Source organism: Amblyomma maculatum, chromosome 4, assembly GCF_055883805.1.
Source record: "Amblyomma maculatum isolate TAMU_Amacu chromosome 4, ASM5588380v1, whole genome shotgun sequence".
NCBI classification, from domain to species: Eukaryota; Metazoa; Arthropoda; class Arachnida; order Ixodida; family Ixodidae; genus Amblyomma; species Amblyomma maculatum.
The window spans coordinates 104,135,704-104,345,272 of record NC_139347.1 but is presented as its reverse complement, the minus strand read 5'-3'; the positions used below and the strand labels follow the sequence as shown (position 1 = coordinate 104,345,272).

The following is a 209,569-nucleotide window of genomic DNA, read 5'->3' as shown; positions in this document are numbered from 1 at the left end:
AGAGGGCAACCACGCATTGAAACGTTGCTAGAATGTTTGCGTACAACTGAACTTCGTCGCAAATGGTCGAGTCTGTGTGTAACCTCGAGTCTTTTATAAACCCTTCAAAAACCCTTCATTAAGCTAGAGGCTCTCACTTCGAGATAACCAAAGGAGCTGACACGCAGCAGCGTTCCCATGTACGTGCGCCATACGTGTACGCAAAATTCTTGTTAATGCATGATAGGTAATTGCAATTTTATATCTGCGTTACCTATCATGAAATTCACTGTCCACAAAATCACCCTCACATAGGAATCATATATGCACGCAGGTTTCTGCTGCATATTTTGCTTGCTGACTCAGGTGAGGAAGGACATGTTAACAACACATGATAAATACAGAGCTATACGCTCAGTTACCTGTCATACTTCTAGATTACCGCCTTCGTCGCGAAACGGTGGAGTGACAATTCTGTCTGATACTGCGCGCGCTTACAACATGTACCACGATGCCGCCAGCTACTGTTTTCGTTTGCTGCGTGGTGATAACGCTCAACTTTAATCAGCAAACAAGTGTAGGGAAAACAAGGGACTTCGTTATGACATGCGGAGGTTCGGTTTGTGGGGTTTAACGTCCCAAAGCGACTCAGCCTATGAGAGACACCGTAGTGGAGGATTCCGGAAATTTCGACCACCTGGGGTTCTTTAACGTACGTGCACTGACATCGCACAGCATACGGGCGCCTTACTTTTTGCCTCTATCGAAAAGCGGCCGCCGAGGCCGGGATTCGATCCCGCGTGCTTGGGAACAGTAGTCAAGCGCCGTAACCACTGCGCCACCCCGGCGAGATGACATGCATAAGAAGGGAGCCAACAGCAATTGGCATAATGGCATCGATGTGTTAATTAATCGTTGAGACAAATTTCTAGAAAGTAGAAGAAGCAATCCCATGCCTTTGGTGGTAGTCGAACCCACGGCCTCTGAATTTCGCGTTCGGTGCTCTACCACGTAGCTAACTGGAAGGCTGTTTAATATTCCCCTTTCGTGGGTATTTACGTTGCGTTTGACTTATCCATGAGAGTGTTCGCCAGCAACCTTCTCCCTAGCTACAGTGCTCTAGAATATAGAATTCTAGAGCACTGTACCCTAGCGGCAGACATAGAGAACGTCATGCGCGAAACCGCGAGTGCCGACCTCAAAGAACGTGATCGAACGTGGACAGTAGGAGCTGCATAATAACCCTCTTATGCCACCTATGACGCCGAGACCGTCAGATTCGAACAAAAATCTCATAAAATGAATCTTGGCTTCACATCCGTCCAGCAGCCATGTGCATACGCGTTCCAATCTCTTGTAAAGGGGGTATCTCGTTGCGGCCTTCATGTCTGTGGCATCATGTATACCTTCGAAAAAGAAATGGAATACCACCATATTATCCATGTTATGGTCAGACGCAAGAAATGATTTCGACCGGATTAAGGCATTTTTATTTTACAAAACGGGCCCTAGATCAGTATGCGTGCGCAGAATATAAAGAGCATGTTAGGTTGAAACAAAGCCGAAGGGGGTAACAATCATTCGTGACCGCAATTAAGTATATTTATACTGCACAGAAGGCTTCAGAGAAAGTACTCGGCTGCAGGTAACGTATCTGAAAAATATATGTAAGGATCTGCAACTGAAAAGCACGAGAAAACGTTAATTTCATGCATAACAATACATGCCTACGAACAGAGCACTTAAATTACCTTCTCAATTTCACGAGAGAAGATTGAAGCTTATTTCTGACTAGAAGATGAATGATACTTTTTCGGCCTTCTGATTGAAGACAAGTGGCGCATAGTGTGATGATCGCAGACGAAGATCCCAGATAGGATCGAGCTTCTCTACAAAAAGGGAAAAAGAAGAAAACTTTTGTCTAGGCACGTTTAAATGCGACCCTTTCAGTGAACAAATAGAGCACATACGGCAGCAAAATTTAGAAAACCTTGCTGTCTTGGTGACGTTGCGCATTTTGCATACCCAATTTAAGAGCGAATTTCAATATCCAGTTAAGCAAGCGAAAACGACACATTTTATTGCATAACAATTGCTGTTGATACAACACGCACGAGGAATATTATGCGACAGATAAAGCGAGAACAGCTCTCGTTTTACTTTCAGGTAATAGAGGACGCAAATGTTCTGTGCACGAGGAGACAGACCAGATTTATGTGGTCATTCAAAGTCTGGCGGCTGGAGTCCCAACCAATAGTACAATATGGACGGTCATCATGCAGGAACGTTTATGAGTGCCAATTAAAGTTGTCGTTTAACAATCTGTTTGAATGAAATGGAACAGCAAACGAACAATCATTTGGAGTCGAGTCACTGACCTGAAATAAAGACTTATATAATGAAATATTGAGAGTTTGCTGTCCTATATAAAATGCACCACAGCACTGAGATTCGTCGCGCAAGTAACTATTTTAAATTTAAGAGAAATTAGGCGCACCACATGATCTCGATGACTGTGCAGATACAATGAAACCAACAAATCTTGAATTTCTGCAAATAAACTTCTTCAATTGCTTTCTTAATCGTGTAGTGCGAATCTGTATGCAGAAAATATACTGTGTGCTGCTTCTGAGGTGCCCTTCTCATGCGCCCTACTTTTGGATGCATTAAAATACGTGCACATATCAATCCGTATAGTCACTTAGAACACGTATAATTAAACTCAATGGAGGAACAAGATTCGGCGCGAAAAGGCCCAGATAAAAACAAATGTGACGAAAATGAAGCCTTCGCGTGAAACAACCCCTGGGTTCACCTGCTACACTTCTCTTGCTCTTTCAAGCAAAGAGATTTCTTTTCTGAGTGACTTTTTGTGTAGCAGGTTGAACCCAGGGATTGCTTCACGCGAAGGCTTCGTTTTCGTCATATTTGTTTTTATCTAGGCATCGGAGTAAAGGCTTATTCTGAGTTGTGAGTCAGCGCTTGTCCCGTGGCTTCCTTATATCTTGTCCTGTGCCTTCCTGTTCGCGCTGTTTTGTATTAACATCGGAAGAGGAGACAACTTTATTAAGGAGAAATAGATGTGTTCTTTGTTCGTGGGAGGATGCTTCTCCTCAAGCCGCCCAGGGGTGGTCGTCGCTCGATGGCGCTCGACGACCTCCTTGGGCCGCAGTTCGAGTTTACTGCATATTTGCTTTTTGAAAATGGCGCTTAACCGTCTGCTACTGCAGCGGGTGCAGCGTTTCCTTTAGCAAAAAAAGAGATGCAAATAATAAAAACTTCAATACTACCATTGCAGTTTTAAATATTCAAAATGTTAATAATGAACGATAAAACCACATTATTGTTTCAGCAAATGGGAAACTGTCGTTCCGTTAACCGATTGCGGAAACGACGCCATTTTTAAAAGGGTCACCTTTTGCGCCACTCTTGTTTACGCGAGCACTCTGCAAGACGCACACACCGCTGCGGCTGCGATTGCTCGCCGCATTTGTGAACCATGGCAGCGAGGCGTCTACGCACGGTGGCCTGGATCAGTGGTGGAACAATCATCGCTGCTTACGGTGCGACTCGATATACCAATTCCCGGCGAGTCGTCGTCGAAGCTGCGGACCCCAGTGATGCGCCGACTCGACCACACCTCCCTTTGCCGCCACGCGCTACGCACCTAAAGAACCTGCGCGAAACGCCCGAATACGATGTGCTTGTGATCGGAGGTGGGGCGACGGGTGCTGGCGTTGCTCTGGACTCCGTAACACGGGGTCTCAAGACCGCTCTCATCGAGACGTACGACTTTTCCGCCGGTACTAGCAGCCGGAGTACGAAATTGATCCACGGTGGTGTGCGCTACCTCCAAAAGGCTATCATGAATCTAGACATGGAGCAGTACCGGATGGTACGCGAAGCCCTTCAAGAACGTGCGAACCTGCTTGAGATCGCGCCGCACCTGTCCAGTCCACTGCCCATCATGTTGCCTATCTACAGGTGGTGGCAGGTCCCGTACTATTGGGTCGGCATCAAAATGTACGACGTAGTCGCGGGAAAGCAATGCCTGAAAAAAAGCTACTTTCTGTCAGCCAAGCGGTGCCTCGAACTGTTTCCCATGTTGAAAAAAGAACATCTCTGCGGCGGCCTCGTCTATTACGATGGCCAGCACAATGACGCGCGCATGAACGTCAGCATTGCCCTCACAGCAGCGCGGAACGGAGCCAGCGTCGCCAACCACGTTAGCGCCACCGCGTTGCTGAAGAAAGCCGACGAGAACGGCAAGGAGGTTGTGTGCGGGGCGAGGGTGAAGGACATGATCACGGGCGACGAGTTCGACGTCCGGGCCAAGTGCGTTGTAAACGCAACGGGACCGTTCACCGACACCATTCGCCGGATGGACGACCCGAACTGCAAACCAATCTGCCAGCCGAGTTCAGGCGTGCATATCATCTTGCCCGATTACTACAGTCCAGACAACATGGGTCTTCTAGATCCAGACACGAGCGACGGTCGCGTGATCTTTTTCCTTCCCTGGGAAAACACTACCATTGCCGGGACCACTGATAGGCCCTGCCCTGTTACTCACAGCCCTGCGCCCACAGAAGAAGACATTATGTTCATCCTCAGTGAAGTTCGGCATTACCTGAACCAGGATGTTGTGGTTCGTCGTGGTGATGTACTGTCGGCGTGGGCTGGCATCAGGCCTCTGGTTGTTGATTTGAACAAAAGCAAACCTGGGAAGACGGAGGCGATTGCACGAAACCACATAATATACGTTAGCGATTCTAACCTTGTCACTATTGCTGGAGGCAAGTGGACCACGTATCGTGTCATGGCCGAACACACCATGGACGCTGCAATTAAAGCATGTGGCCTTAAGCCGCAGCAGAAGTCTCAGACCTTGGGATTCACACTCGAGGGTGGCCACACTTGGACACCCACTCTTTACATCCGCCTGGTGCAAGACTTTGGGCTGGAGCCTGCAGTAGCAAAACACTTATCTCGCAGCTATGGGGACCGTGCAATGTCTGTCGCAAAACTCGCTGCGCTCACTGGGAAGCGTTGGCCAGTCCTGGGACGGAGACTACATGAGGAGTTTCCATACATCGAGGCAGAAGTGCGGTATGCGGTGCGCGAGTACGCTTGCACTGCCATTGATGTAATCGGTCGCCGCATGCGGCTTTCATTTCTCAACGTCCAGGCTGCATACGAGTGTCTTCCCAGGGTCGTCGACATTATGGCTGAGGAGCTTAACTGGTCCAAAGAAAAGAAGGAGAAGGAACTTAAAGCAGCCATACAGTTCCTTGACATTGAAATGGGCGGAGATGTCAACAAAGAGTCTCAGCAGAAACTCCCTATGACCTTCACCAAGTCAGAGGTGGACCAGTACATCATGAAGTTCCAGGCCATAGACAAGGACCGCAAGGGCTACATCAGTGTTGTGGACCTGCGCCGGAGCCTCAAGGCAGCCGGAGAACATGTCTCTGAGCCGCAGCTGCGAGAGATGCTGAACGAAGTAGACCTCAACAAGAATGGACAGATCGAGCTCAGCGAGTATCTGGAATTGATGAATGCCCTCAAGACGGGCTCCATTTCTGGAAGCCGGCTCGCGCAAGTTGTTGACGTTGAGTACTCACGGACGCTATCTGTTGACAGAAGTGGAGGTGGTCTTTAAAGACATCCATGTGCTTGCACCATGTTTTCTTTTGTTCCTCCTATTATGAACACTAAGTAGAAATGTGATCCTTCCTCCTACCAATGCCCTTCCTTTTTCGCAGCATGAGTTGCATTGCTGCCAAACTTGGAGAAGCATCGGATACAAATCGTGTTTTGTAGGGAGAAGCAAGGCCTGTTTGATGCAGTCTCTTGTTGCTGCTTTTGTTCATGTAGAAACAGAAACAACCAGCTATAAAGCTTTGTCCATTTTCTTCACTAAAGCAGTAGATTTATCCAACATCAGTATTTACCACTCATATTCTGCTGTTAGTGTTGTATAATGTTCACTGGTAAAAAAACAGCATACATCTGTGCTTGGATGAGGCCAATGATAGTTTCCTCTCCTTTGTACTGAATGTCTGTGTACTGTCATGAACTACGTATCGTTGTTATTGAACTTACTAGTTTGTTGTTTACACAGCCCTTGTTCTTTATGTATTTGTGCACAACTCATGTTTATCTTATTTCAGTGCATAGTGCATACTGTGTTCACTGTGATATCAATGCATTTTCCTCTTTGGCTGCATTCGTGAGGTGAGTCTTTTTTCTCGAGTGCTAAAAGCATTGCTATTTGCTTGTGCAAGGAGCAAAAAGTGCGTTAAACGAACAGGTTGTCATTTTTGCCTTGGGCACGGAGTGTAATATAGCACAGTGATAGAGTCTAGTCTCAGAGTCTGTGCTTGCTTGTTGAACCCGGATGAGGGTGTATTTGTTAGGTCTGTAATATTGCTTTGAATTTTAGAGATTTGCTTTTGCAGTCGTTTGTTTTTTCTTCCAACTGCAATGCTATTCTGCATGAAGTTTTCATAATTACACTAAAGGAAAGAGTTTGGTCAGGAGATAATGGGTGGCTATGGTCGCGACGTGTGCTGCTTAACTTATTTAAATCTTCAGCTGCAGTTCTGTCCATTTGCTTCTTCAAGTTGCAAGCCCCAAACATGTATCCAATGCTCTAGTTCTGTTCGAACCCACCTGGTTCAGTGTTCTTTTCAAGAACAGTGTTGGATGGATTTTTATAATGCTATCTATTAAGTGTTCACACTCGTCAACTGTCTCGTAGTTCTTCGACAAGGAAGATAGCCATAAATGCATGTTTTGTGAAACATGCATTCATGAATATGTATTTGTTCAGGCTTTAGGTTTTCGCTACACTAAGGCCATTTTGCTATTCACAAATCGTAGCACACTGAATAAAGTTTACCTCAAGTAACGCTTACCGCAGCTGTGTTTATGGTTACCTGTGAAAATAGTTTATTCTTCATTCATTGACTTCCTCGGTGCTTACTAATGGAATGTCTGTTGAAGTCGTATATAAATTCTGTACTAGGAAATAGAAAATAGGTTTACCAATGCACAGCCATAGTTTCTTGAACCGAGCCCCAACTTGAGACGTAAAATGGGCAGGCACGAACGCTCAAGGAATAAAACAGTTGCGTGCATATAAAATCATTTATTATCATCAACAGTTTGATGTGACATGATTGTGAAATCATGCCTAAAACAAAACAGAGAAGCAATAATGCGAGAATCTCGTACGTCCTGCAGTAATAATTATGTATGGAATGCTGACTTCACCATGAAATTTCATGACCCTATCAATAATATGTACACCTCTCACTCCAACACTCCTGTACACTGCTGCAATATAAACGCCGTTTGTCTCATCAACTACAGTCGTGCCATATATTTACATACAGCCACACGTGCACCGATCATATTTACACCATCAAATGACACCTCACAGCAAACAAAAGATACACTTGATTAAACAAGTCCAAATATATTCCGCAATAAAGTGAGGGGGGGGGGGGGGGGTCGTATTTACGGCTCAAGCTAGCGGCAACGGGCGGGCCAGAAGCCGCAAATAATGTTTGACGGTTGATAGATGCTATTTCCTCCCTTTCGCCGCCGTCATCTTGGAGCTTTGAGGCACTTCCAAACGGCGAAAAGGAGCTGCTTGTCCCAAAAAGACTGTGCTATCTGGCAACAACGTGGTGCTGGTGGCTTTTCTCAAAACAAGTAGTAGCGTTAACGTCTATAAGTACACTACCGATATTTCACTTTGACATATATTCTTTGAAGCGACGAGTGTGCTCAAAGTGCCCTTCTGAAAACGGCTCAGGCCTTGCAAGGCAGCTGAGGCTTGAAACAAATGCATCGGAGTTCCAAAACCATCACGCCAACCGACACAACGCTCTTTGGACAGAGTGCCTGGATAACAGGCAACTGAGAAAAAAAAATGACTTTTGGCAGTTCGAAAGACTGAAATGCTTCTAAAGAAAGCCTTGTACTATGGTGAAAGCATGAATCAGTCATCTAGAGTAACTGGCAGCCCACAACAATGCAAAAGATCGGCAGTTCATTGCAGAACAATTTACGCGGGTCTTTGCCCCAAAACAGCAAAACATACTTTTGGTATGAGCATAACTTGACAATGGCAGTTAATAAAGGTACACTGATGTCATGTTAAGACACTGTAATCGAGACCTTTTAACATAGGTTGCGATTACTGCGTAAATAAATAGGCTGCACACAGTGGACACCACTTGTGCTCGGCTTTTTTTGCAAGATTGCTCAGCGAATATTAATAGTCAATTTTTACCGAATTATATCTGATTTGGATTAAAGAAAGTACTATATCTGCACACACCTACCGAAGAGTGATGTCTGCTTTCCTTAGTATGATGATAAAGCCAGCTATGCATCATGTTAGCATGCCAGCATTGTAGATAAAAATTTTTCAATAAGAGCAAAATGCTATGTAATGCTACAAACTGCGACAATTTAAGGTTTCCAAGCCAAAAAGTGGCAGGCATTTTTAGAAAGTATAAAAACCAAGCAACACTTATGTCTCGCACTGTAATCGGAGTGTGACTAAGTTTAGTAAGTACACAAAAGAAACTAATAATGACGTGGATACTGAATGTTTACCTAAGAAATTCCTCCTGGCTAAAAGTTTCAACATCTTATTTAGTTAAGGATGCCGCCCTTACCTCAATATAAGCTGTATTGTGATTTAACACATGCTTATCCCTTGTGGTACTGTGTTAACCAGCTAAGTAATCCAGTTAAAAAACTTCACAGCTAAAACAAATGCTTGTTCATGCCCCCTTCAATGATGCTATGTACACAGTTAGTGACCTTCAAAGCTCAGAAGTAGAATTCGTAAATGGACGTCGTATCCCTACCAGGAAACACACAACAGCAGCAGACCATGTGCGAACCAGGCATGTGATCTACCCAACCCGTTTGCAAGTATTTGTTTACAGCAGCACATTTCATGCTAACGAGGTGCATGTTCTTAACGAGTGTCGCAAATTCTACTTTCTAAGCTGGCAGCAAAGTTGTGCTTGTCGTTCACCCTGTCCTCCTCCCAGAAACTTTCCAGCGGAACTTCCTCCAGAGCACCTCGGTCACTGTACTTTTCTTCTTTGATTATTTCTCGCAAAACACTATTATTAGATACTGACAGTCTAAGAGGGCACTTCACAGAAATGGCAGGTTCCCTCGTTAAGCAGAAGGTTTAATAAATGACGAATGTGAAGCAATGTAACCCCCCAAGGTAACTCAGCGAAAACCATATCTGCAATATCCTCCCATTAACATAGTGGCAAACCAAAATACTACAGTTCGGCGTAACAATGCAAAAAAAAAAAGATTTTTGCCACATATCCCTTCCCTGCTCTTGCTAGGAACTTTCAGATTGGTTGCGATTTATAATTACGATATTGCAGCATCACCCACTTCACTGTCATTAGACTCAAAATTGGTCAACACATAAAATAACTTGAGAAGTAGTGGCACAATTATTGCCTTCTGTGCAGATAATAAATAGTTTAGGGTGGAAGATCAAAAATTAAGTAAAAACAAAGCTGCCCTGCTGACATTTGTAGGGTGCAACAAGCTTCCATGCAGATACAGTGACATAGCAAAGTGCTGTTGACCACACTAGTAAAAACTTGAGTCTTCGCAGCCCATAAAGAGTGCATCAATTAATTAAAACTTGAACAAAAACACCGATTCTCACACTTTGTTGTGGACTTTGGACATTGTTACAACACCATGCCTGAAAAACAGGAATCAGAGCACAGGCAAGTGTGTTACGTGCACACAGATGAAACTTTTAAAGATGAGCGTTCATCCCAGGGCACGCACTCCCACATCCTTCTTCCTTTTTTTTTCTGTGAACAACGATGACGCTTGAGCTGTTTTCCGATTGCATCGAGAAACACGTCGGGATGCTGCGATGAAGTCCGACTAGTGCGAAGCCAGCCTCAAATATCCGTTTCAACAGATGGTAGATGATGGTGGTGATGGAGAACTGGTTGCGGCGGTGGTTGGTGCAAGTCGTGAGGGAGCGTCCTCCGCAGAGATCCCCCCCTGATGCTGTGAGGCGAATGGCGCGGGCAGGCGACCCTAGGTGGTGACGGTGGCGTTGGGCACCCCTGGAGGCCCAAGCTGTACAGTCCTGCACTGCCCTTGGCTTCAGCAGCTCCGCCTGAGGATAGGGTCAGCATGCCAGACTCAAGCTCGTCAAGGCGCTTGCTGACCAGTGCGGCCACTTCAAGGTTGTCCAACTTTTCTTTTCCACCCAGGCCCACGAGACCGGCCTGCATAAACGTGGCGGAAGAAGAAACTTTAAAAGGACAGAACATCGGATTTTCGGCCTCCACGTTTTAGAGCGCAGCTCTTTGGCGCTCGTTTCTGGGTTTCGCGTCGGCGTCAGCCTCGTAACCAGCTTCACCCCCCTTTCATCCCCCCAGTTTGAGCCGGCACTCCGGCAACCGGAGCTTCGCAGGAAGAGGGGAAGGGGGGGTACACTCAGAGGTGAACGATGGGGGAAGGAGCGTGCGCTGCAACTGGAGAACACGAGGAAAGGAAGGGGGTTGGTCGCCGGAGGCAGCGCTAGCAGTGACTGACTGATGCCGCTGCCGCCGCTAGCGAGTCAAGATGTGATTCCGTAGAACACCTTTGCCGCCACGCAGAAAGAGGAGAAGAGGGTCCCCCCTCTTCCTGCATGGCGGCGAGGGTGCTTTCCGGTTGCCGAAACGCTGGCTCGCTATTAGCGGATCACGGTGCGTGCATCCCGTTCTCACTCGCTTCACTAGCTAGCAGCGTCAGCGGCATCAGTCAGTCGTTGCTTTCTGTTTGTCGCGCAACGTTCCTATGGGCCCATGCGCTGCCTCTCGCAACCTCCCGATAACTCAATTGCTCTCGTCATTTCTCCGACCACATAGCTTCTTTCACGACAGCCAAGAACTGTTAGTGGAGTGTTTCTTGATGGAATACGTGTGAAAAGTTAAAAAAAGTTGTCAAAATTAAAAAAAGTTGCTTGTAATTGTACATACGTGTCTTGCTCGAAATCTTTGCCTGAAACTATCGAAAAGATGAAACAGCTGATAAACTTCGCTCAAATTTCGCATTAGGAAGTAACGTAACCGTGGGCAATTTTTTTTGGGTGCATTGTAGTCCTGTGATGGAAACCATGATAAGTGACTGATGTGGCGTGTTGGCAGAAATGATGTACAAAAAAGTAATATAATTCTCAACCCATCAGATGGAAATAAAACACCTTTTAGTACAGAGTAGCATCTCTTTCCATTTACATAGGGATGTATGTCTTGTCGGTGAAAGATTTGGTGGACTGCCATTACCGTTTCATTTTAAAAAATCAAAAAGGCAGTGGTGCTATCTAAAAAACTAAAAGCATATTGACAATTGTGCAAAGGGAGTACTGACGGTGCATTGGAGAGAGCGGAAAACATGATAATACAGTCAAAACTTGATTTAACGAAGATATCCCGATTCCCCCTGAGACGCTCATATAGTCTAATGCTTTGAATAACTTGAAATAACGAAACTAATTTCTCTATCCGTCCTGATTTAACAAACCTTTTGCTAAAAATGAAGGTTAAAAGTTTATTTTTGGTATATTTTGCACAAAATGCTCTAGAATGCATTGACTGCGAGCTAATAGTAACATTGTGCAGCAACTATGCCCTGCTTTTGCCAAATTGGTGGTACGAAACGAGAGTAATATTGATATTAGTTCACAAGGTTTTGCCAGCGGTAAAACGCCAGCCCGTCGACCCAGCGTCGGTAGCGGTACCGCATGCCCAACACCAGGACAAATTATGGTTGTCCTTAATCTGCTGCAACAGTTTGCTGCAACAAATGAGGGAAAAACACAAAAAATCCGGACAGATGTTGCTTACAAACTGCAGGCAAGTGAAGATCAGCGACGTGTTTGCTGGGAAAGAAATTTAATCCCCTGAGACCCTTCTTGCCGAGGTAAAAATTTTGTTGCTACTTTTCATACACACTGTCGGTGTCGGTGGTTACGCAGGCCGCAATTCCATTGCAGAAACATAGCATAGTGACAAGTTGGTATTGCATTTAAAGATGACGTAACAGTACAGCTTCTTTGGGCCTTCATTTAAGTAGACTGTTAAATCCTTTCAAAATACGATTTTTTCGTACTTCCTTGATGCCGTGACACCGTACAATAATCGACTGTATCGGATTAAGTGATCAAGAAATACCTCCCTCGATTTAACAAAGTTCCCGATTTAACAAAATAATTCGCGGCTCCCCTCAACTCCGTTAAATCGAGTTTTACCTGTAGATGGCAAGAACTCCTGGAAGAAAAAAAATATTTGCAGATGTTTAATAAGAAAAAAGTTTGAAAAAAAAGCACTAGTTTTGCCTAGTTTATCTTGGTAGATGGTAAATGCATTTGACATTGTCACTGTCTTCTTGCCATCAACTGCCAGAGGCACACTCGTGAGAAACACCACGATGTTTGTTGCCCAAGATGGCAGGAGCGACAAATATGAAGCCCCGCTTTAACCACCCGCTGTACAAAGGTGCCTGTGTGACAATGATGACACAGGGAATGATCTAGTTAGGTCTCACGATGTGGTGCTTTCGGACTAAAAGAACACGCATTCAAGGAAATCGGTAATATTTCCAAAAAACATGATCACGAGTTGGGCTTTACCAATAACGGTATTATTTCACCGCAAAACGGCCCTTTAGTTTGTTTTCAGATTGTCATTGCCAAATTGAGATCATAAATCCTCATTTCTTGGATATCAGAGTGCTAACTTACATACTATGAGACAAGATGTTTTCATTTCTGCCATTATTTCATGACATGCTTCAGTTAGTGTTCAGTCCCTTCAAAGAAAAACTCCTCCAATTTTTTATTGCAGTACAGTTGAACCCCAATGGGATATGCAAAAAATTTCGTTGAGGCGAAACCAGCCCAAAGACACTCTCAGGCTAAACTACACAGTTCAAAAAATATCATTTATTTACAAAGAAGTAGGTCAGCCGCGTCTGCTTCTTTCTTTTGCCAGAAGCACCGTGATACAATTTGCACACTTCGTGAGCGATTAAAATGCAATGTAATCACTGCGGGCACCAATAAAACTGTAAATCACATCAGCTCTGTCCATCGCATCTAGTGCAAATGGTGACACTACAAGATATGGATTGATTGTGCCTCTGGCTGGGAAGACCTGCACCTTGTCCCAACATAGCTAGCCCAACTGTCATCATCACCAAGAAATGGCGGCCTTCATGAGTGCATATGCATAGAGGAAGAATAGCTTATGAGTTGTCCTCGCTATAGTGTATTAGAATACTGGGCAGAGAGCGTCTTGTTTGCTAATTTGAATGCATTACTGCTTCAATACCATGAGTTTACCCTAATATACTGGGTCATTTTTTTAAAAAGTCCAAAATTTTAAGACAAAGGTTAACTGGCTTTAGATTTATTTTAGCACTGGGGCTTATATTTGTGGCTACAGCAGACACCAGGTCAAGAGCGAACTGCTTCACTTAGTTTGCTAATTAAAGAAACATTGGAGCTCATCATCCAAGCATTATAGCCACAAAAACAGTTTGTTTTAAAGAAATGGTAGCATTATAAAAAAATTCCACACAGTAATTAAATATGCACCTTTAGCGTAGATGACTGTACGACCTACCCACCAAACAGTCTTTCACTAAACGTACATACATATGAAGGCACAACTAAAGTATATAATACATAAATGTAGTAGCCAAACGAAAGAAAACATACACAAATCATAAAAACATGGGCAAGGTGTATGTGTTAAAGCACAGCAAATATAAAACGCAAGCAAGTTGCGCTGTGCGACAGCGATTAATAGCAACTCCTTGGCTTCAGGTGTTTTATTTGTTCTGTTTTAGACCTCTGCTGTTGGCTCAATGGTTTTACCCAGCATCTTTCCAAAATCCAATGGCAAAAACAGTGCGATAGGAAAATAACACAAAAGACGTGTACGGACAAGCACCAATGAGGACGATGCAGAATGCAATACAACACGCGTTGTTGTATTGTCTGTAACTGACCAGTTACTGGTGTTACTGGTTTGTTGTACTGCACAACTGCTACATGAAATTAGTTACTGTGACGTCAGGTGTAATGAGTGTGATGGTAGTGAACGGTTAATAAGTGAAATTGTGGAAACAAAGTCTGCCGGTTGAAAAATATCACTGTTGTACAAAAGTGAGAATTAAACGATCTAGCTAGGGTGTCTATGCTTGCTATATACTATTTGTAATCTTATTTTATGGTTATTACTTTGTCAGCATTGTATTCGATCAAGATGCAGAAATAGCAAATGCTTATTTCGGAGAAAACTACTAAATAAGAAAATGAATTAGAATGAGAAGCGCTCTAATTCTCTCGTCGAAAAACATTCCATGTGGAATTTTTATTACAAACGTTTTACAACATCACTGCAATTCATAAAATATTTAAGTAAAAGAACTGCACTACATATCCAAACGAACCGTTCCAATCATTACTTTCTGCGGCGAGCTGATGGGAAATCAGAAATATATTTTGTGAAAGCGAAAACTTCATTAAGTGGTGTTCGTTGCAGTGGGGTTCGACCGTAGTTTTCGAGTTCTAGTCACAACAAAACACCACCGCTGTAAAGATCGATATCCCCCGATCAGTAGAGATAGCGATGTTGTCATGGCGGTCCCGTGACAGTGAAGGGCCAATTGCAGAAAGCCATCAACAGGAGTCGAGTTGAGCCTTGATTGGTCGAGACAGCAGTGAAATCACAGAGGACACGTGACCGTGAAGAACCAATCACAGAGCACCGTCCACAAGAGTGAAATTCAAAAATGGTCCCGCTTGGACTCCACAAAAAACTTGGGCTCTTACCTTGCTATCACACCGAAAGTCCACCATCAGAGACAAATCTCCGACTGGCAGCAAGAGTGATGGTGTCTTAGTGGTCCTATGACCACGAAGGACCAAATGTGTGGTACCATCGTCCACATAAGTTGAAAGCAAAAATGGCCTCTTGGCTTACACGAAAAATGTAGAACTCGACTGGAACCAAAAATGAGTGTTGGCTAATGTGCTGATGAGTGAATGCAGCAAGGAAACTGACACAGACACACAGGGAATGTCGGTGAGAACCTGAAATGTATCGCATTCCCTCTTAAAGAAGCCTTAACTGGCCTCACAATTTTAGTATCTTAGTAAAAGTGATTGTTTGGCCCTTCGTGGCCATGGTGACATTTGTTCAGCAAGAGAAGATGTATTCATTGCAGAGAAAATGCAGTTTGTAAATACAATACTGCTTGTTTCTTCTTTTTCGCCACTGGACTCAAAACTGTGACATCAATACTGAAAAGGGCTGCACCTTTGGCAATGTCGCTAAGTGTTAACCCACCTCGTGGTTGTCGTATCGCACCTTCGGGCTCCAACCCCACGGCTTCTTGTCTAAGTATTCGGCAGGACCAGGTGAGTGATTTGAATAGCGGGCCATATGTGGGGCCGGTCCTCCCCGCTCAAGGGAACTGTTGGTACGGCTCTTCTTGCACCAGATGAGCAGAGCGCCCAGAAGGAGTAACACCAGTGCACCACCAACCACACTGAGGGCAATGTAGGTGCTCTGAAACATGGGATCTTCAAAGAAAAAAAAAAAAAAAAGAAGAAAGGGACCACGCCGATTACAAGGCACTACATCGCCAGAAATGAAAACACTGAAAACCACGTCCTTTTGCATGTGCAGACTAGTCCTGTGCTGAACTTGTGAACATCTCCTTGCTGATGCAAGTCTGCTGAATATGAAGCCTTCAAACTTAAGCTGACAATATTTCATATTACACACTTAAATATTTTATACTATAGTGTACTAACTAACCCAATTATAAGTCACCATCAGTGATGCCAGAAGTAAGTTTTCAGTGGAGGGATGGACAGGGGAAAGCTTTTTTCATGTTTATTTATTGCTTAAGTAAATGAAAAGTACTCGCTCAATCTGTCTTTTCTCGCACTTCTTCACAAAACAATACCAATGGGCAAGTTGGCCTTTGCATTTTACCCATGCCAACCTGTTACTATTGTTGACACTGCTGTTATATGAAAACCATGGCGACGCCAAGTACCTCTAATCTTTGCCTGTTTTCATGCTTTGTGGGGGTGTCATCAATATAAGACTGCCTACTACGGCGTTGCGGTTGAAGCCAATTTCATAGAAACGAGGTGGTCCGAGGTTAGGTTACAGCAAAATATGCAATAAGGCAGTACGCCATCTGAGTTCTGCTCTTCGAACATCTATTTTACTGGGAAAGTAAAATAATTACTTTATTTATTTTGTCAATTTGTCAACCCTCGGTTGAGCGTTGTTACCGGGAGGGAAAAATGAAATATATGTATGTACACAGGAATGAACAAATCACTGTAAATATGTAATACAGGAGAGCATAATAAAAGTACTATAGTACAATTCACACCATTCTTCAGCTATCACCATAATACAGAAAAGAAATACTAGTCTTATTCTAGATAGTAATTTTTAGCATTGCAAATACTCTTACACTTGAAAACTCAGCAACATGCGCGCGCAGTTTATTCCAGAGTTCAATAGCCTCAGGAAAGGATCGGCACTGAAAGGAGTTAGTTTTAGTCAAGCGTGATCAAACTGCTTTGTGATGGTTAAGACGGGAGCTCAATCTACCTAGAGGTTGCAAACATGTTTCTTTGTTACTGTTAATTTCACTCGTGAATGATCTGGCACAATATTTTTAATCTCTGCTTTTTTATGCCTTGGTTCTAATAGCGCAAGACTGCATGAGTTTAGCGTCTCAGTTACAGAATCAGTTTGCCTATATTTTAAACAAAAAAACTGTGCCATACAGCTCAGAACCTTCTCTATTTCAGGCCTGTATGTTAGCAGTGTCACCTCTTTTGCTGTTCTCCCCAATTTTGCTCTTACATCCAAAAAGCCAGACTCGAAACTGTCAACACCTACATCGCCTGTTTGCGATCAGCCAAGTACTCTTCAGTCCATTTCACAGTCCATTTCAGTACATCCTCTTTAATACTATCCCTTTACAGTTTCAGCAGTAATCTACAACGACGAGCTGGAAGGATTTTTCAATATATTCGCAAATGACATCAATCTGCCCGCAGTAAACTACAGATCTGGCAAGGTCATGCGTAATCTCAATTCACTGTGTCCCTGTTGAAAACCCTCGTAGCAAACACTTGTAGCGACATTTAGGATGTAGTCCGTTTGTTACTGAGAAGATATGTTTCCCAATGACACGCTCCATGACCTTGCAGCACATCAAAAGGAAGTGACACAGGCTGATAGTTACTCGTGAGTGTGCGATTATCACTCTTAAACAGAGAGTAATAAATAGAACGAGTTACTAGTGATTTTCGGAACATAGTCGCCAAACAGAAAGACACCCATCCAGCATACCTCTTCAAGAAGCATGTGGGTATTCTATCCAGACCAAAAGCTTGCCTAATTTTATTTGCTGCTGAGATACACTGCTCTAAGTAAAACTGATAGAGTGGAGAGAAGTTTCACAAACAGTACAATAATTCCTCGTTGTGCGCATCGCTTTGGCTTGCATACCCATTAAACACCGACTAGAAGTATTTAGTGAAGTTGTCTGCTAGGGTAAATCAAATATTTCACCAATAAGTTCCTTTTCTTTTATCAAGATAGTGCAAAAATTTCTCATCGTCCAAAAAAAAGTAGCGTACCATGAAATTTGAAGCCTATCACGTGACATCTTCCTCCAGCCATGTCAGAAGAGCTACAGCTGAAAATTAAAAGAAATTAGAAACAGATGAATTTTTCAAGGAAACAAAGCAAGGCAAAGCAAAAGCATCCACAATGCATACAGTAGGTAGAAATGAGAGAACTATAAGCTACACAGAAGCTATAGGCAATGCAAAGGGAACATTGCTCTTTACTAGAAACATGACAAGCACTCTTGAAAAAAAAAAGAACATTATGCACTTCAGCAAGTCCGCGGGACTTTTTTAGAGATGTACAGTACAGGTAAAGGCAGTGGTTCACTTCAAGGTTTCTGTTGAGGTTTTTTGTGATATTTATTGCCAAGTTAATATAGTACAACCTCGTTGCTTTGATACCGGAGAGCTCGACTTATACACTATGAAGTAATATCTTTTCAATTCCGCTATAATCTCATGACATGGCTTGGTCAGTGTTCAGTCTCTTAAAAGAAACCTTCCACCTTTTCTTTTTTCTTTTGATGCAATAGCTGTAGAGTTCTTGTCACGCCAAAACACCACTGCAGTCGAAGTCGAAATTCCCTGTATGCTTGAGACAGTGGTGTTAGCTCAGGGCTACAAAAAGTGTTCATTTGGTGAAAAAAAGTGAAGGGACTCATCAATAAAGGCATAAAAACCGAACTCTGATTGAAAGAAAGCTTCTCGAATGCTTCAGTATGAAGCAAAGCAGAACTGCAAAGCAGTGTAAAATTTTGAAAAAAAAGAGAAAAAAAACAAGGCCCCTTAATATTGCAATCCTGATTTATGAAGTCCCCGTCTCCAAATACAGTGCAGTCCAACACTGATATCCTTATTCACAACAAGCTAACGTCCAATTACTGCATTTGATTGCTGCTACATCCATGCTCATGCTAAGAAAAGGTGTTATAAATAATTAATGCTAAAAGTTTTCTCTGCAATGTTAGCAACTACTAACTATGTAACATTGCTGCCCACCACAAAAAGAAGCAGCACCACAGAAGTTAAAACGTGATAAATATCCTTTTAAGCCATCTTGATACCAAGCAGTACAAAAAAAAAAAGCCAAGAAGTCTGTTTGGGAGTTTGTGGCTGCTTATACAGGCAGTGGCAGCTTCAAGGCACAGAGCACATACCCCATACACTTTGTACTCTAAAAGCACACCTCTGGAAAGGCAATAAGCTTGCCTGTGAACTGATGAGACAAAGTTGCATGGGACAGTAGATGGTGCCAGAAATACCTCAAGTCAAGCAAAGTTTTTAGAATGTTTTCAAGGACACCTATAATTAGGTACAGTTCAGTTTCGTACACAATGAACACAAAACATGACCACAGTGCTGCTGAAGAAACAATCACTACAATAGTTTTTCACGATTTTATTTCTATTTTAATGCAAGCATTCCAGCAACCCAATAATGACAGTCAGCCCTTGAAATCACTGATGTGAAAAAAGAAAAGGAAATCTATGATTTAGGCAATTAAGGTATGCACTAGCAGTAGCAGAGTTCTAAGAGGACCTTCTATTTACATCAGGCACTAATTACTCACACAAAATATAGTTAAACCCCTTTATAAGGGACATGCACAAGGGAAGGGGGGGGGGGGGGGGGGGCAGTTTTTGTCTCTTATATGAGAGGTCCCAGCAGAAGTATCCCCCAGAAATTTACACTTGTTTGACAAAGGGTAACAGCGGCTGTGAGTAACAAGTCTGTGATTGTCGGTACTCAGACGCAAAATAGATGAAAAGGAAACGAGGCATCTCTGAGTGGAGTTGAAACTGGTTGAACACCAATTGGAGCAGTTTATTTGCCCTCGGCAGTGCAGGACCCTTTCTGACTTTATGTCATTTGTTTTGGTCTTGGCCTGGCTATGTCTCGCTTTCTAGGCACAATGACTTGTTTATGTCAGCGACCCCAGCTGAGCACTTTCTTTGCATTTACCAGATACATTAGTCGCTCATACTGAAATGCAACATAATAGACAGCTTTCACTATATTCTTCAGACTAGTGGCCCAACACCTACGGTAATTCGTGATAAGATGCTCCGCTAATCGGAGAACCTTTTGTTTTCACTGTAGCTGGCTGAACCTGGCGACGGATGGTGCCACATCTAATGTTAAAATGTGTTACAAGCAAGACTGAGTATCAAACATTAAGGCTAATTTGTCCTTTATAGCCAATTGTCTTCGAAATCCATCCTCATCATCAGCCTGACTATACCCACTGCAGGGCGAAGGTCTCTCCCATATTTCTCCAATTAACCCAGTTCTGTGCTAGCTGCATCCACTTGACCCCCGTGAACTTCTTAACCTCATCCGCCCACCTTACTTTCTGCCGCCCCCTGCTACGCTTTCCTTCCCTTGGAATCCAGTTTGTTACCCTAAGCGACCATCGGTTATCCTCTCTTCGCACTACATGTCCTGCCCATGCCCATTTCTTCTTGGTTTCCACTAGAATGTCAGTAACTTGAGTTATTTCTCTGACCCACTCTGCCCGCTTCCTATCTCTTAATGTTACCGTTACCATTTTTTGTTCCATAGCCCTCTGCATTGTCCTCAACTTAAGTAGAACCCTCTTGGTTAGCCTCCACGTTTCAGCCCCATAGGTGAGTACAGGTAAGATGCAACTGTTGTATACTTTCCTCTTGAGCGATACCAGTATGCTGCTAGTCATAATCTGCGAGTGCTTGCCAAATGCGCTCCATCCCAATCTTATTCTTCTTACTATTTTCTTTTCATGGTCTGAATCTGCGGTTACTACCTGTCCTAAGTAGACATATTCGCCTACTACTTCCAGTGCTTCGCTATCACTCGTAAACTGCTGTCCCTTCCCGAGGCTGTTGAACATTACCTTAGTCTTCTGCACACTGATTTTCAAGCCTACCTTTCTGCTTTTCCTGTCTAGGTCACAATCATTCTTTCCAGTTCATCTCCTGAGTTACTTAGCAAGGCAATGTCATCAGCAAATCACATCCAATGTCTGTTAAAAAAGAGGTCCAATTAATTTAAGTCATAGGGCGGCCAACTATTTGGGTGAATGGTGTCTCTTATATCTGATTGTCTGTTACATCCGTGTCTCTTATAACGGGGTTCAGCTGTATACCAGGTGCATGAGGTATTTGAAGTCACTATTCCCCATCCCCATAGATACCAGCAAGTTCGGCATATCTATCTAGGCGTGCGGCTTCTGGTAAGTTGACCCCTTATCATTCATACTGCGTAGTTTGTTCAAAAATGGAAGCGTACAAGTTGACGCATTAAATGAAATGCCATGCAGCCCTAGTCAAACTGGCCGTGCACCACAGCGACTTGGAAATTGCGAACTTTCTGAATGTAGCAAAGACTTTCTTTAACAAGGTGCGGACAGAAGTGATGTGCTCTGGCAGTGATGTGGCATCTGTGGCGAAAAGGAAGAAGCACAGTCAGCAGTCGGACGTTGTCAGAACACCCGGTTTTCTTCAGCAGCTGCAAGTCGTCATGAGTGACGACACAGGAAAGTCAATGCAGGTCACTGCAATGGAGTTCCAAGTCGCAGAGACAACTGTCAGGCTCACTGTGCATGAGGACTTGAGGTACCATTCCTATGTGATTAGGAGGGGGCAATTTCTGTCCGACAAAACTAGGGAGAATCGACTGCTCCAGTCCAAGCACTTGCTAGGCAAGCTGAAGAGATCTGAGGAGCCTGGAATGCTCTCGATTTTTTTCACATGAAAAGAACTTTGACCAAGACGAATAACCTAATTGCCGTAACGACAGGTGGCTTTGCGCAAGTGCTCATGACGTGCCTACAGTGATGCACTGAAAATATCCGTTGTCTGTTGTGCTGTTAGGAGCCGTCAGCAACGAGGGTGATGCCGTGATGCAAAAGGACTCCGCGTTAATGGTGCTTGCCACTATTGTGAAGCCCTGGATTGATACGGTTTCGAAAAGAAGACCTTATGTCTTTCAGCAAGATTCGGCTCCTGCCCACACCGCCTGCGTCACCCAGGAGTGGCTGGCCAACAGCTGCGAGGACCACGTCACTCCCAACTTGTGGCTTCCTAGTTCTCCAGATTTGAATCCACTCGACTATTATGTCTGGGGCATCATTGAGAAAGTGGCCAACAAAAGGCCACATACTAATACAAAGAACTCTCTGAAGGCCGCCATTGCTGACTCAATGGCCAGCATCTCTAAGGACCACCTGATCCGTGCATGCAGCCGTTTTCACAACCGAATTGAATCGGTTATTGCTGCAGGTGGCGGATTCATCGAGTGATTGTGAAGATAAACAGCAAAAGAAGTATTTCCCAAAGTTTGGTAAAAATATGTCTATTTTTGCGAGAGATATTCTTCTCTGCCTGAAGGCAAAATAGCATCTTCAAATACCTTGCGCACCCAGTATATGTGTACTGCAGAAGCAGGTCTCCGAATATAAACTGGAGGAGAATCTCTGTCATCGAAGACAAAAAAGTGTGCAGCACAAAGTAACAAAACAAAAAAGTTGGATGAATAATACAATATTGATTCTGTCTGGCGCACTGTGTTCACATTGTTTATTAAAGAGCATGAGAATGCATCACCCCATGTTAATTTGGCTGCGAAATCAGAAGCGAATTTTCCACAATTAATTCATGATAGTGGCGACAAAAACCTGTCCCTTGAGGTAGATCTAGTTGAGTTAGTTGAGAAGAGTAACGCTGCAAAATAACTTTGCCAGATAAGAAAATGATAGGCAATTTAGTGCGTATAGGTCAAAAGTGAATTCAATGTTTTAGCGCTTCGATTCTCAGACTGATTTCAGTTTTAGGATCAACATGTAGCAAATGTAGCCCACCAAATTATGTGAAAGAGCACTCAACATAGATGTGAAGCCCCTCTTTTAACCAAGCCTTACGGATGCACATGCACGGCCTAGGAGTGGCGTGTCCGACTCAAGATATAGGTATATTAATCAAAATATTCAAGGGTGTAAGTACAAGTTTACGGGCTGAATTCGAAAAACTTAGTTAAACCGTGCAGGATGCTTTGTGGACGAGTACAGGGACCTCTCAAAAGAGTGGTTCTTCGGAGTTATCTGCCCTGCTCTAGTGACGATAAGCCACGTGCACACAATGGTGGACTTACCCAGCACTTGATGCGTTGGGTTGTGCTGATGTCGGAGGTGTAGAGATCAAGGGCGCATCACTGGGTGTTGTCATGTCTGGAACTGATCGTGCAAGACGGCTCATGACATACGGCATTAAGTACTTAATGAGTAAACTACACTTAAACTGAATTCTAAACACTCTAAAATAATGAGAACACATCAATATAATTTGCGTTCTATATTATCTCTAAGTACATACTGTAATTACACTAAGAAATCCACAAAAACTTTAGCTGTTCTTTTTTTTTTTTTTTTTTTTTTTCAGGAAATTCACAATGATTTCGCACTCCGTGACTAAGCCAGTTATCTGGTAATGCATCCAGGGTTCCGACAGCACCGGTTGAAGTTTTCCATCACTCCATGTTTTGCAAGTTAAAACATATACTACCCCACGATATCAAAACTAACCAAATGTAGTGAACGCTCCCTTCATATCAGCTCTGGTTGAAGAATGCTCAAAGGGCAATCTAACAGTCTGAAACAGCAAGAAATAAACCAGATGAATATTTCCAGCTGCAATACCTCAAAGAATAGCACTGCTAGGCTCAATGGAGCACAACTGTTTCTCTAAACCCTCCCTGAAAAAAAATTTTTTTTTGCGCTTCCAGGCCGATATTTGGAATAGTGACCCAACGTACATGTAGAGCAGTGCCTCGTGTCTGGGTGGCTGGGGCAAGCACAGATGTGTCCTTGTGGCCTGTACAAACACAGGTGGGAGCAACCTCCATTCCTCACACTGCAAGAGTTAGTACCTGGGATGGAAGAAGAGGAACATGTCCGAAACTGAACAAAATATTCTCTCAGGCTAGCTGGCAGAAGGAGGTAAGTCAGAGAAATACCCTCGCAGGATTTCAAGATGCGTTTCAGGAGAAGAGACGCAAACTTCGGCCAGAAATTACGTCAATATGAAAACAGTTGTCCCCGCTAAGCCAATGTGTGGTTACTTCTACAACATAGTTGACTAGAAAAAGGTACTGATCATATCTATGCATACTTTAGTTTTCAAGTAGCTAAGGCTACTTGAGAACTTGTTAGTATATGCACAGCGGGTCTTGCAACAACAACATGGGAAGAGGTGTCGAGCACCTGCTAAGACTGGCAGCAAGACTGTTAAGACCGGGTGGTAAGAGATAACAGTAACTATCGCAAAGTGTAAGATAAATAAATGATCGATACCAGTTTGTCTGGAACGTGCCACCATCTTGATTTCCATTAGGTACTCTATGTTGTCCCGAATGACCACCCGTTCTGCACCGGTTTCCTTGTGTGCCTTCTCGATGGCCTTTGTGTGCCAGTCTGTCCAGTAAATGTAGGATCCATACTGCAAAGAAAAAAAAAAAGGAGAAAACAGTTGGGCTAGGAGTTCGACAACAAGCTTGCGTGTTAGTGAACACATTGAGCTCTGAAACAGTGAAAGAATTTTGGTAAAAGGATCACATAAATAAGTGTTTTTGTGAGAAACAAACTCTGGCAGAGAGCCAAATCATTTATTTTTATGAAGTTCTGAAATTGAATGGAACTGCCTGCAGCAGCACCTCAAGCTGCTGTCCATGTCCCTGAGCCATTGCTTTGTCTTTCAATTCAATTCAATTTTATTATATCAGCCTTTCCTTGAGAATACCAACCATACTGAATTCGAAAGCTTCGTATTACTGCTGTGCGAGAATGCGAGGTGGAGATTGGAGACTTTGGGTGCGTTCCAATTCTTTATAGACGCCTAGTGAGACTGTTTCGTAGGTGTAAAAGTAGATGTCTACACGTTCGTGTAATGGAACGTGTCTATCTGTCTATGTCTCATGCCACATTGCGGCATAAAAGCAGCTGAGCTAAAATGTTGCTTTTTTAAAACTTTACATCAATACAGGTGACAAACACATATTTAACGGTCCACATATTTTTTTTCCTGTAATCCTGTCCTGTAATCAGGAAAAAATATAGCAGGCTGTAAACCTGAGAAGATTCTGGACGAAACGTGATATCCGGCTACTACAGCAAGAGAAAAACTTCGTGCCATTACACCTGCCGCCTGCAGTCACTAAGCAAGGAAACCAAAGACAGCAGCAAGTTTTAATAATATACAGGCAGGCTTAAATCAATCTGCAACCAGCCGGCCTCGTTAGGCAAGTTTGTTCTTTCAAGATTAAGAAAAAATGGGCTACTACAGCAAGCGAGAAACACCTGCGTACCATACACCAGCTGTCACGACACTGGCGAGGTGCTCAAAGAGCAACATGCTTGTTGGTAAACTCAAGGCTCAAGCAACCGTTATCTTTAAATTAAAAAGCGATGATGTAAACAGACCGTCAGCATCCAAAATTACCAAAGCCTTCAACTGCGCACTTTCTTCTTGTCCGACTTCAAGAGTCTGCAATGCTATGAATCTCATGACCACGAAGTCAGCTGAAATAGCCTCTAGCTAGCGTAATAATAACTGGCCAACAACAATACACACTTCCAATATAAAAGGTGCTGGCTATTCTATAGTGCTCTAACTTTTAATGCTAACATTATAACTCCCCACAAGATTCTCACCATACTGAAAAAAATCTGTTTAGCTTGTTTACTTGTATGAACAAAATAAGTCATTAGTTTCACGTTATTATCAACCCTTAGTTGTCTATTTGCAGCATTCTTATAGTTGCTTGAAGGCCTCAGGAAGTGAAATAACCAGATCTTTTGAGCAGCTCTTTCAAAACAGCGGGTGAGCAAGCAGCTCTTTGAACCGGCTCTCTCGTTCAGTGATCCAATTTGTGCTGAACGGTTCCTTGGGAGCCGGATCTTCTCCTTGGTGCAACTTAGGCGCCATCTATTAGCGATGCAAGAAAGTAACTGCCTTCCTGTATGGCCTCTGAGATCACCCCCGCACGTAAGAGAGAAACGCACACACGCGGGTGATCTCAGAGGCCATGCCTCCCGCCCTTCCTCGCAAACATCCCCTCACCTTTGGCTCTCTTTTGAGCCGCTCTTTCAGAAGAGCGAGAATGAGCGACGGCTCACTGAGCGGCCGCTCTTTTGGAGAGCTGTGGTTCAGTGAACGGTAAGGAACCATGAGCGGCGGTTCTTTTCGAGAGCAGCTTGTTGAGTGAGCCGTCAGGAACCGTGAGCAGTGGTCCTTTTGGAGAGCCATCGTTCAGTGAGCCGTCAGGAATCGTGAGCGGCGGTCCTTTTGGAGAGCAGTCGTTCAGTGAGCCGTCAGGAACCGCTCTGCCAGAGTCGGGTCTTTTGCTTGCTGTGACTTCTATGCCATCTGTTAGTAGCAGTATGAGAAACCAATCCCAGTGGGCAGGCATGGGTGGGTCGAGCCAACATATAAAAAAAAAAAAAAAAGAAAGTCTGCCGTCTGCCCGATCCTTCGCACACTGTCGGCTGCCACTGGTCGGAGCGCAGTCGGCTGCTTCGCCGCCGTGTCAAGGCTTTGTGCCGGCGACCTGGCAGCCGCAATGCTGCGTGTATGCTTCAGGTGGTCGCCGTCGGTTTTGTGCATCTTTTGTTTTGCTTTGCATGTTTTATGCGTAGTTTTCTGAAGCTGCATTACAACAACGCAAATGTCGAATGGATAACCCCTTCTGCAGCCAGCCCAGCAGAAAAAAATATCTGGTTCAGTCACAAACAAACAGCACTAACTGCAGCACGTGTGCTTTAAACGGGAAACGGATGCCTTCAAAAATTGAAACCACACGTCACAGCGTGAATGGCGAGCGATGCGGCTTGAAGTAGACACAGAATGAATGAATGAATGAAATATGATCGGCGTGTGTATGTGGCGGTGAAAACAGAAATGTTGAACAAGTGAGTAAGGGGACCGGGGAAGAAACCTGTTGCCAGGTAGAAAGGAAGCAAAAGGAGGAACTGAGGACCTGAGAGCCGTGGGCCTTGCGAAAAACTACCGCAAATTTGAACAACAGGGTTAAAAGAATACACGAAAAATGAATCAGCTAGAGAAAGCAAAAAATAAGGGAGGGAGGGGAGTGCCAAAAAATGCTATTTAGAAAAGAAAAAACAGACTAGCGTGGACTCCAGCTACAAAGCGCGCACTGCATTAAAAAAAAAATGATGCACTTACTTTATACTTCAGGCTCCTCCAGCATTCATTGTTTCCGGGAATATGAGAGGGACCTCGAATCGGTTAATCTGCTTTCTCTATATTTATAATTTGCTATCTATATCTGTTATATCATCACCATCTATCTTTACTAATAGTCAGTCCACATGACATTTTGGGCTACATTTAGGGATTGATGGCCCCAAGCAGTTATTAGGGATAATTCTCAGTGTGTTACATGATGGTCAATGTTATTCAGACAATTTTGTTTACAGGGTAAATCCTCTCTTGGGGAATGGATGCATCTCCAGTAAATATAATGGACTTAAAGATAAAAGATTGCATCTAAAAAAAAAAAAATGCATGTTGGTATTTACTGGGATTTTGTTGTCACCATTAAGGGATACAAAATGGAGACACATATTTTTACACTTTCGTTGAGTTTTGGGAGATCGAACGAGAGAGAGAGAGAGAGAGAGAGACAGAGCCGACTTTCTCTCTCCAATACAATCATGCTCACTCCTGAGCGACCCAGTGAGCCGGTGAGCAGTTCAAATGAGCCGGCTCACTTCAGTGAGCTGAGCCGCTCAATAAAGTGAGCCGCTTTGCCCATCTCTACATTAAATCTGCTCGCAAGAAATGAGTCATGTGGTAGCTAAGCAAATAGACAATCAGTTCAGAGACATTAAATATGCACATTTGGCACAGGTGGTAAACAAAATAGGCGCAATCACAGCTGGAAAATGACACATGAGTATGTACTAGTATTATGGACAAGTTTCAAGAAGGGCGTAATCGACAAAGTATTCTCATGATAAATACGAAAGCTGGACAACTTTTGTCCCTGTAGCTGGAAGGGCCACAAAAAGGTACCTGTTACTTTAACTACGAGCCATTTCAGACTCTCCTCATCATCATCATCAGTGAGACTATACCCACTGCAGGGTGAAGGCCCCCACCCCATATTCCTCCAAATAACCCGGTCCTGCGCTAGCTGCATATACTTGAACCCCTGCGAACTTCTAACCTCATCCACCTACCTGACTTTATGCTGCCCCTGGCTACACTTTCCTTCCCTCGGAATCCAGTTTGTTACCTTACACGACCACCTTTGTTTGTTACCTTAAAGTTTGTTACCCCCTCTTCACACTAAATGCCCTGCCCATGCAGTATTATGGGGGCTCTTAACCCTTTCGCTGTCACGAACGTACCGGTATATTTTCGCGCTTCCCCCCCACAGTGTCACCGATGTACCAGTACGTTCTTTATCAAGCGTTCAAAACTCCGCGCCTGAGCGCGAAACTGGCGCGCTTGGACAGGCTGCGCCATCTGTCGAATCTTTCTACAAGTTCGTATTTTCGCCCCGCGTTGTAGAGTATGAACCGACCGTGCACACCCCCGCCACCTTCGTTGCTGGGGGGCGCGGTCACTCCGCGCGCGCTACTCTACGCCTCTATTGCACTACACGATCATGCAGCGCACGTTTCGCAGTGCGTGCGTGCGCTGTTTTTCTGCCATCCTGCACATGTTTGCAGGTTATTTTTATTTTGTTGGCATGTCTGCTACGTTGCCTCTCCAATAGGTTCACCCTTGACTCAATCGCTGCTTTCGCTGTGCCTTGCCGCATCCTTGCTTGCGGCTAGCAGCAGCAAAGGAGGTTGTTTTAGCCTCTTTTCATCTCCCTCTGTCATCTTGATTTCACAATGTGCCATTTCCCTCCGTTGTGCAGACAACCGAAAGAGCGCCCTTCGCACGTGCGGTTACTTCCGGATGGCTGACCGCGCGGGACCTTCGACTGCGGACAGGAGCGATAGTTCTTTTGATTATAAATGCGAGCTGGGCTCGGATTCGGACTCTCAAGAAGTATAGAACGATTTTATTCTTATATTATCCTCATTTATCTCATTTATAATCAGACTGATAATGTTGATGATGTTAATTAACAACACCTGCAGAGCACTGGAATATGCACATTCCATTGACTATTTTATTTCTATAGCAATCATAATAAAAAATAAAAAACTATGCTCGTTCCCTGAAACCAAGCCGACACTGGGGGTGCGTCACGGCCAGAAACGCTCGACAGCGAAAGGGTTAAATTCCACCTTTAAAGGTCTGACACGATAGCAAATCCTCCTAGCAAAAGCCTCGTTCACCTGCATGTACATTGCTGGCCGCTAAATCATTATTTCCTTGATTTCAGCCTCTATTCAATCATACATACTCATTAGCATACGGTGGCAAGCTGCCACATTATGTGAAAGACCACTCGACACAGACAGAAAGCTCTGCTTTAAACAAGCTATACGGATGTGCCTACATGGCCTAGAAGCAGCATGTCTAACTCGGAATCCAGCGGTCAAGGAGGGTTCGATTTCCATCTGAAAGGAGGTTTTGCAGCTTCTGCCATGCCATGTAATGTGGCCTCATGACATCACACAACCCAAAGACCAATCAGTGACCAATTACGTCACCCACAAGCTGCCACTTGCTAAATGCCTGCCCATGGCTCCTCACTCACAGCGCCAATGCCAACGTCAGTTTCGTAGCAGAACAGGGCACTTAACGCTGGCACTTCAAAAATGTAAATAAATAAATAATATAAATAATACACTCGGCCAGTGAAGTAGGAAAATATGAGTGTTTCATGCTCTAAATTTAAAGCTCACTTGATGCGTAGTTTAACGCATCCTTTACTTGCAATAATCCTCTCTGAAAGGAAGGCAGTTATTATTTAACTGCTTAACACAAAATATATTTCTGCATAGTTACTTATTTTGGTCACATATCTTTGTTGGGGGAACATATTGTCACGTAGTGGTGACAAGGCCAATAACAACATATGAAGAGCCTGGGAGTGCACTGAAGAAACTCTTTATTGAGCTGACTTGCGCCCGCAAAAAAACTAAGCAATTGGCAGCAGCGATAGCCACAATCATGCTCGGTAGTCGTCGAGCAAAGACTGTCCAGTTCACTCATCGATCAGCGCTCAATTTAAAAGCGGCGAAAAAATGTCTCGATAAAACAGCGAACAGTGGCGAGCATAACCTGGAACGTCATAGAAATACAAGCGTGTGGCTGGAATCCTTTGAGATGCATCTCGAATCATCTGCCGCAACAAAGGAAATGATAAAGGGGCATCTCGCAACAACGAGTATGATCGAACAAAGAATACAGAATCGATCCATGCGCTAGAATCACAGTGATAAGGCCACATGCCGGCAGCTGTAAAAAAAAAAAAAAAAACAAAAAAAAAAAACAAATAAAGATGTGAATCGTTTGCGGCAGTATGTTAATACAAACTTTTGACAAAAACAATTTTCCACCCGGCCCATTTAGGACTGTCTCAAAGAGACTATGCTGTATTACTATATATCAATAAGAAAACTCAAGCAAGACATGCTGTTCGTTTTGTGCACAAAAGAAGAAAATTCATTAGCCATGCCACGTGTACCTGAGTGAGACCGAATGGATGAGAGACGCCTTCGATGAGCTTCTGCCGATTCTTTCCGTTTAAGTCTGAGAATTCAATGCAGTCGAGCTGAGCATCCACCCAGTACAGCCGCTCCGTGTCGTAGTCGATGGCCAATCCATTGGGCCAGCCGAGGTCGGTGGCTATGATGACTCTCCTCGCACTGCCGTCCAGAAAGGAACGCTCAATCTTGGGCAACTTGCCCCAATCAGACCAGAATATGAACCTAAAATATGGAGAACAAGATGCAAGAATAAAGGGCCACGAGAGTGAAATTTCGTGAGCACTATGCACCTACAAATCGGGGGGATAAGAGCAAATTCAGGAGTCGGCCTGCATCGGCAGACTGTCATACTCTAATGAGAAAGGTATTACTATAGCAAGGAAAATAGAAGTCTCGCAAGCTATTGAAGGACCATAGATGAAATAACATGGATGTTGACCCCACTGGTTATTTTCGTGGAACTGTGCATTAGCAGCACAATGCAATTTTTTATACTATTGTTGCTAAGGGATCAGTAGGAATGGCCAAACAGTTAAAAAATGACTAATTTACTTTATCAGCACAAACAGATTCGTGCCTCGTTAATATGACCCTCATTAACATGAATGACTCGAATTATGGTAACCTTTTGTGGGGACCAAGCTTTTTCAATTCATCATGGGGAAAATGTACAGAGCTCACTGGGGCAGGCCCATGCATTTTTGTTTGGTTAATATTTACAGTGATGTGAACAAAATCTCTATTGCCATCACCATGTTTCATTTGTTGTAGTGAAGGGCAACAGAAGAATAGAGTGGAGAAGTTCAAATGAATGAGTGGTGGCCGTCTTTTTTGGTAATTTTATGCTTTACGGTGCAAAGTTGCTGGATCGACAGCTCTTACCATTTTGTACTATTAGTACATCAATAGCTGCGAAAAAAAAATCTCCGCAATTTATGCAGGACAGAAAGACTAGTTCAGTTTTTGTCAGCTGACTGAGTTATAGGACGTTAACAATGATAGTCTATGAGTTAGGTCCTCTAAACAACACTATGCACAGATGCAGATCCTGATCACGGTGTGCTCTTCTTTTTTTTTTTTGGCAACATTTTCCTTTACAATTTGTTATTATGGACTACATGCTGTGTGGACAACTCATAAATCGAAGTGTTCATATTAATGAAGCACAGCTGTATAACATGAAAAAGAACCTTAAATAGTTTCGCGAAAATTTTAAAAGAAATATTATTAAGACTATAACAAAACAATGAACTTTAAAAGCCAGCTACACGAAAGGGTACACCCCTCCCATTCCCCCTCCCCCCTGTCAAAGAACACAGACAGTGAACTAGAATAACCTGTTGCATCTATACATATGTATGGATAGTTCAGCAAAAATTTTGGTGCCTCTTCTTTCTTAACAACTCATATATTGCCTCCCTTCCACATGCGAAACCATCACCCTTTGTTTCCTACCAGCTCTCAACACTGGCAAATTGCTTTAGCTGCCTTGGAAAATTCCAAGAGAAAAAAAAAAAAAAGAGTTCCCTTTTCATCAAACTAAAACATGTTGTGCTGTTTTATTAACACACTGCAATAGTATCAGGTATTGAGACAAGAGGTACGTCCAATCTCCGAGCGCCAAGCTAATAAGACATTCCTTGCATTAAGCTTACTCAATGTGAACTAAAGAAGCACGTCCAGCATTTACACCTGCTCCCAAAAACAAGTGCTTTCAAATCACAGTGCTTTTATTTTTATATTCTTAACGCCTGGGTAAGCAACCTCGAAGGAGCTAGGATTAAATCAAGTTCGCAAGTTTAGTAAGCTTACAGCTAAGTGTGAAACGAGCATCATTAAAGCTAAGTAGAGTACTGCGATGCAAGCCGAATGCATATAATAGGACTAGTAAAGAAGCAAGAAACAGTAATTTACATACAAAGGAATGATGATAAAAAGACAGACTACAACTATGTCAGTTCAAAATTAAAAATTCTCAGAATGAAGTACAGTTTTATTCAACACACTTACAGTTACAGGTAGAAGTAAGGGTTACAGGCAAGAGTTACAGGTTACTAATATGCTTCTTTTATAATAGCTTGATATGGCCTTATCAAAGGTGTAAACGTTAATGAACAGATTGAATTTTGAGAATTCGACTCGTTTCTTCTTTTCCTTCAGTTCAATTCAGTTTCATTTGGTGTACTTTATTTTCCCTCGAAAAGAAGTGAGGCACGAGTGTGGACCAGTAAGCCCGTCTCAAAAACAGGGGTTAAGTGAAATAGCAGGTTCTAGAGTCTAGCTGGCTTACCCTTTCTCAGGAAACAGGGCCAGGGCACGCGGTTCGTCCAAGTCAAGATTTATCAGCAGTTTTCGACTGGACCCATCTGCCCGAGCCACTTCGATAGTCTGCGCAATGTAAACAAAAAAAAAAAGAGAAAGAAGAAATAGGGTGCGGGTGTCAGGACCAGCAGCGAAAGCACAAAGCTAAGTTGTGAAACAATGCAGCTTTCTCGCACGTTCACCTTGCGTCTCGAGTCGGCCCAGTAGATGTTCCTTGCAATCCAGTCCAGAGCCAATCCATCGGCAGCCTCGAGATCAGTGTCAATAATGACTTCGACATTGCTTCCATTCAGATCCACCTTCCTGGAGGAGGACAAAGGCAGCTGAGGAAGGTTTCCATACACTCTTCCACAGTCAATTCACCTTGGCTAGTGTTTGTGAACTTGGCACTTTTATTTCTCTTGGCTCAGGCAAATAAGCTACTTTTTGCAACACAGCTGTGAGCATATTAAGCAATTCATTAAAAAAGAAATGTCAATAATTGAAACTGCTCACTTATCAAGATGAATGTGTCTGAATACAAATGCAGTTTACACAGATGCTTTTTTTTTTCTTTAAAAACGCTTCTGCACAGTGCAAAAAGACAATATGTTATGGACTGTGATCCAACAGTGAGAGGGATAGATGAAAAATAAAGAAATGAATGTTCCTTCAGGCTTGTGCACAAATATTACTTTTCGCAATATTTGCTTTGCATTGAATTTGAATATTTGCTTACAAACATTCATAATTCCAAAATGAATCCAATATGTTTGTTATTTGATTCATAAACAAAGAACTGATATTCAGAACTTCCAAATACATATTCGAAAATTACCGAATCCATATAGAATTTTCGAATTCACCAAAGTTTGACTGCACTGCGCACTCCATCATGCAACATGATGGAGTGCGTGTGAATTGAAGCATGCAAACATGAAGCATGCAACCATTGTGAAGATGTTCATCAGATAAAATTACCATTATGCAAACAGTTTCTGGCAGCTTTTTCAGGCCCATTCAATGATTCAGCTCTCAGTTAATTCAGACAATTTTCCCGCTCCCTCGAAGGCCGAGCTAATGAGAGTTTAGTGTAAAATCAGCGGCAATATGACAGCTCAATGCAGTTTCATGCAAGTTTTTCCGGTACAAAATATGGTATACAAATTCTTTTGTAAAATTTATGCTCACTTTTCCAGCAAAGTATACACTTCTCTGCAGTTTTAGATTAACTTTATTTGCTAATACCGTGTGAATTCTGAAATAAGCTAGACGAACAATGTTTGCTATTTTTCAATTTCTCTTTTTTTTTCTTTCATTTTTTTACGGGGTGGCGCAGTGGTTAGGGCGTGGGTTCGAATCTCGGCCGTGGTGGCCGCTTTTAGATGGAGACGAAAAGAAAGGTGCCATTGTGCTGTGCGATGTCAGTGCAGTTAAAGAGTCCTAGGTGGTAGAAATTTCCGAAGCCCTCCACTACTGCGTCTCTCCTAGCCTGAGTCGCTTTCGGATGTTAAACACCATCAGCTAACTGATTGGGTATTCGATACTTGAAGGCATTTTTTTCCATACTAGTATTCGATTCTTATTCGAAAATTTCTTTCACACACCCCTACCCTGTATCTTTTCTTAAACTAAAAATTCCGACATACATTTGCACCGCATCAGAAACATGCTTTTAAAATCTTTCCTCTATCTAGCTAAGCTAACTTATACTTAGCTCTCTCGCCTATGGGGCAGCAACATGGAGGTTAAAAGTTAACGTGGAACTCAAATATCGGATGACATGGCGAGCTAAAAGGAAAATAACAGCAATGGTGTTACTAAAAAATACGCTTTGCAACAACTTTTGAAGCACTGAAATTTAGAATTTGGAGGACTTTGGAGCTGAGAAACACCAGTTTAGAAGCAGACTGGAGCACATTATACTCCTAATTTGGAGCATTTCAGACACACATCAGAGGCTTCTAGCGTCCAAATTCTTTAAGAGCGGCAAATAATGCAGGAAAGAATGAATTTTGAGAGGCGTTCCAAGCGTTTCTGACGTAAAATAAAGAAAGTACAATGATTTTCACAAACAGACTTTACAAGAGTGGCTTTACATTTTTGGTCCAAAATTTGCCTCTAGAAGCTGTGGCTAGTCAGAACACAGCAAAGACAATATTCCGGCAGATGCAGTAGGCTGCAGTATATACTGTGATGCGCTAGGCGACGACCAAGTGAAGAGTGGAGGAGCGAAGCAGGAGAAGACAAGGAAGGCAGAGTAAAGCAGGGCGTTTCAAAGAACGGCCGAGTCTCTGCTTGTTCTTCTTTACAATGACGCAGTCGATTAACTCCAGGACAGAACCGGACTTCCCCGACCCGCTCCTCCTTCGAAGCAAAGAGGCAGTTAGTTATACAGCCGTCTCATTCGGCACCTGGGACTTCTCTCCCATCTGAGAACGGCGTTCATGCTTCCTCAGCGGATTCGGCTCTAGCTCTCCTTCCCGAAGCCCTCTCCACCCTCCGGGAGTTATCCGCCTCTTTCACTGCAGCGCTTGGCAGCGCCTCGCCGTCCTCTGGGTGCCCAGTACTGCCAGTACCACTTACGAAGTTCCGTGGCTTTTTTTGATGACGCAGAAGCGTGGGTTCAACTTGTCGCCTGGTTTCCCGCCACCATGCTCGCTGTCGCAGAAGACCATCTCCGAGGTGCCCCCCACACCTGGCACCTGTACGAAGGCTGCCCACTTGGTCGACCTAGACCGCTGCCCTCCTTGCCGCCTTTACACTCTTGGCCAGTGCGTACTAGTACGTCAAATTCACGATGATGAGATCGCGGCGCCAGGCTCCAAATGAAGACGTCACCCTATGCATTTACGACAAGGTCCGTCTTCTTCAGGCCTGCAATATCGAGTGGCCCGCATCTGCTGCTAAGCAGTACATCGTCGACGGCCTTCACGATGCCACTCACGCTTCTATTATGACCACACTGGACACTAACAGCTTGTCCATCTTTGTCCACCAGGCGGCCATCTTGCAGGACACTGCCAGTCGTCGCGGGGTTCTTGCTGCCGCCGGGATATCCACAGCACCCCACCATGCTGCCCGCCCATGTATAAATTTCCAGAAACATCCTGTTCCTTTCCTCTCGACACATGTCGATGGCATCGGGGAGTTGACCGCATTGGTTGACACCGGTGCTCAGCAAATGGCATTGCTCGAACGTCATGCACCGACCCCTCGGAGTCAAAGGACCTTGTCTCCAGCGCAAGGCTTGGGGGGAAGCGCCGTTCGCACTGGTGAATCTACACTGAGGCTAGCAGCAAGGTCCTGATGGGCGTCCTGTTGTTTGTGGGCCTTGCCATGCTGACCTCATAGTAATGGGTGCGGACTACCTCATGTCCGGGAAGGTGGCTCTATCGATCCAAAACGGTAAAGTGCAGTTCCGCTTGTGCCGTACCACCTCTAGCCCACCCGTGGACGAGCATAAGGTGAGGCTAACCGCATGCACCGCCAACAGGAAGCGGTGCAACACCCAAAGAAAGCCTCCGTTTCCAGAGAGCGGATGAGTGGAACAGTGAAATGGTTTAACGTGATAGGCGGCTATGGCTTCATCAACCGCACTGACACTGGCAAGGATATTTTTGTCCACCGCACCACGTTACAACACTCCCGTAAACTTTGCCGCATCCGGAAAGGGTAGGAACTTCAATACGAAGTGATTCAAGGAGAAACAGGCCTCACTGCTGCCAAGGACAGCCAGAACAAAAAAAAAAAAAAAACGCCATGTGCAGCAGATGCGATGTCAGCGTTGTGATGGTGCTCCATTTAAGGAGGAACGCAGTCGTGGCCGAGTGTGATGTACAAGGCGACAACGAAGTGAAGAGTGGAGGAGTGAAGCAGGAGAAGACGAGGAAGACAGAATAAAGCAGGGCATTTGAACAAACGGCCATGTCTCTACTTTTTCTCTTTTGCGATACAAAGAAATTGCCGTATTTGTAAATGTGAATTACACCACCAAATTACTCACACTTCATTGCAATCTACCATCGGCTGACTTGTACTAGGTCCAATCAGCTGGCAAGCTGGAATCATGCTAATGAAAGCTATACCGTATTTACTTGCATAATGCTCGCACTTTTTTTCGCGAAAAATTGATGCTAAGTTGGGGGGTGCGATAATTATGCGGGAAAATTTCGAGCAAATGTTTTGGAGCGTTAAAAGCAAATTTAAATAGGTGCGAATCGGGATTCTTAGGTCAGCTATTGTAGATATAACCATAACATTACTTTCAAGCAGAACTTACCCTTGTTATAAAAGTACAGGGTCGCCAGAAGCACAAATTGCTAAAGCACTTTATTTATCGCACGCAGCCTTATTGTCACTCCCCGCGTTCCGTGGTATAATGCTCTCTGCAGAACATAGAGTTCTACTCTCGATCACAAACTTGATCCGAGCCCGTATCAACACAGCAATCACTGTCTCCAGTAGTGCACTACACAAAACTCGACGCCGAAGTGCCTGCTAGCAGCGCGGTTGCTATGCTGTAACCCATACACAAAAGCTTTCAGCTTAAAAGCATCTGTATAACTTGCGCACCGCCCCACAGCGATGCGGTACCAAGAACACGGTGGACCGAAGCAAGTAACACGGACGGAACATAGGAACAATGACAACGAGATGTGGAGACACCTTGCAAAATGGCGACTATGAGCATCATGAAGGTAAAAAAAAAAAGACGAGCATAACCAATGATGATGATATACCTGAGCACGCATTCGCCGCCTGGTAGCGCGTGCACACGAGGCCAGCTAGGTTCAGTAGCGCTTCAAAGAGAGCGCTTGTTACTACTAGCAGACGACTCTCGCGGTGGTAATATTGGTGGTGCGATGATTATGCGAGCAAAAAGAAATTGTGATTTTTGACGCTCAATGTTTGGGGTGGGAGCATTATGCGAGTAGATACGGTATTTTAAATAAACACCTTGTATGAGCATGTCGACTGTTCTCCACATCGACGTGTATGCTGCTCACGTTACATTAGCGAGAGACAAAAAGGCGGCGGCTTGAAACGTACGCCCAAACTTTGCCGGACCAATGGTAGCCTGCACCTATGTCATAAAAGCTACATCATGGAAGCCTGTGTTGCCGCGAGGCAGTCGTCTTGTAAGTAGGCTTCAATGGATGTTAACATTTCACCGTTGGTAAAGGAAAATGGAGTGGATTCCAAGAAAAAGTAAGCATAGCGGGGGGCGGCAGAAAGTCAGGTGGGCATATGATGTCAAAGCTTGCAGAGATAAGGTGGCCACAGGTGGCAGTGAACCAGGTTAATTGAAGAGGTATGGAAGAAGCCTTTATCATGCTGTACACAGGCTGCTGCTGCTGCTGCTGCTGATGATGACGCTAACAAAACCGTTTCACCGGCATGAACTTCTACTTTTATGCAATCCCTCATAAAAGAGCTGTTATCAGAGTATAAAGATTGTACAAACTATATCAAAAAGGAGCCAACATCTCACCTGATCACATCCAGTGTCACATCAGTGTAGTACAGCTTCCACTCGTCATAGCTGAAGTCCACAGCCACGGCGTTGTAGACATCGCTTAACGGAAGGTGCATGTCGGTGCTGTCAGGCGTGTCCAGCGAAATTTGCCTAAGACTTCCCCGGTTGGCAAACAGCAGAAACGCTGAAGGGGCTGCAAAATCAAACAACAGAGACGTATTATGAGCTGACACTGTAACATCTTTTTTTTTTTTTTCGGTACTTAAAATACCAAAACATGCTTGCGCTGACTGCTACTAAAAATCACTCAATCTAAGATACATTGCAGCCAAAAGCAACTTTCTCCTCTTTGTGAAATTAATGCCACTAACTATAGTAGCAGATTTTAATCTCCAAGAAAAAAAGTAAGTGCAAAATGTTTCACCTCGAGCACTTCAGGATAATTTGCACGCAGCCAAATATTTATTGCAGCCAAAAGTAACCTTCTCCTCTTAGTGAAATTAATGCTACTAACTAGTAGCGAATTTTAATTTTCAAGAAAAAAAGTAAGAGCAAAAGGTTTCACCTCGAGCACTTCAGGATAATTTGCACACAGCCAAATATTTATCACTGCTTTTAGTAAATCATATATGCCTAAAATAGGTTTCCAGATCACGCAGTTATAAGTACTGCACGTGAAACATAACAGTCAATATATGCAGTCTTATTGACTTATAATTCAGAAAATTCAGGCAGATTAAGGTGTTGCTCTTACAACGATGGACTATAAGCTATCAGAAAGAGAAAAGGTAAACCGCTTGTAACTGTGTATGTTTACCTTAGCTGCCACAACTTGGAAAAGATATGACACAAGGCCAAATCTTAATTTACCATGCAACTAAGTATCCAGCACTTCAGACCTTATATGATGTACAAGGTCCTTCCTACATGATGAACAACAAGGTTGCTTTAAGTGATGTCCTGTTTGATTGCTTTGTGTTATTTAACAAACTTTACCTGATGCCATCTATCATCACAGCAGTGTTCTCCAGCTAAAAGGTATATGACACTCTCTCAACTAGACACATCATTATTAGAAGTCAAACATAAAAGCTAGGACTTCAGCCCACGAGTAAGTTTTTCAAACCTTCTCAAAATATTAATCGCAACTGATATGCGTAATCTCAGGCGGTATAACTGCAAAGAAATGCATTTAGGATTCGATGATTTTCGTCATTTGATTACCATCATTGCATGTCCGGCCATCGGGCTTCAAAAGAATGCCAGTTGGACAGGCACAGGAAAAACCGTGTGGCTTCCTCAGGCAGAGATGGCTGCAGCCTCCGTTGGTCTTCCCGCATGCACTGATGCCTGCAAAAGAAAAATTTTTAATTGCTGCTGCACATTCAACATAATTTTCTAAACAAGGGAAGAAGATGAAAGCGCATGTAGCATCTGTTCACTAGTAATAATATTTGGGAAGGTATCCACAGGCAGAATCAGAAGCACAGAGACATCTCGGCTTGAAAATGCTGCACCAGTAATCCACGAATGGAACCAATGTCATCAGACATACTATGCAGCTTTAGGAGTAAAAAACAAAAATGGTGAAAAAGGGACTCTCCTCACAACGAGACCACATTTGCAGCATGTATATGAGGCTGCAGATAACAGTGACAACTTTAATTCAGAACTGTGCTCCTGCCTTGCTAAGCAAGGTTGAAGAACATAAAAACCAGAATATAGGCCTAGCTTTCTCAGAAAATGACAGCAAAAGGTCTACCGTCGTCAATGTTTGTGCACATTTCTTGGCCTTGAGGCCTTCAGTGTACATACAAGCCGCATTTAAATACAGTTTAAAATAAATGGCGTCATCAGGGCGGAGAACTGGTTCAATTGCATTTGTTCCAAAGTGCTTGTCAGGACTTTTGCCATGCGATTATTTTGATTTATTTTTTTAATAGTCAGAATTGGCAAGATTAGGGGGGTATGCTCATCTATAGTCCTATGCAACCTATATACCAGTTTTTAATGACTTCTTCTAAAACAGTTAATTTAATTAAACCTACAGTAAGTACTGGCATCAACAACAAATACATGACAGACACCGAGAGCACGAAGTGCAGATACTAGCAATATTTTTGTCCCCGCACGCCGTTTTACCTGTACTAACTTACACTGGCTGAAAGTAATGTCAGCAAGCCATAATTTTTGCCTATCACCACCCAGATGCCCACTGTTTCTATCCACTCTCCTGCTTCTGTAATTGAGTGAGGTCATTAAATCAACACTGACCGCTCTGCTCCATGTTCACGGCATGGATGTCCATGAGACCAGCCAGATTCGCTCGAATGGCATGGCCATTCTGGCCGCTCGTGTCAGCTCGGTGGATCGCCTTGGTCTCCCAGTCAGTCCAGTACAGCTTTCCCAGAAAGGCCAGCACACCGTACGGGTGTGCCACGTCTTGTGCGAGAACCTTGCGGTTCTTCCCGTCAAGGCCAGTGGACTCGATCACCTGGATGCAGGTGCGGACTTATCACCACAATGACACGAGTAAGTGCACGCACAAAATGCACGCACATGGTAGCATGGCGCCATCTTGTGCTGCGTGAAGAAATTAATCACATTAACTATAAAGCCACTCTTACTTATTGGTTAAGGCATTCAAGTGGTGAGCACAAGGTGACCAGATGACCTTGATGAAGACAGCCATGGTGTAACAGAGGCGATATGCAGAACTTCCTGTGCATTGCGTGACGTCAGTACTGTTAATGACTACAGCGTGGTTGAAATTAAACAAGGGCCCTCCTTTACAACACCTCTTAAAGCAGATGCAAACCTTTGAGATGTTGGAACCAATGTACCGCACCGTTTGTAACCACATTATATCGGACACTGTTAAAGTTCCACACCTTCTTCACCTGGCTTGGCTCAGTCATCCAACACGTACTAGAAGCAGCTACTGCAAAAGTACCAAGTCCGAGATCGTTGTCTTAAACCATTTTATAATAGAATACTAATGTGCCTTGAAAAGATACTGAATCTGTCTGCAAAACTACGGTAAGCCATAACAGTTAGGTTTGCCCCCTGAACGTATGAAACACAAATTAGTATAAGTAAGCTAAGAAAGGAAGGAAATGCTACAAAGCAAAGGAAGCGTAAAAATGACTAAGAGGCCTATTAATCTGTCATCAACCCCGCCAAGGCAAATGCATACAAGTTGCACGGCACCCTACCTTTGGGACTCTGTAACAATAAAAAAATGTTTCCTTTGCTTTCTTCCCTATAGACAATTTACAGAGAGTAGTTCCACTCTCCCTAACAGGTGGCACCACTAGTAAGGCCGTCATTGCTGGCCTTCAGAGCGCATCAGTGCGCAGGAAGTAGCGCTCGGCAAGAGTGCACGTCATCCGCCGCAGCAGCGTATGGCATCGCTTTCGTAAGCACTGGTGTAGGTGCTGCGAACTTGTCTCTTCTTTCATGGTGCAGCTGAGAGCACAAGTTGTTCGACGTTTTGCCCAAAAATACTTCGTGCAAACGATGCTGCTACGACGAGGCGGGGATACGATGTTGCTGCGCTGCCGGATGTACACCAAGGCAGCATAAAAACGTCAACAAATGGCACTTTACTACTTCTTTTATGTGCTGTTCTTGAACAATGGTTTAATTTGAAAGTATACATTGTTGAAGAAAGACAACTCGATCGTATGCTTTTCGCACTCGGACGCCGGCGCACCACAGACACACATGCATTCGCCAAGCTCGGTACGCGGTTGCAGCGGTTGGCGGCGTAATCGTGGTGAACGCTGCTCGTACTGCGAAATGAAAGCGACACAACATCGCATATACATATGCACTGTCGAGAGGAAATACACGACATGGAATCGGTTGCAATTCACGTTAAATCAATGTGGCAATGACTACAGAAAGCATCTTGCATAGTATCTGTATCTGTATTCCGCGCTTAGTAGCTGTTCTTATGGTTCATTTGCTGTGCGTTTGTGTGTACAGTTACAATAGTGATTATAAAATATAATTGATAATATATGTATCGTGAAAGATACAACAGATACATCGTCACAGTTAACTCTGACAAGTTCGGCCTGTGGAAGCGCAGCGCAGCACGAAGGTGTCAAATAGCTTTCACGACCACCGCGAAACAGCACTTTTACACTGCCACATCACAGCATCAACACGCACAGCACAGCCCAAGATGGCGTCAAGAGGAGCCGGAGGTGACTTTCCCAGTTTGGCTCTTACGGGGCGCCACCATCAAACTAAGAAGGCTGCGCACAGGCATAGAAAGTAAAATCGTCTATTCTTTCCACCGTAATGCAACTCCACAGTTCACACGAAAATCCTCAAGCAGAAGTGAAGCATGTGCTCGTATCAGTCTTGGTCAAATGTAATGTCTTTAAGCCAAAGGCATCCCATTTGACCAGTATAATGGAGCTATAACAGAACCATTAAAATCCAAATGGCCTTGAGGTGTTAACAGGTTCCTTATTGTGGCAGAGGAAGGTCCTGCTCAATGTGTGCCTTGAACACTTTGCTACATGGAACATACTGTATTTTCCATGCCAAAAGATGGCAAAATCTGTACTCCCTGCCTGCCTACGCTTCCAAGAAAAAGCCAGAACCAGACGACTCACTTTTCCGGCAACCACTGGCAACAACGAAGACTACTGAATGTGTGTTTTCCCTTTGCTGTGTGCACTGTGCATCGGCTATCTTTTGATTACCTGTTAGAATATCCCGCATTTAAAAGCTCTCGAGAAAAATAGCGTGTTGCTGCCCGGCCTGTGCAAGAGTTTTTTTGGGGTGAGCGTTGCCTCTTTTCAAGGCTCAGAATATTTCACGGTGATCGCGCCAGTATATATATAGACAAGTCCCATTGCCCTAGGCGGGCAAATTGTTGTGTGTCCCATACAAGTGTGCTTCTTGTATACCAGTGTTTCTCATATGAAGGTTTGCAGACCCTCATATGAGAAACCACACACATGTAAAAAGAAAGGTTATGCGATAGCTGTGGCCTGTGTATGCACTGTTTTGCATGGTTAACAGCACAGGGGTTAAAAGCCGACTTTAGTTTCTAAAAGCAAAAGAAACTGGAAAGAAGTGCCAAAAAACAGAATGAGCACGAGAGGTGGAGAGAGGAGGTTGTCTGCGGCATCGGTGATACTGGCATCGGGGATACTGGCATCGGTGAGACTTGAACCCTGTGTGCACTGCTGGATGGCACTGCGATGCAAAACATCTCGGGTGTCTGACGAGCGAGCGACGTGGTGTTATGAGGAGCTGAATCCCTTTCAGTGGCATGCATATTGAAGCTGATGCATCGCCTCTTCCCTACTTCCTCTAAGAACTCCGCGTTTATCAAGTGCACAGTTTTTAGAGACCAGTTCTGCCATGATTCAATCCAAATTCTACAACCTGCTCTTGCAAACAGTGGCAGCAGTCCACACAAGGGGAGCACCTTATACACAAGTAAAATATGGAACCAAGAACATTTCTTTGTGAATGCTGCGGCCTCAAAACTTGTGATGGCAGATTAATAGACACCAGTAAACCACAAACTGACAGCTACCGAAGAAGGGGCTATGAATAGAAAAGGAGATGCTAATTTATTGCGGGTGAAAAAAAAAGGAAGAGTAATATGAAAGAGAGATGCGCTCACATGAAGCTTGGCATCGGCCCATACAAGGCGTGATGCCTCTTTGTCGATTGTGAGTCCGTGGGGCCAACCCAGGCCATCCTGCACCAAGAGGGCCCTGTTCTCTCCGTCCATGTCGGCCGACTCGATCCGGATCTTGTTTCCCCAATCAGTCCAAAACATGGCCCTGCCAGTGAAGCGTTCATTCAGTCACGGCAGTAAAATGACTCTATTACTTTTTGGCCTTCGAGAATAATTAAGTGCTATCTGAATTCCTTTGTGGGGCTGTCTGCCAAATGTCCACAACAGGTCTACAAAATGTCCCGAACACATCCATGACCGAGACACACTGTTATATACCAACTTTTTCATTAAAAGCTTCTAACTATGAGGCAAGCTGCAAGGACAGTCAGTTCTGAGATGTCTATAACCACGAAATATGAGAGAAAGTAAATAGTAGCTACATAGAACCAAGCTTCCCAAACAATAAGCAGTCAGAGATGTGACCCAGCTGAGTAAAAAAAAAGCATTGAAGTTCTTGATATACATACAGATGCCTTGTCATTGGTATATTAACTTCCTTTTTTTGTTCGATTTTCCTTCCTAGGGGTCGCTTTGTTCTCTTGGTTTCTGCCAGTTGCCGTCTGTAGGCAGAGATAACACAACTAGCTTACTACATCAAACTGTGCTGCTTGCTAGGTGAAATTTTATCTTGAAGGAGCAAATGTCGTCCTCAAAGACTGGTCGTTCCCCAGATATGCGTGTACAGTTTTATACACAGAATGATGCAGTATAGTAGTTGAAACCTAAAAACCGCAGCAAATGGCAACTGTATCCTTTGTTGCCGCTAAATCGTAGGAAACCATGGGATTTCATTGCCGAAATGCGAGAACTTTTCCACTGTCATGAAGGGACCACCTCTAAATGACATACTAGGTTGATTCTACGATATGTCTGCACGGCCCATGAAAGCTTTTCAAGCATAAAGAAATTACTTATTTCCCAACTGAAAGTGGATAGGGTTCTCTGTAGCAGATTCCACAAAAACCCGCACCTCCACAAAGTTGATATGCTGAAAGCCTTCGTGAAAAACGGAGCGTTGGGAACACCATGCCAGCAGTCAGTCGTCTCTGGCTCAGCGTGCCACTTCCTCGTCCTTCTTCCCTAGTGCAACTTCATTTTCTTTACAGCCCGTTACAATATTGTAACGAGTACAAGGCAGCGAACACTGAACAGATATGTTCCACACACTACACCCAGTTTCGTCCTCTTCTTTCTCGGTTCCGAGAGGCATGCGGCATTACCTCCCCTCTTCAAAAGCAGCGACTCGACGCTGGGAGTGTCCTCAAATTATATGCACTAAGGAGAAGCAGGAAATAGAAAGCTGCACACGTGCAAAAGGTCACTGCCTCTCATAATGCAGTTTCATCCGCACTATATGAACAGTTTCAGAACAACTTCGTAGGTGACGTTACTAAGACGTCGAATGACCTCTATGACCCTAAGTAACGGTGAAGTAGCTTCTCGGAGAGTCCTCGACGGCGCACTGGTGTCCACACCCATACAAGATCGCCAGGCTGGTAGTGAACGTCTCGGTGTCGGAGGTTGTACCGACTGGCATCGTGGTGTTGTTGTTGATGTTGAATACGGCACCGTGCGAGCTGGCACGCTTCTTCGGCCCGCTGCAGAAACATGTCGACGTCCGCATAGGTGTCGGTGGCATCATCGCCGTGACTTATGGGTAGCATAGCATCCAACATTGTGGTGACAGGATGACCGTAGACTAGCTGGAATGGAGCAAGACACGTCGTCTCCTGTTCAGCTGTATTGTATGCAAAAGTTGCATATGAATGGACTTCATCCCACATGCGATGTTCAACATCGACGTACATGGAAATCAAGTCTGCAAGTGTTCTACTGAGGCGTTCAGTCAGTCCGCTTGTTTGCGGATGGTAAGCAGTAGTCCTACGATGACTTGTGCGGGTAAGACTGAAGAAAGCCTGCATTAGTTCGGCCATAAAGGCTGTACCACGGTCAGTAATAATAACCGATGGGGCACCATGATGCAGTATGATGGTCTTGAGAAAAAACTGGGCTACTTCAGCAGCAGTTGCAAGGGAAAGTGCCTGGGTCTCGGCATACCATGTTAAGTAGTCTGTCACCACTGCTATCCATCTGTGCCCTGTTACGTTTCGCCACCGACAAGTGTGACAGTTGACGTGTCCACCACGTAGCAACAGGCAAAGCAGCGAGCGTTTCGGCCATTTCGGCGCCGTCCGGTCAGCCGCCCAACGCTTCCTCCCGCGGGCGTGTCTCTTCATGTCCGTGCCACGCGCCGAGCGTGTGTGCAAACGCTGGCCAAGCCTCATCGGTAATGGTTGCTGGTTTGGATGAGGCACAGTGGTGTTCGCTCATAGAGAATCACAGAGGGTATGCTGCTGAAGCACGGACGCGTACGTCGGCACACTCGGTGGCGGTGGCTGCACACCAGGCACAGATGGTTCCGTGATGACTTGCCTAACTTCCTCACGAACGACCTCCGCGAGTGATGGAAGCCTCGACGACGACGTTAAATCCTGTAGCTGAATGTGTCTCAGCTCTTCTTTGACCACAGATGGAATAAGCTCCCTTAAGGCATCATCAGAACCGTTGAAGCTGGAACCATAGATTACCGGTGACGTGGCGGACATGTTACGATTATAGGGCTGAGCCCTGTGTCAAGTGCTTGTTCTATTGTGGTGGCCTTCGTTATAAAATCTGATGCTGTGCCAGGTGGACTGCGCACAAGCCCAACAAATAGTTTTTGTTTCATCCCACGCATTAGGTGGCACACTTTCTTCTCCTCTGATATATTTGGATCAGCATGCCTAAAAAGGTGGATCATGCCCTTGTAGTACATTCCAATACTTTCGTTAGGGGCTTGGCAGCGAGATTGCAGCGCCGACTCCGCACGTTCTCTTCGGTCGTTGGCAGTGTAGGTTGCCAACAGCTGGCAACGAAAGAGGTCCTATGATGGTAGTGTCGTTTAGTGGTTCACGAATCACATCCACGCTGAATCTTCAAGAGCAAAGTAAATATTATGAAGCTTACTTTGCTCATCCCAGTCGTTGTAATTGCCGACCTGTTCGAATTGGTCCAGCCAGTCTTCAGCGTCCTCATAAAGCTTGCCACGGAAGGACGGTGGCGTTCGAGATTGGAGGACAACGAGCTGGGGTGAACACTCTCCGTTAGCTACAATCTCCATGTTGGATCTATGCATGTTGGCCACGTGTGCAGGAAAGAGGCCCGAACTCTGGCGACTGACCTCGAAGGCGGCGGCTGCAACTGCGATGGACAGGTGTCAAATCCGTGGTGTCTCTCACTTGCCCTTGAGGGGTGGAACTCAGCAAAAAGGGAAATCGTACCCGGCTGCTCCACCAGAAAATGTATTGAGTGCAATGCAGTGAACAGTGAATGGATCAGTTCCACACACTACACTCAGTTTCGTCCTCTTTTTTTCTCAGTTCCGAGAGGCACGCGGTAATATCGTGTGGATAATCTGTAGTCCATGTTTGCACTGCTAGTCTATGTTATTTGGATACCCATGATTATTTGTGATTAAAAGGCCTGAAGAGGTAGAGACAAAATATTTTTTTGTTTTGTTTGCATCAGTAAGCAAGAATCACTGTGAGAAATTTATCTGTACTTGGTGAATTACGTAAAACCAATGCTTCTCTCCCCTCAATTTCAGTTTAGGCAGTAGAACTACACTTGTGACATCACATACAGATATAAGATCGTATGAGGCCAAAAAAGAGCAACATAAAGGCTGTTTATCAGGGTCCATATTCCGAGTCTGCGTCATTATCGAAAATGTCACTATCTCCCTGACCATGAGTCATATGATTGGCGGAAACGCTGGAACAGAAATTGACAGTGACATCCAGTTTCAGTGTTTCTATCCATCAGATGGCCCAAGGTCAGGGTGATGGCAGCATTTTTCTAGCTTTCTAGGTTCTAGCTTCTAGGGTAGGCTAGTGTAGTCATCATTACATTAGTGTTTTGTATGCCTCGTGTGACCACATGCTTATTTGTGATATCAACCTGGATTTGGCCACTGAACAACTCTAACCTTATGGGAGAAAGATTTCAATTATAAATTGCTTACTGAGTAGACAGAGGTCCACACTCATTCAAGAGTCTATAAAACAGCTCAAAGCAGAAATATGCTGCGAAAAATTCTGACTGTGCTCTTTCAATAACTTTCTGTGCTGTTATAGGGCACGTCATTATATGCTTATATAGTACTTGCTTGCCTTCTAGGGTCAGACTGTAAAGTAAGCAGTGCATATTAAAGAAAACTGTTCACAGCAGTCATTGTTCTGAGTCAGCTGCATTCAGTGATACCTACTAGTGAGGTCTTTCTCCTATTGTCTTTGCCAAAAGTAACCAGGCTGCATGTTCTACTTCTCAGACGGGTAGTACAGCATTCGTATTACTTCTGAAGCTGTAAATATATGCAAAGTAAAGGTGAGTTACTGTCCTCACTTCTCAACAAGTCATGATCATCTGGGAATCAATGTTGGCTTTAGAATACAAGCAAGAAGCAAAACATGCAGCCCGGTTACTTTTGGCAAGGATGACACATATATGCAAATTCCTTAACAGACCAATCTCCTACTGAGTTAAGATGAGTTAAACATCCTTTGTTAGATAAAAAGGCTCATGACCATAGAAGCCACCTTTTGAGATAATAAAAAATTAACTTGGAATCATAAATCATGAAGTTAAAACGACGGCCTCAAATTAGGTACACAGAATTAAAAACCGACAGCACATACATACAAATACAGCTTCCAGCATGCACTTTGAAACCTGTGATAGCAAAGACAGCTTTCCCACTTTTTTCTACAATTTGTGCCATGAAGACTGCATCAGTACAAGATATATGAAATCATTCGTGCCACCCACCCACTGTACTGGGCCCTCTCAAAGTGGATATGAGGAACCCTTGAATTGCTTATGGGTTAACACAAAACTAAAATCAATTCATTACTCAGGGACCAATTTTCCACTGTCAAACTTTTTTTTTCATGAGCGATCAGACTTATTCCTCAAAGCAGAATATTCCCTTACACAACCAGGCATGCATCCTACAGGTTCAGGGACCACATTGCTGCATGTCCCTTTTTGCAAGCATGTTAGGCATGCAGTGGCAGAAACCAAGATATGCCATACCACTGCACTAATTGAAAGCCAATAGAATTTTTAAATGCTCCCCTAAAACAAATATATCTGCATATTTATTATGCAGATATATTTATTCTCATATATTCATTATGCAGATCAAGCAACGCAAAAAATTCAATACAGCTCATTCAAAACATGCACGACTCACCCTTTCTCGTAATGCAGCACCACAGCACGAGGGCTGTCCACATCTTTCCAGACAAGTACATGTCTGTGCCTTCCATCCAGCTCAGACACTTCAATGAGGCTCCTGCCAGAGTCTGTCCAATAGAGTTTGCGGCCAGTAGTGTCTACCGCGAGACCACCAAGTGTCTCAAGGCCAAACGAAATGACATCCTTCGCGTTGTGTCCATCAATATCACAGCTTTGTATAACATGGCGTTCGGCATCAGCATAGTAGATTTGTTCTGCAAATCATGAAAAGTGTAAGAAAGCATCCTCGACAAGCAAGCCTGCAAGCACAGCAAAACATGGCTTCTCACAATATTCGTATCTCATTATTCTTTTGGTGCAAAAGTGACAAAATATAACACAGTGCAAACGTTTTACATGGTTCAAACATTTGAACGCAACTCTATGCCTACTTTTTATCGAATAGCAGAACTGTCCCCAAAGAAAGTAGGGAACGGAAAAGATTTTATCATCATTTTTATTTTACACTAAGAATGAAATTTGCCACAAGATGAATTTGTTACTGCTGTAATTATATTCACAGATTCACTGTAAATATATTTTAAAGATCTTTCCATTTTTTATCCCACTAAAATGTCCCTGATTGGGGTTGTCAAAAACACACAAAAAAAGGTTTTCTTTGCAGAACATTTATCAGCGAACTCAACCCCCCCCCCATCCCACTGTACTTCAAATATACTCAAGTTTGGTGAAGCTTTAGCCATTTAGAATTTGAAAGAGTATACATAAAATGTGTATCAAACTTCGTTTCTAATCTACCTTCTTACTGCAGATAACTAGCATCAAAAGCAAGGCATACCAAATTTCATGTAATGTGCATTCTGCAGTTATTTCTTATGCGTAAAATTTTGAGGAACCCTTAAGCTCTGTCTTTAAGGGTATGACATGACCGCGCATAAGTTGACGCCACATAAGAAAGACCCCACACTAAAGGAGTTACAGGAAAACAGTTTCTTTCTCATTCCCCCACTAGCTTTTCATCCCTAGATGAAAGGGCTCACATAATGCCCAACAAGACCACAATCTCCTGCATGAATATGAGTCCTTTCATTAAAACCTTCGTTAGCAAACTGAGGCTTCCAAACTAGCTGGCTCAGGTGAACATTATGCATTGAGGACTATCTATCTGGCTCTGTTTAACCCTGAGTTGCTGCATGAGTGACAGCTACGATGAGGATGTAGACTGCGAATAGGTTTTAGAGAGATGTGTCATTTTACACTGATAACAGCAGCGATGGAGATACTAGTAGCAACAGTGCCAAAAGCAGAGAACAGTTTGAATTTATTCCTCCTAATAATGAACAGAATGTAAGAAGTTGATAACTGACAAACGAAAACACACTCGGTGAAATCTACTGCACCACAACGAAGATTTTCGTGGGTGCAAATACAATCTACATCTCTAAGCAAACACAACAGTTCGCATGGTTTTATCATGTGAGTGAGAATTTGAGTTGATGTGTGAAAAATGAACCAAACGCGTCGCAAAATGGTAACACAGCAATTTCAATAATTTCCACAGTGCTAGCAATATTTAAGCTGGATGCATGACCTGGCACAATGTCAAAACTGTCACCTCTTTTTTTCTTTATTCCATCAAAACTGAGCAGCTAAAGGTAATTTAAAAAAGCATTTTTTGTATGGACAATGTGGAAAAAAAAACAAAAAAAAACAAGGGCTTTGAATCAAAGAAATCAGTAAAGCTAGATTTATTAATTTTTTTTTTTTTGCTCCCGTACTAGCCGGTTTTCCACAGCAAACAGTACAGCTGCCCCCCAAAATTAGCGCATTGTTAAACACATTAAGAAATGCAAAAACACTGTTTGGCACAATTTGGCATGGTTTTGCCAGAGTCCTTCAATGCTCAAAAAAGCATTGAAGGACTCTGGTTTTGCTTAGCAGTTTGGCATTGAGAGATTGGCACAGAGTTTGGCCTTACATTATACGTCTTTAGTTGGTTTGGTTTCTGGGAAACAAAAAGCACAGTATCTATCTCACTCGTCAGTGGACATCTAAACTTGTTATTATGACCCCGCCGGGGTGGCGCACTGGTTAGGGCGCTCGGCTACTGTTCCCAAGGACGCGGGATCGAATCCCGGCCTCGGCGGCTACTTTTCGGTGGAGGCGAAAAGCATGGCGCCCGTGTGCTGTGTGATGTCAGTGCACGTTAAAGAACCCCAGGTGGTCGAAATTTCTGGAGTCCTTCCACTACGGCGTCTCTCATAGCCTGAGTTGCTTTGGGACGTTAAACCCCACAAACCAAACCAAACCTTGTAAGTATGGATAATGTTACAAGTACAGTCGCCCTTAATATGGTTGGACAGTTTGGTTCTTGGGCAAAAGTGTCCTCTGTTTACATAAAGCGAGTCATCCATAACAAATGAACTGCAAAAAAAGAAAAAAAAGAAAAGAAAAATATAAAGCATTGCAATAAGTGCAAAAGATGCACACCTTTTTATTTCAAGACAGATGCAAACGCAAAAGCAAGGATAAGATAATAACTGAAGTGGGAAAGATTGATAGATTAGGATGCACCCGCGTTAGCCCCCCTTCTGTTATACCTCTGTCACACGAACACTTCCGATCCTCATCGAACTCGATCTGCATTGAGGTTTTCAAGAAGGATTAAAGCATCCGGTGCTACACAGCCGTTTTGAATGACTCTCGAATGTGCTTGCAAACTCAAGAGCGATTGAGGAAGAGCCTTCTCAATTGCACTTGAAAGTTGCCGTGTGAAAACCTCGATCTGCATTAGCTGAATGCAGATCAAGTTCAACGAGAATTGAAAGTACTCGTGTTACATCTGCAGTAATCTACCCCAAAAAGAATTTGCGCACATTCGGGATCGATGATAACACGGGTATACAAAGATGTGTTCGTAATAAAGTTGGTGGAAGTTAGCGCTGTGTCTCCTCTCGTTCTCTGTTCTTGTGTGTTGCGCTACAACGATGGTTATATGCAAGGTTTTGTCGGAGGGCGATCTAATAATGTTTTTGAATATTGTTTAAAAATTAGTGGTGGAGAGAGCCGCATGCAAATACGGAAGCATCGCGCTATATAGCTGCGTATCTGCACCATCTGCATCACGAATAAACATATGTCACTTTCTTTAGTACCTCTCTGCATCGCTAAAGGTTAATATGTCAAAGTGAAATAGAATGCTACAAGACACGATATAAAACTTACTGAGCTCGCAGAACTGTACACGAATATACAGTGTTTTATAAGGCTTTTAAAACACTGCAACCAAACTATAACCAAACTATAGTGCTCTAGAATATTGGGCAGTGTGACGACCGGCGCCGGAGAGCGGGCCGCTTTTGCGATGACAAGAACCGACTCCCGCGAGAGGGCGCGACGTGCAACAGGGGTGCCACGTTCGCCGCTCGGCGCGTAGCGGCCGCGGGATAGCGGGGGTACAGAGGAGGTGTGCGGTTCTCTTTGAAGCGATTTTCAGATGCTACGCAATTAGTGTGATAATTAATAAAGAGGCGACTTATTCCAGGTGCTTAAACTGATCCCTGCCGTTATCTTACGTCTATCTGTAGACATTGTGCACTCTTGGGTAGTCCTTCGGAGCAGCGCGCTATGCTTGAATCGCTATCTGAAACTCTCGACATTTCTTCCTGCGGACAGTTACAAATCGTCCAGATGAGCAATTTGTACTTAATGTTTGCAGCGAAGCATGCTGTTTTGCATTCATTTTGCCCGTAAGGGAATAAAGGCTACTGCCCATGAGCGCTATTAACACGCGGAGAAAAACAGTGCACATGCGAATCAAAGCTTGTGCTTCGTAAGGCCTCCTTAGGAACACTTATTTTTTACAAACCTTATTTACAAACACCTGCTTACATTTTGCAGCTTACGCTTATTAATACATAACAACGTTTATCTTAAATCGCCAGTAATCTGTAATATATCTCTTTATTCGGTGTTCTTTATGTGCCCTAATCACCGCTTATATAAATTACAAATACAGTGTGCGAGCAAAACACATTTATTCACTACCGTACTAATTTAAAGCACTGTGGTATTTACCGGCAAAAAATAATAAACAAGGTATACGCGACTCAAGCATTTATTCTTTGTTCGTGATTAACATATACGTATATCACGGACATTTGTTTGCGTGCCACTAACCAAAGGGCGAACCAGTTGTTTAGATGAACAAAAAAAAAAAAGTCAAATACAGCTACGGCATTACTTCAAATAAAATGTCAAAAATTAAACCTGTCACATACGTAATACGTTCATAGTGGGCACTTGAGTGCGGACGCTTTACTGGCAGCAAATGGTACAGAGCAAACAAACAAAAATAAAAGCACTGATAATTACGCGTCGATTTGGCAGGTATGATGCAGTTCTTGGCGCGCACCGAGAGAAAGCGGAAAAATGCGAAAAAGATGACGAACACCTAATACGCAAGCAATTAAAATAATGCCGAAATGAAATGCGGACATAATACGTGTTTATTATTTTAGTGTGTGGCATGAAATATGAGTAATCGACTGGATATACTTGCAACTACTGCTTACCGGACTATATATGCTACTTGCCGCGGGTGCTCTTTGCAGTACTAACCAGACTATAATTGTTAACAAGGTTGATATTACACGTGAAATACTTCCAAGTGAATTTAATTATTTTCCCTTTGGAAACTCTTGTCGTGATTCACTTACTTCGCAAAGAGCGAAGCTGCAAAAACACTATAAATTTCATTGATTCAAGTGGGAGCTTTTCTGGTGCTCCAAGTAGGTAAACTTTTTGAACCTTCACATTTTACAGGAAGTTTGCAAAGTGCAAAGTGCAAAGCAGTCGAAAAGGACCGTGCATCGAGCCAAATTTTTGAGTAAATTGCGACCTAGCCTCGAACCTATAGCGCTATTTTTGTTCGTGGTGAGAAACCGTGCCGGCCTCACAACCTCTCTTTCGCAGAAGGATGATCTAGCGGAAGCGAATAAGCGTATACCCTATAGCCTCTGCGTCCTCTATTTTCCGTCATTATTTCTTTTTCAAAGCTATTCATTTTTTTTTTATTTTGTATGTACATAAAACAGGACTAGAGCGATCTTCTGGAGGCAATGACTTGCATATTACCGGTGGCTTGCGTACCCTAGAATGGAAACATTTTCTTGAATAATTAAGTCATCTTTACCTCCATGCGGGGTAGTCCACATTTAATTCATTCCAACTGAATGCCGACTTCTCTTGTGGCTTCAGTGACTTACTGTAGTCGGCATAGTTGGCGTGGGAAACAACGGAATATACCATTTTGGACTGTTTTGATAATGGAGTTACTGTGATAAGTTTTAGTCAGCGCTCGAACGCACGCTTTGTACGTTTCACTTCTTCATACATCCTGCCTCCAAACTGCCCTCTTTTCAAAACGACTACATTTCTGGACGTGAATTAGGTGCTTTAGGAATGCTAAAGCAAGCTGTACGGCGAGTGAAGCGTGCTGTGCGAGTCGTACGCCGGCCCTCTCCAAGCTGTTTTCTTCGGAGCCAACTCCTGTCATGTTACTTCCCCGAGGTGTTGCCGACGGCCAAAATGGAAAATAAATTAGGTGATTGCAAACAGTACTGTGCACCGTTAACGGGCATATTTGTAAAATCTTGTTGCGAACAGCTCGAGACGACGCACAAGCAAACAAGAACGTACAGTCCGCGCGGTATCCGCCCCGCCGCACAGCGCGCATACGCGGGCGCTCGGACGGCTGACACACCAGTTGCTGGTGGCGCCCTCTGCGCTGCGGCGCCTCCGTCATCGCAAAAGCGGCCCCTCGCTCCCATGCATTTCGCGGCGCGGTCGACACACTGCCCAATCTTCTAGAGCACTATAACCAAACGTCGCGGCACACTCTCCACATTCCGACTTTGTCGGGCCAGGCTTGGCTAGGCCAGGCTTGGCTACAAACGCTTAAGGGGCAGTTTAGGGATCTTAACAATTTTCGTTTCAAAAACGTAACGTGAACGCAGAAGTGCTTTTCAAACCTGACTAATTTGATATCATACACAAGTACAGAGTTTTTGGGAAACTCTGCTACAAAACGTGACTGGTTTTAGCACCCACTTTATGCATATCTATGAATCGTCGCGTCATCTAGAAGCGTTCAATAGAAGGTTTCTGCCATGGCCATCATTGCCTTCTGAAAATCACTTTTTGTTCCTTCTTTTTCACCTTAATTACCTCTACGGCTGTTGTGTCTAAGATGTTTTGCTACTGCAACTTGAACGTATTTTATTTCCCGGATGATTGTGCGTTTAGCAACAATCTGAAAGTTTCAATTTAGCTACTGCAACTTGAATGTATTTCATTTTCCCGGTGATTGTGCGTTTAGCAACAATCTGAAAGTTGCAATTTAGACAGGCCCCGCCGGGGTGGTGCAGTGCTAAGACGCCCGACTACTGTCCGGAGTACCCGGCTTCGAACTCGACCTCGGCGGCTGCGTTTGGAGGCGAAACGAAGAGGTATCCGTGTGCTGTGCGATGTCAGCGCACGTTAAAGATCGCCCCGCCGGGGTGGTGCAGTGGTAAGACGCCCGACTACTGTGCCGGAGTACCCGGGTTCGAACACGACCTCGGCGGCTGCGTTTCGATGGAGCAGAAACGAAGAGGCGCGTCCGCGTGCTGTGCGATGTCAGCGCACGTTAAAGATCCCCAAGTGGTCGAAATTACTCCGTAGCCCTCCACTGCGGCTCCTCTTTCTCTCTTTCCACTTTCACTCCCATTTTCCTCCCTTCCCTTACGGCGCGGTTGAGGTGTCCACAGAAAACAAGTGAGACAGTTACTGCGCCTTTCCCTTCCTATAAATAAATCAGTCATGTTAAAAATCCTCAGGAGGTCGAAATTAGATCGTAGCCCTCCACCACGACTCCTCTTTCTCTCTATCCACTTTCACTCCCCCCTTCCTCCCTTCCCCTACGGCGCGGGTCAGGTGTCCACAGAAATAAGTGTGACAGCTACTGCGCCTTTCCCCTGTGAACCTATAAAACAAAATAAAAAATTAGACGGTTTCCTTTAGTGGCTGCGGGCGCCGCCGCTATTCGTAGACACCCGAATTTTTACCAATCAAGACAGCCGTCTTTTTTTTTTTTTTTTTATGCATGGGCCCTATGTGAAGTTTCTTAACTGGTAGTATTAAAGAGCGCTGATAAGCCATCTAACTTTTGTGGCTTCCTGGCCCTGCCATGGTAAGGTGCGACTTTTGTGACTTTTCCTTTTCAGATATTCTCTAAAAGAGCGTCTCAGACCAAGCATTATAACCTCCTTGTCTCAGACCTGTCCTTGAGCGTACAAACCCGGTGTCTGACCAAGGTTAATCGAGATACCCTTCTTCCATTCCCAGTAAAAAAAAAAAAAAAAAAAAAAGACTCCGATTGGCATTACCAATGGGAATCAATTGGAACCAGATGGAAAAATCTTCATTTAAATTGGTTACAATTGAGTAAGAAAAACAATTGGTTCCAATTGTACTTGCCAGTGGGAATGAGCTGTACCAGTTGGGAAATTATTGACTGCAATTGGTTACGATTGAGTGATGATTGACTCCAATTGAGTCCAACTGGACTCGCAGATTGGAACCATTTGAGAAAAACGGTTTTGCCAGTAAGTCCAACTGGTCTGCCTAACTGTGCCCAAAATATCTATGGGCACTTTGGCATATTTGAAAAACACGGCCGAATATTTATGGTTTTTATATTAAAAGCTTTCAAGACCTAATCTAGAGAATTGTATACATCATATGTGCTTTTCTGCAGTTGATATCAAATGAAGTAACTACGCTGAACGAACTGGCACAATTAGTCCCAGCATGAGAGTCAAATATAAGTGATATATATAGATGTGTGGATTAATGTGTTTCGGTTATGATAGCAGTGTGATGGTAATGTGACTGGTGAACAGACTCGCGTCCCTTATTTGGGATGGCAGGACAGCGCTATAGTCGCCCGTCACATCCTACACCTTCCAACACTAATAGAACTCAGTTGCCAAACTGAGAGCTGTTTCGCGGCGCCGCCACCGCTGGCTGCTTTGAGTTGCGCTGCAGTTCCGCCAGGCTCTCGTCAGCCCGAACGTGGGTTGAACACGTGCAGTGCGGGCAGCATGAGTACAGTGCGTTCCCGACTCGGCTGCTGCAGTGATCGTTTTTTGTGCTACCTGTGCTAGAATACAAAGTTGAAAGGGCTACAGTAACCATGCCGACGTGCTGCGTGCCGGGCTGTGCGAGCGGTTACAAGAGCGACAACACTGACAACACAGCGAGGCGTTTTTTCTCGGCTCCGCGTGACGCGGATTTCCGTGCGGCATGGGACCGCGCGATTCCGCGTGTTGACAGGAAACTTTCTGACAAATCACGTGTGTGCGATCTTCATTTCTACGATGAAGACATACTGAAGACGTACAGTCATATCATTAATGGCAAGGAAGTAAAAATCGATAGGGGCAAATGGAACCTCGCTGAAGAATGTGTACCGAAGGTTTTCCCTAACTGAAAAGCGCTCACTTGTCCCTGGAGTGCTCAAGCACCCTTCAAGCTCCCTGACTGAACTGGTGACTGGCATCAAGTCAGTGGTCGAGCGACAAACAAAGACAGAAAAAGTTTTTGGAAATCTGTTCTGGTTGATTGTTGACCTGCTTTTAAGCAGGAAGCTGCCCCGAATAGGTTGTAGCCTGCACAGTTCACTGTGCAAGTGGTGAAGTTTTATTTGGTAATGCGGATGCATTTTTACACACGATTCCTATCCGAGAGGAGCAATGTGAGTAGTCAGGTTAAAAATGCAAGGAAGAAGTCTCGCCTGCTGTAATTTGTGCATTCAGTAAAGTGTGAAAACGTGCTGTGAATAAAATGTAAAATTACATTTACTTGTGTGTCTATCTGTAGCCCACTGCGTGAAAGGTCGCAAAAAAAAAAAAAAAGTACTTGCGACGCGGACGCGGGCCAGTAACGATAAACCCACAGTTGGGAATCCCAAAAAGACTAAATTTTATTGTCTCGAGTTGTTGGCGTCTAACCTCCTGTGTAAGCTCTCTTCTCTTGCTGGAAGAAAGAAACCGACAACTCAAGAAGCAGAAGTTCGCTCTTTTCGCGGCACAGATTGCGCGCGGCGCTCGGCTAAAAGTCACATGCATGCTTAATGACGAAATGAATGTAATGCGCAAAATTCGCTTATTCCGTTAAACTGCACCACAGACAATGCGGCTCTTTGCTGCAAAAGCGCTGGTAATTTTTTTTTTTTTTTTTGTTCAACATATGCACATGCATGCGGTTGAGCAGAAACTGCAGAAACATACTTCGAACTGACGATGAGCCTTGCAATGATCATATCTCTAACATTATTGCACGTTTCTCATATGCCACTTCGGGGAAGAAACTAGCACAACAACTTTCCTAAAAAAAAAAAAAAACGGTAGCGTTGCCTGAGCAGCGCTCACCTGTATCGCTCGAGTTGCTGCAGTAAAGTTTTGCAGCATGCTCGCCACACACGGTTCAGACTTGATTGGTGACTGTGAGTAATTAACGATAAGTACGGCATTTAGGACACCAGGTAATTTAACATTCCCGAATGCTACATGCTACGCCGAACGGCCGGGCCCGCAGCGTTTGATTGTGCTTCGACAGCTGCCAAGCAGCGGCTAGATAGTGTATCGTATATAGCACGGCGGGGCCCTCGCATCAGCAGTGTGTGTGACGCGGCCGATATCTGTATCGCAATCGAGGCATGCTGGCGAGGGAACACTCCCTCTCCACCTCAGTGTATAAGTAGCCGGCTGATCAATAAACGGGCATTCCTTCTGCTCCCCTTGCTCGGTGCCTCTGGTCACGCTTCGTCCGCGGAACACAACGATACATGGTGTCAGAAGTGGGATGAGCGTCGACGTCCGGTCTGGGTGAACCAAAGATACCACTGCAACACCGCTGAGCTCGGCCGGGGAAATTGCCAAGAACTGGCAAGCATTCAAGCAAAGGTTCGAATTTTTCCTCGCCGCATCAGAACCAACCGACAAGCCTCGATCAGAGTCGTGCAAGACGGCACTTCTACTGAGTGTGGCAGGCGAGGAAGCCATCGAGATCTTGAACACGTTCAGCTTCGGCGAGGGCGAGAGCAAGAATGACTACGCTACGGTCATTAGGAAGTTTGATGCGTACTGTGCGGCTCAGCAGAACGAAGTGCATGAGCGCTACGTCTTCCGCACGCGAGTCCAGGCCCCTGGTGAGTCGTTTGAACCTTTTCTACGAGACTTAAAAACCCAGGCACGAGCATGCAACTTCGGCTCTCAGATGGAGGCAATGATCAGGGACCAAATTGTTTTTGGTACAAATGACGAGAAAGTTCGGGAAAGTTTGCTGCGTGACACCACACTGACGCTACAGAAGGCTGAGCAGACTGCTAAAGCAGCTGAAGTGGCAGCTGAGCAAAAGAAAGTATGGACACGGGAGGAAAGCCACATTGATGCGATGCACAAGGAACACTTGTGTAGACAAAGAGTGTTGCCCAGACTTAACACTTGTCGTAACTGCGGACGTATGCACGCGCCACGAAGCTGTCCGGCATTCGGAAAAACATGCCGGAAGTGCCAACGACCTAATCATTTTGCTATCTGCTGCAGAAAGGCTGCCGAGGTTGGCGAACTTCACGGCGCAGAAGATAACTTCGACATTCTGGATGTATCGCGCAGCGTGGCAAGCCAACACGACTGGACAGTGCGTGCCCAAATCAAGAACATGCCGTTCGAATTCAAGGTAGATACAGGAGCGCAAGCACATCTACTAACCTTGGGATGCTACCGTAAAATTCGCCCCAAGCCGCCCCTGAAACCCAGCAGCACGGTGTTGCGCTCCTACGGCGGCGGTGTGATCAAGCATGAGGGTGTTATTCGTACAGAAGTAGCACTGGGTGACCGCTGTGCTGTCCTCGATTTCTTCGTGGTGTCCAAGGGGCGTCAGGCCATTTTGGGCCTACAGGCCAGCGAGACGCTGGGACTCGTGTCACGCGTACATACAGTTTCACAAAATAGCTCCGAGGAGATTACAAAGACGTTTCGCCACTTGTTCACAGGAACCGGGTGCGTGGAAAGGGTCTATCGGATGGTTCTGCGTGACGATGCAACGCCATGGTAGTCCAAACAGCCCGGCGAGTACCGCTGGCCCTCCAGGAGCCCCTTCGAGAAGAACTAGCGCGCATGGAGCGCGCCGGCATTATTGCCAAGATCACAGAGCCCACAGACTGGGTAAGCCTATTGGTCATTGTGCGAAAAAAAGACGGGAAGATTAGAGTATGTATCGACCCCAGGCGAATTAACCAGGGTATCAAGAGGGAACATTACACAATGCCGCGACGCGAGGACATCGAGGCAGAGTTAGCAGGTGCTAAAGTTTTCTCGCGCCTTGACGCAAACTCCGGGTTCCATCAAATTCCGTTGGACGACGACACCTCCCGGATTTGCACCTTTGCAACGCCATTCGGGCGCTACAGATTTCTGCGCTTACCGTTTGGTATATCATCAGCGTCAGAGGTATTCCAGAAAACCCTGAATGAAATTGTTGAGGGTCTTCCCGGCGTCAGAGTATACGTCGATGACGTGCTAGTTTGGGGGTCGTCTAGAGAGGAGCATGACATGCGCCTGCAGTCGGTACTGCGAGCAGCAGAAGGCGCTGGATTGACATTTAACCCGGACAAGTGCTCCATTGGTGTCGACAAAATAGTTTCTGGGTGACGTAATTGACAAGGACGGGATACAGCCAAGCCCATCACTGATAAAAGGCATGACACAAATGCCACCACCGGCTGATAAGCTCGCGGTACAGAGAATGCTGGGCGTCGTGAACTATTTCAGTAAGTTCATGCCGTCGTTAGCCCAGAGGACCACCCTTCTCAGAAATATTATCAAGAAAAGTGCTGCGTTTGCCTGGACGCCCATCGCGCTAAAGAGTGGAGGCAGCTGTGCGACAATCTAAGTACTCCGCCCTTGCTGACCATTTTCGATCCAACAAAACCAACAAAGGTGTCTTGTGATGCATCGCGAAACGGAATCGGGGCCGCGCTATTGCAGTGTCACAACGACACATGGAAGCCGGTAGCGTACGCTTCTCGAGCACTGACAGAGTGCGAACAGCGGTACTCGCAAATTGAAAAGGAGGCGTTGGCGGTTGTGTACGGCTGCGAGAAATTCAATCATTTTGTTTACGGTCGATCGATTATCATTGAGACTGATCACCATCCCTTGCTCGCTATCTCGCAGAAAGCCATTGCCCCCACGGTTGCAGCGGTTTTTTCTGCGTCTTCTTCGCTACGACGTCAAAATGCAGTTTACTCCAGGAAAGAAGCTACTCCTCGCCGACATGCTGTCCCGGGCAACAACCGAGACCATCGCGGAAAACGACGTCATTAACGACGAGACTGAAGTTCACGCAGTGAGTGTGATCTCTTCACACGTGTTACCGAGAGCACTTGGGGAAGGTTGGCCAAGGAAACTAGTCGTGATGAAGACCTAAAGCAAGTGTGTGACGATCTGGCGGCCGGAAAACCACTTAAAGGACAGTGGAAGCCGTTTGAGGGAGAAGTTTCTCATGTGAAAGGCATACTCTTAAAGGGGTGCAAAGTTGTCATTCCAACTTCCATGAGAAAAGAAACCTTGGAACGAATTCATCAAGGCCATCTGGGCATTAATAAATGCAAATCAAGGGCACGGCATCTGGTCTTCTGGCCAGGAATAAACTCCGATATAGAAGCATTTATACAGACATGTTCTGCGTGCAGGGCACACGCCTACAGACAGCCACCGGAGCCGTTAATGTTGCGCCCGGTACCTAATCAACCATGGCATCGTGTAGGCATATATATTTTTGAGCATGGCGGACGGTCATACCTATGCATCTACGACGCACTATCAAACTTTCCTGAAGTAGAGCTGCTGAAAAATACTTCCGCGAAGACTGTCATTGAAGCAACAAGCGCGATTTTCGCCAGATACGGCATACCAGTGGAAGTTTGTTCAGACAATGGACCCCAATTTTCTGGCCATGCTTTTGCCGCTTTTGCTCGAACGTACGACTTCAACCACATCACTTCAAGCCCTAGGTACCCCCAATCCAACGGTCTGGCGGAAAAGGGCGTTCAAGTAGTGAAGAGGATTTTAAAGAAAACCATTGAAATGAATCAGGATTTTTGGCTCGGTCTTCTTGCTTACAGATCAACGCCAATGGAATACGGGCCATCACCAGGCGAGGTGCTTCAGGGAAGAAGACTTCGGACAACGTTACCCGACGTCCGGCCATCTCCAATCCACAACGTGCAGAAGCGTCATCAGACCGAAAATTCAAACCGACAACTAGCACCGCTTAATCCTGGAGACACGGTCCGCATCAAAAAGGGGGCATGGGCGACGAAAGGTCAAGTCATTCAAGTTTCCGGATATCCCAGGTCCTATAACATAGTCACCGAAGACGGCACAATCTTGCGCCGCAATCGCCGGCATCTGCTGCCTACAAGGGAGGCGTTTCGACAGAAAGGCTGCTATCAGCCCGACAACAACCCCTGCCAAGTAGCAGATCACACCCCTTCAGAATCCAGCAGCCGGAATTCCACAGAGTCAACGGCCACAACTGGCAGCATTCCTGCCTCCGTCAACTCTCCTGCAACAGTACAACAGCACCAACAATCTGTATGCAGAAGATCTACCCGAGAACGAGGGCCGCCACAGAGGCTTGCTTATGATCGAAACTTTGTGCAGATTTCCTAGGTTCGGTATTTTCATTTCTATCCCATGTTTGTTTTCCTTTGAAAGAAAAGGGGATGTATCGTATATAGCACGGCGGGGCCCTCGCATCAGCAGCGTGTGTGACGCGGCCGATATCTGTATCGCAATCGAGGCATGCTGGCGAGGGAACACTCCCTCTCCACCTCAGTGTATAAGTAGCCGGCTGATCAATAAACGGGCATTCCTTCTGCTCCCCTTGCTCGGTGCCTCTGGTCACGCTTCGTCCGCGGAACACAACGATGCAGATAGAGCCTGTTTCGACGGCAGCGCCACCTCGCGTTAAAATTGACGCGCCGCTTCAGCCGCATGGAGAACCCGGAGAGTTTGGCAACTGATCTTAGTTCTATTAGCGTTGTTCCGAGGAGCAAGGAAGGCCTTGGCCTTCCGTGCATCTCGACAGTGGCTCGAGCGCTCGCGTTAAGGCTGGTAGAGAGGCTATTAGCTGACGAGTCTTACCTTGGTCGCTCGTTCATCCTGTACTGGATGAGCACGGCGCGTCGTGTGCTTACACCCGAACAATACCTCGGTCCACAAGCGGACAGACCTCTGCCTTTTTACCGCGAGGTTGCCCAGATAAAGTCGACCCTAGATGCAGACCTGTCACATCCTACACAGCTTCCGAGGAGCAGGGGAGGCCTTGGCCTTCCGTGCATCTCGACAGTGGCTCGAGCGCTCGCGTTAAAGCTGGTAGAGAGGCTATTAGCTGACGAGTCTTACCCTTGTCGCTCGCTCATCCTGTACTGGATGAGCACGGCGCGTCGTGTGCTTACACCAGAACAATACCTCGGTCCACAAGCGGACAGACCTCTGCCTTTTTACCGCGAGGTTGCCCAGATAAAGTCGACCCTAGATGCAGACCTGTCACATCCTACACAGCTTCCGAGGAGCAGGGGAGGCCTTGGCCTTCCGTGCATCTCGACAGTGGCTCGAGCGCTCGCGTTAAAGCTGGTAGGGAGGCTATTAGCTGACGAGTCTTACCCTGGTCGCTCGCTCATCCTGTACTGGATGAGCACGGCGCGTCGTGTGCTTACACCCGAACAATGCCTCGGTCCACAAGCGGACAGACCTCTGCCTTTTTACCGCGAGGTTGCCCAGATAAAGTCGACCCTAGATGCAGACCTGTCACATCCTACACAGCTTCCGAGGAGCAGGGGAGGCCTTGGTCTTCCGTGCATCTCGACAGTGGCTCGAGCGCTCGCGTTAAAGCTGGTATAGAGGCTATTAGCTGACGAGTCTTACCCTGGTCGCTCACTCATCCTGTACTGGATGAGCACGGCGCGTCGTGTGCTTACACCCGAACAATGCCTCGGTCTACAAGCGGACAGACCTCTGCCTTTTTACCGCGAGGTTGCCCAGATAAAGTCGACTCTAGATGCAGACATGTCAGATGTTAATGTAGTCGACCTACCAGACATACGCATCAGCGAATTATAGTAGCCGTTCATAGGCTTTCAGCTGATGAGCAACGACAGACCGATGTACGCAAATGGCGAACGTGGGCAGCTTGTCGGCTGCCAAACGAAGTGCGAGATTTTGACTGGCTTAGGCGCTGGGGCGTCCTCCCCACGAGACAGCGCCTTGCCAGATGGGGTGTTGTACCCAATGACCAGTGTGCCAACTGCGGTGCTCCCGATAGCCTCGCGCATGTTTTTTTCGAATGTGTAGTTGCGAGAACAATGTGGCAGCTCTCATAAAGGATGTTTAACGTCCGCATGAACCCCGTCGTTAGGCGCCGGCGCACCCCTTTTGAACACGTAGTGTTCAGTGTGGTTCTGTATGTGTTGCGGCGTCGCAGGTGCCTCGCCGAGGCGCGCCGAACTCCTGCCCGAGCAATGTACCCAGCCTTGCAGAGGCTGCGCCTCGTCGCCTGGAAGTATCTGTCTGGACAGTTAGAAACTGACGGCGAAACGCGGTTTTTGCGGCGCTGGCACACGCGCTTCTATGTTGTACGAGGGAGCAGATTTGAGATGCCTGTCGTCCTTTATTAGAACCCTCCTCGTTTATACTGTTTTCCCCTCTCAGGGGAATCATGTTATATTTAGTTTATTATGCATATGTATGTATGTATGTATGTATGTATGTATGTATGTATGTATGTATGTATGTATGTATGTATGTATGTATGTATGTATGTATGTATGTATGTATGTATGTATGTATGTATGTATGTATGTATGTATGTATGTATGTATGTATGTATGTATGTATGTATGTATGTATGTATGTATGTATGTATGTATGTATGTATGTATGTATGTATGTATGTATCCAATACATTCTCTTTATATCGAGTGTGATGCTTGCTTGCGTATGTTGATTTATATATGAAATCAAGTAGTTGTCATGGTTTGCACTCCTTCGTAAAAACGCTGTCACAATAAGGTTGAGTGCCGCCCATATACGCCAATCGGGCAGCGTTTTGCACACTTTAATGTAGAAGTACATCTGGTCGTCTACTGGGTGATAATACTTTGATGAAACTTTATGGCTGGGAGAGAGCGAGTTTCAATTGATCGAATCGGTCCAATTGTGTAGTAAGTTACGACTGGAAATTTTCCAATTGGTACCAATTGAAAGTTTCCCAATTGGAGTTTCTTTTTTTTTACTGGGTTAAGCCCAAGTCATCATTATGATTAATGCACAAGGCTCGAGCTATTCGATGATGGCGTGCAAATGATACTTTCCTTCCTCCATGCTTCTTCATACTTCATTCACGTTAAGGGAGCTTGCGTGATGCGATGCATGCTGGGTAATCCGCCATGATGACGTCGTTTACTGTAGACGACGCAGCACGGCACTGCCAAATAGCCTCGTCTACGTGGTCGCGTAGTGCGCGCGGACGATGCTGGCGCGACCGGGAAGGCCGACTGCGGGTTCACGATTCCAAAATTACGCCTGCAGAAGGCAAAGGATCCCTCTAACGACGCCACCGTGAATGGCTCGCACGGGCCAACAGACGCAAGATCGAAGCCAATCCGGGCAAGAATAAAAGAAACAGTCGCCAGAGCTAGAAATCGTGAATGTCGGCGATGTCGACGGGCGGCCAGGCCCAGACGCATAGTGCGATCAGTCGTTCGCGCGTTGCTTGAACAGGCCTGCGTCGCACTGCTTTGCATTTCTTCATAGCGCGCCCGATTTTTCGGGCACAGAGTCGACGCGCACGTTCCTCATGCTCGCACGTAAGGGCAGCGCCGCACGGAAAGCCGCGTGTTTGCTCGGTGGACCGTCGAAAACCCATTACTAGTCGTAAAGGCTATGGGTCCAACCAACTGTTCGTGTACTGTTTTTACAAATAAATCACAAATAAAGAAAAATTAAAAAAAAAAATTACCGACGATTACGTTACTTCCTAATGCGAAATTTGAGGGCAGCAAATAAGCTGTTTCACCTTTTCGATAGATTGAGGCAAAGAAATCGAGCAACACATGTATGCTCTATCACAGAATTTTTTTTTTTTATTTTTCACACGTATTCCTTTAACAAAGACTCCACTAACAGTTCTTGACAGTCATGAAGGAAGCTTTGTGGTCGGAGAAATAGACTGATATATGTTCGACTCGGTGCACCAATGCTTGATTCTCAAAGACCAGATCTATACAAGTGCCTCGCTCATGGCTCAGAAAGAACTGGCAGATAATTTCGCAGTGGCGAACGGCAGCGGCAATTTCGGCTCGGGCGGTGCACATATACAGATCAGCCGCCACCGATCTGGCTCTCTGATTGCCACCGCACAGGGGTTGCATTGGAGGAGGAGCGAAGAAAGGAATTAAGTTCGAGCCAGCCGGCGCTTTGACAACCGGAGACTCGCAGGAAGAGGGGGGAGGGGGGCGGCGTGTACACCCAGCGGCAAACGATGGGGGCAGAAGCGCGCGCAGCAAGCGGACAACGCTATAAAGGGAGGAGGGAAGAGATAGCAGCGACTGACTGATGTTGCTGACGCCGATAGTGAGTCAACCCCAGCTGCGGAGTTGGTTTCAGGGACAACGCCGCCGATGCCGACGCAAACAATATGATACCCTCGCTTCCGCAGCGCCAAGAACCAGGTCTAGCCGTGGGAAGGTGGTCACGTATTCGTCGACGTGCCGGGGCCTACGTGAAATAACCGGCGCGTCGGCAACTGAAGAGCACCCTATCCGCCACACAGGAACGGGGGGGGAGGGACCCTCCCCTCCTCTTTCTGCATTGCGGCGACGGTGTTCTATGCAGTCACGTTATCTTGACTCTCTAGCGGCGTCAGCGGCATCCAGCGGTATCAGTCGGTCGCTGCTAGCGCTGGGGGGATGAAAGGGGGGCGGAGCTGGTTACGAGGCCGAAGACGACGCCGACGCCGACGAGAAACCCAGGAACAGACGCCAAAGAGCTGCGCTCTAAAAACGACAATGCACTGGCTCCATTCTAGTCACTAATTCAGCCGGGCTGCACTGCCCGCCGCCTGCTGCCAGCGACTACATCATGGCGGATTATCCAGCATGCATAGCTTCATGCGAGCCCCCGAGGTAAAGAGTGGACCATGTAATGCCTCAGCGAGAGCTTGACCAACGTTACTAGATACAGTAACGTTGCGCTTGACTACTGCGCCGCAGATGCGGTAGGTCGAACCTGTGTATAAGAAACCGCAGATCTCTGTGGCCGCGTTTCAATGCATGAGACGCTTAAGATTCCCAGCTGGTAATAAAAATTATTCCGCAGCACTCCAATAAAGCTCCTATTTTCCTCTTCCCCCTTTCCTCCATCCCCTCCCCTCGCAGTTGAGCTGTCAGGTTCTGCGCCGTCACTTTCCTCAAAACCGATTGCCATCAGCAGCGTTTTATTGTAGTGCAAACTACATTGGCTGCGATGCAGCGATTTCGCTGTGGCATCAATTTCCACCGTGGTTGCACCAATCTCACCGTCGTCGCCTAGCAACCACCTCCTAGCGAGTACAACTAGAGCGTTTCGCTGTGTGTAAGAGCCCCGCCGGGGTGGTGCAGTGGTAAGACGCCCGACTATTGTGCCGGAGTACCCGGGTTCGAACCCGACCTAGGCGGCTGCGCTTCGATGGAGGCGAAACGAAGAGGCGTCCTTGTGCTGTGCGATGTCTGCGGACGTTAATGATCCCCAGGTAGTCGAAATCATACCGTAGCCCTCCACTACGGCTCCTCTTTCTCTCTTTCCACTTTCACTCCACCTTTCTCCCTTCTCTTACGGTGCGGTTGACGTGTCCACAGAAAACAAGTAAGGCAGTTACCGCGCCTTTCTCTTCCTATAAATCAATCAATCAATCAATCATTAATCGCTGTGTGAAAGAGAGGACGGAGGGTGGTTGCTCCTGGCCCTGATGTGGCTGGGACAAGTAGGTCGCCGCCGCTTGCGGCGGGGCTAGCCTGCCACGGAATTTTTATGTTGTTGTAGGCCGTCATTTCACTCGCCACCGCTTCGGTGGTGGACGATAGCTATTGCGGCACGCGTCCTTCTCTCCCTCTTCGTTTTCTTTCCCCTCTATTTTCCCAGCTCCCCCTTCTTTTCTTTCTTCTCTGCCCCGCCGGGGTGGTGCAGTGGTAAGACGCCCGACTACTGTGCCGGAGTTCCCGGGTTCGAACCCGACCTCGGCGGCTGCGCTTCGATGGAGGCGAAACGAAGAGGCGTCGTGTGCTGTGCGATGTCAGCGCACGTTAAAGATCCCCAGGTGGTCGAAATTACTCCGTAGCCCTCCACTACGGCTCCTCTTTCTCTCTTTCCACTTTCACTCCCACCTTCCTCCCTTCCCTTACAGCGCAGTTGCGGTGTCCACAGAAAACAAGTGAGACAGTTACTGCGCCTTTCCCTTCCTACAAATAAATCAGTTTTTTAAATCAATTTCTTTCTTCTCTATTTTCTCTACGGAGTAATTCGACCACCTGGGTAAGACGCCTGACTACTGTGCCGGAGTACCCGGGTTCGAACCCGACCTCGGCGGCTGCGTTTCGATGGAGGCAAAACGAAGAGGCGTCCATGTGCTGTGCGATGTCAGCGCACGTTGAAGATCCCCAGGTGGTAGAAATTACTCCGTAGCCCTCCACTAAAGCTCCTCTTTCTCAATTTCCTTTCACTCCCACCTTTCTTCCTTCTCTTACGGCGTGGTTGAGGTGTCCACAGAAAACAAGTGAGACAGTTACCGCGCCTTTCCCTTTCTATAAATAAAATCTCTTCGTCCGTGTGCTGTGCGATGTCAAAAGATCCCCAGGTGGTGGAAATTGCTCCGTAGCCCTCCACTATGGCTCCTCTCGCGAGGACAGAAGAGAAAATAGAGAAGAAAAAGAAGAGGAAGGAAAGGTGCGCGCCGCAACAACAGCTGTCGTCCACCATAGACGCGGTGGCGGGTGCAATGACGGCCTAAAAAAGATAAAAATACGGTGGCAGGCTAGCCCCCGCCGCAAGCGGCGTTGACCTACCTATCCCAATCCTATCAGGGCCAGGACCAGTCACCCTCCGTCCTCCTGTCCCTTGACATCGAGTCATCTACTGTCTGATTGGTGGAAACGCAGGATCCAGAAGGCGTAGGAACATCCGGCTTCGGTGTTTCCACCAATGCGATGACCTGAGGTTAGGGAGATAGCGACATTTTTGAAAACGTCGCTAACTCGTATTACGGACCCAGGTGCCCACCGAGAAGTGTGACACTGCGCCTTTCCTTTCCTATAAACCAATTTGCAACGTAATACATTGAAGTAGGATGGACAGTTGGGCGACGTAATATTTGACAGTGATTGAGCAATCGAGCAGTTCAGAGTGAAATGCGAAATGAGGCAGTGAGGTATGTAGGGCCACATCTCTAGACGCTCCCCAAACTGCATGGCATCCGATGCGGGCCTCCTCCAGGTCAGCCGCCGGATGTGGATGCCTGGCTACTAGGTATACATCAGCGGCCATTACTAGATTTTCTTAAGGAATCAGGCCTGTACCTCTACTTTTTGAAGAAATAGTATGCTGCAAGGCACGCTTTCGCAATAAAATAAAGGTTTATAGGGCCCGCGAAATTCAGTTTCGTCATTTGAGGTCCAAGTGTAAATGAGTGATTAGAGAATTAAACCAAGGACACTTAGCTTTTATCGAACCATTATTATTAGTGCACAGAAATTACAAAAAAAAAGTATGTGCTTTAATGTGGTACTGCACGTATTGCAAACCATTTGACTCGATGCCCTAAGCACAACCATTCATGCGTGCGCAGCGAGCACTCTTTAGGAAATGTATTGAATAAGAGGAGGGCGGGCTGTTGATCGAGAATCCGCATCAAGTCGCCGGCACACCATACGTGCACTCGCTGCGTTTTTCAGTGAATGACGCCGCTAATTTTTGAAGAAATACTTTTTGATGTAAAATAGTTTTTCGGCAATACCAGTGCTGGCGGACGTCAGAGAGATAAGTGAATCATGCATGTAGTCAGGCTTAGTAACACCGTCAACTTTTTTTTATCCCTCACATATCGGCACCTCATATATCCTGTATGTCGCTTATATGCCTTTTACAGCCCGAGTCGCTGGGACGTTAAACCCCACGAACCTAACCATAGGCATCGGGTAGCGATTAGAAATGGCATTACAGAATTTCGAAGACGTGATTACCCTATGCTGTGCGGCTCGACAAAATTTGGCCATTTTTCATGCAATTTTAAACTCGAGCTCTCGATGTGACATCCATCAAATTGCGGCGTCCCGGCGCGTGCCCCGCTGGCGCCTGATTTTTGAATTTCAGGAAAAATGGCCGAAATTGAGTCACAGCTGTGTCTATCTGTAATAGTCAAATGCCAATTCTTAGAATTTATTTCACAGGCTTATTGGCTCATATGATTCACATCTTTTCTGAAACCCAGAAACTCAGTTATGCCACAAAAGGCGTCACTTCATCTCAAAAAGCGTATTAAAAATTTACTGGTTGGCTTAACCTCAAAGAGTGTTGCTTTACGACGATTGTGCGTATATTTTTTGTACACCTTTTGAAATACACAATATTCTCTGATATGACGTCATATCAAATGCTCTTTCTCATTTCATGCTAATTTTCTGAAGGTGCAAATAATCCAGCATTACGATGCCATAACGCTACAAAAAAAGCAAAGCAGATATCTTGCAGGCAAGTGTCTGTCTCGGCTTCAGGAGGTAGTGGCTTCGACTCCCACTGCCAGCGCGGTAACCAACAGTTTTCTGAAATGGGTACAAGCCACCATCTGGCCTGGTGCTCGGCTTCTCAGGGATCAAGGCTTAGAAAATGAGCCTGAGCCTTTAAGTCTGGTCACTGTGAGCTTCTGAAAAGGTGGCACATATAGGCTTCTACGGCTCTATATATAGTTCTCGCGCAATGTCATTTCATAAGTAGCGCAAGGAACCACTGCAGAAAAGCAATACAAAGAAACGAAGCAGACGGATGCCTACAACCTTCTGTGTGAGATACTAACCATCAGCAGTGTCGACGTCGACGGCGACGACATTTCGCAGATTCCTGAGCGGAACAACCACATCTGCCCAGTAAGGCACGTCAAGAGACATTTTTCGTATTTCCGTTCTACGAGAGAAGATAAGGAAACGTCTCATTCCTGAAAGGATGGGGGGTGCAATCAGAAACGAGAACAGCACAGCAAAAAAGCGCAACAAGCAACACGGCAAAGCACACAACACTAGAGTAATTGATGGATGCGTTGCTTTTCGTTTCTTTGCTTTTCTTTTTTTTTTACTCTTTCACTATGCCACTTGGATTTTATTTTGTCTTTTGCCCGTCGCACTATTATAAGCTGCTCCGTGCGGGAGCGTGTCTTTTCCATGAAAGCGCGTACCCTGTCTTTTATGCCGCGGCAAAGAGCCGATTGCATGCACGGCTTTGAAAAGGAGCATGTGACAGGGTTCCTGATGGCAAAAGCGTGTTGGCTCCATTAGTTTGACGGGACTGACGGGAGCCCGTGCTCCAGAAAGAATTCCTCGCGTTTATTTGTTTATTTATTTTTGCCAACGAGATAGATTTGACCCTTGTTTATTTCGAAGCACTGCGTGAGCTTACCTTTATCGATTACGGCGTTTGAAAAAACCAGTCGCAAAGTTCAGATCTACGAGATCTCACAGCAAGAACGAAATGGCGAACCCGCGTCAAGATTGATATCGCTCCCTAACGGAGCAACCTAAAGCTCACGCTACTAAGAACAGGCGGGAACAAAATTGTAGAAAAAGAATACTTGATCCAACGGAATGTACAGCATGCGGCTTATGCACCGAAAGCATATCGCAACAATTTGGCCGCATCGAATAATATAGCGTTTTCAGACCTCATTTTGGAGGGTTATCCTTTGTAATCCCCGACCGCCCGCGCCAACATGGCGTCGGATTGCTGCAGCGCGGCTATCTTTCGCGTGGTCTTGTTCGCAGAATGTTCCCCTTGTAATTTACTTGCTCAAGCAACCGCAAGGTGCGGGTAATGTATGTATCAATCTGAAGTCGCTTTTTATTCATATGATACCATGCTTTAGTTCAAAACCAGCTGCAAAACAAAGTGTTCGGCTAGAACACCATTGATCTCTAGTGCAACGCTATCCTTTACCGATGCTTATCTTAACTTCAAGCATAAGCTTTACTTATTTTCGTCGTTATATATATTTAAATATCGTACCTACAGGTTTATACACTGACAGATAGCAAATTTAAGATTGGTTGCCTCTGTACATTAACACCTGTAAGCAAGGTGACAAATTCGCAGTGTGTGCGACTTTCACATTTTAAATGTGCATTTGCTTCAATTTAAATTACGCAGGTTATAAAGGCCTTAGCAGGAGCAAATGCCTACATGCTCGTAACACATCCATGACAAAACATCGCCATGACCTAGGAGAGGTGACGTCGGCTCCTTGTTACTTTTAAGTATGATTACAGTGACAGTGCTAGCCCCTCCAACCCTGAGCAGGATATGTATTTTCTATGCAGCCGAAACAAGCTTAAGCACTCAATAACTATGTGCGCGTGCATAAAGGAGGCATGCATTGCTCACCTTTTGAGCATGTTTTGGTGTCGTTGAAGAGTATCGTCCCAGTGGGACAGGCACAGAGAAAGCTCTTTGGCTTGGGCGCGATAAGGCACAGGTGGCTGCAGCCGCCATTGTTCGACGAGCATGCATTTGGTACTGGAAAAGAGGAAAACGAACCGCAAAAGAAAAAAAAAAAGAGTTACTCGAGAACTTTGCAAGATTATGCCGTGAGAACTATTTTTCCCAACGAAATTACACCACAGGATCGGAAGGTCAAAAGTCTATCACTTTGAAAATGCGCGCGCAAATCTGGGGATTAATGAATTAGAATAATCCACAAGGACACGCGTTAATTGGCGCATGAAAACGTGTTGATCGCTAGATTAAGATGACATAACTGGTCAGATTACTATAATTCTAGAAGTTAATCAACTGCAAGTTCCTGTAAGTTCCTGGAAGGTCCTTGAACATTCGAGAGAGTGTTCACTTATGCATGTCCACGAGGAACTTGGAACATGATAGAACCGGAGGTTTAGCAGAAATAGTTGACCTTGTTGCAGAAATGGCGGAACGGATCAGCTGGAGCCCATACTTTGACTGAAATTGGTGTATATAAGCCTCTTTCCACGCATAGCACCAGTACAAAGAAATTCATCATGTGACGACAATTTAGTTGCATGGAATCGCTGGAAGACCCCCCAAAATACTACTGCATTAGTACTTTAATGAAGTGGTTAAAAGGCCGCTAATTTTTTTTTTTTTTCAGTTCTTATGTCCTACATCTCTCTTAGTATGAATAAGAACTGAACAAGGGTAAATGGGGTAGGCCTCAGTTCGCAGATGAGCCAACGTTTCGACGAGTGGACTTGTCTTCGTCTGCCCAGCCAACGTTTCGACAAGCCCACTTGTCGAAACGTTGGCTCATCTACGAACTGAGGCGTACCCCATTTACCCTTGTCCAGTTCTTCATACCGTGCAAACCATCTTCTTCCTTTGGTTCTACCTGGATCTCTCTTAGCAGTCATAAATGCTAGTCGATTAATTTTCGCGCGATTAGGTAAGCACGGTACACAAAGTATTGCAGCTTGATCGTGGTTAATGCAAACAGGGCTGTTTTGGTTTCTGACTCGCACCACCCCTTTCTACTAGTATTTCTTAACAGCGCTACTTAGCTCGCATTAGTGTGCTGTTTACAGCACATCACTGCTATAAGAACTCGGCACTTTTTGTTATAAATTTGCTGCAAAAGAAGAAAGAATCAGCAGCCTTACAACAAACGGCAAATTAAACAAAGTGAACCTTATAAATTACTCTAAAATGAGGAAATAAAAGTGTAATCAGGATACATTCACATGCAAAGGAAAAGACCTAGTGGTACTCGTAGCAACGTATTTAATTTTAACCCCGCCGGGGTGGCGCAGTGGTTACGGCTCTCGACTACTGTTCCCAAGGACGCGGGATCGAATCCCGGCCTCGGCGGCCGCTTTTCGATGAAGGCGAAAAGCGAGGTGCCCGTGTGCTGTGCGATATCAGTGCACGTTAAAGAACCCCAGGTGGTCGAAATTTCCGGAGTCCTCCACTACGGCGTCTCTCATAGCCTGAGTCGCTTTGGGACGTTAAACCCCACAAACTAAAGCAAACTATTAAATTTTAAATTGACGCGTCTGCATGCTCCCGTTACTGCAATAGTTACTGCTATACCAAGAGTTGGATGCGTGGAGCCGTGGTGCCAGTGACGACATTTGGTGAAGCTGTCATCAGTCAAAATGTGGCCCTCATGGTGTGAGGGAAGTCCGCGTAGTTCTTTTTTCAACTTTCGCAAAAAATTATCAGACGACACAAGAAACGCATGCGCTGACGGGAAGTTCTTGGAACAGTTCCCCCACCTGAAGGTCTGTTTCGATGAAAGACAAGTATGTTCCTGAGGTTGTCGCGGCCAGGCAGAACGGTCCTCCTGTTCTCTCCCGTGGCGGCGTCAGCCGACAGGATAGCCTTCTTGTCCCAGTCGGTCCAGTAGACGCGGCCGTCGAACACCGTCAGCCCGAATGGGTGGGGCAGGTCGTGGGACATGAGTGCCTGCACAGACGTGATATCGATTAAGCAAGGCACTCTGAGAGCGGAGCTAGAACGCGCAGTCAGAAGGCGGCAATAGTATGTCTATCTCATTTTACGGAGCCAACTCTTAATTATTATTATGGATTAATCCCTGCGTTTCACGTCGTTGCGGTACTAGTAGTAAATGTACCTATACACCTTGTCCTCAAATTCATTACCACAGGAAACTATGAAACGATAACACTGGCTCTTGTCAAAGGATATTGCGTTAAGCAGCAGCAAATATTAAGTGATCATCCCCCCTCCCCACAGGGTTTAAGTATTACTGATGATTTGAACTATCTTTGCAACTGAATATCTTTGCTTTCGAGGGTCTCTGAATTGATAACGGCGAATGAGCGTAAAGGAGAAAACACGTCCAGCGATAGCGGCCTAATTGTCCATCTAACTGTCAGGAACCGCAAAAGACATTTGCAAGATGGCCTCGAACAACCTACTGTATATTGTACCATAGCGTATGGATCTCTCTTTATTGTTACTTTTTGCCTATCCTGTCCTTTCTCCCTATCGCTCACCTCTGTTTTCCTCTACTGCTTCCTCACTATCTCTTTATTTCCGTCGCTCTAGTTCAGGTGCTTCAGATATCAAATACCGAGCTTGTAAACATCTTTTCCTTTCTTTTTGATATCTAATAATAAATAACCACATACCACTTTACTACTATCTTAATATTGCTTCTTCCTCTTCTCTTCTTCGAAATTCGGTCGAAATTTTCGGAGTCCTCCACTACGGCGTCTTCATAGCCTGAGTTGCTTTGAGACGTTAAACCCCACAAACTAAACCAAATCAAACCTTTTTCTTCGGAAGCAGAAGTGCATTAAAACTCCACCATTAATGATCGCGCTACCCAGACGAATACAAGACCCCTTGCCGAAACGTTGACTCGACTTGGGAACTGACGCTTTCCATCGACCCTTGGTCAGTGCTCTTTCATATACTGTGTAGTCATCTTGATTCTCTGGTTTTCTCGGCTATTGCTCAACACTTAATAAAAAGCTTGGCTTTCCCAGTCGAAACAGCGTCATACATTACTCGTGTTTGACCAGTTAGGAAGTAGTTCTCCATGGTACTAAGTAAAAGGCTATTTAGGCTTGGAAAATCACAATGTTCTTGATCTTTCCTCTTCCTAGCTTGCCTCTATTACAAATATTTATTGACGTGCCAATCACTGCAGCACATAACGTCTACAGCTAGCAAGTATAAGCAAGTCGCATAACGGCACATATTAATAGCAGTTTAACCGTGATATCGCAGTTTTTGTTTTTGCAAATCGTCCTACTGTTTCGAAATTTTATGAACCGTTACCACAATGCCGATCAGATATACATAAACAACGACGATCGGTGAACTATCGAATACCGAGATGCTCAGTTTTTACAAAGTTCCAAGACCGACGGTTACAAACAGGCGTGCTGCTCTTGTTTGATTTATTCATCTATGACCGAGAGTTCTACGTGTAAATCTGGGCGCCCACCTTCCGCTTCATGGTGGCTATGTGAATGAGCTCGATGGTCTTGGTGGCGCCGTCCGTCCAGTAAAGCGTCTCGGTCGCATAGTCCATGGCGAGTGCGTTAGGCCAGGTTAGGTTGTGCTGCACGATGACCGATCGCTGCTGGCCTGCCATGCTGGCCCGCTCGATCTTCGGGAGGTCGCCGAGGTCCGTCCAGTACATATGCCTGCGGGAAGGTGCCCCATTTGCTTATGCGGGCGAGCACATTTACATCCGTCTCATGCCATCTGTGAAGCTGCGCAGACTTACGTCTATAGGCAGCAAATTTATCCAGTATTATTATTTACGATTATTTGACAAAATTAAACGATTGAAGAACAGCGATAAGCATATACCCCAACAGGCATTCCGCTACACAAGAGTGAGAGCTTCTTAGAGTGTTAATAAAGTATAAATTTTTAGAGTTAAATTTGTCTGTTCATTATGAAATACATTTTTGAAACTATCTAACAACTGAAAAACTATGCTTTATCTCTAATAAGCAACAGTAATAACATTATGTGTGCATTAGTATAAAAAGTTATCATCAGCCAAAGGCTTTAAACTCCCTTTTCATCTGTGAACCTTGCTGGACTCTTCGAAAACGATAACTTGTTTGTGGTCACATGATCCGCGTTTGAGGCCTGACGGCGCGCTAATGGGCCTAACCACTTTAGCCAGAGGGGCAAAAGGGAGATTGCGTACAGCCATCACTACTGCTTTTTCATCTCAAGGCCTCGCCTTCTTTCTTAGAAAACAGGTCCGCGAGCCATGGTCTCGCCGTTCCCTCGAATGGCAGCTCGCTCATGCCCACTCGCGCTGCTCGGAGAAACACCAAAACAAACAGGAAAAAGTGCGCGCGGTTTCAAACACAGAAATAGGCTGCGGAACCCCACACATCTTACCGTAGAGTTAAAAGTCTATTCTCATTCTTTATGGTATATTTCCCTACAACCGAGCCAAACTTTTAAACTTATTGAACAATTTCTTTTATAGGCTCGATTTCAACAGGGCCATCATAATCGATATCATCAGTATAAGGTAAAAATAAATTTCAGCACAAGGTTTCTACCCCTGAGCAGATGCTCATGACATGATACGCCAGGGACCATTGTTGCACAATTCTCGAGTCAACTAATGAGCGGCTGTTTTCATACTGCCGCTGTAGTAACGAAGCGTACGGAAGTGTGTTCATTAAGCTATGTTATAATAGTTCAGGTTCTGGTTACTACGAAAAGATCTCGCCTGTAAGGTTTTTGATACAGTTTAGGAAGTCCCCAAAATGTGTAATTCTCAAAGGCTGTGCAGTCATTGGTCTCTTCTGTTGTGAGGCGAATCACATGTTGTCATTGCGATGACATTTAGTTAAGGCAACATTGCTCCAGTTAACGCAAAAATGATTTATCCGGTTAACACAAAATTGAACACTTAGCGCAACAAGAGTTATGAGCTCACCCTCGAATCGGGTCCACGACGATTCCCCGTGGTTTATCTAGGCCGTCATAGATGAGCACGGCACGATGGCTTCCGTCCAGGTTGGCCACTTCAATCCTGTCGTTGGCAGCGTCCGTCCAGTAAAGCTTACGATTCACCCAATCCAAGGCCAGCCCGGCCACACTTTCTGCGTTCGTGCCGACCACCACCTGCGCCATCCGGAGGTCAGTTAAATGACGTCATGCTTTCTTGTCCAGCAACACTGTGCATGCCACGGGAAACCAAACCCCTTCCTCAGGAGCATGCGATATGTTGAAATCCTTAAGGTGCAGCCTGATAAAAGGTCTTCTTCGACGTGGCTACAAGTGCTTTTGGTGGTTGACTGATTAACGTTTTTTAGTTTTGTAGGTGGCATCTGTTTCTGCCTGTTCCTTTGTTTAATAAAGCATGTTCTCTCGGATGAAACGTTATACAGCGCTCGTACTGTGTATTCCGTACTTTTGGGATCGTCTTCTGTCCAGGTTATTCTTGCCGTGGATTTCGACGGTGAAGAAAAACAAGGCGCTCGTGTGCTGCGCGATGTCAGTGCAGTTTAAAAAACACCAAGTGGTCAGAATTTCCAGAGTCCTCCACCAGAGCGTCTCTCGTAACCAGAGTAGCTTTGGGACGTTAAATCCTACACACCGAACGAAATCCTGGCGTGGGGTCCACCCTCCGCAACATCTAAAATTTCCTCAGCTACGGAATAGCTTCTCAAAAAATGATTTTGTGTTATGCATTCGACCTGATCAGTTTATCAATTGGTTTCTTGTATAGATCCAGATATCCTTAGAACTCAAGGAATAATATGAGAAATACTCAGTGCTGCGATACTTCATTGTATGGAAGACGTTGAAGGGCCACCTCACTGAGCATTCATGCTCTTCTTTACAGTGCCTTTAGCTACATCACGAGTGTGACTATCACCTTGGTCACGTAGCTCCGCTGGAGCTGTGGATTGAGGCCTAGTGTTACAGGATGGTTTCGTTTGGTTTATAGGGTTCAACGTCCCAAAACAGCATCGGATATGATGGGTGCCATAGTAGAGGGCTCTGAAAATTTCTACCATCTCCAGTGTATTAATGTACAATGGCATTTCGCAGTACACGGACGCCTTGCATTTCCCCTGTATCTAAACGCGGCCGACGTGGACGGGATCGAACCGGTGCCCTCGGTATTAATAGTCGAATGGTTTAACCACTGAGACACAATGGCAGGGCCGCTGCATGACAGGTGAACGTATAGATAGAGATAGCCAGCGCTGCAATTTGGTGGGCGACTCGTATTTATATTAGGGCGACAGCCTTTATTGCCTCATTGTTGGCATCAGCAAAAGCGTCACGCTTTTGCTGCGGCTCTGGTTGGTCGAAACTGCATGACGTCATGGGGTCTCGACCAATCACAGAGCACCACCATAGTACGCGCGAAGGCGTGCGTTATATGGGCATATGCCAACCAATGATCAATTATAAATTAACGACTAATTAATGAATTACTAGTTACTAATAACTAATTGTTTACTGATTAGTAGTTAATGACTTAGTAATTAATTCATTTTGCGAATTACCAGTCCCTATATAATGACCTATTAATTAATATCCACTGAGTAGTTACAGTTGCGTAATTAATTAATCATTGCTACTTATAGTCGCGCACCCTGTAACATCAGCCACACAAAACGTAGAACAACTGCGAAGATACAAGGAGTGCGATCTCGTCGCTGCCAAGCAGAATTCACTGAATAAATGTACCTACTTGCAGAATGTGAAAGAGTAGTCGTTCATTTTACTCATAGCAGCATTCATCGCTACATGCGCAACAGTCGCGTAGCAAAATACAGTACTCAGGCTTTCGCCTTTCATCCCTTTAGTCGCCAAAGTGTCCTCGAATTTTTGGTGTAGGAGTGTGGCTCTTATTGCTTACATTTTTTTATCACTGCATCTTTACCTGTAAAACCACACTGTTTAATTGTTCTCCAGAGTATAGCGGCACATCAGTCTTTGTTAAGGTTCCATCTGATATTTAACCAGTGAATAATTTCAAATGGGGGACTGCTGGTGGCGTTGGAAGTGGGTAACAGAAGATCATAAGATATATACACAGTCCGGATTTTGAAGGTTTCCAGACGCCTTTCGGGCCATTCAGCAATTGTGTAAAGTACTGCTTGGCAGTGCATATAGACCGACAGAGACGACAAAAGACAGCAGACGGACGGGACTAGTACTGCGTAGTTTGCATGTGGATTAAGTAAAATTGTTCAGCAAAAACGAGTGCATGTGCAGATACCCTAAGATACATGGTATACGCAATGATAACAAAATACCCATTCAAAAATACCCATTCAAGAAATTGCAATATCGCTTGCACCGCAGTCTGCCACGAAACATAGAAAATAACTGCTATATTGTATCGAAAAAAAAAAAAAAGCCATGCATCAGCCTCGGGTTGTCAGTAGCGCTAGACATGTCTATATTTACGTAAGTACTAATCTCTCCCCTTCGCGATACTGCGAAATCTTCTCAGCTGAGAAAAAAAAGGCCCGATTTCTGTCACCGAGCTTTTCCACACCACCATATAGGACGCATAGGTGTTTTCTTTCTTTTTTTTTTTTTTTTTGCCGACTGACCGGTTGCAAGATAAACGGAACTATAAAGTACCACGTCTGCGACGAATCAAACTAGACGTGGTCTGGAGGAACTTAATTGTCTATGCAGAGGAACATTTTAGGAACAATTACTATTGTCGATTGCTTGTATAGGTAGTCGCGGTTCACTAACGCGATGCAGCAGTAACGTGAAGGACAAATATTTCTTTGAATGGATGGTTAGGGAAGACGTCAAGAGCTATCTGCGACCTGGTTTTCTCAGTAATTTTGAGGGACCTGTTTATAGAAATTCATACTTTATTCATGCCCATAATTAATACTAATTATGGGCATGAGTAAAGTAAGTAATTAATAATTATTATGGGCATGACGAAAGTATGAATTGCTATAAACAGGTCCCTCAAAATTACCGAGAAAACCAGGTCGCAGATAGCTCCTGACGTCTTCCCAAACCATCCATTCAAATAAATATTGGTCCTTCACGTTACTGCTGCATCGCGTTAGTGAACCGCGACTAAGGAAAAAAAGTCTTCTGCTAATACAAGCTAACTCCGTTAAGAAAATGGCCCATTTAGATCTAGAAATAATGAGAGCCGTTAGTTAATAGGAATGTCGTGTAGGCTTATACGATATGAATGCGTCGCAACCCTGTTAACTCTAGCATAAATGTGCGGGCTGTCTGCCGAAAGGCTGAAGCCACATTTTTTAAATATGTTGAGCTGCTCAAATAAGTACATTGATAAATTAGCCCTAATTCGTACTAGAAAAACAACTCGAGGATATTTGCTTATTGATAAATTTTCCCTTCGTATACAGTGCGTTTGAGCATGAACCCAACGCAGATCAAGGGGGAAAATAAAGACAATTTCTTCGTGTAAACACGAAACCTGGCCCTGCTTGCTTTCGGCTTTCTTTAAAGTTCTACAAAAGAGCTTCAAGAAACACTGATTCTTTCGGCAAAGAAAAAAAATAAGACGAGAACAACGTGTCATTATTAGTGCTCGTGGAGGCGCATAGGCTGCCAAAATCAGCAACGCGCAGGACTTAACAAAGAGCTCGGAATGTAGATGATATCGAAATTCGTTTTATGGAAGCAGTCACTGACGAAAGCGGATGTGTAATTAGTCGGCCTGTACAAAGCACGAATGATCGATAACCTAGCAAGGCCACCGCATTCGTTTGTATATGCCTTCATTGTGTGAAAGCGGTTCAATTTTACTTGAAAATAGGGCGTGGATGGCATTAGCATTTCTCTCGAAGTAATCAGCTCTTTCAATACTTATACATGCGCAGTGCCTGGTATTTCAGCTCTCTGAAACGACGACGGGGACTCCATTCCGTGTGCCTGGCTGAACATGAACTTTTCTTTTCTATGTGATCATCGAAAAGAAAAAAAAAGAGTTTTATGGCTCCGAGCTTATATTATACCTTCAAAATATGAACTTCAGCATAGACTAGCTGCGTGAGCTTCTATTTAATGAATACCTCAACTCTGAAAATTTTATTCGTATATTTTCGATTTCAACCAGTCGCGAAATTCAGTCTGAATACATGTACTGGTATGAGAATGTCTGCACGTGAAGGTGCAAATAGGCATTCTTTTTCTTTCTACATTTAGGTATGTTTTAGATTACAGAAAAAGGTCTTTAATTCGTCACTGACGTTCTCTGAAAGTTAACAGAGTAAGTAAAAATCGACTAGAAAACCGGAGCATTGGGCGATCGAAGTTCTTTGATAGCCGTGTCTTCAGTGTAACTCTCGAACGGCTTAATAAACTGGATACGGACAGTTGCAAATTGTGGTCACGAGCGATAGCGGCTCGCTATAGCGTCACCAACAACGCAAGCATTTGTACAATGAACACACACACACACACACACACACACACACACACACACACACACACACACACACACACACACACACACACACACACACACACACACACACACACACACACACACACACACACACACACACACACACACACACACACACACACACACACACACACACACACACACACACACACACACACACACACACACACACACACACACACACACACACACACACACACACACACACACACACACACACACACACACACACACACACACACACACACACACACACACACACACACACACACACACACACACACACACACACACACACACACACACACACACACACACACACACACACACACACACACACACACACACACACACACACACACACACACACACACACACACACACACACACACACACACACACACACACACACACACACACACACACACACACACACACACACACACACACACACACACACACACACACACACACACACACACACACACACACACACACACACACACACACACACACACACACACACACACACACACACACACACACACACACACACACACACACACACACACACACACACACACACACACACACACACACATGCACACACGTCCACACTTCACCCGCGCCATGTCTTAGCCCACACGACGGCTGGACCCAAAGGCGCGGGTTCCACCCTGCCACGTCTGCCGCTTTTCGATGGAGGCGAAAGGCCAGGCGGCTGTGTACTGTGCGATGTCAGTGCACACCAAAGAACAGCAAGTGGTTGACATTTTTGGAGCACTGCGCTACAGCGTATCTCGTAGCTTGAATCGTTTTGAGACGTTAAACCGTGTAAGCCAAAACAGACAAACCCAGCCCCACCTTTGCTGCAAACAAATCTACTGCCAATCGATAGGAACACGAAAAATAGATGCATTGGCTGCTTGAAGGGCTGCATTGCAGGGTAGGCGTCTTAGTTTTCTTGTCCATAGCTTTCGATCAGAAAGTGCTAGAATTGTCGGCACTTTTAGCCCTCCTAATAAATATATAAATTTAAACGTATACGCTGTCGCAAATGAACGCACATTACATGCAGTTGAATTAGTATACAAAAATGTGGTCTGTATATATCGCTATTTACATTTGGATTGCTCCGACGGGCCCTAAGGCGAGGTGGTAAGACAAGGAAATTTTAAAGCTGGTTGGCCTTCAAGCTGTCGTTAAATATATTGAAAAAAAAAAAGAAAAACAGCTGAGCGGAGAGAGGGATTTTGCAATTTTATCTAGAAGCACTATTTTATAATACCTATAAACATTTTCTACAAATCGACGGCCTAATTAGGGCCAATTTCGCTGTCCTTCATCAAATACTTACTCTGGCAGCGCTTAATGGGATTCACAGGTGCAGCGTCGCGGTAAGTTTGCTTTCTCTGCCTATTGTCCCTTTTTATACTCCTGTCCTTTAGAGTGACCCTACTCAATGCAGAAAATCAGCGCTCTTCAGAACACCTCACTGTCAAACCTTTAAGTCAAGCCATCGCGACATAAGTGGTTTATTTTGGTTTATGGGGTTTAACGTCCCAAAGCGACTCAGGCTATCTATGAGCAATATTAAGCTGCCATCTTAACTGCTAGATATTTTGCCGTACGTCTGTCAAAATAATGTGAGAAGTTTGTACATAACGGGAATTCTTATCACCAACCTATAGTAGCATTCACATAAGATACGTGCAAACAAGCAGTACGAACAACCTTCTTATGTATTTATCTTCTGAGGGAATTCACGTGAAGCCAAGTTCATGCACTTTTCTCGGGGTTTACCAATATGCAATTGTGCTGTGGTCTGAAACTATGTGCGTTTTTAGAGTAAATCCGTTGCTGGAACACGATTCTCGATTAAGACTAGTTTCAGCAGTTTCGGTTCACGGGGCATAAGCAGTAAGCAGCGCTTTAATCATAATGTTTACTATATAGATGCGACGCGATCCCTTCCTTACTGTGATTTGAGTGGGCGGTGAAAATCTTTCCACCTCAATTGAGCAGCCTTAGTTATCAGCGACGAAGCGTCATGCCACTATACTGTGATGGCACTCGGCCGAGGGTACCTAAGGACTAACACCTAAATGCATGAAGCAAGACCTACCTCTTGTCCTTCGCCGTTCCATTTGACCTTCAGGATGGCGTGGTGAGTGACGTCAGTCCAGAATATCGTGTCGGTCGCGGCATCCCAGTCGAGGTCGACGGCACTGATTGCGTTACGCAGCGGCAGGGTAACATCGACGTCGTACGAGCAGTTCAAGCACAGGCGACGAATGTCCCCGCGGTGCGCAAAAAGCAGGAAAGACTCGGGCTCTGCATTTCAGGAGTGAAGAATACGAAGAGCTCAAAGAACGCACTCATATGACAAACAAGCAAGTTGGTGTTATTACCAGTACCGAGGAAAGAGGTGCGCCACTTTCTCGTATTTATTTTCAAAGGTTGTTGCACCGAATTCACCAAGGCATAAGTACGTTCATAACCTCGCGCCGGCTCTAGGGAAAAACGACCATAACACGAGAGCTACTCGTCCGCCTCAGTGCCAATAAAGAATGCATCGGCATCTAGAACCCTGACGAGGAATCCTGAAAGTACTGTGTCCAGGACATTCCTGGTGACAGTATACATCTGATATCTGTTTTCGCTTGTCTTTAAGTGCGGCGCCAAGAAGCTTTACGCAAGACTCCCGGGCAAGTGAAGCCAAGAAGATGCGAAGAGTAGACCCTATACCAAAGGGAAACGCATCCCATCAAAGCAGGTCCCCGTTTCTTTGGTAGAATCCATCTAGCGAATCAAACAAACTGCAGGGCCAGATGTGATCTCCCACTTCCTCCTTAATACCGCATCCGCCCTAGTCCCCCACACCTCATCCAATTGCACTCTCCTTCAGTTGATGGCATAGGTCAGTGATTAAATAGTACGCTTTTTGTTTTTGCCGACAAGTATATTTAGCAGCACCAACTGGTTTGGGTCAAAACAGCAGGAAGAAGGAATGAAAGAGAAGAACCCAATCACATTCCGCGTTTAGTAACTTCCATTTCCTGCCGGAAAAAATGTAGCACCAAACTATCATGGTCTTCATTGCAGGAGTGTGAGTAAGCCAACATTCTTTCTTCCCACTTAGCCTTCGACTCTCTTTTAAAGAATAAGAAGGTTGCGATTGAAGTAACAGATGGCAATCACATTTTGTTGCCTCTGATGACACATCTTGGAATGTTGTTTATCTAATGCTTCGTCGAAATGACCGGAATGACTGCAAAGCTTCTTTCCCGTCCACATCATTGAAATGTTTAGTTTCAAAAAGTAAGCCTGAAGCTCTCTTCCTGGCCGTTGTCTTAATGTTGAAAAAGACTACTTGTGAAATAAAGTAATACGCTGTACTTTATCCCGCCGCATCTTTCTCTTCCCATATACTTCTTTTTACAGGTGCCTTCTTGCTTAGGCTTTCTAAAACGCCGTCGATATTACTCGCTTGTGGCCTACTTCACAGCCTGGATAACTTGTTTAAGCGACGAACAGTAAGAGCCTTTAACAGTAAGATATTAGCACCTGAAGGCCGCTTCCTAATATGACTGTGTGCGGTGATACGCAATGAGCGAAGGAAGGCACAACGCCTCAGACGTGGAGTAGAATATTGCATACTGTGACTAGATATATCTGTGTTCTATATCGTATACATCTCTATCAATGCCAACTTAGTGTCGCCAACAGTTAACCTCTTAAAATACCCCCGCTTCATCTTCTGATTCGAGGGATTTCATTTCATTCCCCGTGCCTTGTTACAAAGCATTGTCCAACCACTCAAGCCGCTACCACTGTTGCGCAAAGAATTGCCATAATAGCTCTATATATATACCAAATATCGTAAATATCAAAAACAGAGGATCTCTCAATTCTTCCTAACGAAGTGGCAGAATCGAAGCAAGGAAAGCGTCGATCAGTGATCTCGATGAGTGTTTACTGAAGTTATGGTTTCACCAAAAGTTAACCTTGATCAGTGCCATATTAGGGTCACCAACTATACAAAAGAGAAACTATAAGAAATTGACCTGTTCTTCAAATGTTTTCCTGCCTTCATCTAGCGGTGGCTTAAGCACAGCAAAGCAGAAGATGGTAGGTATAAGTACTGCAATGTAGCAAATGACGTTCCTGCAGCATCATGCCTAACATACCCTTCAGAACATACTAGATTGGTTGGCTGTCCAAAATCTCCTAAGCTGTCCGCACAAAATATCACCAAGCTGGTCTGGTGGTTACACTAGGTGCACCAGGTTGATCAAGTCAGCACACCAAAGTATGTCGGGATGGTCTGGTGGTCACAGGAAAACACACCAGGCTGGTCCGGTACCTACACCAGGCACATCAGGAAATCCTGATGTCAACACCAGAACACACCAAACCAACCTGGTGGATTTTTTGACTGGGACGTCATGAATGATAGAATTCGTTACCATGAAAGTAGCTCACGCGTATTGCGATGGAGCTTCAGTAGTATATTTGGGACAGGTTAGCAGATCTGAAGGTTTCCTTGAAGGAATTATTATAAACGCATGCAGCCTCCGCTCTTCTGAGTGTAACGTGAGACAAATAAGGCTATGTACTTTCCCGCAGCAGGCAAGAACATAAGTTATAGGAATTGTGGCGAAGGGAAAAGGAAGAAGAGAAAAAAATTGTTTTTTTTTTTAACCTTATGGCAAACATTGACTCACTTTCTATGCACGACAGGCCATCAGCCTGCAGATCCAAGCCACTGGGACAGGCACAAGAGGCTGTCTCGTTGTTGGAAACGCAGATGTGGCTGCACTTGAGGTCGCTCAGCGTACAAGCGTTCGGACCTTGACGAGTCGAAAGAAAAGTGAATAAACAGCGTGTCAACGCAATAAACACACTTTTTTTTTTTCAAATCGGTTGAACCATTTTCTTCGGACGAAATGAGCCGAATGCTGGTGGTGTTATTCTCCCTGGTACTGAACTACCACAATTTCAAATTTCTACGGTCGCTATCAAAAATTGAGGAATTCGTTTATGTACGTTTCCGGGCGCTTGTAACAGAGATAATTGACTTATGAGACTCGACATGACCAGCAGTTTTTAGCGGTTAAGATCACACACACGCTAGTATCTGCACTGTTGGTGTCTTCATGGATACTTATTTTTAGAATTCTTGTGGGAGCATATATATGATTAAGGCGGGCTGAAATACTATTTAAAGGACGGGGTGGCAACGAAAGAGTATATTACAGCACTTTTACTGTATAGAATATAGGTACAGAAGATTTTGAGCTATTGAAATTGACATTTACACCCTCTCCCCCCATCTGCACGCTTCCACCGAGAGTGCCCGTATAACCGCACGCTGATGGTCGGCTCCATATTCCCCCCCCCCCCCCGCCCTTTCCGGATTTGCGTGTGTGTATGTCTGTGCGAATGTCACGCAAATTTGTGCATGTCTGTCATGTGTGTGTGTACTCGCTGTCAAAAGTTCATGGATGGTAGCAATAGCGAGAAAACGTAACCTAATAGCCTTTTTTCCATGCATCCTTGCGTGAAGGTTTGCAGCTTAATAGTGTTTTTCGAATTACTCAGTGCATCCATAATCTTCAAGTCGTATATATAAACTGAACGCAAAAAAAAAAAAAATCAACCTTTTTTTTTCGGTAATACTGCATTCCATAAAAGTTAAACGTTTGGCTGAGGGAAAAGTACGTCGAAGAAAAGAAGTTAGGCTAGTTGGTTTTGGTTTGGCATAACTGAAAATCGAGCCCAGGAAAAAGACCAAAGGAAGAGACACGACATGAGCGCTGCTAGCAACTGACGTTATAATTGCACGCGGAGCAATACAAGAGAAAAACGAGGCACATCATCCGAGCACACGTCAACTCAAACACCACCACGCAGAAAATAAGGAAGATGAAGATAAGCAACTACGAAAAAAATTATACCTCTCCAGATAGGTGATCTCTCTTTAAAGGGTAGGAAGGAAGAACAACTTTATTATTGTAAGGAATGTAGGGTTTGGGAAGGCGGTCAGCACGGGCTTCCGAGACAATTAGATGCCGTGTGACACAGGTCTATGCCACTGCTCAGGATTGAATGTCCGGGCAGTCGCTGGCCTTTACTTTATTCCACGTGTCAAGGGAGGAATCAATCATAATTAATTATCTTGGAGGTAGATGGGCCCAACAATCCCAAACTATGTGTTTTCATGAAGCTATTTCCCCGCAGAATCGACAGGTCGGGCTAATTTATGAAATAAAAACGTTTCAAAATATGTATAGGTTAGAAAATGTATCAGTTTGAAGTTTCTTCCACACCAACTGTTGTTTTCTGAAGAGTGAGCTGTGTAATGATGGGAGCGTTCTTCTCCCGAGTCTGTAGTATGTTGTAATTATGGTATGAGGTGAGATGCTTTCCGGAATCCAGGCGCATATGCGTCGGTTGTCTCGTTTTCTGGGATCCCCGAGTAAGCTGGCGCCAAAAGTATGTTGATTTCTCTTAATTTTCAGTTGGGTCAAAGTTGAGAAGCATGTCCCGAGTAATGCGGGAGATTTCTTTTGATATAATTATAACAACATGCTTAGAGTCGTTCAAATTGTAGTGGCTCTGGTGTAGACTGAAGCCGCTGCAATGGCGGCTTTTTCCGCAGCAAGGGAGGTCGAGGTAGTGATAATTTCTGACATATCAGTCTTGCAGGTCTTCCTACCTTTGGTTGCGCGACTCAGCAAATGGTAAAACTGTGTTGGTCCTCTTGATTATCTGCATATAAGACGACGTCTTCAAGTTTTTGGAAACTTCAATGCAAGCTCCTCGCTCTATCTTCAGGCTATGCTATCGATTCTAGAAGCAAGCGATAGCACAATCAGCATTCTGTTTGTATGTACAAAATGCTTCAACGACCTCGCACCTGCATTTGTCCTGTTTTTTCTTTTCGATCTTGCAGCCATGAAGATTAGGTTTGCACTATCAATTGCAGTCTCTGCAGTGCAGGGTGACGTTGCTCTTAGTGACTAGCATCTGCAACGACTCTGGGTGCTCGTTCTGGAGGGTGTCATATATGGAAATCCACTTTATCGTGGACGTTCGCAGATTAGTCAAACGAGCCGCTGTGTTAAGGATCGTTTAAGGGAGCAGGCTGCATATATGACATCTTTAGCTTTCAAGGACAGCAATTAAGACTTGCTACAGTGTCCTTATTGCCATAGTGGCAATAGAGGTGGTGACGAGGTCAGCATCGTATGCAAAGCATGCGTCCGCTTAAACAGTGATCGGTTCAGAGAGCACGCCGAGTCACTGCTGACGCCAGCTACTAAGAGTAATCTCAACCGGTTCGGGAGATACTACCAGGAGGGAGAATGCCAACCCACTATTAATGGAAATCATCAGGTCCTAAAGAAAGACCGCGATAAAGTGACGTGCGAAATCATAGAAACTTTTTCAATACGCAAGAGGAATGATTGGTAGCTCTCCTTCGGTAGCCTTGTTAAAAAAAGAGAACGTCTATCTGGAGAGAGAATTTTCTTCGCTGTCGCCTAACTGAACCCGCTGTATTTTCTAGCTGAAAGTGTTTGAGTACGTGTGTGTTTAGTGTGTGCATTAGAACACCAGTTGTTAGTATAGCGCTCATCTCGTGTCCGTTCATTTTGTCCTGTTCTGTGTGTGAAATTTTCGGTTATTGTAAAGTGAATTTACACTGTAGACTTCCCGTGGCCTAACCCTACACAGCAAATTGTTCGATGGTACCACTGAGGGCTATAGCGTTTCTAAAGACAGATGCCTGCACAGTGTACAAAAGTGCGTAAGAAGCGTAGCATTTGGAGTAGGAAAACTTGAAACGTTGTTCAGAAAATAAAACAAAATAACATGATACGGATGTAAACATTAGGCTAGCGCTGTTCAGTACCTTTTAGTATATATAACATATCAGTAAACTTGTCAATGTAAAAAACTCTTTTATGTTGCCCTGAAGTAGTAAAACAGTGACGAAATGATTGCCGCCATACGTCGTAAGGCAAATGCATGTATTAGCAGTACACTTGTCCTATAAAGCTTACAGCTATGTCCTCTCGAGTAAATGAGCGTTGACATATGCCTGCTAAATACACGCTTATAATCAATGCATAATCAACGTCTAGCTTAGTTATTACCATCTGGTTGCCGCAGGCTCTGGACGACTTTGATGTCCATGGGAAAGGATAACTTGGGATGAAAGATGGACGGTTCGTGTTGGCCGAATTTGGTGGCAGTGTGGATGCTCTTGGTCTGCCAGTCGGTCCAGTAGAGAGTATCTTCGAATATGGTTACAGCGAACGGATGCGGCAGACCTTGAAGGAAGAGGCACAAACGCGATGTAAAAAACAAAACAAAACAGCGCAGTTTGATAAAAAAAAAAAAAAAACGAACAACAGTGTCTGTATTCTTAGCCGGAATAGTTTTACTAACTAAGGAAAGAAAATCACTCCGTGATATTTTCAACACATGATAACATTGCTCTCGCTTGAAGCATGTGCATTGCCTCTTTTCTCTAGCACATAAGCACTGAGGTTGGTTCTCACAGATAAACGGAACAGAGAAATGGACTACATTTCACCTGGATGTGGCAGTATATTCAAGCAAATGAAAAGGGAATAGCTAGATAAGGTCTGCACTAACGCACAGACCTTATCGAATGGCTAAACAAGAAGAATCTAACAGATGTCACGTAATCAAATTTCTTAGACAACAATTTCGGAGAACCACGCAGAGGTCACCGTTATTTGGTGTTAGTAGCCGTCAGTATATAGACGCCTAGAATGGCCGCCTATGCTAGACTAAGCGTACCAGCCTCGATGACCTTCTTGCGGTTGGCTCCATCAAGGTCAGCGCTCTCGATCTGGTGGTGCTTGGCGTCGGCCCAGAAGATGCGGTCGCTGGCGTAGTCGATGGTGAGCCCGTTGGGCCAGAAAAGCGAAGTGTCTGCGATGGCTCGCCGACCCGATCCGTCCGTGTATATCCGCTCTATCCTAGGGCGCGCACCCCAGTCCGTCCAGAAGACGCTCCTACGATGAGGTGAGACTCGACATCAACCAACGCCACCAGTTCACGTGGTTACGCCCATGAAGGTTATAAGCACGTACCTGACTTCTTTTAGTGCAATTACAGCAGTGAAAGAGATTACTCTCACATCACCACCGCCATACGCCACACGCCTTTCGATCATGAAAGCACTTACTTATTCCATTCCTCTTCTCTATACTTATGTGGCAGCCAATCTCTTCCTTATACGGAATAAAGATCCCGACCGCCGGAGGTTGCGTTTCGATCGAGGCGAAAAGGAGAGGTTCTTGTGCTGTGCGATGTCAGCGCACGTTAAAAATCCCCAGGTAGTCGAAACTACTCCGTAGCCCTCCACTATGGCTCCTCTTTCTCTCTTTCCACTTCTGCTGCCATGTGCCTCCCTTGCCTTGCGGCGCGGTTTAGGTACCTACAGAACATGTGTGACAGATACTCCGCCTCTGCTTTCCTGGGAAAATTTATTGCTATTTAATAAAGTCTTATTCGTTTCTAATCGCCATTCCACTTTATTCAAACATACCAAAAAAAGCAACAGGACCCACTTGCATTAGGGGTTGCTTACTACCTTATGATATGCAGAAAAGAGCTACTTATATTTGAAAGAAGCAGACTCACGAGAACTGCGGGTAGACGACGATGGCCCGCGGCTTGTCCAGGTCCTTCCAGACAAGCGCCCTCCGGTGACGTCCATCGACATTCACGGATTCGACGCGGCCCAGGCCGGAGTCGGTCCAGTAGACTCGCCCCATGAGCCAGTCCATGGCCAGTCCGTCCGGGTTTCCGAGGCCTCTTGAGACCAGGGTGCGCACGCTGCCTTCGCCGGAGCAATTGCTGAGGCTGCAGGCACGAATCACGTCCACAGTGATGTCGGACCAGAAGAGCAGGTCCAGCGCCAGGTGGTAGTCGAGTGCCACGGCGTTCTGGAGCTTGGCCGCCACTGAAGTGTACTCGGACTTGTCCATCGTGATGCGCCGAATGTCGGCGCCGTTGGCGAAGATCATGTACGCCTCCGACCCTGCGCCGTGAAAGGGACACACCCACGTTCACTCGTACTCAACGATCACTGTACTAGAAGACGTGTATTTAACCTATGTACTTGAGCTTAGCAAACTAAAATATGGTACCACTAGTGAGAAAAAGAAAGAAAGAAAGAAAGGAAGAAAGAAAGAAAGAAAGAAAGAAAGAAAGAAAGAAAGAAAGAAAGAAAGAAAGAAAGAAAGAAAGAAAGAAAGAAAGAAAGAAAGAAAGAAAGAAAGAAAGAAAGAAAGAAAGAAAGAAAGAAAGAAAGAAAGAAAGAAAGAAAGAAACGCTGTGGGGAGGCTTTTATTTCACGCAAAAATTATGCGGGAACAGGAGCCTCTTCCTGCCGGGTGTTTGATGTGTTATTCCATTTTCTGTTTCATCTTCCTGTTTTCATTCAGCTTTTCCCTCACGGAGGGCTGCAGGTGCCAATCCTGATTGAGAAAGTCACCGCTCGCTGTCATTTTTCAGAAGGTCCTTCTGCTAAAACAGCTTACAGAGTAAATCACTTCGCTGTTACTAAACGTGCCCTGTAGTTCGCCTACGGCACTTTTTGTTTTGCGTTTCAACAGCTTATTCTTCTCTGGCTGCAGTGATGGGGGCGCTTCAGATGAATTGAGTACCCTTTTCTTACCGACTACTATATTTGTTGTTTCCGGCAGTTCTCTGTTTAGAAGGCCAATGAAAAATACAGAGATCAAAAGGACGTGCCCGATAACTACTAGGCTTTTTCTGCCGATGAACATTCCAGGGCGAGCACTCCCTTAACATTCACAAAAAATCACAATGCAAGGTGCCCCCTGTCTCCGTCATAATCACCCATGCTCACAAAAGCATCGACGTACCTTGGGCCTTGCAATGGCGCTTGTCGTCCCGTAGCCTGTAGCCCTCTTTGCAAAGGCACTGGAAGCTTGGCACGGTGTTCACGCAGGACTGGCTGCAGGTACCTTCGTACGTACACTCGTCCACGTCTACGAAGATAAAAGAATCAGACTCAGTGAGAAGGACCGAAACGCGCAGTGTCGACACATAGCAATCGCTCGCTGCCCAGTCGGAATAGTTCCGCGCGTTCGCAAGACGACGATTTTTACTTGCGCGGACAAGTCCCGAGAATTGAAATTTATCTGTTCTGAAATGCAGTTGTGATCGGATAAAATAGAAATTACAATGATTTCATAATACTCGGCAATTAGGCAACACTTTAATCTTGGGCGGATTACAGAGCAATGCCCACGGCGCCGAAAAATTGCTCTCCGCCGCACAGCTTCCTATAGTTCGTTAATGCGATTATAGTCCCCGACTCGGTGAAAAACGCTCGTGGTCATCTCTTCCACTCTGACTCCAGGGCGAAGTAGTTGCACAGCTCGTCGGAAGAATTTGGCTATTTCGCAATGCTCAGTTAATGCGAGAACATCGACGAAGGGAGAAAGAGGAAAAACATTTTCATCCGCTTATGGGCTCCTGCTTTATAAAGCGAGTCACATACAGGTCTGGGATTTTCGTTTTGGACCCTTGTTCGAGAGACTGCCCGCGGGTAAAGCAATACGGCTGCTACGTTGCATATAATGGCTCCTGTGAGCTTTTGTCTTTTCCTGGCCTCTGCGGGATAATTTAATTAATACCCTCGCCTGCGGCTGTGTAATGAGGAGCTGGGCAGCGGGCCGAGTTTGTGTCGTTTCCGCGAATGACGCAGTGAGAGTTTCGGCCAATAAATGAGTTCAACGTTCTGAATCCTAAATTCTCGGAGGACCCATAGTCGGCAGCAAAGTGGCGGCTTTCTCAATGCGCCGCTGTTGGCCGACTTGAGAAACGGTATGACCCCGTGAGTTTTAAGGTATGATTATGGACAGCAGGAACTGAGAAAACCTAGAAGCGTTAAAGTTTCACGCATTACATTGGCGCCTGCTTATTACATAGACAGGGACGTAACTTCCGCCCAGTTGCCTCTCCTTTCAGCCTGCAGGATGACGACGCCAATCTCTCTACGTTCTATCTAGCTATTTGCTACCAAAGGTTTATCTATAAGTCTATCTGCCGTCTTTTATTTCCGAATTTTCTGCACTTTACATTGGAAGAGTGCAAATTCTTGCTTCCCTAGCAGTCTTTATTCTTCCGCTCGAATATCAAGGCCGGCTAACAATCTGTAAGCAGTGTCTGATGTCAGTAAAGGTTCGGTTGATACGTTTTTCATTTCTCGTGTCATTGTCGTATACGTGAGTGACGCTTGCCTCGTACACTGCGAGAAATTGCGAATTGAAACTTCCATACTAAAGGTTCAATTGGTAGAGAGGATGCGCTTGAACACTATTATACGCTAATGACCGCTATAAATGGCAACGTGGCACCCTGCATTAGAAAATGTAGGGTGCTCACCATCCCCCCTCTTCCCTTACGGCTCATGAATAAAGGCAGGCGATTTCATTTGGCCGACAAATGAACGTAAGCTGAGTGTCGCGTCAGAAATGGGAAGTGAAAATAACTCAGAACGGGGAATTCGTTTTTGAACATAACAGGCGCAGTGAGAAAGCCGCCCTCGACAAAACAAACAAACAAACAAACAAACAAACAAACAAACAAACAAACAAACAAACAAACAAACAAACAAACAAACAAACAAACAAACAAACAAACAAACAAACAAACAAACAAACAAACAAACACAAACAAACAATGAAACAAACAAACAAACAAACAAACAAAAAAGAAAGGCAGTGTTGGGGTGAAGTGCGCTTCACGTGTGTCAAATATGAGAACATCAGGGAGACATCCTGCGCTAGACGAGCGCTGTCAGCGCTCGTCTTGTGTTCTTTTGCTGTGGTGTTCGTCTGTCGCACTGTTTTTCCATCCAATATGTTCCACCAACTCGCCCGTTTGGCTATAGTGTTGAACTTCAATTCTGCGCTATTGTTTTCAACCGAATGTTAATTCTGTGTCCATTCGCCTTGGTAGCTTCAACTGTTAGGGTTACGCAACGTGCCCATGATTTTCTCGCGATGAAAATGGTCGTGATGTTTAGTACTTGGTTGCCTTTTATTCAAAGCAGGCAATGTACCTGACTGTACGGTTGGGAGGTGCCAAACGTGAAATGCTGTTGTTTGGCTTATGGAGTTTAGTGGTCCAAGGCAACTCAGGCTATGAGAGACGTCGTAGTGGGAGATTCCAAAAAATTCGACCACCAGGGGTTCTTTAACGTGCACTGACGTCGCACAAAACATGGGCTCCTCGCTTTTCGCCGCTATCGAAAAGCGGCTGGAGCGGCTGGAATGCGATCCCACATCCTCGGGACGCTGCAGTCGAGCGTTTTAACCACTGTGTGCGGCAGGGCGAACGCCAGATGCGAAAGATAATTAGATAAATGAAATGACAAACTGCTACTGATACATGTTTATAATTTCTAATGCCAGAATCTGTGTTGGGGGCAGGGACCTCTGTCAGGCTTTCACATAGCCTTTAGTCCCTGCCTCCTCTCGCTTGTACGAGGAATAAATAAACCAATTCCAATTCCAATTCCAATTCCAATAAAAAATATTCATTTAACAATGCAATGAATCAGACGGCGGCCAAAGGTGCCATTGGACATGCCTTTTATTGAACGAATTGGTACTCCATTTCTTTTTTCTAGTTGAGACAGCCCACAAAGACGAGAGTGCGCAGAACTCTCTGCCCATCTACTTTTCTGTCTACCCCCGTCTTTGTGCGCTGTCAGAACCAGCTTCATTAAAGCCAGGCGACGGGCAAACAGCTTCTGGACAAGGAAAACCATCCAGAACTGCACAAATACTGAGCCCTGCGTACATGCGCTTATCTTCTGCAAACATTGTGTACAAAGAGCAAGAAGCCGTCTATCACTTCTAGCTATAGAACTGAACTGTTTTTCCAGACGTCCGGATCAGCAAGCTAACGTGGTAAAGAATAAAAGAATTTTTCGCGTGTGTTTTGGCCTTGCAGGATACTACGTCAAGGCCTTCCACTGCACTGCCCTGGGCGCATAAGATTTCCTCAGACCACAGTCATGCTTCCTGTTGACTCTGATCTTGGAGGCGCGAGCGGTCCATTAGGCTCCCAGCGAGAATTTCCTTATCGTACAGGACGCAATATTTGGTTTGCACTTTCATGAGGCACTGATCTTTATATGGCGTAACAGTGGACTGCAGGACTCAACTGTTTTCATAAAAGTAACCTCGGCTATGTAGAAGCTGTGTTTGTTCACAATATATGGTAAGATGCATTGTTTTCTCTTTTTTTTTTTTCAAGTTGTATTGTTTTTTTTTTTTTTTCGTTTTGAGTTTAGTGTCGTGATGTTAGGCGCGGAACGAAGGCAGACGCAATTTAACTGACCTGTTACATAGCTTCATCTCCACGCTTGATACAAACATATTATTTATGCTGCAGCTTGCTCTACAGCGACACAGAACCACTCTTATGCAGAAATAACGACTAGGCATCGCAGTTACAAGTTTCCACGTGTGTACACCTGCTCCGAAATGGCTTTGGTGTGTACCGGTGAGCAGGCAGAAAGGACATGGAACGTACACGCCAAAAGGAAAAGCAAAAGATAAGTCAGAAAAAAAAAAGAAATGAATAAACTACACGAAAAAAGAAACAAACATAATAATACGACTTTGAGTGAAGCTTAGTCGGTTATTTTTATTTCCTTATATCACATAACCTGCGCAGCGGAAAGCTAGTCAGACATATATAACATGCTTCAATACCCAAATAAAAGTAAAAATAAAGCAACCTGAAATTTCATTTTGTAGTAGGTTTGCGTAAATTTTTTTTTATTCAGTAATGTTGTTTTGATGATGGGAACTTGCCGGTGAAATTAACGTTAAAGTGTCCACTTCCTTAATTCACTCTCCCCCCTCTAACCTTTTTCTCCGGTTTACTAGCCTCACTTGAACAAAATCAGCAACAAAGCGCACAAAAAAAGAACAACGCGAACATAAAAAATGAGCGAAGGTAACAAACAAGGCGGAGTAAGCAGGCATAGAAAACCCGAGCAGGGGGATGAACAATGAGGCCAGCAGCGCATTAATCCAGACTCACCGAGGCAGGAGCGGCCGTCGGGCGCCAGCTGGTATCCCTCCTTGCAGGAGCAGCGCTGCCCAGTGGCGGTGGCCATGCACTGATGCTGGCAGGGGAAGCCGTCCTCCCGGCAGGGCGTGCTCGTCTCTAGGTGCGAGAAACGAAGCAGAAAGTCTAGCGCGGGTTCTCACCCGAACACGGCACACGCAACGCGCGCGCGCGCGCTCCGCTAAACTGGCACGTAAAGCGCACATTCAGACACGTGCAGCACACGCAGCGACAGTGAAGCTACGCATCTCACACTTTAGTAAAACTATATTTTTGGGTGAGCTGTTTTCACACTTGGCACAAAAGCGGCAAAACACAACATATGGACGAAAGAACCCTCAGGTGTGTCTCATCGTAAGGCGAACGTGACTATTGCCCCGCCAAGAATGTTATGTCTCGCGTACGCCATTTGCTATTACTTAAGACTCCTTCAGCTGCCAGTAAGCCAGTAAGGGGTGACCTCTTTCGCAAGTCGGCAGCAGCTTTGAAGTTGAACAATAAATGGTGGTCGGAGTTCGGAACTCCCGGGAAAATTACTCAGAAACGCCGAGAACCGGAGTCAACTTGAATTATTGGCTTCGGGGTCGTATACTCAAATTAGATACATTGAGTACAGAATTTAATTGAGGAGACTTAATACTTAGTATTTCGGCTTGTAAAAATAAACAGAGGTTACAGGCTTATTGCAAGAACGAATGCATCTGAAATTCATGGTGGTGTTAGCGCCATGAAAAAGTTTAAGTGCGGGTCCCGGCAAGAGCTCTTTGAATGCAACCGACTGACCTTTGGTTTACTGGCAGTTGAAGGACTGATTTTAGTTCCTGCTTAGACCCACCCGCGCAATGCAGAATGGAACGAAGATTACTTGCGTAATTACAGGGGCGATTTGAGAACACTTTAGTAGTATCGTGGAAAAGCAAAGAAATATAGCAGCTAAACTGACGTTTCAAATAATTCGAAAAAAACAAACAAAAAACATACAAACGGCTGTGACTCACTTCCTGCGCGGGAGAGCTTTTGAAGTCGTATCCACACATACACCGTAGCACTTCAGTTTTCGAAAGCTCTAATTAGTTTCGCGTCGTGTGTTTTCTCCTAAGAACATTAAATACGTAATACATAGAATTCAAATTTGACTGCAGACGGAGAGTTCAATATCCTCGTGTTCCTATCGTCCATATAGAAGGTGAACCTGTTGTAGCAACGGTTGACTAAATGATACAATGAAAAATTTGTAATAGAAGGAAATTTGTGGCACCTTTCAAGAATGTCTTAATATTTAACTACTTTAGTTGCGTAATTACTCAGGTAAGAAAAATTAGCTGCAGCGGAAATAACTACTGGACTAAACTTGTTTTTAACCTGACCTTTGCGAAACATTTCTTTTTTTTCTCCGGCACAACGAAAAACTAAGAGGATATCTCAGAGACAGCTGCTGCGCAGTATATTGCAGATTAAACAATTCGTTAGCAGCCTTTAACACTGACTAATTAGTGCTACTATGCTTCCGATATTTATTGTCGGGCATCTCTACGGGTGGTGCGGCATTTCAAAACCAACAAGTAGCCGACATGTTGTAAGTGGTGAAGGGTGCAGAGGGGGGGGGGGGGGGGGGGGATAACTTTACTTGTATCAGTTACTAGCTGCTGCGTCTCCCGAAAACGTCTCGAAGTCTGTTCGCTTTATACAATTCGCTGCTTGAGCTGGTCGTACAGCGATGCAGAGCTCTGCGATTAGTACATTAGGTTAAGCTCTAACACTAGTGAGTTTGAGCTGCTAAAACAAGCTGATTTTTGGCGCCCAGAGAACTATACCATTCCTGGTTTATACAGTATCTCCAGCTGAGTACGCTGAAAACGTTCTTTAATAGGGATGCTTTGAATTGATCAAGAGAATAAAGAGGAGCCCGCAGTGGTGAATCAGTAGTTAGGGAACTCGACTGCTTATCTCAAGGCAGTGGGTTCGATCCCGGCCGCAGCTGCCGCTTTTGGATGACGGTGAAATGCAAGGAGCCCGTTTACTGTTTGATGTCAGTAAACGTTAGATATCGTTAAAGATGGTAGAAAGTTTTGAAGTATTTCCCTACAGAGTCCATCATAGCCTGAGTCGCTTTGGACCGTTACACCCTAAAAACTAAACTAAAGAAAGAGCGGGAGGGGGAGTGCATTTCTGTATATGCTATCACTGGCGAATTACAAATGGACGGCGATACGACGAGTTTTCCGAAATCACGAGGGTAATATGTCTTAGGAGTCAAGGGATGGCTTAGACGCTGTCCAGTTATAACTCTGGATCTGAATCCAAATCGCCCATTGGAACAACTCCAGTTTCGTAGTGAAAGGAAACGTAGTTCGCCTCACTGTTTTGAATTCGCCGTAAGAGACGGAGCGAAGCAAGGTACTTAAGTGGAGGCAGCAAATGCGGCAAGGAAAGCTCTGTTGTATGAGAAAGAAAATAGAAAGAAAGAAATTGCGGAGGCTGCGAGTAAGTAGCAGCAGCTCACTGCAAGTCGTGTTCTGGGCTTCGTCCGAGCGGTCGGGGCAGTCGGGTGTTCCGTTGCAGACGAGCCTCTCCACAATGCAGGTGCCGTCCAGACAGCGGAAGTGGCCCGGATCACAGGCAACTTCTCGCCCAGCTGCAGAGAGAAGAACCAGGAAGACGGGCAAAAACGTAAGAGGAACCGTAGCCGCAGGGTGCTTGATTACCGAGCTCCGGACGGGATTCGCTCGGTACACGACCCGCTTTGCGATCTCACGAGTAAGTGCAAACCACACTCCAAAGGGAAACGACTAACGCAGGCAGCACAATGGTTCCAGGTGTTCGCCTTTCTTCGGCTTCGAAAAGCTGCGGTGAAAGGTACGATAATAACGATCTCCGGCGGACAGCAAGGGGAAAGTGCGTTTAATGCTGGTCAGAGTTATCGTGGTTCGACGTAGTAATGGTAATGAACCTTCTATCATGGTATTCCTTTTGGCATTTCCGTTTATCTCTTCTCTTTCTGAACATGCGCGTAAATGAAAAGAGCCTGCTCTTTCTGAGATTGAGCTATCCTTTTTATGACAGGCATGAGTCCATGTAGCGAGATCGTTCCCAATTGCAGCGGAATGAACTGTCTTTTATCATTCTCTTAAATGGCTATGGTGTCAAGCTTCCCTATTCTTATTCTGGTTCGCAAAGCGAGAAGCTCGTTCACGGTACCTAGTTTCGCAGTGATGTTACAAAATTCAGCGGAGACACTTAGGACAGGCTACGTGTACGAAAGTTAAAGCTGGCGCGAACGAAGTGCCACCGCGATTACCGCTTCCCAATCTTCCTTCCGCGGCGCGCGTTACCATGTGAGCGGCAGTGCGATGCTATTTGCACTCTCTCTGTTTCTCTGATAGTGCCGTCTCCACTCACACTCCTCATCTAACAGCGCCCCCTGCGATACAAGTTGTAGGTTGAGGTGATTAAGGCATACAACTGGAGGTACATATGTCGTCAGCTTGGATCCCTATCCCAAAGTAGCCTTACTAGAAGGTATACATACTAGATGCGAAGGTAAACGGTTTGACCCCACCCGCAACGGTGCAGAAAAAAACGTTTTCACAATTATGATACACAAAAGGGGAAATTTGGCGCAACATGGTGGGCTGTTAGTAATGTCGTACACTGACGCCATTTTTTTTTGCATGCCCGGCGTATGTTGGTTGGCAACAACAACAACAACAACAACTTAAAAACACTCCATTCTAAGGTTATTTTGTTTAATAAATTTCCCTTTACAACGATGTGCAGTTGGCGTGGAAGTGATTTGAACTAGGTTCTTGCCTTCGAAGTCGCGAGCCTGCAGCCCGCCTATGTATATTTGTGAGCCCAAAGGAGCCAACAACAACTGTAACAACAGTCTTGTAAGTTTCTTTGCTTAATAAATTTCTCATTACAACGATGTGCAGTTGCCGTGAAAGTGATTTGAACTAGGTGAAACTAGGAAGCAGCATGAAAGTTGACTTCACTAACTATGATACTTAGGGAGGGCCGGATTAACAAAAAATTAGCTATGCTTTGGCTTTTAGTTAAACCTAGATTTACGCGAAAGCAATCTGCATGGCTACGCTTAGATTCGGCTTGAAAGTAAAGGCATGGCTTTTGCGCAAAGCAGTTTATTCTATGGTTTCAGCTTTACTTATACCATAGGGGAATCACTTCACGTACGAGCACCCCTTGCCTCTCGTCGTTGACCATTCTCATTTCGGTATAGAAGACTTTTAGTGGTATGACATCATCTCCACGACGAACTGCGGGGCACACCAACGTCACAACGTTCGAACGAACCTTCCGTCCTAGCAACTCGCTGTAGTCGTTCGCCTCTACCAACTACCGAGTTACCTGTCTTCTTCTTCTACCATTTTGTAGCCAAACTGCACCGCAGTGTAGTTTTGGCTACAAAATGGGGGCTTTGGGTTGAAGTGCATTTGGTATACGTTCGGTGACCCCGTCACGTAATGTTATCCATGCTAGTGCGTCTCTCAATACTAATATGGAGTTACCTAGATGGCCAGCTGTTTGCTCTTGGAGAGCAAAGCTTCCTCCGGAGGTGGTCGGCGCGACATGCCCACCTCAGAAAGGGCAATATGGCATTACTAAGAACGTCATTTTGATATGCGCAATTGCCGTCTATATGATTTCAACTAGGTTCTGATCTTTAAAGCCTTAAGTCTGCTGCTAGCCTACATATATGGGTGAGTCCAAAGCAGCACTGACAACCTCGCAATAAATATGCTTGTTCAGAGCTCCTGGGGGAGTCTGTTGGACCTGCGATATTAACATAGAACGCGTGGCCAAGTACCCATTGAATCATATTTGTTGCCACTGCCTTTTATGTTCCTGTATTGTGCAGTGTTTTACTGTCACAGTGTTGTCCCAGTATGTTTATCAGTAAATTTTCTTCAACGCCAAATGTATTCTAGCGTAATGGAGCCTTAATTAATGCCGTCTAACCTCTTATCGTTCGCAGGACTGTGGCTTTGCTGATGAACGAGTACCGGCCAGTTACTATTTATTCTTAACGCCGCAAGGTCGCAAGGGGATTTGTCTTTTCTTAAGACTTCACATGAACGCTCCGCGGGTCCGTGCCTCTGATATCTTTCGTTTGCTTTGTTCCTTCGTTTGAGAGGGCCATTCAAAAGGAGAGCTTCCGCGTTTCTTGGCCCTTAAGAGAGATTGTGGCTCCAAACTTTAATGTTGATGTCGGTTGGCCTGTGCATAGGAAGAAACGGCAGCGATCTTTGTTCCCGGCTCTATACGGTGTCGAGGCGCGCTCCGTTCGGAAGTCATTTGAGGTCGGCAGTCAGCCTGCGGGCAAGTTGGATGAAAAAGTGGGATCTCAATTCCAGGCCCACCGTCTCAGGAATTATCCTGGGAGCATGTCCGTATCCGCCGTTGAGATCGAATGTTGGTGTGGTAGTTTAGCGAGGAAGGGCGGGTATTTGAAGAAAATAAATTACGGTAGGTTATTTGGTGGTCTGCGTTTACCTCAAGGGCAATGCCAATTGAAGAGGCTTTTAAGCAGTACGCTGGTGAATAAATAAGGAGGCTGGCAGCGATTCAGCCTCATACGGACTGTGAATGGCTTCGGAGCGACGATTTAATGCCGACAGCTCACTTGATGCGAGGTCTGATTCGTACTATCTGCGATGTTTATGTCCGAACCTCATAAAGATGTGGTATTCCACTTGGTTGGTCGCACAGGCGTGACCAAACTGTAGCCATGAATTGTGAATAAATTTATAAAGTCTACAAAAAAAGCCTCATCTGCTTCTTAATTAATCACCGGGTAATCGAAATCATAGCTGCCAAAGTGCTATGTTGTGTTGTATTAGCGCTGCATTGGTGCGAAAGAGTCACTTTGCTCTGTTGGACGGACGATGCTAGTGCTGCTCTGAACGTCTCCGCGATTATGCGCAGCTGCTCGTAGTTGCGCGAGTAGTATACGGTGCATGCTTCTGGTTGTGCTTGTTGCCGATGGTCAAAAAGAGGCCCTATATACTTCGGAATATTAACGCGAAAGCAATACTACTCTAGGTTTCGAGCCTTCAGCGTAGCGTGGCGGCAGCCACGTCGTACCCACGCGACGCTGTGACGTCACAACCCACGTGACACAAAAGCGAGAGATGGGCTCCCAACTCAAGCGGTTGGCGTGGCGCGGTCGGAGCCGCGGCTCGTTGGCAGGAGCTGCCAACTTGGGTCTCTCGTTTCACATGGGACGGTTATGTCAGAATTAGCCTGCTAGGACCTTGGCATTTATGTTACCTCTAGGCACGTTCATACGGCATGGCTGCGGCTCAAAGTCAAACGTGGCCCTACCCGGGAATACGCGATGGGCTGAAACCTGGCGCAGTATTGCTAACGCAATAAAAAAAAAAAAACGTTGCCCAGCCCGCACCGCCAAACGCACAACAGGCTTAAATCATTATAAAATAAGGGATGGGCAAAAAGAAAATTTTGCATTGCAGAAAAGAAAAAAAACACAAAAATTGAAAAACGGGAAAGAGGGAGGGGTAGTACATCAAGGCTATGGTGGTGTTTGAAGACAGCGATAAAATTTATTTTCATTTTCCTTGCACATCTTTACTCTCTCACTTTGTTCTCGTCTAGGTTGCCTTCCCATGTGTTTATTTCACAACTGGATGATAATTTGCCTGTTGTATGTTCTGGAAAGGTGGACTGTGATAGATTCAGTACAACTACTATCAGTTCAGTTCAGTTCAGTCGTTCAGTCGTGTCCGACTCTTCGTGACCCTATGGAAAATGTCACGCCACGTTTTCCAGTCTCTCATTATCTTCCTAACATTACATAACTTCATCTGCAGCGCCTCGAGGAAGCCATATAACCATCGTGTTCGCTGCCTACCCCTTCTCCGGCGGCCCTCAACCTTTCCCAACATCAAATCTTTCTCCAGCGACTCCTCTCTTCTCATCAGATGACCAAAGATGACCAGAACTACTATACTTGTGTGCAAATTGTATATTACTGAATGGAAGGAGAAGCGATGGTTCAGTTATACACTCAGCATTTAATTATTCTCCTATGGTGTCTTGTTGCTTCCTTCTAATTCCTTTCTCTCACATCCTCCTCTCTTTCTCATTATGACTAATGGCAAAAATTTTGAACAAAAACTAAGCTCAGATGACGTATCGCTCTACCCCGACTGCAGCTGGCACGACGCGACACACTGCCATTAACTGCAGCTGAGCGCGATGCTCCTTCCTCCCATCGGCTGCAGTCGATGCGACCCACTTTCCTCCCTTTGACTGCAGCTGGCGCGAAGCTGTTGTCCCCATCATACTCCTCCACTCTGCCTCATCTGTTGCACCGCGGCTTCACTTGAGTAAAACGGCTTTTTCGTTTGTGACATGTTGTAGCTATTATAGGTTCCACGTAGACGGCAGAAGATCTACAAGCGGCTGGCCGACAACTTCTGCTTCTTAAACCCAGACTTGAACGTGGCGCACGAGCCATGCTTCAAAGCTTCACCCGTACACAAAGAGGTTTTCGCGAGTGACACATCTAGTGCCCGTTCACTAAAATGCTGTATAGCAAAACGAACTGCAGCCTCCCTGTGGAGGCAGCCTCAGCAGATGCATTGTATGGCATGAAAAACTTGAATTTAAGGTTGTAAAATAAATGTGCATTGGAGGCCAAATGTAAAACAAGGCATGCATGTAAGCAGAATGCAGATGATAGGAGAAAAAGAAAATGCGCATGGTTTTGCATATATAAGGAATCGTCTGGCATATTTGACTAGAGCTGTCCTCTTTCGGTTACAGCTTATGGTCACTTTTGTTACGGAAAATTGCGACAGAAGGGGTCATACAAAGCAAAACACTTTTTTTTGTTTTCGCGCCTAGTTGGATTAGGAGAAAGGCAATAAAAATTTTTATGCCGATTTATTTTAATTTTAATATAGTTCAAAGGTCCTTGGGTGAGGCTTTTACATGAGAGATTATTTGTTTTTATTTATCGTTATAAGCACGGAAGATATTCAGACTGGTGTGTATAGCTCAAGCAGTAGGCTTTCGTATTGATGGCTGCGACCACGTTAGGACAATGGCGTTTACGGTAGAATACAGGTTCCAAGTCAGAGTCCTAGCTTTTCATCAGCTCAGCAAAAGCCACGGGTACGGTAGCATTTTCAGGCACTGTCTACATTTCGATGACTCATGTGTAAAATAAATCTTAGTATTTCTGTTCCTGTAGCAGCCGTGGAACCGGTGCTCGTGGAGGAGTACTAATAAAACACGTTATTGTATCCTTCAGCTGAGCTCAAACAATAGTATATTGAGAAATGTGAATTATTCTCTCTCAAATATTTCGATCCCGATGTAGCGACGCGCTCTCATGTAGAAAAAAGAAAACAATAACAGAAGGTTTTTCCGCAAGAGCTATCGGTTTCATCCCAGTAAGAATCCGTTGTTCGCTCGACACTTAACGTACGAAAACTTAAGCACGCTTTTCAGTGGCCTCCTAAATTCCCGACAGCCTAGAGGCTCGTAAGACCATTCTGGCGCGAAGTTGCCGATCCCTATGGCCGAAGGCGTGTGAAGGAGGTTGGGCCAATAGAAAAAAAAAAAGGCAAAGCGAGAAACGCAATAACCATAAAAAAAGCGACGATATTTCATCTCACGAAAGCATTGAGACGGCTACAAATCTGAACTCGCGACACGCATAAAAGTGCGCGAGTAGCTTCAAGAAACCAGCTGCAGAGAGGAAGGAGGCTTTATTGTGATTATTGTACTGACTCGCAAATAATCGTCTAGCCGATAATATTTCATTACAAATTCGCAGAACCTGAAGTGAATGCAGTGTGACGTTTTCACTATGTAAAAAAAAAAAAACTCTTCTCCCGCGTTGTTCTCAATTCTGTATTCAAGAAAAAAAAAGAAAAGAATGGTTCAGTATGCCAGCACATACGGTAGTTGATATTTTAAACTCCGTGACTGCGGGAGACTGAAGCCGCTACAAAAGCACGCCTTGTTTGCATTAGCCCATTCCAAAGAAAGGCCTCCGTACCATTTCACACTCAGCTTCTAATGAACACTTAGAAGCTATTGCTCTGAGGCAAAGAGGCCGGAGGTTTGAAACACGCAATTAGCCTAAAGCGTCTCGAAAGGGCCTGCGTTTCTGCACAAAAGGTGAGACGGAGTGCTTTCAAACATTCCCTTCTTGCCCTCCTAAATGCATTCGCTGCATATTTAAGTACTGAGGGTAGACGAAATTGGGAAAGGTAGCCATTGTTTTCCAACCTTTGCGGACTAAGCGTATGCAGGCAGATTTAAAGAAATTAAGGGGTCGTAGCGGCGGAGTCACTCGTAACTGGGCATGCGGTGTTGTACTGACACCTTTCTATAGCGCCATGCAGAGCCAGCGAACAAAGGCAGCTTATTTAACTACAAAAAAATGGGCCGAATAGTGCAGCGCTCGCTTTAATGACTGGCTTGTTTGGAAAGAAGCCCCAAATTTTAGTAATTGGATTTCAAGTGATGGCTGAGCTGATGATCATGTGTAGGTGCACCTACGGATAATAAAAGCAAAGTTAATGTATTCAGTGCTTGAGAATGAAGCTTTATATTTGCGCTGAGCACATCTAAGTTCTAGTGTTCAACAGCTCATAAAATGTAGGTTTAAAGCATAAAATTCAATGGAATATGTACACCCCACGATTAGGCTTATAGCATAAACGAATTAAGAGGACACGTAAGCTTCGCTTTTAAGTGTGGAAGCACTGTTAATGGCTCTCGGCTGCGGCGGCTGTTGTGAATCCCTTAATTATCAATAATAATAATAATAATAATAATAATAATAATAATAATAATAATAATAATAATAATAATAATAATAATAATAATAATAATAATAATAATAATAATAATAATAATAATAATAATAATAATAATCAATTTACTAATCACTAATATTTACTTGTAATAATTCACACCTACTAACTGACTTACAGTCGCAAGCTTCCACATTATGAGAAATACCATCCGACATAGATGTTAAGCCCCGCCTTAATCATGCTGCACAAAGTTGCCTATATGGGTTAAGGGTAGCGTGTTTGACTCGGGACCCGAACCTTGCGGGCCCGAGTCACATCTTACCCTTGCATATAAATGGAGCTACCATGTCACGTGGTTTCGTGACGCCACACAACCAGGCGACCAATCAGAACCGGGTGATGCCTCCTGCCATTTATACAGAGGCACGCTCATGATTTTTCTCTCATGATGTAGCGCGGCGCCGGATTTATTTTGAAGGCGGCTTCAGCACTGTCACGTTATAATTCATTGCACACAGAGTGGTATATTCAATTACTGCTCATTTGTGAGGTAGGGAACACATTATTTTATTTGTAGTTTATTTATTGGCTGCTAGAGACAGCAGTGGGCCTGAGGTCAAAATTTTGTAGCGTGATAAGCACTGCAACACCCAGAACTAACCACATTAGTGGCCATGCTAAAAAAGAACGAAGACGTAAAATTAACGAAATAATTAACAGAGAAGATAACGAATGCTATAAGTACAGAAAAAGGATAATAAATAGAAAGTAACCGCGTGTACCAGAAAACAGCTACACAGAATTCAATGTGACCCATTAACATACTATCTCAGTAATCAGTCTGCACTGACAACACACTAGGGGATGGTCATCGGACAGATACCCTATCTCTAAACACAAATTACCCTACAAGGGAGTTAAAATGAAGTAGCAAGTCCCCTAGTGCATTCCCTTATAAGGGCTTCACATTCTCTCCGAGCCCCGGGATGGATTTTCGTTACTAAACACACGCAGTGCTATATGGTTTACATCATAGGTGTATTCCCCTCCGCAAATTATATTTATCTGATGCAATTATATCAAAGGCAGGAGAGGTTTAGTGACAGGACAAGACTTTATGAGGTTAGCAGTTCAAAAAAGATAGAAACCTCGTTTAAAATCTCGTTAAGTGATAGAGATTATCATGTTTTGTAGTAAAAGTCAGCTTCTGTTGCCGACCATCGATATTCTGTACTTATAGCAATGAAAATCTATCCCCGAGTTTGGCGGCAATTTCATGGCCTAATTAAGTGCGCTTGATGACATTTTACCCCTTTTTACTCCCTTTTGAGCTTATTCGTTTTTAAAGTGCAGTCGGCGTGGCGCCGTCCTTGGAAGCTTCTGTACGAACCTGCTAAATTTGCGGCGTCGTTGGTAAAGTCTCTTATAATCCTTGCCGCGACGACCACATTCAGATGGAGACGGAATGCAACAAACTCCCCTGTGTTATGCGACGTCAATGTAAGTAAAAAAATCTCCGGGTGGATGAAATTAATCTGGTGCCCTCCATCATGGCACCCCCATAAACCCCGCATCAGCTAACCTAAAAGGCGAGTGGATGACGAACAGACATCGCAGAACGTTTGATCTCCTATAGATCGCAGAGCACTCAACAGAGAGCGTTCGCTTGGCGCTGCAGACCCCGGCTTACTCGGAGTATTGAGTAGGGACATTCTTTGCAACTTCCTCGCATTAAAGAATAAGCTGCAGCCGGCACGAACAAATCTGGGGCATATGCCCGTAAGCACTGCGCACGTAAGAACAGTTTATTTTTGACGTGTCCACCTGGTGAAGAGAAACGCTATAGGCACTCGTAGCCTGCGTCAGCATTAGGGCGTTCGAGCCGCTGAAAGAACACCGACAATATAAAATTTCCGTGGTGTGGGCGATACTAACGGCAAGAATCCGGATAATTCTTCATTTTTCTTTCAGGCACTTTACCAGGATAGTTTATAGGCTCGAAATAAGTATGTTCGCACTGATTTTGACTGCACGATGATAAAAGCGCCAGTAAATCACGGACTACGCTCACGCTAGAGCAGTGCTACCAGATTTAGAGAAAATGAAGAAAGGAATTTTCAGGAGGCGGCACGTGGAAGGACAGAGGCCAACACGCACCACAACCGTCTTCGTCGCTGTTGTCGGAGCAATCGAAGTCGCCGTCGCAGCGCCACTCGAGCTGGATGCACTTTCCCGACAGGCACTGGAACTCGTGTGCCGCGCACTGGCGCGGAGGGCAGTCCCGCTCGTCGGAGTGGTCGTCGCAGTCGGCGTCTCCGTCACACTTCCAGTCCAGGTTTATGCAGAACCCGTCCTCGCACCGGAACTCGCCCTCTTGGCACGCACTCTTGCCCTCTGCCGTCAAAATGAATGAATAAATAAATAAATAAATCGATCATCACAAGAGGTGATCGCCGCCGTTGCTAGAGTGCTCTGAAGGGGGAGTAAACAGGGACTGATTCGTTTTCGCGGCATTGCATTTCGCAGTAGAATGCCAGCCGATCTAATGACTATAAGGGTAATTTATTTGCACAGTTTGATTATGATGCGATTAATTTGACAACAGGCAAAGCGTAAAGGCGAATTGAAATACTACAAATACACTGCTTAAAACTTTGAAGTCATATAATAATATCGTTTGCGTTACGAAGTGGTTTTAGGGGCAACAATTCTGCTTCGCGTTATTCGCGGTGCTCTGTAGTCTATTATACACACCGCAGCCTTCTTCGTCGGACCAGTCCCCGCAGTCGTTGTCTCCGTTGCAGCGGTAGGTGACGGCCACGCATCGGCCACTGCGGCACTGGAAGTCTTCTGCCAGGCACAGGTTGGATGTGAACGCTACGACGAGAACAACACAAATAAACGGAAGGGAAAAAACAAGGGTGTTAGTGGCCAATGAAATTTAGTTTTCACTCAATCAGAATGAATTACGCTGTTGTTTTTCGTGCTGGCAATCACAAAAAGAAAAGTTCGAGGAGACTTTGACGACTAAAGTGATGAAAGGCGAAAGCCTGAGTACTGCATTCTTCTACGCGACTGTTGCGCATGTAGCGATGAATGTTGCTACGAGTAAAGCTAGAGACTACTCTTTAACATTCTGCTTGTGCATTTATCCAGTGAATTCCGCTTGGCAGCGACGAGATCGCGCTCCTTGTATCTTCGCAGTTCTACGTTTACTGTTGTGTGGTTGATTTTACCGGGTGCGCAGCATTAAATATTAATTAATTTATAATTACGCAAGGGTCACTGATTGCAGTTATTAATTAGTTAATTATGAGTAATTATAGAGTATTTAGTGATTAATAATGAGTAAGTATAGCCTAATTAGTCGCTATTGAATAATTCATAATTATGTAGTGATTAGTAATCAGTAATTTGTCAATTAGTCATTATTAGTAATTAATTATTGATTACCATATTTCCATATAAGGTACGCATTCGCGCTTACTGTGATGGTGCTGTGTCCATGACCTCCATGACGTCATCCCGTCTCGACCAATCAGAGCTCCCGCAAAAGCGTGACACTGCTAACAACGATGAGGCGATAAAGGTTTTCGCCTTAAAGAAAGGTGAAGTGTTATGCGGCATGTTCCAACATGTAGGTTGTGCATCAACCGGTGTACTTATTAGTCATGGAATGAAGCAAACAAAAAAAATGGATTCGTGGTTGGCTTTTGATCAATATGTTTTCTAACGGTATGTCAGACAACGTCCCTTTTAGACGTATCTGTGTGAGGTTTGAAAAGTTACTCTCCCACTGGCTGATTGGTATTTGATTACATGGCTCTACCAGACACGGTACGTCATGTAACTTTCATGATCGAGAGAGACCCTATAGACAACATTCTATATTCTTGTCTAGAGAGAGTACAACAGATACTTCATACAAGTACAATAACACGCCAGTGAAAGGCTACGAACCGACATCAAGAGAGACTGACAAGGCCGTCGAACGATCATGCCAAGGCGTAACAGCGATATACATGGTTTGCCACCTACGGTGACCAAGAATAAAAAAAAAAGGAAACATCAGCGTTCTCCCCAACTGAAATCAAGTGAAAGTTGTTGGGACTCATGTAGAGTACTCACTGATATTTTATGTGCTAGAACATTAATCCGTCGGCCCAGAACCAAATGAAACCGTCGAACATCTAGGAGCTATACGCAAACACCGCGGCGGCTGATTTCACTCGTTATAAAAAAGTGCAAGTAGAGTTAAATAGCGGTAATTTTTTTTCAATCTACGTACTTGAATAATATTTGGACATTAACTAATTAACTTCATAATTGTTGCTTTAAACGCTCAGATTTAAATAAATACATTTGTCGAGCGCAATAGAAACAGTCGAACGCTGGAGGTTTTGACGAGACGTCCTTAATGTATTCCTCCATATTTGGAAAAAATGAAAGGCTGCAAATTTTAAAAGATGCCGCTCAACAGCGGGCTCCGCGTGCCATTATTACAGAGCTTACATATGCGAGTGAGTAAAGTGCGGCCAAATATTTGTGTTCTGTGATTCCCACAAAAGAACTTTGCGTTGCTGCTGGTTTGGAGATCGGTGGCGTAAAGGGCCACTGTCCAGGGTATGACGTCTTAAGCAAAGGAGTTCAGTGCTTCTATCGTGTACCGGAGATAGTCTGTGCAAAATACTACAGTGACACGCGCGCCGCAAAGCAACGAAAATACAAATCAGAGCTCTGTCATGCTCTCCTTCGGGAAGCCAGCTTCCCCATTCCCTTCGCTGGCCCGTCGAGCCGCAGCAATGATGTATTTGTCGGAAACGACGTCCATTGGTCCGTCTAGCTGACTGACGGGAGAAGGATGGGCGTACATCACTAATTGTGTCCACCGCTCGCTGCTGCACGCTTTTCCCTCGCCCGTTTCGTTTTCGCGCACGCGGAGAGTACCACCATCACCACCCTCCTGCTCAGAGTCCGTTCTGTGTGCTATGCCGTTTCTACAGCCTTCTCTTCTTTCGCGCAACCTACCGCACACGCACTGCTTGCCGCTCGTCTACAGTTCACGTTCATGACGTACGCGAGTGACGTTCTCCAAAAGACGCCCCACATCCCGCCAAACGCGGAGGAGGAAGGGGAATATGGCTTACGGAGGTTAGACGACCGGGCAGGAGAGTAAAAAACATCTGATAGGGAACGGAAGGAGAGGGAAGCGCAAAATCGGTTGATTGCGGTGGCTGTAACTCCCTTATTAATTACTATTTTCAAAAACGTTTTGCGGCCTTGCGTTGTGGAGACGAAGCCTCACAGCCACTGCGGAAAAAAAAAAAAAAAAATGTCGACCGGAGGGTGGACAGTGGGCCTTTAACCAACACACCAGAGAAGCGCTCTGTTAGGCGTTCTTGACTATTATCTCGTGACCAGCAGAAAATCGAAGCTGTCGGGAGCGGTGTACGACGGGCGAATTCGGCAGCGTTTTATCAAATGGAGCATGAGAGCGCTGTAATAGCAGCGCATTCGGGCTCACGGAGTCCGCTGTCGCGTGTATTTTTTAAACTTCGCAGGCTTCTAATTTTTGCGGATAAAGTGGGCTACACTAAGGCAGCAACGTTGAAAACACCTTGGCTAGACTATTTTCGTGGCGTTCGGTAACTTTCCTACTCTCATCAAAGCAATTAGATCAGTATTTTAAAAAAGGTAATTAGTTGATGTCGACTAATTATTCAAGTAGGCAGAGCAATAAAAAATACCAGAGGGAATTTTACACAAGTACTGACAACACCTTTTGATTAACCTGGAGAAGAGCGCTATGATTTTTCTTTTAAACCTTCGTCCATCTTAGCTAGGAGTTACTCCTCCGCATACGCGTGTCTCTGATGTCTCCGTGCCCTCTCCCTTCTACGGTGACGTTCCTTCACATCTTCCCTCCGTGACCACAACTGGTTGCGCTTTCCCTAAACTTCCTATATCCTCAATATACCACGGTAATTATAATCTTTTCTTTCCGGTAATCAACCTCTGCAGGTGGCTGCCGTGGTAACGGCCAATAAGTTTCTCATACCTCTCATCTTGCTGCACTCTTCTCCCCCGACGGCAACTACTTCTAGCGTGGCTCTCACGGCAACCCCCATTAGGCTGCACAGTGTGCGGCTTTGCCTTTCTGGAGGATTTTCACTCAAGTGGATGTTCGTCTTTTTAGCTGACCTGGCAGCCTGCGCACTGGATTTCATCGGTGCTGGAAATCCCGTGAGGCTTGGCGCTCTTAGTGCCCCGCCTTTCGAGCTAACTCCGATTTCAGAGCAGTTGGTACTCGATATTTTCCCTGACTCAAATGCGCATCCTAACGTCTCAGCTATTCATTCAAAATCGGTTGTCTCCGTTTACATACCCCAGTACGAATATTAGCGCTGCTCCCACACCTTTTTTTCATTTGTGTAAAGGTAGGCCTAATGTATACTGAGTCGGTGCTCATTTGAGATGCGGCGCCTGTTGCTATATTCGCATGGCTAAATGCAGTCAAACTGTCTAGCAGCGCAAATTAAATGCGGATGGGACAACGACCTACAAAGAATGCAAAGAGTGCTGACTTGCGCGTGTTTGTTCCGAACAAATTACAGTGCGCCAACAGGCCTAACAAGCTACTGTTCACCTAAAGTAATGTTCGATGTATGCTAGTCGTTCTACTTGCTAGGCTCAGATGAAGCACCTACTTGTAGCTTACGCGATGTTACAAAACGAAGTAGGCCTTTCCTTTTAGACTTGCACGAATGACGCAGGTCGGCGTTTCACGGCACGCTGCGCGCATTGAACATTGTTTCCATTCGCACCAGGCTGGATACAAGCGGTGGAAGCGACACGCCGTATAAGCCATGGCAGAGATGCTCGTTCAGCGGTGATTTCACTTCGCATTTCGTAAAAAAGTTTCTCAGTCTATCCTGTTAAGTGCTGGTATACGTATACCACGGGGAATCAGCACGTGTGCAGTACTTTGCACAACACGCATAACACTGGGCCGAACAGCAGTTTAATAGAGGCAGTGACTCGTATACGTAAGAAATGTTGTAGGTCCATTACTGTTTACCACAAAATAAAATGTTCATCATTAAAACTTATGACCTCCACCCAGCAGCCATGAAAAAAAGGCATGTAGAATCTATATGAGATTAACGCTGTTACAAGCTATTTTGTGCAGTGTGCCTAAGTCCATTTCATGAACGTTGAGGCTTTCCTTGAGGCTAGTGGTGTTCTCCTGACTAAGTTGAGTGCGCGCAGCAGCTCTACTCGTGTGTGGGGATGGTTGAGAGAGCACCGTTCGGCTCACTCTATAACCTGGTATCTGCGGAGGATTAATCTCCATGCACACGAAAAGTGCAGGCTAATTGGAGATGTATGAGAGAGGCTTTGCCCTTCAGCATATATATATATATATATATATCAGATATATCAGATAGATGATGATGATAATAAGGAACATTGCAGGCTCGGCTGCTTCCCAAAACAACATCGCGATTTACCCCTAAATGGATAGTTCACTCTTTAAGCTTTCCTTTGCCTCCCTCGTGTATAACACCTCTTTATCTCGCAAGCCAAGTTAGTCTGGCCATCAAAGATGGGCAAGAATGTGCCTCAGAGTGATTCGATATGCCTTTTTCTAAATAATAAAATATAAATTATATGGCGATCAACGCATTGCTTGTTTCGTGTGCCTGCAAGGAAGAGCTGGGAGCGCAACTTGTTATTATCGCGTATTACAGAGGATTGTTCTGCACTGCATGATGAGAGGTGCTGATGGTGCAACTTCTCGTGGTAGCCTGCCAAAATTACAAGCAGATTTGATTCATGGACGGGACTGTGAGTGAGGCTGTTTACTAAGTGCGAAGCGGAGGCACCGATCGAGCGTATGTTCATCTCTCACGGCACACGTCATGTCGCCTGACGCCATCGCTCGCACGAAACAGGCGCGCATGATAAGCGTTCTCGCCGGTAGCCGTCGGATGTGAAGACTTCGATCTTTGTCATTTAGGGCAGTTCGTAGATGTATGAACAGGGTGAACGTCTCTTTGGGCCTGTCGAAAGTCGTGATTATTGCGTTTGACTCACGTAACCTTGGCGGGGAAGAGCACGTAAGCAGCAAGCCGCATGACAGGCAATCGTTGGTCTCTATACATCAGCCACGTACTTACATTCGAGCCTCTAATGAGAATAAACTAGATATGCACTGCAAGTGCTTTTTTCCCCCTTCGATCAATTACGGATCGACAAAAGAAAAAACCCGCTTTTCTATAAGGTAAGATTTTCCACAAATGTTGAGAGGTATCGCCTGCGAAGGATATTATCTAAGGGAAAATTTCTATAGGCTGAAAGGTTAATCTAGGGTAGACGAAGTGATGTAGGCTGAAATGATAATTTATTGTAGATAGAGCGTTTTGCAACAGTCCTAAGGTGTGTTATCATTTGTTCTAAGGCGTGCCGGAAGAATTCGTGTAAGCATAAAAACATGTTGGGACACCGTATGCCTGTATGCGGCGAGCTAACGCCACTTGACATGTTTTACAAATCTGACAGAAAATGTGGTTCTCGAAAAAGTGGGGAGAGTTTTCACGCATTAGTATAAAGTAGGTGAAGTAAGAACTTTTGATGATATCGAAAATCGTGCGAAATTTCAGCTAGACATAAAGCACACAACTAAAAGCCTAACACTTTTCCCCTTCGCTTAGTCTTTACCTGTAGAAATTAGTATGCAGACGGCGAGGTCACTGGGCAGTATTTATGTCTACTCTTCATGGAATATTTATCTGAAATCAAAAGCCATTCGGTTGAGCTTTCTTCCACTGTTACCGCACCCACCTAATTCTGCAGCAAACCCCTTTTCCGCATCCTCCTCGTACTACTACTACTGCGACTGTTACTACTACTACTACTGCTGCTACCAGTACTACTACTACTACTACTACTGCTGCTACCAGTACTACTACTACTACTACTACTACTACTACTACTACTACTACTACTACTACTACTACTACTACTACTACTACTAGTGCTACTAGTTTTGCTGCTAGACTGCTACTGCTACAAGCTAGTACCACTACAGCTACTACTTCAAGTACGTCTATAGTACTACGACAAAGGGAACAAGCGAAACCCAGGAAACTGCTCTTATAGCAAAGCTGTTAAAGGCAGTTTCCTGGGTTTGGCTTGTTGCCCTATTCATAGCACATTAGTAGTAATTGCAATAGCGGCTGTTGCAGAGACCCAGAAAATTGTCTTTAACAGCTGTTCTTGCAATGCTGATTACCAGCAAACCGTATCATAAATAAATTACTTTCCACTCCGAGCACCAACTCTAGCGCTCGACTGAGCTGCTGAACGGGCAAAGATATCACGCAACATATAATGAAAATAAAAAGTAGCACCCACGAGCTTGCTGAATGTAAAAAAAAAAATAATCCACACGTTGCGAGATTCTTGCAGTAGTAAGGGGGGTACCTCTAGGTCATCTTGGTTAAGAGGTGACTGAAGATTCGGACCATGGCACGGAAATAACAGAAGTACAGCACATGAAAACCTATTTGGCCAAGCTTTGAAGTACGGACAGCAGCATTCGAATCTTTCTCGAAACAAAACTATGTAACATAAGTGGGCTGTCAGCACTTATCTTTGAGCCCAAGCTTGGAATGTTAAGCAAACACAAGGCAAAATTGGGTTAAGGAACGGGAAGATAGGTATGAAAAGGGGAACCATAGTGACAACGTTAAAACAGAAAGAAAATTAAGTGCATTAAGGAATCGCCTCTGCTTAATGATATCCGAGCGGAAATCATAACATTGAAGTGGACGAGTTTGACGCATAAAAGGAAGCGATAAGCGATGACGTGAAACAGCGCGATAGACCATAGCCGACGGGGGCAAAGAGTCGGACAAACAGATTAGATTAGGAAATTTCCTCAGCGTGTGTGAGTGGCGCCGGTACGGCCGATTGGAGATTTATGGGACAGGCCTTCGTTTGTTTGTTTACTTCTCCTACAGCTGCCCTAACCCGACTGCTTCTGCTGCTGGTTACGATGTCATCCAATCGATGCTTTACAGCTGTACAAACATGGGACGGTAAACAAACATACGAAATTTTTCCCCTCTTTCTTAGCGTCATTTTTACGTTTGAAAGCTAATCTCTTAACTTATTTTATTGTTTCCACCTCTTTGGCGTGATCAGCTCGGTTGCTACTCTGACCATTAGTGATAAATGGAGCGGCTCTCGCAAAGCGAACAGGAAACGCGAATGTGGTTATTGAGTTAGAATGCCTCGTTGAGTAAGTCAAATTAGACACGCGGAAAGAAGAAAGCGAGCAAATGAACTATTTTATGTCAAGACTCATAGCGACGTGCTGTTTATTTTACCGATGAATTCCTTGATATTTTTTTTCTATTTCTGTATGCAAGTTTCCGGATAATAATATTTTGACGCAAAAAACTGCTTTAAAAGTATAAGCAATAATTTACGCTTCATGTTGGCTTCGCCCGAAAGTTCTGCGGTGGAAAATATGAAATGTCATTTAATATTTTATTTCAAAACTGCAGATTTCAAGGAATATTACTGCATGTAGAGTAACAAGTAAAACTAGAAACGCTGAACTAAAACATAATAGAGAAGGCACCAATCCCAGTTACAGTGCAATGTTAGGTAAAGTACATCGAAATGATCAAGGAAACGTTGCATGGATGTTATTAAAAATGGTCATCTACGTGCCGAGACGCCAGGGATATAAAATATGAGCGACACGTACCCGCTAAAATTTTAAGAGCAATAGACGTGAAAAATCGATTATTAACGCATAGAGTTCAAAAAATAAAGAGGTTCAAGTATCTATTTAAAACAAGTACAATGATGGAAGGCGATCAGCCCTGAACATAAGACACTAAGCAATATTAACCTCTGTGTAACTGTAAACAATGTCAACGCATAAAATTCAATTAATTGTATTAGGAGCTCATTATACTCTAAACCATCCGTCATTTCGCATTTCCTGCACACTATCAGCCTATGGGAAGTGCGACACGCCCCGCCGTGGTGGTGCAGTGGTTAGGGCGCTCTGCTGCTCCGCCCAAGGGTGCAGGATCGAATAGCGGCCTTGGCGGCCGCTTTTCGATGCAGGCGAAAAGCAAGGCGCCCGTGTGCTGTGCGATGTTAGTGCACGTTACAGAACCCCAGGTGGTCGGAAATTTCCGGAGCCCTCCACTACGGTGTCTCACATAGCCCGAGTCGCTAACTAAACCAAACCAAACCCAACCTAACCAAATCAAACCAAACCATGGGTAGTGCTATAGAAATAATTCTTTTCAGCAAGTGGTATAAAGTTGCCTTTCCGATGCGACTAGAATAGTTCAGGATGAACAATCGACGTCACGTAGGCGGGGAGCTTATGGGAACTGCATGGTTTTCAAAATAAATAAAACGGTTGGATTTGAAGAATAGAGATGGGCCATGAAATGAAAGACCGCGTCAACTTTAGTGCTCGTTTCCGACGTCAGAAGTGTAATTGATTTAGAGGTGCAAAAAACAAAATATTTTTTTTTTTAAAAGAAGGAGGGTGGTGTGAAGAGGGCATTAGTTCGGGAAGTTGAGAGGGCAATTTTCTCCCAGCTGCTATTCATTGGCGCACCTATTTATTGGCGAGCACTCTTCCAGTTACTCCATCAAGCAATGCTTTGATGCGTAACGTGAAACAGAAGGCTCCCGACGGAAAGATTGTTCTTATAGGTATTGCACGGGTTTGCAGGAGCTTAAGAGGTTGTGTTTGAGGCAAGTACGATGAAAAAGTAGCAAGAGATTTCAGGCGGCAAATCTTTTGCCTCTTTCTCTGTTTATGAAAATTGGAGCCTAGACTAGGAACTGTTGCTTTAAACAGATATGTCTCGTTATCAATTCAATGGAGACTCTATTCGTCAATTTCTATTCACCCAGAGGGCCTAGCCCATCTTCTTGCGCAGGCTTTGGGAGACAGGGTCAGTGAATTGCACTGCATAAATAACGCAGGGAGTCGCGCATAATGAGGCAGTTGCACCCTTGCTCACCTGTGCAGCCGCCTTCGTCCGAGCCATCGACGCAGTCGATGTCCTTGTCGCATCTCCAAGCCAGAGAGATGCAGCCCCCGGTCATGCACCGGAACTCGGCTTCCCCGCACAGCCGGACGGCTGCGGGGGAACAAAACGAACAAGCATTAGACAGCAGACCCCGCAGGGGGTACTCAAAAGAAAAAAAGAAAACTCTTCTTTCCTTGTAATGAAAACGCCATTCAACAAGTTAAAGACAAATTATAGTTTTGGGATACGTGAGTAATTAGCACAGGTTCATATTGCTTTCCAGCGGACGTACAGACAAGCAGTATAGTCGAGGTACCGAAGTTGTCGAATGCAGATAAACGTGCGCATATTCGTAAGCGCACTGTACTGTCCCTCTTCACATTTTAACCAGTCTGAAGGGTTCAATGAGGCTATAGAGCTCTGCCGTTGAGTCCGAGGTCTCTGCTTCTGTACCTCTAACCTGCCTGCTTATTTCTTTCCGATTTACTCCATAGCTCTGTTCCTTTTAACCTTTAACATGACCACACCCATTATCTGAAAAAGTGCCCGAAATTGGCGTGGGAAGCCCCCATCTTCCATAAACCCTTTGGGCCATAAGGTGAGTTTCTTATCTACGAGCGCCCGTTCATAGCCGAATTTACTAACGTCTATACCGTTCAAACGCTTCTATCTACTACTATCAAGACTCCAGAAGTCTCCACCCACCGTCCACACAGTCGTCTTCAAATGCCTCCTTAAACCACAAAGACGTGGTGAAAGGAATTCAAAGAAGAGGGCGAGGATAAATCTGTATAATGTATTGACATCAACGTATATACCGTTGATTTCTGTACAATAATTGGGGGTGACGGTAAGTGACCTGTGCAGTGCAGTCGTGGATATGTTTAGAGAAGTGGCGATCTGTTAGAGAACACACTAAATTTGCTGGTAATGTATGCGAGAAAATTAATTACATGCAACTACTGGAGAAAGGCAAAATGAAGAGATTTTACGAACTAAATTATGGCACTCGATGCTCTGGCTTCAATTTTATACCATCGGAGTAATAAAATAAAGTTGCATTATGTTGAATTTTCACTTTGCTCCATTACACGAGTTGCTGCAGCGTTATTAGACAAATTTAGCATGCCGTCCATCGTAACAACCTTTGCGATACCGGAGTGTCGTGAGGCTGCCCTCCGCCCAGTGCGGACGCACTTGATTGGTTCGTCCCGTGGCAACTCGCCTTGAGGGCACAAGATAGGGCTACCTGCCCGTCAGCCAAGCGCATGCCCACCGCGTTAGGACAAATCAGTGCAGGAGCACTGCCGGTGGGAGGGATCCCGGTACTCCGGTAACGCACACGGCAGCACGGTACACGGTCTTCTCAAGGTGTCCATTGCTGATAACAACACAGTTCCCCTCTTTAGATGTCTTAATGGTTTTACTGTAGATCATCATAACAACATGTATATACTATAAACTGCAATAACTGCGTGGGGAACTGCACAATATGAAGCAGGCCTGCTGCCTTCCAGAACCATTTATTGAAGTTCAAGAAACAAAGTATAAAGCTAAAACAATTCGTGATTAGCAAAAGATAATGACACAGTATGACACGCCAGGTTGATCAGCTCGACTTAACTTTTCTCATGCATCACGTCCTTTTGCGTCTGCGTTACAAAAAAGCAAAAGTGGCGGCATTTTGAACACTTTTTGCCCGAGCCGATTCAACCATGCACGTGCAGTCTTGGTGAAATGTCCTGAAGCCCAGTGATTTTAATCTCAGTCGAAAAATGAAGCCGTCACGACATCATTAAATGTCAACGGACATTTAAAATGCTGGGAAATGATTTCTGATTCCAGCAATAAACTGTGGCGTAGCATTTCACGGCACTTTAGTTTTCATGGTGCGAGATGGCTTTATTTTGCGGCTGAGACAAAAATCGTTTGGCCTCAGGACTTTCGACCGCGACTGTACATGTGTATGCCTTGTAAATGACGTAATGGAACCCGTAAAAGCATTATACGCATGCAGTCAAAGAAAAGTGATCTTGCCTCGTTAAGCGGTACGCCGTAACCACTCTGACCGTATACGCTGTCGTCACCCTAACTCACTGAATCTTGAATCTTGAAGGCATGTAAACAACGCATCGACAAGAAGAATGAACAAAAAGTGCCTTTCATCTTGTGACTGCTTCTTTCCTTTTGACGTGTCGCACTCCGTTTTAATGACATTTTCGAGACATACGTGACAGTGTTCTCACCAGAAGGGTACTGTGTAGCTACAGAAACGCAGTCTTCGAGCCGGTAATAATCACGATGCAGCAGAAAATCCGTTTTGGGAACCAATACATGCTGTGTCTGCGATATACAGTGACAGAAGGAATTTCAGAAGCATTCGGAAAATTCGGAGCAAAACGAGCAAAAGGAGTACGAATGTCGAAGACAGTTTTGATGCTGTTTTAACGCTGAGCTGAAGTCGGATTTCAGCTGGAGTCCTCCCTTAACATGACCTTTGGAGAGGATACAATTTCTTTTTTCCCGGCTGCCTCTCCACTAAGGAATTCTGCTCGCGGGACCGACTTGCCGGACTCGCGTGTCACTGTCTGTCCTGATCCGCGCACGCGCTACCCATTGTTATTTTTTTTTTGGAAAGAAGAAAAAGTAGTGAACAAGGTAAACGGCAACGGGAATGTCTGGGGAATAAATGTAGTGACAGTATGTTTCTACTGGGGAAAGGACGGCCTAGTGCTTGCTTTTCCTTCTTTTTATACCCCTCCCACCCCTTGCCAAGAGCTTTTAATAAATATCTCTTACAAGAAAAAATAAAACATGACACCTGCTGCTATTGCTTTGGGCTTGGAGCTTAACGTGGCGGAGAAACTCCTGTGTTGGCAGAATTTCATTTTATGCGAAACAATTATACGAGGTGTTTGAAGGCTTTCCGTTTGCGTGGATGCGGCGGCCCTTGCTTCTCTGGTACCTGCTCCTGCTTGCGAGCCCTGGCCTCTCCTTTACGCGCCGCCTCATTGGCCGTGTGGCTGACGCGAACTCCACCCGTTTATATCAACCCCGAGGCGGGCAGCGAAACGACAGCGCTCTATGTCGAGACTGACTCGCTGACCGCCCTCCGCTTCTTTACTCCGGCGGAGACTTGATGTTGACTGCTGCTATTGCATATAAGAAAGGAGGCTTCGTTTTTCCTGGATGCTGTACTACCGTTGACGAGCGCAAAAATATTGGCACATATTATAGTGGGTGTTTCATAAGACGATAATAATGCGACAGAAGACATGGTTTTGGCACAAATTTGTAATATAAATTTCCAGAGAAAGTCGGGGTAGAGGTGATGGTTGCACCACATTGTGCTAAAATCGCGCGCTTCTCGACGTAATCCAGTTATGTAGCTTTCAGCTGACTGTCTATATTTTATAAAATGGACTTAGCGGACTTTCTATATTTTATAAAAATGACTTAGCACACTGCATAGTGATATTTTGTTATTTTTGCCGAAGGAAGATTTACATGCGGTAGGTATTTTTCACATAAAATTGTTCACCGTTGTTTTTTTAGCAGTGGGTTTACCATGCACTCTCGTCCTCTGTTATAATTTTTTTCTTCAAAGGTAGGCTTCCGCTATGCTGCCAAAGCGCTGTCGACAAACGAAGCTGTTAGTATCTGTGATAAGTTTCTTTAGTTTTATTTCGTTGATAGAGTTAGATTAGAGCTCTCAACTGTAGATTTAAGAAACTCGGTGCATCCTGGTTAATACCACGCTGATTATTTCCACTGGACGTTGCCAAGGAGGTTTGGCAGTTGTAGTGTCCGGAGAGGTGCGTACAGTTATACTATAGAAACTTTATGTCGTGTCCCTGATGTCAGAGTTAGAATCTTTCAGCCTTATCCACATATAAAATAAAAGAAATTGAATTTTTACACCTTATGTCCACAAGTCGAAGCTCAACCGTGGTAAACACATATACAGATCCTTACATTTGCTTTGACGTGAGCCTACTTTCGCGGTGAGAAGACATAGCGAGTAGACATTGTTCATGCGTGTGATGTCGGCGATCGTAGAGAGCGAATTAACGAGTCCTAGAGAATGAAAGCAATAATCAATTGTGGTTATGGCAGCAGTGACCTCAAATCGATGAACACTTTTTTTTTATTTGTAGAACGCGTATGAAATGAACGCGTATGAAGGAGGCAGGGACCACACCATCGCTCACTCCTCGACTCCATAAAAATCAGCCAACTTTTCTGCATTCATTTATTAATTTCTTCATTCATCATCATATTCCCCACTGATGCCCCGAAGCAACAAATATTGTTACAAAAAAAAAAAAAAGAGGTGCGAATTCGGCCGGCACTGACTGTATACCTCGAAATCAACCACTATCATAAACGCAAACGGTCGCCACCAATATTTGGAGATGAGCGATCACTCGCTGTTAACGTATCATCATCATCATCATCATCATCATCATCATCATCATCATCATCATCATCATCATCATCATCCTGATTATACCCACTGCAGGGCGAAGGCCTCTCCCATATTTCTCCACTTAACCCGGTTCTGTGCTAGCTGCATCCACTTGACCCCTGCGAACTTCTTAATCTCATCCGCCCACCTAACTTTCTGCCGCCCCTGCTACGCTTTCCTTCTCTTGGAATCCAGTTTGTTACCCTCAGCGACCATCGGTTATCCTCTCTTCGCACTACATGTCCTGCCCATGCCCATTTCTTCTATGCGTATGCGCCTGCGTAATTAATTTCACCGCCAAGCTGAACCATGTTCATGGCTGCCTCTATGGGAGGAGTCTGGCTATAATGCTGTAAATTCGTGATAGTGAAGCGGTATCGTTATCCGCTTGTATTGGCGAAGACACGAACTATTCGTTACACAGGTGGCAGAGCAAATTGAGAAGCTTATATCGAAATTAAGACACGTGGGAGGCGGAGCGGCCGCGGGAGCGATGTGGACAGAGGTGGTCAGTCGGCTGCGCACCGTAGCTCAAGCGTAAATGAATATCGTGAATAAGCGAAGCGGCGGGGAACCTTTCTTCCTATAGGGCATGTGTAAGCGGCATTACCAACCAACATTGTCGCTGCACGCTCACGTCAGCGTCACTGACTATACCGCTTGACTGATGTATGTCCTGTCAATAAGTATACTGAACCGCAGCGTATCAAGCTTGATAACTATTAGAGAGAGAGAGAGCGATCTATTCTTTGAATAAGTCAAGCACCGGCAGAGTGCGTCCTATGACCTCAGCTTCAATGTCAAACCTTATTGTCAATTCATAGCAACACAAGCTTCATACTGTTAATTACCGTATGTCGAATATAAAAGCAACAGAAGTGTTATGGCGTTGGACAGCTTATGTCGAGTACAACTGAGTTTTACTAGTTACGAGGCTTAATTGCTTAATGTTACCTAGATGATTGTGATCCAGATTAAAGATCATTGTGATACATAGTTTGATAGCTTGTGTAGAGTATGATTGTACTGGAGTAATTGTAAATATTAATTCATTATAATTATTTACATAACTGTGAACAAAAATTCAACCTTATGCAACACCATCGGGTCATATGTAGTTGGATAGTTTATATCGTATGCAATTGCAGTATACTAATTGCAGGTCATAACTATAGCCGTTGATTATTTAATTGTGAATGAAGGTATAGCTTTATTCAACAAAGTCTTTAATTGCATTGTTGAATCGCTCTCGATGAGCAGAATCCCAAAATAAACGCTAAACCACTCAAAGGTATATAAAATTGAGTTATCGCTTGTCTAACTCGGTTAACCCACGGTTAAATCGCTTTCAAGTTTTATTTGGTCGTGCTGACGGAGCAGGGGCGCGAAACCAAAATTCATCGCCTGACTGAAAATAGTGAAGAAAGCCATTATGTCCCCGACCATCACTTAATTGGCTGTGATAAGGGGCAGCCCACGTACCGGATGTGTAAGCAGATGACCTCCTAATTTTTTAGTTAGCTCTGTTTACTTGGTCAGGAATGCGTTGACCGATCGACCATAGCCGCATGCAGCACTCCAGATATGGCGCTGACCGAGAACAGAAAAGTGTGTAAAATTTCCGATTTTAAATAACAACTCGCGCTTTCTTGCTGTTATTCTAGCTCATTTCCATAATTATTAATAGGGCTTTAGGCCGCTTTAAAGACAGAAAAAAAAAAGAAGATAGCGAAACAAGGGCTCTTATGTTAGTACCAGCCTTTAGGAGCGCCGTGAATGCCACGCTTGAATGTTAATGACCCAGATTGGTCACCGCGGCTAGAGCCACGAAAAAGGTTTCCTCTTGTTAGGGCGTCTCCCCACAAAACATAGCAGTATCTTATTGTTTAACTGGAGCTTCGTCATGAGCGTTGTTTCAGCGACGCTGCGAAAGCGTTCGAGGGACAAAATGCCCGCGGCACGGGCTCCAGCTCTGAACACCTCGCTTTAGGTCCCCTGGTGGTTGCCATGGCTTACCCATGTTTGCGCGTCCTGAGCCACCATTGGTGCGTGAGACATAGAGAGTTCGCCGACGCCTCCGGCGTATCGGAGGGCTTTGTTCGGAGCCCCGGAACGCTAACAAAAGGACGGTAAGGTAAACGCTATATTCACAAACAGTTATGTTTCGTGTGTATTTTTATGCATGGCAACTTTTCAACTGAAACTTTCCGGGTATCTTGGACTTGCAAAAAACTAAGTTGGTAAATTTCGTCGAAATAATTAGGTAATGACAAAATAAGCTTAGTTCTTTGAACTTACATGAATTTCGAAGCAATATTGCTGGTACTGCATTCTTGCGAAGTGTGCCAGCCTTTTGTAAACAACGGGCCCGTGTTACCGAAACCTTGAAAAATTATAAACAAGAGCCATTGATAAAAGCGGGGAGCATGCTGTCTTCCTCGTAATTGCGTTTATTCGGCTCCTCTGAGCCTCGCGTCGGTAAGTCCCAAATTAACGCCGCTGTCTGCGAGCGCCGCATTGCGCTCGACTTCTAGTGCGGCCGCTCTTTTGTCGTGGCTAGGCAAGCAGTTTTCCAGCGTAAAGTGTACGCCGGCGGCGTTTGAAAAGTCGCAGGGATTGCTGTTCCCCGCAGCAATACATAATAAACTCGGAAGCACACATTCCAGCTGCGTCGAGCAATAAAGGGTGCCCACGTGAGGCTGTTTACAGAGAGGCCGCGAAAGGAATATCATTAAGCTCGTTATAAAGGGATTCGGGAGGACGACACGGCCACGGCTTTACTTGCATTTCGAGGGCGATCTGTTGGGCGGGCGCAAGGCGGTCTCACCGAGTTTTGGTAAAGTAATACTCGAGGTAAACTGAAATAAATAAATAAATAAGTGCCCGTAAAGATGCGAACATTTGAAGCGTGACAAGAAGAACGAGGAGTGTGAAGACGAGGGACAATTAAAGAGACGAGCTCCGGTGGCTTCCTTCCAGGACACTTCTCACGCTGCGGCGTAATTAAATGATGGCATTCACGTCACGCCTTTCAGTTAAGAACTTTTTTCCGAATAACGCCCAGAAAGAGCAGCCCAGCCCATTTCGGGGAGTGGAACGACAACGGAGCAAATTAGAATGTAGAGAGGAGAAACAAAGGTAAAGAACACGGTGAAGGGTCTTCGCGCCGTGCCCTTCCCATCCCTCATTCTCGTCAGCCGGGTTTTTCTTAGTCGTTCAGCCTTCTGGCTGCGGGTTCTTCTTTTTGCTTCCCTTCCTTTTCTTGTGCCGTGCACTGCGAGGTGATGCCCGTTCGCCGTAGCTTCTTCCGACGAAGGGCTACACCACAGCCACCACTACCAACATAGCGACGTCGACGACAGACTGAACACATTCAAAGCAGGCTTCCACTCTCTGCTGCCCTTCCGTTGCTTGCTGTACGCTCCGACATCCATTACCCGCTCCGCTGCAAAGTCGAACGAAAAGCCCTTCCTCTCTCTCTCTCGCTCTCTCTCGCTCGCTCTCTCGCTCTCCTGTTGACGCATTCTTTAACTTGCATTTTGCGTGAGGTCGTCCCGTTCTCTCTCTCTCTCTCTCTCTCTCTCTCTCTCTCTCTCTCTCTCTCTCTCTCTCTCTCTCTCTCTCTCTCTCTCTCTCTCTCTCTCTCTCTCTCTCTCCATCCCCCTCTCTCTCTCTCTCTCTCTCTCTCTCTTTTACACCTTGTTTATGCTGTATATGTCTCCCTCTGTTTAGCTTTCATTCGTCTTCTTTTCTTTTTCTTTTATCCCCCACCGCCAATTTCCCTGGTTTGCCTTTTCTCGCTTACAGTACGCGCGGCCCTGTGTTCTTTTCGCACATGGGCTTCTCCTCAGTGCACTTCAAACAAGAAGAGAAGACGCGCTCTTACGGGAACGAAACGGGGATCGTGCGGGAAAAGGGGGCGCGTGTAGGTGCCGCGAGCACGAACATCAAACGAAAATCTTCGTCGTTCGTTCATCTGCCTATTATAAGTTTGTTTTTTAGCTTTGCTCTCGTTTATTTGTTTCCATCACCACCAACCAGCTCAGAGGCGGTCTTTTAATGACCGATTTTCTCTCCTACCCGTCTTCCGCTTCAGCGCCTCTCGCCGCACTTTTCTTGTATTCTGTGGTGCATTCTTCTTTCAACGCCTTGGAAAGAACTACGGCACTGGTAAACAAGGGAAGATGAGAGTGCCGAAGGAGATGTGTAGAGACAAGATAGAAAGCCGCGGTGGCGGAAAGGCGGAGGCTAATAAAAATGGTGAGCGTCTCTTTCTTTTTTTCTGGCCGCTTGCGTTTTTTTTTTGTCCCTCCACATCCGCAGTTGTTCGAGGAAAGCTCAAATTCGAAGAGCTACCTGGTGTGCATGCCAAGTAGGCCTAACGTTGGAGAGGACTGCTGCCCTGAAAGGGAATACGGGAAGAAAAGGGCGGGGAAAAAAAAGCGAAGATGAAAGGTTGACAGAGACCTTGCTAATGTTGTAATTTGATGGAAGCGGTCATGATAGGATGTATCTCGTGTGTAAATAGTAGTCTCGGAGGAAATGTCGGTGCCCATGGCATGGGAACATGGTATCAACTAGATTTATTAACCAAACCAAACCAAACCAAAAGCTGGAGGGTTTAGGTGCATTATAGGAGGAAATGAGTGGAGTCTGGAGAGGAGGCATTTAGATCATGAGGCCTTCTGTCCCACAAAAAGTTGAATGTCTGCAGACGTAGAAAAGTGACAAAAATTAGTCTATTTAACGTAGCTAACGTAGCGGTAGTCAGTAGTTACTTTTTAAGGGCCAAACGAAAAAAAAAGTGTGGCGGAGGTTTATTGTCGTTAACCCGATTAGACGTGCGAAGGCATGTGTTATCTTTAAACCACGAGGCTGCTGACGTGAATCAGATGCTTGTCTTGGGTTGACATCCAGCAGTTGGCATTGATACTTAAAGCTCAACTTGTCCACAAAGGTGACCATACGTGGTCCTAGGTACGCTATGATATACATGGCTTGGCTGTGGGTGAGCTGTCGCTATGCTGGGTTAGCCAATGCCAACCTCAAGGGCATTCAAGCCACACTATGTTTCGTTGGGCGTAGCCGTTCAGAGTAGTACGTACTCAATAGCGCATGTAGGATTAAATTAAGTGGGCGAGTTCCAGGTTTATAGGTAAAATGGCAGAAATGGGGTCGTTTTTAAAGACAGGATCAGGTGAACGCTGCATATAGCAGAATCAATAGGCTCATCAGCACCGCTAGCGATTGCCCGACGCACAGTGCCTCATGAAACAAATGTATTCACATGACCTGTCCGGATAGGTCATATCATGTAGCAGATTTATGGAACATATTTACACTGTTGTTAGCGGTGTCCTTAAAAATCACTTGGTCTGTCCTTTACGACAGGTACAAATGCACAAACTGGTGCTTAAAGAAGATTGCAAAATTATCGTTCCTACTTTCTTGCAAACATTAGGTTTACTACCTGGGTTGGGTGTGGAGAAGAAGAATGCGATACTATGACGAAGTTCACGGTGGCTAGTGTAATTGTGTTTTAAAAAAATACGAAAATTACCCGCACACATCTACTATGACGCGTCTTTCTTTTCCTCCTTTCTGCTCTTATTTGGCCACGGTAGACGTAGGTTTGTCCACCGTAGCCGAAGCACATGTGAAGTATTCAACGAAGGCGATGAAGACGAAAAACTTTCCATGGTCACTGGAGTCGACGCGAGCAGCACCGCGGAGAAGTATGCCATAGAGAAAGAAGCATGTGATTTTGGAAGCCTGGTTGAAAGGAAGGCCAGTGGTTTCAGTGTTTTGCGTGAGATGATGGCAATAAAGGCGCTGCGTTTGCCTGCTATAGTCAATGGCAGGGCCCATACAAGCAGTTCCAAAGACTCCAAAAGTGTGAAAGGGTACGGAAAAGGTTGCGGGAGGCCTACAAGGGGACAGTTAGACTGTTAGGTTCTTTGACAAGGGATGCTGGGCGGGACGTATTCAAATACAAAGCGCTCATAAGGTTTCTTGTTGTCAAGGCCACCCAGCTCTGGAATCATCGTGAATCACTTGCAAAACATGAGGACGGATAGAACGGGGAATAGCAGAAAGCAGGAACACAAGAGCGGACGAGATGGGGGAAATTTGCAGTTAAGCTAACGGCATAGCCAGTCATTCGGAGGGGAAGCAGCGACTCTGAGACGGTCCAATACCGTTTGACAGTGAGGGCATAATACATGTTGGAAAGTGAGATCACACACTCTGAGTGCTGGTGTCGAAACAATGGAGGGAAATGTCGAAGGCTACATGGCAGTAAACGGTATAGTTGGTCTGATCAGGTGATAGAGATGAGAGGTCCTGCTTGCCCGATTTTTACGTTACTTTGGAACCGTACTTCTAAATGAAGAAAATCTAGCACCCGTTATAACCGGACAAGTTTCACAAAGACGAAAACATGCACAGGCAGTGGTGATCAGCGACGACCATAAAAGGGGAGCTGCAGGTATAGGGCAAAATTACTAAATGGCTCAGACGAAGGCGAGGCATTCATGTTCTGTGATAGTGTAGTCCTGCTCAGCTGGATTCAGCGTACGACGCGTTGGCAGCAACCGTTGCGGTAGAACAGTTATTTCTGTGCAAAATAACACTGGCATAAGTAGAAAAATAGTAGGAGCATGATCATCAAAATGACAGTCCTTAATCTGAAGACTGAGCGAGCTTGAGGACCATAAAAATGCTCTTACAAAGTTGATGTATGGTAGGTGAAATAGCGAATGAATCGGCGGCAGTGTTACGTCAATGCCAGGTAACTGCGAATGCAATAACCCTGGTATGGAAGAGGAAAACGTAGAGTTAGAGATATTTCACGGTCCGATTTATTTCCACGCCTGCTTTCGCGGTGGGTGATAACGTAAATATATTGTAAGAAGCAACAATATTTCTTTCTACTGGCCCAGAGTTCGAAAGTACTGTTAAATTTCACCAAGACGAGCAAGATGATCGGGAGAAGTCATGGAAAGACTGTGTAATTCAAGTATAGACAAGTTTTTCATTTAAGGCCTCGGGGAAGTGGGCCAGCCATTCATTCGGAAGTTGTTTCGGCGTTGAAGAGCCCAAATGTCTCTTCAACGCTGCCGCATATGCCACCTGCGTAGGCCAACTGTGTGTGTTTGTGTTTGTGGGGTTTAACGTCCCAAAGCGACTCAGGCTTTCAGAGACGCCGTATTGGAGGACTCCAGAAATTTAGACCACCTGAGGGTCTTTAACGTGCACTGACATCAAATAGCCCACGGGCGCCTTCCACCGCTTCCATCAAAAAGCGGCCGCCAAGGCCGGGATTTGATGCCGCGTCCTTGGGAACAGTCGTCGAGCGCCATAACCACTGCGCCATCCCGGCCGGGTATAGGCCAAGTGTGGCAAAGGCAGTCTTCTATTTGTCATCTTCATACAATGGAATCTATTTGTAGGATGTCCTCAAATTTAGTCTTATAAAAATTGCGCTTGTAGACAGTTGGGGGCAGTCGTCAATTCGAGAGAGTGTACATACATCTCCACGGGTGAATCTGATACGAGAGTAGTCCACACAAAAATGAACCGAACCATCTTTTTGTTTTTGCAGCATTGGGACGAGCGAAGACAAGGGACTGCAGGAAGTGCTCTTCATGTGGCGGGTGATCATATAAGCAACACTACCTCGGATAACCTCGTGTACTGAAAACGACACGCGGCGAGAGGGGCGGTGAATGATTCCTGAGCCGCCTGTGTGTATTCGATGCCTTGCTGCCGAGGTTTGTCCCAAATAAGCTTTGGCAATGGCACCGAACGAGGCTGCGCGCTTGTTCAGGACGGCGAGCGAAGCTTTCTTCTGGTGGCATGTGAAGCTCGCGCTGATCGCGTTGAGGTGTGCTGCACCGAGAGAGGCAGAGGAGAAATATGAGTGGTGTAATGTTGAAAGAGAATAACGGTGACAGGGTGGGCGGTATCGACAGATGCAACACTGGCGCTTCCTGTCAGAACAATGATCCCTGATGTGGCGCTCAAGAACGGCGAGAAGAACCAGCGGATAACGGAAGTACACCATGATGGAAGTACCCCTCGATGGAAGGCGGGCGCTTGCTGTGGTAAAATGTTCCCATCAGTCACGCACGCGTGTGGAGGTTACATAAGTATCTTCGCAGCAACGATAGAGCATGTGGCCGGCTGTCGTAACCAATTTGCAGCAGTTGGTGGAGGGGCGTGGTAGCAAAGGTGTTCTGAATCAGTATGGATGTCGTATCCAGTCACTTAAATGGCAGGTGGATAACACGCAATGATTACAGATGTGTTATTGAGGAAACCCCAGCCGATCGATATGGTGGGTAAAGAAGAAAAGTGCAGCGAACCGATTGTAGGTACACAATGCCGTCAGTAGTGACTATTGCTGTACATAGGCCGGAAGGCTGGATAGCTCTCTATTGAGAGCACAAGATAAAAGACCTGTGTAAGTTGGGTACACCTTACAGACCTAAACAAAACCCCAAACTGTATGACGAAAAAACATCGTCGACATCAAATAAAGGTTCCACTAGTTCGCCTAGAGCTTCAGCAGCAACATATTCGATGGAGCCAGGGGGGAATAGTAGAGACGGCAGCCAGTGTCGTTTTACCTCCGGAAACAGCACAAGTGAGGTTTCCGCTTGGCGGCCGGCCGGAGGTCGGAGAAGGCAAGAGAAAGGGCGATGAAGGCCAGCGGGAAGGTAATGGGGAGTAAAGTGATAATCGACCTTCGAAGATTATGGTTGTCATAGAACTGTCAGTGAGAAAAATGCTGGTACCATTCGCCGCGTAGGAATTCACTGTAGCTTGCACGCTCGTTTCGCAGATGTCTGCTACAGACACCTGTAACATTGCCTTGTATTCCGCACTAAAGGAAAACTGGTTGGCGCGGAAGCCATCGACAGGAAAGATGGGGTGCCGAAACTATAGGTTCTTCTTCTCTTGTGTCTTCTTCTCTTGTGTGTGTCTTCCCGTGCGCTTTATCTTCAGTCAATTTACAATGCACCATCTAGCCCAACTTCAAGTTTTGTTAAACTATAGGTTGCACAGGCACGGAACGAGGAGGAGGTAATGCGCACGGGCTGCAGCAACCTCACCGTGCGTCGGGACGAAGGCGGGAATGGGGATTATTGTGCCATAGGGCGAGTTAAAAATGCTAGCTTGCTCTTCTTGATATCATACCGATTAGAGCACTGAGCAGGTGTGCAGAAATAGGCAAAAACCGATGAAATACTGCCGTGTAGAATTATGGATCGAGTCAAGGTTTGCTTGGTTTATGGGATTTAACGTCCCAAAGTACCTCATGCTACGAGAGACGCCGTAGGGGAGGGATCCGGAAATTTAGACCACCTGGAGTTCATTCGAAAAGTAAGGCGTCCTGCGTGCAGTGCGATTTCAGCACACGTTACACCGAAAAGCGGCTGCCGCGGCCAGGATTCGATCCCGCATTCTTGTCTTGGGTGCAGCAGTCGAGCGCTCTAACTACTGCATCACCACGGCAGGGCTTATGGATTGAATTAGTCTGCACAAATTTGCATCATCAGAGTAGCTGGGATCTCAGTTGTTTTGGAGCTGGAGCTGGTCAAGTCGTTAGAAAGTGGTGTGAACGTCCTAGGCTGTAGAAGGATTCTGTAGAGCGAGAGCAGCGAAGGAAAGATAGTCGAAGCTTTTCAGGATTTGGCGAACGCGTTGGCCTTCAGAAGGAGCATTGCACATTTGTTGAAAATATGAACATAGGAAATACAAAACCTGATATAGTATTTTTATCGTAGAGACTGATTGAAACAGGTCTTTTATTTATTGCCCTAAACGTGCAATATTGCTTTAAGAATCTGTGAGGGCATCTGGAACCACCAAAGTCCAGGCGGTCGAGGCGGGTGCTGGTTTATTAGGCGTCGACTGACGTAAAGCTTGGCTCTTGGGTCTGCATCCCCAAACTCTACAAGCTTCCCCAGAGCATGCTGATGGCCACCAACACATCTATTTTCGAAATAAGTGTGTGTGAGAGAGAGAGAGCCTTTAATGAAAAACAGAGGTTTTAACCAGCATTTAAATTTTGCTGACACGCTACTCTGTGTAGGAAAGGGAATTGGGGAGGGAAAGATTGCAAAAATGAATGGCGAGGAGATTAAAAGAAATGAAGGAGGAGATAAAATGCGGCCATTAAGTGCGTTGTAAATGCTTCGTGGAGTAATGGAATAAAATGAAATGATGATATGCATAGTCCGATAGATGTACTTATAGACTTCATAGCGCGCAAAATGCCGGAAGGTAACATTCAAGGCTTTTAAATACATAAATAAAAAGTTCATTGCAAGTCTCTTTTGCTTAGGCAGGCTAAAAGACCTAAACAATGTCCGTTGTTAAAGGCACTGGGGAGAGCTTTTCCATGCTATGTTCGTAGTACGCATGCTCGTCAGCGTTCGCAGGACACTCAAGCAGGATGCGTTGCACAGTTTCAACCAAACCACAGTTGTCATAATGCGGACTGTTCATTTGACCAAAACGGTATCGCAAGCTATTTGTATATGCACAGTTCAGGCGAAGTCGGTGGTAAAGAGTTGATAGTTAGCGAGGAAACTTCGGAGGGAGTCGTGATCTTAGATGTGGGTCAATAGAGTAAAGAAATTGCTAGTGATTTGTCGGCAAGCTCCAAAGTCGATACTTTGCTTCGGCGCAGTAAATGTTTTTGCCAGTTGAGATGCGTCAGATTTCGTAAAGAAGGGCCGAATGCATTTTTAATGTTGGCGGCCTTTACAAGCCGCTTCATCGGTATTTTGATTGCTTTAATGCCACAGTGAACTGGTATCCACTGAAATATTATGCCGTGACCTGAGGCAATAGCCAAATGAAAAAGATACCCGATGTCAAGAGAAACAGGCTGATGATTAGTTTTCTTCAGCAAGTTATATAGGATTTATATGCAAATTCACCTTTAGAGACGATAGTGTTCATGGGGGAAAGGTGAGTGGTAGTTGATTTCGTGGCTGAGCAATAGTAGGGAAAGAAAGAAACTGTATAGCATGATCAAAGCCAGAGTTGCAGTGAGTTATGTGGACACGGTTTAAGAAGGGCTTCTTCCATTGAATTACATGTTGGAGATGGGTGTGAATAGTTTCTTGGGCGGCAATCACATCTAGCGGGAGACATCCTGCTTCTGCAACTGTTCCTGATTCAGAGGATCCCTTTAGGAGGCCAAGACATATCCGCAAGCAGTTGTTCCGCGGGGCTTCAAGAATCTTCTTGCTTCATGGAGATAATCTTTGAAGCACCAGTAAATAGTAGCACAACGCTCCTTCAACGTAGGCCTTTTCAAGCAGAGCCATCGACCGGTAGTTGCTGCCCCATCGTGTCCCCGACATGAATCTGAAAGCCTGTGATGCTGCAGTAATTCTCTCGAGGAGGTTTTTGATCTAAGGTGCGCTAGAATATTACTGTCAATCATAACACCTAGGAATCGGTGGGATCGTGCAGACGATAGTGACCGTCCACCCAGAAGGAGCGGGTATCGAGTCATTCCTTTTCGTGTGAAAGCCATAGCTACACTTTTTTCTGCTGAGAGACGAAGACCGCGGCGGCCACGTACATTGAGATGTGCAGTAACGCTATTTGAACTCGTTGCTGTGTAGTATAATGCGAACGTGATGCACTTCAGATGCAGATGCAAAAAGTGTTATGCGTGCCCCTTGTGGAAGGTTTCTTGCTGTAGGTATAAGGATAATATTAAACAGCAGAGGGCTGAGCACAGCTCTCTGTGGTACGCCCCTCTTCACTGCGTGGAAGAGAGCTGGAACATGTGGAGTGGTCATAAAAATTTGTCGCCCTTGTAATTAGTGTTCAATCCAGTTGTAAAGCTTTCCACCGAGACCCAGCGTGAAGGTACTCTTCAAGTGATGAGATAAGTGAGATGACATTATCACTCGCAGATAAATTTTGGCGAAATCCGTTAACTTCTTGAGGATACTCATTTCGGCTCTCGAGGAACTAGGTGACGCGTTTGCAGATCATTCGCTCCATAAGCCTACCTACGCAGCTCAGTAGGGCGATGGGTCGGAAGGATGCGTACTTTGTTGGCTGTTCAGAAGGTTTCAAAACGGGCATAATTTTCACCAGCTTCCATTCCGTAGGGACCTCAGCAGACATCCAGGAAGAATGATAATATTCCAGAAGTTGAAGGCGGGAATTGCGAGGTAGCTTTGCGATTGCGTCATAGGTCACTTCATCACGACCCGGAGACGCCCTTCTGTTTAATTCCGCGATAGCTGAGGATAGCTCTTCAAATGTGAAAGGTAGGTCCATCGCTGGTACTGCCGCCTGGATGTCTGACAGACCATCTGTGGAGTGTGCGGAAGGCCATAACCCCATTGATAGTAGTCTGCAACATTCTTCTGGGACTTCTTTAATAGATTTTCGTGCATGCAGAAATAGTGCTGTGAAAGGATGGAGCTGTTGGAGGAGTGAGCGCATACCGCGAACTATCCGCCAAATTTTGGCTACTGGTTGGCGTACATTCAGCAAGAACAAAAGTCCCGCCATCTCTGCCGACTAAGCTTATCCAGGTGTCGCCGAGTGTGACGTTGCTCCCGTCGACAGGTACGAAGGTCTTCAAGGTTTTTTTGTGCGCAAAGCTTCCCTTTCAACTCGCCTGCGAATAGCGAAAAGCCTTTGAAATGTCTTATCATTTGAGGGTAATTAAGCTATCGCTTTTAGCTGTTATTCGTGTGCTTTGTCTGAGGCAATAAGCCATTTTCGATATTAGTTCCTCATTTCGGGTTGCAGCAGTAATTCCTTTGTTTGTAGCATCTTTGTATGCATCCCAGTTTGTAAATTTCTTGAGAAATTTCTTTTTTGCTCTCTGCGCACAGACAGCTGATATGACGACTGGGTAATCGTCACTTCCATGTGTTTCCAGATCGGTGCACCAGCCAAATTAGTGGGCAGCTGAGCTTGTTACAACGGTCACGTCAGTGCTGCTGGCAGTCGTCAGGCCTCGAAGATAGGTTATGCTGCCGCTTTAATTAAATGATTTGCGAGAAGTCCTGCAAGCTTGCCACCTCGGACACACGTGTGTGAACTTCCCCAAATTTTATTGTGAGCATTGAAGTCTCCGCAAATAATATGCGGAGTGGGCGTCCTTATTATCAAGTAGTTATAAGTGCTTTTACGTTCGGTATTTCGAACTGCATCGTCGATTAGAAAAAATGATGAACGGAGCTCACCGTCGATATTAACTATTTCAAGTTTGCAGTGTAATAATTGGCACCTAAGCTCTAAACTATAAAAGAAAGGCGATTAATTAATTGTATGTAATCTATTCACTCCTGTTTGAGCACTTCCACGAACGTAACGACCTCTTTGCCGTACAGTTCAACTGCACAGACCGCACTCATGTATCTCATGTTTTAACGCTAAATAAAAAAAGGTGTGTGTAAGAATGTGCAAAATATGAATGATTTGCAGGCAGTGCCACTTGGTATTGAACGAAAACCTATAGGTTAAGGTTGAGAAGCGAAAATTGAGCAACATGGGAAGAGAAAAAAATGCGAAGTTATTGATTTGTTACAAACGTAATTGAGAGATAAAGATGGACTTCATTTGATCAGGCAGCACACTGAGCAAAAAACCGATGATTCACTATTGTAATAGAGAACGTAAACAAGTTCAGTGTAACTGCAAGTTTGGTGCAGAGATGGGATTAAGAAATGTGCTTGACGAAGCATGGAGGTAATTAAAGGGGATCGAGAAAAGGCTTTCCTTCTAAATTACACGTAATCCGGCTGAGGATGACGCTCACCGCTATAGCGACCTATCTCTGAGTTCAGGAGCATAATCCATTAAACAACATTTGCAGCCGGCGCACCGTACGGGTTTCCCAGAGACTTGCGGCGTTTCCAACCACCATGCCTCACTCGCATGTGAACTTGTGCAACATGCAGGACAGAACATATAATTTATTTTTCCTGAATGCAGTTTTTGTATTGCTTCAATACTTTATAGCTATCGCATGCTATGACTCGTCTTAATATAGAACATACTAGTTAAACTAGGCTGGAATTTACTTAAAGCATTCAGCAAAAACCGTGATGCCCTTTTGTAATCCCCTCCATCCACCACGAACTAGGGCCGAGAAACATCTCGCACTTCCAGTAAAGGATTCCTTCACTTTTTCCCTTCTTTTTTCCCTCTTTTCATCTTCATCTTTCCTATCCTCATCCTCTTCTCTACACCGGCCTTGTTTCGTTCACTTTATGGTAGCCTTCCGTCTACTCTCATTTTCGGCCCTTATCATTCCTTCTCTTTTCACACCTCTTCTATCGTAGCTTGGGTATGCGTCTCATGCGGCGCATGCGTATTCCTGGCGGCACGTGACAGGTGTGGAGAAAGAGTCACTTCAGTTATCCGGGATACAGAATGCACGAGCTACTAGCTGTTAAGCAGAAGTGGTTAACTGTTTTCAATGTTGCGAGCGCAGCTCATTGCTCAATATGGCAACACCCTTCACCCCTTTTTGAAATTGAGTTTAAGCCATTTCACTGGTCGACGGTGCCACAAGAAGAAACACACCGTCCTGCTGAGAGCACTTCCGAATGTGCTACACCCGTAATAAGTCCATTTTATGCTGTATCTGCTTTCGATTTGGATGATGCAGTAACTTGTTTCTCTCAATATAGTAAGGGCGAGAAGTACGTTCAAGAATATTTAGTTACAGAGCACTCTTTTTACGTTACCACTACTACTAACTGAACTACTCGAATCCAAAATAACACTGCCTGATACGCTTGTACGGGGAAAATTGATTATGTCCGACTGCTCAGCCCTTGGCTCTCGCCATAATTTCCTCATTCCTCTACTTTTTCTTTTCACAGTAGCAGCCATCCGGATGGTTCCCATATCAGCCACCGTATACGGTCACATGAACTGAAGTTAGCGGGGACAATAAAAAAGAAATAAAAACAACGATGGCCAGCCCGCACCACCGAAAGCGTAATGTGTTTAAAGCAATACAAAATAAAAGATGAGTACAGAAGAAAAGGTTTGCGTTGCAATAAAGATAGCAAAAAAAGAGAAAGAAAAGTAGGAAGGGGGGGGGGGGGGGGTAGTACACATTACAGTTTTGGAGGCGTTTGCAGACAAGGATAAAATTTCAATTCCCTGGTACATCCTCTCTAGCCTCTTTCTTTTTTCACACTTAAATTGCCTTCCCATTTGCTTATTTACGATTGCTTGGTAATTTACCCTTTGCATGTTCTGGAAAGATAGAATGTGATATATTTATTAATATCAATGTAGAACTACTATATCTGCACGCAAATTGAGTATTTCTGAATGGAAGAAGAGGCGATGGTTCAGTTATACACTCAGCAGTTAATTATTCGCCTATGCTGTCTTGTTGTTTGCTTCCTGCTAATTTTATGATGAGGGGTTTTCAGTCATTAGTCATTGCTCAACGTTATTTTGGACATAACTACAACTGCAACTAGTTTTTATACCTACGCGAAAGCCAGGAATGGACCATTGACAGCTGGTCTGTAAGAGGACGGAAAGGGAAACATGGCGGAGCCAAAGAAAAAAAAAACATCGATGGAGTCATCGGCATTTATTAGTACATTTGATTACTACTTCCTCCGCGGTCGCCATACAGTTCTCTCTGGACGGTTACCGCACTCCTTTTTCTCTGGTTGCAGCCCTACTAGCGGTTTCCGCGGCAACCACCGTTGGGCTACGGCGGCTACTACTGCTACCGCTACAATATAGCGATGCGCAGGAAGATGCGCTTAAAGGGACTGAGCACTGACCAAAACATGTCGTGAGTTTACGAAGGGGCTGAAAAGATGTTGCCCCATGTTGCAAAGCTCGTTTCCTGTTTACCGCTTTACGAATGGCCAAGCGTTATGCACTGCGGCGTAACACGCCAAACAAGAATAGCCCCAGGGTTAACTGTCTGCTTTGGCAATGCAGGAAAGCCCAAAGTATTAAAATGCAAATTCTGAGACAGAGTCTTTGACAGCCTGGGCTGTCGAGCGATCGTAAGGCGCGCACGACCATATATATGCACGGTGTTTGTGTTGCCATGTGCTCTGGTCAGCTTGCCAAGTCTAATCCTTTTTCGCCGCCTAATTAGGAACATAATGCGAATTACGCAGAGGGCAGGAAAACGACTGGTGATGAACATGATGCACTGCGAAGCGACGTACATCAAGGAAGCGCCGAAGAAAGATAACGAGTGCACAGTCGCACGTGCACCAAATGTGCTGACCTATACACTAGCGGCCCGTGGCGGCCTCAGAAACGATGCGACGGAGCAAGTGTATTCCACGACACGATTTTTTCTCCTTTCCCCTCCATCCCTTGTACCCGCCCTCCGCGCCTCGATTCCCTTTCTCCCCACGTCAGCGCCACACGACGAGCCATTTATTGAGAGCCGCGGGAACCTCGTCGCGTTTATACAAAAAGCGCCTTTTGCTATCTTGAAATCAATCAGGCCCAGAAGCCGCGGTCGGCCGTCCGGGTGGCGATGTATGCGCAACAACCTCAACAGGCGTTCTCCCTTCCCGTTCTCCCTTTATTTTGCCTCGCGGGCGGAAGAGGTTGTCGCCGACTAGATTAGGGAAGAACGTAGACTATGGGAAAAGCAGCGAAGGAAGAAGAGGACAAGACATAAAAAGAAAGCTGAGAATCGCCACTTCCTAGTTCCGGGAGGGGGTGGCACCTGTTTCCGATGTCAAAAAACGCTCTCGGCGCGCCCTAAGCCCGCAGCGGGCTCGACAGAAAACCAAACGCTCGAGCAGCGGAGAAAGTGAGCTGTAGCACGCCCGGACGTGTATTACACACAGAACTGGAACGTTGCTGCAAGGGGATTTTGAACACGTGCCTTTAAGCGGAGGGAGAAGGGGAAGAAAGGCGCGGGAATGGGTCGCATCGCTGTGCGCTGAGATGCGCTGCTTTACCAGGCCTTTCGTAGGCAGGCTTTCGTGGTACGAGCATAAATGCGGGAGCGTGCGTGGCTGGCGGGGCTCGCGTAGAAAGCGCGTGCTTGGGAATGAAGAGGCGAAGGGCGCGTCGGGAGCGTACTATATTCTCATGCAAATTAGCTGAGCGAGGAGGTCAGGGATGAAGAAAGGAATGCTTATGATGAACGGGAGGAGCGTTGCTGGGGAAGGCCGTCGTAGCCGGACCGCTCATGTATATGGATGCGTGATCGTAGATACGACGCAGACTCCCGAAGCTTGGGTGTTATAAATAAGCGGCTTTTAGAGCTGAGTGCAATTTGTACAAATATATAGCGTATCGGTCGGGGAAGCTGTGGATGCAAATAATTTTGCAGGTGACAGAGGTTTTAATGAGCGGGTTTTCGCTCTGAAGCAAACCGTACCTAATTAGCGGGTGTCCAGCTTGTGCGCTCGAGACAGTATTTGTGTAGCCTAAAGGAAAAAAAATATAAGCAAAGCAAGATGAATGGAAATGGGAACATGTGAGCAGCACTGAAAAATGTCATAAATATTCGCCGGCTGTCTTGACCAGTGACCTTCTACGTACGTCATCGAAAGAATAAGCCAAAACTAATCAAGCAAACCCTCGGCATCAACGCTTACCGTCGAATGACGACCACTTTTTTTTTTATCCGTATTTACGTCGCCGAAATCTTTACCTACCGAGCATGAGGGCCGCATTTCCTGCGCTCTTGCTTCTCACGATAGGCCAAAGTTGCGAAAAGGTCAAGATTAAGCGCAGGCTCCCCGAGCTCGTTTTTAATCTTGATCTTTTCCGAAAGTTAGCTCCGTCATAAGACGCAGGAGTACGGAAACAGCGGCCGTCATGAAAGGTAGTTAGATATTTACTGCCGGATGCACCTCAACCATGACTTTAGAGTTCTGGTTAAGGCGCCGTTAACCACTCCCATCCAAGAACAAAAAAAAAGTCAAACTAAAGCTAAATGAAGAAGTCTAGATTGATGGTTTGGAAAGGAATGCTCGGTTTTTATGATTAGAGAAAAACGCTCTCGCTGTTAGTACTAGCTCAGTGGCAGAATTTTAAAGGCGTTTTGCTGCTTTGAACTAAGTCACGAGATCAAATGCCGTCCGAAGTTATCGCACTTCTGTAGTGCGGAAAGGCTTAACATATATCAAGACATCCCTGTTGTTTGCCACAACGTCAGTGCAACTGAAAAGCGCTAAGGCGGAATTATTTTGTAGTCCAGCAATCCAGCATATGCCACAGACGGCCTATCCGAATAAGCGTCGGAACTTTAAACCAGGCACATCACATTTTGAAAGCCAAAAAGAGCATGTAACAAGCGCTTCGGTTACTTTTAAACTCCGTTGAATTTATCTGCGTGACAGCAACAGCTATCCGCTCCACCTGCCTTAGGGCAGATATGGGCTTAAAGCTGCTTCTGCAGGAAGGAAGCGAACAACCTTTGCGCATCTGATATAGAAACTAATCAAGTTATTGGTACCGCGCACCCCAAATATAACAAGGACATATTTTAAAAGGCAGGAAGAACATGGCTAATTTTTAAAAGGTATGGTAGAACCGATGGAGACAATTCGCGCCCTACGCATGTGTCAACAAAACCCCAAGTTGGTTGCTCTATTTGATTGCTGTCAGACAAACTGAAAAGTTCGATTTTTGTCATTGCGCTCTTGGAATGCCTCATTCACGGTTTCGTTTACATCAAAAAGAGCCCCCACGCTGGGCTGTTCTTCTTTATTCACTGACCCCCGGTGCAGTATTCAATTCTGCTTGCTCCCGAAATTAGGGTGCCTTATAATCAAGGAGAGCAAAAAAAAAAAAAAAAAAAAAAAAAGAAAACAGGGGGTAAAGATAATTATGACCAGATGACCTATGCTCGCAGCATTGTTTGCCGGCTGTGTTTGCGCGTTTGTCTTCCAGACTGTAAACACGTCCATATTTCCATATCACTCCAATGTAAAGACGGGAACACGTCTGTGACCACTGGTACAGGGAGTGCTCTTTAGTATATAGTGTGAGGACGGATTATTAGCGCTGGAGGAGACGTACAGCATAGGAAATATAATTGACCAGGTCCTCTGGTTCTTGTCCCGTGAAGCAGTAATCATCCCCGAAATAACAAAACACACTGTGATTAGGAGAGTTTTCATTGCCTGTAAAGAGGCTTATATAGCTTTTTAGTGGAGCCATTCGGTTTCATCATATTTCTGGAAAACAAACTAGCGTTCCAATCATTTTTTTTTTTTTTTGACGAAGATGGTGGACCTGTTGTTGCGAACTGCAAAGCCTATAGAGAGGCCTAATTTGTGGCTTGAGCACGGCATTGGTCTCCTCAGGTTGGAGCCGCCGGCCTGAGAAGCAGTGCGTAGAATAAGTTCAGAGGTTTAATTTTTCGAGCATTTCATATTTTGAATCCACGTTGAAGAACCTCGACTTCTTGCAACTGCACTGCACGTGGCTAACTAAATTTGTCCTAGACCTGTTAGAAAGCCAATGGGGAGGACTGAACGTCCCGTGGGATGATCGCCCTAATTTTGTGGTAATCATTTTGACCCTGACCCTCTTTTAGTCAACCGCTTAGAAAAAGCAACATCGGCGTGTCTGAATATGAAGATACGTTTGCCTCTTTCGATAGAAGTTAAACTGCGTTTATTGTTGTTATGCGGTTAAATTGAATGAGAAATAGACCGGAAAAATGCCGATGCCGTCCAGGTAAGGTCGGCTGAGGCAGCAGGAAGCTTTGTTGGGCGCCCGCAAATGGATAGGAAACAGGAGTCCTATCCAGGCTTAGCTCGATAAATTGTTTCATGGACGACCTATGGAAGGTTAAAACACGTTTAACACGAGGACATGCTACGGCGCTATCTCTCGGTAGCGCCTTCGTGACACTGGAAAACGAATCACGCGTGTCGCTCTCCCGCCTTGCAGTGCATCTAAGTCCATTCACGTTTCGTGTTTATGGCTTTGGTGTCGAGTTTAGAGCCTATTAAAGTGACCTTTCGGGTAACACCTCACCGAGTCGACGAGCTGTCGCAGAATGGTGCGGTGAGTATTTTTCGTCCCTGAGGTATGGCTTTGACCAGTATCTCAGCTGCTTTTCGGTGTATTTATTGCTACAGTTGGAGAACACTGAAGCCCCTTCAGCTGAAGTGAGAGGGAAGCTGCCACAAGGTCATTATTTGTGCAAGAAACCTAATTTAAGTGTAGAAGTGCAGGGCTGTGCAGAACAAGGAATATCGATGCTTGTGGAAGCCCAAATGCTGGTCAGGCGGCAAAATTGGACTGTGACTCTAAATATTTTATAAAGTAAGTTGGTGCCAGGGACGATACAGAGACATCTTTAAAATCTTGAATTTTGAAGTTGGTTCGCATCTATTTCTTTTGACGCCGGCTGATACTTATATTCTGTTTAGTGTAGATTCCACGAAAGAGACGATCTTGCTTTCGGAAATGCTCCCGGTACAGAAATAAGGGTTAGTTAGAGTTTCGCTCCTTTATTAATAATAAGCAACTATGATTTTCCCAACTTGGAATATTCTTAATGGAAATCGGAGCTTGCATTAAGCTCTGACTAGTACGTCTGGCAGAGAGGCACTCATGAACCACATGACGGAAGCATAAATAACATGTCCTCCCCCCCCCCCCCCCCCCCCCGCCCCCAAGGTATACTGCGCACACAAAAACAAGGACGAGAAAGGTACACAACAAGCGCAGTCCTTGTTTTTGTGTGCGCAGTATACCTTGGGGGGGGGGGGGGGGGATATGTCTGTTTGACTGGCCCAGCAATGCCCTCGTTTAAATAATATGGTTACCACGAAGACGCATGACGTAAAACAGCGGAACTTGCTAAAGCAAAATATATAAGTGCAATAACATGACGTGTGTCTTTTAAAGCGTGTAAAAGTTTACACCACCACTGGTCTCAAGCATCTTCTCCCTCGGCAAGAGAAGTAACGTGATCCCTCTTGCGGCGGAAAATTTAAGCATGGGCCTTTCGCTCCAGTGGTGGCGCTCACATTCAAATGTAGGCAGGCTGAAATTCCTCAGTAAAAGCCTGCGTCGTTTTTGCATTTTCCACAAATACGACTCCATTGGCTCAAAGGCAGGCTCTGAGCACCCGCTCGAACCATGTCACGGTCGATGTACAGCATTCATTTGGATCATCACATTTCACGCCATAGAAAATGTCGTAAATAATTCAAGGTGCAGCTGCCACCATGGTCCCATCGGCATTTCAGGGGAATGTATTTCACCGTCCTCTTTCGCTTCTGTCGGGACAATACGGCTACTTTTTAAGCCTTTAGAGGGGCGACTGAAGGCAGCGCAGCGAGGTTAGCTGTAGAACGAACCGGGTGAGCTGCCGAAAACATATATCGACGGCAGGTGCTGAACGCGTTAAATATTTGGGTATTATTTCACCTCCCCGGTTCCATATGACGAGTACGGTAGCGCGTTCCTCGAATGTTCAGAGCAAAAACGATGACGAAAATAAAAGAGATCAAGAAAGTCTTAGGACATATTGTCTCGAGTTCGAGGCGCGTCTAAGGCCAACCAAACAAAGTGACCTCAACAAGGCCGCGCATTATTTTTATCTTGTTTATCTTATTTTGTTCACAATACTGTCGAGCCACATTACTCAGCGGGTATTCTAAGGGGCCACTATTAGGAAGCTGAGAAATGTACTGCCATGTCCGAAACAGTGGGACGCTGTGGTTGGTTGGTTTATGGAGCTTAACGTCCCAAACTGACTCAGGCTATGAGAGTCTTCTTAGTGGAGGCTTCCGGACACTTAGACCATTCGAGGTTCTTTAACGTGCACTGACATCGCACAGTACACGGGCGCATTGCTTTTCGTCTCCATTGAATGCCTGCTGCTGCGGCAGGTATTGGATCCCGCATCTTTTACAATGCATCTCCTTTACAACTAACGTACCTTTGATATGATGCAACTGCGCTCTTCCGAATCAACCACAAGAGCACTGGCCCATACAATGTTAAAGGAACGCGATACACAACGTGTGAGTTGTAGACCGTGCGATTGATCGAAGCCGACGGCCCCACCTCTGCCATTGGGAATGTTGCTCCGCTTTGTGAGAGAGAGTACGACGCATTTTTCTCATCTCGTTCGCTCGAAGTCGGAGGGAGGAAGCTTTATTTTGGACCCGAGTTTGCCTATTTACCTTTCTTTGCTAGCACACGAAAACAATTTTTTTTTTTTTGGCTCTTCGCGTGGGGCGCCGCTTTCCCCAAGCTGGCAGAGTTTGCCTTGGCCTCCTTCCATCCCATCGGTGGCGCCGGTGTTTCCATATAACGGCGTCATTTGTCGCTCACCTCTTTTTTATTTCTCTTTTCACCAGCACGCGCCGGGCGGAACGCACTCGCTTGTGAAGCAATTGCTTCCTCAGTGAAAAAAGGTGTGTAGAATGGGCGGATGCCTTCCTTGTAGCCGGTACAAAATGCGAAAGAAAGGCCTCCGAAAACAAAGGGATGCCGCAGCCTTTTCTGACGCGCGCGCTTTTTCCTGGCGCGCACGCACAAACACATACAAACACGCACCATACCCAAACAGATTTGTGGCTCCGGCTGTATTCTCTGATCTGCATTCGTTCTTCTTCTTTCCGTGACACCTTTACGTATGTGCGCCTATAAATGCGCGCTCATTTCACCATTCCTGCTTTAAACGAAACGCATCGCTTCGGCGGCGCGTAGTGGCCGCACGTGCTTCGCGCACTACTTTCATGGGCCGTCGTTCTTTCTTTCGCTGCCGCTCAGGAGAATCGCATTTGCTTGCGCGGGTGCGCTGTGCGTGCATAAATGGGCAATACGTTCGGTGCGCCAACGGCTGCCGTCAGCTTACGCCTCTCCCTAGTGCGCTGCTAGGGCGTCCAGCACCTTACCGTTCGTTCACTTTTACTATTTCCCTCGGCGCCGTTTCGGATGTAGATTTCTCTCTTTTTGTTTTTTCAAAGCCTCCCAAAAAATGCTGGAGCACGAACGTGTGATAGTGACGTTTTCTATACTCTCAAAGTGGGCTGTGTCGGTGTGTTTTCTTTATACGCGTACTTTAAAGAAGAGAGCGAATAGAGGAGTGGTATTTCCTCGTTTCTTCCTTCTATTTTTTCGGAGCAGTCGTTTCGCGAGGTCTTATTTCGGCTCGTTCTGCCAGGTGTTCTCGCCAGACGCTCGCCATAGGCTTTCAGCCCTCCACGTTCTCACTTTCTTGCTTTCGTAATATGTTCGCGACGATTCGCTCCTCTTTTTTTTTTTTTTTTTTTTTTTTTTTTATGCCTGTGATGTTTGTTTGAGGCAGGCTTAAGTGCTCGCTAGTCGTTAGGAGAACGCATGCGAAGAATTTCTCTGCTACTAAGAGAAAGGCGGGACGTCATAAATTGCGTACAAAACGATTTTGTGCGGTATGCGGCTCGCAAGAGGAAAGAACGGGAAAACGTCTTTCTGTTTAAGTGTAAACTATGCAGACGGGCACTCCGCCTTCAATTTCGACTGGTGCCATTTATGAAACCGTGCGAGTGCAAACGAGAGCCGCTCTAGGAGTTGTACATAATGAAAATAATAAATAACTCCTAAAGGGTGACATGTAGAGAGAGAGAGTGAGAGATAGAGAGGTGTCATGACAGAAGAAATTACTGCTTTTTTTTTTTTTCTTTGAAGTGCTGCTTGCAATATATGCCGTCTTCGATCATGTTTCCGGATCTACTAGCTTCGCATTGGTCCATATAACTGGTGTGCCCCGGAGAGCTCGAGCAATGCTTGAGTGCTGGCTTTGATGGTGAACGTCATTATTGACTTTCGGCAAAGTAAATTAGCGACCGCACTCATATTGTCAATTTTGTGACTAACGTGTGCTGTGAACTATAGCATGGCGCTGTATACGAATGACCTGTATACTGAATTTTCTCGTCGCAAATGAAAGGACCATGGAAAGAAGACAGAGTATAAATTGGTGTGTACGGATTTTCTATCCCATTTGGCGAAGAATAAAACGCCTGTCACAGTGGCACAGTTAGATCTCGGTAGTACGAACTGGCTTAATTCTAACCGCACTTCATCCGAACTGACACTGCTGCTGATGCTTGTTACATTTCGCACGTGTGAGCATTGCAGAAACTGTATTACACATGCCCGGCACATTTAATGCACACACTGTGGGTAGGGATTGTATAGTCGACGTCCCCCTTGTGTATAGCGCTCGGGCAGTGCTCATCCCGCAATAAGAACTGAAATTAAAAATCAGCCCACGATGTGCGGACAAAGTGCTCATGCTCATCTTCTCCGCAGGTCTGTGTGGATTAAACTTCCTTACAAGCATTTCTTGTAAAACGAAGAAACTGCGACGAGGTATCGATTTCTATGCAGGGGTCTACACAAGGGTGACGTCGACTGTACTTGTTGACTCCGGGAAAGCTCTGGCGGTGGCCCATGCAACATTTGATATCGAAAGTATCTGAAGACAATCACTTATGATTGCGGCGAAACTTTGACAGCAGGAGCCATTTTCTTTTGTTTTACAATGTCTCCCTATTGCTGTATTTGTTTCCACTTTGGCGTAATGTTCGTTCCTCTGACGGGTGGGCTTACTCATTGGATGCTTCTGAAGGGTAGACATGTGTGGAGGCCGATTAGATAGGTGGTAGAGGAGGCGGATAAGAAATAGAGATACGGTATATTTCATGCGTCAGTGGTAGCATTTGGAAGTTGGAGATTAGTGTAATTCTTCCGGACTTTGAAGAGAATGCAGGGTGGTGCATGTGAGTGTATATGACAAGGCTTCGCTTACCAGCTTCTGGGTAAAAAAGACTTCAAGAGAATGGAAATGGGTGGAGCGAAGCCTATACACACTTTGAAGGAGGAGTCTGAACTGTGGAGGTGGGTGGGGGGAATACTTTACTCTTTTCGATGGAGGCTTTTGAGGGCGGAGATGGGTGTAGCAATACCTTTACTTTTTGGGCGATGGCGTCTGGACTGTGAACATGGGTAGTATTAAAAACTTCGAGGACACTTTGGAGACTAAAATGATGAAATGCGAAAGCCTGAGTGCTGCATTGTGCTACGCGACTGTTGCGCATGTAGTGATGAATGCTGCAGCGAGTAAAGCGAGCGACTACTCTTCCATTGTGCGAGTGCATTTATTTAGTGGAGCCTGCTTGGCAGCGACGAGATTGCGCTCCTTGTATCTTCGCAGTTGTCCTACGTTTACTGTTGTTTAGTTGATTTTACTGGGTGCCCGGCAATAATTAGATTATAATTACACAAATGTCACTAATGAGCAATTTTTAACTAATCAGTCATTAACTTGTAATTATTAATGCATAAGTAATTAGCAATTATTGCTTTACCCAGACATCAATTAATAATGAATTACAGATTAGTTGACCGTAATTATAATTAGTTATTAGCTTTTGTTTATTATTTATTAGTCATAATTATTATTTGCTCATTGATTGCCATATGGCCATATAAAGCACGCATTCGCGCCTACTGTGGTGGCGCTATGTGGTTGGTCGAGACCTACATGATGTCATCCCGTCTCGATCCATTCACAGCCACCGCAAAAGCGTAACACTTTTGCTGACGACAACGATGAGCCAATAAAAGCTTTCGCCTTCATATTTCCTTTTTTGGATGGAGGCTGGATAGGCGGAGACTGCGGATAGATAGGCGGAGTGAAGCCTTTATTCTTTGCCGTGTATGCTTCTGGAAGGTGAAGATGGATGAAGTGAAACTTTTACTCTTGTGTGAGTGGGCTTTTGAAGGGTGGAATAAGTGGAGATGGAGAGTGGAGGCGAGTTTTAAAGTAGATGGTGCACTCTTCTCATCGTCTTCTTAGGGATGCAGGCCTTCTGGAGCTCGGAAGTAGTTGGCATGTTTCAAGTAAGGTGGCTTCACATATTGTTCAAAATGTTGACGGCGGTATATTTCGCAGAATCGCATTAAAACTAGATTATGACTCCAGAACCGAAATCTTACAGCAGAATATATAATTGTAAAGTAATAAATAACGTCTTACGAAGCGTCTGGTTTCTTTATAATTCTTTTATAAGTTTTAACAATACTGCAATGATTCGAATTTGATATGTGCGCCAGCCGTAGAGTATACTTACTGTGCAGCAGTGTTGCGCTTTGACAACCATAGGATTTATTGCTACGGCACACTCGAGATTGGGAACTAAAAAAATAAAAAAAAACGGAGTGCAGAGTTTTATTGCTAGTACTTTTTGGCATTGAAAACAGCGCGTAGTACAGAAAAAAAAGTTCGAATTGATAATTTTAGCTGGTTAGTGCCTTCTTCAGCGAGATCTCTTGAGCTGCACACCCTGCTGTCAGTAGCCAAAGGGCGTCTTTCAAGTCAACGTACGACGGAGGCTGCCTTAAAGATGGCGTTGAGAGGGGCCCACGCACTCCTGTAGCGGAGCGCATTATCTTTACTTGGCTGGTACTTGCTCCACTGAACCTACCGCATTAAGGAGCTCAGGTGAACTGCTGTCACTGCGAAGGAGCATCTGTAGTGAACCACTAGACTTGAATAAGTTAAAAAGTAAACAACGCGTTAGTTGACAAAAGCTGATAGCTTGTTGCAGCCTATTTCTTCAACGAAACTACTTCCAAGGATAGTGTCGAAGGCAAGAGAAGCCTAACCCTATCACATAAAAATAGGCTTTTTGATGTATTAAGATGGATTCTGCAGCACCACAATATCACTATTGGAAGACACGAGAAAAAGATATCAGTGATGTGAACGATTGTGCTAGATAGCTACTTAATGGTAATTACCTTTTTAAGTATTATGGTTTTAGGTGCGGGGTTGTGTGAGAGGCTCGTAGACACGTTTTGAATATCAGTACTTGGAATGAAAAAAAAATGCTAATTTCTTCGACGCTGTGTCTAGGTGGCGTGAACAGCAAGTTTCTGTAGCGAGCCGCCATAAAATCCCATCATGATTCGCTTGTTTCCCTAGCAGCCGTGGCACCAGCTATTGTCAGCGCACCGAAGCACCAAGTGGGACGAAGGCATGCACGTCACCTATAGCGAAGTAGGCATTGTCAGAGGAGGAGGAATGGAGAGGGCACCGTCACAGAACCGGAAAGAGTGCAGAGTGCACCGCACTACCGGTCGCGGGTGGCGCATTCCGCGAATCGAGCTTTCGCCCTCACAGACGTGCGCAGTGCTAAGTGTGTGTGCTGAATTTTGTCGACCGTGCGTTTCATCTTCGCGAGATATCAAGATTTTATTGAGCCTTAGACCCAAGAAAAATCCCGTTTTCAAGATTCTGGAAACTGATATGGGAATTGATAACGACCGGCTACAAATCTCTATTATAAACAGGCACTTAACTGCAATGGGTAACAGGTTAATTGTCAAAAGTAGATCACTAACTGACTAGTTAACAGGACATCGTTTTGGGATATCTCTCAATACTGATATTGTGGTGCGGCAGAAGCCGCATTAATACCGCAAAACGCCTATTTTGGAAATTAGTGACGGGCTTTCCTGAAAAACATGACACACATGCTAGGACGTATGTGAAATTGCAGGTTTAATTTCGAGACGGTTAGCGGTAATTCTTGCTCCTGCTGCCGTTCTACTACCAAATGCTCATCGTCGGGGATGCAGTTTAGTGGAGTGATAACTGAGAAAACTTGTCTCGCATTATGTTTGCCCTAAACTAGGCCCAAAAGTTTCGCTATTCGCGGATAATCTCTAGAGCTTCGCTTGCAAACCCAGACGACCGCCTCTCCGAGCATCCCTCGCTAATTTGCCACTTTATGGCTAACTTCCTTCCACGGTTCATCGCCTCCACCCGCATATAAAGACTTAGCGTAGAATCTGAAAAGAGGCAATAAAAATAAAGGAGACCCAGACTCCAGACAGAGACTGTCACGCAAAACTCGCCACTTGCGTGACTAAGCCAAGCCGACAAGTCTGAGCGAACTATATTTTTAATTCTCTATATCTCGCTGTTTATAGAAAATTGCAGCAAACCTTTTCGGAGGGTGACTTGGAGACTTTCAAGTCATGTCAAGCGTCCTTTGTCTCAGAGCAAAAGAGTTGAAAAACTCGCTCCTTAAAGTACAGGGCGAAGTGATTATCTTTCAGCCACATGAGGTGTAAAAATAGAATAAAATGTTCTTAAAACTAGCGACGGCGCAGAGTCTGCATCTTCGTGATTGTCTTCAGACTCCACTGGGGTTTCCGAAGCTTTCTTTTCTGGAGACTCGTCCCATGTCCTTGCTTGAACGCACGCAGGCACGGCAATGGCGCAACACTGGCTGCAATTACGGTGACGTCTACATGCTGGGGCGCCGTTGCGCTCCTCAATTTATCTTCAGTTCGCAATCGCGCCTGTCTCGGCTCCCTCGGGTCCTTTGTCTTCCCCACGACTCGCTTTCCTCCTTGGTGCGCCTAGCTCTCGCTTGTGTTGTTGCATTTGCGACACAACGGCCAGCGGCGAGGAGACGCCGAAGGAGAAAACGGCGGCGCTGACAACCAGGAATCGCACAAGTCGCCGGCGTTAAGTGAGTTCTAGTTAGGGGCGAAATCCTAGCTCTAGCAGGAACTCGACAGTCGGCCCGCTATGTGAGCGTGTCACGATTTGGCGCGTTCATTGCTTTACGCGGTTCTTCGTAGCAGTCGTAAGTCCCGGTTGAAAAGCTGTCTTAAATTAGGTGAAAACATTATATCCACTTTGCTGCGTCGTGCTTGTCTTCCAGCCTTGGCGAGGAAATGGCCGGAAGCAACGAGGGAGTGATATTGGCTCATGCAACATGAGATTCATTCATGAAATATCTCATCACCTCCCATCATTATGGGTATACTTACTCAAGTTCGTGCAGGAGAACGGAACATGACACGACGTATTTCGTGCTGTCTCTGTCCTCTATTGACGAGACTTGTAATATTTGTGCAGGTTTCGTTGGTTCCCATTTTTCTTTCTATTTTTTTTTTACGGCTCGTAATCCCGAACGTGCCTGAAATACAGCGCTCGGCTCGGTATTTCTGGAGCAATTTGTTAAAAGGATACCCGAGACGGTCTTCGTTGTCGGAACACTTGGCGAAATTTGTGGCCGCCTAGCTCCTCGACGACCGCCTCCGAGAAGCACGGTGGGATTGCATTGCGACACGGCTCTCGTCTTTCGCTTTGGGCCAGCCGCACGATCTCATTCCGCTGGATCCGGGAAATCCGCACTAGTGATAAATCTGGCTTTTTGTTGCTGAAAGCTGGCGGAAACGTTAAAAGGAAATAAAAAGGCTGTAAGGTAACAGTGAGCAAGGGTGGCCCGTGTCATCGTCACCCTGGAATTGCAGGCTGTGCGGCCATGTTTTCCCGCCGCAAAAATCCTTTTCGGCGCCAGTTTTTGGGAGCTCAGCATCGCCTTGAGTGTAAGTGGGTTCTCAATCTGGAAGGTGCTCAGCCACGGCTAAGCAATATGGTCTACCTCGCTTGCGAAAGTTAGGTTTCGTACCATTTTGGCGTCTCACTTGCTGCACGCGGAAAAGTTATGCCGGCTTAGTGCCTCCGCTATGGCTATGGGTGCCCGCTGTTTTCTATACGGCCGAAAAATAGAATCAAAATAGCATGCTAGCCCAAGGAAGGGTAAGAAGGGAGAATTATTCACAGACAGTATGCCCCTTATACCCTATAAGTCGTCGTTTTCAGAATAGCAAGAGACGCCAACTTAAATGTGGCTTTGCTATCTGTGCCGGCGTTGTTGGATGTCTCGGAGCCAAAAACCGATGCATTCAATAGATAACCATGGGAATATTTTTGAGTTGTATAAGGCCGAAATAAAAGCGACATGCGGGTTATGTAGGTCAGATGATTGAGACAAAGCAGACAGTTTAGAAGCGGGACGGGTGCATGCCAGTCTGTTTCTTTCACTTCGTGGTTGTTTCCGGAACGCAAGTTCCAAGAAGCTGCGCTGCGGGATGCCTTCTATTACACCTTCTCCTCACCTTCATGTTCCTGTCATGCTATAAACAAAATTGCCGTATTTGCCATAGAGAGACATGCTGATTTACTTGTGACACACAATTCGGCGCACATTCATGAACCCGACGCCCACGCCGCTGAATTTACCCGAGCAACGAAAAGAGGCACTGCGCTTACAAGTAGAGAGCTCGACACTTGCATAGACTGATGTGACCTTCATTTCGCACGGGAACAGCGAGGCCCGGCTGGTTGCTGTGACTTTTTACTTGCTATGGGAGTGGGGGCACGAGAGTTATTTTCTGGTTCTTCTGATGAGATAAGTGCTGAGCGCTCTGTGCAGCGTGAGCGCGGGAGGTGGCTGTTGTAAGAGAGGAGACAGGTTACTTGAGAGCATGGATCATACGGGCGGGGAGGGGAGGGGGGGGGGGGGGTTCAGGTGGCAGCCCTGTCGAGAGCTGCATACAGTGTCAAGGAAGTCCAGGAGGTATCGAAGGAGTTGGAGCAGATACTCAGACGGAAAGACGTGACCTCAGGTAAACCAATATGGCGGTACCTTGAGACTGGAACCTGTACTATGCTGTCTCGTAAGCAGTACGGTTCCAGACAGGTGCAGAAAAAACTCGGCAGATGTTATCTCTGTTAAATCGATTATATTGTGATAGTATGGGAAGCTTCAAGTTTCAGCTGCACATGTGACGTCATATGGGAGCCGCTGCGTCAAATGGCTGATGTTTAACCATGGTTTCTTTGATCAGCTGCGGTGTAACTGCACACTTAATCACAGAGGCCACGGATTTGTGGTGCCATCAGATTGGTGCCACATATTGGCGGTTGCATCAAATGGCGCGTTTTACCCTTCTTAAACGTGCCTTTAATGAGCTCAGATTTTAAAAGGCACGGCGACTTAACGCGAGTACACGGTTTCGAATCCCGCCGGGTGGAATCAGCAGTGACGTTTTGTAGCGAAAGCTATACTAGGCTAGTAGAACCGCATTTCGCGGAACCGGGCAGAGGCCCCTACTGCGCATGCGCTATTACCATGGCAACTAGAGGCGCCCTTCCACAGGTGTTCCACCGCTGCGCTCACTACAGAGATTAAGAGGAGCGTAGCGGCATCCCAGCAGATGCGCGCGCCGCCTCGAATAGCTAACCGAGTGTGGCAGGACAGCGTCTGCCGGCACTGCATGCGCGGGGCATAAGAGTAGATTCCGCCTAGAACGCCGGTAAACTTTGATGCTTTCAGCGAAACACTGGTTGTGCTCGATGCAACGCTAGGTCTCCTGCAGCCAAAGCTTTCGCTGCACATTCGGTTCAACAGCGTTAAGCCCTTCTAATTTTATTGAAAGTTTGAAAGCACTACAATATGTCACGACCAGTGAATGGTCTGCCATAGGCTTCACCCTTCTCTATTTTAGCTGGGGAACTTGAAAGACCGGTCGGGGAGACTCACGTGTTCGAGCCGCTATAGCGGACATAGTTTGAATTACCCGCGCGAACAGCTTAGCCACTCAGAGCAACGGCACAAACAAGATGGCACAAAATTCTTCGTCAGGGATGGGAAGCGTGTTTTTGAAATACAACTGGTCCTCGCTTGAACCCGTTCCGCCGCTTCTCCTTTAATCGAGACGACACGCCCTGGCACACAGGTAGGATAATATTTTCATGGTCTTCATTTTGGCAGGATGTAAGAAACGGACGCGGCGCGTCATTAAAAGGGGCACACTCAGTGCTATCTGCAACCATGCAGAAGATATAGCTGTTCGGTTGCTTTGAAAAAAAAAAAGAAAGCAATGCCACATGATTCTAGAGGTAAGCACCACCACCGGTCAGCTGGCAGGTGAGAGTGGGTGATCGCATGTCTTCGGGACGCCATTGCCGTGACCTACCTGCTGTAGCACAGTCGTAGAGTCCGGTTAATAATTTTTATTTCTTTCGTATGCCTCTCTAATTTACCTTAATATGTAAGATCTCGCTCTCTGTACATGATCTCTGGCTCTCTGCGTGTGACCGGATGTAGGAAGTGCACTATTAAGTTTTTTTTAAGGCGAAAACCTTTTTAGGCTCACGGAAAGATCCCGTACGCGAGAGTTGTGTGCGGGAATAGTGCGCGAGATCTGTCAGTGCCTTGGATGTGCGCGCGAGATTCCGCGAGAGGTGTTCTCCTTATCTTGCGTTTCTGCCATCTGCAATCCCACACATGAACACGCACTAAGGAACGCCACGTGACAGGAGCTATGGTGCCCCTGCCAAAATTGCACTTGCCGGAGAAAGTGTGACGGATACTGCGCCGTTATTTTCCTGTAAACGAATTATAAATATATGTAGCATTGAAACGTAAGGACGAATAGCATTTTTATTGAATGTCTGGCTCCTCCTGTAGTTCCAGGCCCTGGGACGGTAGGTCAAAACCGCTTGCGGCGGGAGCCAGCCAGCCACCGAATTGCTATCTGTTGTAGGCCGTCATTGCACCCGCCACCGCTTCGGTGGTGGTGGACGACGGCCGTTGTTGCGGCGCGCGTCATTCTCTCTCTCCTCCTTCTTGTCTATTTTCTCTTTTGTCCGCACGAGGCCACAGAGGTGCCTCAGGTATACAGGGCCAGTAGCAGGCCCGTGTATTTTCTTTTCCTTCTTCCTATAGCCACAACAACAACTTCAAGCAGCAGCAACCTGCGTGGAAATGCGGGCTCCAATGCTCTCCTGATAAATCTGACATCATCCACATACATGGATACCACTATACATCACCAGGCAATCTTAGCATCCCCCTGCATGGGGTCCCAATCCGGGAAGGGGCACTCATACAGATCCTTGGTCTCTGGCTCCAAAGGGATAGAAAAGTAGACCACGTGCTCCACCTCCACAAGACTAGAATACAGCAGATCTCTAAAATGATCCGCCGGGTGGCCAGCCAAAGAAAATGCATGCGGGAAGAAGACACGATCCGTCTTATGCAGGCGCTGGTCATCAGTAGCCTCTCCTATGGACTACCTTACCTCACCGTGCTCCGAAGAGATCTCAACAAAGTAAATGCAATGATACGTGAAGATTACAAGAACGCGCTAGGCCTTCCACCATACACCTTCAACGTCAGATTCGAAGCTCTTGGACTGCACAACACATTGAAGAGGTTCAAGAGGCTGTTCTCCTGACCCAGAGGGAACGCCTTCTGTCAAATGAGACATGCCGGCTCATTCTCGAGCGCGTTGCTATCCTTCGGACCTACAAACTATCCAGTCAATGACTAACATTCCTGTTTCGTACCGGGCAAGAGTGTATGTGGCCCCGCTCCCAAAGAACATGTCTCCAGTCCACAACGAAGACAGAAGACACGCCCGAGTGAATTATCTTAAGCGTGCCCATCCGCAGTCCGTAAACGCAGTCCGAAAACTGTCTATGTGGATGCCGCTCTATACGAGCATACATCGAACGCAGCAGCTGCCGTGGTGGTGTCTCTTCTTACACAGAAGTCTCCAGCATGTCCATCCCGCACTGTACTATCACATAAGTGGAAGTGGCGGTGATCGTGCTGGCCATTGCCTATGGAGACGCGACCAATCGAGAGCTTCGCGTAATCATTGACTCACAAGTGGCGTGTCGGCTCTTTCTTGCAGGCATAATACCTAAAAAATTATCTCGCTCCACAACTAACCCCTTGGTTGTAAATTCACTGCTCAAACATCAGATCACTTGGGTTCCGGGGCACTCCGGGTTGCAAGGTAATGAGGTCGCGGGTAGGCTAACTCGAAGTCACACAAACCGAGCGGCCCACCATCACCAATCTCACAACTACCATTCCTGTCTCCGCGGCTTACGGCGCGCGACTTAACTACTTACGAGAACAACGTAGGATTTATCCCCCTCCACACAAGTGGCTAAATGCACAGAAAACGCGGGAATGGAGACAGCTCCAAATCAACACTTACCCCAACCTACATCAATACAAGATAATTTTCCCAGAACACTACACAGACATATGCCCTTGGTGCAACGACCAGCCCACCGCCCTACCCCGTCACATGGGGGTGCACAGGCCCCAAACATGAGACATAAACATGCACCATTCGGAGGCGCAGTGGGAGGCCTCTCTGCTATGCTCTGATCTAGAGACCCAGCGTAGACTGGTAACTCAGGCAAGAGCCGCAGCTCGGGCTACTGTGGTCTTGAAATGAAGACTCTACTCGCTGCCTCCCCCCCCCCCGCCCTTCCACTTTTTTCTTTTTCTTTTTGAAATAAAGTTCTCGCTCTCTCTCTCTCTCTCCTTATTCTCTGCTCTGAAACAGGCAAAACCTGGACACAACACTGCTGTCGCTTTTGACACCTCTTTGATCACTTTCGGACGAGATGAGACTGACGTGTTAAATCCAGGAAATCGTCTGAGAGACCGTGATAAATCTGAGAATGGTATCTTAACCTATCTGCACTAGTGCTCCGAGAATGGCAGAATATTATTGTCGCTGTGCATGTGATAAGTTATGACGCCCGAGACAAGAGCTTTGGCGCTTTGTAAGCGCTAGGGAACGAAGAACAAGTTTGATGATGTTTACGAAGGTGTCGTAAGTAAGTTCTCAGCTGCAGAGTGACATCGTCAAAAGCAACATTGATTCATATTTGTCAGGTTTCCTAGGCTTAGGTTAACTTACCTTTAAGAGCTCAATGCCTAAAAAAAAACTGAAGGAACTAGTGGAGGTGGGCCATATGCTTGGAATGTCCAGAGCCGAATTGTGAAAATAAGTGGGTGGTAAGGAAAATGGATGCCAACAAAGAAAGAGATAAGCCTCGGCAAATTAATGCTCATGCAGTAAACAAGCAGCCGAGCGAGATAAATAAGGATAAGATAATTAAATAAAGCATTCTCGCAATGGACAGTTACCATGTGTTCTAGAACCGTAGCTTGGTACCCAGCTGTTATGACATCTGTAATCGCGCTCTGTCAAGACCATCTCATTTAGTGCAAAAGACAAGACAAAAATAAGTTATACTGTCCTTTGCGCTATGTAAGATAAATATGATACCATAATATCTAGTAGCGAACGTTAAATTTTTGGTTGCACGCGCATACTTATGAACACGTGGTTTGAGCTACAGAACACTTTAACCGAGAAAGGCCGAGTTAAAATATCAAGCACAACACGAGATAGACGCAAAAAACAACAACAAACAAACAGATACGCATCCGAAAAGAAACCTCCAGTGCGACAGAAATCTAAAAAAATATAGTGCAGCACAAGGACTAAGTAAGGCAAATTCGGGAGTATATATAAAAGACAAAACACTACACCTGACGTTCTGGTTTTTACCGTAGAGTGATGCCACTATGTAGAAAACCGCAGTGTGTTAAAGTGCATTTACTTTGGGGAGTCGAAGTTACCTATAGCACTCGTGGTTGCAAATGACTCGAAGCTCGTGAGGGGCCCTCTGGCATTTTTGTCACGCAACAGAACTACGGATCGCAACATTTGTACAGGCATGCATCTAGATAAAAATGATAACGTCTACACTAGTTCTCGACAACAGGTGCTGCTAGAAAGCAGAGTTATAATGCACAAAGCCTCGCTAATAGAAGCTTAGTGGTGTGCATTTCCTTTTGCTCCTTGCAATATTTCGCAGACACCGTTTGCCACTTTCGTGCAGCTGATAGTTTTGAAATATGCAGAGTATTTCAATTATGATTTCAGTGAGTAAGCGCATGAAACTCAGTGCGAGTTGAGTTTGTTAACAGTATATTCAATTCAATTTTACTTTTCAGAAAGCTTCAGAAGGGTCACCTGAGCTAAAAGCTGTCATGTCAGCTTGACAAGGCCCAGGTGCCCGATGTACAATATTTTTAAAAAGAAAAATTATGTCACAAATTTCGGCAAAATACGTTAAGCATTCGATTCTACTCGAATAAAAGCACGCTCCGTACGCATAATGTGTAATAAAAATGGAGAAACGTTCCCCGATTACCACTTCGAAGAGCGAAAGTTTCGGAGTGTTAAGTGATTTCCTCTCTTTCCGAGGTAAAATGACATCCGGCTGGTGAATAAGTGACTCGATCCTTTTGTAAAAGTTTATAATCATCTATATTCGGCCTCAACTGCATTAGGTGCTTGGCCGAAATACCAGTCTGCAGGCTAGCATTACATCCTCCAATAGGCTTGACTGGCATCACGCGCATGATTGTGATCATTTTGTCTTGTTTGCGATAGCACAGAATCAGGAGAAGACATAATCTGCCGAAGCGGGCCCATGTGTTCTCCGCGTCCATCTAAAGGAATTTTTTCTGGCCTATCGGTAGCAGTGGGTAGTCAGCGGCGGGTAGCACACATGCCGACAGGAGTGCAACATGGTGTAGGAAGGTGACTGGGGCACAGGGTGCACAGCGTGCAGAGAGGATGAGTCACCAACTCGAACCAGGGAGCAGTATGGGGGAAGAACTGAATTTCGCTCCTCAGTGCCGGAGTTGACTTGTGCCGTTAGGTCACGATTGGGTCGAGACCAAACATAAGGCGCGATCAACACCTACGTGTGGTTTGTTGCTGTTGAAAAAATTTTTTTTGCCAAAAAGGAAAAGAGGAGATGAAGCACTTCGGGTGGAATCCTTATTTCAGAATCCCAATGGCCATCCGTGTAGCTCTGGCCTGGGACACTATTTCTTTTCTGCGTCTCCAAATCTGAGCTGAGTAGTGTAGTCTTCCACTGTCGCTCGGAATTGTGTATATCTAGGCCTGGAGGTTTGTCGCCGGAGCATCCCCAAGTGGTTTGGTATGTGGTGGGGTCTCGCCGCACCACGGGAAGACACCGTCGTACTGGTTCGGAAAGATAACATATAACTCATGCAAGTTCCGGCGTGCTAGCTCCAGGATCGTGGTAGGGTCATCCCAAAGTGACAATGAAAAACGTCTAGCGCTCATCGTAGACATCACCACGAATGTGCAACCGGAATGCGTTCTTTTTAGTTAGCACGACGCACGTAAATTAATTTAACGAAGGCGTAAGAGAGACTGCGACGCTTTGTGCAGGCTTGCAGGTTTGTGTTCACTGGTGCGCTAACGCCCACACGGAGCCCGAGATGAACAATATAGCCACGACGTTGCATGCAAATATGTTGCAACAGAATTGTTATGTAGCCTATAAACAGATGATGCCACTCACGGCATATCTCGTCGGTTGTGTCCCCGCAGTCATCGTAGCCGTCACAGTGCCAGGACTTTGGAACGCAGCGTCCGTTGTCGCATTCGAACTCATCATGGGTGCAGTTGCGAGGTGCTGTGAAGAGAATAGAAAAAAAAAGAGCAACGCTAGAATCACTTTCTGGAAACGTTGTAAAAATACTAGTACCAGGGTAAAAGCTGCGTAATGCTGCCGTTGGCATCGAAGGCTACTGATGGCAACAACTGAAGCTACATTTTTATTTATTTATCAGTGCCAACACGTAAAATGTTTAATGTTTCGCTAGCACAATGTATTCTGCCGCATTCGGTTATCATACTAATAATATACTGAGGTCAAATGCGAGCCCACTCACCGCAGTCTGCTTCGTCGCTGCCGTCTGTGCAGTCCTTGTTACCGTCGCACCACTGGGGCTTGGAGATGCAACGACCATTCTGACACAGTGCCTCTTCCGGTTGACAAATGGGTGCTGCGAGAGAGGACCAGCTAGTGAGAAGACGCATTAGGCCAGACATCGGCAGCGGATATGCTTTACTTACGCTGTTGAAGAAGAAAAGAGACATCCTATTATTATTACACATGACTGCCGAGATAACAGGTCCAATGCGCGAGCGAACAGGCAGGGTTTGCAGTACGCTGCTTTAAAGGACTAGAGAAGAATAGTTCATGTTATACTCTTTCTCGTTAGTGCGTTTAACTTGCACAGCTGTTCGTGCTTTTGTAATTTCCAGTCAAATGAATGTCAAATGAATGGAGTACATTAAGACCTATGAGAAGCGCGCTCAGAGGACTTCTCTACGCCGGTGATATCACAGTCGAAGAAAGCTACAGAACTTCGTCAAAAACACTACAAAATATCCTGTAATTCTGTCGTAACCATCAGATTTTTCTGTACTTCTCTAGTACTTTTCTGTTGTTCTGTAGTTTTTCTGCAGTATATTTCTGTTGTCTGTAGTTCTGTAGCACTTTTCTGTTGTAACTACAGAGATTTCTGATGTTACGACAGAATGTTCTGTTGTCACAACAGGCTTCCCGTCAAAAACCGTACAGAAATTCTGTCGTAACATGAGAAAATGTTCTGTAGTTTTTTCCGACTGGGGTCGCACGTCAGAGAGATGCGGCGCGAATAATAGGCGGCCATGTGATGTGTTACAACAATGCCGCCGCTCAGGTCTGTAGCGAGCTGTTAACATGTTCGATGTGAAACATCGTCTTGAAAAAGCGTCCACCTCTATTACTTAATCAATCAACAGTGGACTTTTTTTCATATTCGCATGGTGAAACTCACAAGACAATTGCGTCCTTTCTTACAACAGAAAGCTCAAAAGATAAATCTTTTTAATTGGATGCAAATTCGGTGAACCGCAAAAAGAGAAAGAGAGTGATGAAGTCTAAATGGCAGACGCATGAAGCATCAAAAGGAGGACGATTTGTATCGCTCTGCCGCAGCTTAAACCTTCTCTTGGTTGTAAAGCCGAGCACTGATTATGTGGCGCCTTTTGACGTATGGGATGGCTTTCACTGGCGAATAGCCAAAAACGTTCCACAGCTGCTGCGAAGTAACCCAATGAAAGTCTTTAGAGGTCAGGCAAAAAAGTCGTGCTTTTTTTCTCTTGCGAAGTCAGAAACCCTTAGACACAGTTTTTAAATGTGATGCCTCAGAAGCTGAGCACTAAACTTGTGAACATCACCATCCTTTGAGACTGGTGGTAAGAAGGGAGTCGAGCGGAAGTTGAGACGATTCCTTATTACTCGATTAGGCTAGGGCTGCCCTTGCTTCTGTGGTTGTTGGAACTACCGTGGTTGGGACATAGCTTGTGCGGCTAAAACGTTTTATGGCGCACGTCCCGCCCTTGTGAAGCGTAACCCCGCTGAAGACACGTCATCCGACTCCGCAGTATACGACATCTCTACCCTGCATTTCTATTGTACTGCAATCATTGGCGCGCGTTCATTAGCCATCACGTGACCACCTTTTCAGTGCTACCAAGACCTCGCGCTTCGTGCAGTCTTTGCAGCCGTCAATGAGTGGGTTGCGTTGTGCCAAGACGGCAACAAGCGCTTCGAAACACCTAGCGGGCATTAACGTAGCGGGAGTTGGCAGCTTGCAAACGTGCACCGGTTCGAATAACGCTGGCTGTAGCTGGCTGCAGCTGTTTGCGAAGAAAAGCTGCAAAAGTTGCCGAGGCGAGAGGTTCAAGGTATGCGAACCTCTGCAGACGAAAGTTCGCGCCACAGCTGCCTTTTGAATGAAATCTGGTTTTTAGATTTAGGCGCAAACGCTTAGGAGTTTGCATTTACGCGGCCGTACTATATAAGTAACGTCGGTAAATTAACACAATATTACATATAAAGATTATGTGGTAATGACCTGTTGAAACAGAATTGCATATGCCTAAAATTTGACTTTCATTCATAACGACCGTTTTTGTTTGCACGGCACACGGCGTTATTGGCGCTAAACATTATTAGTAATACGTTTATGAGGAAGCGCTATATGTTTAGCTCTCACTAAAAAAGTGATTTGAATATAGGCGGGTAAGCAGAAATTCGCTACGTAGAACGGGGCCTGCATAAGGTGAATCAGTATTTAAATATCGCAATATTTGATTCCTTCCTAATAGAACTGCTGTAACTCTGCACTCACAAGACTGTGCCCGGGCGTGCGCTCATTATTTCGTGCACTTGCAAGTTTCGTTCATTAATTTAGAGATAATGTCAGCGCACGTTAAAGATCCCCAGGTGGTCGAAATTGCTCCGCAGCCCTCCACTACGGCTCCCCTTTCTCTCTTTCCACTTTCACTCCCACCTTCATCCTTTCCCTTACGGCGCGGTTCAGGTGTCCACATAGCAAGTGTGACAGATACTGCGCCTTTCCCTTCCTGTGAACCAAGTATTATTATTATTAAGTATTCAAAAGACCTTTATCAATATTTCTTAAACTGCCTTACCGGCATTTTTATAGATGTAGCGAAATCGAGATGTTGAAATCTAACATTTTCCGACTGGAGTACTACCTGCACACGAAGTCATTAAATGTTAAGCCGCCTGCGCGCGCCGGGCTGAAAATCCGAGAATCCTCCACAATGTACCCCTCGATTATGAAGTTCTTAATTTTGAAAAAGAGCCTCAAGAGGGATTACAGCTGCAACGATAAAAACGGAAAATGACGGTAGGAATTTGCTGAATTGAACGGGAAATGCTCAAAAAGAGTACCGTAAGGAAACCTGCGTTTGTCCAAAAAGAGAGTGGTGAGCCGATGTCATACTGTATCCCTTTAGACGTGAAAGTCTCTGCAATCCTATTGTAAATGATTGTTTTCAGGGAACGCGACGCTACACACAACTTTTTCTCAGACAGAATGTTCTTCGTTTCTCTTAAAAACATAACAATATGCTCTTCTTGGACTGCAGAAAAGCTGCTAAAATATCTTAATTAGAAACAGGCCTACTGTACTTTTCAACATTTTAAATAAACATGCGATGTCCTTGAAAGGTGCTGCGATGAAATTTGCAGCTGAATGTCGAGCCTGCAAATGGAGCAGGTTACAAAGAATGAGGCTTGTAGGTTTGGTTGGTCTTTCACTGCACAGTGAAAACTCGCATCTTTTTAGGGCAATTCATCTACGTGCACGTGTCTTGAAGCACTCATCCTTGTGATACACTGACGCGTCAGATGAGATACATCGCAGGGAATCTAACCAGTAAACAATTCGCGATATGTAATGTCCACCACGCCGTTTGTCAGTGTCGCGTTGATTTGGAAGTAGCTGCCAAGTGAGAAAACAAACAAACAAACAAACAAACAAACAAACAAACAAACAAACAAACAAACAAACAAACAAACAAAAAAAGAACAACGACGAAGTGATGAGGCCAGCAATGGCGTTACGATGAGTGGAACAGCAGGAAGCGATGGGAAGAGGGCGAACGCTAACTTAAAATTTTCGACAACTTGACTTCCGCGCAGCAGATTATAGTTGACGTGGTTCACGTGAATGTGTTTCTTAAAATGTAATGCATACTACACGTTCTTATCAAGTGCTTAATTAAGAGGATTTTCAGACAAATTAGGTAAGAAAATTTTACTGCCTTTTGCGTAATCGCGATAGTAGATGTAAGCATGAAATTGTTACGGGAGTAGCAGTCGGCCAGTGCGAGTAGCCTCCTGCTGTTATGTATACTTTCCGCAAGACGCTTCCTACCTCTCATTTCTCGCAGTATGATGCAGAAGCTTACGCGGCCACGAAGAGATGCTGGGCTGTCAATAACTTAGGAGAAGCAGCGCGTTCAAGTGCTCTCCGAGTGTGTAAGCAACCGTCAACTAAACAAGGAAACACAATAAGCAAATGCCGTCCCAAAGTGATGGACATGATTCCAAGTGCCGGAACGTGCTCCAAACAGCTGCCACCTCCACCACGGGCGTCGGGCGGCATTCTACGCTCGAGTGTGTGGCACCGTGGCACTATCCTTGGGGAGGAAGCAGGATGCTTTAGAGAGCGAAGAACTCGCCTCATTAAATCTCGTTCGTAAAGACATGGAGTTTCCACATAGTAGGTTTCTCCAGGGTTTCAGCTTTATTTATGTCATAGGGGGCACTTTTGACCACTAAAGTGTGATGAGGCGAAAGCCTCTACCACGCGATGGTCCGCAGCCATGCACTATGGCACCTCTTTCTGTTTTCACTGCCACCTTCGCGATGACGCGATAGCGTAAGCTACAAGCCAACATATAAAGCCGTGCCTGCGTGGCCTACGGATAACCTGAGTGCAAGGGTTTTGCCAGGCTGATTGTGATATCACCCTCCCATATGAAAGGAGAGGCCCAAGTTGGCAGCTCTTGCCAAACGTAATGCCAGGAACTCCTAGGTCCAGTTAGTGCTCGGCCATGTCAGCTGCCAGCTACCACCTCTCACGAATTCTTCTTTTCTCTCCTCCTCCTCCTCCTCCTCCTCCTCCTCCTCCTCCTCCTCCTCCTCCTCCTCCTCCTCCTCCTCCTCCTCCTCCTCCTCCTCCTTCTTCTTCTTCTTTCTTCGCTCTTCGGACAAGCACGGACAGGCACGGACAGGCATGGTGAAATGGTGAGAATGTGGCCAACGTAGCTCTCGATACAAAGGATTTTGAAGTAACTTAGAAAACAAATGCACCGCCCCCCTTTTTTTTTTTAACGTTCTTCATGAAAAATCTGGTCGAAACAGCCAATTTTGGAAATTGAGGTAAACAATCGTTAGTTTGTACAACAGTACATCGCAATACTTAGAGCAGCTTGCCTTTTTGAATGACTTCTTGACGTGATTACCGAACTCTGATAAGGTGGTCGAGCGATTCGGGAATAGCTACTGAAAAAGTTGTGCTGCCATACACACCATATGCGGACATCGACTGCTTATCCTTGCTTCCTGCAGAAAGCAGCCAGGGAAATGCATCTGCTGCCACTCCAGCAGCAGAGTCACGAGCAGTGTTATCTGAGATGTCAGATTAAGATATTTTCGCCACAGTAAAACTTTCTAACAAGAGAAATTGTTCACAAAATTTCCCTTGTTTTAAGATACGTAGATGCATGCACACGTCCTTTAGACAAGACATACTGAAAATGTTAAGAACCGCCCCATCTATTGAACTATTAATACGCTCGCTCACTACCGGTTCTCGTGATCCCTTTAATATTATCTGAGCACTGTATGTGAGGTCAAAATGCAGAAGAAATGGCAAATTTCAACGTCTTTAGTTATTTTGAAGCCCATGTTAGGGATCCCGTGCCATTATTAATCCAAGCAGTGAATCCCGATGAAGGCAGCCCGTATCTGTATCATGCTGGTTCAATACGCGCAAGGATTGTCTGCTTGGCTCCTTCCCTCGCCCTAGAAGCTTCCCTTTTATAACCAGTAAAGCTCTGACACAAGAAAATAAAAAAAAAAGGAAGACTTCCTAGAATGTGGGGCGGGGAGTACGTTTCTTTGTTCAGATGTGAGTGCAGCCTTCGCTTCATGTTACATTAATTTTAACCAACAGTACAAAGAGATTCAGGTCCCTCACGTTAAATCCTAGGGGTGCAGTTGCGAGAAGAGCGCCTCAGTCATGGGGGCTCAGGAGGCGGTGAATAGTTAGTCAACTTTGTCGACAGCCTAACCTAAACTGAGTCCTGCTGTGTCAATGCATGTTTTATTCATGACCTCTGTGCTCGAAGGTTAACTGTCACCAGTCGCGCCTGCGCACTAAAGGCTTGAAGCATAAGTGAAAAATAAAGCACACGTAAAGAGGACAACCTAGTTAAGAAGTGTGAAAACAGGTCGGGTTGAGTCAAAGCCGCCTTTTCATCTCCCTACTGCAGATCTCCTGCGAAGCACATCTTAGAAAGCCCTGTCTCTAATGTCCCATCTCAGGTTTACCGTTGCTACGATGACGCTTAACAAGCTTCGGGTTTCGAAAGTCGGCGCCAGCAAAATCCGAATGGAGGGTAGAACCGATGTGACGACAGCTTTCAAATAGTGAACGGCGGGCTTCCGTATAGCACGCTCGTTCGCTTATGCGGGGAGAGACGTCCTGCGCTTAAATCTCAAGTCTCCTTTGATCTGATTCCAAACTCTCCTTTCTCGGCACCCCCGTTACTGTCGCGCTAATCAGATCCGCTACTGGTGCATAATTCAGTACGCACAAAGCGCCTCTCGTCAGCCCGACTAACTGGTCTGAGAAACACACCAAAACAGGGAAGCCTTTGCGAAGGAGGGCCTGTTCGCCCCTCGCACTCTTTTTTTTTTATGCTGGCATCACTGTACTGCGTTCCTTTGTCATCGTGTTTCACTACGTATGCATGTTGCACTCTGAGATCGACAGTGCGTGGCATGCACATATCAGGGCGTCGTGATCAGCCGGCCGTAGTTTCATTGTCTGGAGCCGGTGAGACAAAATGTTGTGAAAGAAAAAGGAGGTCTTGGTATAGCTTTGATCGTAGCTTGCGAAGCTGTTTTTGATGCATGTAAAAACTTGTACGTTTCTCCTAAAGAGGAAAATTTATTGTTGATGCATTTTCAAGGCCGTGTCTTGTTGCTGTTCATGAAGAGGGCAAATATTGTGCGGATTTTGAGACAAGTTAGGTGCCCGAAACAGAGCCGAGAGACGGGTAAATGAGAATATATATTGGTTTTATTGTTCATTTTGTTATGTGTGTGATGTATCAGGGCGTCGAGTCGAATGGCATACTTCTTAGTAGGCATCTAACTTTCTAAGGAAGTGCATTAAATTGCTCGATACCTCTAACGGTTTTTTACACTGCTTCAGTTGTATGAACCAAAACTCGCTTCACCATGCATACCAACACTCAGAAGTTCATGGAAGGTATCATAGGCGGCAAATTTTAATTTTATTGCAATATTTTTATGTATGCTTAAATAGAGTCATGATGTTTAGCGTTACTTTAATATGTTCGCAGTGTAATGTACAGTTTTCACCAGCATGTTTTTTTTTTCTTTTCTTGGGGGGAGGGGGGGAGCGCAAGGAAATGAAATATATTATACCGAGTTACCTACCTGGAATCATTAAAGGCGTATGTAGATCAAGAGCCCTTTTATCACGGTATATATTGCAAGGCGTAGAGGTGGTATTCTTGTACCTAATTCCAGTGTTAGGCACTGTCCAAATCGCAACATTTAGTTTAGTTGACTGACTGGTGTTCGCCGCTACCCTTGTTTTAGGGGCAGTCGTGTGAAAAAATCATGCCAGGTAGGTTTACTGTTATAAAGGCAAATAAATGTGAGCAATCGTTCCCATCTCTGTGATCTTTATTACGTTCTCTACTAGATATAAGTAAGAAAAAGACACGCTCTGATTCACGCAATTTTCAGCATGTAGTCAGATAATTGCTAGAATTCCTAAAATAATTACTACTCGCCTAGAATTCTGTTTTTAGGGAAATTCACGGGATGTTATACTAAATGTTAGAACGAACCTATGAATATCACGTCAATTTAAGGATATGCATATGTGACATGGAATCTACTTGCTGATGCCTCATATGCCTTGGACCAGTTTTTTTTTTCATTTATATTAATGACTTAACTTCCACCGCATCTTTTAAAATCCATCTTTTCGCAGTCGACTGTGCAATTTTCCGGAAAATAATCAACCAGAACGACACTGACTTACTCCAGTCTGACCTTAATTTTGTCTCCAACTGGTGCAGAACATGAAAAATGGAATAAAGCGTTAATAATTGTAAGTTCATGCGCATTTCTCACACCTCAAACACTTCTCCTTCATATTATCTGAATGGCATTCCTCTTGATTCAGTTAACTCCTATAAGTATTAAGATGTCCGTATCACAAGAAACATATCATGGCGTACCCATATCGAATACGTGATTAATAACGGTAATCGCATGTTAGGATATTTTCGTCGCACCTTTTCCGCCCCTCCGTCGTCTCTAAAACTTCTACTATATAAAACACTAATACGTCCAAAACTTGAATTGCTACATCAATGTGGGACCCTACACATGACAATGTAGCACATTGCTTTCAACGTGTCCAAAATAATTCCGTCCGCTTCATTCTCTGAAATTATAATCGTACTGCGAGCACCACAGCCATGGAAGCTAACATTTCCCTCCAGCCCTCGCAGGAAAACCTCGCAGGAAAATCAATCGCTTAACTTTATTGCACAAGATATATTATCACGACACATATGCACGGCGAGCTCATCTCACCACCAAAATACACGTCGCATCGACCATCGTCGCAAGGTCAGAACCGCTATAATGCCGTACCAAAGCTTTTTTTTTTTTTCAGTCATACCTTCTCTGGACATTCATCGAGTGGAACCGCCTCCCCTCCGACATTGCAACTATTGAAGATATGCAAAGTTGTCGCGATGCACTAGCTAATTTCGATTATTTTGAAGAAAACTGACTTTGCATTCTTATAACATTCACTGTATTATATTTATTGTTTTACTCTATGTAACCCACTCCCCTCTGTAATGACTTTGGCCCTGAGGGTACAATAAACAAATAAGAAATAAATATACCAGAGTGAACTAGAAGAAAAGCTGCGTTTTCGACTGAGATCTGGTACTTCACTTTTAGAAGCTCCAAAGACACGACTGCGTTAGACGAAAAACTTTAACAAAAGCAAGGAGATATCTGGAGATCACGATTGTTCCAATGTATCTAAACCAACAGCATTGCATTGAAACAAGGAGAGATAAACAACCTAAAAGACCTATAGGAAGTGTTCCTCCTTGGGTTTTTAGGTACCTTCTTTATTTCCAATGCTCACCTGCCAATATAATAGGGGAATAGCCTCCCCATCAGTATAACTGCATGATATTATATAAAAGCTATATAAGGCGGGCTAAATAGGAGCACTCAGATTTTAATGCTGGCCCACAAAACTTCCTAATCATTTTTCTAAAAACTAATCACCTGCCTGTCTCCCTTGACATTGATTTCTCGGCCAACGCCCCCGGCAATTGCCTGTTATACCAAATGATATCAGGTCATTGTGGTATTATGGACCACACAATAGGAGACGAAGTGGTTCACTAAGGTCTCCGGCACAGCATAGGAGCTTCAAGGAGGTTCGCTTTGGAAGATCTGAAGCGCCGAAAGTGACGGAAATAAAACATTTATAAAAAGGGGATTAACGCTAGAACTCACCCTTTTAAGACAAAAGCCTTTCTAGGCACGTGCCTAGAAAGGCTTTTGTCTTAAAAGGGTGAGTTCTTTGGTGATTTCGTTCCATGTACATGGAACGAAATCCCGAGCGCGAGAGTTGTGCGCGAGATCTGTCATATTCCGTAAGATTCCGCGAGATGTGTTCTTGTCTGACATTTCTGTCATCTGCAATCTCACACTTGAACGCGCGCCAAGGGACGCCATGCGGCCGGAGCAATGATGTACCGTCCAAACTAACGCTTGCCGAAAAAAGTGTGACAGATACGAGGCCTTTACTTTTTTGTAAACGAAATATAGCGTTCCACTTAGACGTTCTCGTATTTGAGAATCTGTCTACCATCGCCTGCGGCTGAATCCTGGGTTCGCAAGCAAGTTTACTGCAAGTGACACCCCGTGAGAAGTGCGAATCGCTGCACTTTCGGTCCTTCGCTCTAACCTTCAAACTGGTACCATGAGGCGAGCTTCTCAATTTTCTCACTTGTGAATGTTGAGCTAATAAAAAATGTTGAGCTAATGGTGTCCGATCAAAGACACCAAACACTTAGAACGCCGACCAAAGAGCTCAACAACCCAAGACGAAGTTAGATGAAAAGAAAATTAATTTCTGTTTTGTATTCGGGATAATAATGCGTTATTTATGTCAAATGTCAAGGGTGAAAGTGGCCATAAAGCACTAAAAATTTATGCTCTTCATTACAGGTAATAATTGACAGTTTGTGGGAAGGCAGGAGCGTGTTCTGATCCCTATTCTCTGCCCCTCCACCTCCGCGTTTCACGGGTATTTTGAAATAATGACGAGCATCCCACTGAGAGAAAACTGCTATTAATAAGCTGATATCAATTCGGCAGGGCTTGTTCTTCGTAACACAGGGTCTGCCCGTGCGCAATCTGCAACGGCTCCTGAACAAGATTTTTTATCATTGTTACCCCTCATTAAAACTTGCTTTCAGTTTCAATTAAACACTGAGCGCTTGGCCAAGCACCCTTTTCTCGGTCCCCGGAATCGTCTGAGAGCGCCAAAAATTTTCTCACTGAAATGCGCGACAGTGGCAAAGCTAGGCCTGCACACAATATTTTCCCAATTATCTCCGCGGTCCCAAGAGTCGGAAGCCCTCTTTATGCGTCTCTCTGCCGCAAAAAGGAGCCCTTGTGTACTCAACCGCGAGTCACAAAGCGATAATCTTAGCGTGTCGGCGCACTCATCGAAGAGGAACAAAGAGGACAAGTATACTAGAAGAAACCTTCCCTCGCATATCCCAGTCACGTTTCCAGCACTGAAGCAGTTTTCTGAATCAAGCACCAATAAACAGCCGTACGAATATTAAATACCCAGAGGGATTAAAATAAAGATGATTGAATTAAGGTCCTTAATAAAGGTGCATGGAGACTTTTGTCTTAACGCGAGCGAGTACAGAATCGGGACCGACAAGAAGAAACAAAATGGCTCAACTCCGAACTCAAACGATCGAGATTGAGAGGGAAGAGTGATGTTGTGTTTCCCGGAATATTTTTCCCGGAAAAAGCAGCCTCGAAACGCTTCACTGTTTACTGCCACAAGCAGCGACGATATGGAGCACATCGTGCTCGGTTGAGAACCTGACGCAGTTTTGCTTTAATTTGTATTTTCTTTCATTATCTGATGAAAAGGGCGATTTTCTGGAGGAACGTTCGCAACGTCCGCACGAGTGATAGAGAATTTGTTTTGAATGATATACATTGAGCCAAACAATGGTATGGAGTAAAGGAAGAGCGGAAGGCTTTAAGAAATGCTTCAAAGCGCTGGAAAAATTTGGGATGCATTTTCAAGCGCTTGGATTCAGTTCCTTGTCACAAGCGCCACAGCCGATTTGAGCTAAGGGGCGTATTGACAATTACTCGTTCTCGAAGACCAAAAGAAAGTGTAGAGAACCCCTTCGAATGTGCCTTGATTTTCCTCGTCTTAGTTTTGTAGTAACTTTCAAAGCTGAAATTCGAAATGCGTTTAAACGTTCTAAGCGCAAAGAATTAAAGTACGCTTGCAGTGGAAAGAAAAGTTGCACTCCAATATGGAATGTAGAAGACGAAAGTGATGGAGGGCCATGAGCTCGAAGTATAGCCAAAACAGTGGAGGTTTAGTGTTTGCCTTAGAGGGAAAACGTTCGCCACGCATCGGTATTATATCGGCCTGTCAGACGGAGAGCAGAACCATCAGCAGCATTGTCATCGTATTCACCATTCTGTTCCATCTGCAGGAGAGGAAAGAGGAAAGCAAGGGACAAAGAAAGGCGAGAACAGAAGGGGTGCTTGCTCTACACCCTTTCTGACTGGCCTTTTACCACTTTCGCTGAGATGGGTTTCGTCTCTAGGCAACAAGTGTGTATATTTTACTTTTACATGTCTCTTCTACATGAGAGTTGCACAGTTCTTGCATTACTCCTGAGGATTTGACTGAGGTTAAATGATTTCTCGTAGTCATGAAAGCTATACGGGTGTATAGTGGTTGCTAATATGCAGCAGACTTCTATGTGATGTGAGTGATAGATAGATAGATAGATAGATAGATAGATAGATAGATAGATAGATAGATAGATAGATAGATAGATAGATAGATAGATAGATAGATAGATAGATAGATAGATAGATAGATAGATAGATAGATAGATAGATAGATAGATAGATAGATAGATAGATAGATAGATAGATAGACAGACAGACAGACAGATAGACAGATAGACAGATAGATAGATAGATAGATAGATAGATAGATAGATAGATAGATAGATAGATAGATAGATAGATAGATAGATAGATTAGATAGATAGGTAGAATAAATAGATATATAGATAGATCGATATATATATTAAATTGATAGGTTGATTAGATAGATAGATAGATAGATAGATAGATAGATAGATAGATAGATAGATAGATAGATAGATAGATAGATAGATAGATAGATAGATAGATAGATAGATAGATAGATAGATAGATAGATAGATAGATAGATAGATAGATAGATAGATAGATAGATAGATAGATAGATAGATAGATAGATAGATAGATAGATAGATAGATAGGGATGAGGGTGGACGGCAGTGATGTTAACCAGAAAGGCCTCCGGTTGGCTACCCTACACTGGCGAAAAGGGATAAGGAGATTAAAGAGGGGAAGAAAAAGGGGACGCTGAGCACAGTCAGAGTTCGTCACTCAAGCCGGTGGCTGTTAGATAAGTAAACAGTGCCTTGTATACCTTGAAGGCAGTCGACTGCCGTGGCAACGGACCAAGGATCTTATCCGCCGTTAAAGGGCGAGAATCTAGGCGTTCCAGAGCGCAACGGAACTCATGTCTCAGTGCTGCTTGCAGCCCTTGAAGGGCTGCTTTACAATCTGTGAACACTGTCCAGGAACGTGGACGTTCTTTGCAAATGAATTCAACAGTCGCGCGTAGGACACCTATTTCAGCACCAATTGAACTGAGATATGAAGTTTTAACCTTTATCAGGATTGAGTTGGCCGGTACCGCGTTAAGCCTCCTGGCAAGGTTAGATAGTGCGGAGTATGCCACACCATCGGGCTCTGGCGATGATGACTTTTTACAACATGCCAACACATCAAGTTCCTCCACATATATATATATATATATATATATATATTGTTGCTTAGCTGTATTCGCTGTTTGTGATGAGGATGAAGAAGCGCAACAGACTCCGAGAAGACGACGACGCTGAGTGTTGTGAAATCGGTGCCCTCATCAACGTTAGTTGTGCGGACAGCTTTGGGACTGTAAATCTTCCACGTAACATCTCTTGGTGGAGGTGCTGGGTGGAGGTTAATCTATTCGATCCCCTGTCACAAGCTGGATCTCCGCAGCGGCCGCCACATCGGAACCACCACGATGACTACCGACGCCTCTACCTCTACAGCCGCCGCCCCTGCTGTTGTAATGGCCCACCCCCGTGACCCCGGAACCTTCTGCGGGACCGACGACGTCGACGTGGACGACTGGCTAGCCCTATACGAGCGCGTGAGCAAGCACAACAGGTGGGATGCCACACTCATGCTCGCGAATGTAATATTTTACTTGGCTGGGACCGCGCGGGTGTGGTTTGAAACCCACGAAGACGAGCTAACATCTTGGGATATTTGCAAACAAAAGCTGCACGACCTATTCGGAAAGCCTATTGGCCGCCACATTGCCGCCAAAAAAGCGCTCGCCTCTCGGGTCCAAACGTCTACGGAGTCATATCTCACTTACATCCAAGACGTCCTGTCTCTATGCCGCAAAGTCGACCAAGGCATGCCTGAGGAGGATAAAGTCGGCCATATAGTAAAAGGCATTGCCGACGATGCCTTCAACCTCCTGTTGTGCAGGGATTGCTCCACCGTGGACTCTGTGCTGCAGGTGTGCCGACGTTTCGAGCAGGCGAAACAGAGGCGCATATATCACCGTTTCGACCGGCTGCCGAACACGGCTGCTAGCTCCTCCTGTATCGATATCCCGACTCCTCGACCGCCTGCGAACGACAGCACTTTGACACGCATTGTCCGCCAAGAGCTTGAGGCAATGACTCCCGCGGCCTCGCTGTCGCATACACCCGACAACACCCTGGCTACCATATCACTTATTAACGCTGTTGTTCGCCAAGAGGTTGCGAATATGGGCCTCCCTTATACCAGCACCACCGACACCACGGATTCAGGACCTGCCCCTCCAGTAATTGCTGCCACCTCAACCAACGCCGGTTTCTCGCCCCAATATCGTTACCGCAACCCAAATGAATGGCGTACCCATGACAATCGCCCCATCTGTTTTACTTGTTCTCGCGTTGGCCACATTTCCCGCCACTGCCGTAGTCGCTGGTACACGCCATCTCGTCAGTACACCTACGTTGACCGCCGCGGAGACTATGCCCCTCGCTATTCCCCACCTCGCCCCGACCAGACCCTTGCTGACCCCGGTTCCACTGTCCGTCCTGCCAAACGTTCACCATCCCCGCAAGCACGACGTTCGCGTTCTCCTCATCCTCGCCGCAGTTCGCCAACGTCCTACTCTGGCCACTTACCGGAAAACTAGCCAATGCAGCTCCCGGAGGTGACGCTGCATTTATGACCCGGACTGAAAAGCCTCTGTTGACCCCTGCCCTACAAAATAACCGTATCGACGTCCTTGTGGATGGAGTTCCCGTTTCTGCTCTACGAGCCCTACAGCGCCCAACTGTCCGTTCTAAGCTCCTCAGTTCGTCGTCGCCTCAAGAAAGTCCTTACGCCAGCCGTCTCGTCCACAGTTCGCGTCGCCAATGGCAGCCCTGCTGCCGTGGTTGGCATGTGTACGGCGCGAGTTACAATTGCTGACCGTCATGCCCCAGTGTTGTTCACCGTCCTACATGAATGCCCCCACGACGTTATCCTTGGCATTGATTTCTTAACAGCCCACTCTGCCCTTATCGACTGCTCTAGTGGCCTACTTCGCTTGGACCTCCCGCTCTGCTCTGAAGACCCCTCCTGCTCACCCCGACTTCGATCAGCACAGTTTAGCCGCCTTCCTCCAGAAACTGCCGTTTACATCCCTATGTCGCCATTCCCACCCGTCCCAGATGGCGACTATCTCGCTTGTCCCTTTACTGATGTCATGCTGCAGCGGCACGTCACCCTTCCTCATCTAATTGTGCACATCTCCCAGAACCGCACCACTCTCCCAGTCCTCAACTTCAGCTTTTCAACTCAAGTTCTGCCCGAGGGAATTTCATTAGCTTCGCTGTCCCCGATGACCGATTGTGCCATTTCAGCTCTGTCTACAGATCATACAACTGCCGTCCCTGCCAACACCCCCTCGTCGTCCACATCGCGCCCTGATCCGCTTGACAGCATGATATCAGCTGATCTGCAAACTGAATTCACCGCTAATTGACACAAGCTTTTGTTTACCTACAGTGACCTTTTTGACTTCGGCACCCGCCCATTGGGTCAAACGACAGTTGTAACCCACCGCATTGACACCGGGGACGCCAGTCCTACCCACAGGCGGCCCTATCGTGTTTCGCTTGCCGAGCGACGCGTCATTCAAACGGAGGTCGAAAAGATGTTAACGAACGACATAATCGAGCCTTCCAGTAGCCCCTGGGCATCCCCCGTCGTGCTGGTCAAGAAGAAGGATAACAGTTGGAGATTCTGCATTGACTACCGTCATTTGAATAAGATAACCAAAAAAGATGTATATCCTCTTCCGCGCATCGACGACGCGCTTGATAGTTTGCACGGAGCCAGCTACTTTTCATCCATCGACCTTTGTTCCGGCTACTGGCAGATTTCTGTCGACGAGAGAGACCGTGAAAAGACAGCGTTCATCACCCCTGACGGCCTCTATCAATTTAAAGTCATGCCTTTTGGCCTATGTAACGCCCCTGCAACTTTCGAACGGATGATGGACTCATTGCTGCGCGGTTTCAAGTGGACGACTTGTCTTTGTTACTTAGACGACGTCATTGTTTTCTCGTCCACTTTTGACAGCCACCTCTCTCGCCTTTCTACCATTCTCGAGCTATTCCGCCGCGCCGGCCTTCAACTCAACTCAAAGAAATGCAGTTTCGGCCATCGGGAAATCAAAGTGCTTGGTCACTTGGTTAATGCTTCCGGTGTTCAGCCTGACCCTGACAAGATACGTGCCGTCACAGATTTTCCCACTCCGCGTTCATCCAGCGATGTCCGAAGCTTTATTGGCCTATGTTCCTATTTCCGACGATTCGTCCCGAACTTCGCAGTCCTTGCTCGTCCGCTCACCCAACTCCTCAAGAAAGACGTTTCATTCTATTGGGGGCCTGAACAAGTTGCAGCTTTCTCAAAGCTTATTGCTGCTCTTACTACTCCACCAGTCTTGGCCCACTTCAACCCTTTCGCCAATACTGAACTCCGTACCGACGCAAGTGGCCATGGAATAGGAGCTATTCTCGCTCAGCAACAACACGGCCGTACAAGGGTGATTGCGTATGCCAGCCGCCTCCTGTCAACGCCCGAACAAAATTATTCTATTACAGAGCGAGAGTGCCTGGCGCTTGTCTGGGCTATTACGAAATTCCGCCCTTATTTGTTTGGCCGCCATTTTACTGTGATAACAGACCATCATGCCTTGTGCTGGCTTTCCTCTCTCAAAGATCCTACTGGCCGTTTGGGGCGCTGGGCGCTACGATTACAAGAATACACCTTTTCCGTCGTCTACAAGTCCGGCCGGCTTCACCAAGATGCCGACTGTTTGTCACGTCATCCCGTCGACTCCCCTAGTCCTACAGACTCTGACGATAATGCATATGTCTTATCTGTCTCCGCCTTTGCCAACATTGCCAAGGAACAGCACCTAGATCCTTCTCTGCATTCCATTATCCTCCGTCTTACCTCCGACCGCCCTGACCCACCTCTCCCCTTATTTGTGCTCCACGAGAACACCCTATACCGACGTAATATGCGACCAGATGGCACAGACCTTTTGCTCGTCGTTCCACAACACCTGCGTTCCACCCTCCTTGAACAGTTCCATGATGCTCCCACGGCTGGCCACTTGGGTGTCTCTCGCACATACGACAGCCTGCGCCGACGTTTCTACTGGCCGGGGCTCTACCGCTCTGTCCAGCAGTACATTGCCGCGTGTGAACTGTGTCAGCGTCGGAAGAAGCCCACAATTTTGCCTTCAGGTCATATGCAGCCAATACCCATACCAACTGACCCATTTTCCCGTATAGGCGTTGACCTCCTTGGCCCCTTTCCAGTTTCCACCTCGGGGAACAAATGGATCGCCGTCGCCACCGATTACGCTACTCGGTACGCTATTACCCGAGCCATCCCGACCAGCTGCGCCACAGACGTCGCTGACTTCCTTCTAGAAAACGTAATTCTTCATCATGGTGCTCCTCGCGAACTACTAACTGACCGTGGCCGCTGTTTCCTGTCGCGAGTGGTTGACGAAATTCTCCGTTCGTGCTCCGTCCGCCACAAATTCACCACCGCATATCACCCCCAGACCAACGGCCTCACGGAACGTCTAAACCGTACCCTCACAGACATGCTGGCCATGTATGTGTCTGACGACCATCGAGATTGGGACGTTCATCTCCCCTTTGTCACATTCGCCTACAATTCATCTGTCCATTCTACCGCTGGATACTCCCCATTTTATTTATTATTTGGCCGACACCCGTTACTACCCTTCGACACCTCTCTACCCGCGGCAGACGCCACCAGTACTTACACCAGTGATGCCGTCACCCGTGCTCATGATGCCCGCCGGTTAGCTCATGCCAGGCTCTCTGCATCCCAAGACTCTCAAAAGATCCGGTACGACAGCCGCCACCGTGATGTCCACTACACTCCTGGATTTCTCGTTTTGCTGTGGCTCCCATGCCGTCGAGTGGGCTTGTGTGAAAAACTTTTGCCCCGTTACACTGGCCCTTACCGTGTTTTGCGCCCCGTGACCGACGTCACCTACGAAGTTGAATCTGTGGTTCCGAAGTCCACGTCCACAGCTCCAACCTCCGAAATAGTGCATGTGTCCCGTCTGAAGCCCTATCATCAACGTTCTATTTCGCTAACATAGACCGCACCGGGACTGTGCTTTTCCCGCGGGGGGGTGGTGTTACTTAGCTGTATTCGCTGTTTGTGATGAGGATGAAGAAGCGCAACAGACTCCGAGAAGACGACGACGCTGAGTGTTGTGAAATCGGTGCCCTCATCAACGTTAGTTGTACGGACAGCTTTGGGACTGTAAATCTTCCACGTAACAATATATATATATTAATAATTACAATAAGTCACGGTGTGATAGCACAGTTCCTAAAAAGTGGAAGACCTGTCGACTGGTTCCACTTATATATATTGCCGCATTGAAGACGACGCAAAAGATGACGACTGGGAACACAAGCGCGCGCTGAAAAGAAAAAGAAAGAAGCTGGAACGCAAGACTCGTTCTGGTTTCTGGTCGACCATTCAAACGATCGATCGCTAGGCCCTCCTTGGCGTTCTTCCGAGACGTGACACTGGTGGAGCGCGCTGGGGTATGCATAAGACTCCTTCCGGCAGTCCACAGCGGATCCCAAACATCGACACGCCTGTCCATCGTGCTAGCCGCCGCCTTTCCAGGCCTAGCGCCGGAGTACAGCCATCTGCCGAACGACTCCTCAAACGTCCAAGTTCCTCAGACCTTCCAAGCCATGACACATAACAACCCTACGCCGGTGACTCTACAGAACACCAAGGTGCCAGAGTGCTTTCGCGGGGAAGCGTTTGAAGATGTGGAGGACTGGCTCGACCAGTTTGAGCGAGTAGCCAAGATCAACCAGTGGAGCGCAGATCAGAAGCTTTGTAATGTTTATTTTGCCCTTCAGGATATTGCTAGAACGTGGTTTGAAAACCACGAGGCCAGCTTATCCACATGGAATGACTTCCGCTGCCAGCTGGTCGACACTTTCGCGAGAACTGACCGACGAGATAATGCGCTGCGCCTGCTTGAAGTACGCATCCAGAAGCCGAATGAGAGCGTGGATATGTTTGCGGAAGACATGGCTCGCCTTTTTCGCCGTGCCGACTCTGATATGCGTGAGCCAAGGAAGCTACGGCATCTCATGCATGGTGCCAAAGAACAGGTGTTTGCCGGCGTGGTACGCAATCCACCTAAAACTGTGAGAGAGTTCGTTAAGGACGCTACGGTTATAGAGCGAGCCCTACAAGACCGGTGCCGCCAGTACAGCCGACCCGTTAACTGTGCTTCGACGACTGCGGCGGCGCTGAATGCAACCGATAGGACCACTCTTCAAGACCTCATTACAGAAATTGTTCTTGAGGAGCTCCAGCGAATTAAGGCTACGAAGACTCAGTCATCACAGGCCCTCGTGGAAGCCGTCAGGAATGAAATTCGGCATGCCTTATCATCGTCTGCACCGTCTGCACCATGTAACCAGTTTCAACCCGTCGACAACGCGGCAGCTATTTCAGAGACATATACCACGCTCCACAACCGGTCAGCTTCACGGCCGACGTTCCTGCAGCTTACCACGAGCCGCAACACGAGAGCTATGCCGCAGTCCTTCGCCGCCCGGCTCCAGACTACGCCCCACCAAGCTCATCGAGCCATCAGGAGACGCGATTCTTCCATGGACCTCAGTGGGCGCCTTCCAGGCGCTTTCAACCACGCCGAACTGACAGGTGGCGCAGTTATGATAGCCGACCACTCTGTTTCTACTGCGGACAGCCTGGCCACGTGTATCGGTACTGCCGCTACCGCGAAGAGGGGCAAGCCTTTCCGCCTGCTTCTGCTCGCCAACACTTCAACGCCGACTCGGCCCAAATCGAGGACGACCCTCCGGTCAGCAGGGAAAACAAATCCCCGGGCTTCCGCCGCCGCTCCTCCCCATCACCGCAGCGTTATCCTTCGCCGATGCGTCTTAGCATTGCTGCCGTTAGCGGACAGCGGTCCCCGAGCCTTCACCGGGGAAACTAACAGCCGCAACCTCGCGAGGGGAGGTTGAAACCAGTCGAAAAATGCCAAACCCCTCACCGCCGCCGACAACCTGTGCTTCTGACGCCGCTATTAACATTAACATTGACATTCCCGCAGTACCGCCGAAAATGCCGCCTACATTACCGCCGAAAATGCCGCACCAGATGAGCAGCCCCGACGACGAAGCTGACAGCGCCGACCTTGCCGCACTTCCGCCGCAAATGCTGAAAAAGACGGGCAACCTGGATGAAGTTGTTAGTGCTGACCTCGCCGTTTCTATTGACGGGCTGGAGGTACATGGTGGATACAGGAGCGGATTTTTCAATTATTAGCCAGAAACTGGCTGATACGCTGCACAAAGTAAGAATTGAATGGACTGGGCCAGTAATTAGAAGTGCTGGGGGTCAGCTACTGGCACCGACAGGGAAGTGCACTGCCCGGATAGGAATAGGAAACACGGTGTTTGTTGGCAGTTTCGTTATTCTCCCTGACTGCTGCAAGGACCTCATCTTGGGCATGGACTTTCTGCGCCTTCATGAAGCTGTAATCAGCATCCGAGATAGCGTCGTTGCCTTCACCAAGAATCATGAAGACCTTGGTTATGTGGAAGTACCACTGATGCCTTTACGAGTCGCCAAGGAGACGGTGACATTACCTCCGCGATCATGCTCTCTTGTTCAAGTGAAGTGCGACGTGACGCATACCGGCGATGGAATCGCCGAAAGGGCAGTCACCCTGGTACTAAGCCGAGGTGTTTCAATAGCTCGGGGGCTAGTCAACTTGACCGATGGACAGACCGAAGTGCTGCTGACAAACTTCAGCGACGAGCGTCAGCAAATTCCGAAAGGCACAACCGTGGCTTTTTTCGACAGCCTCCTAAATGCGCAGCACTGCTTCTCACTGCAACAGGAAGGGCCAATGTGCAAGACGCCCGTAATCATCGTCGATGTGAGTCCAAATTTGTCTTCTTCAGAACGGGACCGCCTTTTGGATCTCATAGATCAATTCCGAGACTGCTTTGCTTCCGAATCGCGGGTCGGCCAAACGCCCTTGACAAAACATCGAATCATTACGGATGACTCGATTCGCCCGATTCGACAAAATCCTTACGTGTGGCTCCGAAAGAACATGAAGCCATTCAGCGCCAGGTGGACGAAATGCTTAAAGGCGACGTTATCCAGCCGTCACAGAGCCCCTGGGCTTCCCCCGTGGTACTCGTTAAAAAGAAGGACGGCAGCTTACGAATTTGCATAGACTACCGCAAGCTCAACCAAGTGACTAAAAAAGACGTGTACCCTCTTCCTCGCATCGACGATTCCCTTGATCGCCTACGAAATGCACGTTACTTCTCATCAATGGACTTGAAAAGTGGATATTGGCAGATAGAAGTAGATGAGAGGCATCGGGAGAAGACAGCATTCGTCACTCCCGACGGATTGTATGAGTTCAAAGTGCTTCGGTTCGGTTTATGCTCGGCACCAGCAACATTTCAGAGGCTGATGGACACTGTGCTTTCGGGACTTAAGTGACAAACATGCCTGGTGTATCTTGACGACGTGATTGTGTTTTCGGCCACATTTGAAGAGCATCTACGCCGTTTGCTCGCTGTGTTTCAGGCCATACGATCTGCGGGCCTCACCCTAAAACCCGAGAAGTGCCACTTCGGTTACGAGGAGCTGCAGATCTTAGGCCACGTCGTTAGCCAAGAAGGTGTGCGGCCTGATCCTGAAAAGCTCTCCGCAGTCGCCAAGTTCCCAACACCTACGGACAAAAAGGCATTGCGGCGCTTCCTGGGTCTTTGCGCCTATTACCGTCGGTTTAATGCTGGCTTCTCACGAATTGCCTGACCATTAACTTCATTGACGCGTGACAACGCTGTCTTTAGCTGGGATGAAGAACAGCAACAAGCTTTTAATGAGCTGCGGAGTCGTTTAAAGACACCACCTGTCCTGGCGCATTTTGATGACGACGCCCCTACACTGCTTCATACGGATGCCAGCAACGTGGGCTTAGGTGCTGTGTTGGTGCAGCGCCAGGATGGTGTGGAAAAGGTAATTGCTTACGCCAGCAGGACCCTATCTAAAGCAGAAGCGAATTACTCGACAACCGAAAATGAATGCCTTGCAGTGGTATGGGCGGTTATGAAGTTCCGCCTTTATTTGTACGCTCGCCCCTTTGAAGTCGTTAGCGACTATCACTCTCTCTGTTGGCTGACGAACTTAAAGGACCCTTCAGGGAGACTCGCGCGTTGGAGCCTTCGATTACGAGAATTTCACATGGCCATTATTTACAAATTTGGAAGGAAGCACACGGATGCTGATTGCCTTTCCCGAGCGCCGGTCGAACCTTCCACTATGACCGATGAAGGCACTGCGTTTTTAGGTGTCATAGATGACGCAACGCTTTCCCAACAGCAGCGAGAGGACCAGCAATTGCTCCCTCTTATTGATTTCTTGGAAAAGCGAACTACGATTGTGCCTAAGATTTTCGCTCGAGTAATGCCTTCGTTCTTTATTCACAACAACGTACTTTACAAGAAGAACTTCCGCCCAGGGGGGAACAGTCATATACTCGTCGTCCCATCAGCTCTCCGCAGTGAAGTTTTGCAAGCGTGTCAAGACGAGCCAACCGCCGGTCACCTAGGCTACACCCGCACTTTGGCTAGAATACAGCATGGATACTACTGGCCAAAACTGCCGGCGACAGTGAAACACTATGTACGTACGTGCATAGACTGCCAGCGCCGTAAATCACCCCCTGTAAAACCAGCTGGCCTACTCCACCCTCTTCAAGTGCCAACGACACCTTTTAAACAAATCGGCATGGACCTCCTGGGACCATTTCCGACGTCCACAGCCGGGAATAAATGGATAATTGTCGCCACCGATTATCTAACCCGCTACGCGGAGACCAAGGCTCTACCAAAAGGTACCGCCGCTGAAGCAGCTCGGTTCTTCGTTGAGAACATTGTCCTGAAGCATGGCGCTCCGGCACTCATTATAACAGACCGTGGAACTGCATTTACGGCCGAACTTTTGGAGACCGTTCTCCGCCTCAGTGGCACCAGTCATTGTAAAACTACAGCCTATCACCCCCAAACCAATGGGTTGACGGAACGCCTCAATAAGACCATCGCAGACATGCTTTGCATGTACGTCGACGTGAACCACAAGAATTGGGACGAAATTCTTCCCTACGTCACGTTCGCCTACAATACGGCACGCCAGGACACCACTCGTATGACACCATTCAGCCTCCTTCACGGGCGACCAGTAACAACTATGCTGGATGCAATGTTGCTCCCGAATGCTGACACCGATGATCTCGATCAAGACGCCGAGGAATTCGCTCAGCGTGCAGAGGAAGCTCGCCAACTAGCGCGTGTGCGGATCAAAAATCAGCAGAAGCATGATGCACGACGCTACAATCAGAGACACCGACATGTAATGTACGAACCTGGCGACAAAGTGTGGTTGTGGACGCCTATTCGCCGCCGTGGACTCTCCGAAAAACTATTGCGGCGATACTTTGGACCCTATGTTATTCAGCGACGTTTAACCGACGTCACTTATGAGGTGATGCCAGACGGGGTGCCGACATCAAAGCGACGCCAGCGCCAAGCTGACGCTGTCCACGTCGTGCGTATGAAGCCATACCACTCAGGTTGATCTTAACCTCCTACTTCCTTTTGTTCCCATCGGGACGATGCTTCCTAAGGAGGGGGAAAAATGCCGCATTGAAGACGACGCAAAAGATGACTGGGAACACAAGCGCGAGCTGAAAAGAAGAAGAAAGAAGCTGGAACGCAAGACTCGTTCTGGTCGACCATTCAAACGATCTATCGCTAGGCCCTCCTTTGCGTTCTACCGAGACGTGACAATATATATATATATATATATATATATATATATATATATATATATATATATATATATATATATATATATATTGTTACGGAAAGGTATTTATTGGACATGCGCTGCGATGGGCAGAATTCTCCACTTCATTGGTCACGCGTTTCCCGGTAACCCTATCCCCCTCGGCAAAATGCAACGTCCCGGTGCTCGTTAGGCGCGCGGTGAGGAGTGGAAACAATATACCTCTTGAGGCAGGCCACATACATAATTTCGGAAGTGGGTGTAGCGGACGTTGTCTTTGGGCGGAGAGGTGTAATCTCATAGATTACGTCGGTCACTGGGCATAATTCACGATAAGGACCTGTGCACCTGTGTAGTGCGGCAGAAAGTTTTCAGGTAACTTCCCACGGCGGGACGAGAGCCGGAGCAATACCAGAGATCCAGGAGGATAGTGAACATCACTCTGGTGTGCGTCGTAGCGGTGTTTTTGAGCTTCTTGAAAGACAGAAAGCTTGTGACGAGCAATCTGGCGAGCGGCATCGGCTCGGGCGATGGTATCGCGGGCACAAGCAGTGACGGGGCCAGCGACGGTAAGCAAAGTGTCGAAGGCAGTAAGAGGTCTCTTCCAAAGAGAATATAAAATGGAGAGTACCCAGCAGTATCATGGCGCGAAGAGTTGTATGCGAAAGTGACAAATGGAAGGCTAATGTCCCAGTCGCGGTGACCGTCGGATACATACATGGCGAGCATGCCGGTGAGTATGCGGTTAAAACGTTCCGTAAGGCAGTTCGTCTGAGGGTGATAGGCCGTGGTGAACGTGTGACGAATGAAGCACGAAGTAATTCGTCAACAACTGGGGAAAGGAAAGAGCGACCACGGTCGGTAAGTAGTTGACGACTAGAACCATGGTGAAGTATGACGTCGTGCAAAAGGAAGTCAGCAATGTCAGTGGCACTGCTGGTTGGAATGGCATGAGTGATCACGTACCACGTGGCATAATCGGTGGCCACAGCGATCCATTTGTTTCCTGACGAGGACTCCGAGAAGAGCCCTAGGAGGTCAAGGCCAACTCGAGAAAACGCCTCAGTCGGGATGGCAATCGGCTGTAGGTGTTCAGAAGGCTGAACAGAGGGCTTAGTCACGCGTTGACAGAGGTCACAAGCACTACATAACGTTGGACGCAGAGACAAAATCCAGCCCAGAAGAAACGCCGGTGCACGCGGTCGTATGTGCGTAAAAGGCCAAGATGACCAGCTGTAGGGACGTCATGCATTTGTTCGAGAACGGCAGAACGTAGATGTTGGGAAACGACCAGCAAGTGCACAGCCCATCAGGTCGCATGTTGCGGCGGTACAGCGTCTTCATATGAGGAAGAAAAGGGTGAGGGAAGTGTCACGGTTGTCTGCGCGGAGGCGGTGAATGAAAGATCTGAGGGTTGGGTCCAAGCGCTGTTCGTCAGTGATCTGCGAGAAGTCGGATAAAAGAGAAGACACAGGGGTCCAACTGATGGTCTGTATGGGAAGGAGGATCAATGGGATAACATGACAGGCAGTCTGCATTCTGGTGAAGCCGACCGGATATGTGTACAACCAAAAAGGTGTACTCCTGAAAGCGTAGTGCTCAGCGGCCGGAGCAGCCAGCAGGCTCCTTGAGGATCGCGTGCATTTTCTTTTTCTTCTTTCTACAGCCGCAACAACAACAGCATCTTCTTTTTCTTTCTTCCTTCTGTATTTTCTTGTCTGTCCCTTCGAGTCAGCTGACGTGGCTCAGCTACAGTCAGTAGCAGGCCTGTGCATTTTCTTTTCCTTCTTCCTACAGTCGCAACAACATCTTTAGCGCTGCGTCAAATGAGGGTGGCATAGGTGGGAGATGGGTCCGGTTGCATGCAAGTGATGCATCGCGGACGCTGGTCTTAACGCGTGTGTCATAAAGCTCCTTGATGACGTCACCCTAATTGTCATCGGTGGGATTCTAACGACCAGTGTATTAGAATGATGAAAGAACGGTTCCGGGTAGCGGCTTGAGCCAATGTAGCCCGCTCTTGAGGACCCTTTTGACCCCACCTTTAACCCATAACCTATTTTCCCAAATAAGTGTTTTGTACCATCAATACTACTATTACTAACACTTCCGGTTTTTCTAGTTATGGGTCGTATAACTTCTTCGCATTAAAGACATCGTGAACAAAGTAGGGAGCAGAGAATATGTTTTTTTATTCCGAGCATTTGCAGTGGGATAAGCAAAAGCCATAGCAGCTAACTGTGTACGGTGTATGTAAATCATATACCAAGCAGCGCACTCAGAAGTGTTCAGAAGGCTGAATGGGTCGGTCGGGGGCACCTGTTGCTGAAGCAGCCGTCTTTCGGCGCACGAGGTCGATTTTTCAATGCAGCAGTAGTTGTTGTTTACTAGCAAGGAGCCGATAGACCCTTGCGCTTTCTTAACTATTCTTGCTTAGGTTGCAAGAAAAATAAAGAAGAGAAAAAACGTAACGGCAAAGCGACTGCGCTACCGCCCTGAAGTAACGGTAGAAGGAAGCCAGCAGGGAATTGCTTGCACTTCTGTGAGAAAACTTCGGTTCTCGAACATAAAGTGAAAAGGAACAAAAATAAATCTAAAAATAGCGGCACGCACTGATCGATCCGAATGATGATCGAGAGCGTCCCAACCAGATGGCGATAATGGCGTGCCAGTGTCTGATGCGGAAACGATGGGAATAGAAGATAACGATAGGCAAGCAGTGATCAGCATTGACGTGAGTACAGAAAGCTAAGCGCGACTGTTATGAAAGCGGAAATTAACTTTTTATATGATGACAGCAGCACTGAATATACTCTCGCTGTGTGCTTTTAGGTTACGTTTTATTAAGGCGGGAGAGCTAAGGATGCTGCGCGGCGGAATGCAGGGGGCGCCAGCGTCGTTGGCGGCAAAAGAATGCAGTCTGTATATAGAGCCGTAAGGAATAAAATGCGCGGAATACTGAAAGAAAGAAGATACGGCACGCATAATGTTGTCGAACTCGCGACTGGCCTTCGCTCAAGTGAAGTGCGAGGAACGAAAACATTGCACGTTAAACGGAACGCGTACGTTACACGAAATTACCGTCACCTTTGGCGTGCAGAGAATATAGGGATTGATCAATAAGGTCTACGTCACACGTGGGTGGAGTGGCGACAGAGAACAGCGATGGAAACATTATAAGATGGCATCCTGATTGACTCTTAATTACTCCTTGTAAGCAATTAAGCCAAATTAATTGCACTGAAAAGAGCAATGGGAGAGGGGTGAGATGGGAGTCTGACTCGGGACCTTTGGATCGTGGCAAAAATCATGCTGAGCCAAAGCGACGCAGGCACTTTTCTTATTTATTGCTGGATTGTTAGGTTGAAGCAAGATTTTGTATCCATGGGGTTGTCTTTGGTATAACGCAGTTAATACGTGAGATCAGAAAGGACGAACTCAGGAAGTAGTTATTAGGCAACTAGCAAAGTTCGTGTTCATGAGGATGAGTATGCATGAATGAGGAATTGCAAAAGGAGGCTTTGATGGGAACCTTTAAAGCGTGTGGAGGGTTCCTTTGAAAGACACACAGGCCAGGTGGGACATAAAAACAAAGGGTATATATAACTCTTGTGCATTTCCCTTCTCTCTCCCGAATATCGGAGGAGAGGGAACGGGTATGCGGGGAAGCGACGGGAAGTCCAGCAAATGTGAGCGACATTTGAATGGGCTTGGCGCGGGCCCCAAAAGCGGCAGCGTCATATCTTTCTAAATAGGGGCTTAAGTGTCACCAAATTTTTTTTTTTTACGAATCTCTCATCGCACCATCGAAGCGAGGAAGAAGCACTAATCTCCACATTTTGTCCTAAACGGCTCGCTCTGCTGAACTCAGGGAACATAACACTGTTTCTTAATGAAGGCGGGGAAAAAGTTGCTTAACTCAAGGTACATCTGAAAACATCGGTCCGGAAGGAGAAAAACTAAGTATTCTAAACAAAATAAGGTCTCGGTTTGACTGAGTATCTGTCCTCTATGCGGCTGCTGTGTCTAATAGTGATCACTTTAACTCTAGACCTTCATTTCGGGGCATACCATGACAAAAATAACGGCAAAAATGAGAGAATTTGACAAAAATTGGTCCCATTTCAGAGTGCTATTGAAATGTGAAGCATCAGACGCCGACGATTAAGCGAAGAAAACTAAAAACAAGCAATGTTTGTTTTTCCAGTCATTTGCTGGCAGCATGAGCATTTGACGTTCTACTTTGATCGTCACCGAACGGATATTTTATCTGCAGACTTGCAGGTATACATGATATTGGCAGTTCGGTGTGCTCTCAACTGAAATGTACACAATGCCCATGTATAGAAAAAGTTCAAGTTCAACGCCGATACTCTATAGATACTTGCGGCTCTTTTAACGCTCTTACGATTTTACAGAGGCAGAGAAATCTTCGTTTGAAATGTTCCGACCAGTATTGAGATGCAGTTGCAGTCTGATGCTTGAAAGGCTGCCATAGTTTCAGCGGTGCGGGAACGAAATGCAGGCCATGAAGGTTTTTCAAGGTCGTTGCTAACCGGCTAGGCTATATACCTTGGAGAGGATATACAACGAGTACACCTCTTAGCTCCTAAGGACTCCTGTAATAGTGCTGCTTGCTGGATGGTTGATTAGACCAGAAACGTAATTAAGTTCTTTGGACCTAGCCCCTTTACAAGATAAACTACCAATATCCCGGTTGAATTTATATGTATACTGATGTATATATGATTAAAAATTTGTCTGCATTTGAATGTATAATTTTATAATTGAATGGGTGACGCGAATTTCAATTGACTTATGCATCAGCAACGTCAACCGTTTAGAATAGTTGGACGTAGTGTTCATATGCCAGGTAGAAAATCCGCGTATGTCTGGTAACTGTCGGCAACTAACAGCCCTCTCGAAGTCCCCCAGTAGCACCAGTCAATTCAGTTCATTAAAATGCTATTTCCACATACGGCACCAGATGATTTTTTTTTCAGGGGAAAAAGAAGGCTTACTAAAATATTTCAATAGACGCCTGTGTATCGCCTGATTCTTCGAAACAGCCAGGGTGATCGACAGAGCGGCCAATTCATGCATACTACAACTTGAATACACCTGTCCTTCTATTCTCAAAATTTTAATTGAGCATTTTATTGGTGCCTGTGCATGTTTGTATGGTTAAACAGGTCTGGTCGGCTCCAAGTTATACAAAACCTGGCCTCAGTTCCGTTGATGCACTCCAACGGCGTACTGAGGACACGTATACGAAATGCGTTTTAAGATGGAGGACATCTTTCAACACGTAACTAAAACATTTTTCCTAGTCATCAAACCACTCCAGAGTGCCGGTCTGAAGGGAGTTATGTCGTCGAACCTTGTTATTTTGATGTTTCCGTAAGTTTAAAACTATCAAGAAGTCACTAGTGCCCAAACTGGAAACGAACAGTGGGTTTAAATATTCGAAACCAATCTTTCAAATGGCTTCCTCTGCAACAATAGATTCGTGAACCGGGGTATTGTCGAGCACGTGGATGGTGCATTTTGCCACTAATTCTCGGCTCATCTCTCAGATAACCTCGTGCAGTTGATGGAGAATAGTTGCATAATATCCCCATGTTAACTCGTGCTCTTTTTAAGATAATCAATGATCTAGATCTTTTCTGCGTCCCGAAAAACTGCGGCCATTCTTGGTTAGAAAGTTTTTGTAGACGAGAACACCGAATGCCCCGCCTGATAAACTTTTGTTATGTTTCTCGGTCTTATTGGAAAAACCATGTCTTATTCGCGGTCAAAAGGTTGGATAAAAAGATAGTGGTTCTTTTGATATCAGATGTAAAAGGTTTCTTGAAGAATGCATGCGGTCGTGTTGCTATTACATAAAAATGGTTTATTTTCTGGCGCCTGAGAATTTCAAAGTGCCTAACAAGAGAGGGATGACTCGAAAGCCACTGCCACACGAAATCTTAAATTATGTAGGAGCGTCTCACCCTTTAATTCGGCGATTCTGCATCAGGAGGCTCCCAGTTGAGATTAGATATTAAGAATTGTTTGAAGTTCTTACCCAGTCTGGCTTTTGGACGTATTACAAGTCTACAAGGTTGTGTTTAAACGATTTAAACCATCAAGTTAGTGCACAGTCGTGATAGAAAGAGGTATACAACACGCAACAGGTGGCGGAGTTCGGGAGAACTGTATTGAAACTCCATTTAGGAAACGCTATCTAGGATCGAGACAATCGTGGTGGTTCCCCACTTTACCTATGTGCTTGTATTGATCTCGCTTTTCCTCCAACTGTCGCTAGATTGTGTTCTGATGTTGTTTTCTCCAGGTTTCCCTATAGTTGTTCCGACTATGCCACCGGCAGCGTGTTCTATACTTCTTTTTCTGGAGACTTTACGTACGAAGAACGTTAATTTGCATATGCATACAGCATTCTACTGTGAGTTACACTTGCAGAACTTCTTGCGACAATATAACTTTAAGCTCCAGTACTCAAGTGGAAAATCGTGAGCTGACGCTATCGTTAACTGGCTGATGCAGACCAAAAGGGAAACTAGATGTGATAGTAAATTCATGCTCGGTTTGACAAATGTACTAAACAAAGGGTTCACACAAGTCATTGTTAAAGGTTTAGTCATACCCAAGTTGCAAATAATTTTATTCGAGAAGTTTACACACCCCATTGATAAAAATTGTTTTGTTGAAGGTACTCGTGGTGCCAAAACCCCGTGGCAGTCGGCAGCGGCCCGAAGGCAGCGGGCGCATGCCTGAATGCAGAGGTACGGCCTATCGAAGCTTGCGTTAAAGGGGTGTAGTAGCAAAAGTGGAAGGTCGTCGGCCTGAGCTCGAGCTGAGGACAACTACGCGCGTGCCTTTGCAAATGCATGTAAACGTGAGGAGGGCGAATAACTCATACAATTAGAAGCACAGGTAGCACGTCAGATCCGGCAAGTATAAACAGAGGCAAGAGCACGAGCTAAGGTTCCATACAAGGCGACTACAAACCGGAATTCAAAAACATTTCAGCGGGGCTTGCAGTGTACGAGAACGATGGTTGCTCACAAGCAAGTAGAATTTGCACAGGTGTAGTTCTCAAATACTGCCTGTTGGAAGGCGAATGCATTCTAAGACAAAACTCGTCCTTTGCGTAGTATTGTTTTGCACGGTTACAACTAGGCAGTTTTAAGTATCCGTACTCAATTTCTTCGATCTATCCCCGTGCGTGGCGTAGCTCGAAAGAAGATCCCACTACATGTTACTGGCAGTGATGTTAAGCATGCAGCTCAACATTTATTAGAATTCCCACAGTGGGATGATTATAAGAGACGACTGAATACACAATCGGTAGTTTTTACTAGGGGAAGGTCAAAATATTCATGAGATATTAATCAGTTCCCGACACGCACGCGCACACAACCAGCATTAATGGTGCTGCGTTCAGTTCCCGAAGAGAGCGGGAGCGTGGGAAATCCCTAGATGGCCCACACACTTCCTGCAGTTACCGTCGCTATCCATCTGACCGGTGTCTTGCGACCGTCTCCATTATCATTGCTGCTTTTTATTTCCTGCGTTAATACTAGGAATTCATTAGGGCACCCGTCGCCTGGAATCTATACATGTTTACTTTGACTTTCGAGTATCTGGAAGTAAATCTGCACATTTTTTATGCCCTTGTAACATCGTCTATTTTGACGTTCCTATTTTTCTTTCGCATTAGTTCGATATTTTGTGTGCATGTATTATAAGGTTTTCCTAATGTGTGTATATGCTCCATATTTTAATTTTGCAGATGAATATTAAATACACCATTATCGCGATCAGTACCAAAGTGCAATCTTAGTTCCCCAGCTTGTATAGTGTGCGCATTTCAGGTGCGCTTTATTGAGCAATCAGAACCAGTGGAGATTTCTCACGTGTGACAAGGAATGGTCAGCGTCGCTGCATCAACATCGTCTTTCACGTCAATGCAAATAAAAAAATAGTTTTGTTTTAATCCTTCAATAGACGCCTATACTTTTACTCCCGAAGAGCACTGTTTCTCATATTACTAGTTTTTCCTCTTTTCTTTTATGCCTAGTTTCAAGTACATTTTAAGATTTCATTTAGTACATCGTTACACAAATTTTTTTTCTTATCGTACAATCTTCCAGAATACACGAAGATTGCTTAATAATGTGGATAAGTAATAAGAAAGCAACTCCTCCTTAACGTCCAGTTGAGCGCAGGCGACGGCTGCAGTGGAAGTCAAATAGATTTCAGAAAATCTTTGTAACTGAACAAGGAATTGTCCTAATCATGTGTTCGAACTTTCGACTGCCGTCTTTCTGGGGTGCTTGCACTACCAACTGAGCTGATCAGGCTATCCAGCGTATCAGTTGGTAGGGCTAGAGTGAATTGATCAACAACTTATTTGAAAAATCATTTTAATGGTCTTAGTTAAATTTTAATTAGTTAATTTTTAATACAACCTCTCAATTTTATTATGATTCTTTTGCCCTGGTAATCAGAATGCAAACAGGGCATGCTCTTCATAGACTTGAATGGTACTGTTGCCTTAGAACGCTTTTTAAAAGTGTGCCACAGCTCGTCTATCAGAGCGCTCTCCTTTACCAAAAACTCCTTCCTGAACTATACATATTTGCCTGTTTGCTTATTTGATGGCTATGTTTACTCAACCTGCATAACAAGCTGCGGAGAAGAATACCTACGTGGTGGCCCTCTGCTTGTCACTGATTTATTTCTTCGTTTTCCCGGCGCACGAAGTGTCCGGTAGCGCGCGTGCCCATAGGTCCAACAGCCCCTCGCGAAGGTGCAGCGAGCTCGCCTTGCTCCTCGCGGCTTATCTCGGTACGCCTGTCGGTGCACGCGACCAGCGTAATGCATCTTGGGAGAAGGCACCATGTTGCGCTGCGTGAGGCATACGCAACTGGCGTAGTCAGAAGGAGGAGTTAGGATGGGGGAGGAGAGGGAGACGGTCGCCATGGCAACGACTGGTGCTGCGTATAAGCCGTGTTATAGCCAGCTCGCCAAAGCTAGGCCGCCACGCAAGGGATTTGGCTGTAGTCGGTAAGAAACTCCTTTACGACTCACAAATCACTGCCCGCTTAAATGACTGCCATGAAGACGACGGTTCCTCAGAAAACGGCCCAGCCATGCCGGGCTTACAGGATGACTCCGGTGTGTGCGGACTTGCTCAGGGTATATCGCCTCTTTGCTCTGAACTTCTTGCACAACTGCGCTCCTACATTCTACGTTAATTCCCTTTCCTCATTTTATCGCTTTTTGTTAGTGAGAACAGACCACGTGCGGAGCCTTTCGCAAGCTTCGTGTAAAGCCTAGTTTGATACCGCAGTTAAATCGAGCCAATATATACGAACCGCACCGGCCCGCGAAACCTTGCCAGTGAGCCCTCGGGCATGATGAAATTTATGGTGAGCCAGGCGATGGCCATGGAATCTTACGACACTGCATATCAGGAAAGTGACGGATTTTCGCGGCATGTTTATTGCACTGCATAGGTGACGTTATGTATTCTTGCCATTCCATTCTTGCAATTGCCATTCTTTACAAACCCAGGCTGCTGGCGCTCTTTGTTCTTAAGCAGTGCCGATAGGATGGGACAGAAAACGCTTCGTTAAAAAGGATTCTGCGAAGCGTAAAATGTGCTAGTTGGTCGCTTTGTGGAGTTTAACGTCCCAAAGAGACTTAGGATATGAGAGACGTCGTAGTGGAGGATTTCGGAATTTTCGACCCCCTGGGGTTCTTTAACGTGCACTGACATCACAATGCACACGGGCGCCTTGCTTTTCGCCTCGATTGAAAAGCTGTCGCTGAGGCCGGGATTCGATCCCGCGTCCTTGGGAACAGTAGTCGACCGCCGTAACCACTCCGCCACCCCGGCGGGGTCGCAAAATGTGCTCGTGTCGATTTCTTGGCAAGCCATCGCCTTAGACTCCCGCGTTCACTTTCTGGAACGTTACCCGGCAGACTATCGGCTCATATAGACGGCATTACAATGGCTTTGGCAAGCTAAACCTGCGCAAGTTGATGTCGCATGGTCTCGGTTACTTTTAAAGAAGGCACTCTTAGGTGAAGCCTATACGTTGAAGTCAACACTCACACGTCACTCCTCTCCCGGTACACTAGACGAAGTATTGCTTTGGAATTCATAACACGAATATAAACTCCATCATGGTGGTCACGTTGTCACGTCATATACGCTATAATGTGCTGCACATTAGTAATCAACTTATTTCTTAGTTGAGAATACTGAATTGATGCGATAATGTCCTATGATTAACCAGCGCCTTTGCTGTACTTTCTGTGAACAAGGCGATCGGCTACGCGCGAGCGAGTGGCTGTTTTGACCAGTTTTTGTCTATGGTAATAGCGAGAATCTTGATTATTGGCTCGGAGAAAATATATTTATAATGTGGACAACACCCCTTACTGCCCTCTTGTCGCATACGTTGTGGTCGACCGGTAGGGTGCCAACCAATAAATCGTCCTTGGCTGACACCTGCTTTCACTTACTAGAGCACATTCCTCGTCCAGTAATGATTAATTGTTGCCAAAACGTATGAAAAACAACCAAAAGCGTCTATTAAATAGTGGACTGCTCGAAAGACAACCTGTGCCAAGGACGGTAGGTTTAATGGGAAGATTTATGTTTCGACATTGCAGGTTGGTTTTACGCTAAAAAACGTTGTAAAACAGACCTGCAATAATATATTACAACCTTATGAACGAGACGACGCTGCTGCCTTGCTGATAATTAGTAAAGATCCAGCGTCAGGGAAAGTGTAACCTCGCGAAATAAAGAAATGTTCTATGACTGGCTTCTCGATACTAGAGTATTTCCAGGCAGCGCACACCACAGCCCCGGTATTGGAGCATGGTCCTATGTGTTGCTAACGTAGTCCCAATATTGGGCTGATGATTTGTGTTGCTGCCGGCGAGTTTCGTATTCAACACACACACTTCCAACGAAACACACTGAAAGAACTGCCTGCAGTGGAACCTGAAATTGCGGTATGTCTGCTCATATGGCCGCGTCGTCAATTTTCTGCCTCGCTAAACAGAATCTACAGGACAGAGAAGTTCATAGAAGAACCCGTATGTAAACACTGCGCAAGAGTGAAGTACGGCGCACGCCTCCGGGTGCGCCGTACTTCACTCTTTACGCGACCGGCATGAAAAGTTGCGAACAGAGGGAAATGGATCTCCTGGATTATATACGCTCCTGTGCTTTCAGCAGTCCTCTTTTATTTTCTTAGATTCGTCGATGTGTGCTTAGCGTTTTAGACTTGACAGGCATGCTGAAAAAAAGAAGAACTGAAGAAAGAGACTACTCAGCACAGCTAAGCACGTTGAAAATGGCTTCATGCGTCAGCAATTTCCCGAGTTACTATCGTGGCGTCATAGACTGCTTCTGTGGCAGGGTGGTGGATGCTGGTAATTTCAGCAGGCCATGTTTGACCCTCCGTGCGGAAACCACGTGCTATGTCAACACATCCCCACTCTCTTATTCTTCGAAGGTTATTCATACGAGCGTCTCTTGTGCGCAGCTAAAGACATGTTCGCCAGTCAAGGTTGTTCATTAGAAATATTCCTGCCGAATTTATGATGCGACCACATCTCAAGGCTTAGACCGCGGGGAGCGTATCTTGCGACCGAACGGTGCCGATCGCGTTTCGCTGTGTTCTGTGTTAAAGAATATTGGATAGGCACTCCCTATAATGCGACGATTGCTTAAATGCAACGCTCCGAATAATATAGCATTTAGCTTTAGGCTTTAACTACAAACGACAGATGTACTTTCACGTGAACTTTGTAGTTCTCACTCGACTAGGCGAATTACGGCCATGACACCGAACTGCCATCGGGCAGGCGCAGACGTAATACATCGGACTATATTAGGTAACGAATACACTGCGATGTAGATCTGGCCCTTTGTACATTGACGTCGTTAAGGGCTAAATACCGGCACCGATGGGCAAGAGCGTTGCATATTACGCATGTTGTTTTGAGTACCTGGAGACGTCACCGCGAAATTATAAACGCGAACGGAGAGCTGGTACCAGACGCATGACTGCGATCATGCTGTAATATTTATAATGATTTTCTCCCAGATAATGAAACTTGTATTCAGCGGGGGTAAATAAGTTCTCACGTTACTACAATTAGAAGTTGTGTATACGAGATGTTTGAGGAAGCAGTAGTATAGTTAGGATCCCGGACCTGTTGTGCCCGGCCAAAGCCGCCCAGAAATTCAGCCGGTCGTCAAACATCTGCGGCGAACGCCTCCTTCACAAAATCTGGATACTGCTCTAGAAAGCACCAGTGCTCTGGAGGCGAGCCGTTCCAAGGGAGAGAAGCGACGTGTTTGAACATGAGCTGAGCATCTGGACAGCTCGGCGCCGTGGCCCTGTCGGTGGACCCCTTCTCGCCTCGCGGCATATTTGAAGCAAGAGCGCAGCAAGCTTTCCCATTGGCCCTGCGAAAGTGCTGCTGCCGGATTGGACCATTTGAGCGTCAATGGTTTCTTGGTTTGCGGAGACTCAAGTGCTTTCTTTCGAGACTCCGAGTGTGAGTTCGTCACTAGCGTCCATCGGGAGCAGTTCGACCCCTGAGAGAGCGGACGCGGCGGAATCTCCCCGGCAGTCGCTGCGCGAGAACAGTCGCGTATGGCTACGTGAGCTTTCGGCCCCAGAGTCGATCTCGTTGTGTAAATGCCTGTAAACAGCGTATAAAGCTTTTTCTTCATCTCACCAGCGCCGACTCGGATTCATCTCTACCGCCCAAGGAGCTGACAGCCCTTGTTCACGAAACAGGTGATGAGCGCTACGCAACCAACTCCTTGGCACAACCCTGTTGACGGTGGGCTACTGTGTGATAACCCCACAGGCACAACAGAACTATAGTGTCCCTCCTTCTGCTTATTTACAAACCTGGCCAACGTATGACTAGCGTGGCAGTGACAGAAGCACGCCTAGGCATTAGAATTTATGTAGTCGTCCCTTTGCAAAATGCCGCATCCTTTGTTTGGAGTTTCAAATAAGGGTGACCATATCTTTCTCCAAAACAACCTAAACATAGTAAAACGATGAGGTTAAGATTGGCTAAACACCTAAGAATATCTAAACTACTAGTATATGCGTATGTATCGGAAGAAACTATGACAGGTGGTTTTGCATAGCTAAACGCGGAATGTATTGGATGGAAAAACAGCGCAAAAGAGGAACACCACAGCAAAGAAACACAGGACGAGCGCTGCTTGTCATGCCTGCCTGCCTGTAATGTCATGCAGTAGCCTTATGGGAGGCTTCGCATACGCTTTCCTTATTCCTTTTGTTTAGTCGTCACTGGTGTTCTTATTCAGTTTCATCGAATGGCTTTTCACGGGCTTGCGCGAAAACGGGTCGAGTTTGGGTCGAGTCGAGTTGGGTCGAGTCGAGTTGGTATGACCAGGTTTTGTCCAATGCACTCATTAATGGTGCAGGTAAACTGGGAGATCGTAAAACAATCATGCCAAACAAACAAACAAACAAACAAACAAACAAACAAACAAACAAACAAACAAAACAAACAAACAAAAAGCAATTAAGGGGATACTTAAGCTCCTTCTTGAGGATGCGACGCGAGAGCGGCTTGTGGCTTTCTGGGTGAGTTCCGCATAAAGCAGTTTTCAACTGTTTAAGACGCCTTGAAACTTAGAAGGTGACGGCGACATCTGTCTCGGCAACTTACTATGTCTTGATATCGCCACTGATGAAGGGAGTTCCGATAGCCGTCATATGCCGGCTGCCCAGTATTGTTTTCCAACACGTATTGTACGCGATGTTTTAATTTCGGAGAGCAGCGGCAACTTGTCTGCTGTAAAACCGCAATATGAGTATGTATCTGTCATCTCAACCGTGACTTAGCATATTTAATAGCACACTAAAACACATTCGCAAAAGAGAGGGTTGTTTTATCCCCTCGAATTGTTAAAGAAATAAACCTCAGTGCCACGTATAACCCTGTAACGTAAACAGGAATGTGTGATGCATATTTTCTATAGAAATCTGCCGCAATACCATCACTTTGGATCTTTAAGGCTTTCAGCATTCAGCGTTAAATGGGTCAGCTGCCATTAACAATCATTTTCCGTCAACGTCAACAGAATGTCGTGAAAACCTGCAAGACTGCATTGCAAACACGTCCGACCACGGTAAATGTAAATAGGCAATGAACAATTCTGGCAGAATATAAATAATTTCCAATATCTTGCTACAGCCGGGTTCGCTCCGCATTGATCAGCATTGCATCACATACTTTTTACCATACCTTAGTAGAGCATCTCAGTGTATCGCATTACATTACGTTGTAGTTTAAAGGTATTCTAATAATTTCTTTGCATTGCATTATTTTGTTCTCTCCCTTCCCCTACCTGTGTACTGAAACAATAGGAGTCCTGAAGAGCGAATATACCCTAATAGTGTATTGATGATGATAAACGAGAGAACACCACACCTCTGACAACCGAATCAATGGCGTGATGCACGGTTAGTTATTCTTCGTGGCGGCGGCCTGGGTCTGTCTTCCATTTCAATATTAGTATGCAAGTTTGATGTTTCTTTTAGATATGTGCAGTGCATCTCACCAAATATTAAGGGCACTCAACTGCTTCACTTGCATCTCTAAGAGTGTTTACTGCCCCTAACTTTGCCTCCGGTATTATTAATGCATGCTGTGGCAGGCCGCAGGACGAGCCGCACGGGTCACGAGCTGGAGATTGTTCGCCAACAGTTACTCTCACCGCATCCAAGCTCGTCGCTGCCGTTGCCGCAGTCGTCGTCCGAGTCGCAGTGCCATCGGGCAGGAATGCAGCTGCAGTTCGTGCCCTCCTCGGCAAAACTGGTGCACGCGAACTGGCCTGGACCGCAGTCGCACATGGTGAGGCCTGCACGCATGCACAAGGAAAGCAAACAACAATCAAGAACGGTTCGTCCAGAGTTTGTTCTTAATTTTCCTTTTACACACTCGCGGCAAAAATAACCGCAAATTAGCAACTGACGTTGATTTTTTTTTTATGCTGGGGTAATATTTGACGCACTTCGTTATTTATTGAATGCTACAGGTAGTGGGCCGCGATGAAATATAAATGCAAAAAAAAAAAAACAACACTAAAACTAATTTATGACACAAAGAGGAAAAGTTTGATCACATCAGTGTCTCGCTTTCTGTGTGCAGTCAGTATTAGTTAGTGCTGTTAAATATGTACCACTTTCGAGTCAGTTATGGTGGCAAACGAAATAGAATAATTAAACAGATGATTTCCGATGGGAAATGCGGTCAACGTAACGCAGTTAAAAAGGAAATGTCTCGTTCACTGTTTTGAAGAAGAAGGCCTAACAGGTTGATTCAGACCAATCAATAATTGATGTTTAGTGAGAAATTGAAGTTTTAACCTGCATTTCTATTCCTGCGCTTGGTAAACAATAACTGTAGTAGTTATTGCGCCATAAAACGCATTGTAACCAACTGCTAACCGATTTTCTTGTGAAGTTTGAACATTGTGTTTGGGCATTACAGGTTGATCAGGCTGTGGGGCGCTATATAGAAAGAATGAATGAAGTGCTGCAGTGCTCAAACGTTTGAAGATCTTGAACTGGGAAAAGTGGCTTTCAGGCAGCAATGAATAAATCTCAGGAGTAATTAACGACAAATTATATGCACAGTATAAATCTTCTGGAGCATTCTCCAGTTTGCTCAATTTAGGGAAAGCTGATGCACATTCGTTATTTTTAATAATAATAATAATTGGTTCCCAGGAAGGGAAAGGCGCTGTAACTGTCACACTTGCTCTGTGGACACCTGAACCGCGCCGTAAGAGAATGGAGGAAGGTAGGAATGAAAGTGGAAAGAGAGAAAGAGGAGCCGTAGTGGAGGGCTACGGAGTAATTTCGACCAGCTGGGGATCTTTAACGTGCGCTGACATCGCACAGCACACGGACGCCAATTCGTTTCGCCTTCATCGAAACGCAGCCGCCGCGGTCGGGCTCGAACCCGGGAACTCCGGCACAGTAGTCGGCCGTCTTAACACTGCACCACCCCGGCGGGGCCGATTGTAATAATAAATTAGTATTCAGCATAACATGGTCATCAAAAGTACACGCTTTATTAAACAGGAATTTGAACAGGAATCGAACTAATGTTTGGCATGCATTAAGTGTAATGAGCCAGGCAGTTTTCCCTGGGGAACCGCCTCGGCGGCCACTTTTCGATGGAGGCGAAAAGCAAGGTGCCCGTGTGCTGTGCGATGTCAGTGCACGTTAAAGAACCCCAGGTGGTCGAAATTTCCGGAGTCCTCCACTACGGCGTCTCTCATAGCCTGAGTCGCTTTGGGACGTTAAACCCCACAAACCAACCAACCAATCAGTTTTCCCTGGGGAACAATAGGACCGTCCAGAAGATTATTGGATAAAGGTTATTTTGATATCGACTACTATTGGATCCTACAGTCGTGAAATAAACGACGTAAGGTTGTTGGAGGTGTTCAATATCTTTTTTTACGGCAGAAAGTTTCGAATTTTCAAAGCAACCATAAAAATGTGATTTCATCTTTATATATATATATATATATATATATATATATATAGAGAGAGAGAGAGAGAGAGAGAGAAGAGAGAACAGTCTCGGAGTGCAAGGCAAACGTTTTTTGTTTATACTGTTGACATTTACAGGAATTCTGTCGTATGGTGATTATTTGAAATAAAGAGCATTAAATGCAAAGTGGAAGGAAAAACAACGCGCCGATGATGGGATGGTGTGTATATATATATATTATATATTTACGCGATGACGACGACGAAGTGTGTCCTTCTCTTGCCTCGCGGAAGGGACAAGATGATGACGATGAAGTGGGACTGGTTCCGTGCTTCTCGCTGCTATGCCATTGGAGACTGTTGTAAATATACTGTAAACACATCGAGTTTCCACGTATCTTGGTTGAGGTGCGGCCATTGATCCCGGCGTCAACCTCCGCAGCGACCGCCTGTTTTCCTGCCCGGAGATACCTCAAGACACCGTCCCCACACCAACGGGGGCATTGCCATCGATCATCCTCACCTACCTGCGCGATCCTGGCAGTTTAACTGGTACCGGCACTACGAACGTGGACGAATGAATACGCAAGTACGAACGTGTGAGCACCTCCTGTATTTCGTTCCGCCTACGACCGCTAAATAAGTTATTATTTGAATTTTCTTTTCTCACCAGTTTCGGTTTTGACATCCGAGAGATGGCTGTGACGTCACAAACATGCACTGCATGAAAAAGACAGCGATGTAATCGCTGATTGTCTACATTTAGTGATTCCTGTTCTTGAGGCAGGCTGGCCCTATCATTGCAGAGAATTCAAATGACACAGCAATCATTATATCGCTGTACGTTTATTCCTCGCGTGACCTAGACTTGACTGTGACGTCACAGCCATCGCTCGGCTGTTGAAACCGAGACCGAAATAGGTTAAAAAAAAGTTTGATTTTAAATTACTTAGCAGCCGTCGGTGAATATGACGTGGTGATCCGTGTACAGTAATGCCTTACGCATCATTACAGAGGATAAAACAATAACCCAAATATTATGCGTCTAGACTCCTTTCAGGCCATTTTCGTCTAGTCGAGATTTCTGCCTACAGTTGCTCTAACGAGAGGGGAACGTATAACTGTTTCGACCACGACCACAATGTTAACAGTAAGCTGATGAAAGGTTTCAATGGAATATTTTTAACAGTTCTGCTTTTTTAATTCCTAAGGAGAATATCGACGAAATACAGTGTGGCTGCCACGTTACCAATTCAGTTTTGCATTAGGTCCAACTTACATACACACTGATTTTAGCCTGACAAACGCACCTCTCCCCCCCCCCCCCCCCCTTTCCTTTGCTTTCAGCACTTGAGCAGTTTTAATCACGTCTGTCCTCGTCGCCGCCTAAAGACCAGCCAGCGAAAAACCCGGCTACCCGAAGCACAACCCGGTCTCAGCCGTCAACCCGTCAAGTAACAACTCGTCTGCGCAGATGTCGCTTGGTGGCTACTGCCTCAGCCGGCGTGCTGAGTGGCTGAAATAAATCAGGATGTCTAGTAGCGCCATACGTCTCTCTCCGAGCAGCGTCCGTCCGGCCAGCAGAGGCCGCGCACAGCGAGGGAGGGGAGGGAGAACGGCGAGCCTCACATCTGGCGCATTATTGATATGCCGGCTTGAACTCAGTACCACTCATAAAGCGTCTTTGGGGGCCTCGCCGACAACGCTGCCGGACACACACGCGCACATGCAGGCAGGCAAAAACACACACATTCGCGTGCTTTACTGTTGCCCTGTACAGCAATAACCAGACACTCGTCCGAAGCTTTGATGCCCTGTATAAAGCCTGGCCAGTCGGTCTTCGCCTGTCGTGACCCCAGGCGCGGTTGCATTTTTCATGGGCAGGACAGGGAGACGCCGGAATTAATTTGCCCCATTTTTCACCCCACGAGGAAAAGACCAAGCAGCAGAAAACAAGAAGCTCTGGGAGAAACATTAAAGCGAGCAGAAATAACGGCCGTGAACAGCGAGTGGGAGGAGGCAGTGCGTAGACGTGCTAGCGTGTTGCGAGGCGAAAGCCGTTGTAAGAGGGCGAAGAGCGTTTGAGTTGAAGAGTGCATATATAGATTTAGGAAAACGAAAACGAGCTAAAGGATCGCTACTAAGCGTGTACTTGATTTCTGCTGAAATCTCCTCCCCTCTGCACAGCGATAAAGAGTATCCTGCCTGTGCTCGGAATAGCGGCAGGCCGAGAATGGGAGGCGTTCTTAGCATAAGAGAAGGAGGAAGCCAGCGTATAAAGGCCTTTTTCAACTGCGCGGGCTACGGATATGTAAATATTGCTAATATATACGTGCCTGCCCTTTTCCACGACAAATTCGCACTGCGCGAGGGTATTTATAGCTTATTTCGTTTCATGGAAGCCCGGCCAGCTCGTCGGTTGGTCTCGGCTGTAGGGCTTCGGCGAAACGCCGCACTCGGAGGCGTGGAGACGGCATTCCTCACTTCGTGTACGGCGCGAGCGAAAACAACACGAAACTGGAGCGCTCTGGTCGGCGCATTTTTCATCCCTCTCCAGGGCAGCCGGTGCAGAGCGCACATTAAAAATGTGACAATAACAACGAAGCTGGCGGGGAAAGAAATAGTGGCTGACGCCAAGCGAACCCGGTAATGCACACTAGGCATAGAGCGGAAATTTACTACTGAACGTAGTCCGGAAGAATAGCGTATTAAATGTAGGACCGTTTGCTCCACCGTGCGTTTAATACGTCGCGGAAGTCGCCTATCAAAATTGCGTTGCTCCTGGATACATCGCCCTCGTGTCGGCAGCCGAGCTGTTTCCACGATTTATGTACTAATTCTTTTTTTGTTCCTTTCTTTACTGTCGCGTGCCATGAAGAATTGCAGTCAACGTTCCTTGGGCAGAAAGAATCCTTGCACGTGGTCCTTGTCCTTTGCCGTTTAGTTTACGCGACGGCCTTTAGCTCGTCTCTCCCAGTGGGGTCGAAGCCCGGCGCGTGAAATTAGAGCGCGGAACAGTGGAGTTCTTTTGAAGCCTTCCCGCGTAAGGGCGCTTCGCGAGTTGGCGAATTCCGCCTCCGGTCATCACCGCCCCTCAACCTCCTTCTCCTCCCTTAGCGTACTCTCCCTTCTGAAGACGGTGGATGTGGGCAACATTTCACATCGAAGACGGTGCATGAAGACGCGCCAGGCATTCTACACACGCGTGCGAACGAGCGAGTATAAGAAGCAATGGATAGAGAGAGAGACGGGAAAGGGAGATAGAGAAATAGGGAAGAAGCGTTCCGAATGAGACCCGACGTAGAAAAATGCTCAAGCATCGCTCGTTGAGAGAGCCAGAAAAGAAAAGGGAAGCTAGGATGGAAAAGCGGTGGAGAGCAGGAGAAAGGGAAGCCCGTGGTACCAAATGCAGCATCGCGAATTCCGAACTTAGAGTTCCAGGCGAGGAGAGAAAGCCTTTGAAATTCTCGGCGCTCTGGCCTTCACTCAGTCGAGCGATCTTTATCCCGGTGCTGTTTCCTGCTTCTGAACCTGCGTGCGACCTTCCGTCTTTCCTCGCACACACTTTCCGTGTTTCCTATGGAGAAAGTTTTCTCGTTCAGCATCGTGCCGACGCCGAAAGGAGCTACACGCACAAACAAAGGGAGAACAAAAAAAAAAAAAGAAGAACAGAAGCCAAGGAAAGTGTGGACAAGGAGGAAGAGGAGGGTGTAAACACGCCAACTTCATGTCCTGGTGCCCTTCCTCTAGGTTCTGGAAATGCAAGCCCGCCAGTTCTCACGTTTCCCTGCACGCATCACAGCTTCGCAGTGAGACAGCAAGGAAAAACGTACAGAAAAAGGACAAGCAGCCTTGGAAGCAACGAGCCCAGTGCGTCTACTGTTGCCACCACATATTCCACTCTCCCTCCCCCCTACACCCCCTCCAGTTTCCTTCTCATCCATGGTCTTGCCAGATTCTGCGTGCTTTCATTTCTTCCGCTCTATTTCTCGTCACGGAACAGTCATATATTGATGGCGCCATCGAACTTGCAAAGCCCCTGGGGGGCGGGGAGGGGAGGAGCGGCTCGGCTCTTTGGCTAAAGAATATGTTGTGAATGCAAGGGGAAGAAAGCAGCGTAAGAAGTTCAGAATAAAAAAGGAAGCTAACAAAAAGAAAGTAATAAAGGGAAAATACCCGAGACAACGACCGGAATAAACAGAGAATGGAGAGCGACGGAGGGAGGGGAACGAAAACAAGATTGAAGAGCCTGGGGAAAACTCCGATATGAAGAAAGCAATCGCGGCTGCGTCTTTGCATTGCCACATACGCCTTTCCTATCGTTATCTCAGATCGCACTGGCCAGAGTAAGAGGCAGCCTATATTAAAGCGCCGGCGTGTATTGAGGCCGCGTTTGTCGTCGACTTGGGAGCCCAAGGAGGTACCGAAAGATAAATATAGGCAGAAAAAAGAGAGAAGGAGGCGCATGCATACAAAGCGAATGGAGGGAGGCGATTTCGGCTTCAATAAGCCCGCTGCGTAAGCATATTGGATGCTCAAAGCAGCGACGGTATGTTATATGCGTCATTACGGGGCAATCGGCCCGAAAAGCGCGTCTCTTATGACTGTTCCCTGAACGCTTCTGTCCCTTTTCCTTGTGCGTGCATGCGCATGCATTGAATGTCTTACGCGGACCAACTCTGAGTGGCTTTTTCAACTTCGCAGGCATTGTAGAATGACTAAGAAAACGTATTTGTGAAAATCTGAAAGAATAAAGAGGAGAATGCAGAAGGACGAAACGAAGTAGAAATTAGTATTTGCGAAGGGGAGAGTACTTTGCTTAATATGCTTTGAAGTCAATCAGTTTTGCGAGGTATGCGAGTATTGAAAGGGAGCCTTTCTTATGACCATGTGTCCACTATCTTAAATGAATGAAAAAAGTGAGCTTATGGCCCATGATTGGTTTGTGATCCATTACAGAAAGAAGCTAAAGACGAACACTAGAAATGGCACCAAGGAATTTATCGTCCTATTCAAGGCCACGACAACAATAACACGTGCTCGTTTTTTTTCTCCGTTTTTTTGCCTATATTGAGTTGGGTTTTCAGCAGGACCCCGAAGCAAGCATGTCCACTTGCCTCTGTCTGCCGAAAGGTGAAATGGGTGTTGAAATTAGGCCCACGGCACAACTTTACATTGTCTTTTTTTTTTTTTTTTTTTTTTTTTTTGCGCGACCCAGCGGAACCTATAATTTAGGAGCTGCACCACGAAAAAGCTTCACCACTACAATTCGAAAGGACAAGTTTTCCGAGCGAAGAAATCTCCTTCCATTCAATTGATCAAGGACACGAAATCAGAATAATTCAGCCTATCAATGTAGAATTTTCGACATGGTCTTAACAAAAGGATTCACTATTGGCTGCGCGGTAACGCATACTTGCTATTAGGAAAAGGATGGAGCATTATATCATGGGGTATTTAAGGAGCTCTAGGATATTTACTTAGTTTTTTCTAAACAGTAACTGTTAATGAAATGACCACAGAAAATAAATTATTTTAACGGTAAATGATAAAACATGCGCAGTGAAAAAGAAGACATCTGAAAGAGGAGTAAATAGGATTCAGACATCATCATCATCATCATCATCATCATCATCATCATCATCATCATCATCATCATCATCATCATCATCATCATCATCAGCCTGGCTATACCCACTGCGGGGCGAAGGCATCTGCAATATTTCTCCACTTAACCCGGTTCTGTGCTAGTTGCATCCACGTGACCCCTGCGAACCTCTTAATCTCATCCGCCCACCTAACTTTCTGCCGCCCCCTGCTACGCTTTCCTTCCCTTGGAATCCAGTTTGTTACCCTAAGCGACCATCGGCTATCTTCTCTTCGCACTACATGTCCTGCCCATGCCCATTTCTTCTTCTTGATTTCCACTAGAATTTCAGTAACTTGAGTTATTTCTCTGAACCACTCTGCACGCTTCCTATCTCTTAAAGTTAGCCTTACCATTTTTCATTCCATAGCCCTCTGGGTTGTCCTCAACTTAAGTAGAACTCTCTTAGTTAGCCTCCACGTTTCAGCCCCATAGGTGAGTACAGGCAAGATGCAACTGTTGTATACTTTCCTCTTGAGCGATACCGGTAAGCTGCTAGTCATAATCTGCGAGTGCTTGCCAAATGCGCTCCATCCCAATCTTATTCTTCTTGTTATCTCCTTTTCATGGTCCGGATCTGCGGTTACTACCTGTCCTAAGTAGACATATTCGCCTACTACTTCCAGTACTTCGCTACCTAATGTAAACTGCTGTTCCTTCCCGAGGCTGTTGAACATTACCTTAGTCTTCTGCATATTGATTTTCAAGCCTACCTTTCTACTTTTCCTGTCTAGGTCATCAATCATTATTTGCAGTTCATCCCCCGAGTTCCTTAGCAAGGCTATGTCATCAGCAAATCGCAGATTACTGAGGTATTCTCCATCTACCCTTATCCCTAACTGCTTCCATTACAAGTCTCTGAATACTTCCTCTAAGCAAGCTGTGAATAGTACTGGGGAGATTGTGTCTCTTTGCCTAACACCTTGCTTTATCGGAATTTTGTTACGTTTTTATGCAGAACTATGATTGCTGTGCAGCCACTATATATACCTTCCAGCACTTTCACGTACGGCTCGTCTACCGCCTGATTTCACAATGCCTGCATCACCGCCGAGGTTTCAACTGAGTCAAATGCTTTTTCGTAATCAATGAATGCTACGTATAAGTGCTGGTTATGTTCCGAGCATTTTTCTATCACCTGATTGATGGTATGGATATGATCGATAGTAGAGTACCGTCTCCGAAACCCTGCTTGACCCTTTGCTTGATTGCAGTCTAAGGTTGTCCTGATTCTATTAGCGATTACCTTAGTAAATACCTGATACGTAACAGACAGTAAGCTGATTGGTCTGTAATTTTTTAAGGTCCTTAGATTCCCCTTTCTTAAAAATGAGGATAATGTTTGCATTCTTCCATGGTTCCGGTACCGTCGATGACACCAGGCACTGCGTATACAGGGTGGCCAGTTTTTCTAGCACGATATCCCCCCCCCCCCCCCCGTCCTTCAGCAAATCTGTAGTTATCTGATCCTCTCCAGCTGATTTCCCCCTTTTCATAGTTTCTAATGCTTTCTTGATCTCATCCTTCGTCACTGATGGAACGTCTGACTGTTTTTCCCTACCGCCAATCTCATTACGGTCCTGACTACTTTGGCTACTGTAGAGATCTGTATAGAACTCCTCGGCTACTTTGACTATCTTGTCCATATCCGTGATGACGTTGCCCGCCTTGTCTCTTATCGCATACATCTGGTTTTTGCCTATGCCCAATTTCTTCTTTACCGCTTTAAGGCTTTTCCCGTTCTGTACAGCATGCTCAATTTTCTCCATGTTATACTTCCTTATATCGGCCACCTTGCGCTTATTGATTAGCTTTGATATCTCAGCCAATTCGATCTGGTCTGTTGGATTGGAAGCTTTCATACTCTGACGTTTCTTAATCAAATCTTTCGTCTCCTTAGACAGCTTACCGGTATCCTCTCTAACTATCCTACCGCCTACTTCTACAGCGCACTCAGTAATGATATCTCTGAAATTATTGTTCTTTGCTTCTAGGGTAATGTCGCCATCCTCGGTTAGAGCTGAATACCTATTCTGTAACGAGATCCTGAACTGTTCTGCCCTCCCCCTCACCGCTAATTCGTTGAAGGGTTTCTTTCTTACTAATCTGTTTCGTTCCTTCTTCAGATTTAGGCTAATTCGGGACCTCACCATCCTGTGGTCACTGCATCGCACTTTCCCGATTACCTCT

At 45.7% G+C, this 209,569-nt stretch overlaps 2 protein-coding genes and 1 long non-coding RNA gene across 3 annotated transcripts; 2 read left to right on the top strand and 1 right to left on the bottom strand.

Annotated features, from left to right (window-relative positions):
- Nucleotides 1–3,360: 3,360 nt before the first annotated feature.
- Gpo1 (glycerophosphate oxidase 1) lies at nt 3,361–6,456 on the top strand. The gene has a single exon (XM_084602337.1). The coding sequence runs from the start codon at nt 3,479–3,481 to the stop codon at nt 5,639–5,641; it is 2,163 nt and encodes a 720-aa protein (XP_084458463.1). The 5' UTR covers nt 3,361–3,478; the 3' UTR covers nt 5,642–6,456.
- A 661-nt stretch (nt 6,457–7,117) lies between these two features.
- On the bottom strand, nt 7,118–200,122 carry Lrp4 (LDL receptor related protein 4). Its single transcript, XM_084602336.1, has 33 exons — nt 199,944–200,122; nt 161,487–161,600; nt 161,114–161,227; nt 119,565–119,684; nt 110,251–110,373; nt 109,654–109,890; nt 100,182–100,313; nt 97,652–97,804; nt 93,448–93,573; nt 92,198–92,597; nt 91,349–91,566; nt 90,676–90,852; nt 87,241–87,366; nt 84,639–84,847; nt 78,011–78,198; nt 76,541–76,742; nt 74,838–75,027; nt 72,976–73,107; nt 71,402–71,539; nt 49,185–49,443; nt 43,832–43,994; nt 40,450–40,669; nt 39,400–39,525; nt 38,191–38,368; nt 32,900–33,020; nt 32,686–32,783; nt 30,374–30,617; nt 24,054–24,198; nt 23,516–23,629; nt 22,856–22,937; nt 17,738–17,796; nt 15,408–15,643; nt 7,118–10,292 (listed from the first exon to the last, which is right to left on the bottom strand). The coding sequence occupies exons 1-33, from the start codon at nt 200,095–200,097 to the stop codon at nt 9,957–9,959; spliced, it is 5,634 nt and encodes a 1,877-aa protein (XP_084458462.1). The 5' UTR covers nt 200,098–200,122; the 3' UTR covers nt 7,118–9,956.
- LOC146191904 (uncharacterized) lies at nt 61,485–63,276 on the top strand. Its single transcript, XR_014706708.1, has 2 exons — nt 61,485–61,642; nt 62,421–63,276. It is a non-coding gene; the product is annotated as an uncharacterized LOC146191904 (long non-coding RNA).
- Nucleotides 200,123–209,569: the final 9,447 nt, after the last annotated feature.

What these genes read in the sequence shown, in the direction of transcription:
- Gpo1 (XM_084602337.1), top strand. Translation starts at nt 3,479, where the DNA reads ATGGCAGCGAGGCGTCTACGCACGGTGGCCTGGATCAGTGGTGGAACA.
- Lrp4 (XM_084602336.1), bottom strand. Translation starts at nt 200,097, where the DNA reads ATGCGTGCAGGCCTCACCATGTGCGACTGCGGTCCAGGCCAGTTCGCG. An exon ending in GGGCCGATGCCAAGCTTCAT is followed by an intron (nt 40,670 to 43,831) that starts GTGAGCGCATCT and finishes ACCTGCATCCAG; the next exon opens with GTGATCGAGTCCACTGGCCT. An exon ending in TGCGATACGACAACCACGAG is followed by an intron (nt 10,293 to 15,407) that starts GTGGGTTAACAC and finishes ACGTTTATGCAG; the next exon opens with GCCGGTCTCGTGGGCCTGGG.